At 38.3% G+C, this 288,358-nt stretch overlaps 2 protein-coding genes, 1 non-coding gene and 1 pseudogene across 3 annotated transcripts; 2 read left to right on the forward strand and 2 right to left on the reverse strand.

Moving 5' to 3' along the window:
• Positions 1–913: 913 nt before the first annotated feature.
• Positions 914–15,690, forward strand: ADAMDEC1 (ADAM like decysin 1). Its single transcript, XM_012774288.2, has 14 exons — positions 914–1,023; positions 2,045–2,163; positions 3,094–3,170; positions 4,917–4,995; positions 6,824–6,900; positions 8,094–8,280; positions 8,504–8,563; positions 9,404–9,475; positions 9,777–9,946; positions 10,319–10,400; positions 11,033–11,163; positions 12,008–12,185; positions 13,362–13,444; positions 14,669–15,690. Exons 1-14 carry the CDS (start codon positions 975–977, stop codon positions 14,673–14,675), a joined length of 1,371 nt encoding a protein of 456 aa, XP_012629742.2. The 5' UTR covers positions 914–974; the 3' UTR covers positions 14,676–15,690.
• A 17,709-nt stretch (positions 15,691–33,399) lies between these two features.
• ADAM7 (ADAM metallopeptidase domain 7) lies at positions 33,400–112,465 on the forward strand. Its single transcript, XM_075997249.1, has 23 exons — positions 33,400–33,451; positions 34,479–34,582; positions 36,908–36,984; positions 38,526–38,604; positions 39,978–40,054; positions 41,621–41,810; positions 43,099–43,152; positions 44,600–44,671; positions 46,286–46,455; positions 47,887–47,971; positions 49,754–49,884; positions 50,769–50,943; positions 52,403–52,492; positions 53,457–53,652; positions 54,067–54,169; positions 55,725–55,920; positions 58,279–58,359; positions 59,401–59,479; positions 59,987–60,092; positions 60,449–60,548; positions 64,895–64,960; positions 66,204–66,260; positions 112,304–112,465. The coding sequence occupies exons 1-23, from the start codon at positions 33,400–33,402 to the stop codon at positions 112,463–112,465; spliced, it is 2,502 nt and encodes an 833-aa protein (XP_075853364.1).
• A 16,827-nt stretch (positions 112,466–129,292) lies between these two features.
• LOC142864278 (uncharacterized) lies at positions 129,293–129,413 on the reverse strand (annotated as a pseudogene).
• A 69,092-nt stretch (positions 129,414–198,505) lies between these two features.
• On the reverse strand, positions 198,506–198,609 carry LOC142864299 (small nucleolar RNA U13). Its single transcript, XR_012914824.1, has one exon. It is a non-coding gene; the product is annotated as a small nucleolar RNA U13 (small nucleolar RNA).
• Between the last annotated feature and the right edge of the window lie 89,749 nt (positions 198,610–288,358).

Raw genomic sequence — 288,358 nt, forward strand, 5'->3', positions numbered from 1 at the left:
AATATTCAATATCATGAAAATGCTTGCTATGGTGTTATGCAAAAAAAGGTTCTCAAACCCTTCGTATAATTAAAATTAATTTTCTTTCATTTCTTTCCTTTTATTAGTGCATAAACGAGAGATGAAAATAAATTGTCAAAATGTTAACAGAAGTCATTTCTTGATGTTGGGCCATTGAGTAACTAGCCTTTTACCCTCTGTATGGTTTTTGACATTTTTGATCATAAAAATGTATCATTTTTGTAGTACGAGAGATATTGTTATTTTTCTGAGAACTCATAGCATACCTCAAACATACTTCCTATGCAGAATAGTTTGGTTGAGGCTAACACTGTGGAGATTAATTACATTTGCACATTTCTTTATAGTTTTTTATGTGTTTATATAAATGCATATGAATTTTAAAATAAGCTAGAGGTAGTTGATATATTATCAGCATCTGCTTTTTATACATAAGGAGACTGAGGGTCAGAGAGATTTACAATATCCTGGCTTGTAGGACTTTGCCTGGTGGCTTTTTGATTCTCTCTGTTCTCTGCCAGTTTCTCAAAATATGCACAGAATACTGATATAGGTTCTGAATTTGTGGATCCATTTATATAGTGACACTGAATGACAATTTTGGTGCCTGTTTGGTAAATATGCGTGCAGGCACCTCAATCCCAGTTTGTACATTCCCACTGCTATAAGAACACCAGGGGCAAACAGCTGTCCAGATGTGAGTCCTTAATAAGCTGTAACCACAGATATAAATACCTCTCATAAATGAGGAACATTCTCATGATCTTGACACTGAAAGTTTTTTTTTACAATTTCCCAGAACTATTAAGAAACATTCCCCAATTTTACAGGAAAGTTGAAGTTTATATTTCCTTTTTCAACTTCTAGAGAAGTGGGGGAAGATAAAACTGGACAGCCAGGGAGACCACATCTTCATACTGTGTGTGACTTTCCAGCTACCTGCAGTAGCCAACATGTCTTGGGTCCTACTTTCTGTCTTCTGGCTCATTATTCAAACACAAGGTAAGCCCTAATATATTGGCATTTTATATAAAAGTCAAATTATTTGATGATTATTTAAAGAAATTTCATATGCTTTTATGATGCCAGATCACTAATTCTTGCATTTTGGTATATTTTCCACCTCTCTACAAAATATATGTAAATCTTTTCTGGGTATTTTAAGATACTTTAAATCACTGTATAAAACTTCTCATTTTTTTTTCAAAATGATATGTTTTAACAAATAACAAATTTTATGTTTGTACAATATTTTATAAAATGGATGAACCAAAATTACTTATCGTTCTATGCATTATATCTTTTTACTAGTAAATAAAGTTTTATTAATATCTTCATAAATCAATGCTGTTTTTAAAAAAATCTGCATTTTAGGATATATTCTTAAGAAAGATTCTCAGAAGTGGAATGACAGTGTCAAAAAGACTAGTCCTGGAAAAATAACTCTTTTTCTCTTTGAGGTTGATTATTGATAGATGAACCAATTTGATAACCAGTTTTCCACCTATATACCACAAATAAAGTCCATGGATGTCATCATTGGATATTTTACTAGTGGTCACATGATAAGCATGTTAAAAGTCAAGCTGTGAACCTACACATTTCCACATATAAACACCACATTTATGGTAAATCCTATACTGTAACAGGCTAAGTACCTAGCAAAAAAGCAAAAAACCTTACTAAAAGCTACCTAACTAAAAGCTACCAAAATTATCACTTGCTCAATGGTGCTGTGCAAAGGTTGCATGTGTAGAGCTAACTCTAGCATACATTTTGATCCAACTCGCAATGTCCTTTCTGGGCATTGTGGTCCAGGAATTATTTTATAATCTTCTCTTCATGTCTTTCCAGAATTGGGGAAGGGAGGAGCAAAAACTTCTTTGTCATCAAAGCTGAAGTAGAAGAATCAACTTGCTCTATCTAATTTAGTCTTCCAAACCCTTTCAACAAACCACCCAATAAAAGAAAACAAAACAAAACCTTAAAATATTTTATATCAATGTTATCTCTCTTTCTCTAGCAATAGCCATAAAGCAAACACCTGAATTAAAGCTCCATGAAGTAGTTCGTCCTAAAAAACTACACGTTTTACACAAAAGGGAGATTGAGAACAACCAGACAGAGAAGCAAGGTGAAGAGGTAAGTGACGTGAAAGACTGTGGTGGATTTTACAGCCATCTGAAGAGACAAGAAAGAGCATTTTCACTAATAGACATGACCTCACTTTTATTAATAGTAGTTTCACCTTGGAGCCCCCGTGTATAGTTCCCCTTTGCAGAGGGGATCTCTCACAGGAAAAAAAGATATGATTTCTCAGAATGGTATTACAGTTAAGCAACAGGGAGTTATCTATCTCACTTCATAAGGAAAGATAAAGCTGCTTTGAAATTTCTTCAAGTTTGGGGGGTAGGGGAAAAAGGAGCCAAGGAAGGGGAGCTGTTTCTAGAATGAGATTCTGTCGTTCCTGCCAGCCTCACTGAGCTCATGTCTTCCTTTCATCTCCCACTCCCTTTTCTCCAGTGAATTGCCTTTTCCTCAGCCATGTGGTCTATAATGGACAATTCACCTTTATCTCAGCAGTTAATATGATTTTTAAAATGTATTAGGAATATTAACTCTTTGATTATTCCATTGTTATGAATATTTCCCTCATTTTGTCATTTCACCTTATTTAATTCTTAGTAGGTTGTTGGTTGGCTTTCTTTAGTGGATTTGGTTTGGTTTTAAAGTAAGAAAAATAGAAATCTTATAATATCATCCCTGTGGTGATCCATTGTGGCACACAGGACAGTATACTGTACACTAAGGCAAATGATAAGTCCTTGTCTCACATATGAGAGTTAGTTTAATCTGTAAGTATTATCACCATGTGGTTGTACCTTTTGGAAGTCCTTCGTAATGCACAACTTGCTTTGTTTTATATATCTTAAAAACATAAGAGAATTGCTTTTATCCTATATGCATTTATGATTATTATTCCAGAATATACTACACATTATATTGTAACTATATCACATAGGTTCAGAAATACAAACTGTTTGAGGTAATTATACCATTAAATATTTTCAGGAAAGATATGAACCTGAAGTTCAGTATCAGATTATGTTAAATGGAGAAGAAGTCATTCTTCATCTACAAAAAACCAAGTAAGTCGTACCTCCTGAAAGTCTAATAACTTTATTATATTAGAAGAATATGGAAAAAGATTTTCTTGAGGCTCTTTTCAGTGTGGTTTGAGATAGAAGTCACAAAGCATATTAAGCTTTAGTTTGTGCTAATGTTGCCTAAGAAGGTTGATGCTTTCCTTGGAAATTATATGCACAGTGTAAAACAAAAAGAGCTACACATATAAATGACTTTCTTCCTTGACCTTCCAGGAACTTACTGCACATCTTTTCTACCCATGTAAACTCAAACCTTTGATGCAGCTTTCCATTACTTTCTTTTTCTTTTTCTTCATTTTTTAAAAAATTTTAGAATATTACAGGGCTACAAATGTTTTGGTTACATGGATTGCTTTTATACTGCTTGAATCAAAGTTGTAAATGTGCCCATCACCCAGATAGTATACACTGTACCCATTAGGTATGATTTCACACCTTCCTTACCCTCTCCTCCCACCTGCATGATTTCCATTGAGTTTTACTTCCATGTGTGAATATGAGTGCTGATTGGTTAGCTCCGATCTAATAGTGAGTACATGTGGTGTTTGTTTTTTCATTCTTGCAATACTTCACTTAGGAGGATGGTCTCCAGTTCCATCCAGATTGTTGCAAAAGATATTCATTTTTTATGGCTGAGTAGTGCTCCATAGTGTATATATACTACATTTTATTAATCCACTCATGAACTGATAGGCACTTGGGTGGATTACACATCTTTATGATTGTGAATTGTGTTGCAATAAACATTCTAGTGCAAGTGTCCTTTTGATAAAATGACTTTTTTTTTCCTTTTGGTTTTAAATTCCTTTGGTTTTAAATAGTAGTGGGATTGCTGGATCAAATGGTAGGTCTACTTTTAGTTATTTGAGGAATGTCCATACTATTTTCCATAGAGGTTGCACAAATTTGAAGTCCCACCAGCAGTGTATAAGCGTTCCTTCCTCTCCATATCCACACCAGTATCTATTGTTTTGGGACTTTTTGCAAAGTCATTCTCACTAGAGTTAGGTGATATCTCATTATGGTTTTGATTGGCATTTTTCTGATGATTAGAGATATTGAGCATTTTTTTCATATGTTTATTGGCCATTAGTCTATCTTCTTTTGAAAAGCTTTTGTCCATGTGTTTTGCCAACTTTTTAATGAAGTTGTTTGATTTTTTTTTCTAATTTGCTTGAGTTCTTTGTAGATTCTAGTTATTAGCCCTTTATCAGATGTATAGCATGCAAATATTTTCTCCCATTCTGTAGTTTGTCTATTTGCTCTGTTGGTTGTTTATAAAAGCATAGGTCCAAGGCTGATTCAGGTGCAAAGCTTTGAGATAAATCCCAGGGGATGGGACTTCAGCTGGTTCTATAGTAGATAGAAAACTTCTCCCTGAATACAATGGTCCTTTATGTATATTTATGACCCAGCACCCTTCAGAGGTTCTGTGGAGGTTGTGTTTCTGGTGTAAAAAAAAAAATCTCAAAATAACTCATTTGAAAGCAGAGAATCTGCAGCTGAGAAGTGGTTGAGAGGATTTCCTCCTTCAGGTGCAACAGGTATAACTAACACTTTGATTTGCTTCAGCAGCAGGATTCCAACATTGGAAATGGATGAATGAATCAGAATGTTAGCTATTTCTCATGGTAGACATTCTTGCTTCTTTAGTGCTGAAGATTGAATCAGGAAAATCTGCCTTTATGACCACCCTGATGGGTTAATTCAGCTTTTTGCTCTCTACAGGCATCTGCTGGGGCCAGACTACACTGAAACAGTTTACTCACCCAGAGGAGAGGAAATCACCACACACCCTGAGGACGTGGTAGGGTCTGAATGCTTTCTAGGACTCTTTGGGATCTGCTACTCGCATTGTTAAATTCATAGGTCCAGGGACAACTTTAAACAAAAAAATCAAAGAACTTGAAAGGAAAGTGCTAGTCTGTAACCAATGGGACAACAGATTGAAAACCACAATCAGCTTTTAAAGGTAGGAGTAGCAGGAGGCTTTTAAGTGTCACATTCTTAGAAGCAACCAAAGGTTCACTTCTCCCTAGACCATCTTCTCCATAGGTTAGAAATATTCTCCTCTATAGGTACTTGAAAGCTCATGTCACTATTTACTATTTTCTGAAGATACATGCTTTCATCCTGGGATCAGCAATGAGACATCAATTATTTAATTAGTATTTTTATATCTGATTAAACTTCCATCTTTTAGATAATGCCAGGACCTAGATGTCAGACATAAAGAATCATGGCATAGAGAATCAAGGAGGAAAGGGAAGAAAATACAAAAAAGTTTCAATCACTCTAGAAAACACAAATCTAATCCACAATGACAGAAAACAGATCAGGGGTTTCCCAGGGACGAGGGCGGAGGGAATTACTTGGGACGAGACACAAGAGAATTATTTGGGATAATGGAAATATCCTGCATCCTAATTGTAGTCATGGTTACACAGAGTTATAAAATTGGCCAAACTCATTGAAAAGTACAATTAGAATGGGTGTATTCTAGAATTTGCATATTATGCCTCAATAAATTTGATATTGTAAAACATCAAAAAAAAAAAGTTTCAATCAAGAGGTGTTCCCAAGCTAAGAAGAGTTTCTCAGAGCCATCCTCTAGGGCACCCTAAACATGTATGGCTCTCTAAAAAAAAATAAAAGACAAAATTGTGACACAACATGCCTCTTTGTTCCCTTCACTCACGAAAATTCTTAGTTCATGAATATTTGGATTTTTGCTAACATTATCTTCAGAGGAAAGTGTCTGATGAATTAATTCATGCTCAAATGTTAATGGCTAATGGTACATTAATGCAGTACCTTTTCCAGGTCATCTATGAGACAGTGTTTAAGTTGACAAGGTTTCTTCCAAAGAGGGGAAAACATAGATGTGAAATTTCATATCCTGAAGCAAATCAGCTTATTTTTAACTAGTTTTAAAATTAGCTTTCTAGGATCATTCCACATAAGTGGCCCCCTAACTTTACCAATATAGACTAGCAACCATGTCTGAATCTCTAGTTGTAGACACATATTCTGGGTTTTGGGGCTGGTAAAGGGGTTCCACTAATAGACCAATTAAATGGTGATACAATCAGTTAGTCTGAGGAGCTCAAGAGCAGTAGTGTGGCATCTAGAGGACTCCAGAGTCCCCCCAAATAGGTGCCTCGTTTTATTAACATGTGATGCATAGTGCCTTTGAGACTCAGTACAGGGGAGCCTAATTCTTGAAAGTTGGCCCCCAAACCTGAGAGCCCAACAAGAGTACTATGAATCCCAAGGGAACTAGCTACATCTCAGAGGCAACATCCACTTTCACCATGAGCCCACTTAGGTTTAACCTCCCTGGACTTCCCCTTAGTGCAAATTAGGGTCAGAAAAACAGCTTAGCCTCAAAATATGGGGAGTTTCCAGGGTCATCTGTGGAGCAATTCATAAAACCTCTAAGGCTCTCACTGTTTTTGTTTTTGGGAGTTGGTCTGGCCACAGCCATTACTTGAAGAACTTTCCTACATATTCAAGATGGCAGCTCCTCTCACATATATTGAGTGATACATATATCCTCATAGCATATATATACATGCATATACATATGTTGTTTTTTTTCCTTGTAAAGCCTAGTTTTTTTTTTTCCACTCCAGGAACATTGTTACTATGAAGGAAACATCCTAAATGAAAAGGATTCTGTTGCCAGCATTAGTACCTGTGATGGGTTAAGGTGAGAGCCACTATCAAAAATATCAAACATCATGCAGCATTTTGTTATACAGGATGAGCTCTTCCAGGACATTATTATGTATTCTTACTATTATGGTAATTTTTTCTCCATTGCTAAAATTCTGACTATTTGTGTTTAAAGTGAAGAATAGAGTCTCACCCTTATACTTGTTTCATAATCTGCTGTACTAAGAAGAGTCAGGCTTGGCGATGTTAAACACAAATGCTACACTCTGAACTTAATGATATCTGAAAAAAAATGAAAGAAAAATGATATCTGAATCCACTTTCAAGTTTATCCACCCTGCTTTCTGCAACAATTGTATTTTGTTTTCTAAAAGATTCTACCCTGCAACCATCCAGTTGAACTTAATTTTTTAAAGCGTGTATATGTATGTCTGCTGACATGGCTAATTCTTGTCAATTGGGCAACACTTGGAAAGTAAAAAAAAAGTGCAAATAAGATAATAACAACTACTACAAAATTTGACCTCTGTGTGATCTCTATTATTAGTATTTTGCCATATTTGCAGCCTTTTATGCATATAGACAAATATATCTTTCACGCGGTTGAAATTTGAAATGAAACACATAATTGTTCTTCCAACGTGGCTCATAGTTAACATGACATCATAAGTGTTTCCCAACTCATAAAATACCTTCACAGATATCATTTTTAATGACTGTGTTGGCATTGTAATATTTTATCATATTCATTTGCTTTCTATTTTTGAACTAATTATTTTTCTAAAAAGAAAGATTCTTTAAACTACTGCTGGTCCTGACTTGTTACTCTGGCTGGTGTACTAATCATTCTTTATCTCCTCTGTGGTTTTTGGCATTTAAATATTCTTTTACTCCACTCCCCATTATATTCCTGGAATATGCCAAGAAATATTTGTTACATGGGTAAATAAACTGTGGGAAAATATTTCCCACACTCATGGTGCAAATTCCAAATTTTTTGGAATTGCTTTATCTTGGTAATTCTTGTTCAGAATTCTCTTGATAAATAAGTTAGGCTTTATTTTATGTTGACAAATACTGATTATCACTTAAATTAGCACAAGTTACTGAAAGATCTATGAATGAAAATGTTATGTGTGAAATTAAGATGAGGGAGAGGCATCCTGAGGAGTAAACATGACTTTGTGTGTCAGGAAATCCTAAACTACAAGTCTTTGTATTTCACAGAGGATACTTCACACGTCATGAGCAAAGATATCTGATAAAACCTCTGAAAAGCTCCAACCAGAAAGAACATGCTATCTTTGTATATAGCCAAGAGGAACTAGACCCAACTAATGAGACATGTGGTGTGAGGAGTGTTGACAGGAAACAAGGCCTGGTTCGAACCTCTAGGTCCCTGGAAAACTCAGAGGTGAGTATACATAATTCTCTTAGCTCATCATTTATTTCTATTGTCTCAGCAATGACATGAGATAGACTCGAGTGCTCAGCAATGACTGGCACGTGTAAAGCCTGTTATGTATTTATTTATTCTTCAGTGTAACTTCTCTCCATGGGGAAAAATATATTTGTAAGCTTTTTAATCTTTTAGAATAAAGATAATTATTAACAATGATCTTTTATTCTTTGTAAAGCAAGATTTCCTTCGAGCACAAAAATACATTGATCTCTTCTTGGTGCTGGATAATGCCTTTGTGAGTATGAACTATGTGTGCCTCCTGGCCAGCTTAGTCCACTATTAAGTTTACTTATCAAGAAAAAGCAAGTAGTAAGCTATTCTAGCTAGCAATGCTGTCTGACCACCTGGTGGTCTTGGCTGTTCTCCCTCCCTGGCCAGCAATAGTTTTTATCTCCCCACTGCCTTTAATATCCATCTGCCACCAAAGTATTCAAATGAGGACAAAATACTTAATACCAGATAGCTATAGAAAGTCAACCACAAAATGAGAAATAAAAAAGGATGAGTTATTAAAATATTTCTACATTTAAAACATGAATATATATTTAATATAACTATTATATATAAAGTTGACAAAAAAACTATATGTAACATAAATTATATTACTGTATATACAGAAAAAACATGCTAGAATCTATGTTTCTACCTAGCAAATATTGCTTTGTAATCAAATTTTAATAATACTAACTTAACGTATGTTAACAATTATAATTAATTAAATTATAATTAATCAGTAATTATTAATACATTATCAATAATTTAATAATAAAATTTTATAAAAATCAAATTTTAATAATTGGTTTAAAAACATTCAGATTATTAATTCAATTTATTTAACTTAAAAATGAAGAACACTAACATTTTATATGAATGCCTAACTTTTACCAAAAAACTCTTAACATTTGAAATAGAATTTATTGAAGCACAGAGTTATACAGAATTTAATCATGGAATAAATAGATGTTAATTATGTTAAAATGTATAATTTTTTTCTTAAAATGTAAAATCCTGTACCCCATCAACTTTCTCACTTTAATTTGGTATTTAATTATACTTTGCACTTTGTATTTTACAGTACAAGAACTATAAGGAGAATCTAACGCTGATAAGAAGCTTCGTGTTTGACGTGGTGAACCTCCTCAATGTGGTGAGCTATCTGTCACATAAACCTTGTTTCTGCCTAGAAGCTTGGAGCTTCTCTATGATCCCACCAGCATGGGGTTAAGAAGGTCACAGTGCCTTTAGGTCAGCAGTTCTGGGGAAAGCAATGATCACCATCAAGGTAAAATCACATATTTTGTAGAACGCAACTTCTAGGATTTTTGCTTTCAAAATAGAAATTCATCACTTGTGGTCCATCACTTTATCCATCACTTGTGGTTAGTAAAAGCTCTCAAGCACTAAAGGAATACTGAATATTTTCATAAAGAAAAATGCTCTTTCCACAGATTTATAACACCATAGATGTTCATGTGGCCTTGGTAGGCATGGAAATCTGGTCTGACAGTGATAAGATAAAGGTGGTGCCCGACACAGGCACCATCTTTAACAACTTCCTGAAATGGCATCGTTCTAACCTGGGGAAAAAGAAGATACATGACCATGCTCAGCTTCTCAGGTGAGTGTACACTGGCCAGGCCCAGGTGTACATAGGCAGAGTGGTAGATAGTTATCCCTGAGGTTCCTTGGCAGAAATTTCTGCTCAATCATATCTCCCTTATCAATTGTCTAAATGCTTGAAGTTCCACCATGAGCAATTGACCTGTGAGAATATTGTAGGCCTGTATCAGATCACTAGAATGAGCTCTTGGATATGAGATAACAATCTTTGGTCATTATAATGCTATGGAATAGTAGAGGCTTTTCTAGGGCCTAGTGAATATATTAGATAAGAAAGTTAGGGCAGCCAGGGAATTCTGTAACATAATTAACAAAAGCTGATGGTTCTAAAGACTCAGATTTTAACAATGTATCTGTAACTTTCATATAGTGGGATTGGCTTCAACAATCGGCGTGTAGGAATGGCGGCCTCGAATTCCTTGTGTTCCCCATCTTCAGTGGCTGTTATTGAGGTTTGTAAACTTAAAGTTCCTTGTGCCTCTATGTCCCTTATGAAGACAGCATAATGCCATGTACAGAGTTGGCACAGTGAACATTTGTGGAATCAATAAATCAAAGTAAAAATGAAACTACTGCTAGATTATTGCACTGAAGATTCCTTGGATTATAAAAGAGAATATCCCCTTATAGTAGCCTTCCCAGAAACCTTCATTCTTTAGTACATGTTAGGGAATGAGAGCAGGATTATTGAAACAGAAAGGGGATCCCAGTACCTTCTGTGGCCTGGGCTAACTCTAAATTAGTCATTCCCAGTATCTGTGTCCAGAGAAATATGACAAGGAATAAAGGTGCATGTAGATGCAAGCACAGCTAATGACATGAGCATCATAACAATAGGTTTTGGAGACCTCTGATATAATAGCTATTAGCACTTCCTATAAGGAATGCAATTAATTTAATCATGGTTTACTGAGAATTTAGTATCTATTAGTTCAACAAATAGTCATTGAGCACCAGTATTTATTGGATTTGTAGGACCCAACCATTGCAGATGTTCTTTCAACATTTTGCAATAAACAATGATGGGAAGAGAAGCGGAGAACTAATTGAATAAGAAGTAATAGAAGTTTCCACTTTCTTCCAGGGTAAAAAAAAGAACAATGTGGCTCTCGTAGGAGTGATGTCACATGAACTAGGCCATGTCCTGGGGATGCCTGATGTTCCATATAACACTAAATGTCCTTCTGGCAGTTGTGTGATGAATCAGTATCTGAGGTGAGACCTTATCACTCTAGAGAAAAACAAGTATGTCCCTAACGTTGAAGAATTCAGATGCAATCTACGTAAGTTGGATGGCCATTTTTTCCCCTAAAGGCTGTGCATCCCATTAATTCAACCTCCAGTCTCTTGAAACACAGGTTTGACCAGCTCTCAGGGATCATTCTTTAACATTTCCAAATATGCCAACACAGAGCTTATAGTATGGTGACCCTATTATTCTAACTTAAAATATTTTTAACTTAAAATGATATTTTAGTTTTCTAGAAATAATTAATCTAAGATGAGGACAGCATCTTCTTATTTTCCCATCATCAATCAACCCATCAATTTTACATATTTAGTAAATTACCTGTTAATGCCAGGTATTTTGCAAAAACTTGGGGTAGAAAAATAAAGAAAACATACCTTGTTCTTGAAGTGCTCATGAATATGAAGAGAAATATATCCATAGAACCTAGAAGCTTGCAATTATGTCCCTTCTCTCATGCATTTATCATTACTATTATCTCTTACCCCTCATCCCTCAATGCAGGATAAGTAGATGAAAGCAAATGGTAATGGTCATCACTGTTGTCATTTAGGACAATACTGAATCCACATGAAAATATAAATTCTTCCAGCTCTACAACTAGGTCTCTAGGGAAAAAAAATTTCCATTAGTATGAATGCTCTACTGCCCACCACATTTAATACAGTGCATTCCTCAACAAGTACTAAATTTGGAATTTATATTGAACTCGGTTATATGATCCAATAAGTCAGATTCTCTTGTTCATTTATCACACAAAAGCCACCACACGGTGTGTCCTGTTATATCTGAGTTTTCTTCTGGTTACAGTTCAAAATTCCCAAAGGATTTCAGTACATCCTGCCGCTCACATTTTCAGAGATATATGTTATCTCAGAAACCAAGGTGCCTGCTGCAAGCACCTATCCCTAAAAACATAATAACAAAACCAGTGTGTGGGAACCGACTTCTGGAAGTGGGAGAAGACTGTGATTGTGGCTCTCCTAAGGTATGAAAAGGTTTAAAATACAAGTTGCCTTTAAAGTTTCTCAGAAAATGTATACACACAGTTCTTCATGCAGTTCTTGTATGTTTCAAAAGTTTATTCTGAAGTACTTTCCCATTTTTCTTTCTGCTGTATGTGTAATATTGTTTTATATTTCAAGTTCTAATTCATTAGCATTATTTTTGATGATGCTTTATTTTTATCTTAAACAGTTATCTTAGTGACTTGTTGATTATTTTCAAAATCTTTATTCTTTTTTACTGGTAGAGAATTGTAGCACAAACAATAATGAAAATATGATTTATACTTTTCAATTATTATATTTTTATTCTTTTCTATTTCTCATGGTATTTTTAAAACTTTCACTAAAATATATAATATAAATAATTCTTATATAAAAAATTATTTATATAATATAAATAATTCTTATCCTTAGGATGTAGGATATATTTTTACAATTTGCTATAGAGCTTTTCTTTCTCATGATGATGCATCATTCTGTTTATAGGTTACTTATGTGTACTTAAATAATTCAATAGTAGCTGCTGAATTTTTATCAAATTTTTCCATTTATTATAATAATATTAATTATTTTCTCCCCTTAGTCTCTTAATATGATGGATTATATTACTTTATTCTACTTAGTTGAAATACCCTTGTATGGTTGGTGAAGAAAACAAAAACCACCTCACGTAGTTGGAGAGTTATATTAATAATCTGTGGTTTTATTAATATTTTATTCACGTTTTTACATTTATATTCATAAGTGAGAATTGTGTGTGTGTGCATGTGTATTCATTGCAAGTCCCACTATGAGAAAATGCAGGCTTGGTAAAATAAATTAGAGATTTAAAAAACATTTTTTTCTCTAGTTTCAAACAGTTTGAATAGTATAGAAATATTGTTCCTTGAAGTTTCAAATTAATATCATCCAGACCAGATTTATTTGGAGTCATTCTTGGATAACTTTATTTCTGGCCTTCTAAGGGATAGTTTTCATTGCTCATAATTTTTCTTTCCTATTATTAAATGTCCTTGTTCATTTCTAATAAAATTTGTATAGCAGAGTAAGTTTAATAAGTGGAATATCATTGCTTTCTTGTACCAGAATTCTATGCACCTAGTATATGGGGATAAAAATATTGAACCCACTTTCCCCCCTGTGTGTGTTCTTTGAAGGATTGCACCAATCAGTGCTGCGAAGCCTTGACCTGCAAACGGAAGCCTGAAGCTGACTGTGGGGACATCCCCAACCATATCACGTAAGACCGTTGGTTTTCTTTGTTACAAAGTATTTTCTCAGTTTTATTTCAGTTTTGAGAAAGATGTGTCCTTAAGTTCTATAATACACTAAAACACAATTTATGTCTTATAAGTAACTCATTTTTGGAGAGGAAATGAAAGTAACCATTATGAACATAACTAAGGGTGTGTGGACATACACTCGTGAGAAAAGTGGCAACTTTGACATCAGTGAGATTAGGGCTGCTGAAATCTGTGCCAAAAATTGTATAAATTCCTGTTACTGTTCATAAGTTAAATGCAAGCTAAAATGAGAAAAAGAAAAGTATATTTAAAAATAACCTCGGTTATGAACACATTTTATTCTTGGTGAAGAGCTGATAATTGTAACTTGCAAGGTAGTCAGAAAATCAATAGCATTTAAGAACATGCTGTAAGACTTGGCAATTTTATTCCTTTTATTATAAGTTGTCCCAGTGAGTCATAATATAAGTATGATTTTTGTGTCTTATACAATCCTATTCATATAGGATTGAGCTAGAAAACCCAGCTGCTTAGAATATTATATTTGTTTCAGTAAAAAATATTCTCTGAATATAAAAATGGCAATAACAACAACAAAAATCACAAATAGGGGAAAGACTCAGGATACATTATATGAGAGGAGTTATTCTCTACCCTTCCCCCTTTTTCTGAATCTTTTCTGGAATTGAAACTGCAGAGAGTGTATAATGAAAATAATTGACTCAAACACCATTGATTATCACTTTCTCAGAAAAGGACCAACAAGGTCAAGATAAGAACTATCACTTGTTTATTTACCAAGCACCACTTAACAGCCTGCGTGAACCATGGTATGAATCCGCTCTGCGAGAATTTTGGAAATCGTGCCCAGGCCAGAAGCACAGTATCTGAAAAAAAATATCTTTAAGGGCTTAAAATGATAGGTAAACATGCCTTCTGCTGTGCAAAATAGAGTCTAATTTACAACCACGGAGAGAAAATTGGACACGGACTCAGGAAACTCAAATTCTAGTCTTTTCTGCCAAAAACTAGCTGTGGGACTTTAAGCCAAAATACTTAATTAGTTTTCTCACTTATAAAATATGCAGCTAATGATATTGTCTCTTAGTAATGTTATTAGTATTATTTAAATTCTATAAAATTTAATTATCATTATTATATATTATTTTATAATTTATAATAACCATGGCTTCCAAACATTTTCTTTTTCTTTTAACCAGAAAGTGAATGAAAAAGTCTACTTCATTGAGAGGGTACCTTGCCAGGACAAGAATCAAGAACATTAATCATGCCGGAAGTCTTGTGTTATTTTTACCTTTGTACTTAGATATATTTGGTTTTCACTTGTCAGTCTACTTTCTATAGATTTACCAGTGCAGCCAACTGGTAAATGGATGTACTTAGAGAAGTTGCTTGTCTGTTTAAGCCTGATCTCTCATGTTTTTTTTTAAAGATCATAAAGCTATGACTTAGTTCTGTTCTATGGAGAACAAAAGATACTAGCTTTTGACCAAAACATCTCAAAAAGCTCTGCTGAATTATTCAGAGTCAACCAAGAATTGTAAAATCACAGGTGATTTGTACTTTAAGCCCTCTCTCGTTTTACTAAGATAGCCTATGAAAAAATGAGAGCACTTGATGGGTGAAGGCGTTGGCAGCAGAAAGGAGAGAAAGATCAGGTTCCCTGTTCCTCCTCCGTGTTCACCTTGCTTTGCTCTTATAAATGTGGTATTTTTCTATATCATGGCAAGAATAAATAAATATAAACATTTTTTCATTTTATCATGTGTAATCCTATACTATGCACATCTCTTTCATTATCACATATAATGGTTTATTTTGAGAAGTCTACATTGATTACATTTTTTTTTTTTTGAGACAGAGTCTAGCTCTGTCACCCAAGCTAGAGAGCAATGGCATCATCATAGCTCACTGCAACCTCAAACTCCTGGGCTTCTCCTGCCTCAGCATCCTAAGTAGCTGGGACTACAGTTGTGTGCCATGACACCTGGCTAATTTTTCTATTTTTAGTAGAGATGGGTCTTGCTTTTGCTCAAGCTGGTCTCGAACTGCTGAGCTCAAGCGATCCTCCCACCTCGGCCTCCCCAGAGTGCTAGGATTACAGACGTGAGCCACCTCGCCCAACCCATTGCTTCCATTTTAATCAAGCTTGAAAGGAAGGCTTTCATTCATCTATTGATTTAATGAAACATCATGCCAATAAAAACACAACTTTTTGAGGTTTTTCTGTGTGGTCATTTTCAAAAATGAGTATTTTTTTCAAGCTGTGTTGTAGGTTCATGTTAGGCGTTGAAGCCTCACATAATTGGAAAATCTTCCCTGTGGTCATTTGGCAGTGTTGCCACGGAGAGCCAGGCAGCACTATGTGGATGTGAGAAAAGGAGATCACATGATCTTTTAATGCGTACAGTGAAATGATGTGAGGCCAGTCACACAGGAAGACACGACTTCTTCCTGAGGTTTCATCATCTAAATATGTTTTAATAATTATTCAACAAAAGAGAAATTCCTCAAATTTCCATATATAACTGTGCTGGGAGAATAGAACCTTAGACGTGGAGCTTTGAAACCAGTGGCCTTCTGGGAAGTTCTGCCTGCTGGTGGTGGCTCTCTTCCCCTTTGTGGCCTTTCTGTCATTGGGCACTGACAGTGTTCCAGGTGAAGCTGCTTGCCAGGTGCGTGTGTCAGCCCAGGTGCTGCCCCAGGACATGCCATGCCAGGATCTCCACTGCCTACTGGTCTGATACAAACTCCAGGCCATTCTTCCAAGGTAAAAAAGGTTTCTATTTTTATTGTTATTGTTCTCCAAAAATACATTTTTCTATTTCAAAATATTAACCCTTTGGACTTGCTTGCATTTTTCTTGATTCCTTTATTCTACTCGGGATTTAATTTTTTAAATACCCCAGATTTTACAAAGCGCGGCAGTAGAAGAAAAAACTGGAGTTTCTTTTCATACAAACTTATTTGTATTTTTTTATATTTCAAATTATTGATACATTCAAAGAGTAATTTTAATTTCTATAATTTTTGCTAACTGTGTTGAGTCACACTTGACATCCGAGTGCAAAGGGTTAAGGGGGTAGAGATTTTTTTTTGATACATGGCTTGAATCAGGGCTATAAATGTGCCCATCACCAGAATAATGTTCATTATACCCGTTAGGTGGGTTTTTGCCCTTTCCTCCCCTCCCTCTGCCCCCTGCTTGATTTACAATGACTTTTACTTTTCTCTGTGTACTTGTGTGGCCATCGGTTAGTTGCATTTGTTAGACAGTGCATGTGGTGTTTGTTTTTCCATTCTTGAGATACTTCACTTAGGATAATGGTCTCTAGTTCTTTACAAATTGCTGCAAGAGGCATTAATTCATCCTTTAAAAAGAAAGTTTTTCTTAAGGTATCCTTTTCCCCAACCTTACTCTCAGGTAGAGGTTTCTTATAGTAGAACTATTTGAGTTGCAAGGATTAAAGCCCAGTGCAGCTGGAGACAGCTAGCACGGGCTCGTGAGTGTCAATTGTTAAATGTTAAGGAATATTGTGAGCTGGTTGTTAAACACAACCATGACTGAAACCCAACCTTTGTAAATTTACAATTAATTAAATCATATTAAAAGAAAAGGAAATACTCAAAACATATTACTTCCTATTATGCTATACTTTATTAAGCTATGCTGTTTGGTTATTTAAAGTCTGTGTGTCTGAGTCCCAAGTTCTTGCCTAACTAAAATGCCCTATTTCGTAAATCTTAATTTTGAAAGGATTCTTCATTTATCATGAAAAATATCCACTTTTTCAGAAAACTGACTTAAAGATGTAGGTAATTTTTAAAGGCTGTTTGTAATTGACATGCCCTCCCCTAAGATAACCAACTGAAATGAAATCTTTCCCATAGAATTTACCAGGAGTCATAGAATTCTTTCAGAAAAAAAAGTACACCATTGCTATAATAAAGAATTAAATACTATTTTTGGAAACCTCCAGATGGTTGGTATGTTGGTAGACCAAACATCTGGATGGTTTGCTTTTGCTGTTTAACAATGTGCATACAGTTTAACAGTTAAATGTGATGTGTTTTTAACATCTAGCAATGACTTTTCAAAGGCATAAATATGTTTCCAACCAAAGCAGAAACAAAACCATCATAAATTTGTTCACTGTGTAAGTTTTTCAAAGTATTTTCACATTTTTATTCTAGTTTACTTCTCAATGAGATTGATAGAGACATGCATGACAAATATTGTTTTTGTTTTATTGTGGGAAAATCTATGCCAAAAAGATTAAGTGATAAATCTAAGGTTCTGTAGAACACTTATGGTAAACACAGAACTCAAACTCAAATCCAGAGTCCAAAAGGCAGGAATTTCATCATTTTATCCTCAATTCTAATGGGATTATATCTTGAGATGAATGAATGCTACATGTTAAAGTATTCAGATAGCACATTTCATTTATGAATACGTACAATGTGTCATAAGTACTAAGAGAACATAGGGTGGTGTTAGAAAGTATGTGTGGGCTTGAAGTACAACCCCTGTGAGAGTGCTTAGTGATTTGCTTTCTAAAGACACTGATTGCTCCTATGAACAAGAATGGTGGAGAAGACTTGGTAAAGCCTGGGGTTGATACACCAAAATAAATAACAGACTAAAAGTATGGAATAAACACTGTGTTTTAAGGAAGGTATTCTGCAGTAGGCATTCTGGAATCTTGTGCCAGAAGTTGGGCTTTCTTCTGGAAGTTTTCTTTAGAATGAGGGTTTGATTAAAGAGTGCTAGGGTGTCCACAGGCCCAGCACCTTACCACCTAGCACATAATTTAACACCTTGCCCGTAGCTTGGTACCAACTGGGCACTAAGCAAATGAAAGCAAGAATGAATGAAGGAACCAACGCCTCAGGAGAGAATGGGAGGAGAGAGCTGCACACAATGTCGTTTTAACTTTACTCATTCTGAAACCTACCACCACCTAGTGAGAACTCTAAACTGGCAGAACTTTTCATTCTGAGATCACATTCACCTAGATTTTGGCACCTTTATCAATATAGGATGAGAGGCAAGAAGAGAGAAACATGTGGGAAGAAGATAGTCCCCTCGCCCATCTTACAGTTAAACAAGAACAACAAAAAACAAAATGAAGAACACACATGCTGTTGTCTCACATATACAAAGTTCTACAGGATGTAAGAAAGCAGTAATAAGTCAAAGTGTAGGGTAGTTAATATGGTTGGCATGGACAGGTGGGAAGAAGCTGAGAGGGAGAACCCAAGGTTTGACAATTTAGTACTAATCAGTTAAATTAGAACTGGCATTGAGAAGAAAATTGCACAACTCTGCAAATATCGTGAAGAGCATGCTGGCTGGAGGCTGAGTGCGGTCTTGTGGGCAGGGCTCACTCACTCTCCTGCTGATGCCGCACGCTGATTCGTGGGAGAGTTACTGCTTCCTTCTTACAAACACATCTTAAATCCTGAAAAAGAAAAGCAAAGCTAAATAACGGGCTTCTTGAAAAAAAAATTATTGTATGCTTAATAAGTACAAGAAATAAATGCTACTGTGAAACACAAACATAAATAGAGTGCAGCTGTCTGCCCTTAAGACCAATGCCAGCCTGAAGGTGTCTTCATGTGTTGTGCCAGCTTCCCCTTCTCCTCCTCTTCTTTTCCATGTAGGCAATTCCATTTTCTTACCTATTACCTAATCTTTCTTCCTCAATTTCTGATCCCCTACAGTTCCCCAAAACCCTGCTTGTTGTGAACTACCTGCAAGGCCCCTCCCTGTAAGTTTATAGAAAAGCAACTTACTCCCCCACGGGTGGCTGTCTCCCCTGAATGCTTTTGACCAGGGGCCCAGATGGCCAGAGACAGGGACCATGAAGGGCATTTCCTCCGTCCAGCCAGCCTCTGTGCCCACAGAGCAGAATGGGAGGCCTTTTCCAAGCTGCTCTGGCCGAGACAGAGGGCCTTGGAGACCAAAGACTTCTTGCCTTTTTTGGCCTTTGCATGTCCTCTGCTTTGTCTTGCATTAGAGGGGCTGTCACCAGTTGTTGGGCCGAGTAGAAGACTCCAGAATCAGGGTGTGTGGACACAACTGAGGGCCACGCCTTTGTGGACACAACCTAGGACTTTGTGCACCCTCGTGTGGCCATGATGTTTATAGCAGGAGTGCCCAGGTCCCCGTCCTATGTTAAATCCTTGGTGATGATACAATACCACTCTCAGAGAATGACTTTACCGCAAGCCTCAGAGTGTGTTCATCAAGCTGTATGCCAGCATGTGACTGTGGCACAGAGAAGAAACCCAGCTTCACAGACATCTTACGTAGGACCTGTCTCTGAACCACATCCTGCCCACAGCTTCTATCGCCAGCCCAATCTGCCTTTCCTTAGGGTCACCTTAATGAAAGTTGATCTTCTCAGGCTGGAAGCTGCATCCCTGGCCAAGCCTCATGCATTCGGTTCAGTAGAAGCAACTCCCTTCAGTCAACTGTTAAATGGATCAATAATTGACCTCTGTCTTCCACCAAAGACATTCCACCAATGTCTTTCTTGGTTCCACTTTTGATCTGAAACTAAATTCGAGACTTCAGAGTTTGTAAGAATCTTCTTCCTTGCTCATTTCAGAGTTGGCCAGTTTACCACCTGAAAAGCTTTTCCACCTTAGAGCTTGTATTCTTCTAGATTTTACATATAGTGATATGATACACTTCAAGTTCATTTTCATGTATAGTGTTAGGTAATTTCTGACGCACATTTTTTCTGTATATATGGCTCCAGAGTTAGCCTCTGTCCAAGGAAAGCAGACCTGAGCAGAGAGATGCCTGCCAGACTGGGAAGTGCTGGCAGGCACACCTAACTCCCCAGGTATCTTTCACATATCATGTGGTTAGTTACCATATTTCATATGCTTTCACATTATAACATTTATGAGGTTGGGATACTGCTTGTAACATAGGCATGCATATCTCTTATGAACATACATGGACATACACATAGACATGCAACACACTTTCTAAAGTAGGTAAAATTCCCCTTCCTCCACTTAAGAACTATCATTAAATTGATGCTGTAGCTTACCAGCATGCTGTCTGTGAGTGGAGAAAATGCACTCATTACCGTGGCAATTCTAACATGATAATGATACTAACCGATTGTATTTTCAAGCTGTATTCCAAGTATGGGTGCCTTTCTCTTTTGCATTAAGAAAACATGCATCTTGTTTCTCTTTTATTAGGCAATTGTGACACCTGCTGTCAGCAATACAGAACTTACCCTTTGGTCAAAAGCAGGCCTTTCCTATGGAAAAGAAAGAAATGTTGCTAGCACATGAAAATTCTAGGGGAAGATGATCAAATACCAGTTTTGTTTTCTTCTGACTATGGAAAATCCATATTAAGCATTTTGCGTTGAAACACTGTAAACAGCCCTCCCCGTCCCTGCTTTTGTCCTGAGGATGTGGTCATGAGCCACGAAGTGACCGGTGGATGGACTAATATTTGCAGGCATCCACCCAACCTTTGGGTGGGTAGACAGTACTCTTCCCTAGCTGTTAGCTCCCTCCCTATGTGTGTTCCCCCCTTTTTTTGACATATGACTTTATTAAGGTATAGTTTAAACTCAATAAGATGCACTTACTTTCAGGACACAGTTCAATGATTTTTAACACATGTAACCACTCCCACCATCAAAATATAAAATATTTCCATTCGTCGTTTTTTTATGCCCCTCCCCAGTCAGCCACAACCCCACCCAGGGTCCCAGGCAATCACTGATCTGCTTTCTAGCACCATAAATTAAGTTTCTCTTCTCTAGTTTCAAGCAAAGGATGTCATCTGGTGTATACTTTGTGTATACTTTGTATCCAGCATCTTTCACTCATAATAATGTTGAAGAACAACAGTAACATTATTTTAGTTACGGTTGCTGCACAACTAATCACCTCAAAACTCAACAGCAGGAAACAAACAGCTTGGGATGCTCATTAATTCTGTAGGTCAGGATTTCCCCAGGCCACAGTGGGGACAGCTCAGTGATGTCTAGGGCCTCGGCTGGAAATATGGACAGATGCCTGAGTAAATGCCCGGGAGCCAGAGCAGTGGAGGTGCTTCATCCACATGCCTGAGGACTGATGGTAATTACTGGCAGACAACTGATTTGCATCTTTGGGCTGGAACCCTTATTTGTGGCCATCTCACAGCATTGTCCTATCATCATGAGGACCTACATGGTAGGTCAGGGATCCAAAAGTAATTGTCACCAGGGAACCAGGCAGAAGCTACATCACCTTTTCTAACCTAGTCATGGAGGTTACATAGCATGACTTTTCTTTTGTTATATTGCCTGTAAGTGCATTGCTGTGGTCAGCCTTGATTCAAGTGAAGGCCCAACAGAGAATGTGATAAAGGACCTGTGAACATATATTAATATTAAAACTGCCACATCTATTTAATTGTGTGCAGTAGCACTATTTCTAAAAATAACTTACTAGTGTTCCATTGTATGGCAATACCATGATTCCTTTCATCCATGTTGCTATTCATGGGTATTTAGGTGGTTTCTATTATAGTTGTTGGCTGCTATGAACAGAACTGTAATGAATATTTGTGTACAAGTCTTTATGTGGACATATATTTTCATATCTCGGGGTAAACACCAAAAGTGAAATTGTTAGGCCATATGGCAGTATGTATTTAACTGTATAAGAAACTGACAAAATGTTTTCTAGAATGATATTACCTTATATCCCCTGCAGCCATGGACAAAGTAAATTGTTTCATCTTTGTTTCTTGCTTTCTCTTTTCTTTGCTCTTCTATTTATGTGTGTGTTTGTGGGTTTCTGTGTGCACATGTGCACATCTGTGTGTATATGTGCAATGCTCTGTCACTTTGCCTATATGAGAAACCTTCGATTCATCTCTTTTCTCCAAATTTCCATTTCAGGTCTTCTTAGGAATTCTTGTCACTCAGTAAAATATAATGCAGAAAATTTCTAGGAGCAATAAATATACTTTGAGACAGAAATGTATCCTTAGGAAAATGATTCCTCCTTCTCTTCATTTGGCCGTCCATGTAATAAAATAGTGAGTTATAGTTGCAACTGTATAATTAATAGAAAACCTATTTTAGAGGGAATAACCTGAAACAAAGCATTTCTTAGCTATTTATGCTCAATGTTTATTTCCTTGGAGTTTAATCTGCTTGACATTACTTTGTTTATGGGTTCACCATTATCCTTAGAAATGACTGAGAGCAGATGTTTTGATAAATTTTCTCAAATCCACCCTTAGTATAACATCTCTTGTAAGTTGACCCTTATTGGAGTTAGGATTTGCAGGAACCTGTAAGATCATTTTCTGTAAAGGGCCAAATAGTACAAAAATGTTTTAGGCCTTGCAGAACATATGGTTTCTGTTGGAACAACTCTGCTGTGATCCCATTAAAGTAGCCACAGACAAGTGGATGTGACTATGTTCCAATAAAACTTTGTTTATAAAACTGGCTGTGGCCCATAGAGCAGAGTATCCTTTCCCCAGCTTAAGAAATGCGATGGGTGTCATTTTATTCCTTAATGTTATAGAAAATCATGCTGTGATCTTCCAAATAACAGAGAAAAGCTACCAAAATGAGCTAGAAGTCCTTACATTCAATATCCTATACTAAAAACAGTGGGGTAGCCTTTCTCCAGCAGAGAAAGCCCAAGGAATACAATCTCTGAGCCTAAAAGATAACAATAAAATTTATCAGTGTGCAAAAATACTAAAGTAAGATCCAATTATTCTTCCTGGTCAGATGATCTGGTAAAATCAAAACCATTTTCTCCGTTCCCCACTACAATCCATCTTTCCAAATATCACTCAGAAAACAGGTCTAACAACCTTATTGTTGTAACTAAAATCTTTGGTAGAGTATTGCCTTCAGGATAAAATTATCTTCTTACTGTGGCAAACTGGTTTCTTCACAGTATGTCTCCACCCTATGTGGGTAGCCCCATCTAATGGCACTGCCTTCCCCTTTCCACAAACCCATGAAACCTATTCATTGCTAAACACATCTCCATGGTGCAGCTAGTTTCAGGAACCTATCAGAGTTTCAAATATGAATTGACTTCATCTAATTAGTTTTTAAAGCAATTTCATTTCAATTCATATCAATACTCTACTAGAGACTACCTGTGGGCAAATGTCATCTTTCCATTAATATCTAATATTTTTTCCTGCTTAAAAGAGTATAATTATACAATTGCTATAAGTAGGTATTATTCATGTGATGCGACTTAGAAAGGCTAGCAAGGAATATGGTGGAAGCTAATGCTAGCAGTAACAACAAACAAAACAGACCCAAAGAAACAAAAGAGACAAAGAAAACAAAAGCATCCTTCCTGGCTTCATAGGGAGATGGTGAAAGTAAATAGTTTCCTTGTGGATTCTCCTTAACAATTAGGAATAAATGAGCATGATTCTTGAAGGAAGAAACCTTAATGAAAGAAAATTTAAAAATTCTTGAATTTCCATCTGAGGATAGCCATTATCATGAGCAGGCAGCAGGACCACAATAACCAAAGCTCAGTGGAAGGTAAACGTTCCAAGCATGCTCTTCATCTTTGCATGATTTGTGGTTGGAATTAAAAAATTGGAAGAAAGCCATTCCTTAATTTCAAATCTTGGGCAGGTGCTGGTTACTTTGAGAAATAATTTTTTTTTTCTGGAGACAATCCCTGATAAAAGATATCTCTGTGCTGCTCAGGAGTGAGAAGGTTAATGGAATAGTGAAAACTCATAAATGAATTGTCAAAGAGACCTGGGCTTGTACAAAGCTCACCATTTGCTGGTTTTCCTTGAGTAGGTGGATTCCTCTCTTGAGCCTCAGGGGATTTTTTTAATTTGTAAAATGGCTAAACAGTAACTAACAAATATTATTAAAACAGAATGAGCAAGTGCCTGAGAGGGTGAACACTCAGGGTATCAGTTTTATTTTATCATTAGCTACAGAAGTTAATTACAAACCCAGCTCTGGTGGGTGCATTACAACCTAAGGAATCTCTGGGTGCCAAAACACCCTCCTTAACTTTCTTCTGCCAGGAGACAACCTTAGCAGTGGGGAGTTTTTCTGGCACAGGTTCAAGGACCACCCTCAGCCTCTGACCCATGATTAATGGGGTGCTGTGGTACAGGCACACACAGATCAACCTGTGCCGGAAGGTACCACTGTGGGTGAAAACAGTCTACAGTGACTGGTTGGGCCAACTGTAGAGATGCTATCACATTCATTTATATTTTCAAAAAACAAAAAAAGAATGATGGGTAGTCAAGTTATTATGAATATTAATATGACCTTGGCTCCCAGTATTTGCTGGTTCATGAATAGCTCTTGATCACAGGTAATTCTGGGGCTTTTCAGCAGCCTTGGGCTAACTATAAAGAGACCTAGAGTAGCACATATTTTTAGGAAAATGAGGGTTGCAGTAGTAATTTTTTCAGTCACAATCTATATTATTTATCCTCTATTCTGTAAGCAGAATGTGACAGTAAGGTTATGATAAATTAATCAACTTCTTAAACTACCATTTATTGAGTCCCAGTAATGTGCATGACCTGGTGTTTGTAGACCCTGCAGAGGACGCGTGAGTGTTAGTCATGGTTTCTGTCTTCAGTAAACTCGCACATATTTTAGAAAATAAAACTAAACTTTGACTAATAGTTTCTGGCATTGCAAGTGTTTGGGAGCAGCAACAGATAGAGGACATGCACCTTCTGATATATCACCTTATTAAGATCTAAACAAACTACCTTACTAAATATTTCAGAACTTGCTACAACTAGTCCACAATAACAAGCAAAAGAAAGATATAAAACTCACTCAAAGGTACACACACACCAACATGCAGGCTGAAGGGCAGAAGTGGGCAGAGAGTCAGGGAGGGGTCACAGAGGGATCATGAAAAATGTGATCCCACCTGTGTGGGTTTGGGAAAGGTGAGCGTGGGGCAGGGATCCTCTTGTCCCAGAGAATGATCTGTCATATTGTGAAATTGGAGGAGAAAGGTGGCATGGAATGAAGAATAAGATTAAACCACAAAACACTCACAAGGGCTCCCTGAGTTCTGTTCAGTCAAGCTTGAAAAAGGTGTTTCAGCTAAAACTGTAGGAAGATGAAAGGAGAGACAGCTACATGGGAGAACTCACACAGCTATGCCGTAAAAAGGAGCAGGGACACCAAGAACTGAGGAGGCCAACCAACCAAGTCATCAGTTGGGGAAAAGTAAAGTTCTTACTCTTTTTTAGTTCACTGTAAAATATTTTGCAGACAGCAGCTGGCCATGATAATTTATATCTCCTTGTATTTGGCCATCCATGCTACTAGGAAATCCTCTTCAGAAAGGCGGGAGAGTCCGGAGCCTCAGTCAGTCATAGGTAATTCTCATTCTCTTAAAAGGAAAATGTAAGCTATAATGACAATATCTTTGAATAAATGGCTAATTTACACTAAAAGTATTTATTGTGAGGCTACTACCATGTTTCCTCGAAAATAAAACCTACTGATAAAATAAGCCCTAGCAGGATTTCTAAGCATTTGTGCAATAGAAGCCCCACCCCGAAAATAAGCCCTAGTGATGGGTGTGGCTACGCAGCGCATCTGCACAACCCATGCATGTCGTCACAGAGCAGTAAAGAAGACAGCAGCCCTTCTCATCTGCCCCATCGTGACAGCAACTATCCCAGAGGTGACCGGAAAGGTGCAGGCAGCCCCACCAACAAGGTCGGCTCCTCCTGTCAGGTCCCAGCCGTCCTGTGCGTGCTGCAAGCTGAGGCTTTGAGGGGAAAATAACACATCCCCTGAAAATAAGCCCTAGGGTGTCTTCTTGAGGAAAAATAAATATAAGACCCTGTCTTATTTTCAGGGAAACACAGTATATGTCAAGGCTGTTTGGGACAATGGGGATGTAGCACGAACCACAGACAAAACTCTCTATGTTACATTCTAGTAGAGGGAAAGAGATGAAAAGCAAATACATGAAAGTCTTCATTGGCCAGATGATAAAGAGTGCTAGGACAAAAAACCAAGTGTGGAGGGGATGGGTGTTTAGATGTGTGTTTGTGTGAAGGGGGGTGCAATCTAAAATAGAGTAGGAAGCACTGGGTCATTCTGAAAAATGGGAAGGTCTTGCTGAAAAGGTGACATTTGAAGAAAGAACTAAAGGGAGGTGAGGGAGAGAGCCATGAGCATGGAGCCCTGATGGCCATGATGTTGTCCCTGATGGCAGCATCATGCTGGTGCATTTGTTGAGGGCCCAGCAAGAACAGCATAGCTGAAGAGAGTGGAGGAGAAGAGAGGGTGGTGAGGCCCCAGAGCACCAGAGCAAGCAGGGACTTTGAGAGAGTTACAAGGAATTTAGCTTTTACTTACAGTTGGATAAGAAGCCATTGGAGGGTTTTAAACAGAGTAATGACATGGCATTGCATCCATTTTAAGAGGGAGACTGGCAACTTTTGGAAACTAGAATTATGGGATAGAAGCAAGGACAGAAGCAGTGAAGTATCTGATAAGGAGGTTGTTGCAGAAATCCAAGCGAGAGTTGACTAGGGATTTGCTCAGAGTGGTAGCCATGGAGAAGATGAGCAGTGGCTAGATTCTGACTATATTCTGAAGGATGAGACAACAAAATTTCCTGACGCATTTTGTGTGGAATGTGAGACAAAGAAAGGTGTCCAAGAAGACTTCAATGTCTTTGGCTTGAGGAGCTATAGTGACATCTCTTGGAAGCTAAGCAGGGTTGGGCCTGGTTAGTACCAATGGATGGGAGACATCATTGCTGTTTATCTGAGATAAGGAAGACATTTGGAAAAATTCATTTTGAAGATAAAGATTAGGAGTTCTATTTCTGTATATGTTAAAATTGAGATGCCTACTAGACATCAAAATGGAGATGACAAATATTTCTGGGTTATATGAATTTCACAATCAGCAACATAGCTAAAGTTTTTAACACATGCAAATTGTTGAGATTCTGCAAAGGAATAAGTCTAGACAGAAAACAGAACAAGCAAAAAGAGTGAGCTTTGGCGCCCTTGCAATGTTTAAATGTCTGGAGCATGAGAAGAAATACGTGAAGGAAAGTGAGAAGGAGCCACTAATGAGAAAGAAAAAGCTGGGCTGGAAGTCAAGCAAAGAAAGTGTATTGAATAAGGAGATGATCCATAACAGATTAAGCATGACTGAGAGATCAAATGAAATCAGGACAGCTAAGAACCGACCACTGGATATAAAATATGGGGCTTGTTGGTGAGTAGTTTCCATAGAGTAGTGGGGACAGCATATTAAGTAATTCATTCGATGTCACTAGCTAAATAATGTGGTTATCAGAATTAAGACGCAAAATTATTATACACTCTATCTACTCTGGATCCGCTACTCCCTAGAAATCACCTTGTCCCTTTAGGTGGAAGGGTGAGCGATTTTCTTATGGCTCTTGTTGCATTTATTCCATGACATTTACTGTGCGTATTAGTTGATAAATTTGTGCTTGGGAATGGAAAATCTGAGAGTGATAATAAACCCCAATATTTCATTATTCTAGCAAATTAAAATCTCTGCTTACAGCGAAGAAGGTTTAAGAAAAGGGGAAAAAAGAAAAATCATGGAGATATAGCTTTTATGAGGTTAAAAAGATTCTAGAGATCAAACATTATGACAATCTCAACTTATAAATAAGTTACTTGGGCCCAAAGAAATGAGTGACTTTCCTGTGTCAGCTGAATTAGTGACAGGAGGACACAGAGCTCCTGGGTTAGAATCTGGTGTTCCTTTCAGTGCGATTAAACACATAATGGGCTGGAATTATAATCGGTTCTGAATTTACAGAGAGAATTACAAGTTCCCCTTGCTTAATGTGGCTTTGGAGTACTTTATAATGATATTTACTTTAAAGTCAAATAGATAGGGGGTCTGGAGGTGGGTAAACTCACAACTAATGGACGCGGTGAGCATTGTAGTGGGGGACAGGGCACAGCTCAAATCATGGTTGGGATGTGGCAGAGTCATAACATGTAACCAAAATGTTTGTACCCCCTTAATTTTTTTTTTAAAAAAATGTCAGATAGTAAATGCTAATTTTTATTGCAGTGAATATTATATGCAATATTTACTTCAAATAGAAATCTACATGAAGCTTTTACCAATACTATTATAATTCATATGAGATATTTTTCTCCATTTCCTTCATTCTCTTCTTTGCTTGAATGCACTGCAGCTTTGCTTCACATTTCTCTTTACAAAAGTGGTCACAACAGTGAATGTTTTGAGTCCCCAGAGTGGGCAGCTTGCCCTTTCTGACTCAATGTCTTCTGTATCATCTGTCAGTCTTCCTGGGCCTCTGCCATTGTGAGTTCACTCTTCCAAGTCATTGAGAAGGTCTAAGGGATTGCTCTTCACGTTGCTAGCTAGGAAAAGAAATGGGAATGAGAAAACAAGAGGAAGAAGGAAGTTAAGGAAGACAAGCCTGAAGAGGTATCTGGGTTATGAGAAAAATCAAAAGAAGAAAGAAGGCCAAGTGTCCATCAATCCAAGAATGGATTAATAATATGTGGTATATGTATACCATGGAGTACTATTCAGCTCTAAAAAACAACGGTGATATAGCACATCTTATATTTTCCTGGTTAGAGCTGGAACCCATACTACTAAGTGAAGTATCCCAAGAATGGAAAAACAAGCACCACATATACTCACCAGCAAACTGGTATTAGCTGAGTAGCACCTAAGTGGACACATAGGTACTACAGTAACAAGGTATTGGGGAGGGGGGAGGGGAGGGGGGACGGGTATATACATACATAATGAGTGAAATGTGCACCATCTGAGGGATGGTCATGCTGGAGAATCAGACTTGTGGGGGGAGGGAGGAAAGGGCATTTATTGAAACCTTAAAATCTGTACCCCTATAATATGCTGAAATAAAAAAAAAAGAAGGCAAGCTCTGTACACCCGTGTGAAGCCTCTGAGACAAATACTTCTGGTTGACTGTGTTGTAAAGAGCAGATCCCAGGGGTGATAAGGGATGAGCATGAGAATCAACAACCTCAAGACTCCTCATGGAAACCGAGATTGGACTCAGTGAGAACACTTTCTGTGGGAGGTTGCTTCACTAATTTGCTGAAAAGAAATAAGAAGGGAACAGGACATTCTCATACTTGTTTAATCACCTCTAAGATATGCTTTTGTTCCACATTTGGACTCCACAGAGTTCCTTTGATATTGAAATCTGTTCCAGGCTTCATTGGTTAAAAAAAAAAAAAGGAAAACATTTGTATACATTAGTGATCTCATTAATTTAAATACAGAAAGCTGAGACCTGAGAATGAGAATAAATTATAGACTAGTCATGAAGTCTTCATTTTTCACTGTGCCATACCAATGACCTAGTAGCCTTTAGAATTGAGGGATGATATTCAAGTTTGAAAGATTGATTATAGATTGATTGTGAGAAAAAACAAAGCTTCCCCTGCCCCATCGCAAAGAGAGGCCCCAGCATATAATATAAAGAACACAGAGCTAGGCAGAAATCTTCTTTGAATCTCTGATTTCTACTTATTATGTGGTTTGAATAAATTACAAAAAAATTACTTGAATTTCTTTAAAGTTCTTGGTTGTTTCATCTGGGTTAACCATAGTTAATGCCATATCTCTAATATGTAGGATAGACTAGAAAGTTAGCTTAACCATAACTTGATCAAAGACATCAGCAAATGCCTTAAAGCCTTATCATTTTACATGACACTATAAATAATTGAGATTCCATGACTGGCATTTTAAAAATTGGTTTATTCTATTTTCCACAATTTTGACTATAATACAGGCAAGCTCAACTTATTTCCCATCACCCGATTTAAAATGCTCTTTTCACTGTCACTGTGAATAAAACTGATAACTTCCATTTGCTATGTGACCAAATATTTGTTTGATGAAGGTCATATACACTGAGTAGGCCCATTGGCCTTCAACTATCTCTTCTATTGACCTGAAAGAATGTCGGAAATTCTACTTGCAGAGATGATAGTTTGGGTTAAAGCTGTTTCGATGATATGTTCAAAATTTTTGGAAAGAAAACGTGTAAGGGTATAATCAGACAATCATTATGTCGCAAAGTAGTTGAGTAATTCATTCAAAAAATGTATGTAGAATACAGTGTCTGTCTGTAAGACCCTGCCGGGTTGGGGTGTTAGAGTTAGAGTAAAAGCAAGCACCCTCTTTGCTTTCTGGAGCTTATGCTTTTCTGGAGGAGACAGATACTCAAACAATTCTGCTAGTAAGTGTATGATACACCAACATAAGTTTTCAGAAGAGAAAGAGTCTTGTTTTACAAAGAAAAGTGGCCTAGACCTTGGGGTTAGGGAAAGTTTTCTTGAGATAGTGACCCTGAAACTGAGAACGGAAAAATGAGGAAATAATTTGGCCCCAAGGAGGAAAGGAAAGGACCAGAAGAAAAGAGACAAATATGTCTAGAGGCCCTTTAGTGGGAGAAAGTATTGCATGTTGGAGTAAAGAGAGAAAACCAGAAGCTCAGAGACAGAAAAAAAAAAAACAAACAACAATAGCAGATGAAGCTGGAGAAGGAAAAGTAACCAAAAAAAAATCTACATTTACATAACGTTTAAGAAAATCAAGACTTACCTACCTTTTGACATATAGAAGGCATTGATTTTAAGTGATTTACATCAATTACTCCATTTAGTTTTTGCAAGAGCTGCTACAAGTTAAGTGTTACTGTTATCCTCATTTTGGGAGATTAAAAAACTGAGGCACAGAGACATCAAAATGTTGTTGATATTAAGGTAGATCTGATAAGGGGGGAAGTAAGAGTTTTTCTGGTGGTTTCTTTTTTCTCAGTGAACAAGAAAGCAAGATGATCAGATGAGAGGAAGGAAGAGGAGACTTAGAACTTGAGGAGAGAAGAAACTGTAAATAGTCAATTAAGATAGTTAGAGAGTGAATGAAACAGGAAATAAGATGCTGGTCAGCACAGATTCATTTAATACTCCTACTATCCCTATGAGGTAGATATTATTATACCCATTTTATAGGTGAGAAAACAGAAGCATAGAAATGTTGCACATCTTACTCAAAGCCACAGCGTTAGTAAGTGGCAAGGAATTTACCTTTTGGGGCTTTAAAGCCACGTGAGTCTTTATCCTAACACCCATTAAAAACTACTGAAGCATTTTGAACAGGCACACGACATAATCAGGTTTGCGTATTGAAAAGATCACACTTTTTAGAATGTAGCCAAAGAGAGCCCATGGTTAGTTGGACTAGGATGGAAGCAGAAAAGCTGGTGAGAAGTGGATAGGATACGTCTTGGAGGTAAAATAAGAATATTTAGTGATGGATTGATTATGGAGGGTACCAACGATGATACTGACTTTCAGATTTGCAATGCTGAATGGATGCTGGCATCATTATAGCTAATGATGAGTTACAGAGTTGGGGGGATACAGAGTTGGGGGAAAAGCACTTTAAGTCTTGTATGGATTGATTTTAGGGGGTCTTTGAGCTCCTCTAATGAAGACATTGAGTAGAAACTTGGCTGTAAAGGTTTGTTGTGCAGATGGCTGGAAATATAAAATATGAGGCATAATATAGTAATCATTAAACCATAACTGAAGATGAGATGGCTTTGGAATGAGCATGAGTTACAGGGAAAAGAGGGTGTAGGATAAATACCTTGACACCAACCAAAATTTAAAGGCTGCATGTAAGAGGATATGCCTACAAGTTGCCCAAGACCCAGAAAGATAATAAGAAGACTGTTGTATTAGGGAGTTAAATAGAATATTTCAAGGGGGAGGATGTGGTCAACAGTGGCAAATGTTGCTGAGAGGGCAAGTAAGATGAGGAATCAAAGTATCTGTCGGATATAGAACTGGTGAAATTGTTGGAGATATTATTCAGCTATTTCAGTAGAATAATGAAGGCAGAGACTAGAATTGGGATGTGTTAGATAAGTTGGAGGTAAGAAAATTGGCACAAGAAGTCCAGATAAACCTTGAAGTTTGGCTGAAAGGAGAATGGGAACAGAGGTGAGAGCAGTAACGTGTGGGATCTAGAACTGAGGGTAGGATTTTTCAAAAGGGAGATACTTGAGATCGTTTAAATATCAAAAGGAAGCTTCCAGTTGACATAGAGGGGGTCAGTATATGTGAATATTAAATAGATATTGCGAGATGGGAGAGGGCTAGATTCCCAAATGCAGATAAAGGGATTATAATGGCAGCAGGATACTTCTTCTAAAGTAAGAGAACACAGACATACAGTTAGGTTTGTCCAGGTCTTTTGCATGTTTGCCTGTTAGTATTTTCTCTTTAGGATTGACTTGAAGGAGTGCTATACTATTCTATACTCCCACCTTTTATTATATATGTTGCATACATTTCTGGAATTTTTATCTTTCAATTTTAATAATATGTGATTTATGACATATATAAATTGTCAACATTTCTCTTTTGTTTGCTTTATCAAATGTTCCTTCATGGCTTTTACAGGGGGTATTCTGCATAACAAGAATTTCATTTTCTTCGACAAAAATATATATAAACCTCCTTCAATAACTTTTTCTAAGACATTCTTGATAGTTTTCACTTTTGAACTTTTAATGCATCTGGAATCATATTTATACTAGACATGAAGTAGAAATCTATGCCCAGCCCACCTCTACCATCAGCACCTTGATTCTTGTCTTTAATTAGTACACAGTGTCCTACCTCCAGGTTTTAGCCTTAAGCACCTAAGACATTGTGTGACTTTGTTAAGGAACACTTCCTTGTGCTGGATCAAAACCGCCTGTCTATCTGTTAGGTCCTCATCCTTGCAGTGGAGAAAAAGAAGAAGAAAGGTGCACATCTTCTCTCTAGCACTCGTGTCTTCTTCCACCTGAATCATTCAGAATGTTTTCTGGGTGTATGTTTTTGATGATATTACTCATTTCTCAGATTGAAGGTATGTCTTACTTTTTTTTTTTTATCATGGTTTTCATGTTATGAGGTTCATATCTCTTTAGTCACAAACTTTAAATTGTAAGTGATAAAAACAATAACATCACAACTAATGTGATAGCACATAAACGGAAGTTATTGGTGATTTTTCTGAGCACATAGCCTAGAACTTGGACTAGGTTATGACTAATCGTGACATTCTATGAGTCTACGTAATGCCATATCATTCTTAAACACTTCAGATCCATGGCAAAAGAAGGAGAGGACATGTACCCGAATACTTACAACATAGCAGGCACTGTGCTAGTCATTAGCCACTGGTATGTTAGAATGTTTAAAGTTCAATATTAATTTCTTCACTTTATGGATAAGGAAAATGAGACTAATATTTACAGATCAAAGAGATTATGTACGCTGCGCATGGTCACACAGCTAATGAACTGGTAAAACCTTGATTCGAATCAGAGCATATTCTAAAAAGCCCATGCCCTCTCCTCTTTATTGCCCTTAAAAAAAACACACCTTAATTAAGCAGGGCTCACCTCGCAGATGACTACCAAGGTGCTAGGACATGAATACAAGATTATGTTTAGCACTGACTCAGGGCTACCTAAAACTCTCTGACAAGTGAAAGCCTTATACTTGGGAGGGAGGTAAAACTTCAAATGCAAATATCCCTGCAAGACCAAATTCAGTAATTTACATTTAAACAGGCTTTGACAGGAGGCAGAATCCAGAGACAGGCATAAGGAAAATGAGAAGACAAAGATGACAATTGCAGAACAAGGAGAAAATGTGGGAGATGCTGAGGAACCCTGATTTCTTTGCCTCCTTTCCAATTTTGCTTACATTTTCCTGATTTTCAAATATCAGTCTCAATGTCTTTGCATATGAAGTGGGAATATTTCATAGGGTTGCTATACACGGCTGCTAACTGGGGCAAGTGAACTGTATGAGAAAAATTCTCTCTTACAATCACAGTGGATGAGTGCTAATGTCAAATGGATTTTTCTCCTCCTGTTTCCATGCAGAAAAGATCATCCTTGGAGTACAGGGTCAAGAACTGGTTCGTCCTAAAAAGCTTCCTCTGATCCATAAGCGAGATGTTGGACACACCCATGGTGATGACATACAGGTACAGGTTTTGATTTAATAAATAAGATTTCTTTGCCTTCACAGGCATGTAGAAAGCTATCTCTGGCCCCAACCAGGAGCAGGTAGGAAGAGAAGAGTCTCATAGAGAACAAAAAGGACTAAAGTTCAGGATTTAGGGGTACCATTTTGAATTTTCCAGTTTACAGAGGAGTTTCACCAATAGCTTTCCAGGCTGACATAAAACAACCTCATTTGTTCTGAGCTGGTGCCTGTGCAATGCTCTCTTAAGCATGTTGCTTTCCCTGAGATCTCATAGGCAGGTTTATTTGCTTTATGGAGTCTGCAGCAAAGTTGGACAACTTTCACAGGAACAAAAAGGCACACTTGACCAGTTGCTCTTAAGGGTCTTTATTCAGGTGTTAAAATTAAAAATATTTAAAATATTATTTTCAAAAGTAATGAATGTGTATTCTAAAAAATAGATATACATAAGAGGGAACAAGCTTAAAAATCAGGCTATTTTCAATGCCTGCTATTACAAAACAAAGTAGATGAATGTCTTCAGATATTTATGTCAGTAGGCACTTGCATTTTAAGCCTTGGGTTCTTAACTTGCAATCAAAACAGCCCTAACTAATGCACATCTATTATTCATCAAATACAAAACTGCCCTCTCTCTGCCTCATGGCTGCCCCTCCTGAGACCCTCCTGGCAGGAGTGAAACAGTTAAACAAGTTAAGTACATCAGAAACCTGGGCTCTTTCTTGAGCCATTTACCTCTCCCATCAAATAATCACTGAGCCTTACAGATTCCAGCATGTAAATATCTTTTGAAATTATCTATCCCTTTTCTGCCGCTGCTCAAATCACCTGCATTCATTAACAGCCTTCAAATGGTTTTCCTGTCTATAATACTGGTTTTTGTTCACCTGCTATCAATGTTAAGTAAGCCTTCTAAAATGCCATGCTTATCTCTGCATGTTTCTGCCTAGACCCTTTGTTCTCTTTGCTCTTAGGATAAGGTCCAAATCCTTGACTTGCTAGGCTGTGCATTCATCTCCTTCCTACCTTTTAATCTCATTTCTATTCAATATACACTTGGTTTTCCAGCAACATTGAACTTCTCTCTGTTCCTCAAATATGTCAAACTGTTTCCTACCTCAGGGCCTTGCCATGTGCTGTGTGTTTCCTTCCCCTAACTCTTCCTTTCAATATCCCTGACACAGTCCTTGTTTTTCTATTACAAGGCTTATCACACTCAATTACATGTGTTTTGTTTTCCCTTTTTCTTCTTTGTCAAGCTGGGGCTTCTATGAGGGCTGGAACCTCCAACTCATACTGCATTGTATTTTCCATATTATTCCTGTGCCTGAAATAGCAGCTGTTGGATAAATGAATGAATGATAAGCTCAAAGAAATGTGCAAAACATATGACCAAGAATTGTGAACCTTAAATTATACAGAACTTTTATGAATCATAAATAAAATACCACAAAAGAAAATGGTGAAAGAACATGAATCAGAAATTCACATGAAAACTACAAATAACTAAACAAAAGAAAAATATAAATGCCAGTGGTCATTTTATCACAATAAGTTATCATTTCATTGTCTGCAAGATTTTTATTAATGATAAAATCTATTACTGGCGAGAAGTACATGAAACAGAAACTGCTATCAATTGATGGCGAAGTTGTAAATTTGTAAATTTGTACTTCTTTTCTTAGGGGTATTTTGGTAATATTTATCAAAAGTCTTAAATCTTTTCCATGTCATTGACAATGCAATTCTGCTTAACTACAGTGGAATACCCCAAACAAAATTTTTATAATATAGATTATACAATGTTTCATTCACATGGTGCTTTGCAGCCATAAAATGCATGTTATAAAAGTACATTTATTAAAATAGGAAATGGTCATAATTTATTGTTAAAAAATAGACTATAAAAATAGACTGTACATACAAAATTGTTGGAAAATACATAAACAGAAGATCTGTGTAGGGGCTGCTGCATGGCATGTACTAATTGGTGTACATGCACCATGTACTAATGGGCATGTACTAATTGGTGTACAATACTAATTGGTGTATCCCCAGATGAGGGAAGAATATGCATTTTCCATTTTATTTTATTTTATAACTAGAAAAGAAAGCCCCTTAAAATTTTCCATTAAAAATAACTTGAGTTACATCCTCCTGATAACATTAGCTCTCTCCCAATTCATCTTTGTTACCATTTATCATTTTGGCTGGAAGGCCTGCAGGGTGAACTGCGGGAGGCAGGGACCCCCCAGGCCCTGCTCATCCCAGCACTCAGTACCTAAGCACATGTTTAAGTCACATGATGGATCTTGTTTTTCAGGAGAAATACGAAGAAGAATTGATGTATGAAATAAAACTAAATAGAAAAACCTTAATACTTCATCTTCTAAGGTCAAGGTAAGTTCTACTGTGATTCAATACCTTGTAGATTTATTAGTCTATGGTGTCCCTGGTTTTGTAAAAACTGCCAGTGAAATGAATTCTTCAAGTCAGTGGTGAATCTTTGTAGGCCAACAATGTCGAATCAGATTGTTCCTTAATCCAGTGCAAACACTGGTTTTGAAAATCATAAAGACTGGGTTTCTAGCAAAGCTTTAGCTGTCCTCAACAAGGCAGATTTCAGCCTGAAAAAGCTGTAAAAATAGGAAACTCACCTTGTGCTGTGCATCCTTCCAGAGTCCACCTGCTTTTGCTCAGTAATCAGATCCTTCAGGTAGTTGCTTTTTTGTGTGTTGTTCAGAACTAAATTATTAGATACACAACGGTGGTCTGGTGGTAGCTTCTTCAGTCATAGCAGGAGTAAATTCTGTAGTTAGTTCATTTTGAACATTAGTTCAGCATTTATTTATTGAACACTGCCAATATTTATTAAACACTGTCTTAGGAAGCAGAGGGACACAAATAAAAGGGGAAAAAGTTCCTTTCCTAAAGGGGTTCACAGGTAACCTTGAAGATTGACGTGATACATCAGGAGTGAGCAAATGATAGTTGGTGGGCCAAATTGGACAGGTTTTCTATTTATGTATACCCCTCAGCCTAAGGGAAAATTTTCAAATTTTGAATATTTATAGTAAAAACAAACAAAAAAACCAAACAAAAACAAAAACTCTGAATAGAGACCATTATGTGGCTCACAGAGCCTAAAATGTTCATTATCTTGGTCTTTATGGAAAAGGTTTGATGACCCCATAATACATGATAGAAATGTGATAACATGAAAATGAAGATCTCTGGAAGTGTGAAATACACATAGTGGATGGAATCTCAAAATCTGCTTGATGGAGTCAGAAAGAGTATTTTGAACTGGTTTTGAAGCACTTCTAGAATTTGGTCATGTTGAGGGTGGGACTAAGAAGTGGCCAGCAGTAGTCCAAAGGGGTATTAAAGAAAAAAGTTATTCAAGGTATTTTTTAAAGCACAGTAAAGCAGATTTTATTCAGAACCATCACAATAAATATAGGGACCACTACAAGGGGTGGGGTCTTTCGGGGGGCGGGGATAGAGATTGGGCTCAAGTCTAAGTACAGTATGGGCTTGTGGGAATTTATTATACTTAATACATATGGCTCTTATCTGTGTAGCTGTTAGGTTACTATATATTAAGATATATTCATCACATATATCTCATATTTTTTGCATTAATTTAGACTCAGATTTTTGATTTATATAACATTCTCTCTGAGTTCTTTTTACAATGCTACTTTGCTAAAATTGCCAGATTTTTGTTTGTTTTATAAAACATGTCTTTATAAAACCATGAAATTTAGGTAGAAAGGCTTTTCCTATGAGTGGGCTTGATTTTGCTTTTCTATTTTTAGAAGAAGAGGACCCTGCTGAGATTTGAAAGCACCCTGAAGGCTTCTCTACCACATGATTGGTTTTATCTGCTAGATTTTTAGAATGCATAAATTTTACTACCTCTCTGCCCTCTTTTTCAGGGAGTTCTTAGCCTCAAATTACAGTGAAACGTACTACTCCATAAGAGGAGAAGCACTCACCAGGCATCCTCAGATCATGGTATCCTATGGAGCTTTCCTATGTCTCTTTCTCTAAAACTATTATTTCCTAATATGATTTTGAAACCAATTCTAGCTTTACAAGCTGCTCTAGAAAGTGCTACATCAGAAATAAATCCTGAATTGACTATTTACACTGAATGATCCCAAAATAGAAAATATGACCCAGTGAACCCTAAAGGAAGCTGATTGCTGCCTAACAAGGAAATCAATGACTACTGATGTATCTTTATTTACTAAACTGACTCCTATACACTCAAATGGTGTTGAGTCTGGGAGAAGGTTTAAGCAGGACCCCAACGAAGTATAAGGAGTCCTCATGAGATTGTGATCAATACTAAATGGATAAAATCCAAAGATATGAAATAACTTTAAAATATCCATTGCACTGATCCTTATGTGATTCTCACCCCCTTGCCCAGTCCTTCTGAGGCACCAATGTTGAGGTCTCTTATTCATTTTCCAAATAAATCTTCGCTCATTCATCATTAATATTATTCTAGTAGACACAGATTCTACTTCATGCCCTCATTCCCCTTTCCAGAAGATGCCCTCAGTAGCCTTCTAACCACAAACAACATCACTCTTTCCTACCAAAAGTATAATTTCAAAAAGCAACTATTAGCTTCTCTAAGAGCCACGTCTTCATGCAATCTTGTAAAATAAGGCAGAAAGAAAAATTGGTAACATTCTTCTATGCAGGGGTTGGTTATTGATCTATAATGTTATGAGCTCCTTGAAGGGCCATGAAAAGTGTCACCGAAAGGCAGGAGTTGAACAGAGAGAAATGATGGGAAAGATGATTACTTGATGGGATTACCATGGGCAAGACATCAAGCAGGGAGTAATAAAGATACCAACTTGACTGAGGCAGAGAGGAAAGAGAGAGAGTTATGAGGGGAACTGTTTGGAGAGTGAGACCTACTTTTAGCAATAATTAAGGATTTGGCTTGGTTTCATAGGCAACCAGGAAGGCAACCACAGAAGGGTCAGTGTGGTAAAGATTTTAGGATGGGTTAAAGTAGTAATATTTCTAAGAAAAAAGGTCACATTTCTAAAACTGGTGCCATCACCTAATAGATGATTAAGTTTGTAGAGGCAGAATCCATACATCGCTTTACACAAAGTGATCACACAATTAAAACCAAAGGTCTCTAAAGCAGGCTCAAATATTTCTAAATGAAAGAGTGTAACAAATGAATACATGAACAAATATGAAATATAATTTGTCAGAATGAAATACAGTATCTAAATATTTTTAGTTCTGAATAGATCAGTATGATCAGTTAGATCAGTATCTAAAATATTTAGATACTAATATTTACATAATATCCATATTTATGAATGTGTTCATAGAGTCTTCTCCTATTTTAGGAACACTGTTTTTACCAGGGAACCATCACACACGAATATGACTCTGCGGCCAGCATCAGCACGTGTAACGGTCTCAGGTAATGCAGCACATCTTCCTTCTTCCTTTATGAGTTTCCCTGTGGATTTTCACAGACAATTCACTTCACTTATTTCTTTTTACCCATACTGGTAAATAGCAAAATTTATGGGAAAAAGAGCTACTGGATGTTTTCAACAGTGAGCATCAGCCCTAGCCTAGGATTTATGTTTTCACAAAAAGATGTCTAATGCACAGTCCTAAAGACAAGTGTTGCAGTTATGTGACCAAGGGATTCAGAGCTGGGAGATTAATGGAAGTCATCTAGCCCATCCTCTCATGTGACAGACCACAATGCTGAAATCAGAGACTTGCTTGCAAACGTTCAGTTTGCTGGTGGTAGAACAGAGTCCAAAATCCAGATCTCTTGACTGCTACTTCTGTGAATTCCCACTATACATAATGCTTCATTCGTTTAGCTTTTTAGTAAATCAGCCTGTTGTCCAGTCTCTGGAAAGTAACAAGTCAGGAAAAAGCCCACAGTTCTTTAGAGTCCTGCCTGGGCTCTAGGACAAAGGAGAATGTGGAGGGGTAAAGGGTAGAAGAACAAGGAATTCTTTCTTCATTTGTGGGGAATTTACTCAAATAGTTCCCAGTATTTTCAAGAATGAGAACTCCTTTAATGACAAAATTACCATATAGGAATATTTTTATTTTCATATATTAATATTTACTCTACATTTAATGCATGATAGACAGAGAAATTCACAAAATTTGGGGAGAAAAAATAAAAGATGCCAGCAATCCATATCCACAGGTGGGAATTGCTACTCTACTTATATGCAAAGCAGAGCTTGGACTGTGAAACTTCTCCTGAAAATCCAAATAAGCTGAGGCTTTGAAAAAGTTATTCATTCAGTCAAAGGCCACATGTCATCTCACGTCCACCCAAAGCACCTGGCAGCTGCGTGCTCATGAGGCAATGGCTGTGTAGTTTCCCTTCCTTGAAAAGGCAAAGCCAGTAAAATGAAATAGAGTGCTTGAAGATCTTTTCTTTTCCAGCATATTATGGGGGTACAAATTTTAAGGTTTCAATAAATGCCCTTTCCCCCATCTCCCCACAAGTCTCAGTTTCCAACATAACCATCCCCCAGATGGTGCACATCTCACTCATTATGTATGTATATGCCCGCCCCCCTCCCCCCTCTACCTGCCCAATACCCTATTACTGTAGTACCTATGTGTCCACTTAGGTGCTGCTCAGTTAATAACAATTTGCTGGTGAGTATATGTGGTGCTTGTTTTTCCATTCTTGGGATACTTCACTTAGTAGTATGGGTCCCAGCTCTAACCAGGAAAATATAAGATGTGCTATATCACTGTTGTTTCTTAGAGCTGAATAGTACTCCATGGTAAACATATACCACATTTTATTAATCCATTCTTGGATTGATGGGCACTTGGGCTGTTTCCACAGCCTTGCAATTGTGAATTGTGCTGCTATAAACATTCAAGTGCAGGTGTCTTTTTTGTAGAGTATCATTGGATCTTTTGGGTAGATGCCCAGCAATGGGATTGCTGGATCAAATGGTAGATTGAATACATGCTGTGTTCCCAATTTCTACAGGGGATTTTTCAGAGTGTCTGACCAAAGGTACCTCATTGAACCAGTGAAATACTCAGATGAGGGAGAACATTTAGTGTTTAAATATAACCCGAGGGTGCCATATACTGCCAATTACTCTTGTTCAGAGCTTAACTTCACCGGGAAAACAGTTTCAAGTGATACTATACATAAAGAAGACTCCCAAACAAAAGTGAGTACTTTGTCATTAAATATTCTTTACCCCAAGTAAAACATAATCTTGAGGGAGAGATTATGAGTCCAGCTAATGAAAGATATGTGCCACCCTGAGTTTGATACTTCATTGTCTGAAATTTGAAATTCAGGTTTTTATTTTTGTTATCTACATAGAAAGTCTTTATTCCCAAGAGTAAATCTCAGTTTGTTCCATCAATTTGAAGAAACAGGAATGTCTACAGCCCTACATGTAGATTGACAACACTGAGTCTGTAAGTAGCTGGAAAGAATGAGATTTGCAATGTCCTGAACCCCATCCTAGACATTGTCTTTCTTTGTGTCCCTGCCATTTTGGGGGGATTGTTGATGACAAGATAAGTCCTCCCACTCTCATCAGGCCAAATATTTTAATGATTAAGGACAATTAAGGGTAAGATAAAAAGAAGTCAATTTTTGGTGGTCTTGTGTTTTTATACACAACTAGTTCATATCCTCTTAAATCCCCACTGTATGTTAGCCTGTAAACTACATGATTGTTTATCTACTTCTCACATCCATGATCCATACAGTGTCTGAAACATTGTTATATGCCTAACAGATGTTTCTTGATCCAATAAATCAACAAATAAATGATTATGCAGTCCACAGAAGTGTTAAAAGTCAAATCTTTTAACACTATACCTCAGGTTTGTTCTCAGAGAATTTGGATGAACCTTGGTGCACATATACTGAAAGCTGACAAATTAGAAGAATTTCCTGGTATCAATGTTATATAAAAATAAAGGATCTATGATTACAACATTTATTCATGTTTCCTTTCAGTTGAGGCTACTGCAAATTAGAAGGTTGGGAGGCAGAGGCAGAAGTAGAATGAATACAGTCAGTTCTATTAGTCAGTCCTGTGTTTTAGCTCTCAGCTATAGATGGGTGCTTTTCACCTGAGCTTACTTATGAAGCATTTACTTTGTAAATGAAAAAATAAACCCTAAACATTAAAGTCTGGATTCATGATTATGTATAACTCTTATTTGACCTGAAAGACTAAACAAAGAAAGAAAGTATAGTCAAATATGAAATGTTGCTCCAGAATCATTAAAACCTGATATGTAGGGCAACATGTTTAATCATATAGTGGATCTCAGTTAGATAAATTAATATCATTAATCAATATACTCATGCGCCTCACCTTTTGGTATCCATAATATGAACATTTCTCACCTTGAAAATGTTAGATGTTTTTCAACTTAAAATGGTAAGATAAAAAATATTAACCTCACTTCACTGAATTTTCTGTAAATTGACAGAACATCCATAATGAAAAGTATGTTGAACTGTTCGTTGTGGCCGATGATAACGTGGTAAGTTTTCAGATGAATCTTTCGCTCTTCATTCATCCTTATAAAACCGTAGTTGTGACTCTAACATCAAGGAGAAAAGTGCCCTAGTCAGAGTTCCATTATGGGGTCAAAGTTCTGTTTTTAGCCTCCCCAAACAGATGTGTATGTAAGAGGCTATTGGACTCTTTGGCAGTATAGCAGGCTAATTCAAAACAGAGCCCTCCTCCCCATGATGAACATATGGAAATACTGAACAACGCATAAGAAACTGAAAACATGCTAGCCATCTATAGTTGAGCTCAAAAGGAAACACTGAAAATCTCTGAGGAGTAAAAATGAAGAAGAAAATCTCTGTCAGGACAGTAAGTAAAATGCAAGGGCTTGGTGACCCACAACGTGTACAGATAGAAGGAGTTGAGGAATTAAACCTCCTGAGAAACAAAAGACTTAAATTTGGAAATGAGTGTCATCAGATATTAGAAACCAAGATGGTAGGAGATGTCTGTCTAAAAGTGAAAATGATCAATGTTCAATGTAGACAATCAGAAAGGAAAAAACACTCAATGCGTTTGATAGTTAAAAGGACATTTGTGGGCTGTCAAGAAGAGTTTCAGTAAAACGGTGGCACTTATAATCACAGTATAGTAAGTTGAGTAGGTGTGAGATGAAAACTGAAGATATTCTAATGCTCTATCTTAGAGGTATTTAGATATTTAAGACAATGGAAGAACGATGGAATGGTAACAAGTGGATATTTTCAGAATCCAAGAAAAGCATACTTATTTTTGGTTTTTACTATGAAAGAAGTTTGATCGGTTGCATTTATCCTGACAGGATACCTAATGTTGTTATGAAGTATATTTTATCATGTCTAAATTGATAATTGATCACAAGGTCCTGATAGTACAAGAAGGGAATTCGGCTGTAAGAAGAGAACAAAAGTCGGAATAGGCTGGAACAGGAAAGTAGTAGACACAGTTTCCTGACACTCCTCAGCACAGCTCTGGCTCCAGGGTGTTTTTTTTTTTATTACATATTCCTCAGTTTGTGATCACCATAGACACAGAAGAGATGGTAAAGTTGTTGTTGTTGGCAATATGATGATTACTATGGAGCTTTAATAGGTGGTGTTTCTTCAACGTGATAAAAATGGACCCTAAAGAACACTAATCCATTGATTTAATAAATCATGTAACATAAGTCATGTGAAAAGGGGACAACGTTAGGGGAAAAAAAACTTAAAATGGTGCCAAGCCAAAGCATGTCTTTATAAATTGCTGTATTTAGTAATATTTTATATCAAATATTTAATTCTGTGTAAGTTGCCTGGTGTTAGCTGACTGTAAGGAGGACTCTTTCTTTATTAGCCAATATTTTTTTGTTTTTGTAATATCTCATAATCGGTGAAATATTTTATTGAGTTTTTATTCAATTCCTATTATTGTTGATATGATGTTTATATTTCCAGTATCGTAGGAATAATCATCCTCACAGTAAACTAAGGAACCGAATTTGGGGAATGGTCAATTTTGTCAACATGGTAAGGTTTGATATAGTTCTTGAATACCCCTGAAAATACAAATTCAAAGAACCTTTTGGGATAGATCTCTGTTGGTCTGTTGTGTCCCCTTGATACTGAAGCAGTCCAAACCACACCAATTAGCAAAAATTCTTTGAAAAAAATAATAGCAACAAACCACTGCTCTTAGTTTTCAGTTTTCCAAATAAATGCCATTTAATATTTAAATAAGTTTCAAATGTTGGTCTCTAGTCACAAAATTTATGAAGAAATGTATAAAGAATTTGGAAACCAATAACTATAAACCAAATCTCACTGCTTTAAATCACTCTTCCATGACCTTGTATAACAGTAAGTCTTTCAAGTGGTAAGTTAGTGCCCAGGGTTTTGCATAGAAACTGGGGTAACTATTTCAGTAAAATACATTACAAGGATTAATTTGTCTAAGTTAGGATGAACTCTAGCCCTTAAGGTGTTTCCATTTGCATTTGCATCCAGTTTTATAAATGTAAAGTCCACCTATGAATAGAGAGGGTCCAGAAAGCCCAGGTTACCCTCATTTTGCAGGACCTGATGCACAAAGTTTATCCCACATTAAGATCAGGGCCAAGAGAAATAAGGGTGGTATCACAGTCTCCAGTGTAGATTTGGAGTCATGGTTTGATCATATGCCTAACTTCACAGGCATTTAAAGGAGCCTAGTTCTTATCGTTATGAAATGATCTTTGGAGACCATGATTTTGACACCTGAAATTCAGCATATTTATATTCTGCAGGTTATGAAAAGTAGAAAATTAATGCAAAGTTAATGTTATAGAAATGATATGAGTACGAAACTTCTTAATAACTAGTTATACTACCTAGTAACATTGTATGAGTAACCTTTCCATTTCTGTTCTTAATTCAGAGTTTGTAGATTATCATTTATTTTCTCTTTCAACCTACATACACTGGCTGTTATGCAATATAACATTGATATAACACATAGTCTTTGTCTCAAAATTATTACAATAATTGCTTAAATTCTGTCTTCTATTGTACTAGCATAAATGTATCTATCAACTAGGAGTTTACAAACAAGGTGGGAACAGGGGTGAGAAGACTTATGGACTGCTCCTATTTCTGCTTGCTTTAAGCAATCCCCAGTAAGATTTCTCAGATGAAAAAAAAAAAAAGTAGTTCTAAAAATCAACCATAAAGATCAAACACAGTAGCTAAGCTAAGAAAATTAATATCAACTTTTTAACCTGCCCCAGAACCAACTGTTGGTCTAAAGAACATTAATTCCACAGTGTGTCACTGTTAGTAAATTCATGTTGTCAGACCAGTTATAACCTGAAAACCTTAATATATCTTTCTTCTAGATACATCCTAGATCAGTGCCTGTTAGGCTTATGATAGTTCAAGGAGAATCAGATCTTTTTGGTCAAGTTTCATTGTTGAGCATAGAAATTCACCCAGTATTCTGGGCAATGCACTCTGCATCCCATGTTAGTATGTTTGTTTGTAAAATGAGTCCTTCTGTACCTCACAAGTGAAAATTACTATTTTTTTAGAAATGTAAAGGAATGCAGTCATGACGAAAGATCCTTCCAACAACTTGACTTTGTGAAAAACAATTTCTTCTTTGAACAGATTTATAAAACCTTGAACATCCAGGTGACATTGGTTGGCCTTGAAATATGGACAAATGGAGATAAAATACAATTAGATTCAAACATAGAAACTACCTTATTACGTTTTTCAACTTGGCAAGAAACTGTCCTTAAAACAAGGAAGAGTTTTGATCATGTTGTATTACTCAGGTATGTGGCTACTCTATTTTTCGGCATAACTTAATATAACTTTCTTAACTTGAAAAGAAAACAAAGTAAATGAAAAACAACAAAAACTTCCTAAAGCAATTGACTTTTGGGTAGTACATAGGGACAAAATGTTATTTCTAGCTTTACAGAAAATTTCCAAGTGGACTGCTTAATAATCTTTCTTTCTAATATTGATTAATTCTAAAAAGGAAAACTCTGATATATTTACATTCCTTGGCAGAGTTAAAAATACCATTAGGTAAATAAATTACGTTTAGAATCCATTTCCATTACTCATCAGCATCCGATGCTAACTCCCCTCGCCCTTCCAAGCCATGCCATTCGATTCTGGGATTCCACTAAAACCTGCATTTCTGGGAAAGCACCTTACTCTCCCGGCATTTTTCCTCATCAAAGCAAGTAGCCCTTCAAGACCATCTTCTCAACTATATAAGAGGACAGATAATCTGATAAGTGAAACCTGCCATAGCTTTAATATCGCCAAGTAAACATGGGAATTTGTCTAGACTGCTCAATCATTACTTTTAAAAATAGGGGCCATTTTTTATTATTTTTTACTATTCAAAATATCTAGCACAGTACTTAGCCCAGAGAAAATGATAAATATTTATGGAACTGAACTTAATCCAACCTTGTGTTTAATATAGTTCTGTTATCCTAAGGAATGCTAAATTGTGGAGGAACTATGTTGGAACAATGGCATCTTTGAGCATCTCTTCTGATGCCCTTAAAGCTACTATATTAGAGTGGTATCCACTTAACCTACTTTATCTACCTATATCAGCATTTCTTCTAAGGTCGGCAAGCAAAGCCTGCTAATCTTTTTTTCTAGTAAACTCGCCCAACTCCAAATGCTGTTCTTGAAATCAAATCAAATTTGAACTCCTATAATATACATATCTACATTTGCCTTTTTAGGTACAATACAATAATAGTCCTCTTTTTACATGACAACTCTTTTAAATGTTTGATCGTGGCTATCAAACCCTCTCTGACTTTCTATGGCTGATTAAAAGTTTTAAAATTTTGTTAAAATGTATCTGATTGATTGTGGTATTAGGTTCATTCACTGTGTTACATTTTCCCTTCTAAACACTTTTAAATTTAATTAATTAATTAATTGCATTATAAGTGGTTTTGCTCAGAGCTAAATGCAATGTAGACCAGAGTCGAGTAAATATGGGACTCTAACCTTATTTTAAATTTCATTGATTTTTCCCAAAGCTTCTAATATAACACAGGTTAATGATGAGCTCAATATTAACTAAGGTCAGCCTCAATTCCAGAACTCCAGAAATAAGAAGGCACTTGCACATGCAAAGGCATTGGCATTGAGATGGTTCACTACAAGTTGATCTTGTGTTAAACTACTAACTGAGATTGAAGAGTGTGTTTGCATCTTGTTTATAGTGGGAAGTGGCTCTACACACACGCGCAAGGAATTTCTTATCCAGCGGGAATGTGCCTGCCCTATCATTCCTGCAGTGTCATTAAGGTAGGCTGTGTTTTATCTATGTTACTTAATCAAAAAGTTTGAATTTAATTTCTGTAAGGTTCTGTATCCCATCAAAAGAGACCATATGCTCATTTTGTCATACATTCCTGCCAAGATATGTCACAGACTGTTATGTTTTATTAAAAATCATAGATGAACAATGAAAGTAAACTAGTGTTGTTCAGAGTTTAAAAGGCTATCATATACATATTTTCCTGCAATGATTAGGAAATCTCTTTTGCATATTAACTATAGCTATTTATAAGGACAGATAATGTACACAAAACTTAATGGCTAAATCAGCTAGCGTGGATAATTGTGCTTGTACTAATAATGATGTACATAAATTACTTTATATATCATATTAAGACAGCCTTGCAATTATTTTTAGAAGGCTTAGGTCCTACAAACTGCTGACTCTCCTAGTTTATCTCATTCTTTTCCAAGTCTCTAAGTTCTTAGTCAATAATATCCAAGTAACCCTATCTTGAAAACATGGTTTGCATTTATTTCCTTTAGATCTCTGCCTAGTTATTGCTATGCCCAATCCAGTCTAGTTAAAACCTCAAATTTAAATGCTAATACTTATTTAAATGACCATATGACTTATTTATTTTATAGTTATTTTTATGCTTGTATCTTTGCCTATGGTATTTCAGTAATACAAGTTTTGGACAATAGAGTCAATCTAATCTGATATAGGCTGTTTCTGCTACAATTATGGTATTACCACCAGTCCAGAACACATTTTCCACTTCATATGAGTAAGATGAAATGATCAAATTAGGGATATTTTATTAGCTTTACAGTAACCTGATATACCACTCCTCTTCAGAAATTAATTTTTGCATTAATATAGAGATTAAAATATGAATAAAACTATGAGCCAAGATAACAACCAATTCTGCCAAAGATTTTTTTATATCTGCCTTTTAGGTTTTCCTGATAATAGAAACTCTCTCCTCAAGGTTATATAGTATTGTTTTGCAATACAAGACTATAAATTGAAAACGAGAATCTCATATATTTTTGTTTTTATCCCTTTTGAAAATCTAGCATAGAGAAGACAATAAATAATTTTTATTATATTCCATAGGACATTGATCTCAGTCCATTCAGCTGCTCTGACAAAACACCATAAACTGGATGACAAATAAACAACAGAAATTTATTTCTCACAGTTCTGAAGGCTGGGAAGTCCAAGATCAAAGCAGCAGTAGATTGGGTGTCTGGTGAAGACCCACTTTCTGGCTCATACTTGGCAACTTCTATCTGTGTTCTCACATGGTAGAGGAGAATCTTATTTGAGCACCTTTTATGAAGAGCACTAATCCCATTCACAAAAGCTCTGCACCCATGACCTAATTACCTCCCAAAGGCCCCACCTCCTAATGCCATCACCTTGGGGTTAGGGCTTCAACATATGAATTTTGGAGAGACACAAACATTCAGACCATAATAACATCAGTTAATAGTTCTTAGCTATTTGTCAGAATAAGTTTCTGTAAATCCAACAATGATTACTAATAGTACTGTCTCATATAAAGCAAATTTCAAAATATTAGAGCTTCAGATACTTAAAAAGTAATTTTTCCCAGCCTCCTTATTTAATCAAAGAAACCGATGTAGAGGGGAGGGAGGTAACTGAGTCCATGACCTCTCCAATAGGTACTAGTTAATTAGGAGCTAGAAACTGGGTCTTTCAACCGTTAGTTTGAAGCACTATGTACTACAGTGTGCTATTGTTTGGAAATCTCTAATACACATTTATTTTTGCATCAGGATCTTTTACCTGACATAAATGTAGTTGCAAATAGAATGGCACATCAGTTGGGGCATAACCTTGGGATGCAGCATGACGAGTTCCCGTGCACCTGTCCTTCCGGAAAATGCGTGATGGATACTAGTGGAAGGTGAGGTTCAACCCATATAGAAAATACATTTAAATATTTTGGGAGTAGCTTTTGGGTCAAATTCCATTATTTGTTTACAGCCAGAACACGTAATGCATTGTGTGTAGTAAGAAAAGTGTCCGATGATGATCAATGCTTCCACGTATTGATTAAATGAAGTAAGGTAGCTAACACACCCAAATGCAGTGGCCAGCATAGAGTAAGAACTCACCAATATTTAATTTTATGTTATTATCTACACAATTAGTGGTATTTTTTCAGAGTCCCACCATCCCAATATAATAATAAGATTCTAAGAGCCCTTCTGTGTTTAATTATTATGTCAATAATAATGTCAAGGGAGCCAAAACAAAAGGAAGATGAAAGGGAGGTGAATTTCAGTTTAAGAAGAAGTATATCTCATTCCTAAGCATATATATGATATTATTACATAAATAGTTTGTTTCAAAAAATATTTATAAAGAACTACTGTGCTAAGCACTGTGTTAACTGGAGGTTATTTTAAAGAAAAAGAATTGAACCCTATACAGTCTTTGCTTTGAGAAGTTTGCAATCTTGCAGGGATGATAAACAAGTATGTAGATTATTTTGAGATGACCAAATAAAAAGGAATGTGGGAATAGCAAGCATTGACAACTAGTCTTAACTGTGGGCTTCAGAAAGGATTTGCTGGAAGATATATAGCCAGAGTATTTTCACTAAAATAGCATGTGTTAGCTGTGTTTTGAGAAGATATTTTTAATAGAGCCCAGTTGCTGCTCTGCTCTAACAGTGGACATTTACATTTGGTTTTTCTAATTGCTTCCTAAAAACTTACACAGCTTCTATGCCACGATGCATTGATATGATTAATCTTTTTTTTTTTTACCTCATCTTATCTCTAGCATTCCTGCACTAAAATTCAGTAAATGCAGCCAAAACCAATACCAGCAATACCTGAAGGATTACAAGCCAACATGCATGTTCAATATTCCATTTCCTGCCAAATTCGATGATTTCCAATATTGTGGAAACAAAAAGTTGGATGAGGGAGAAGAGTGTGACTGTGGCCCTGTTCAGGTATTTGCAAATGGTGATGTTGTCTTTAGATTACTAAGCTCACAGTCAGCTAGAACCTAGGCAGGGATGTGGCCATTAATCAAATCCACCATGGGGTTTTGCAAACCTTTAAAAAGACTGTGTTTTTTTGTTTTGTTTTGTTTTGTTTTCATTTGGAAACAAGCTGTTGGTGTAGCCTCATTCCAAGGCTTCTTATCAATCATGTATAAAGATCTTACTGGAAAGTACCATCACATTTGCCTGGTTTATATATTAATTGTCCCTTCTTGTGAGAAGGACGCATAGGTGTTCTTAAGTCTGACCTCTCATGCGTAGTAGGAATCTGCTCTGCAAAATCCATCATAGTCAGTCAAGCAAGTTTTACTCAGAGCTTTAAGAGGCTATCCAGTATCGTGGTTGGACTATTCCCAATATTAGAAAACCCTTTCTTAATAGAGTGGAAAACCTTTTACATATATATTATATGTAATATATATATTGGTTTCTAGGACATTTAGAAAAAGCCATTGAGGCAAATTTTAAAATAATTCTTAATATGCTTTTACCCAGCGTAGAAGCTCTTTCTTTCAAGAGCTCACCATATAGGTGTGTGTTCTAGACTCCTACTTCTCAAATGAATAAGTGCATATAAATCACCAGGGGTGTTGTTAAAATGTGGAGTCAGATTCAGCAGAGTAGAGTGGGGCTGAGATCCTGCGCTCCTGCCAAGTTACAAGGTTATATCGATGCTGCTGCTCTGAGGACCACATTTTTAGTACCTGTGCTCTAGACACTGCACAATTCAAAGAGGTCTACTAAGACAGAAATTAGAATCAGAATCAGAGTGGGGGCAGTGAGCTGCCCAGAGGTTATAAGAACTAGTCTTCAAATGTCTCAGATTAAATGTGTAGAGTATCTTAACTCTGGAAACTGATCCTCTTTGGAATGTTGCTACCATTTCATTCTTACACGTGATGTAGCTTACCTGACCAGACACAGACAACTTTCCCTGCCTTTTGTTCAAGCAGATAGGGCCTAAGTGATCCTCTTGCTGTTATTATTTAGTGACGTATTAAAAACAGAATGATCAACCTGAAATACTTAGCACCTTGAGCAAAAGGTAAAATCAGACCTTCCGAAGTTGTATTATCTCATATCAAACTTTAGTGTGGGAAAGCAGCAAGACCCTTTGAGGGAGCTGAGATGCTAGGAGAATGGAAAATCACAGACTTTAGACTTTCTAATTCTGCCAATGAGAATTTATTAGCTGCAGTGTACCAGACAGCACGGGGGAAGGAAAACACAGAAAGAAGCAAACACCAGTTCCAAATAGTAATCGTTATCTATAATACACCATAGCCAAAGGTTATGCATCAATATTTAACTCTGAAAGATTCCACAGCAGAACAACTAATTAACTCTTCAAATTGGAGTCAAACCACATGCCAATTTCTGATCTTTAATATTTGATTATTGCCAGGAGTGTACTAATCCTTGCTGTGATGCACACAAATGTGTATTGAAGCCAGGATTTACTTGTGCAGAAGGAGAATGCTGTGAATTTTGTCAGGTAAGATCTTTTGGTGAGAGAGAGTTTCTCTATATTCAGTGTAAGTGTATGTAGGATCAAAGAGCTGTCTGATCATTGCACAACCTATACCATTAATTCCAGAATGAGGCTAGGCTTGCAAATACCCTACAGTGCCTCTTCTGACAGGTTCCAACGTCTGAACATTGATCTAGGGAGTGGAAAAGCTGTTGGTGTTTTAGGAGGGAACCCCATGACCAACACTCTTCTTGTTCCTGTGTGAATCATTGCCAACTTATTATCCTCAGCTGAGAAGAAATTGTTATCTCAACAAGAGTAGGCTAAAAGGGAAAATGATTGTATTGGGATTGGAAAATGGTCGTGGCTAGTAGAGGAGAAATATTCCTTGGGAAGACAACCAGAAATCCAAAGGTTTATTGACACTTCTTTCACCCCACTGGGTGGATTGTGAACTCACAAGGAAAAGAAAAATATCTGCATCTTCAAATCCATGCAGAACCCGGCACAATCAAATGCATATTGAATAGCTGAATGAGAGGATATCTCTATGCATTTCCCTCCAGGAGTTCAGAGTCCAGGTATTTTTTTCCATATTGAAGAATCTGATTTCTTGAGAATGGAGATTTGTTATTGTAGGCAGAAGTTCCCAGTTTGAGACTAAGGTGTGTACTAGATCCTTTTGGATGAGGAGAAAAGACAATGTAAATGAGAACACCGGCCCATTTCTCTATGTTACGTCCATTCCAACTCTACCAAGGCTGTTCTAATATCAAATTTCAAAAACACCATCTTGTCATTCCTGAAATTACATAAAAGCCAAGGCATTTATGAATAATAGCAATTCTAAGTGAAATGGAGAAAGAAGTGATGACCTATCCTTAATGCATTTTTTAGATAAATTAAGTGGGTAAACTGTCTGCATCCCCACTGAACCTTAGCTACCTAAATGCATCCACGATTCAGTCTATTTGTTTTTCTTCAACAGATTAAAGAAGCAGGGTCCACATGCAGACCAGCAAAAAATGAATGTGACTTTCCTGAAGCGTGCACTGGCCACTCCCCTGCGTGTCCTAAGGACCAATTCCAAGTCAATGGGTTTCCTTGCAAGAATGCAGAAGGCTACTGCTTCATGGGGAAGTGTCCCACCCGGGATGACCAGTGCTCTGAACTATTTGCTGATGGTGAGAGACAGTGAATGATTGATAAAGATAATAGAGTGTATTTCTCTATGTCATTCTATAGGAATTGGGTCAAGATTGAAGATAATTCCATATGTGGCATTATTCCAATGTATTAGCTAGCACTCCTCTGGATGTTACATCCAACATTAATAGATGAGCTCAGTATGTGAGCTAATGTATGTTATGCATATTTGATGTATGTTATGTATACTTTTGTCTACCTCTCCTACTTCCTCAAATATCCTCCAGAGACAATAGGATTGTTTCAAAATTAATTTTTCCACTCTGCTTCACCACTACATGATATAACATGATACTGAAAATTCAATTACATTCGGAATGTAAGGTCTCTTGTGATTGATGATGTGCATGCTCTCATTGTTTTACTTTTATCATACCATTTTTGTACCCCAGGGGCAAAAAAGAGTCATGATATGTGCTACAAGATGAATAAAAAAGGAAATAAATTTGGGTACTGCAAAAAACAGGAAAACAGATTCATTCCATGTGAAGAGAAGTAAGTGCCCTGTGGAAAAAAGTAAGTGCTCTCTTACAGGGTTGTGCAAAATCAGAGTGGCTCCTGTTCTGACAGTTGTTGAACTCTTTTTACTGAGGAGGTTAGGATGAGAGGAGAGCAGGAAAGGAGAGAGCCGGCAACCCTGACAGCGTTAGCTGGTGTTTATTAACTCATCGAATATAAGAAGGAAAGATGGGGAAGATTGAAGATGCTTGGAAAAGAAACACAGGGAAAGAATCCTACCAAAAAAGGACTGGAGGAAACAGCAGGAAGGAGGAAAATAAACAGAAAAAGGAAAAAGAAAGGGAAAAATGGAAGGAAAAAAGTGAAGCCATAAAAAGAAAAGGTAGAAGCTGAAATTGGGAGAGCCGGAACATTTAAAATTTAGATCTGTTTTAGAAGGTTTATAATATATACTCAATCCATATTTTCTTTCCCTTCATTAATCAGATAATTAGAAATATTTTAAATTCAGCTATTTTGTGAAGGTATGAGTTCCTGAAAGGAAAGATGACATTGGAAAAATTATGAAAAGCTATTTAAAGCAGCTATAGGATGGTCTCTCTGACTCTCTCTCTTTCTCCTCTCCAATTGAGTCATACTTCAAACTTAGTCTTTGAAAGATTAGGGAATAAATTGATTTTTATAAATACTGAAAAAAAAGTCAGGCTTTTTTTCTTTTTCAAAATATCTTGAACAAATAATGTGTTTAAAGTTTGTTCTTGCATTTATTGGTTTTGCAAAAGAAGGCATCATCATGTACAGTACTTGTAATTAAAAGCAAGTCATTTCTTTTAAAAAAGGCAATTTGCAAAAAAAATGTTTTTGGTCTTTTATAATTCTCATTAAAAGGATATCTGGCAAATTAAAAAATAACTAATGAAATTATAGACATGATTTTTTTCTAGTTAATGTAACTATAAAATAGTCAAACATTCTTTATTTTAATTTTATTTTTATTTGTGAGTGGAACCATTCTTCCAAGTTTGTTACTGACATGCTGCAAAGCTTTGGATTTGGACTGAAAACAACAACCATAAAAACCTAAAGTCAAGTTCAGCTTTGCTCCTAAATACATTAGGTGACAATGGACAGTCACTTAATTTCCCCACCTTTCAATTGTTGCCTACTCTGTAAAATGCAAATCATTTTACAGAGTAGGCAACAATCTCACAGGCTTGTTGTCAGAATCAACTGATGGTGCTCTATGCGAGAAAGAATAAGAAGGAAATCTTGGTGTCCTGATCCTAAAATTTGATTTAGTCACTCAAATGACTAATGAGAAACATTCCTCTGTAAACTTGAACAAACATTGATTTGTGAGAATCACAGAGAAATCAATAGGAAATATGATCCTTTTACATTCTTTACCTACTCATCTTGGTACCCAGGGTCGGGACTTTGTCCAGTGGCTTTCTCTGTCTATCCTGACTCCTTCAACCTGCCGGCAAAACCTGGGTCTCAAACAAAGTGACCAGGCCAATTCACTGTGCTACCTCGTCTCTAAAGTTCTATTTCTGGTCTTAAGTCTGTGAATACTGTCCCTTTCTTTCAGAGATGTCAAATGTGGAAAGATCTACTGTACTGGAGGACATCACTCATCTCTCTTTGGGGAAGACAAGACCTATCACCTCAAGTATCCAAAGCAGAGCCCCCAGAATGGCACCATCACATGCAAAACCATGTTTTTATACCACGATTCTAAAGATGTCGGCCTGGTTGCCTTTGGAACAAAGTGCGGAGATGGAATGGTAAGATGAAAGAAAGTCCTTTGTTTTATTTAAACTTCTTGATTCAGCCATTTAAAAACAACATTGGATGCCATAATTGCTTCCAAAGGGGCCTATAAATGTAAATGGAAAGAAAAGTTGACAGTTTTTTTAATGAGGAGTAGAATAGCAATAACACTGTAATAAACATTCATTTTTCCTAATTTTAGTTATACCAAATGATATGTAATTGTGATAAATATACTTAATCGGTGTCTTACAATAGACAACTAATGAAGTTATAGACTGGATATATTTTCTAATTAATGTGACTATAAAGTAGTCAAGCATTCTTTATTTTATTCATTCGATCATATTTACTGGCCATGTACTAGGGTTCCAGTGAGTGTACACTAAATATGAGTAGACTGGAGAATTTCATACACTAAATTAAACAGATCATTACAATTCAACAAAAGTGCTTTCGTAGTGGTATGACCAAAGCATATTGGGAATCTAAAGGAAAAATGACTGACTTTGCTCTTAGATCATAGAGTGGCACCTTAAATACATAACATTTCAGCTTTGGCTCAATGAACAACATTTTAACAATACAGAAAATGGGAAAAGACTTTTTAGAAAGAAATACTTATGTAATATGCAAAAGTACGAAGTATATGGAGTATTCAGTTAACCAATAATTTCAGTATGGCTTGAGCTTTGGGTGAAATGGCAAAACATGGAGTTGAGCAGACAGAATGAGGCCAAATGGAAAGGGTTTATCATGCCAAGATGAAAATGTTAGACTATATAGACTAAACCATAGCCAGCTCATCAGGAATGTATGGAAAGCATGTGATACTTTATGGAAAAAAAATCAGCTATTTGAAACTGAATAGTTTCTCCCTGTGGCATGTCTTCCTCTGTCTCTCTACATGACCACCCACAATATTACAGTGGAATTTGTATAACTTGACAGAGAAATAAATTGGAAAACAAAAAGTCAAAAAGTAAGAAAAAAAGAATTAGAATTTAATGATTTAATGGGCACTTAGATTTCAAGTCCATATATTTAACTATACTGTTTTTCATTAAAATGATAAAATGAATATCAGCTTGGTAAGAAATATATATTTGTGAAAATTAAGGTATGTTTACTAACCACAAGCTAGAAAATTAGAGAACATTCAATAAGACAAAGCATATGAGGCCTCAGGTTGAAGAAAATACCAAACAATTTGCTTTCCACTTTGAATATGGAAAATTAGCCTGAGATACACGGTGAAATTATAGCGTCTCCTTCATTAAGAGTGGGAGGGACTGAAAAGGGGCCCATTAGGGAAGCAGGTGTTAAGAAATACATCTCGCTCTCTTCAGTACATTGTGACCATGCACCTCCAAATAGATTGCCTGTTCCTTCAAGAGAAGGCTTAGGACAGAGGCACACCCATCACAGTGGTGCTGGTTCTTCAGCCAATTACTAGAGAAGAAAGTCATGCATAGCAGATGCCAGTCTATGGGGTATCACAATGATACCAGTTAAAGAATTTTCCTTTCATTTTTGCACTGATATACTATTCTTAGATATAGCAAACTTAAAAGGCATAAAAATATGTTAGTTCTCTAATATTTATTTTTTTTTCCTGGATAAATTTTAATTTGGTACAGGAAGTTGGGGTGCCCCAGGTGCCCTTTAGTTGAGCCTGAAATACTTTGCAATTGGGGTCCTCAGTATTCTGGATTCTGGCCAAACAGGCATGTAGTGGCATCTAGAGTACTTTTAGGGAGATTATAATAATGGATTTAATTTTAAAATAGATACAGGGACTTTCTGGTTCCAGATGAGATGGAGTAAACACTTCTGCAAAACGCAGCTAAAACTCTGAATGGAACATATTTAAATAGCATAGGAAGACCCTGAAATGTGGAGAGAAGATGAGCTAGAGACCTTGGGAGCCAAGGAAACACAAGGCAGTGTGTTCCCTGACCAACCAGCAAATACGATGTAATATATATTATCATACCAAATCAAAATGGAAACTTCCTAGAAACAGAAGAAATGGTGGCAATTATAATTGCAGAATGATTTGATAGACTAACACTCAAAGAATTAACAAGAACATAACCATTTTGATTTAAAAATGTTTGATATAAAAATGTCTTCATATACAATACCTTCATCAAATACTCTATAAAGGGTTTCTCTATCCAAAAAAGATGCTACATGTGGAATTTTACAATGCACAAAATTTCATAATTTGTAATTAAATCACATAAATTGAAATTACAATTCCATATGCAAATTACATGAAAATTATGCATTTCACATGCATTACATGAAATTACAATTTCACATATAAGGTAAGCCATTCTAATTCATGTTGGTTACTTCATTTCTAGGTGTGCAGCAACGGTGAATGCGTGAACAATGAAAAGGTCTACAGTTCAACAAATTGCCACTCTCAGTGTGGTGAAAGTGATGTAAGATTTGACTGCTTTTTCAATTAATGTCTTACCAGCCATTTAGGACTTTTTTTCTCAGCCTATGTGTTACAGCCATATGTACTTTTGCTGATTTTTAAATCAAATATATATTTGGGATCCATTTTTCATATGTCATCAATTAAATTGATCCAAAGAGCCAAACCAGATATCATTACACACAGATATTGCCAGTGCTGTAAGTAAATGTTTTATTATTAAACTGGTAATCTAGAAATCCAGCAATTTATGTAAAGTTTAAACTTGAATCTTTTGCAACATTCCTTATAGTTCAGTTATATCAATGTCAACTTTAGCTTAATGCTTTTAAGAAAAACAACAAAATTTATAATCTTTTTTCTCTCAACACTGTTCAGTGCTAGCAGTTACTAGCAGTTTGTGTCTGAAGGTAACATCTGTCCTAAACCTGATTAATCAGAAACACTATATAGTAACACTTATATAATATAAACTTTAAAAATCTTCCTAATAAACTTGAGAGGTGTGTACTATTCCTGTGTCCACTTTTACAGAGGGAGAATCAGGCGCGCTGATGTGCTATGGGAAAAGCTGAGATTTTAATCCAGAAAGATGACTCCAATGTCTGTGCTCTTAACCATTACACAGTGCTCTTTGATGAAATAGACACTGTGCTACTGCTTTTTCCCCACATCAATATTATCTTATGATTACCAGGCTTTGAATCTGCTCTTTGGCTATGATATGTCCCCCTCTAGCTGACTCTAGCAAGGGCTGTTCGTTTAAAATATATATACTTTCTGGAAAGGTAAATCATGCTGTCTTGTTTGTCCTAGAATTTGTAGGTATCATTCTCTTGTTCAGAGGCCTTTTCTAAAGGTGGTTGCTTCTTTTATTTCGTGTGCTTATTTTTGTGCAACACTGATTTTGGTAGGCAGTTTTGCTAACTAATCAATAAAAAGGTTTGTGTGTGTTTGATGTAGAAATTTCAATGAGCTAAGTGAGCTACAAAACACAACTTATGCCGGTCATTTGATAAAATATGATTGACTGCTCTTTCAGGTGAATGGCCATGAACTCCAGTGCCAGTGTGAGGAAGGACAGACATCTGCAAACTGTGAAGAAACCTTAAATATTACCAGTGAGCATCCTAGAATATAATCTTACATATATCAAAGCCTACCCAGTGAGAACATTTTTTTCTTGTTTTCTAATCTGCTACATATTTGTAGTGTTTCTATATGGATTTGTATGTTTTTTTTTATTATTTTGCATGTTTGAATATACAAATTGAATTTACTAACACTGCCTTTTACAGGTAACATATTCTCTTCTAGCTAAATCATGCTTAGATCCTCTGAGAATCTTCAACACAACAAGGATTAATAACTGACAACCCAAGCTTTTCCTGGTGATCATGGTTCCCTTAAACATAATGGAATTGTGGGTGGAGTGTCAATTGCTAATACAAATGATAGTTTGTATAATGTTTTGGCTTTTCACTTTGTATAAAAATAATTGAGAGGGGAGGAGAATTAAAGTCCTTTAGAAAGGAAGAAGTAGGATTGTAACAGCTCTGTTAAATGCTAACATTCCGCTGTTCTACAACTGATGCCCTGGCTGAAGCCCATGTTTTTCAATGTTGCAGATATTGCCATTTTGGTGGTTGTGCTTGGCCTGGTTGTTACGGGCATTGGAGTTGTCACATTATTAATTCGTTACCAAAAGTGTATTAAGTTGAAGCAAATTCAAAGGTATGTCTGCATTTTCTATGGGTTGAAATGGACTATGACTATTTAAGCTTTGTGACCATAGATGGGGGAATAGTAATGAGCCTCTTAATGAAGGTCAGGTAGGAATGGTAGTAAATCATGCTTTTATGTACTTATCCAAATGCTTATTCTCCAGTGGTTCTCAGACTTTGTACACTTTGAAATCACCTTTGGATCTTTCCAAAAAAACACCTGCTGATGTGGGTTCAAGACATTGTGATTTCATTGTTATAGGATACAACCTCATCATCAGTATCTCAAAAACCTTGTAGCTGATTTAGATCTAGCCACAGGTCTATCCCATACCTTGTATCACTGTTAAATTTCCCTCTTGCCAGCCCACCTAGGGAAACCCTGGGCGTGGAGAATAAAGGATACTTTGCTGATGAGCAGCAGACAAGGACTGAGCCAATCTTGCCAGATATCCATCCCCTGCATGTAAGAAACTTTTATTTGCAATAGTTAATTAATTAATTTTTTTAAGTAACTGTGTGTATGTTTAATTAAAACATAAGACAGAAATAAATGGAGTAAAATAGATGTTCAGAGATCCGAAGACTCATTATTGTTGGGCTGTCAGTTCTCCCCAAATTGATCTACAGGTTCAACACAATGCTAATCAAAATACCAGCAAGATTTTTTGCGAAACTAATAATAAATGAATTTAGCAAAGATACATGACACAAGATTAATAAACAAAAATTAATTGGATTCTCACATCCTAGCAACAATGTGGAAATAAAATAAAAGTATAATTTGAAATAGCACCATAAATGTGAAATATTAGGGATAAATCTGACAAAATATGAACCAGAACTGTATATGGTAAATTGCAATGCATTGCTAAAAAAATTTGTTGAATCAGAAAACTCTATATTGTTAAAATGTGAACTTTCACCAAATTGATCTAATTATTTAAAGTAATACTAGTCTAAAGCTAAACATACTTTTTAATAATAGAAATTGACATATTGACTCTAAATGTCATGAAAATACAAACTATCCACAATACCAAAACTATTTTAAGAAAGCAGAATATAGTTAGGAACTTATACTACTTGATATCCAGATACTATAAAGCTAAATAATCAAAAAAGAATGATATTGGCATAAATATAGAGCAGTGAAACAAGATAGAAATTTAAGAAATAGACTCATAAACGTATAGTCAATTGGTTTTAAACAGACGCAAAGGCAATTCAGTGGAGAAAGAACAGTCTTCACAAATGGTGCTAGAACAACTGGATACCCATATGTAAAAAGATGAAATTTTTTTTTTTTTTTTGAGACAGAGTCTCACTTTGTTGCCCAGGCTAGAGTGAGTGCCATGGCGTCAGCCTAGCTCACAGCAACCTCAATCTCCTGGGCTTAAGCGATCCTCCTGCCTCGGCCTCCCGAGTAGCTGGGACTACAGGCATGCGCCACCATGCCCGGCTAATTTTTTATATATATATCAGTTGGCCAATTAGTTTCTTTCTATTTATAGTAGAGACGGGGTCTCGCTCTTGCTCAGGCTGGTTTTGAACTCCTGACCTTGAGCAATCCGCCCGCCTCGGCCTCCCAGAGAGCTAGGATTACAGGCGTGAGCCACCGCGCCCGGCCAAAAAGATGAAATTTGATCTATTCTTTGAACCATACACAAAATTAACTCAAATTGCAATGTAGACACATATTTTTCCCTGTAAAAAATTAAAATTTAAAATGTATAAGACTAAAAACTATAGTGTTTAGAAATAATCATTTGGGAATAAAACTATAAAGACATGCAAGCTAACCATTATTTTAAGTCAGTAAAATGGCCAATTTGGGAGGAGAAAATAGGTGGTAATCATGCTAGGAACGTGAAGTGGCAAAATTCTATATCTTAACCATGAAAGTGATTACAACGGTATAGACCTTAAGTGGTTAATTAAGTCATACATTTGTTTTGTGCGAATGTGTTTTTTTAATCCATGTTTCAATTTCCCATTGAATGATTTAAAGTAAAGGATGATAATAATCCCTAGTGGGAATGTGAACAGTGGAAACTTTCATACACAGCTAATGAGGTTTTAAATAGAACAATTAATGGGAAAAATGAATTATGTACTACATATACCCGGTAACACAGCAATTTCTGTCACATGAATACACCCAACAGAAACGTGTACATGTGTGCATCAGAAAACATTTACAATAATGTTCCAAGTGCACTGTTTGCAAAAGTTGGAAAGTGGAAACATTCTAAACGTCCACAGACAGTAAAAGGGGTGAACAAATTACTAAATATCCATACAAGAGATCGCTACAGAGAAAGGATAACTATTGAACTACCGATATCTAAAACAATGTGGATTCATCTCACAAATATACTGTTAAGCAAAGAAGCCAAATCCAAAAACGAATGCTAAAACTATAGATTACATCAAATTTAACATTGGCAAAGCTCTCTGTGGTATTCAAAGGTAAGAACTGCAGTTACCATAACGAAGGGAGGTTCTTCTAAGGAGGTGATAAACGAAGGGAGGTTCTTCTAAGGAGGTGATAAAGTTTTATTTTTTAATCTAAGTGGTGGCTGGTTTCACAGTTACTTTCGTTTGTAAACATTCATCCATATCTACATTTAGCATTTGTGCATTGCTTTGAGTATATTTTACACTAAAGTAAAAAGGTTATTGAAATAGCTTTAGGAATATATGAAAACCTAGGGAAAAATGTTGAAAATCCTACAGAAGTCCCTGCAAATCATGGCTTGTTGAGTGACTGTAGCAACAGCTGTGATTTCCAAAGCATTCAACTCATTGAAAAACCAAGAGTGAAGATTAAGAAGCTACAAAGGCACTCCCTTTAAAAAAAAATTAACTGATGAAGAAAGTAACATTCTGGATAAGATTAAACCAAAGAAACAAAATTTCTCACTAGGACACACGTCTCAAAGGAGGGAGACTAAGCCTCCAATTTTAAGGCTGAGTATTAACTGATTGTGGCTGGATGCAAGTGCCAATGAACATATAATGATGCCAGCATTGTAAACTTAGGATTTTTTTTTTTTTTTTTTTTGGTGGTGGTTGGTAGTGGTCTACTTACGCAGTCCCAGAGATTTTGAATGCTTCGCCTAGGACTCCACCCATTCCATAAGCCCTGGGTCTGTCACTGCACAATAATGCAGAACATGCCCTGCCCTACCCCCAGGAACACATATACAACGTTTTAGCAGACATGCCTCTACTGAACTTCGCTGGAGTATTTAGAGATAGCAGTTTATCTTTCTCTAGTTCCATGATGGGTTGTGATCATTTTGTTATCCATTTGTACCCTGTGTTAAGCCAATGGTGACCCCAAGATGGTAAAACCAAGTCTTAATTGTCCACTCTAATGGGCAGAGAATATTGGGTGATAACTTTTCAAGGTTACACTGAGATTTTCTGGAATGAAACCACCCATTGCTAATCTCAATCTCATATATTTGCCTTGAGGTTTAAATGAGAAACTCTGTATGTAAATGTGCTCAGTGCTGTGTTTGGTGTATATTTAGCACGTATATGTTAATGGTCTACTGTACTTCCTATGCTGTTACAGTTACTTTCCTAAGTACGTTTTCCTTAAATTAATGTGTAAAACAGGCACTCTCCCCGAGGAGGGAGTCAGGTGAACATGGTCTGAGTCCATGACCAATGATGAATAATCACAGAAGCCAACCAGAGCTTCACACAGAGCCTGGGAGATACTTGTTACACTTGTAGATTATAAACTACTAAAGGGCTTTGGGCTTTTTGGTTAAATGAGGGGCACCTTGAAGGGGGCATTAGTGCATATTTGTTGAATATATGAATACATTCAATTTACTACCGATGAGATATATATATATATATATGTATATATATATATATATATATATATACCATGATATATTTTAAACACAGATTGTATAGGAAAGTTTGGGACCTCAAATCTCATAGTTAGGTGTTTTTTTTATTTGGCATAAAATGATATAAACAAAAATAATTTAGCTGGTGCTTGTTTGACACAGTTACTCATCCTTAGCAAAATTGGAGTTTGGAGAAGATCTGTCTTTGGTGTCTTCTCCCTGTTACATTAATGATGCTTGGGTTTTTTTCCCCCTCTGGCATCAGAGCCTCTCCCAGGTTCTTCTTCTTCCAGACCATGCTTTCTAGTTGTATTAATGTCTACCGGGGGCAGGCACGCTGGCTCATGCCTGTAGTCCCAGCCACTCGGGAGGCTGAGGCAGGAGGATGGCTTTAGGCCAAGAGTTCCAGGCTGCAGTGAGCTATGATTGTGCCACTGCACGTCAGCCTGGATGACAGTACAAGACCCCATCTCTAAGGCAATAAATAAGAAATTGTAAAAAATGTCTACTGGGGAGTTAGCAGAAAACACTTTAAAAAGTCAGGCATATCTGTATTTTAATAGGAAGGTTTGGAGGTCCTCAAAGACCTTCAAGATTCAAAGGAACGTAGCTGGTTGTGAAACTTCAGGCTTTCAGACAATTAGAGATATTAAGATTTGGAAGGTAACAGACCTGCCTTGTGCTACTTGTAACACGATATGTAAACAAACTCTCACTCTTCTCACCTGTGTGTTCCCTTTATAGACAGGTCCTTACTTAGACTCACCTATTGCAAGGTAACAACCTAGGGAAGAATATTGTATCCCTGTCTTTTAGTATTTGTATGTTTACTAGTACTATATTCCAAGGATGGTTGGAAAATTTATTCTGTGGGTTTGAGAAATAGTCATACTTGCTTGAATGCTAAACGCAGATTAATAGTATCTCTTTTCACTAGCGGAGAACTGCTGAGTCCTTGGAGAACCTTCCAGCCAGCTTTTCAAGCCCCCACTACATCACACTGGTATGTTCCTTGCACCTTTCCGTGGTCGTGATAATCTCGTTCCATTTCAATCAAAACTTTGATGCCACTTAAGCATAAAAGGCCTAATAATATAACGTAGCTATCTTATTTGAGGCGGAAATAGGGAACTCCGGCTTAGAGACTTACTCTTTAGTAGGGTGGGGATTGGGTGAGAAAAGTGAGGTGAGCCATGCTTGTCTTTGTTTAAAATGTTGGCATTTTGTTCATCATGATACACATGTTTTCTCATAAATCAATTTCAAACTTTTCAAACTAACACATTAACATGTTATTTATTGTGCACTGAGTTTGTTTTCACTCCTTAAATTCTTCTGAGTTGAATGCCTGCCTCACCTCATCCTAGCCCCGGCCTCAGTTCTGAGGGGTAAAAACACAAGGATAGTTTTCAATAAGGCCTTGACCAGCCCAAGGGTTCTCCACGAAAACCCTGAGTTAACCAAGTAGTATAACCCTTGCATTAGTATTTATGAGAAAGAAACAAACTAGCCAGATCAGCACATGCAAGCATTACAGACTGAGTCAAAAAAAAAAAAAAAGAACCATTACAGGATGTCTGGGAATCACCAAAATTGCTGGAGTGTGTCTATATCTGCATTGTCAAAGTCACACAGTGGAACACTTCTTACTCACAACTAGACGCTGAATGCACTGAGACTTTCAACTCTGTATTTTTAAAAATAGCAATTCTCATCAAGCTTTCTTTATGAATGACTAAAAGTCTATGATTAGATGATTAGAATAGTTTTCAGTCTGTGATTCCACAGAATCCTCAGATCACACAAAAAGATCCTAGAATGTGCTGGATGGTAGAGGTGGAGCTATATGAACAAACCTCCCCATTTTCCATTGAACGATTTTTTCCATTTAAAAAAAAAATCTGTTTTGCTGGGATTCCAATATAGATATTATCTGAATGAAAACTCTACTGCTTTAAAAATATTTAAACTCTCTTACCTAATATATTCTATGAAAGATTTACAAATTTTATAAGGAATAATGGTATCTGATAAAACTTTACTTAACCAGAACTATCCCCTCCCATCTCCCCTCTCCCCCACAATCCCATAGCATTTCACAAACTGTCTAGATTATTCACAGAGCAGGAAGAGATGGTCTGCATGTGTGTGCATGTGCTCATTTGTGTGCACATGCATGTTTGTGCATTTGTGTGTGCATGTATATCGGATGCAGTTTCTGATGGAACATAATTTGTTTATTATAGAAACCTGCAAGTAAAGATTCAAGAGGAATTACAGATCCCAACCAAAGTGCCAAAGTGGTAGGTTCACCATGACACTCCTGTTTTTTCCTTTTCAAATGCTGATATTTTGTGTTCTTTACCTGCTCATCGATTGAGGACATCCTCCATACTTACCAAAGGAATAGGAGGGTTGAAAGTGTTTTCACTGATATACTACAATTTCTAACAGATTAATTCTGCTGAGTATGTTTTAGTCCAAGAATCTTATATCTGCCCAAAGGAGCAAAGCAGAGTCGCCACATATTATAGAAATAACAGAAACATCACTTTTCTCTCAGACTTTTGCTGGCCAGGGTATATATCCATTGGTTTTTTTCCAAGTATTTTAAAAGACATAATAGTGCTGGTAATCACAGGAAAGGAACAGTTTTCTTCATGATTGCTTTAGCAAAGTTTTAACTTACCAAATCAATAAATGTGAAGAATGATTTCACATTCGAATGACTATGTCTATATTGGAAAATGTATCCATAAATTTTGATTTACATCAAGAGAGACAGAATGAGTTCTGTTTGGCTACATTTCCGAGTTTTTGTTTTCATTCATTTTTGTTGAGTTTCTTCAGCTGATCGTATTGGGTTGGAATGAAGCTTCCCTCCACAAAGCATTCCTATAAAAACTCCTGCCTATACAGATAGGCTGCCTCTGCTGGGTCACATGAAGCAGGATATTTTCTAATGATCCTTCCACTCCAAGTGACAAACCTGTCCCACAGAAAGTAGAGACACTCCTGGGTGCAAGCAAAGTGTTCGGCATCTTATAGTGGAAAACTAAATTATTTTCTTCTATCTCATGATAGGCCTGTTTATTCTATAACTGCTTCATTAGCATGGCTTAAGGAAATCAAGAAAAGGGTGAAGAAATGTAGTACAACAGAATCCAGAAAGGTTATTCTAATTAACAGATATAAAGGAGGAACTGAAATACATGTTTATAGATTTTGTAGAAAACAACTTATTTTTCACCATCTGTTTCTATTTAGAGCTTGAAATTGGATCTCCAAAATGGCTGTGCAAGGCTAGGTTGAGGAGTCCGGATGCAAGAACTTCACAACCATCCCTAGATATTTGCTATACAGATTTCTGGTAGTTTCTCAAATGTGCTTTATCCAGATAGAAACAACTTTCTGCAGAATAGTTAACTGCAGAATTTACAACCTGTAGCATATGCATACACTACAGGAAAAAAAAAGTTCTTAAGGTTTTACAAATGCTTTTTAGCTTAATATAAACAAGTCTTCTTGCTCTAGTATTTTCCTACCAAATGTTACTCTAGTTTCTTTTAAAAGAGTCAGAACTCTGAGGATGGTAACATAATTTAAGAAGCAAACATCACTTCTTCTTTGGAAACATAAAAATACTTATTTTAATTTGAACATGACAACATTGCCACTAATTCTAGTTTAAATGAAATTTTGTCCTGCAAAAATGCCAAGAAAAGCAGGGCAGGGTGGCATCGATTCCACTCATTAACTAAAAGTGAAGAAGGCAGAAGAATAGTCACCATAACTACAGAATAGCTCTTAAAATCTTGGTGGTGGCAAAAAAGGACAGAAAATGCTCCTGGAAATTCTAAATTCCTAGGTCTGCCTTGCTAGAATTCCTTAAGAAGCTAACAGAGAAGTTAGAAGGTTATAAGAATTTCAGAAAATTGACTCCAACTGAGAGGACTTACTCCTAACTCCTCCAAAGCATTTTCAAGATCCTAATACTCTATGGATCCAAGTACTTGATGGGCAGTTTCTGTGCCGTCTCTGCCCTATCCCCATCAGTTTGCTATGGTGTATGGGAATGTCCTGAGAATGATTTCAGCTGTTTCTTATACAGATGCCTCCCACGTGTTCTCTTGTCTTCTCTGTTTTTTTCTTGCGAACTGTTAAAGCTGCATGCAATTTTTGTTTTCATGTATTGAAATAAAGTTTTCAAGTGCTAAATGAAAATGTTGTAACTCAATGAAATAAAGGCTACAGCTGAAGGAAGAAAGCCTGTTTATTGTCCTTGGTGACATTTTTGTTGCTATCCTGACTCGTTTATTTCTCCTGGAGGAGAGAGTGAATACAGCAGAGGACAGCAGTGACTCAGCATGTTATCTCTCATCTGTGTCTGTTGTTCTAATCTAAACCATCTCTTTAAGAAATAATATTGATAAATGTGTACTTAAAGCCAAAGATACCAATTTAAACATTTAATGTAAATTTGTCGGGCGGGGGGGCAGAAACTCTGTATCTGATAGATACCAGCCTAATTACAACAAACAGTAATCTTCTGATGTACAAGTTTAAAGGTAGCCACATCTTCATAGTCTTATGAACAACACATGTTGATAATGCACATTTTGGTGATATCCTCCTCCCTTCATAAAAGGGTCACCTTCCCGGTTCATTATTTTTGTTATTGTTCCCATATCTCTTGCAGAAAACTCATCTCACATGTATACATACCCATTGCTCTGTCTTAGGCTTCACATTTAATTAGCTGCCAATTTCTGTTGATTATTTTTCCAAACTTCTCTCTCTCCAATAATAAACATCTCTGGCACCCCTAAATTCTCCTGCCTCATTGCTTCCTATCTAGATAAACTCACTATATTTCTAATCAGCTTTCCTCTTCTTCAAATAACTCCAGAAGCCTTCTGACGGATAAGCCCCTTTTTTATTTTAGGTAGTGTTCTCCATGCTACCTGTCCCAGGCATGGGGACTTTATACTCCTTTCCAATGCTGCCACTGTCTGCTCTATTTCTGAGGGATCCTCCCCTTCCAATAGTCTCCAGAGTAGGAAGCAATTTTCACAGCTTCTATTTACTATTAATAGTTATCCCCTTGGAGGCCAAGTTTTCCATGGTTGTGGGACTAGTTTGAGGCCATAATTTCATAGGAATGTGTATCAGGTGTCCTGGCTCCATCCTCTGGAATGGGGGTGTGTGGAGAGTCGGAATGAAGTCATTCTACTAACCAGACTCATGATCAATTTTTCAGCAATGGGGCTTGAATGTGTCCAAAACTTCCACCCATGCTCCAGTGATCTTTAATCCCAAATCTGACCCCAGTCCCACAACTGCATTCCTGTATCTAACCCTAGTTGCTGAGCACTGGGTCTCCAAGACTGTAGTACTGCTCTAGTGCCAGCCTACCTAGATGCAGCCCTAATACTCTCTGGTTCTTGTCACCTCTGGGATGAATCTTCTCCTTCGACTCTACAGTCACCGGCAGGAATCCTGTTGTGAATAGACAGACCTACTAGACCTGCCATCCAAGTCCTCTGCCTTGCACCTCAGCCCCCGCGGTCTTGGAGCCCCAATCTATACATGGATCTAGACCCCTTCCTGCTGCTAGAACTTGCCTAGATCAGACTGAGCTTGTTATCTCAGGAAGCTGTGTTTTGGGGTCCTGGGCTGTCCCCTGAAGCTAGGTCATGGCCCCTCTGGCCTGGACAGTGGCAGATTTAGCAGGAAGCCATGAAGCTTCCTTCCAGGCCCATCATATGCACTGCCCCTTCCAATGCCTTTTATCTCATTGTATATTTACATTTTTTAATGGGCTTTAGTAGGCTGGATTTGGGTTGGGGAGGAGAAACCTAAATGACTTATAAGAAAAAGTGGCAAAGCCTATAGGAAACAAACAGGACAAAGATGCATCTTAGCCTGAGTTTGGAGCTGCAGCTCAGGCAAGAAGTGGACCAGCCAGGGATGGAATTGCGGTGGGGGTTGGAGGGTGTTCGGAGAATGAGAGAAACACAGGTTTGACAAGCTCTCCACACACCCCTGAGCTGTGCATGGGGGTGAGTACCCAAGACAGCACCACAGAGAGTTAAATCTAAGAACTGAGAACTGGCTGAGCTTCCACTCTGCTCTCCACCCACACACACATCAGTGGCCCAAGGGCTGAAGTTTTGCAGGCTCCTGGGAAAACAGGATAAAACATCAAAACAAGAATTAAAACCTAAGAAGAACCATCTGTTGCTAAATACTTCATCAAGATAGTTGCGAGGAGGGCAGGGGAAATAGATTCTGCAGTTTAAGTTCAGGCAAGTCACTTTTTAAAACTCAGAAAAATAAATCAGAATCCGTATTTGTTATACTATATTATCTAAATGCTATTGTCCGAAGGAAAGTTAAGTATGTTTTTATATCAGTTCTTCCAGGAATGCAGCAATGGTGATACCAAACAAAACAAAAACCTTCAGCCACAGATGACTACCACCTGCATTCCCATTGCAGCATCAATTATTCTCAAATATCCACCTTCTCCAAATAGCCGTTCTGCCATTTTCTCAGGGCATCTGTCCTTCCAGATGATTACATAATTCAAAAGCTCACAGTGGATGTGCTAAAATTGAGAAGTCATACTCTAAGAACGGTAATCACTCCTGTATTAGTGTGCAATTGTCTAGGTACCTGACGACCCATCCATGAAGTTCACAGAAGAACCACTAGGTGGCCACACAGCTAATGAAATTGCATTTTAGCTGGAAAACTGCTGGATGCTTCTCTCCCTTTTCCAGAAAGCCTTCAAAGTCATGACTTTAGATACATGTACTAAGAAATTTGATAAACTTCATTCTTGATTATTAAAGATGGAAATCCGAGTGCATTTTGCCAGACACTACTTTCTTTTCTGCCAGAGTTGTGGATAGAAGTAAATGGGATCCATACCCCTAAACAAAAGGGAAGCTGGGTTGACAGCTGGATTTCGAATAAAAGTTTTAAATTTGCAAGATAAATCCTCCTTACTCCCAGTAATGAAGTCCAATCCTGTTGATGTTGGTGTATCCATAGACCCAAATAACCCAGTGTCCCCCAAACTATCATGGGTATGTGTCTAGTTTTTGTTTTTTAATTATATCTTATCTATTCATTTATTTATTTTCTGAAGGCCAGCAAATTAACTCTGCTTACTGCTGCCATGGAAACCTGAAGAGCTGCCCCTTCCCCAGGGATGTGTAATGGACAATAAATGTCAGGAGAAGCTGGCGCCTGTGTTACTTACCTGCCTGTGTGGTGGACTGTTGATGACAATTGATGTCCTCTGCTAATCATCGCCAAGGAGTGAGAAATATTGATTAGATTCCTGGGCCTATTGGAAGCTTCCTGATCACTTTCTAACTGAAGGTCAGGCTTTTAGGAAACTCAAGAGCCGTTATTGGGAAGTAAGTGTCTCGTGGTTTGACAGAATCCATTAACGTCCTTCTCCAGGAAAAGCTATAACCATGAGCTACATATAATGGATATTGATTGCAAAGACAAGAAGATACATATAACTTTAAACCTCAGGGGTCTCCAGGGACAAAAGATATAGAAAAGGAGGTCTTCAGGATCACAGGATTTCTAGCTATGAAGAAATTGTGTCAGAGCTGTCTTTAGAGAATCTTAGACAAGTGAATTCCAAAGCCAGAGTCTCTTGCTCAAGGATACCAACAATTTGCTACAACAATGAGAACAAGCATAGCATTTATTGAATGCATGTCATTTGGCAGACAGTATTCCAAGCATGTCATATGTATTTTTTCATTTAACTTAAAACAACAATGAGGCCGGGCGCGGTGGCTCACGCCTGTAATCCTAGCTCTCTGGGAGGCCGAGGCGGGCGGATTGCTCGAGGTCGGGAGTTCGAAACCAGCCTGAGCAAGAGCGAGACCCCGTCTCTACTATAAATAGAAAGAAACTAATTGGCCAACTAATATATATAGAAAAAATTAGCTGGGCATGGTGGCGCATGCCTGTAGTCCCAGCTACTTGGGAGGCTGAGACAGAAGGATCGCTTGAGCCCAGGAGTTTGAGGTTGCTGTGAGCTAGGCTGACGCCACGGCACTCACTCTAGCCTAGGCAACAAAGCAAGACTCTGTCTCAAAAAAAAAAAAAAAAAAAAAAAAAACAACAATGAGTTCACTACTATTATCATCTGGATTCAGTCAAAAGGCCACACTCAAGGATCCAGAAGGCTATACATGTGGCCCCAAGGCTGCAGGTTCCCCACCCCTCCCCAAACCTCATGTTGTAATTTCACCCTCAACATTGGAGGTAGAGCCTAGTGGGAGATATTTGGGCCATGGGGCCAGATCCCTCATGAATGGGTTGGTGCCAAGTTTGCAGTAATGAGTAAATTCTAGCTCTATTAGTTGCCTCAAGAGCTAGTTGTTTAAAAGAGCCTGACACCTCCCCTATCACCCTCTCATGCTTCCTCTTTCACCATATGGTCTCTGCACATGTGGCTCCATCTCACTTTTTTCCATGAGTGGAAGCAGCCTGAAGCCCTCACCAGAAGCAGATGCTGGTGCCGTGCTTCTTATACAGCCTGCAGAACTGTGAGCCAAATAAACCTCCTTTCTTTATGAATTACCCAGCCTTGCGTATTTCTTGAGAGCAACACTAGATGGACTAAGACATCTCACATTATCAGCATCAGCCTCTTGCTATCAAAGTTATATGTTAATAAGCCTGGGATGGGGAAATAATGGTTTACGTGACATCCTGAGTTTCCAGGTCATTCCGTCCTCTCCCTTAAAGCCCTGACTCAGAGGCCTGCCTCATCAGACCTTTTAGGAAAAGAAGCTGCAGATTAATTTGATCTTCTCTGAAATGTCTCTGACACTCCCTGAAGAAGGACATTTCCAAAGTTTAAGATATCATCACCTACTGCAGTGTTTGATCTGGCTGAAGGAAGGAAGAAGTAATCTCCTAAGTGGCACATTGAGCAGATTTGATGCCTCTGTATTGAGACACTGCCAACAATTCAGAAGAGAAATAAATCAATTCGTTCCATCTCGTTAATGCTGTCTTGGTGGCTTAACAGGTTTCTATGCTGAAAATAGCACAAGCTGGACACTGTGATGCTCAATATCCCACCTTCAGAAATGAATTATCAGGCACAATCAGATGTCATAGTCCTGCTGTGGCTCGCTTGGATCATCAAGTAAGAGAACACTTAAGCTCAGGAAGAAAAATGATCAAATGGTAGAACTATATGACATCATTTCTTGTATCACAGAATAACCAAAGCTATGATTTTCCTCACTAGGCTACCCCAGTGACTCTTCTAAAAACAAACAAACAAACAAAAGTAGAGATAGAGACCAAGAATACTTGTAGATTTCAGAGGAAAACATGGCATAAAAATAAATAACAAATATGGACTGACACCATTTAGGCTGTTTACTTATTCATTAACTTCTTCTTTCAACATGCACTCATTACATACGCACTGTATTCGAGGTTTTCTAGGGACATGAACATATACAGATGTATAAAGCTCTTCCCTGAGCAACCTAAGCCTCATGGAAAAGCAAAGCAGGTTTCTAAACGGGTGATCATAAATTAATGTGATGGATGGCGCAAAGGACAAAGGGAGTAGGATACTTATACTATTTGTCTGGATGGAGAAGTCTTCAGCAAGGCAAATTTTTATCAAGATCTTAACAAATGTACAAAGGTTTGCCAAGCAGAGAATGAGCATTCCAGAGAGAAGCAGAGAGCCAGCTGCACACCAGAGTTTGGTGGGTCCACTCATGGTCAATAGGTTAGTGGTGTGGTGGAATCCTGCAGGATTATAGGAAAGCACAGTATTATGAGAGTAGACTGCCTTTGACATAACCATAGTGAACTCTACACTGTGATAACTATAATGTATTCTACTCTGTGGTTATCTTAAAGGCAGTGGACTTACTAAGCTGATATAAATGAGGGTAACATGGTCAAATTTGGATGGAGCAGTGGTTCTCAACAGGGGTGATCTTCCTCTCTTCAGGGCACAACTTGGGAATCTCTGCAGACATTTTTGATGGTTGCAACTGGGTGGGTTGGAGGTACAACTGGAATTTAGTGGGATGAGGTCACGGATGCTGCTAAACATCTTACGATGGGCACGGCAGAGTCCCATCCTACAACGGACTCCAGCCTTCCACTCTTCCCATCCAGTGATCATCAGACCAAAACGTCAATAGTGGCAAGGTTGAAAAACCCTGTACTGGAGAGTTTAAAACAAAATTTTAAATGAGGTTATTTTAACTCTAAGAAAAAATGTATGATTAAAGAAATGTAATCACAAATATAACATAGTTCAAGTGTCAGAAATACTTAAAACAATAGTGCTATAACTGTTTGGGAAAAAGAAATATTGAGAGGAAGGAGGTTAAAAAGTGATAAATATTTATCTTTCTTTGTTGAAAGACAGTAGATAACTCCTAAAACTGACAAATATACAAATGGAAGTATAAATAAGTTATTTAGAAATACGGAGGCAGCTGGTAGTGAGAATAACTGAAAGTATTGATTGTCTGGTATATAACAATAGGACACAGAAATGGGAACTTATGGGGCAGATGGTCCTGTCTTTCATTAAAATCATTGAATATTATTTGATATTTTAAACTATGTGTGCCTTTTATGAAAAAACATTTTTGAAGGAGGTAAGTTATCTGTCCATCAAGAGACTCAGTGAGCTAATTAAGAAATTAAGAGTTCTGGCTGATATAAATAAGTAACATAAACAGTTTTGATAAAAATTAATATCTTTATTTTCTGGTTGAAATACCAAGAGATGCAATTTTATATATATATATATATATATTTGTCATATATGTCTTTCCTACTGCTTTAATCTGGTTTTCCTAGTGGAGAATTCAGGCAGGGTAGGCTGAGGGGCTGTGACCACAGGGTTGACTCAGGGAGCACCAGGCCTGTCCCTTTGTCATCTCTATATAGGGCCAGAGGCCAATGTAAAATTGTGACTGAGAGACAAAGTTGAGGCTGAGCCAGAGGGGCATGTGAAATGTCAGTCTTTAAAATTGTAATAGCATACATATACTTGAAAATTAAAGTTTGCCTTAGAAGGCACAACTTAAAAAATAAATTTGAACCTTTTTTTTTCATTGCCAGTTTTCATTTTTATTTTTTTAAATTTCATAATATTACATATAATATTTAGCTAAATACAAGTTTCATTATGTGACCTCATGTTTGATAATGTCTCTCTAATGCTTATATAAAAATGTAAGTTTGCATAATGATCAACCGTTGCTATACATTTTAATCTGCACGTATATTCTTGGTTCCTAAAATGATATTTCTGCAGCACTTTGTTATATATTAGATCATATACTCAATACAGATGAATTTAGTAAGCTGGAAAAAAATAAAATGAAATTGTAATAGAGGAAGCATTAAGAGGCCACAGATTGAAATCAACTGGAATTGGAGAACGAGGCAATTTGGTGAGAATTGGCTGGAATGAGAGAATTGGTTGGAATAAATAGGAGTGTCCTGGAATAGTTCCAGAGATGGGAGCCAGTGTCTGCCACTAGGCTTGTATGAATTCTCCATATAGTAATAAGTTTGCATGTGTGAGCTCATGCATTAAAAGAACATGGACAAAAGATTCATGTAAGAGGGCTCAAAATTTGAACAAATACATATACAGATAAACAGACAAACCACAAAGGGTAAACTGTTCTCTTATTTTGAAATTCAATCCAAAGCCTCTGGGAGCCATCCAAATCAGTGAAATAGATGAGATTATCAGTCTTCAAACGATCAGGACAAAACTTTCCTTTGCTGCAATGATGAAACAGCATCTTTGGATGATAGCATCGCTAGACTTCCGGCTCACTTGACAAAATATCTGCATTCATCTTTGACTAAGGAGTCTAGCACTGAGGGCTTGTTTCCTCTGGGTGCTGGGCTTTAAGGAGCACTGTTAATAGAGGGTTGCTAAAAGCAAGGCCTTGGTGATAACACAAGAATTTTTTTTAAAAGATTTACTATTTTAATTAGATGCAGTGATTAGAATGTCTTGCATTACATTATGGTACTTATAAGATGATAGTGCAATCTTCTTTTAATCACTAAGATGATAATTTTTATTAGCTTATTCAGAGGATGTAAACATGTATAAGAGAAGCTGGAGATAGTTTTTAGAAGAATAGTTATGGAAACTATTCTTCTACAAGGAAAAATTTTAAATCCACTAAGCCAGTGATGTTAATACTTGCATTAATTTGATTAGACATTTTTCCTTTTTCACAAATTTCTCGACTATGTGTGCATTAAGTGTATAATGTTTTTCCCTCATTATAAGAGTTGCAGAGTTGTTCCTTAGGGTAGTTGCATTCTGGCAAGGTATTAGAAATAAAAGAAATGTAAGTTTAGTTTTAGTTTTTTTTTTTTAATAAAGTCAATGACAGCCAAGAAAATGTCGATATTTCTATTAGGTTCTCAGAGTATGATTGGAAAAATCATGTCAAGACAGGATCAGCAGTAGACTTTGGTGCTGAGTGGGTTTGAGTTGGCTTGAGAAATGGGAATGTATTTATTTGGAAAGAAGCAGAAAAGATATTCTAAATCATCCTTATTCTCAGGCACTGTGTTAGTCCATTTTGTGTTGCCATAAAGGAAATAACAGAGACTGGGTAATTTACAGATAAAAGAGATTTATTTGGCTTACAGTTTTGCAAGGTGTACATATGTATATATCAAAGCATTGGTTCTCACTTTTAGTGATCTTTCTTTCTAATTCATTTTACATAAAAGTATCAAAGTAACTGTAATTCCTATTCATGGCATCCTAACATTATCAGTGAGAGAATATATACCAGGTATAGAAAACTTAACAGTTGTTCTTCCCCATGTTAAATGTATGGAACTCAGGAATTGAGATACTCAGAAAGCAGCTTCCAGCAATGACACTAATTGTCATCTTTTTTGTCCTATTCATTAGAAGTTTTATGTGGATAAAATAGCCAAAACCAAATAGTTGTTTTGATCTATATATGCCTGATTTTTTAAATAAAATTCTAGCTTTCAAAGGCTGTTAAGCCGTCAGCAAATATGTAATTGATACCTACTATGTGCTCAGCCTTTAAAAATACTATAAAATATACATGATTACTGTAAAAAAGAAAATTAGTCCTCTACCGTCTATTTAGATGGTGAAAACTGGATCCACCGATAAATAATCCAAAAGAGTATGTCATTAAAAGCTGGATGCTAGGTCACAGTAATATAAAGTGTTATCTAACCCGAATGTCCCACCTCTCACTATACGGTGACTTTAAAATAGAGGTAGAGGAGGGAAGTCATTAAAACTGCAGGCTCTGCAGGAAAACCACGGCAGCTAGACCTGTCAGCTGACACTACGAGACCTTTCTGCGCTTCCCCCCAAGCGTCACTTGCAGGCATTATTCTGTCCTCTGAATGTCCTCCATTTATTGCTGGGAGTCCCACAGGGGTCTTCATGTGTGTCCAGCAGATCACAGGGTTGGCTGCAGTCACGCAAGGAGTTTGTGCTGTTTGTCCCCTGGGCTCATGCTTGCTCCTGTCTGCTGCCTCCTCTCTCTGACCAGCACAGTGCATGTCCCTTCTCTAGATGTTCAAAAGTTCAATCATCAGCTGCCTCTCTGGGATACTCTCTATGTGCCCCTCAGATTCACCTTCTACCCTTTTTTCTTGTCCGAGGCTGCTGACTCCTATGGACTACAGCAGTGGATGTTTTCTTCCTCCAGCTTTCTTATGAGTTTGTCCATTAGGAGACGACAGGTAGGTTAGAGGAGGGAGGACTGCACCTGGGTTTTTATTTCTCCAACTCCTTCCCCTGGTAAGGCAGCCCGCTCCCCTACAGCAGTGTCTGTCTGTCTGTCTGTCTCTCTCTCTCTCCACCCCTATCTCTCTTCCAGCCACATTCCTTTTCTTTGTCTCTACAGGGTAATGGTGGTAAGCACCAGTTGCTGTTCACAGAATTCAGTTTCTTCATTACCCTTTTTGAGTTTCCTGAAACCCTAAACACCTTTCTACGAAATAGCAAATGCGCCTCCTGCTACTCCTTTCATTTCCACTTATCAATTAACCCCATTTGAGTGCAGTGCCTTGACCCACCTGGACTCTGATTGCTACAACGCCCAAATTCTGCTGAGCTTCACGCAGAGGGAGGCGAGGGAGACTATCCAGCCTTCTTTCCCATTTGGTGTCACATGCAATTCTATGGGCCCAAAGCAGATCAGCTGATATCCAGGTAAGTCAAATAGTTACACTAAATCTCATAAAACTCAATTCCCTGCAATCTTAGAAAAATTTTTAAAAAGTTTAAAAAGGCATCAAATCATTCTTCCTATCCTTCTCACAGGCCCTGTGATTCCCTGAGAACAGGAAATCTCAACACCCCTTCCAGGTATAAAACAAAAATTATGTTGCCTGCCTATGGCTACAAAAAGGCACAGCTGATGGGAGCAAGAGTTGGGATGGCTTGGTTTACAGGGTGCTAGCTTATCCAAGCACAACATTCTCAGATCCAGTAATAGCAGGAAGGAGGGGTAAGAAATGCAGAACTCCAGTGAGAATGGCTTCTATCAAAAAGTCCCAAAACAATAAATGTTGGCATGAATGTGGAGATAAAAGAATACTCTTACACTGCTGGTGGGACTGCAAACTAGTGCAATCTCTGTGGAAAGTAATATGGAGATACCTCAAAGAGCTACAAGTAGAACTACCATTTGACCTGGCAATCCCATTACTGGGTATCTACCCAAAAAAACAAAAAACATTCTATAAAAAAGACACCTACACTCGAATGTTTATAGCAGCACAATTCACAATTGCAAAGATGTGGAAACAACCCAAGTGTCCATCAATACATGCCCTTCGACATCAATTGAAGTTATAAAATCAATCTGCAGAGACAACTGACAGTCCATTGGAAGGACTCTGCTAACTCTAGCAATTTTGGTTAATTTCGTAGGTTTGTGGAATTCTAGCAGTGCTATCCTCAGAACGACCCCTTTAGACTTTCTATATGTAGAAACTAAGCCCATTCTTCCATAATAGCACATCTGGAAGTCTTTAGTTAAGGGAATGTTACAAAGAATTACGGCACTTTGAGCTTAGCCCAGCAGAGGAGAGATGGCAGATAAATAAGTTTGGACATCATTCTGCACCACCTGGAAACTGCAAAGTTGTCAACGTGTCCAGAAACTCAGCCAGAAGTGTTTCCCACACAGGAAAGTTTTCCTAATTTCTATTGCTTGAATAATGAGTAGACAATAGTTCTTTAGGCCCATGCAACCTCTGCTATGTATTGTTTGATAGACAGTCTAAAAAAAGCAATAAAGTAAAAATGGGGCAAAGAGATGAAAATAATCAGAGATGGCTGCAAAGTCCATCTGACATGGACTCCAGTACGATTACAGGTTATAAAGTAATCTGTGCTCTGTGATTATCTAAATTTTCTGCACATGGCCTTTTCTTTTTCCCTCGTCAAACATGTAAATAATACAAAATCTTTGGAGGAAAAAAAAACCTAACATGCTTAGAATACTTAAAAAAGGCCAAGCTCTGTGCTATGTTCTTTGCATTTTCTTATTTAATAACAGCTTTACTAAGTCTATGATGGTAGTAGTTTGCTCAGGATGATACAGAAAAAGTTTTAATTTAGGCCACTTAATCTTGAACAGTCAATGCCTTTCACCTGGCACAACTGAGCAGAAATAGTTTCTTTGAATGTATATGTGTTCAACTCAATAGCTCTGAGTTTTCTTCTAAGAATTTTTAACAGGTGTACTGCAAAGCTAAGCTCCTGCCCACTTCTAGTCAGTCCTATGTCGCTCTGGTCTAAATGAAGCCTCTAGCTAAAGAAGATCCACTCTATCTATATACCTTTCCTGACTCTTTTATTGAGTTTCCTCATTTATTTTTAATTCCTTCATTGTGTGTGTTTGAAAGGAAATAAGATCTGATGTGACTCATTCATTTGTACTTTTATATATTTTAGTACTTTTTACATGCAAGGCATTAATAATATTAGGTAGATAGTATCACTGGCTCATCTCAGGACAAGGGTTTCCTGCTTCGGTGCTGTTTTGAGCAATTGCTCCACCTGGGAAGAAAGATGAGGATGGGCTCTTCATTTTGGTGTCGGCCCACCCTAATCCTATCCCAAACAACCACTACAGATGGGGGATCAGGGGATGCTTTATCAACCTGGGAACTCCCCAGCCCCAGGAGAATAAGGTTTAGAAAGTGATTAGGGTTAATTATTACATCATTAGCTTGAATTTGCATTGTGGTTCACCCCCTATGCCAGGTGGCCTTTCTTAGAGGGAGTTCGTATCTGCAGGACACCTGTTGATCATTTGATAACATCCCACACCTCCAGAGAGCCCTCCTCCACACCGGGCTAATTAAAAGAAACAATCCGAGAAGTCAGAGAGGGAGTGGGTCAGTGAGGGAGTTGGTCTCTCTCCACTCACAGAGACAGACCCGTTTTGTTTTACAGCAAAGAGCTGCTCTTGTGAAACTGCTTCCTGCCAGAGGTTACTCCATTGCATTGGCCCTGATGGTGACTTTTTCCAAGCAGGGAGCCAGAGGACCAGGATAACGGTCTGGGCTTGACACTTCGGTGTGTCTGGTCATTCTTCAGCCAACAGCACACCAAGGACCGAGGGCAGACTGCCACTCTGACGGTAAGAACTAAAAGGAAAAAGAAAACTAGACTCTCTCACTCAAGGAGTTTAAAATAAAGTGAATGAGTGGACAAGTTAGACAAAAAAGGCTATCGATCCTCCAAAGTTTTATATAGTGACTATTGTATGTTGAATGTATCCCTGCAAAACATGGCATGTTGAATGTCATAGATTGTATGTTCTGAAGGATTTGAATGCCAGGTTTAAGGGACTTAAAATATATCAAGGCACTGGAGAGCCATTTTCTAATTTTAAGCAGAAAAGCCTTAAATCTGTGTAATTTCTAAATACAACCGTGAACTTATCTATACTATCACTATATGGAGAATAAAAACATAGAATTTAGAACTGAAACATACCTTTAAAATTACCTTGGTCTATCCTTTCATTTAACAAAGAGGATGCTTAAGCCAAGAAAGGTGAAAATTACTTACTTAGATCTGATAGGGTCTGAATTCTACATTTCCTAAATTTCAATTTCCTGGTAGATTGTCACTGAACTGAATGTCTGTTAATTCCAAGTCAGTACTTCATAAGGTCTTTGAGACCCCTGACTCATTATCTTATTAGCTGAATAAGTAATTGTTTGAGTACCATGCTGCGCGCTGGGTATAATGAGAAAAGCAACACGCAGCCCCTGCCCTAGAGGAAACTCCTTAATGCGGGAGAGGCTGCAATATAAAGCAATACGTGTGTTAATGGGCTTGAATTCACAGGGTGTTAGGAGAGAATAATATACTGAGGCATTTTCATTACACAGTACACTTCAAATGCATGGGTATTGCATTAAACACTCCAAATGAAATGCTACTGAATACGTAGGACATTGTTGCAAAACCCTCAAGAACTCGAATAGCTCTATCACTGATGCTGTTAGAAAAATGCTGCTGCATCTGCAGACAGTATTCCTGTTTGGAATAAACTCATTTGTTCTTTCCTCCTCAGGGACAGAGCCATGCTTTGCCATCGGCCACTGCTGCAGAAACTGCTCACGCTAGATCTCCAATCAGGAAATGCTAGAGATATGTTTCTTGCCGCCTCTAAAACCATAGAACACTTTCTGCAGCACCTGGTCAATTTGCTGAGCTGCAGAAATCTCTGTTTCATGAAGGAATTTTACTTCACAGATATAAAGAGTACTTCAAGGCTGTAAAGATCATTGGGCTATTTTCCTCATTTTTTTCAGGTGAGGAAACCAACATTCAGAGAGACTGGATGACTCCAAGCAGAGAAGGTAGGATGAGAAAGAATGACACCACCAGGGCTTCCTCTCTGTAGCACCTGTGCTGGGACTGGCCAGGGCAGTCTTTTCTCCTGTATTGAACACCTCCCCTCTGCTGATTCACATACATATTCACATACATATTAAGATACATATTCTGCTGGGTACTTGGCCTAGGTTATCTCATTTAGTCCTCACAGATCTCTGAGGGCTGTGTGTGTATGACTATCTTTATTTTGAAGATTTAAAAACAGAGGCCCTGAGCAGTCATCTGTCCAGTTATACACGTAGCAAGTGGCAAAGCTGAAAATAAACTCGGGTCTCACTGAACCCGAATCCATGCTCTTCACATTGCACCAGGTTACTAGTTGGAAGTATCAACTCTACCTCCAAATTAAGCAAAAGCAATATTTCTTTTCATGCAAAGTAATCAGATGTCTATAGTTCTGGGTTTGGAATTAACAGACCTGTGTTGAAATTGATATGGTATTTTGTACTTGGCAAATGTTTTGCCTTTTTTTTTTATTGTTTGCCTGATGAGGAAAATACAAATAATTTTTGCAAGTCATAGTCGGGGGGGAAAAAAATGGCAAGGGGTAGGGGATAGGGGCCTGACACGCACTGTCACTGCCATTCTATGGCCTCAGAGGCAGGATGGATTACAACTTGTAAAGTTTCCTGAGTTTTGTCAACGTCCTAGATTGATAAACCCATTTCGGCTCCAGAGGTGGCACAGAATTCTCAGGGCCATTGAGAGCTGTTCTCTAAAATGCCAGGTCTCTGTCGAAGAGCAAAATGTGAAACATTACAAAGAGAGATCTGGGAGTCACAGAAATGGATGTTTGTAATTTGTAGAAGGCTCATTACCACGCTGAAATGTCAATGCCTCCTTGCAAACTAATGAGCCATTGGCCTTAAGTCACCTAATATTATGTAATGTAACAAAGTCCTATTGGGAATAGGGGAAGCAGGAGATTGTGTCATGGTGTTACAACACTTCTGTACAGTGGCCAACACAGTGACTGCTTTCACATACGTTTCCTTTGGCTTCATTGTTTATGCCGTGTGAATTTGCATAAACACAGTATGGGTGTTAATCTGGTTCATACCGCAATGACCTCTGGTTAGCAGCACCAATTTCCTTCAACTCCAGTCTCCTAGTTCCAGAACTAATATTTGGGAGTGGCATATTTAAGCAAAATCAAGGTGCTGCAAGGTTGATCTAAAACGTGGGTGTTAGTTTTCTCATCTCCCTCCAGCTACAGAAATAGATAGGTTGTAGAGACCCAGTTAGATCATCAGAAGAATAAAAACAAGAAATGAAGTAGTGACAAAGGAATTTTACCAGCAGATATGAAAAAGTTATAGGGAAAAATTCTTCTGTAAAACATTTTGGCTAAATATCTGCAGGGCTACAATTAAAATCTAAGCCAGGTGCTAGAAGAACCTGAACTTGCTCCAAGCTCTGCACCAATTCTTTGAATAATCTTAGACATAAAATTTGAAATTAGGTACCTATTTCTGCATCTGTAGCTTGGGGCTTATATTTAGCTATCCTTCTGACAACATGTCTTGGGCATATTCACCACAATTAGAGCCATAACAGTATCTAATTCATAGGAGGTACAAGAGTTAGGTCTATTGACTAAATTAGGATTTGGTCGTCTTATTACCTGTAGTGTTCACACATCACTAGGAGGAAACGTAATGTGGTTAAGTTTATAGGTTGGACCAAGAAAACCTGTATCTGAGCCTTCCTTAACTGCACTACTTACACATGTAAACCTGGTCAAGTCCCATAATCATTCTGTGCCTTACTTTCCCCAAAGGTAAATTGTAACAATAATACCTACTCTATAAGTTTGTTGAAAGCAACTAAGACAGAACCTGGCACATACAAAGTATTAGCCCATGTTAGCAAATATGACCTTGTTAAAAAGAGCTTCATTAACTGGATTATTATTTTGTCTATTCTATTCCTGGCAATATTCTATTAAAAATATTTACGATCACTGAAATAGCTCAGCAAAGAGCAGGGGAAAAATGAAGGCAACGATTAGCAATCAAAGAGCAAAAATAAACGTCTTGTACATCCTCAGATCTCCCAAGTTGCTCTCAGGTCCTGGAATACAAACAAATCAAAGCATTTTAAGGATAAAACACAATGTACTACTTATTAACTCAGGAATTTGAAAATGAAAGGCATTTTCTCACAACTGCAAAAGGGCACTAAAGGGCAGATATACTATGCTGTTCTCCTGTTTGAATTTGGTATCACAGTTTGCACTGTTTTTGACTTGAATACCCTGGGCATGATGTGTTTATTGTAAGACTTCTCTTTGAGGCCCTTAATTTACTGACACTTCTTCCCTGTGTTGCCATTGCAGTCCCGCTAGGGAAGCATCTTTCTGGTCCTGTGTTTTGCACATAGCTTAGGGGTTTAGCTGCCTTAATTTCACATTCCACTGAGAAAAGGAAATTGTTTCTGAAAGAATAAGGCAATAAAATTCCTAATTTTGTCTTTAAAATGCATAGCTAATCTATTTGGAATTAGATCTCTTTGAATACCTAGGGTTGAAACACCTTATGAAATCGTGATTATGAGCCAATCCTGACCTTCAGCCATCCAGGCTGGAGTATAGCTCTCAGGCCTATCATGTGAAAACTCTGCTGTGAGACAATTTTGATTAAGCCAAAAGGGATCATTAGGAAACTGGTTACCACCCTTGGATAGGGTCAAGAATTGGTCTTGCTTCAACCAGTGCAGGGTTTGTTTTGTAGTGACTCACGGACAACTGCTTGTGAATTGAGCTGCAGTCTTGCATTAATCCCTACCATGAGTGTTTAGACCACATGCCTGGGCTTCTGCCTCTGTTTCCTGATTTGTACTCTAGTTTTATGATGGCATTGGAAAGTGGAGCTGAAGCCTAAATGAAACAGAGGACTCCAACATACAACTTTACCCCCATTGGCATTTGCTTTGGGGATTGGACCTGTTTTCTCTACTTCACGTGTCAATTTCTATTTTGTTCAAATGTAAATGGACCACTGTGAACCATGATGTTAACTATACATACCTCCACTATGTAGAAGTGGTTTTGCACCACCTATCAGATCAGACTCCCTTGTATATAAATGACATCCCATATCAAGAAATAATTAATGATACTTATGGATACTCCCATTCAGATTTGTTTATGCTCTTAGAAATTAGCACTACATTTGAGTTTGTTAGTTCTGGCCCAGCCTATGTCTGCTCACTCAGTTCCTCATTGAGCCTCTATAAAAGGTTCGTTATAGTTCATCATGCCCCACAGCAAAGGCTATTATGGTTCAATTTCATTAGAAATTAGAATCATGCACACATGGATACACACATACACACCTATATGCACAGAAATAACACTTTTAGGATTATTCCCAACATTGAAATACATGCACACATGCATCTAACAACATGTACAAGAATGTCATAGCAGTATTTTAAATTTCAAATCACTGAACAGAATGTATAGATAAATTGTGGTGTATTCATACAATAGAATACAACATAAGAATGAATACGATTTATTGCTACATGCAACATTATAGAAGAATTTTGCAAGCATAACTTTGAGTAAAAGAAGCCAAACACATAAGAGTACTAGGTGATTGTGTCTGTAGAAAAGGCAAAATTAGGCAAAACCAAGTGGCCGTCATGGTTGTCTCTTGAGAGACGAGACGAAGATATTTTCACATTTAATATCTGTGTACTTTTACGAATGCATTTTTTAATTAAAATATTAATCTTGAAATCTAAGGCATGAAACCATAAGAATGCTAGAGGAAAATGTAGGAAAAACTCTTCTAGATATGGGCCTAAGCAAATAATTTATGACTAAGACCTCAATGGCAATCATGGCAACAACACAAATTAACAAATGGAATTTGATTGAATTAAAAAGCATCTGCACAGCTAAGGAAACAACTAACAAATAGACAATCTACATAATGGGAGAAAATATTTGCAAACTATACGACCAGAATATACAGAAAACCCAAGCAAATCATCAAGAATAAAACCACCAACCATATTAAAAAGTGGGCAAAAGACATGAACAGAATCTTCTCAAAAGAAGAAAGACAAATGGCCAATAAACATGAATTTTTTCAATGTCACTAATCAGGGAAATGAAAGTTAAAACCACAATGAGATCTCACTGTACCCCAGTTAGAATGGCTTTTATTAAACAGTCCAAAAGAAATAGATGTTGGCATGGATGAAGAGAGAAATGGATGCTTCTACACTGCTGGTGGGACTGAAAGTTAGTACAACCCCTATGGAAAACATCATGGGGATTCCTCAAATAACTAAAAGTAGACCTACCATTCGATCCAGCAATCCTACTATTGGGTATCTACTCAAAGGAAAAGATTTTTCATCAAAGAGACACTTACACTCAAATGTTTATTGTAGCATAATTCACAATTGCAAAAATGTGGAATCAACCCAAGTGCCCATCAATTCATGAGAGGAGAAAGGAAATTGGTATATGTATACCATGAAGTACTACTACTCAGTCATAAAAAAAAGATGAATTATGTTTTGTAACAATCTGGATGGAACTGGAGACCATTCTCCTAAGTGAAGTATCTCAAGAATGGGAAAAACAAAACACTACATATACTCACTATTAAATTGGAACTAATTGATGAGCACACATGTGCACAGAGGGAAGTAAAATTCAATGGAAATCAACCAGAGGAAAAGGGGGAGAAGAGAGAGGTTTGGAGAAGGGGAGGTGCAAAAAACCTACCTAATGGATGCAGTAACATTACTTGGGTGATACGCACACCTATAACCAGGACTCAAGCATTACAAAAATGATCCATGTAACCTAAAACATATGTACACCCTTGATATTTTGAAATTTAAAAAATAAAAATGTTCCCTGCAATGAAGGTTGTTCCTATTTAATTTAATTTACAGATTTATTAATAGTATATGATCATTCCCTTGGCCATTTATCCACCTTCATTTTAGCAATATTCTCCTGTGGACAGATGATGCCAAAGCCTATAGCCTAACATACCTATGCTCCTGTCAACCAGACTTGAAACACATGATCACCTGAGCCCTTCCTCACCTTTGACAACTTATCCCACAATGTCATTCCATCTGCCTCTAAAATCTCTTGCGTCCATTCTCTCCTCATGTTCCTGATGGTTCTCTTGCCACCTCATGCCTTTTCCTGGACAACTGCAGCAGCATCTAATTGGTCTTCACAATTACACTTTATATCTATCATAAATATAACTCTTTCAAGCCCATAAATATGTTGATACCATTCTTTTGCTCAAAAATGTTAGTATCTCTCAATTGCTTACCTAATACAACCAAAGCCCATGGGCCCAGCCATCATAGCTGGTTCCAAACTATCTCATTTAGGTCTTTTTTGGTTCTACTTCTCATATCCTGTTCCCTAACTAGACTGGTTTTCTCAACATTTGCTGTGTGTAGAGTCTTGCTATTCATATTTTGTTTCCTTTATTTAGAATGGCCCTATCCGTAGATCTCTTTTCTCCTATCTTCAGAGACTTAATTCTATGTATCCCACAATGTCCATGTCAAATGCTACCTCTTTGATGAATATTTTTCTTCATTTCTTCCAAATACAAATTCTCCTTCCTTTTAAAGACCATCACTTTATTTTTATATCTCTTCAATTTATCTATCAATTTTTTACCATATATCAAGGGCCTAATTTACAAAAATAAAATCCTGAATGCGTGATCAGAAAGCAATAGTTTGAATCCAAGCTTTGCTGCTTACTGAGTGTGAATTGGGGCCAATCATTTAACTCTGAGACTCAATTTCCTCTTTTGTCAAGATATGGGAGATGGATGAGACTTTCAGGACTGACTAAAATATAAAACCTCTCATAAAATATAAGCCTTCCAGATCTCTGGAGAGCCTGGAGAACCAAATAAAATACTCTTAGCTAGGTGACCTCCAAGGCTACTCTCAGTTGCATAAACTACTCCATGTTTTAAAGATACTCATGTATATTTTCCTATCCTCTGCAGGGCTACAAGCTCCTAGAAGACAGAGTTTGTGATTTACTCACGTTTACTCACTTAGCACAACCCCCATAGCTTACACACTACGATCACTCTAGAGATGTTCATTCTCTAAGCAAAGCATGAAAAAGAACCATATAACGATAGGGTAGTATTTTACATGGAGAATTAGGCAGAAGAGCAAATTGGGAATGGCTAAAGATGCTGTATTCCATGATAACATCAGGGTCTAACCCCAGGTGTCACATCTCAAGGCTAAGACTCTAATAATCTGATGGTTTATCCACTCGTAAATAAAACAGTGACAGGAACTCTAGCGATCGTCTAGTTCAAGCACGTCATTTTTTAAGGCAAGTTCCCCCAAGTCCTGAAATGATTTTCCCACTTAATACAGCCAGAAAAAGCTACAACCAGAAGCCCGGGCTCCTCCCTTCTCTAGAAATCTCTTTGGCTTGTCACTCTGCTTACCTCTGGAAGCTCTGTTGCTAGGTAACCATGAGCTCGTTCAACCACTTAAGTGTTAAGTACATTTTATGAAATTTCTCTGCTTGACATACTTGAATGATGGTGGTGTTAGCTAGCGAGAAAGAACAAGCTCAGAAATGGCCAGTTTGTGAGCTTAGGGCAGCTAACTCAATCAGTTTCTCCAACTGGAAAATGGGATTGTCCAGCCCAACGTAAATAATGAGCAGGATATTGGCATTAAGGCATCAAGCACCCAGAGTTCACACAAGCCCTGGGGATGTGGATTGAAACGGTTGCATCTTTTTCAAGGGCATTAAATAATTATCCCCCTATGCCCTTTTAAAAAACAGATTTTTCCCCATAAAAATAAGTTTTTAGATTATTTGCTTTAACAAGATTTTCACTAGGAAACCTCCACATTGAATCTGATTTTCATAGCAACTTAAAGCAGTACGGAGGCCTTTTTCTCTCACCTGATTTATCATCTTTCCCTGGAAAATCACCCTGGGGACCCTTCTGGCCCACTATTGAACTCTGGTACTCCTGGGTTTTTTGGATCTTTCACTGGGGGAGCAAATTGGAATTGAAACTGACTTCTTTAATTGGATTCAGCGCTACTGTTCGTATTTCTCTGCAATGCACCATAGAAGTGTCTTCCAAGCAGAGCTAGCCCTAGTCCTAGTAGTGTTTTCAATAATTTATATTTCAGTAGATATCTAGGAGCAATTTAGTTTGTTGCTTCTGGAAAGCTTGGCTATGGTTGAGTGACTTATAACCAATTGCTCTTTTGATCACTGTTTTGTCTCATAAGCAAACTCTGAACACATTTTACTTCACCAAGAATTGACAACAGTTATTTTATTTTTAGCTCTTTATCCAACCCTGAAATGACAATTAACCAATTATCTTATAGCTGATACAAGAGCTATGAGATACTACTCCAAAATATTTGAAAGTTGCCAAGGGCCATGCAAATTTTATTAAATCATTTGTAATTAAACATGTTAGAGTTACAATTTAGAATGATTTACTCCTATATATCACTTTTCAGAATATTAAATATTTTTTATTTTGATGTTCATAATGACCCTGGGGGGTAGACATTACTCTGTGAAGGTTTATGCGGAGGAGGAGCTGAGACGCAGGGGAGTAACGTGATTTTCCCAAGAGCATTCTGTGGTGCAGGTATAACCTTAACCCAAGATTTTAACTCCAAACTCATCACTTTATTACTAATGATACTCCTTGCCAAGTATCAGAAAATCATACTTATTGAGTACTTATCTTACCCCTTGCATGGTAGAAAAAGAAAAGGCTAATACTAATCACCTGATACTGATATTAAAAGTAGCTAATGCATTTGGAAGCAATGTTCTATTACACAGATGCTATTATTTTCTACTTTTTACTGATGAGGAAACTCTGACAAAAACATGTAACTTGTCAAATATCACATGCTTAAGAGGTAGGGTGAAGGTTCAAACCCAGGCCAGTTGTTGACTTGTAAACACTGCTAGGACAAATGTAACAAATACAAGGCAGCTAGTTAGAGATAAGCTATGGTACTGACCAAGCAAGCTCACAGGATCATCTGGGGACCCATCCTTGCACCCCAAGTTCATTAACACAGTATTGACTTGCTATGAGCTTCAAGCAAATAATTGCTTGGTTTATGAAGAAAGAAGTATTGCAAGCTGCCAAGACTATGCAGCTAAAGGAAGAATATTAGACTCAGCACTGAGGGTATGAGAACACACCTGAGCAGGTGGGGAAAGCAGTGAGACCGCTCCTTACCCAAGTCATTGATTGGGTCACTTGGCATTTAGCTCTGTCCCTACTGTAAATCATTCTACATGTTTTTCCCAGTAACATAGTTTAAATAAAATATGATAGGTAGGAGGATCATACATCCTGTTAGTCTAGGTCATTTCTGTTTTATCTCTGTTGTTTCAAAGTAATTATTAACAGTGCCTCCTTTCTCTCTCAAAAGCTTTCCAGTAGCTTTAGTACTGGGAAGCTTTAGGGTAGTATGGTGTAAGGTAAGTAACCTGTAGTCATTGAACTATCAAAGTCTTTGAGTGGAAAAACCTACATTTGGTTGTATAATTGACTTGAGTTGGGATTCTAGTTAATAGTGGTTTTTCCTTGATTAAATTACTGAAATTAGTCTCATGTCTTTCATCTGCAAAATGGAGATACCAATATAAATCCTGCATATTTATTAACATCATGAGGATCCAGTGATATAGCAGCCTTGGCTTGTGGTAAAACTTTTTTGCCATTTTTTGTTTCCAATGCCATTTATTGAATACTTAGCTGAGTGTTGGCAGCAATACTTTTCTATACATGCTGCTTCTCTTCCAAATTAGGTAAGTTCCTCAGTGGTCAGGATCAAATGTGAAATCATTATATGTCTTAAAAACAGTCAACATGCTTCCTCGTCTTTGCTTTTTGTGTAGTAAATGTTTGTTGATAGTGGATTTGTCTATTAATTGATCTTATTAAAACACTTGAGCATCAATAAAATGCAGTAGCTTCATGGACTCAATGTTAATGCAAGAAAGTCATCCAGACACAAATCTTAGACTTTGGGGTATAAGCAAGTCCATCTTGGTGGTTATAATGCTCCTTTTATGCTACTAGGGTATTCCTGAGCAAACAACTGTAAAAACACCTCACATGTGTATGGTGCATTGCAGTTGGAAGTCTTCCTTTATGATCCTCACATTGACACTGATTATCTTCATTTTATACATGATAAAATAGATAATCCTTTATTCGTGAAGTAAATGGTATAGCAGTGGCCTTAAAGTGAATCAGGCTCTCTGTAAGAATTCTAAGTTCCTTAAAGAAACACCGCATTATGTTTTAAGAAGGCGCTTGCATGGTTTAACTACAGAGAATGTTGATTCCAAGTTAAGGTTTGCATGAAAATATATCTGCAGGAATCTTTGCAGCCTTTTAGGCTGATCTGCATAGGATCCCAGGACCATCATAACATGCAGCCACAGTGGCTCATCTGAGGAACTAACACCCACCATATCCCCACTGCAAGTAGCAGATCTTGCTACAAAAGCTAGCTGCAGAGATAACCAGGCAGCTCCTACTATAGTGTAACATGCCTCAGTTAAGTCTTTCCAAGTTGTCAGTGTTGAGGAATAGAATCAGGTAGGGAAAGCATAGCATGGGGAAATCCAAGGAGGAGGGGGCAGGATTCTTGGCTATCGGGTAAACTGTGCTATGATTCTAGGAAATTTCCTCATGGAGAAGATCTCCAGGTCTAGCCCCTGGAGGGCTAGGAATTATACTTCCCTGATTAACACTAATCATATTTTATAGCAATTTCTTGTTACATAACTATCACTTCACTAAACTATAAAATATGTGTAGGTTGGATAATCTCAGCCTTGTTCTTGCTCTAATCCAGTTCCTAACAAACCTACTGTAATTGTTTAATAAACATTTGTTGCACAAATAAATGAACTAACAAGCTATGTAAGTCAGCAGTATCTTAATCATGAGGCTATATAGGAATGTTTAAAAAGCTTCATAAGGAAGCTCACAAATTAGGCATGGAAATCAAGTTGGAATTCAATGTACCCGGCTGGAATTTTGGCTGTGATGTAGACTCATCTCCATAGACAAGATTCAAGGTCAACCTGGTGAGGAAAGAGACTGCACGGGACCATTGAAATTCAGGGTACAGTATATGACTTAGTCCTAGCTCTAACCAGAGAGGAGCAACTACCGTTGGTATCCCCTATTCTTGTTAGGGTTAGCCCAGAGAACACAAGTCTGACTGCCAATAGGTCAAGAATCTGGAAGTCATAAAGGCATTGAGATATTTATTTGTCCTTGCATTAGGTCATTTTAAATAGACACTTTTTGGCAGATTCTATGATGTCTACTTATTGGCTTCATTTTTTATTGTAATTTGATGGAAAGCAGGGTATTGATTTTTAAAATAAAATCAAGAAATACTTGGAAAGGTTTTGCTTATTTCCATTAACTTTATTAGGTCTATAACAAATCAGCCATCTATTAAGACTAGAGCGTTTGTGCAGAGAAGACAGAGTAATACATTAAATTAGTTTTGTCCTGTTCTCTACCTCCCCCAAGCAAGCACAGTTTATTACTTAACTATACTTCTAAAGATTTTTCTTTTTCTAACCTATTTTGTTAATCTCTTTATTTTTTTAATGTAAGTAATTCTACTTTTAAAATACCATTTGCTTATTTGCTCAGAGGTAAATTAAAGACTTCAGGAAATATCGAAATTATTCAATATGCATTTGGATCTGTTAACATTTCTATATTTCCCATTTGAATATATTTTCCTATACACACTATACAGTAGTTTTTAAGGATAATTCAGGCTCAACTATGAGTCATCCAGGGATAAATACAGTCCAAGGTGAAGCTGAAACATGGTCAGACAGAAACCAAAAGAACTAACATTGATATACTTAGCTCTGTCTCCTGGGGCTTAGGCAAGGGTTTGAAGTAGAAGTATGTGATCAGAAAGTGGATGAAAAAACAGATGAAGAGGGGGATGGATTAAGTAATCTTGAAGAATGTGTGTGTTAATTGGTTGCCCTACAATGCCAAGTAGTGCCCAAAGAGGTCAAGGCAAATTGCTTACTATTGGTAGTGAAAACATACAATCAGGTCAAACCAGTGCTTCATGGCTTGAGTTCCCAGAAAGGATGGCACAGCTCTGTCTTGAGGAAAGACAGGTAACAGAAATGATATCTAGATCCTAACAATGTGAACCACAGTTGAGATTAAAACTCTTATCTCATCATGGAAATGAAAAGTTGAACAGGAAGACAAGACACAGCCATTTGGAACAAAGAGGCCTGCACCTTACAGGTGATGGTGAAGGGTGCAGCCCTGTTGCATGCAAGGTTAGAGTTATTGTCAGAGTTAGGGTTTATTGTCAGGGTTAGGGTTAGATGCTCAAGGTTCATCAGAGGTGAAGCACCTCAGTGACAACAAATCTAATTCAAGACATATTAATTCAGAAGTCAGATGTGGTCAGTGCACTTCTTTTTGTCCTGATGGGGACTGGCTAGAGGCTGGGAGGCAAATTAAGGCAGAAGTGAAGGGTTCTGTATCCCATGGTAGGAATGAGTAAAACAGGCAGTGATACTAGAAAATTCCTGCTAGGAACATTTTCTTCTCACCATCCAGGCTAAATAAATCTTACCCAGAGTAATGGGAGATGCTGAAGAAGATGGCCATGAGCATGGATCTACAACTATTTTGTGAACTAGGTTCCATTTCTTCCAGTTTTACAGAAAAGGAAACTGAAGCTCATGGAAATCAAATATTTTATCAAAAATTACAATACAGAAAGTGACAGAGGTATCAAATCTGGACTTTTCCCAATCTCATTGCACCTCCAGCTACTTTAAGACTAAGAAACTAAGTCTGTGAACTGCAAAGGAAATTAAAGATCTGGCTCTTCTTTTCTGCACTGGACTGTTCTCATCCTGTTAGTGATTAAAAAGATTATTTTTAGGCCTTTACTCCAGAGTCTGACTCAAATCATCATCCATTTAACCGATCTTCAGATATGCATTGTGCTAGGTTCTGAGAGAGACTGAAAAACCGTTAACTCCTCAATCTTGACATCACAGGTTTAAAATCTTGGCAACACAAGATAAAAATTGTTACATAACAATACAAATAGGTCACAGTATTAGTTTAGAACTTTACAAAACAGGAAAGAAGCACAAATGTCAGAGGTCAAAACATGAGATGGACTAATAGGAACTGCTTTCAATAGAAGAGATGAGATTTTACTTCTACCTAAAGGAGTGTGACTAGGAAGAGAAGCAATGGAAAAGGCATAGCTATACCACAGAACAAGTATCTGCTCATGGTTAACTATAGCAGTCTTCTAATCTGTGGGTCCCTCCAATGCTGCCCAGATCCCTTAGCTGTATTTATCATTTACTCCATATGTACAGATTTCCATTCCTATCTCCAGCACCTAAATCCAACAACTCTCAGCTTGCCAGAGACAGATGGGTAAGGGGATCTAGTCCTGGGAAATGTTGGATATTTTAGAAGCCACAGGATTTGGTGCACATAGCACAGCTTCAGTTTATTGTTCTCTTTGCTCTTTTTTTTTTTTTTGTCAAGAACTGGTATTTTTCTAGCATGCAAATAGAGGTATTATGAGTCAGCAAAAAGCAAATTAAGTTGTTTTTCTAAGTCAAATTGACCATTAGTAGTTTTACGTGTTTTGGCATTTGCTTCTTTAACCATAAACTATATGTCCATCAGGTAGAATGCCTTTAGTATCAAGAGTTAGCTCTAAATTTACACTCCATAGATGTATACACAGAAGGGTTAAAGTATTAGAAACTATCTTAAAGCTACTTGGAAAGTGAACAGCCAATGAAAAGCTCTTTTGATGAGGTAATACTGGTTGCTTGAATTTCATTGGTTTAATGTGAAATTCCTGTTTCCAGGAGTTGGAGGACAAGTTTCTCTGCAACCAGAAAGAACTGGATAGTCTCCAATTGCTTATATAAGATATTTTATGATCACTCAATAAAAGCAAGTCCCTGCTCAACTTGCCAATAGCCTCCTTGAATTATTTCCCAACAACACTCATATATAAACTAGACTGCAGGGATTTCTGCTTGTTCCAAAAGAAAACCTGCATAAGAGATTAAGAAATGCAAAGTTAAATTTTCAGTAATTATATTAGTGAATATTGAACTATACGTTAACACACTTTGCTTCTCATCCCAGCTCTGATACAATCATCTTTGCAACCTTATGCTGCTATTTACCTCTTCTAGAATTTAGGTTCTTCTTTTAGGTTTCTGTTTCTTAGTTGACAATGATAATAATTATCAGTCCTACCTACTTTATAGAATTTTTGCATGCAACCTCATCTAATTAAATACTGAATGTGTATGAGTTCTGCAATATATAATATCTACCTGAACTTTCAGCATTGCCTATAATTTTAAGGAAAGACGACATTAATGACTTCTTATTTTTGAGGAAACACTAGAACCCTTTATGAGAAAGCCTCTTGGCTAGAAGTGATACTTCCATATGTTAGGGAAAAAAATTTCCCAGGAACCAAGAAGGCAGTCTGTGCTTTAATGCTAGGAGGAAGATGCAGGCTTTCTTTAGGTAGAGTTCTATCCAAGCCAAACTGCCTTGAGTCTTAATTAACTAATTAATAATAGAATTTTGCTCATATCTCTGAGAACTTATAGATAACCTGTCTGTCATAGTGGGAGTTTTAACTTCTGTCTTCAAGCCTACAAGACTTTGAACAACTAGCCCACTTCACATTGCACTGTCAAACCAACATGTAAGTATACAACCCACTGCATAAGCACATCTGTAGCTTCAAGTCTGCTGCTATCTTGGCAAGAAAAAAAATGCAACAGATTTCTTTTCTAGAAGAGAGTGCTAGTTATAGATCTCAACATATTTAAAAGCAAAACTCTTGATATACTTACTACCCAACTCCCACCTTCCAAAACCACCACCTCTTTCATCTTAGTAAATGGCAATTCCATTCCTCATGCTATTCAGACAAAACACCTTGTAGTCATCCTTGTTTCCCCTCTTTCTCTTTGCCTAACCTTGACTCCATCAGCAAATTATGCAAACATACCTCCAAAATATGCTCTGAACCCAGTCCCTTCCCACCTCTTCTTCTACTACCCTCTGGTCAAAACTGCTGTCATTTTTTCCCCTGCATTTATTGCAATAACTATTCTACCTGCTTAAGCCTTTGATCCCATACAGTCTATTATTCACACAGCCGCCTGAGTGATTCTTCTAAAAAAGTAAGTGAGCAGTGTCACTCCTCTGCTCCCAATCCTCAGTGGTCCCAACTTATGCAAAGTGAAAGCCAGAACCCTTAGAGTGATCTGCCCCTGCCACCTGCCCACTCTCTCCCACCACTGCCCCCTTCTGCTCCTCAAATACAGCATCTTTCCACCTCACTTTTGCACTGAGTGATCCCTCTGCCTGGGATGCCTCTCTCCCAGCTAACTCACTCACTCTCTCTTTTTTCACATTTCTCCTCAATTATCACCTCTGTAGAGGCCTTCTCAGACTACCCCATTGCAATGGTTAACTTTGTGTGTCAACTCAACTGGGATAAGGGATACCCTGTTAGCTATAAAATGTTATTTCTGATTGTGTCTGTTCCCAAAAGAGATTAGCATTTGAATCACTGCACTGAGTAAAGAAAATCCCCTCTGACCAATGTGGGTGGGTGTCATCCATCCAGTCCACTGAAAGACCAGATAGAATAAAAAGGTGGAGAAAGAGCAAATTCATTCCTTCTCTCCCTCTCTCTCTTCCTTTCTCTCTAGTTCCTCCCTCCCTTCCCTCCCTCTCCCTTCCTGCCTCCCTCCTTCCTTCTTCCTTCCTGCCTCCCTCCCTCTCTGTCCTTGAACTGGGGCATCTATTTTCTGCCCCCAAACATTTGAGATCCTCATTCTTGGACCTTTATATACACCCTGTCCTCAAGCCTTCAGACTCTGGGAGTGACCCGCCTTCCTGGTTCTTCATTTTACAGATGATGTATCGTGAAACAGCTCCAGCTCCATAGAAGTGAGCCAATCTGCATGATAAATCTCCTCTTAAATATGTCTCCATATGTCCTATTAATTATGTTTTTCTAGAGAACTCTGACTAATGCACACATATGAAATAGTATCTTCTCCACAAGCTCTTTCTCTTTTACATCACTATACTTTTATTCCCAGTTCTTATAACTATCTGGCAGGTTTTATATATTGTCTTGTTTATTGTCATTCTTTTGTACTACGATGTATACTTTGTGAGGACAAGGACTTGGTCTGGATTTTTCTTCTACATTTACAGCACCTATCAGTAAGTCCTTAAAAATATTTAATGTAATATCCAGGAAATTGTATTAATATCTGATTTGAGATAGATATGAAATATTTAATGCTTAAGGAAAACTGAAGTATAATTATGAAGTTTTAAGATTAATCCTAAAAGTGTTGTAATTTATGTATTCCCAGAGGGGGCTTTCAGCCAGTGTCGGTATCATTGGGATAAGTGTATAGCGGCTTAAGGACATTACATTGAGTGGGGAAATAGGAAAAAGTAGTGTACAATGAATTCTTAGAATCATTCAGACACTGGTAGATTTTCTTTCTAGAGACTCCCAGTGGTTAGTAATCATTTAGATGTATACATTCTTATGCATTTATTATAAAACTAATCTGTCATCTGTTTATGTATAAATACATACATGCTAATAAGATATCAAAAATGTCATCTATTATCCTGGCTGTAGACAGTCACATTCTGATATATGAGTAAGTTACTCTCTGGGGACACATTAACCAGTTATTCACTTAGATTGGAAAGAACATATTTAATTCATCTCAGATACGTAAAATAAAAGAAATGATCTGGAAGGATCCACATGCCTCTTAGAGATCCTCATTTACATGTGGAGAGAAGTAGCTTTATAAGGAACAACAAGACTTATGTTAAAGAAAAAATTATTCCTGCACTTGTTAAAAGAATAAGGAAAATTTTATTCAGGGCTACTGCAATAGGTATTGCAGTAAGGGAGAAAGATGACCTTCAAATACAAAAAAAATAAAAGGCAGTTGAGAATTTATAGCTGAGGAGCAGAGCAAGGGAATGAGTGAATAGAAAATTACTAAGAGGAGAGAGGCAGAGTAGGGGTGTTCCTGCTAAATTGACTTACGTAGGATTCTGCAGAAGGCAGGCTAAGGGCATATGCATCAAAGGTGGGGGATGAGGAATTTGACCAGATATCGAGGGTGATCAGATATCAAGCGTTGGGGGGATTCTTGCTAAAACTGGACTGGGCAGACCTAAGCCAAGGTCCAAGAATGAGGCCTTGTCTAAATGAAGGCTCAGGGCAGCCCAACTAAACTCTGGTCAAGGAGAGAATCTTTGTCACCTGAAAGGCCATCTCAAGAGCCCATCTGAAGTTTGTCTCCAAATAGCATTAATGAAATAAGAATCGGTCATTATTTAATTTAGCAATATGCATTCACTGACCTTGCTGTAGGCACTGGGCTAAATACAGAGGAAATAAATTCAAATATGATGCAATCCTGACATGGGAACTGCCACTCCAGTGTCAATTAATGGTTGCAACCTAATACAGCACGTTTGTGAAGGTTCAAGAACATGCTACGTGTAACACAGGTGGAGAAGGAATTAATGCTAAGCAGAGGAGAAGAGAACGGGTCGTGGAAGTCTTCACAGAAGAGGATTGTTTTGGTTTGGGTCTTGATGGAAGCTTAGGGGTTTAGTGGTTAGAGAAAATGATTAGGGAAGGTCTTTCAAGGCAGAAGTGACAACACTTGCACAAGTACAGAAATATAAAACAACAAATGCAGTAGCTCATTGGGAAATGCAAGTAGAGGCTGAACCAGCCCTCGTGCATAAGGAAAAACGTGTGTCTAGCAAAAAAGAAAGTACAGTTTATGTTATATAACCCCAACTGTTCCTAAGGAGGGTGTATTATGTTAATGAGAAATGCCTGTCTTTGAAATTACATTGATAGGCTTGGATAACCAAATTTGCAGAATGACTCTACAAATGAGAACGAGAGAATTGAAGTTTCTTAGAAATAGGGGGGAAGAGAACAAAAAAGGAAGCCTAGATGCTTAGGGAAATCAGAATAAGAGACCCTGGTGGGAACTTTCGAAGAGAATCGTGCCAAAAAGAGATTTGAAGTTCTATGTTGTGATTTAAATTCTTCCCCCCAAATTAAAAGTTTAGTAAGTCTTTATGCCTCGTGGATTCATTGGCCTGGGGTGGAAGGGGGTGGTCAGTTCTCAAAGAGCTATTGATTTTCACTTTTGGCTACTTTGTGCAATTAAAAGACAGTGTTTGTAAGATAAGAGAGAGGAAGCCATGAGAGATTAGACAGCAAAAATTGACAAAGAAAAATTGTGTAGAGAGCAAGAAGGTTCCAGTTGAGCTGTGTGTTATATAAATGATGCATACAAATAAAATACACATCATAAATTTAGCTAGCTAACTATGTGATCTTAGACAAATTGCCACTATTTACCTTCATACTGACTCACTTGCATATGCTCCTGTATTCATTTATCACATTCAAATCCATGATAGCCTCGTTGAGATGCTTAGCACGAACTATCACATTCATGTGTATATTTAACCTCCTTTCTACATGTGTATATGCAAAAGGTTGCTTCCCTGTTCATGCCAAAACAATACAAAAACAGTGTAGCTACTCTTTTTAAAACTCCCTATCAATTTTTGCTTTTAGAAAATGCCAATTTTAATTTCATAAGAGTTTTATGATAGGCAAATTATGGGAAGCAGACAAAGGAAACGTGAAAATATTTTCCTGATGTAAAAAAGTAAATCAGAAAGGCTTCTCTATAAAAATCAATGCAGCAAAGCAGATCTTCTGTGCATTCTGCAGGCAGCTGGTGTCAAGTTTTCATGTTGCCCTATGAGTCCCAGAGGAAGCCTTTATTCGCGCTGCAGATACTGCAGAGATGTGGGTGTGGTTTCCAATACAGGAGCTGACTATGAATATTCATAGACACACTCTAGCTAAAATCCTCTAATGGTTTTCTGGGAACAGTAAAAATAGCAATAGTAAATTTCGAGCTAACCAGATACAAGTAGTTCAGGAAGGATGCTAAGTTCTTTGAAAATGAATGTACACAGCATCCCAATCCCAAAGCCTCCATCACAGAGTGAGTCTGTTATGAATCCTGCGAGTGATGGGGGCACGCTATATGAAATTAATGGGTAAGAAACAAGAAGCACAATTCAGACAGCTACAAAGCAACAGAATCAAATGATTTCTTTAGACAGTGTCTATAGTTAGATATTTCTGCATCCTCTAAAAACTCAGATAGCCTCAAACTTTCCTTACATAGTATTTAATTTTGCAAAATTACATACTTAAGGGTGTGATATTATTTCCCTAATCATGAGCTGATCTTTGCACAAATTGTGAAAAATACAAAATGTATAAAGAAAGCCAAAATTACATTTAATTCCCCAATCCAAAAATTATAAACAATGTAAACATAAGAGGCAGTTATTTATATACCACATAATTTGTCCATCCATCTACCAACTATCTATCTATATATATACACACATGTATGTATAATATCTTAAATGTATATTTTAAATATTTAAAGACATTAGTATCTTAACTAAATACTGTTTGATAACTCCCTCTTTTCCGGTTACATCAAGGTCATTTTACCAAATCCTTACAAAATTCTATATTATGGATATGCTATCATATATTTGAATAACCTTTAATTGTTGGATATTTAGTAGTTTACAATTTTTTCTCCCATTAAGAAGAATATAATAAATACTCTTGTACCTCGTGGTGCCCCTGCCCCTGAGGTGTGACACTGTCAAGCCTTTGGCCTGCGTCAGCCACAGGCCATTACTGCTCCAGATAAGAGACTGACAGTGAGTCTCTTTATGACTGCTAAGATAGTCTCTGCTTACTCTGCACCCCAGACGTAGTCACAGCCTGAACTGGGCTCAAATTCTTAGTTTTTACCCCAAGAGCAGAATTAGTACACACAAAGAAAGCTAAAAGTCCTGATTTCACCTTCAAAAATTTTTCCTCTCCCTAGACCAGGTGTCCTCAAACTATGGCCCGTGGGCCACATGTGGGTATTTTTGCCCATTTGGTTTTTTTACTTTAAAATAAGATACGTGCAGTATGCATAGAAATTTGTTCATAGTTTTTTTTAAACTATAGTCTGGCCTTCCAACGGTCTGAGGGACAGTGAACTGGCCCCCTGTTTAAAAAGTTTGAGGACCCCTGCCCTAGATTATTACTCTGTAGTCCTCACAGTTCTGTGCTTCTCTGACACTATTAAATCTACACAAATTATTATTTTATCTAACTTTTCTAGGTGGTTTCAGTGTGCCTATTGGTCTGCTATAAAATTCTCCATCCTACCCCAAAGCAGAGGTCCTGACTTGGCTTTTTATATAAATAAAATAAATGCCATTCTTCATTTTTTAATTCTACATGGAGTTTGCTTTCAGATCTTCTGAACACATATCCATTGGCTTTTACTCAGGGCCTCTTTGCATATAGATGAAGATTGACAAAATAATTCCATTTCAAAGGAAAGGAAGAGCCGTACATCATAATTTATCTTCTCTTTTCTAAAAGTTTCTGGGTGTTTTTAAATCTACAACCAAAGGTTAAAAAAAGGCACCCAAACTAGTTTTTCTCTAAATGTTATTTTTCAGACAACATGACATCTATATTTATGACTTCTGAGCAGGAATTTCTTTACCTCATACATTTTATGGAAGTTTTTTCTGATTATCCATGTAAGGGTCTAAGCTATATTACTCTTGTCCTGTTTTGTGACAGTGGTTACAGATTAACTCCACTCTTGCCCTGAACCTGCATCCAAACATACTCTTCTCCTTCAGTGTTGTTCATAGGGAGTTTTGATAGTTTTGTGTTCCATAATGTAATTTGAATTCGAAAACATGTTTGGAGAGAGATTTGCAACTTTTCAAATATACAGGCATTTGATATCAGCATTTGCACGGTTAACATGAGATTGAGAAATTCTGATACTTCTTTTTTGTCTATAGAACGCCAATGTTAATGTTACTATGGCATTTTATGCTTACAAAATGGTTTTACATAATCTCACATTTACATCTCCATAGGTATATGGCAAAGTTGTTATTTACTGTCCTCATTTGAGAACTGAGAAAACTGATAATTTGAGGGATTGATTTTCCCAAGGTAAGACAACTAGGAGTAGGCTGAATTGGAGCTCAACTCCTGGTCTTCCCATTCTGCATTCCATGTTCTTTTTATTTACTTCATTTCTTTAATCTGAATAACTAGCATACCAGATATTATGCTAGGAACTGGGAAAACACAGCCATATAGGGTCCTCCTCTTATGTCTGTATAGTCCATAGGGAGAGACAGAGTAATGACCTACTCCAGAGAGTGCAGTAAGTATCATACTATGTAGATGATTGTATGTGAATATAGAAGACTTATGTTCAAATCAAAAGGGATGGGTCAGTAAAGGATTATCTGAGAAAGTGATACTTGTGCTGAAGGTACAAAGATTGGGTCAAGAATAAAGGAAAAACATTTTTCCGGAAACAACAGCAAGCAGAAATACACAAAGGTATAGATTATATATGTTCTAATATTCTAAATATAGTCTACATGGGGAATGGTTTAGAAGGTAATGATTAACCTATATTCTATTAAAGATTCTTAGAGCTAAAAGTGTTCCCAGGAGTCTGCTTAGACAGTCTACATGTTAGCTGTCACATAGTATCCTAATGAAACCAGCCAAGTGGGTCATCAGTTCATTAAACAAAACTTTACAGCCTCACTAATAATATTTTTCATTAGCTAACAACACTTCTTTAATTTTTTAATTATTTTAAGGTATATTCTTCAGAGCTTATATGCTACCTGTTTCTATCTTGGATTAGATTTCCCCTAAACCATCATACACAAGTGAAAGCGCATCGAATAATGTATGAATTTGTTAAACTCACCATGTATTTTACAACTGTTCTTGAAAAAATCACTATGACATTGAGTACATCAGTTTCTCTCCATGTGTTTGTCATAAATTCTCAGCTAACATTTATCAGCTTTTGTTTTATCTGCTTCCTGATCCTTCATTTTCCTTGAGTGATAGTTTTCTAATCTGAAAAAAAGGATTAAACAATGTAATTAGCATGATTCTACTGTAAATTGGAATAATCTGTCCACCATAAGTATTAAACATTTATAAAAATGTATACTTCTCAAAGATGAGGCCGTTATCTTTTTTATTTTTTGCCACAGTTTATGCAGGTCCTGAGCCACAAGCAGACAGTGTTGCCCTGCCCCTGCTCACAGGTGTTAAACCAGAATTAAACTCAGTTTCTAACACAGTGTTTTTCTTGTTACTCCATGCTGCCTAGCCACTGATCTCCCTCCCTTCCTCCCTCTTTTTTCTTCTCATAGACTACACTTTAAAAGTCTTATTACACCTTGTAAATTCTACAATGAACAGACATGAGCTACCTTCCCTGGAGTTTATGCTGTTGATTAGAATTCCTGAATTCCATAACCAAATGACAAATGACATAGACTTTAGGGAGCTCTCCCTTTGTGTCAATTACTGACTATCCTCTTTCTGAATCTTAGATTCATTTTTTTATCCTTGACACAGAACTAGGACCTGACCTACTTTCTAAATTTATATTACATTGCACTTTACCCTCACTTCTAACAACCCAATTTATTTCACTGCTTTGAAGGGGGAAAAAAAGATGTGAACATATTCCTGGGTGAATTTTTAAGTTAAACTCTTAGTAAGCCCATCAGGTCAACACGAGATACATGAAAGAGATAGCAAGAGAAAAAAAATTAAATTCGTGATAGCTTCTGAACTAGTTGGAAGGTTAAGTATGTTATTAATAATATAGGCCCTGGGGTAAATCTCACTCAAACCACCATCCTCAAAGGCTAGTTTGGGGAACAGCTTTCTAGTAAATAATTTCCATCTCCTTAGTGAGGATATTATAGGATGGAAATTAGGATTAAATTATGAGAAAACTAGAAGTTCAATCCAAAAGGATTTAAGAACAAAGAAAAGGGAGAGGAAAAAAAATCATAAAAGCAATAACATAGGAAAATTTCCAGAGTTAAGAAATGAGTTTCCAGATTTAAAAGTACCACTGAGTTATCATACTATCTATGAAGAAAATACAGAAAGCTTCCAAGAGGAAAAAAAAATCACACACGGAATATCTGAAATCCGAATGTTTTCATACTTCTACAGCAGTGCTTTCCTACATGTAGGAACGACATATCTGATTTGTGATTTTATAAAATTCTCGCTGTGGAAGCTACATAAATAATGGATTGGAACGAAAGCAGGGAGGCCAATTAGGAGGCTGTGACACTCATCCACCCACTTAGGATGATGGCACTGGGGATGGAGAACTGTCCAGACATGGCAGTTACAATCAACAAGGTTGTGGAAATAAGGAATCCCAGGGACTGAGAAAGCTGCCAGTATCCCCTTGGATACTCCTGCATAGTCATTTTGACTGAAAGTGGTACCCAGATTGTATCTGCAGATAAGCATAGTCAGAAGATTTGGAAGTCCTTTATTGGCATTAAGCAATCTTGACTTTTCTACCCTACTTCCCAATCAGACACTCTTTTAGCTGGGCCTGTGGAAAATCTGCACAACATGGCTTTTTACTCTGTTTCCTTTCCCCCCACCCACATATTACCCAAAAAGACAAAAAAAGAAAGGGAGAAATTACAAATATGATGATCTATAAAGATAGGCTCATAGTCCCTGCCCTGAAATAACCTAAATTCTAAATGACAAGAGAAGCTAACTTTATGCTATTATGTCAGGAGTAGAAAAATACCATTTTTCATACATTTATAATATTTCTAAAGATCATGACCTAGCTTCAAATATTAGCAAAGCAAAAATCAAGAACAAAATTAATTTTGTTAGAGGTCCAGGATTCTGGGAAACATTTAAGGTTTTTTAAGAGCCAGAATCAGACAGGATGATTCTGCTAATTTTGGTTTATCTTAGGGCAAAAAGTATTTGTTTTGTTTGCCTGACTGTGGACTAAGAAGTGCTTTTAGAAGCAAAACAGCATGTCTGTTTTGACTTCTTCAGGGCCAGATAACTTGCCCAAAGTCATACACAATCATAGCAAAAATTGGAAATTGAATCCAAGCCTGTCTGATCCTAAAGTCCAGGACTCTACTCCACACTGTCTCAGATGTTTTCCTGCCTGACTTGGTTGTGAACCTAAAATTAAAGGATAAAGATCCCCTTAAATTGTAACTTAGACTTTAAAGAAATGGAAACTTTAGAAGACATGATATTGCTTTATTCAATTTGCAGTATAGTCCTTTTCTATGTCCTCCATGCTGTCTGGTCCCCTGATGGTAAATCTAGGCCCCCCCCCCAACTTCAGAATATCTTTGAGATGGTTCCAGAAAAACTGCCATCCTGTGACTTTGGCGAGTTTTGTGCTCGGCTGCTGTCCTCTGGCTACTCACGAACTGCCCATCTCTTGCTCCCTAGATTATCCTTGATGTGGAGACCCCTCTAGTTTCCACCATCTCTCCATTCCCCACACAGAGATTCGGGGCTCATTTTCATCTGATTCAAAGAGATTAAGATTCATTTTGTGAGACTAGAGAGATGCCCTTGTTACCCATTCACTATCATTAACTTATTAAAACGGAACTCAAACTTTTTAACACAATAAAACATTCATGGAACACTCCCTATATCTTTGTACACTGAATTTGTTTTCTGTTAGAATCACCAAAATGCCTTGAATAGATATTATCCTCCTGTTTTCAGGTGAAAATATGGGCCAGAGAGGTAATTTAGAAAATGGCTTACAAAGAAATTTGCCAGATGGCTCAGTTCGTAAGTAATAGAACCAAAATCTAATCCCTTTAATGCCTGGCTTCAAAGTCAGAGTCTCATTTATGCTCTGTGACCTGTGAACAAAGACATTAACATAACCTGGAGACTAAGAAGACTCCAGCCTCAAAATATAATGTAGAAGTAAATAAAGATGTTATCATCCACATTAGTGTATAGGGAAACTGAGGCACAATATATTCTGGCTAGACATGATGGCCTTGCTAATAAAACTTTATTCAAATATCCATATCTATAATCACCCAATCATGGAAATACTTCTGTTATAGGATTGTTTCTCTGTTGAAGAAAAGCTATCAGGTGACAGCTCTACCTACTTTTTCCTACCTGCTATGTTGGTGACTCACACAAGCAGGCAAAAAAGGCCACGCAGCACACAGTCACCTCCATTTCTCAGTCGTTAGATGACAATATCTTAACTTTGCCATTTGCTGAAAAGCAAGTTTCACAAAGTTAACCATAAGAAATAAAATTTTAAAAATAAAGTTTATATAACGCTTGGAGCTGTCCTATCCATAGGGTGGCGAGAAATTTAAAGTTAACCACATCCTATGGTAGGATTGATTTAAAGAAGAGCCAGCTTCCAAGTCAACATGGATTTATTTTCTCCAGACTTTCCTCTGAAAATATGCTAAAGGGAAAAATGAAAGATGCCAAAAGTGATGTTTTACACGTTTTACATTAGCGATTATATTTTTGGCATTAACTCTATCAGACCAAAAAAAAAAAAAAACATTTAGATTTGTATAGTGCTTTTGATATTGATGACCTATAAAATTACATCCAAAAATCAATGTGTTAAAACACATACATAGGTGACAGGGAAATGGAGAAGTCATTATCATTACACAATTGCTTTTACTTTCTAAATTCATAATCCATTGTTGCAATATGTCTATGGTTACAGGAAGGCATTTTTCTATCAATCTTTGAGTAAGACCCTTGCACCATATTCAATCAGATTTTTGTTAATGGAGAGCTAATGTTGAGACAGAAAAGTTACTAGATATAGATCCATAAAGAAAATCTATTGATTTTCAGAAATGCATGGTCATTGGAGAAATGAATAATGCTAAAGATATGTAAATATCTTGGCTTAAAATTATAGAAATATTCTTTGGCCTTGAGTGAACAAAGTATAAAATTATGTGAGCTTTTTACTGTTCTTCCTCAGAACAGAGCTAGATTTAGAAATACCCTGTGTTCAGAGGATTCTGCCTGCCTGATGTGAACCATATGCTAACTGAATCCTGCCTCTAGAATTCACTTTCCTTAGTGACCCATCCATGCACAATAGCAATTCACTTTCCTTAGTGACCCATCCATGCACAATAGCCCTGTTCCTACAGGGACAGAGAGGTTACAGAACAGGTTGCAAGATTATTTTGTGCTATTTTTTAATCAGTCCTTGAATTGTGGGCAGATTTGGCCTGAGGTTTACTTTCCTTGCAACTTAATAGTGAGGATGTGATAGGGAGACCTAAAGTCTTTACCCACCTGGACTGGGTAGGGAGAGATGGAGCAGGATAGAGACATAGGGGAGAGCCATGGATGCTACCTTAAGGATTTTAGACGTGATGCTTTGGGAAGGGAAAAGGGAAGACAGAGATGGGGTCACAAAGTGAGAATGGAAGTTTTTTTAGGAAATGAACACATTTGCATTTATGGAACTACTCTGGAGCCAAAGTAGAGACCCAGAAATAAGTGAGGAGATCATTGTATAGCCCAGGCAAGAGAACAAAAATAATGAAAGTGTGAACTAGGTACCAGCAGTAAGCAGGGGGGGAGGATAATAGGGTATAGTCAGATATTTTTTTAAGAGAAAAAGGATTTTGTCCCATATCTCCAAAGTATTTTTTTAGTTTTTATGTTTCACCACATACTCAAAACATCTAAAACTAATCCCTCCCCCCCCCCAGAATGAAGCTTTTTTCATTTCTGACTTGATTCATTACTAGTGTAAGCCTCATCTGGTCAATTAGAGGCAAAATATTATAATGTTCTTCAGTCTCCAATGTCCTTTGTCCTTTCTCTTTTATTAGTTGCCAAGAAACTTGAATCCGTATCTTCCTTGTTCTCTGCAAGCAGCCTCTCCTTTTGCTCAAGTCATCATTAACCAGTGAAGTCTACTGAGATGATCTTTCAACTGGATTTTTTTTTTTTTGCCCTTTCTTATTCTTTTCTCTCCCTTTTTATGTTCTGCCTTCAAACTAATCTTTTCACGGCACTACTGGTTTTTTTTCTTTCTATTTCTCCTTTCTTGTAGACTCACAATGGGTTCCTGTGATGAACACGATAAAGTTTAAAATGCTTTCTACTTAGAAACCACTGTGGTTGTTCCCACTTTATCTCTCCTACTTTGTTTTTCAAACGCTCTTTAACAAGACATCCCGCTTTTCATTCATTCAACAAAGAGTCACTGTGCACCTGCTATATCCTACCCACAATTTAAGTTGTAGGCAAGAGCTGTGATGAAAACAATTGAATTTATTACAAAATAGGAAGCCATTAGAGAAGTTTTGTTTTGTTACTTAATTTTTTAAGTAACAAAAAATTTTTAAATCAGGGTTTTTAAATCAGAACGTTGACATGATCTGCTTCTGCTTTGAGTGTTTGTGGGCTCACACTGAAGGCTGTGGGCAGAAGGGACCCTTGGGAAGCAAGACAGAAGCGAGGTGACTATTACAGCATTTGGGAAAGATTGTTGTGGCTCAGACTGAGAAGATAACAGTGAAGCTAGTGACAAGTGAGTGGATTCTGGATATCTTAGGAGTAGACTCTGCAGGATCTGGCTGATGGATTAAACATAGGGAAAATGGAAGGAAATGTTTCAATAAGAACTTTGTAGTCAGACAAAATTATCTGAGCCCAAACAAGTTCTTTAACTTTTCTGAGACTAAATTTCTCTATTTAAGAAGGATAATCTAAAGATCAGAGTTGACTAAGTTGGGGGGTGGGGGGAAGAAGGATAATAACATTTGTTTGAAACATACACATACTTGTGCATTTTCACTGACACTAATCTACAAAACCACATACTTCTATGGTTCAATCTAATAGTAAATTCACTGAATTATTGTGTGGATTAAATGTGACAAGAATGCAAAGACACCAACTTAATACTGCATTTAGTAGATGTTAATTTTTTTCTCCCCCTCTTCTTTCCTTCCATTTCAGGATCTAAATAAAAATCTTTTTATTGTAATCTTCTTGGATTAACTAACGCACATTGATATCTTTATCTTCAGAACTCTAATGTATGTGTTAGATTGCTGTGGCTTAACAATCCTTCACATTGGCCTTATTTGCAAGAATTCAGATAGGCCTAAAGCTTTCATTATCTTATTAAATACATGGTAAGTTAATAACAGACACAGGCCAAAACATTTTCTAAACTCTGAGATTTCCCACATTGATATCGTCTATTTATTAAGGTATATATTTTATCTCTCCCAATAGATCATAAGCTCCTAGATGACAATGAGGGCATCCAATTGTTTGAAATTCAACATTATCTTGCACCTAGTGTATATTCTGTATGTATTTCTGATGTACTTCAAACTAGATATCATCTACAATATATACTAATAAAAGAGAGGAAAGAACATAGAGCTTATTGTCAAATCCATGCAAATAAAAGGACTTAACTCAAGAACAGAAGAAATAAAGTAATTATCATAATAAAATTGGGTTATTGAGGGAAAGTCTCCTAAACAGTAAGATTTTACTGGTGCTACTAATTGTAGAAGTTTCCTTGAGATTGTAGGGCAATGTGTTATTTAAACTCTACAACTGCAGTGAGTAACACAAGTTGAGTCAGAAGAAATAGTAAGTGGTGGTGGTGTTTCAATTTGTAACAAGCATCTGTTAGAGCAGCTGGCATTGGAAAGTACCTGTCCAATTACTTACCTTAATTGCATGACCTTAATCAGCATTGTGGAATTGAAGGGGTCTCATATTCTAGTTATGCTTAATTTGTTTGCATGTAACAGTAATTTTTTTATCAAAACTATCTGTAATTTTATGCACAACCAGTTCAAACATTTGACCAAACTGACTAATCCAATCAGACAAAATACCCATGAAACCAACTTGAATTAATGGATTAGTCTTACTTTAAAAGCTATGCAATCTTAGTAAAGGCAGTTAAGTAACTACCATGCAGACACCATGAAATAACTTTTCTTTAACATGTCTAAGGAAAATGAGAAGGATCATGCATAAGTCAGCTGCTAACAATCGCCCTTGAACTTTACAGTCTATGAAACATTTTACATTTCACATGCTTCACTTGACCGCCACCAGCCCTATGATGACTCTCATGTTTTTCCATTTTGCAGATGAGGGGGTAAAAATTCAGAGAAATTAGGCAATTATCTCAAAATCACAATTCAAGTCATTAGGAAGCATGGTTTCAAAACTGAGCCTTTCCTCTACAAGTATCCTTGCACTTACATTGACAGAAGTTTACAAATGTTGGTGGGTATTGGAATCACCTGGGATTTTGTTAAATACAGGCACCAAGGATGACAACAAGGAACACCTAGCTGATGTTGTGGCAGGTGATATGAGTATATTTTCAGGAACACTACCCTATATGCCATCTGCCTACGAAGAAAAGTGGATTCGAAAGAACTGGATAAGTACCAAGTTTAAAGCATCCATCTTTCAAGTAAATGTAAAGGAATACTGCATTTGTTTGTAGGAATTTCATCCACCACAAAGGCACTAATGTAAACATTCATCGACGAAGCTTAGCAACAACATGGAACCAGATGTTAGTCACATCACTGTGATTATGCCATATGTCTTCCTGACTCAGAGATAAGCAGTGATGATTCCACTGCTTCAGTGATAGTAGAAGTCCTATCCCATCTTGTATGTGTCATAATTAGCCAAGGCACTGATTAGGGGTAAACCAAGGCACTATCAATAGGGAGCCAGCTTTTAGAACAATGTAACACATTATCAGATTTTACTAAATGGTTTTCTGATAAATGAAAATAGTCACTACAATGGATAAAATAATTCAGCTACTTTTATCAAAATCTGATTATTTCTACATGTACAGATAAAATAAACATATGGAACATGGATTGATTTTCAATTCCTTTAAAAAGTATTAGGATGTTCCAAGATTATGGTGACCAGCTCTACCAGTTTGACCAGGACTGAGTAGGCTCCTGGGATTTGGGTCTTTCAATTTTAAAACAAGGACAGTGCCAGGCAAACCAGGACATGTTGTTCACCCCACCCAAGATACTTCAATCTATACTCTGGAAGTTATTGATTATTTACTCAAAGTTTTAAATGAAAACATTCCTCATAAATCTTTCCTAATAGTAGTTTAGATGGAAGCATGTTGTATGAAAACAGCTTAATAACTATAGGGAGTCATGATTCCCAAATTAGTGGAATTAGACACTGAGCAATTTGATTAAATTCAATTGCTATGTCAAGATGTCCACCCAGTTTTGTGTTCTATACCAGAGGCTGGGGATTAAAAGATGATCAAAGATGATCCCTTAAATTGAATAATAAGATTTGGGGTACTTGCAAGAAGCAAATGTATTTTCTAAATAATCCCAAGCAATTGTAGTTTCCAACATGCCAAATTGCAGTGCTAAGAGAAAGTAAAGAATAGCACATGATATAGGAGGCCTTAATTCTATGGTAGGTCTTGCCAGGCAGAAATAAAAACACAAAGGTAATTCCACATATAATGAACAAATAAAAAACATGCACTGTTGAAACACTACAGAAGCAATTTAAATAAACTCATTGGTTGAGAGAATCCCTCTTTTGATTTCAGACATGCTTTTGCTCTCTTAGGTAAACTTATCAATTATCCTTAGAATAGTCTTTTCTTTTTGGGAAATAGTGTTGTCATTATTACAAAACTGTTGACTGGCAGCCAGAGAATTTGGCATTTAGAGTAGATGTAACAAACAGAAAGATGATTTTAAGACACCACAAAAGAGCTGCTTCAACTTTTATTTTTACTATTTTGGAAATTTAGGAAGCTGATATATTATGCATTTTAAGCTTATATTTGTAATTGAACAGATTCTATTTGGGATCATAGTCTCTTTTCTTATTTTGATACTGACTTGCTGTCACTCATTTTTTAAAAATATTTTGATTTTTGCAACAGGAAAGATAGTTATCAACGACATGTTACAGTGAAGGCTTTTAACAATATGATAAAATGTGGTGAGAAAAAATATTTTGTAAATAGGAGCTGGTGTTAATATCTTCGAGTTAGGTCTTCACCGTGATGCTTTGTGTTTGAGGAAGGATGGTGCACTAGGGTAAAACGGAATCAGGTCCTGCTTGGCTTCCTGTCCTGGACCACCACAGGATCTGTGGGGAGCAGACCTGGCTGCAGGGAAACTCAGAGTCAACAAAAGTCAGAAGCAACAGATGCAACCCAGAGATCATAAACCTGCAGTCACAGCAGAGGACAAACAAGCTCGCATAGATACTGTGAAACCTGGATTCGCTTTCACACTCTACTGCTAATGGAAGTGACAGAAGCAGTAGCATAAACAGTTTCGTGATATTTACATCTAGGCATTCAGTTATAACCCTTTATTTCTGCTTCTCTTTCCAATGATTCTGTAAGGATCCAATTCCTTTTATTAAATCCTGTCCATTTGAAAAACCTAGAGTGATTTCAGCTTCCTGTAACGGTAGCTAATGCGGAAGGTCAGCAAGAATTGTCACCTGTCAGGATCATCATTATGTGTTGAAAACTGAGGATGTCTTCATGAATGGGATAGTTACAACTTTTTTTTATAAAAAGCACACTTAACCTTAATTGTATTCTACATAGTCTCCTGGCCCAACTAGAGTAACCTGATCATTTCTAAGAATCTCACACAAGTTGGAAATAGCAGCAACTCCTGGTGGGATGGGAGCATGAAGGCAGGGGAGAGGACCCAAGCAAGGTACAGGAAGGAACCAGTCTCTTCTCTTCATGGAATCTTCAACCCAGAATAGAGAATTATTAGTTTCCAGGACTCTCATCGTGTTTTTACTTTTAATTGGTTCAATAGTTTTAACCTTTTATTTTGAAATAATTATAGATTCACAGGAGGTTGCAAAATGTACGAGGAGTCCCCATGTGCACGTCCCCCAGCCAAAGTTAACTTCTTACACAACTTTCGTATAATATACAAATTGTAAAGTTCATATTGGTACAATCCGTAGAGCTTATGAGCTGACTCAGATTTTATGAGTCATACATGGACTCACGTGTGTGTATCTTTGCAGTATCCCCATGTCCACCTTCTTCACAACCACCAAAATCAAGATATTCAACTGTACCATCACTGTAAGACTTCCTCGTGTGACCCCTTTATAGCCACAGCAATTTCCTCCCTCATCCCTGACCTTGGCCCCTACTATTCTGTTCTCCACCTCTGTAATTATGTTATCTCACAAACATTATATATTAATACATGGAATCACATAGTATGGCCTTTGAAACAACAGTCTTTTGTTAATAAAAAATGTAGTCTTCCCTCCCTCCAATACTATTTTAGACATTTTAAGTAGTAAAATGTTGCGTAGAAAGGATGCTATTTAGAATAACTTCAATTTCTGGATATAAAAACACCTTGAATAGAAAGTATTTGTCATTTTTAGTTACAGTTTAAAGTTTAAGAATGATTTTCAAATAACTCAAAAAATTCTAAAAACAAAAGATGATTTAAAAAATTTTAAAAAGGTAATTCTTGCGGGATGCTGCCTCATTTCCTACAGTAAATAAACATACAGATCTGATTGTAGAGACTTCTAAATATGCTGTCTCATGTTTTCAATATTCACACTTTCAGGCAAATGGGTTCTCCTAGTTATTAATACAACCTTAACACTTATGAACTTTGGCAGTACTTCTTTCAGAAGACAATATATTCCACCTACCCTGCTGTAAAAATTGGGGCAAACCCAACAGAATTCAGCAAACTTTCTATTCATGTGGGCAAAGTTTAAATTAAAATAGAAACCATGAGGAGGATGCCTATAATACTGTTTGATTTGATTCAAATGAAGAGTTCAGGGGAATACTGCAGTGAATTAAATTATTAGCAGGGGCATATAAAGGCCAGGGGCTCCCCTTTAAAAACTGTTTCTCTTTTTCTTTTCTTTTGGTGCCCAATCTCTTGTGACAGATCACAAAGCTGCTAGCTGCTCCAACCCAGGAGCCTGGGGACCTACTCAGAAACATAATGCACATTTTTGTATTTGAGTGTCCCCCCCCCCAACAAACCACCCCATGTTATGACAAAAGACTTTTAGGCCATTTTCAGCTAGGTAGGACAATTTAGGATATCTGTTTTAGATGATAAAATATTGACATCTTCAAGCATTTTTATGGTTTATAATGCAAAGAAGAATTTCAGAACTATTACATAAAATCTGGGATGAATATCCAGATGGCTATAGAAGTCTGAGATCAGGATATCAACAGGGTTGGCTCCTTCTGAGGGCCATGAGGGAAGGATCTGTCCAGACCTCTTCCCCTGGCTTGTAGATAGATGGCTGTCTGCATGTTCACATGTCCCTGCGTGCACGCCTGTGGCCACATTCTCTCCTTTTATAAGGACATCAGTCATATTGGATTGGGGCTGACTCTACCCCAGTATGACATCATCTTAACTATTAATAATTCCATCAGCACTGAACCTATTTCTAAAAAAGATACCATTCCAAGGTACTGGGGATCAGCACTTGAACATAAAAAGTTTTAGGGGGAATATAATTCAACTCATAGCTGGGTTATTTGATTGAAAGAAATTTTTCTCTCCACTTTCTCCAAAAACTTTTTATTTCTGCACAGATTCCTACCTGCAGAGGAGAGTGTGACTGTACAGAACAGTAATAAGTTGCTGGTTGCTTTCCTTTATGGTTGGAGACAAGTCAGTTTCCATTTGGTACAGTATTTTTTTTTTAGGAAAGAGTCACTTGGGTGGCTCTTTCTAGTTGTATAAATGTGAGGTAAATGACACTCATCACCTCGAAGTTAAATGCAACTGATCTTTTTCACTGATTAGTCTGACAAAGGTGGCTTCTTTCAATAACCTTCGGTGAACCTTGCCTTCAGGACAAATTGGCAAATGTATGGCATAGAGTATCCTGTAAGATAAGTGTTTGAGAACCCAGCTCTTTTGTTTTGTGGAGTCTCTGATGGTCCAAGATAGTGTCAACTGAGCCTCACCAGCACTGAAGACATGGCAGTCCCCTAGGAGAACATTCGGTAAGGGCAGGAGTTGTCTGAACAAGAGATCTGATTTAACAAAATAGGAAGTTACTGGGAAGAGGTTTTGTTCAGGCATATTATGAATCTGCTTCAGATCTGAGTGTCCTATCACAGAAGGAATGCCAGTGCCTGTGAGTGTAAACTCAGAGAACCTGGGAGCCCAAGCATAGAGTGTCTGTTGTCATACATTATGTAGATAAAATTATCCTCCCAGACAAAATCACTGAAGGCTGCACAGGGAGGTAATTCAGCAAAATAATTATCATGAAAGTGGATAAGAACTCCTCGAACAGTGCTGCTGTAACCAAAGCGATGGAAGATGACATCCAGGACCCACTGTTCACCTTTCAACTAGTGTTTGCAAATAAGAGTGGCCCCTTTCGAGGTAGTCAATCAATTTTTAGGCAAACAGGAATAGGTGCTCAGGGTTGCAGAGTGTGGTGACTATCCAGGGATAAGATGCTGGATATCATACTAATTCTGGTAGGTCACGTGAATGTGGACATTTTCAAACACATGATTTTACTTATATAGGGCAAAGTGAGTGTGGATAGAGCTTGTTATTGTCCCAAATACCCCCTTCTCCATGAGAGGACTATACTTCCCCATTATTTTGATATCAGACTTGGGCATATGGTTTGTTCTGGCCAATAAAATATGATCAGAAGTAATATATACCACTTTTGAGTTGAAGCTTCAAGAGTTATCTTCTGCTTCTGCCCCCCTCCCCCCGCTTGTCTTCTGCTACAGGACAAGAAATGTCTCAGATAGGAGGTGCTCTTTCAACCTGGTCCCAGAATAAAGACAGCACAGAGCCAACCCCTGGTGGCAGAATATGAGTGGGGAATACGACTGTTGTTTAAAGCCAATACGCTTTGGGAGGGCTGCTTGTTACACAGCTTAACTTACCCTGAGCAGAATAGCAGGTCTTACCAGTTATTCAATATAATCATTTGGCTCATTTGATAAAGAGGTCCTAGGGTCAGTACTAATTTTCTGAAAGATAGTCAAACTTGAATACCCAATATTCTGAGGATTAGGGCTTTTGGTTGCAAATGGCAGAAAACCAAAGCAAAGTGGCTTCAGCTAATTTTTAAAGTATTGGTTTATACAACTGAAAAGTCCAGACTAAGTTGTATTCTGCAGTTCCACTGATGTCTTCAGGACTTTGTAGTTTTCACCTTACTGCTTGATTCTGCTTTTTTTCCTCATTAGCCCCTTCTATACCCATTCTTCCCCCATACTGGCAAGATGACTTATGCCCTATCTTCTCAGCAAGGAAATTCTCATTTGCGCTAACTAATCAGATGTTCAAAACTCCCATTGAATACTTAACTTGGTCTATTTTCTGTTTCTCTTTTCTTCCGAGGTCATAGGGAATTCACTTGTTCCAGATTAGTTAATTTATGGCTTGGGGCTGGGGAAGGGCTGCACTATGTGAGTAAATACAAGTTAAAACTCCCACCTGAGTGTGGCACAGGGCAGCGGTTCTAATTCGTTTCAGGTGACTCTTTTTTCCCTTATTTGTTTCATATATAGGATGCAATTTGGTACTCTAAATGTTGTATAGATAGATGACTCAACATCAGCTACCCTTTTGCATGGGCCCTGCAGCCTTGATACCACCCTCTGGGTGGATGTCAGAGCCTCAGGCCCCATCCATTAAGGTCCAGATCAAGTTCATATATCCCCATGAGCTCTTCAGCCTTAGTTCTTGATTACTGCTCTCGAGTTCATCCATCATAGCTGCCTTCTGGGAATTTCTCTTTTTAAAACAACTATGTATGAAAAATTACTATATTTTTATCTACCTCAGTGTGCCAGGCTTTTCGTGGCTTCTTTAATTTGTTTGCAATGCTCATTAATCTTTGGTCCACATGAGATCGGGTACTCTGCCTATTTTGTTCACTCCAGGACTTACTACAGAGGTGAGCAGATGGCAGGTGCACGATGCATATTTCTCCAATGATGAGAGGCAGTAGAATGTAGCAGCTAAACATTTCACCTAAAATCACGCTGCTTGAGTTCAAACTCTACTCTGTCACTTACACTATCTGTATCAACTTGGGCATAACTCTTAACCTCTCTCTGCTTTGGCTTCTCGTGGGTAAATAGAATAAAAATGGTACACCTGCTACTTAAGGTGGTTGTAGGGATTAAATGAGTTTATAGACAAATACCCATAATGGATAAAATAAGCACTATGGGAGTATTAGACCTTAATTATCTGTATTTTAATCATTAATAATAAATTTTATTTGGGAGTAGGTGAGCTGTTTAGCATGACACATAATATAAAGAGTTATCTCCTTTGACTATGTGTAGGGCTGGCCCTGGGATCAAATCTAATTGAAGGAATGTTGCTGAAAGGAATAGCTCAGTACTGAGACCTGATGTTTAGAAATCAAGTATGATAAATTACAGTGGAACAGTAAGTTATTGTAGGCTATTGGCTGTGTTTTCTTATCCTGGCCATTAAATGGTCAACTAAGGGTTGGGGGAAGGGAGGTGAGGAGAAGAAGAAACTGGAGCTGATAAGAGGCAAATGAATGGCTCAGTGCCTTGGAACCAACCTAGAAAAATTTTAAAAGAAATTTATATTTCCTACCAGGTATAGAATTCTTTATTCAGAAGAAGTCTATTTGCATCAGAATGAAGAATTTCAAAATCTCTCTCATGAACACGGTGATAGAATCATCTTTCTAGATTTTTTTTAAATAAAACATACAAATAGAAACCCTGATTTGAAAAAGGTGCTTCAGTTCTAAGAACTGCCAAACACGTAAGTTCAATAAATTCAATAATTACCTAATTCCAGCTTTAAGATATTCATATCTTAAAGCTGGATAATCCATAACTCACAGTATGAGGAGTCCCACTGCAGAATCATGTTGATTTAGATGTACCAATACTTGAAGTATCTCAAAATAGAAAGAAAAAACCAGGCATGATATGATTTACATTATCAGTGGTAGTGATGCTATTTCTACATCCAGTAGCAACTGTTTTAAAGGTTTACATTGCATACAGATGTTTTTGCTTTGGTTGTTTTCAAAAATCTTTTTAGCTGATATATTTAGCAAAATAAATACATTATCATCTTCCCTAAATTATGACAGGGCACCTAAAATTAAACCACCCTCTCTGATGAATTAAAGGTTTGAAAGAACAGCAAGGTCTCTAAGGGACGCAGTCCCATAGAAATAATACATGGGTCCACTAAATCCACTGAAATTCACTAAATTCAATGAATTTAGTGCTTTAGGGTAGGCCCTAATCCAATATGACTGATGTCCTTACAAAAAGGGGAAATGTGGACACACACACAGAGATACACAGAGGAATGACATAAATATCTTCTTCATCTGCTATAGTGGAAGCCCTCATAGTTTCACATAGACCCTTCTTTGTGTAACAAGAATAGAACATTATCATTACCTACAAATGCTTAATTTTCAGGATCTAAATACAGACATGATTAATGTCATTTCTATGCATGTATTTATTTGTTCCTGGGTGATTCTGCTCAGTCCTGCTATTGCTGAGCTTAAGAAGGTTCCCACTGTGCATCTTTGCAGTATATGCTCTGCAGAGGTGCTCGCCTCAGCTGCCTGCTAACGTGCAGCCTCTGATTGCTGGCACTGCAAGGTCTGGGGTTTATCATCATTCTTGGTCTTTGGGAGGAATTAAGCAGTGTGTGCTGTAATAACTCAAAAATTTCCATTTAATTGTAAACAAGTGAACAAACAAGAGCAACAAAGAAACAAAAATCCCTTGGTGTTTTTTTTTTATTTTTCCCCCTATTTTACACTATAAAATATGCTCTCTTCATGCCGCCCCTAACAAGCCACAGCATCCTGGCATTATTTACTGTTTCATAATCCTTTTAAACCAAAATTCATAAAAGAATGGAAGTGTGTGCTACAGCTCATAAAAGGGCAAGAAGTCCATTAAAGTGGGATCAGAGTGAAGGACATCTTTAGGAAAAGTGGCAAGACATGTTGATACAAGGCAACAAAGAAAAGTTGTATAGTGTAAACAATACTGTTGCTAAGAGGTTAGACTTTATTATTTTATGATATATGCAGGAGTCTTGGATTGAAGGGATTTTAAGCAGAGGAATAAATTGATCAGATTTATATTTTATGTATTGTAAAGCTCACTCTAAGGGCTGGGTAATCTGTGCACACCTTTAGCAGAATTTTGCAACACTCCAGGTGGGGACAGATGAAGGTTTGTGATAAGACAATGGATCATGGAAAAGGGGAGACATGAATGAACCAAGAAATATTAAGGAGGTAGAAATAATGGGATTTGGTCATTGACTAGAACACAGGGAAAAAAAGTATACTGTGGTGCTCTTTTGGCAATCACCACAGAATCAAACAGATCTGGGTTGAAATACTGGTTTCCCCAATTTACTACTTGTGTAAACTTGGACATGGCACTTAAACTCTGTGGCTCATTTTCCTTATCTGGAAATAACAATCCATGCCTCAGGTTGTTATCAAGACAAAATAAGATAATGCATGTTAAGCACATAGCATAGTCCCAGGCACAGAATTAAAAGTCCGTAAATTCAGCTTCAAATAGGATGGATTAAAACTTAAAGATGACTCTGAAATTTCTGACTGGGCATTCTATCAGGATATCATAAAAGAGATGAATGCACTAAGCTCAATGAGAATCTATGATTCAAAGGTTAGAAGCACATATAATTTCTATGGCAGATTTTTTTAAATTCCAGTTTTTTATTGCTTTTAGTGTCAATTAACTGCAGCAGAATCTCTGGTTGCTGATCTCACTCTGGGCGACCTGTCTTGCTTCCTTTGATTAATTGATCCTTGCAGAATTCTAGGGGAAGGGATTTGCCTCTGCGGCCTCTTGGGCAATCCCTATTTCAACAGTGGTTGATGGTCGTGGGCTCCATTTCCATCCTCGGGTCATGCCCTTATCAGAGCATCCCGGCTGCTCCCCCAGCAAGAAGCATTTGACTCTCCATTAAATGCATCCTGCGAAGCTCTGTAACCATGGTAATAATTATTGGAAGACACAGCCCCATCCTTATCCTGACTTTCTGACTATCCCTAGTAAAAGCCATAATCCCTTCCTGCTTGCATGTTTTCAATTAGACACTCCTGAGATCTTCCAGGCAAGGGAAAATACCATGTGCTCATGATGACAGCTGCCTGTTATCAACCAAAGCAAGATACCAGTGACATAATTTGGGTCAAAATGCAATCAGTCCTTTATCTCTAACGAACAGCCAACATTTTTCAATGCCTGCATTATTCTGAGTGTATCCGTACATCTTGATTTGCAGCAGATTCTTCCATTTCACTTTTATTTTCTTAATTATTGGGATAATTATAAATAGCACCCCCTTTCACTTTCAGATGTGTGCTAGCTTAGATGACAAATGAAATACCCACCCTATCTGTAAGCCACATTTAGGTATTTCAGGATTTATTATGAAAGTTCCAGAAAAGGAAAAGCTAGACGGATTTTAGCTGCATCTGTGTGTATTAAGAAGTAGCTAAAGAGAATTAGAAAGTACCAAGAAGCAAAACAGGGGAATCCATTTGAAGGCTATTTCAGTAATCCAGACTGAGGTCATCATGGCATGGACAACAGTGGCAAGGATTGAGATAATTTAATTTGTGAGATAATGAATAGGCAAGACTTGGTTACTTATTAAGTATGGCGGTAGAAAAAGAAGTGAATCTCAAAAATATTCCTGAGTTCTGGCTTATGCAGCTAATTGAATGGATGTGCAATTTATTGAAATAGTGAACACCAGAGGAGTAAGTAACATGTTTAGGTATACAAAGGGTGAGTTCTGCTTTGCATGCCAAATTTGAGATAATTATAAGACATACAAATGGATATGTTGATAGCTTGGAGGATAGAAGTATCTTGAAATTAAAGGCAAGACCTGACTTGAAGTTAAAAATTATAAATAATCATTTATATGAGAAACAAAGCTATGACACTCATAAAATGTACTCAGAGAAGAATAGGAAACAAAAGAAGCCTTAGGTTGGAGTTTTGTGAAAAAGATCTAGCTCTTATTTTAAGCCTCAGAGTTGAGTAGGTGTAAATTTGCCTCATCTCTAGAAAGAAGACCTTGGAATCCAAATACCAGATCCTCATTAAACCGCTACCCATGAAGAAGATGGATATACATGGAAAACACAAGTCCTTAGGATGGAATTCAAAACAGAATTGATTCAATCTGACATCAGGAGGTTGGCCATTTTCATACTGAGACCTTGCTCAGCATTTCTTCCTATATTTGCTCCCCTACAAAATTGTAGATTCCTTGGGAGCAGAGAAAGTATCTAGTAAGATACATCTTTTTATCCCTCCCTGTTTTATAGTATAGAACTTTGTAAATTGCAGATACAAATGATAGTTTCTTAAGTGACTACGTAATTACCATTTCTATGCCTGTAGCTGTATGGCTAACTAGCATTTATTGAGCATGTGCTAAGTGCTTTGTCACTATGATAAATACTCTACAAACAAGTCTCACTTGATCTCCTGGGAGATGTTACAAGCAAAGCTTATAACCTAGAAAGGTGGAAGTAAATGTTAATGGTAATTAAGATAATGATCATTGTTACTAACACTAGTTCCCTTTAACAGATGAAGAAACTGCCTTTTAGAGATGCGAAGCTCACAAAGGTCACATGGCCAGTCAATGGTGAAGTTATAATTTAACCCAGACCTATCTGATGCCAGACCTTGTATTTAGCCATTTGATGCTACTACCTCTCCGTAGGACACATGGACATAATTGAAATGATACTCCAGGACAACAGTGCCACCTTTGTCTACTATTACAAAATTGCTTATGCCTCTCTATAGCTTGACAGACCTTTCAAACAGTCTTTGAATTGTTTGGATACTTTACCCACTGTATGTTTTCTTAATCAGATCAAGTTTGGGACTGCTGTCTTACTCTCACACACTGGGCTTCATAATACATGTATACAATGTGAATTTTTGTATAAGTTGGTGACCAATTTATGTGCTGTGATATTCCTTTGTTCAGTTAAAGACAGTCTGTCTTTTTTATTTTATGAAATATTGTTTAATTTTATTCTTTATCAAATGAATACCATGTTTATTTTAGAGAACTTAGTAATACAGAGAAGCAACAAGGAGATTCAAGACTCACCCATACCACACTATTTAGTACTGTTCACAGTTTCATAGATGTCCTTTTCTATCTATGATACATGTGTGCATAAATCTGAGTTTTGTGTACATGCAAATCATACACCTCCTAAACTCACATAATAAGTAAGTTCTATTTTTCAACTCAATAATAAATCTTGAGCCTCTTACCAGCACATAAAGTATTATTTTAAATTATCATTTAAATGATTACACAACAATGATTTGTTTAAATATATCATGGTTTAAGCAAGCTCCTATTATTAAATTTAGTTTGTTTTCTATTGTAAACACAATACTACAAGGGATATCGTTGTAGCTGAATATTTATCCACATCACTAATTATTTCCTTAAAATGAACTCTGCATTTGTCTTCTCCAATTTTATAGTTTTACAGAGAGAGGAGACAGAATCCATTTGTTTTAATCTGTAGTTGAGCATACAAGGGCCATATCGCTAATGAACAGGGTGGCTTGGATTCTAACCTCCAATCTGTATGACTTAAAAGTCCCTATTCTTTCCACCATACTATGTGGCGTCCTGCCCCATCATTTTGGTCAAAAAACTGCATATAATTTGTATGCACAGAATGCACAAGGGAACTTTTCAAAGGAGAGCTAGGAGCATTTGTCCTAGGGAAAATTTTGATGGTGTGGTCATCATATTTTGGAATCATCCTTGCATTTAAATTTTTAATTTCAAAATGCTAGAGGGAGCTTGACACACGGTCTCTAAGTTCCAGAGGTCTAACCAAGTATATTGGCCTTTCTAATGGGCTCAGCAATTTGAAGGGGAAGAAAAATGCATCTATTGATTCGGCTCAGCTGTCTCAATTTGGGAGCTGTCCCAGTAATCTCATTACTATAGTATGTATGCTTTTATTCCCTCAGCAACAGAATTAAGTCTATATATAGAGCCAGCAGCTGCATTCTCAGCAAGACCTCACGGTATCAAATGCACTCAGGAGCTCTCAACTACCCACTTTCATTAACACAAGACACTGGCGACAAATATCTTTTTCTTGACCCACAGGATATTTTCAGTCTGTAGATTTCTTTTTCTCTCTCTCTCTCTCTCCTTTATATACCTTTGTCTAAACTGAAACAAAATTTTTATCATTCCCAAATTCAGGCCTTATATGCTTAGATTTTGGCAGAGATTTTAATATATTCAAGCAAACCTCTCTTTTTATCTGACTCATGAAATCACCAGATTGGCCCTCAGAAGATTTTATGAATATAATACAAAGAAAACTGTAATTACTAATATATATATATATATATATAGAGAGAGAGAGAGAGAGGGGGGGGGTATCTTAATTGATGTCATTGTAATCACAGAAATTAATTTTAAGTAAGTATAAAAATATTTTTGCTCACCAAGAACCTCTATTTTTAATGCTATCCTTTTACATGTTTCTCTTTTCTGCAAGGAAAACTATGCTTCTGCATGGAAAGTCTGGCTTGCTCGAGTCTCCAATTCACCCTCACTTGCCATATGCAATGCATAAATTTATAATGTGTTAAGCTTCAAGAACAGCTGATGACAAATTTCAGCTGTCTGAACTAAGCTTAATTCCACCTAGACCCTCTGTCCCCTTCTATCAGTTCTGTGTGTTGTGAAATGCTCGTATGGCAAATCAAATATCTTCTGCTACAAAGATTTTAAGGGCTCTTAGGGAAAATGAAAACCCATATTAATAAGAACTTGAGAAGTGCTAATGAATTATGTTTATCTCAGTGTCACTTGTTCTTCTTTCTTATCCTTGAGAGGTCAGGGGCTTTCAGAGGGAAGGTTTCCTCCATGGCCAAATTCTATGACAGTCAAGTGAAATGTTGGCTTATAAAGTATATCCTTAAACAGTGTGATTAGTCCTTGCACGATTATCTTTTGCTTTCCAGTATCCAAAGCAGAAACTGTGTTCAATTTATTTCCATTTGCTTGAGGTAAAATAAAAAATATTTAATCTCTTGCTACTAAAAATGAAGCAATTTAAAAATAAGAGATTATCTGATTCATTGTATTAAAAAAAAAAAAAAGGAGATTAGTGCCATACAACCAGGTCATAACAGAGCTGGGGCTAAAGTCAAGGTCTCCTAGGTACCTTCCAGAATAACACACAAGGATACCTTTGCTCTCTCTTAAATGCTAAAATACAGACAGAAAATCTACTTGCCTAGTTAAATTAATCTTTAATTGGACATTTTCAATTATATCATCCGCCATCTTCAAATTGTCCGAGTCGGCAGGTGGAAAGGGGAGGATGGGATGGATACAGTGGTGTGCACTGTCTGGGGGATGGGAATGCTTGTAGCTCTGACTCTGGGGGAGTAAAGGCAATATATGGAACCTAAATGTTTGTACCCCCACAATATTCTGAAAGTAAAAAAAAAAACATTCTAAAAAATAAAATAAAATTTTTAATTAAATTTTTTTTTTTTTTTTGAGACAGAGTCTCGCTTTGTTGCCCAGGCTAGAGTGAGTGCCATGGCATCAGCCTAGCTCACAGCAACCTCAAACTCCTGGGCTCAAGCAATCCTCCTGCCTCAGCCTCCCGAGTAGCTGGGACTACAGGCATGCGCCACCATGCCCGGCTAATTTTTTCTATATATATTAGTTGGCCAATTAATTTGTTTCTATTTATAGTAGAGACGGGGTCTCGCTCTTGCTCAGGGTGGTTTCGAACTCCTGACCTTGAGCAATCCGCCCGCCTCAGCCTCCCAGAGTGCTAGGATTACAGGCGTGAGCTGCAGCGCCCGGCTAATTAAAAATTTTAATTCAAATTATCTTTAAAAGAAAAGCAGACTGAGATCACAATGCAGCCCAACAACAACAACAAAAATATTTTGCCTATTGGATTGAAAATCTCTTGCTTCCGACTATATGGCATTCTGGAAAAGGCAAAAACTATAGAGATGGTAAAAAGATGCAAGGTGGTCAGCGGTGGTGGAGAGGGAGGGATGAATAGGCAGAGAACAGGAGATTTTTAGGGCAGTGAAACTACTCTGTGTGATACTGTTGTGGTGAATGCACATCATTATACATTTGTCCAAACCCATAGAACGTACAGAACCAAGAATGAGCCTTAATGTACCGTGTTTCCCCAAAATAAGACCTACCCATAAAATAAGCCCTTGCAGGATTTCTAAGCATTTGCGCAATAGAAGCCCCACCCCGAAAATAAGACCCAGTGCTGGGCGTGGCTACGCAGCGCATCTGCACAACCCATGCATTTCATCGTGGAGCAGGAAAGAAGATGAGCAGCCCTTCTCATCTGCCCCATGACAGCTCTGTTGCTCAACATGAGAGATTGGGGCCAATAGTTCTAAAGGAAATAGAGTCGCAAGAAATTCAGGATGGAATTCGGGATTTGGAGAGTGATGATGATGTTCCAGAAGAAGATGACTTAACTATATTTGAATAAATGTAGGTTGTTGTACTGTACTTAAAAAAAAAAAATAACACATCCCCTGAAAACAAGCCCTAGGGTGTCTTCTTGAGGAAAACTAAATATAAGACCCTGTCTTATTTTCGGGGAAACGCGGTACGTTATGGCCTTTGGGGGATAATGATGTGTTAGTGCAGGTTCATCAGTTGTAGCAAATGCACCACTCTGGTGGGCGATGTTGACAACGGGGGAGGCTGTGTGTGGAGGGGAAGGAGGTAGATGGGAGCTCTCTGTACCTTCTGTTCAATTTTGCTATGAACATAAAACTACTCTTTAAAAAGTGTTTTTTTTTAAAAAAAAAAACTCACTAATATGCCAAATCAAATTTTTAAAAAAGGTACTTATTAACCCAAATAAAAATGAGAGGAATTAACCTAAGAAGGGCTGGCTAATGAAGTAAATTATAATATAAAAAGGAAAGATTCAAGATGATTGTAAGCAACAGGTATCACGGATTTGAGAGTTTGAAACAGTGGTGGAGATGGTGAACAGTTCACTAAGATACCTAAAGAAAAGTTCCAAAACAGGGAGATTAATAGGACTTCCTAATATGATGGCATCTAAAATACAGACATCTCAGCCACTCTATTTTAAATATATATATACTGAAATGACCAGAGGAATATAAAATATTGGGAGAAAATTCGTACCAGCATTGGAAGCTCAGATATAATGCTGTTCATGAGACAGAGCAGGGCCCCTCTGAGGGACCTGCTGAGCCCTCCAAACATGGAAATAAAGGAAAACCTTGGGTCCCTTTGGGGGAGTGATAGTAACGTGGGCTGGAAATCCACAAAGATGCCATCTCATTTTTGTCTTAACAATCTCTCTGTAAAGTAGGAATTTTACTTCTCCATTTTACAGGAGAAGAAACTGAGGCTCGGAGAGCATTGATAAGTTGCACAGGGTCATTCAGCTGCCGAATGATGAAGCCATTCTTCCCAAAGTGGCCTGATGCCATTAATGTCAGAAACCCAGGATTTCCCAGCCAGTTGAAAATAAAGGTGTTTAGAGCATCTATGATGCCTGCTGTTCTGTGCCAGAGTCTAGAAATCCTGTTTCCTACCTGTAAATTTTCTAATTACAGGCTTTATTGTACAGTGATTTTTATACCTTATCAATTCTACTTCAGTTGTTTATTTTTTTTTCTGTCTTGAGCAATTTTCACCGATTCACACAAATGAATGAAATTCAGGAGTCATGAATCTTGCCACTGCTGCTTTCCTCTAGTGAGCCTCTCGTTTTTAAACCTTGCTGATACTCTCTGCAAATATGCCTTTACAAACATATATTCTTTGACAGCTGTGAAGCAGGATTTTATAGATCTCTTCAACTTTAAAAAAGAAAATCTCACAGCTGGCAGACTCACTGCTGTTACTCAAAAGACATTTAGTTTTTGGTAGGTTTCTGTTTCCTATTATAAAATAATTTCTTGCCTGCTCCTTGGTGAAGGTTTAGGCAGCTCCCTGATTCGTATCCATTTTCATGTAACATAATATTTTTTCAACATGTCTATGATGTGTGAGTTCATAACCATTTTTATGTGACTGGGCTTCATTGAACATGTCTATGATGTTTCAGTGACTAGTCAACACACTAGAGGTATATTAGTAACTAAACAGGCAAAACTTCCTGCCTTCAGGGAGCTTACATTCTCGGGGCAGGCGGACAGATAATGAAAGTGAAACTCAGTAAATTATATGGTAGAGTAGAAAGTGATAAGTGCTGAGAAAGAAAAAAACAAAACAAGAAAAGGTCAACCAAAGTGTTAGGTTCGTCTATGTGGATGTTCTCTGGTCCCTAGTTCCCAGCATCAAGAATGAGCACTGGTACCAAGTCCAGTCGATGGCAGAGTGATCACAGACACAGAACAATTTTATAGTTTATCACATAAAAGAAAGAATGAAAGTAAAGAAGGAATCTATGCAAAGTGAAAATACATTCCAGAGAGAGTGGAATGGGCCAGTCTCCCCAAGAGCAGAAACACAGCAAAGGCTGAGCACAGCTGCCTTTTATAGGGCCACTAGTTTGTCCCGCCTTTCTCCTGGCAGGATTGGTTGTCATTTCCTGCTTTTGGGGGTGATCAACAGGTTGTGGTTACAGAACAGTTTCCCTTCCTGCCCATGGGGCTTCCCCAGAATCCTTCACAAAGCTCCACCCATGTTATGGTAATTAGATGGTAATGAGCTCTGGGTCAGTTAAAGGTTACTAGGAATGTTTACGATATATGTTCCCACTAGGGAACAGTTTCTAGCCACCATATGGTTCCTAGATACAATTCAGTTCCTGCTCTCCACTTCCTAACCACCTGTTTATCTTCCACCAGCCCTAATGAAAGTGGGTGAAAGTTTCAGTAGGGTAGCCAGGGAATATCTGACTTGGATGAGTAGAGGTCTGGAAAAAGGGGGGAATTTGAGATTTGAAACAGATTTGAGTTGATATGGTTACATTTCATCACACAACAGACCAATGGCAGCCAATGGTTGAAAATCTTGAACATTGAACTTAGTGTCCTAACGAGGATCAACCCACAACCTTAACCTTACCTGTTCCTGGTGTTAATAGAGCTCACCTGCCAGTAATTACCAAGAGACTGGTTCCATGGTAGCCCCATCAGTATGGGAAGGCTATTTTATCTGTGACTTGGATAGGCCCAATGAGCACATATTTTATAAAGCACAAAATTTATATTTTAGTATTTTCTGTTTAATTGTTTATCAACTGCCTCTATCAACTTGGCACCTTGGCAAGACTAGTAAAGACATAGCAAGCAGCTCTACGCTGTTGTTCCTTACAGAAAGATACTATCTCCAGCTCAATGAAGCACTGTTTCTATCACAAACACACAAAATGTCACCTTGTGGTATCAGAGTTTTCCTTGAAATGACATTAAACAAGATTTTATTTTTTTACATGTTTTAGCTGCTAATACTGAAATAGAGATGATTGGGATGTTCATTGTAGACTTTATTTTTCTAAGGCATTTAAAAGCATAGAGCTTTTAAAAAAATTATTCAATTTTCCAAATTGCATCCTGCATTTATAAAATCCCTCCAGGATGTGAAGATTGAGTTTTAAACCTCCCTTTACAATACTTAAAATCTAAAACAAATAAATCAAAACAGCACATAAGAATTTCCTATGTCACTATAATTTACAAAGATAGATACTGCACTTTTCCCCCTGAATGTGTACAGAATGGGAATTATTAATACATTCAAAACTCTCCATCTTCAATTCCTCGACCATGGACTTAGGAACATATTGACAAAGTTCATCTTTTTTACAACATCTTAAGGCAAATTGCCCCTATTTGGATGGCCTGGAGTAACCAGAAAATTAACTCTTTGTGTTTCCTTGTCACATAGCTCTCTTTCTCCTCTTTGCCCCCTGCTCAAGAACCATCTTTACCCGGGTCTCGTAAACAAGTTTTTGTTTTCGTTTTTACGGAGAAAAGGATATTGAGAATAGCATCCAACCTTGCATAAGAAGTTAATATTAAATTCAATATTCCTCCAACCACTGCTAAGAACAGTAACTACACTTGATCTTAGCCAAAAGGCCAAGAAGCGATAATAAGTGATTTGGATCTTATGAAATGTCAAAGGTCATTTGCTTTATGAAAGGAAGAATAACAGTAAATAGTAGTACAATTTAGTGGATGTCTGTATACTCACATACTATTACAATTTTAAAAATTTCATGTGATGAAAGGCCTTGCTCGAAGGGACATTATTCCTATGGACACCAATATTTGGAAGTCTTTGAAATGCCATCATGAATCACTATGGTCAGCAAGGCAGAGAGAAGGAACTTACATGGAGAAAAAAGATGAGAGAGAAAAGGAACAAATTTTATTTGCACATTTGAGGCCACTAGTGGGATATGGCAAGAACACAGGTGAAGCCTAGATAAGAAGGTCAATGTCTTAATAAAGATTGAGCTATGCACATGTCACTCCTAGTAACCCAGTGACAGGGTTACCTTGGCAATTTAATGATATTATAATTAAACACAGACATGTAGATGATTGATAGATATAAAAATATTTGCATACAATGAAGTTAAAACAGCACTCTATGATGAAGTACCATAATATTTGGCATTCCCCTCTTAGGTAATAGACTATGGATAACTTTGCCTGGTGGAGAATAAAGTTTATTTTCTGATGTGGAAAATTTTGTAAAATTGTTATGGCTACTGTTGGTGCCATGCTTTTCCTTTCATCTTGCTGTCTCCAAGGAGGAATAGCAAAATGGAATTTTATTTCTATTATTATAAGCTAACATATATAGAGAGAGCCTGCTGGTAGATGCCATCATTTGCATTATTTCATTTTATTCTCACAACACCCTTGTGAGGTAGGAATTATTATTCCTTTCCTCCACCTTATGAATGAGGAAATAGCTGAGACTTGATAAATAATTCACTCCAAGAAAGTGTTACAGCTTCCGATTTGAACTAAAGTCTAACTACTCTAAGCCTTATGTTTCTTTTCAGCAGCACATACTGACCATTTTTTACTCATTTAACTGGCATTTATTAAATTAGGTGTTGTAGAGAAAGTGATACAGTCACAGTTAATTGCATGGGCTTTAGAGTTGGACAGTAATTCTAGCTTTGTCATTTAGAAGCTTTTTAGCCTCAGAGAAGTTATTTATCTTCTCTAAGCATTAACTGCCTCATCTATGAAATTAGGATTAAAACATACTGCCTATTTCAGAGGATTGGTTTGATAATTAAAGAAGATACTGCATACTAAATACTCAGCCTGGCACCTAAGTCATAGTAAACATGCATTCAATGGTAGCTGTTCTAATTGCGATAAATATACCATGGCCTCTGCCCTCAAGAACCATTGGTTTAAGGAGGCAAGATTAGATAAGTACCAAGTGACTGTAATACAAAATTGAAAATGACATTTCGAGAGTTGAAAGGAAAAAGTGATAAATTCAGTCTAGTGAGATCATGGGCGTCATCGTGGAGGGGGACGTATTTTATTAGGGCCTGGAGAAATTGACTTGTGTAGACTCAGTGGCAGGGTGTCCCAAGGAGATGCATGAGCAAAACTAAAGGCAAGGAAGTACAAAGCTTGGCTGATAAACAAAGAGAACTGGGGCCGACCCAGGCATATGTTCTATATAGAAGTTCAGTGGAAAACGAGACTAGGAAATATATCGAAGTCTCAAATGCACAGTTAAGGAATCTGTTCTTTAATTGGAGGATAATATAGAACTTCTAAAGATTTTTAAGGGAAGAGTTACAGCTATGTGCTTGAACTCTTAAGCAACGTGTAGATGTAAAATGTAGCAATAATTGAAAGGAAAAAAAATACAATAATCAGGCCAGGCCAATTAAGGAAACTGTATGGAAGTCAAAATGAGTGGGGGGAGGGTAATGAAGAGAGAGGAGCTATCTCTGAGCGTGAGAAACACATGAAATGGTCAGGAGTTGGAAAACTGGACATAGTGGACAAGGAGAGGAAATGATTTTTTTAAAAAAGACTGAAATTTCAACAAGTCTGAGTTGAGAGGACAGATTTCAGATTTGTTAAGCATCTTTTCCTCATTTATTTTCAGCTGATTATTCATCACCAAGTATTTACTGAACACTTTCCAGACTAGGCACTGTGCTGGGTTTCTGAGGATGAAGGAAACATAACAAAGCTTGCACAGCATGCTGGGGGGGTGGGGTGTACACGTGTCAACAAATCAAGACAATATGTTGCATTAAGGGTGTAGAATAGAAACATACAAAAATCATTATGTGTATCCATCAGGATTTCACTATAATCATTTCTACTGTTTATCACAGAGAAAATGTAGAAAAATAAAAAAATAAAATAAAAATAGAATAATAAAATGTAACATAAGTAGTTGGCTACTCAGAAGATGAGGAGTGGTAAAGTGGAAGGTTGGACAGTGAGGGAACCCAGAAGGTATCCACTGCAGATAGCCTCCACCACCCCAAGATGAGAGAAACGAGGAAGGGAGGTGGTTGTTGTGGGTTCAATGGTGGCCCCTAAAAACAAATGTCCATATCCTAATACTTTGACCCAGTGACTACCCCCTTATTTGAAAAAAGGGTCTTTGCTGGCATAATTAAACAGTAATTAAGCCTTAAGTAATTAAGGCTTTTGAGATGAGATCATCCTAGATTACTCAAGTGGACCCCAGATCCAATGACAATTGTCCTTATAAGAGATGAAAGAGAAGGAACAAAAAGAGAAGGGAAAGCCATATGATGATGGAGGCAGAGATTGGAGCAATGCTTCCATAATCCTAGGAACGCCTGGGGCAGCCAGAAGTGAAGGAGGCAGAGAAGGATTGTCCCCTAGAGCTGTCAGAGGGAGTGCAGCCCTGCTGACACCCTGGTTTCATACTTCTGGCCTCCAGAACTGGAAAGGAATCAATTTCTGTTGTTTTAAGCCACCAAGTTTGCTGTAATCAGTTACAGCAGCCCTTGTAAACTAACACAGTGGTGTTACCAGAACTGGAGTTTCCCGCATGAGCTGGAACCAAGGCAAGCGTGTCCAGTGGGAGCGGAAATTTCAGAGGACTCAGAGTCACTGCCAGAAAACCCACTCAATGCAAGGAGGGAGGGCAGGATGCCGGCTTCTGCTCTCCCACCCCCAATTCCTGCCAGGACTTTAGGTCGGCTGATATGGGAGCGTGGAGAAGTCAGTTCCCACCATACACAGCAAACCAGGAAGATGTCTGAGGGCCACAGGCTCAGAGTCAGCATATTATGGGAGCACCCTGGATAATTAAAGCTTGGCATATCAGGGGATTTTCACAGAGAAGGTAACTTTTAAGAGTAGTCTAGATGGATGAGTAGAAATTCATGAAGCAGTGGAGGAAAGGCATTCGATGGTTGGGAAAAACATGTGCAGAGTCAAGTTCAAAACCCTGTGTCATCCTCCTTTCTTTCACTTTTGTGCTTTGGGTCTCCCATCTGGAAAACAAACTGGACAGGGTCCAATCACTAGGAGCAGGTGCCCAGTCTCCTTCCAGGTAGCAGGCCAGGTGATTGGCTTCGGGTCTACTCTGGAGATTTATCCATTTTATCCGCAGAATAAAGAAGGAGCAGGAACTGCCACTGGGTACCTCTGGCTTCAGTTGCACTCTCCAAATCAGTGTTACAGAGAGGGCCGTGTTCAAGGTGGTGCTAGCACTGTGTTAGCTAATTGCCAACCATAATACAGCTGTACTATGCTTCCGATTTGTTTCTCACCTTGGGTGTAGAAATATCGTATAGCTTATGTATAAGGAACTCCAATAGAGGTGAAGCAAGGAGTAAGAATTTCAATCCTCTCCTCTATTCCCCAAAATAGATGTTACTTTTTAGTTCATTTGGCATAATCATATGTAAATGCCCATGACACAGCTGAAGCATGTTTCTGAAATTCAGAGGAAATATTGGACCAGGAGACAGAAGTTTGGACGTCATCAGATAGTAATTTAAAACATGGGATTGGATGAGCTCATCTAGGCTGATGGTAGATGAGCACAGGGCACAGTCCTCTAGGGGACCCTCCAGTGAGAGGCACATTGTCATTGCTCCTGGGACATTCTGCTGCCATTCACTGCTCATCAGTCACCTGCCACTGTGTGGACTCTTTCACTTTACCTTAGACCTGAGCCAAAGTTATCAACAGCAGCTTAATTTTAAAACACAAGAGAACCCTTTATTGCAATGCCTATTCTACAAAGCATTGGAATGGATCAGTTAGAAAATGACATGGCAAAGCCTTCGCAGCTAGGAAACTTTTCTTTAATCCACCATTTCTACCTGAATTTCAACCATAGAGATGAAAGGAAACAGTGCTGTTATTTCATTTGAATTACATACTTCCTACAAATATAACTCAATCTTTAAAGGTTCTGGGTTGTTTTTTTATTTCTTGCATATTTTATCCTTCAAATCCTTGCTCAAACAAAAATATAGTGATATTTTCCTATTTTAGCTCCCTTCTTAAGTGACCTTGAACGGCTCGAGAAGATCTCACAGTAAAGTTTCTTTTCTTGGGGTGTGGGTAAAAGGAAGAAAATGCTGGCTTGTCAACTCAACAGCATTGGGTGGTTACAAATGAATGCAGTCCTTCTCGAAGGACAAGGCTGTATCCAGGCAGAGGCTGCGTGCAGGGCTGCAGCATTGCTCACCAATGAGAGATGCACTGCAGATAAAATGCAAATCAGCCTGTCTTCTGGGCAGCAAGCCCGTTCAAGGAAGAGACCGGCTCCTTCCTGGAAGCTCACCATCCTCCTTGTCCGCACTCCCCGGATGCCTGCCATTTTTTTTAAGAACACATCAAATAAAGAACTGGTCTCAGTGATGGAGAGCTGTCCGAGAGGGAGGACTCTGAGCTTTCAAAGCAGTTATCAAATTCCATTTTCCATGTGAAGTGAATGAGGAAAACTCCAATTCTTCCACCATATTTGCCTTCTTAGAATTCTGCTGCGGGTTCCTCCTGGCGGTATGAACACAGCCCTCCCTGACTCAGTATCAAAGCCCCCCACAGACCACCTTGTTTCCTGCCTTACTGACTCTAACCAATGCAGCGTGGTCAGGGATCAGCCCTGGTTGTAAGAATTGACTGACCAGAGCTGCAGAGGAGATTATGTAGACTTGCAACCTACTGCTGGATCTTTTTTAAGAATTCATATCACTGGAATCATTTATATCCTGTGCACACTCAATCCTCATTCTCGACCTTAATATCATGTATGCCCTGAGACAAGGAGCCCAGGGCCCTGACTGTTGAGACAATCTTACATTCATTCCTAGCACGTGCGGCTTTCTAACCCATTCTTATAGTCTCTACCCTATTCCCCATAGCCACATTCATTCATCGCTTCCCCTAAGTTATTCCCCATCCTGAGCGCTGAGCTTTCTTTTTTCCTGGACACCTTGCCATCAAACTGAGCTACCCCAAACTCACATCCACCCTGAAATGCTTACACTTTGGGCAGATACACATAATTTCCCAGGTGATCAGACCCCTACAATAAGAACCGCCACTATGCAAAACGATCATTAGTGATGACGAAATGGAAATAGCACAGGTTTAAGAGCAAGACTCAGTTGATATTTTGGGACTGGCTGAAAATAAGGATATTTTCTCTTTATTATCTGGGGATAGTTTGGTTCTCTCTGCCGACAAGAGAGAGAAAAATTGCAGAGTCCCGAGGGACAGGGAAGCTAAAATGTTTCCCTGTCCTTTGATTCCCTTGTAAATGTAATGTCAAACATTATCCAAATCATTTCCAGCTCTTCTCCCGCCTTCTACATGAAGTAAAGATCTAGACATTTCCCCAAGGTCCCAAGCCCCATCACCATGAGCTCAGCTTGCTGCGTGACGGGGCAGACAGCAGGGAAGCCACCGCAGCCGCACAATTGTGCCAGCCTGCCCTGGCCTCCATTCCAGGGGGCGAGAGGGCAGGGGAGGAGGTGGGAGCCAAAGCTTCTGATCCCTCCCATTATAATCTCATCCAAGAATTATGTCTTCTCAATATTTCTTTATAAACCTTTTTTATTGTGAAATGTAAGATACGATCTGTACACAGAAAAATGCATAAAATATAAATGTACATTTTAATAGATTATTGTAAAGTAAACATTCCTAAAACCACCTCCAAGGACAAACAGAGAACACTGCTTACACCCTGAAAGCACTCAACACAGTTCATCATCAAAACTCTCGTCTGTGGCCTGGTGTGACCCTGGCCTGACTTTGATGGGTAAACATCTCCTTGTTTTTCATAATAGTTTTAATATTTATGGATAAATATCTAAATATAGTTTGGCACTGCCTATTTTTTTTCCTTTTATGTAAACAGAATTATACAGTCTATATTTTTGGTCTGGCTTCTTTTGTTCATTATTATATTTTTGGGATTTTTTTCCATGTTCTTGTGCAATGAGTGGTTAGCAGATATTCATGTGTTTTCATTAGTGTATAGCACTTCCTTCTATAAAATATTAAAGCATACCCATTCCTGTTGATAAACATTTGTTGTTGTTGGTTTGCCAGTTTGGGTCATTATGAACAACACTGCTGAGAATATTCTATACATATTCTCAGTTCACCCTAAATATTAATAGACACATAAAAAATGAGTAATTCTAAATTCAAAGCTAAAAGTGACTTTGAAAAGGGAATGTTCAGAGCTCGTATGTTCATTTCTCTTATTGCAAATGTGTAGAAGATCCTAAAGGGGTATGTGAACATCCTTATTGTGTCACTAGTCTGTTTGTCTCATCTGCCTTCTATGAGCTGGAAAAGATCTTTTCATGACAGCGCCAGAGGAATTTGGGGTCCTAAACGCCTTTTGTCCTCACTCATGGGTCCTGGAACTGTTGTGCCACCACTCGCCAGCAATAAGACCTTAGAAAGCGACTTGACCTCACTCAGCTTCCGTGTCCTTTCATGCCAAGTTCAAAAGGAAATAAATTGTTGTTAGTAAGCATCAAGTATATAATAATATGCACAAGGCATTTAGCCATCCATGTAGTTAACTATCTTCTTTACCTCAATAACTTTGTGAAATAAGTATCCACACTTTCTACCTTACTATTTCTATCTCCCAGAGTTGTTTTGGAGAATGAATGAAATGATACATGCAAAGGGCTTAGCAAAGAGCAGAAACCCAATACATGTTCATTAAAATTGATCTTGCCTCATCACAGTCTGTGCATGTTTTTTTTTTTAACATTTCCAGATATGAAGTGCATTTTATGTATATCTGGTCAAATCGGTGCACCTGATTTTGTCGTCATATTTATTTATGTCTGATCCCTTTCTTTCGATTCCTTTCCATTTAAAGTGAGAACAAGAAAACAATAGGAAGTACAATTAACATAGAATCTAAACAGAGTTACTACTCAGACTTAGTAACTTTCTTTAAAATGCCTTCAGTCCCCTGTTTAAAAGACAGTGAAAGACTGAAATCCAGATTTTTAAAACAGCTCTTATTTTTAATGCACCCCATGTCCCTGTACTGCTCAGAGCTAGTGGGTGCCTTGGATCTTCATTTAGGTTACTAAGAAAAATAAAGAAAAAGATGTTAGGATTTTTGTGGCTTCCTTTAAGATCAATTCTTTCTTCCTGTTGCAGGCTTGGGGTTTTAGCACGTTATTTTTTTTTTACTTTGATAAGAAAGTAAGGAAGATGCTGCTGCAACCCTAGTTTACAGGGCTCTTCTTGCTGCAGGATGGAGGAGGAGGTGCTTAGTCGCTTTGATTCCACCCCTTTGAACAGCAGAGGATGGCCACAGAAGAGAATGAGAGAAAGAATTGAAGAACAGCTTTTGTGCCCCCACCCAGCCCTGCTATTCCCCAGCGACTCCTCCTCTCCATCCATCTTTTGATGGCCCAGGAGATAATGCCTCTTGCTAACAAAAGGAAGCCTCCTTGGGCATCATGGCTGGTGACTCAGAGGAAAAAGAAGTATGTGAGGGCCACTGGGCAAGGGAAGTATTTATTGAGTGCAAACAGTGTGTAACACATTGTATAAAGTAGGTGACCAGCAAGCATGGTCCAACTGTCAAGGCATGGAGCCATTGGATGGATTTCACCTTTGCTAGCCAGCATTGTAGAGAATGCATAATCATCATTTCAAAAAGGAAGATTAAGAGCATCTATCCTCCAGTCACCTGTCCTCCCTCTGGCACTACAGTTTCCTAAATCTGATTTTCTTTGCTTTTTTATTTATTTATTTTGCAGTGCAAATTTGGTGCCTTAAAGCCAATCCCTTGGGCAGCTGTGTCAGAATCAGTAGCTCATGTCTGTCTGAAAGACTGATTCCTGTGGGTTCTTCAATATCATGTGATGGGAAGTGAGAGCCTGCGTTTTAGAGACAGGAGCCAGGAGGGGCGGGGAGGGGGGGGTGTGGTGTTCCAGAAGCTGAGGGGGGAAAAAGCAAGTCAGCAGAATCAAACACTGAGTTACAGCCATTTGCACCTGGCTGTGTACCAAGCCAGTCCTCGATTCATCGATGCAACTCCACTTCCCGGCCCTGGAATTAGATGCAATACAGTGTAATCCCTGGCAAAGGACTTGTCTGGAGTTGAGTGAATGGTATGGTTTATGTAATCTGTTTTATTTCCTTCTGGCTGCATTGTGATTAAGTTAGTAGAGCTTAAAACTGGCTAGAGAATTTTACTCAATTCTCAAAAATTCAATAAGGAAATTATATCTGAGCTTTAAAAGGAAGTTAACTGTGATGCCATCAAAATTTGTTTCCTAAATTGAAGTTTCAAAAATAGTATAACATAAAGCTGCCTTCATTTTATCAATATACAATGCATCTTTTTTGAAATTCTCTATAGGCTCAAGAACCAAAATGTACCTACTTCAAGGGGGAAAGACAATACCCAAGATAAAATTACCGCTGGAACATAGCCAAGCAATTTTAAAGACTTAGATGCTATAGCATCTTAGTCTTAAACTAAGTCTTCCATGTTGTCAGACACTAAGCAATTTCAGCACTGAAGCTGAGTCCAGAAGCCAAAATGTATCATTGTTTTCCAAGAGCCAAGACTTGGGTGAGTTATAACCTATGTGAGGGTGAAAAACAACGTCCTTAATAACAGCTCCAATTGCTTAAGAACTTATTATTTGCCAAATAATGTATCTACCAGGAGATTTACATTCCTAACACTCAAGCCTCTCTACAAGTTTTCAGGATACATATTATTACACCCATTTTACAGATGAGCAAAGTGAGGTCCAAAGAGGTTAAATAACTTAGTTGAGATCACACAAAGGATAAGTGACAAAAATGGCAGTGAAACCAAATTCTGCCTCAGTCCAAATCCTATTTTATGTATGCTATTTGTGCTACTTACACTTCTCTTTCTCTGGAGGAGAACTCATCCATTCATTCCTTCATTCAGAAGTTACTGAATGCACAATGTGTATCAGACATGGTTCTAGATGCCAGGATTATAGCAATGAATAAAACAAAGTCCTTACTCACATGGAGCTCACATTCTAGGATTCATCATTCTACAAAGAAATGTAAAGTAGGGTAGGGAACAGGACTAATGGATTCTAAATAAGGAGGTCAGGAAAAGCCTCCCTACGGATGTATCATTGAGCTGGTACCTGGATAAGGAGAGAGAAAGACAGGTGGGTATCTGAGAGAAGAGCTTAAATCTTTTTCACATCAAAGGACTTTATCAATAAAGTGAAAATACAATATATAGACTGGGAGAAAATATTTGCAAATCATATGGCTGATAAGGGCCTAGTGTCCATAACATATAAGGAATTCGTACAACTTCACAAGAAAAAGACATGCAACTGAGTTTTAGAAATGGATAAAGGACTTGAATAGACATTTCTCCAAATGGCCAACAAGCACATGAACAGATGATCAACATAATGACTCATGAGGGAAATACAAATGAAAACCACAATAAGGTACCACTTCACATCCATTAGGATGGCTATAATAAAATAAATGGAAAATAACAAGTGTTGGCCAGGATGTGGAAAAATTGAAGCCCTCATATATTGTTGGTGAGAATGGAAAATGGTTCATCAACTGTGGAAAACAGTTCAGTGGTTCCTGAAAAAAAAAGTGAACATAGAATTATCATCTGACCCCCAAATTCTACTAAAAATATACCCCCAATAACTAAAAATAAGTACACATACTCCCATATTCATAGCACCGCTATTCACAGTAGCCAACAGGCGGAAACAGCCCAGACGTCCACGACCCATTAATGGAGAAACAAAGTGTGGTATTTACATGCAATGGAATGTTATTCACTCATAAAAAGGAATGAAGCACTGATACCTGCTACAATGTGGATAAACCCCCAAAACATTATGCTAAATGAAAGAAGCCAAACATATAATAATAAATAAATGATCCCATTTATATTAAATATCAGTAATAGATAAATGCATAGAGACAAAATGCAGATTGGCACTTGTCAGGCATTGAGAGGGGGAAGAGAGAAACTGATCAATGGGTAAAAAGAGAAAATGTTTTAGTATTAGAAGTGGTGGCTGCATTACGAATATACTGTTATAAATGCCACTGGATTGTCCACTTTAAAATTGTGAATTTTCACACATAATGGGTAAGGTGCACACCGTCTGGGGGATGGACACGCTTGAAGAAGCTCTGACTTGGGTGGGGCAAGGGCAACATACATAACCTAAACATTTGTACCCCCATAATATGCTAAAATAGAAAATAAAAAAAATTAAATGGCAAATTTTATTTTGTTTGAGTTTCACCTGTATATATTATTAGAATGTACATGTTTTTAAATCTCGCAAAAGTCAGACTCCAGAACCCACACTCTTTAAAGCTGTGTTGGCATTGGCTGGCATGTTGTAGGCGTGGCTTTTCAAGAGCAGGTCTTAGCACGCTGTTGGCTTCTCCCAGCTGTCCCCAGAACCTGGTTGCTGGCTTCCTAATCAAGGCAGGAAGGCTTCTGATGTGCATGGAATATTTTAAATATTAAAGGACCAATAAGCTAAGATATTCAACTAAAGTGAATTAGCGTTGATGGATGCTAGTGAAATACGTCTCTCACAACGGAAGCTTAGAGCTTCAAACTTAAAGAGATTGAGAACTGATAAACAATTAAATCCACTCAGTAAACAGTCACCACCCTGCTGTTAACTTTTATTTGGTCCTTGTTTCCCACCAATTCCTCTTCTCTTTCTGCTGTAAAACCATGACATTTGAGTTTGTGGCTGCCTTTTCAAACCAGGGTGAATGAGACGGTCTATAGCAGGTGTCCTCAAACTACAGCCTGCGGGCCACATGTGGATGTTTTTGCCCATTTGTATTTTACTTCAAAATGAGATATGTACAGTGTGCATAGGAATTTGTTCATAGTTTTTTTTAAACAATAGTCCAGCCTTCCAATGGTCTGAAGGACAGTGAACTGGTCCCCTGTTTAAAAAGTTTGAGGACCCCTGGTCTATAGAAACTACCTTGTTGACTAGTTTGAAAATGCAACCTAGTTCACGTGTCTCCAACATCATACCTGCACCAAAGGGGACTGATCATATGTCAAACAGGTTAAAAAATATCATCTATTCATCATCAGAATCTTGGCAAAAGTAAAGGTAAAAGGAAACACAGCAATGTGAAAGATCTTTGTAAAGCATAAAGGTATCTGCCAGAATAGAGTTTAAAAAAAAAACAACAGTAATGTTTGTAAAGCCTGACTCTGAAACTAACCAAGCATTTTCAACATTCTCAGAGTAGATGCTTATATATTTTTTTCCTGCTTGGAATTCTCCATTTCAGACTCTTCAGTTATAGCTAAGCCATCTCCTTCGCTGTCACAAGCATGCTAGCGAGTCTTGGAAATGGCCCTGCCGCCGAATAGGAATTATTTCCAGGTATCTCTCTAGAGCTGTCTACACCACCACCCCACCCCAGGCTCCTACAAGCTCCCACCACCACCCCCAACACACAATAATCTCCTTCTAGTCTTCTGTGCTCAGAGTAGAGGTCATCCCTTTAGGAGAAAAAAATGACCTGACAAAAAAAATAGCACAAAAGAGACTATTTCCCTAAAAGCCCATCCCACCAGCCTCCCTCACTTCCTTAAGATTCTACCCATGTGTTAAGAGCTGTACTTACCCTTCCAGCTTCCGTGAAGCCTTTCTTGATGGTTCTGACCTATATTAACCTCTCCTCTCCTTGAACCCTGGCAGTAGTTACAGTCTATGTTCCACGTCTCCACTGACAGTAAAACTTCTCCACCCACTTTCTTCTGTGCACTACTGTTCTTGAGTGATTCTTCGTCTGCAAAATCTTTGCCTGTAAAATCCCTGCCTTGCAGAAGACTGTCAAAATTGAAAATAATAAAGTGCTTTAAAAATAAATAACATAGCATCTGCTACACAAAAAGCGTGAAATAAATGACTCCTCTTCCCTCTGTCTCTCTTTTGTATCTCCAGCGACCAGCACAGCTCTTGGAAACATAGCAAATGTGTCAATGAACAGGATAAATACATATTAATGGATTCCACCCATCTCTTATGCCACTCTTTTCCTTCCCTTTGGAATTCTAGAATTTTTCAAAGCTATGGTGGAAGAACTCCGTGCTCTGTAAGCTTGCCATTAATTTCCTCTCCACTCTTGTCCTGCCTAATTACAGCAGGCCTCTTTAGACCCATCTCCAGTCACTTGCTGACTCAAAGGCGTGTTTGTTTGTGGTTTTCATTTAAATTTCTACTTTACAGGCTAATTGCTGATGATGTTTTTAAAGTAAACAGTTCAGGAAGGCTGCCAATGTGTGTACTATGAATTCATCACTGGTGAAAGCCCTTATTCTGCCAAGCATGTGCAGAATGTATAAAATATTCAGAATGGAAGGCACTCGTGTAGCAGAAAATATCCCAACAGATCTGCAGCTCAGCAGAGAACAGCGGGCAGTGATTCGAGCCCAGAAGAGTGTATCACGCAAGCCTAGTATTTCTATTTATGGTAAAAGAGGAGAAGAAACTCTTGGCTGTTCTTGGAGTGTGACCTGAAATCTAGGAAGTCTAAGGAGTCCGGTGAGTGGATGTGAGTGTCTTGCTCACTAATACCGCATGAATACTAAAAACATGTGGCACCTGCTGTGTCTTACACACCTGATAGCTCAGTTCTCAGAGACAAGGAAGTCATTGTCCCCATTCCACCTTTTAATACACTCTGAGCCACTCATGACAACCAGCCATCCTAAAGTCTACGCGTGTGTGGCCAAGCCATAGAGATCGTAAGCTCTACATACCAGAAGATTCTACTAGTGGGCTCTCTCTGTAAGTCCATTCTCCCCAGGAATGCAGCATTGACTACCGACACACTGGCTCTTTTATGTACTCAGAGCCATTCTAAAGGTTATACATAAGTGAGCAGTAAAGGTGTTGACAATCCCACTGCATAAAATCTACCAATATCATTCATTAAGCCCCTGTTGCATTGTGATTTCTGCAGGGCTAGAAAGCCTTCCTGTCTTCCACATCGCTCTTCCTTCCTGCCTGAAACTCCTGAAAGCCACTCATGAAAGTTTTATGCCTGAAAGTTGTATTCTTTAATTAGAAATAAGGATCATTTTCAAATGCACTTGAGACAGGTGACCTAGTAACTTACATTTACACCAGAAAGAAAAAAAAATAAAGTTCCCCTACCCCCACTGTGCAATGGAGAAGCTGCAATGAAAGGCAACATGCATTGATTTCCTCATCTATTAGTCAAAGAGTGCTCATTAACCATGCTAGAGCATCGCTCAGAGCTGCAACAGAAAATGTCTGGACAAGGGCAAAGAGGCTTCTAGAAACAACCATTTCTATTCTAAGTGTTTTGGATTCCACTCATTTGACTCTTTACATTATAGGAGGCACAGGAAAACAAACGAACAGAACTGACTTTAAATATTTCTGGCTCAAAGTAAAAATGGAACCAACACATTTAATTCTCCCTGCCTCTTGAATCCCATTAATATGATAAAAGGAATGTAAAAAGGTATCAAAATCGATATACACCTATGTCTAAAATCAGGGGAAAAAATGCCATTTACATGTGCAAAATTTCAAGGAATGTGTTCAAGAAACAGTGCTGGCAAGACCAAGGTCAGGGGTCACCTGACCAGTGCCTGGGTCCCTGCATGAAAGGAAGATCCCCATTTGTGAGAGAAGCAGGGGGCCCTAGTGGACCCCACTAACTGTCAAGGTTGGACCAGGGGCAATCAGTGCAGATTAAATCGTGGTCCCACCACTGTCCCTGGAAAGCACCTCAGTGCTGACACCCAGGACACTGTGCACTGCTGTCCTTTCTCAGCTTTCATTCGGCACAGGCAGGGGCCAAGCCTGGGCATGGGAGGCAATGAGCGACTAAGCCAGTGACAAAACTCAGCTGAGTTGCAGGTGGAGAACAATAAAGACCAAAATCCATCACTTCCCTCTATGCCAGCGGTAACCACTTAGATTATACAATGAAAAGAAAAAAAGACCTCATTTTTAATAACAATGCAAATTCTGGCATATTCCAGATGTAAAGGTAGGAAACCAAGCCTTAAAATGAAAAAAATAGTTTATTAAAAATATAAAATGATTTATAAAAATCATTAGAAGAAAATAGAAGTGTTTATATATCATTTATATATTATAATGTTCTTCCAAAATGACTTTAATACAATCATTGTAAAGATACTCAAAGATGTAGCTAAAGAATGTCAATGACGGTACTTTTTAAAATTGCAAAAGAATTAGAAATAATCTATTAATAAATGTTCAACTTCAGGGACTGATAAAAATCAAATCATTATATGTAGTCATTAAAAAGGATGTAATAAAAATATGCTAAATAGAAAATGTATTTTATGAGAAAACAGCATGTTTAAAAATTGTATCCACATTGTGGTTTAATTATTTTAAATATGCATTCATCCATTCAATCACTTATTTATAGCCTCATGGAGCTTACATTTTAAAAGAAATTCATATATCTGGCTATATATCTATTTAGAGGACTACATATCAAAATGTTAGCAGCAATTATCTCAAGCTGAAAGGATGTTTACGTTTCCTTTTTTAGGTTAAATATATAAAAGTAAAAGGCTTATTCTGAATGACACTTAAGAAATAATAATGACATAGTTCAATTCAGTCAAATTACCAGTTACTAAATAGATTTCCAAACACTAGTGTTTGAATCTAAATATTTGCTTTGAAATAAGCTTCCATATATACAACTAATTTAATAGGTTGTTTTGCTTAATTATTCTAATTGAATTAATAGTATGATTAAAAATTTTCCTTATATAAATGAGTGTGAATAAATGGAAGGAGAACCTGAAAAATGCCAAAATAAATCCTTGTTGAAGAATCACTATCTTCTCCCAGGAATGGCTATCCCTTTGCTATAGAATGACTCCTCGGGCCATTAAACAAATGCAACCATATTTCCCACAAATGTAGTTGACATTCAAGGGATATTTCTTAGGGATATATATAGAAATCAGAAATGGAGTTCTATATATGAAATGTGTAGAGCAGGCAAATCTATAGAGGGGGAAAGTAGATTAATGGTTGATCAGGGCTGGGAGTATGTAAATTATGTCTCAATAAAGTGGTTTAAAAATGAAAAAAAATCAAAGGTATTGCTCTAAAATGAAAAACAGTAGTAAAGTCTTCACATTTTTCAAACGTGCAAATTCTGTGCTACTCTCACTCATTGTATTTATTTGTGGATGCTGGAATGAAGAGAAAATGGCAATTTGTGTATAAGGAGCTTCCTCTATAAATATTGCCTATTCTAGATTGCCATCCCTAGTATTTTCTTCCTTCTACTTAAGATTTTGTATTCAACATCATTTCCAATGCCCTTCCCCCAGTCATTTATCTTGATTTCATTGGGATGCATTTCAAGGAACCTCTAGCACTGGGTTCTAGTTGCAGCTCCATCAGAGCTGGATTTTCACACTGAGCAACTTATTTTACCTCTCAGGAGAGGAGAGACATATAGATCTGAGAATTCCTCAAGTACTATTAAATGTTATGTCCCATTTCTACATTGTGTGTCTAACTAGTTTTTGATTCAGTGAGTAAATATGAATATGGCTACTGTAACACTGAGACTCACTTTTTTAAATCTATAAAAGAGAGTTAACAGCCTTATTTTTCAAATAGGATGCTTCAAGGTAGTTACTGAGTATACACCATACTGCATGTTTGCAAACCTATGTACCCCTATATGCAACACAAGGAATGCATAGAAGTAAATCGCATCATCCCTTCAAGTTGGAAAGAGAAGATAAAGCACCAAAAAAAAAAAAAAAAAAGATCCTAATACTTACTCACGTGTTACAATATTGTGTGAGGTGAAACATACCATCCCAGCATTCCTGTGAGGCACACATTTGTACCCTGTTTTGCAGATTGAGGGGAAAAAGCACAGAAATAATAACTGGCATGCTCAAGGCCCCAAGATAACAGTCAGTAAAGAAAAGCTATATATAAATAAGGAAACAGAAAAATATTTTAAGTTTTAGAATTAATGCTTACCTTATCCCAACCAACCATTTACTATTGAATACTCCAATATGAAATTGCTGGGAGGCTTCTTCCATCCTCTGATTTTCCTTAAATCTATAATATTGGATTCACGCACCCATGTTCCAGCCGGCCATTCCTCTAATCCCTTTGTTGGTAGAAAGCCAGGTCATATGTGAATATAAGATTATTATGGAATGACAATTATACCCTCTTCTTTCATCTCGATTATCATTCCCTGCCCCCTGCATTACAAAGATCTTGCAGCAAATCTGGAGAAGAAATCACTATCTGGCCATTTTTCACTCAACCTTTGGCAGGCTTCTACAAAAATCAATAAAATGTAAAAAGCATTGTTTAATGCATGCATTACCTATATTGGAAATAAGAAAGTGCTTGTGCAATTGCTTTTATATTCATATACATTCATTTATACACACACACACACACACACACACGTGTCAGAACCTTTTTGGTTCTGATACAGAGGAGTTCAGTGTCATGTGACTTAGGCATTAGTCTCTCCACCTGTGAGTTTCAGTGAGCCATCTCAGGTTTTTTAGTGATTGTGTCCACTTTGTGAAAACGTCTTTGACATTGGGTAAGATTTAGGACTCTAGCTCTTAAACACCTGCCCTTTTCTTAAACCCTCTCCTATCCCAACTTACCTGTTCAGACTTAATTCACCTTGTCTCTACCTACTAACCACGGTGACACCCACTGTGATTGCTTCTACTGACACCCCCCACACCCCCCTGGATGGCCTCACGCTCTACACAGGCTGCCCACTACGTAACCTTCTGCATTCATCATCAGCTGGCTCCCTTTCCACACCCTTGCATTCTCCCCAATATAAAGAATCAGACATATTTCCTTTCACCCATGTATAGCCGCTATATCCCTATGCCGCCTCCCTCCTTCTCTCTCTCTCTCTTCCAATTCTGTCTTCAAGTTTCCTCCCTCCCTTACCTCTTTCCTATGAATGTTTCCTTATCCCTCTGCTCCCCTTCCCAGCCATACTTTTCTAAAAAGAATCCAATTCCACTCCTTCAGATCCCATCCACTCTTCAACGCATTGTAAACTGGCCTTTCCCACCATAATCCACCGGGAACTGTTCTTGACCAGGTTGTCAGCAACCTAGTGATTGATAAATTTGGAGGACACAGCGTAATCCTCTTTTGTGCTTAATTTATCTGAATATCTAACTCTACAACCGTATCATCTGTATTTAAAAATATGAGTAATGTGACCATATGTTTTATCATTAAGAGCCAGAAATGATCAAAGTCTGATTCAACTCTTCTTGTGAAATCTGTTTGCTTTCATTGTTTCCAATTTTTAAAAATTTTTAAGCACATGGCCTCTTTGAAGGTATTCTGTTTCTATTTTTATATTCATATTTCTGGGTTTTGTTGAACTCCACTTTCAAATTTTCTGTCTCTAACAGGACCTCAATATATAAACATGTCAAACGATCTGAGACTTAAATAATAAAATTATTTAAATAAAATATTCTTATAATTTATTTTAAAACTTTGTTAAACTTATAAATATGTACAGAAATAGAATTATTTGCAAAACTGGGATTCTGTGTCCATCTAGTTGCCATTTTAAGGAATAAGTGCCATGCTTCAACTGTATTATATTTTGCTCCTATGTATATACAAATTTCAGAGCAATATACATTATTTAATATTGCAAAATATCACTTACCCTCTAAATAATATGTGCAACTATTGAATGCTACACTAATATACCTCTCCAAAATTATGAAATGGACCCAAAGTGGAGCAAGAAAATGAATGAGCCACATGAATGGAGAATAAAATTTTATTATTTGACATTCTATTCTATACATGTGATCTGAAAAAGTTTGGCAAGTTGACTGATCTGTTCTCTCCCTTAATTAAACCCTTCCACTTCCTAACTCACCTCTGCACTCTGAAACAGTGCCCAGCTCTGATGTCAACAGCAGCAAGACCCTTGGACATTAACAGCGTTAGGATACAATAACCTTTTGTTTTGAAAACATGCAGCAAACATGGGGAGAATCAGTCTCTCCCCGGGCCTGAACGGTGTTAGATATGAGAGCAGATTTTTAGAGGTGCAGGTCGCACCAGTACCTCTGGGCTCTGAGTGATGGAGGAGCCCAGATGCCATTTAAGGATTTATTGTGTATTTATGATACGGGGGTCCCTAAATAAAGGAAACAGGGCCAGCTTGCTCATGTATAAGGGCAATGCTTCCAGCTGAAATACTGTTATTTTCATCCCCACTTTGCAGATGAGGAAAATGAGCCACAAAAAGATGAAGTGGGCCATCTGGGCTGTAGTAGCTCATGCTATAATCCAGCCCTTTGGGAATTTGAGGGAGGATCACTGGAGACCAGGAGTTTAAGACTAGCCTGGGCAACATAGTGAGATCCCACTTCTGCAAAAAATATTTTTTAAAAAATTAGCTGGGTGTGGTGGTACACATCTATAGTCCCACCTAGTCCAGAGGCTGAGACAGAAGGATCACCTGAGCCCAGAAGTTCAAGTTTGCAGTGAGCTGTGATTGCACCACTGCATCCAGACAGGGCATCAGAGCAAGACCTTGTCTCTAAAAAAAATAAAAATAAATTAAGTGTTGTGCCCATGACTATGTGACCACAGATCTAATGAGGGACTGATCTGAGATATAAATTCAGGCAGGTATAAATCCAGGCCTAACCTTTTTCATGTTTATACTACCTCCAAAGCAAAATCTATGTTTCAGGACAATAAAAATTCAAGATGTCTTAATACAATCCAACAACTCAGAACAAAACTATACTAAGACTATATTTTTGACTTTGCAAGTGGCTATTGCTCTAACTCTTCACTCTGAAAATTAGTAATTAAAGAGAAAGAATTGTGCATTTATCTTGTCTTTCCCAACAGAAACTGTATTTTAGGGTAATCAAATAGCTCTAATCAATGAAGGAAAGTGAAAACAAAATAAACAGAAGTTCTCTTCCTTGTAATCAAATATATTTGTAAATACCTAGTCAAAGGGAGAAACGGTAGCTGACAACTCAGGCACTTATTTCCTTTTTCTTTTTCTCTCTTTTTTTTTTTTTCTTTTTACCTTTTCAAAGTATCTCCTTTGCGGATGCTGAAAAATATAATAGCAGAAGAATCACTCTAGAGGGAGTCACTTACCTATTTTCCTTAGGGCCCAAAGTAACCAAGTTGCAAGAAGAAATTAATTTATGCTAATGTCTTAAAACCCTGCCAAAATGTTTCTTGCTGTCTCCATTAACATTTAGGATCCCAGCCACCATTCAGGGTAATATATTATAGTGACATTAATATAAATTTTAGTATTGATGTAGTCATTGAAGTTCTGTAAAATATTTTTTAAAATTGCTTTTATATATTAATCTGCTAATGAAAAGCAAGGTGACCGGAGTATTATTAGAATGAGCAATGTCTGCAGCACACAAAGAGTGTTCAAAAGGAGAAGAATGAATGGGAGTTGAAATCTCTTCTATGACCTTGGTCAAGTTCTCAGATCTTACTAGATAGGATTGCTCTAATTCCAAGAAAATTTCCCGGAGAGAGAAACTGAGATATTTGGTAAATTATAATCAGAATGCAGGGTTTGGATGTCATGTCCACATGCCTGTCACAGTCCCTTCCTACATTCCTGCTACAGTGACACAGCATCTTCTCAATTCTGGAAACGTTCATTCCACTACTAGTATTCTTTGCTAGTCGAATGCATTCCTATGATTTAATCAACTCCTGCTACAGACTAAAGATTGTGAAAGAATATTCTTTACTGCCACATTTGTGATTTAGCATGGGATTCCTAAATTCCCTCAAAGCCACACATACTGAATAGTGAAATTTCAGACCCTGTGGCAGGCTGCACTGGAAGGTTGAGAAGGGAGGAATGGAAGGGGGCTGCAGTCTCCATCAGACCTCCCTACGTGAGTCCCCGGCTCACTAACGTGTAGGGCAAGCCCAGACACAAAGAACCAAGGAAAGAACCAAGAAAAGAACCAAAGAACCAAGGAAAGAACCAAGGAAACCACAAGTGTGGTTATCATTCCTGCTTTCACAGGGCTCTTCTTCCCTGAAAGACTGCAACTTATCCAAAATCACAAAAATAGTGAAAACAAGTGTGGAGATTTTCCCTCTAAATCCAAACCCAGCTCCTTCTATTTCACCAGATCTGATTGCATTGTTGACAAACAGCTGCCCACTTCCCCTTCCTAGCCAACAGAACCCTAGTTTTGTTTAGGGAGCTACTCCTTGGGAAAAATTATCCATCCCAGCTCAGACATTACTTTGAATAAGTCTAAGTCAGTCAGGCAAATCCCAGTACTGTCGCCAAGGTTGGTTTTTCCAGAGGTCTGTATGGGATCCAACTCTGGCCAATGAGGTATTTGAAAGTTTGCTAGGAGAGTTCTGCATAAAAAGTCCCTTGCTCTCAAAAAGTAAACAAAGGTAATGTTGTTATTTGATCAGATATTGTTGTGATGCCTATAACAATAGCAAGTCCATCAAAGACAACAAAGTAGAAGACAGAATAATCTGGGCTCTTGGTGATTCCATTGAGCGATTGAGTTGACCAGCCATGAAGCTGCCTTGCCCCTGGACTCATTATGCAGCATTATAAATGCCCTAAGACATTTAGAGCTGAGTTATCTGTTACTTGCAAATGAATGCATCCTAACAGACACATATAAGCTTCATCGTGGGAGACATAACAGATGAAGTGCCAACCCAGTAGGGGAACAGAGAACACCATCCCAGTTTATAAATAATTAAAATGGTATGGAAAGGAAGAAGCCACCTGTAGAAGAATGTGCATAAACACACACACAATACAAGAACAGCCTCTGAACAACATTCTAGAGCAAAATATTCTACAAATGTTAACAGTTCATCCCTCTTCTTAAGTCTCAAAGTCTCATAAGGCTTCAGTACACATTGGGATTGCGGGAAAGCTTTCAAAATACCAAACCCTGAGCCATCCCCAGCAATTCTGATTTCATTGGTCCTGGGCACACCTTGGGCATTGAGAGTCTTAATGGCTCCCAGGTGGTTCTAATACATAAGCAGGGTTGGGAATCACTGTTCGATAAACTATAGCAGAAAACAAGCTAATTGCATTGTTTCAAATGCTTGATTTCCCCAGGAGACAACGCAGGCTTGGCCACATCAAACTATATACTTTTGTATTCCTCTTCTCCAAGAATGTTCCAATTTTTATGGAGTAGGAACAGACTGGAGCAGAACTCAGTCAGAGGTCAGGGCAGAGCACTTGGAGAAGCTCAGAGAAAGGAGCTTCTTGGAGGTAAATGAGGAAGAGCACTGGCTTGGGAGCCTGAACTTCTAGGTTTGATCCTGGTCTCATCAGTTACACGGGATCATGGAAATAAATCAACAGCTGGCTCTGAGCAACCATGTCCTCATGGATAAGGTAGGACTCATTATTCCTCTACTTTCGTCTTGGGTGTGTGTTGTGGGTGAGAAGTTTTATAAATGGCAAAGTTGTCACAGGTGTCAGGTGGTGTACTTTGTGAATGAACAGGTCTAACTGCTGTTTCCAGATTGTCACCTCCTAAATATTCTAGGCTTGAATCACTTTGCAATAGCTCAGGTTTTCCCTTGAGGAGCTTTTAGAATTCACCAGTGCTGTGGCCTGACCTCCAGAAATTCTTATTTAAACTTTATGGGCTGGGGGCTGGCCGTGAGTACTTTTAAATCTCATCTGTTGTGTATAGCTGAGGCTCTCCAAATCCAAATGCTTCTAGATAGCAGTGTTTGTTAAGCTGTTGCAGGATTTTTTGTTTTGCTTTGTTTTTTTGCCTGCCTTGGTGTTCCAGGAGTTCTCAGCCCTGACCTCCCGCAGGAAACTGTGAGTCAGCTGCAATCCCCCATAATGCTACAGAGAATGATTCTGGGAGGCAGCGCTGGGCTCCTGCTGCCTGTCTTGTTTCAGCTCTGGAGTCAGCGGGGAGCTGTTCTCCTCTGAGTCACCAACCCCTATAAACAGCCCTGGAGTCAGGTTGCTGTTCATCCTGACCCAGCCACTGATGCCTTCTGCCCGGTTTGTTCCATTCACGGGCTCTGCTGAGGCAGCTCTCACCTGGTCCCTCTAAGGTGCGCAGATCCTATCCACTTACCACCTGCAGGTCGTTTGGAGGCCACAGCAGCAGCAGCAGAGAGAAGGGAGAGGGAGGGAGAGAGGGAAGAGAGAGAAAGAAGAAATCTTTATTTCCCTATGCCCTGTAGTCCCATTTTCAATTGCATTTACTTCCTTAAGGAGCCATTCCAAGCTCATCATCAAATCACAGAATTAGAAGAGTAAATAACCTTAAGGACACGCAGGCCGGTCCTTACCAGGGCAGGGTCTCCCAGACCCTGGGCTCCACCTCTTCCATTGGACGTCACATAGAGGGGTCACGGGATGGGCAGGTCTTGAAAGGGCTGATGGAACACGAAATTTTGGGATTGTGGAGTCCTCTTTCAGGGAAGATGCTTCCTGGAGAACCCTGTGGGTATTTAAAGAAGACAGAGGACTGCTAACCCCTGCAATAGGGAGAGGGGACTTCCTTAAGTGTCAAATGACCATGGGCCAGCTATTCTTGCTGACATCCAGGCACCCTGTCTCTGCCTCCTCAATAGACTTAGCAATAGGTTTCTTTCTACTGTCTTTTATTTTATTTTATTTTATTTTATTTTATTTTATTTTATTTATGAGACAGAGTCTCACTCTGTTGCCCAAGCTAGAGTGCCATGGCATCAGCCTAGCTCACAGCAACCTCAAACTCCTGGGCTCAAGCGATCCTTCTGCCTCAGCCTCCCAGGTAACTGGGACTACAGGCATGCGCCACCATGCCTGGCTAATTTTTTCTATATATTTTTAGTTGACCAATTAATTTCTTTCTATTTTTAGTAGAGACAGGGTCTCACTCTTGCTCAGGCTGGTTTTGAACTCATGACCTTGAGCCATCCTCCCACTTTGGCCTCCCAGAATGCGGGGATTACAGGCATGTGCCACCGCGCCCAGCCCCTCTACTGTAATAACTGATGATTTAATCATTAACTCACTCACTGGACTGTAAATTCCTGGATGCACCATTGATTCATCTTAGAATCTCCAAGGGGGCTATGGCAGTCTTTGGTGCTCAGTAAAAATGTGTGAATGGGTAGATGGCGAATAAATGAGTGACTAGAGCTGATCAAATGGTTTTCTGGTACCACCTATAAGTGACAGTTACTTGTGAAGGTTAAGTGTTATCTGACAAGTAGATGAGTAGAGAGAAAGAGGATTTGAAAGAGTCAATGAGTTTCAGGACAATACGTCAGCTCTCTGGCTGCTGCTCGGACCACATCACACCACTCCATGAGCCAACCGAGTCTCTGTCCTTTTGCTTATTCTTAAGTGAATGGATTTTGCTCCACCCCTCCAACCCCCACCCCCGGCTCCTTGCGTGGGCACTAGGCAAGTTCCCTACTGACTTCCACTGAGCTCCAATGCCAGTTCCTGGCCACCCTGCCACTGCGGCCAATTATGAGAACTCCTCAGGAAAAAGGCTTTTTTCAGTTGTAGGTTATTTTTGTTTGCTGTTTTATGCTCTCCCTCTGTGTTCATTTGCAGCATAATTTGGCTGTAGCTGACAAAGTCACTTTGAGGCATTGCCAAGTCAAGATTAAATCTGGGGGGCAATGTTCTGATCACCCCTGTCATTGTACAGAGGCTGGGAAAACCAGTTCTCTGGGGAAGGTGACAAACTGTGCATTTGAGACATGCTCTCATCCAGCATTTAAAACATTGCAGGGTTTCCTAGGTAAAGAGCTCAGTAATGCTCCATGCCGGGCAGTAGTTCCTTTTGCAGAATACAGAACCATGTAGACTTTTATTGTGAGGCCACTTTATTGGGAAAGTTTACTTGTTCATTTGAGTTGCAAAACAACAGTGTTTAAATATAAGGAAAATCTGGTGACTAATGACAGCTACCACCCTCATTTTACATCTCATGTTTGTTTAATTGGGAAGTGGATTCTAGTTGTCCTTAGCCCAAGATGAGTCCCAGTGTGTATTTTTATTTCTTCTCATCTGGGCCACCTACTACTTTATGAGAAACAAAGAACTTCACAAGGCAAGGCAGAAGGAGGCAAATCTAAGGCCAGACAGTGGTTCAGTTCAAAATCAATTAACATTTACTCGGCACCTACTATATGCTTCAGGCTGTTCTATACCTATATTTCATTTAATCCTCAGACAGTTTTGAAGTAGGTATTAGCATATCCAATTGACAAATAAAAATACTGAGGCTCAATGTGATATAATATTACACGTCTATTTTTTCAACGAACAAACAAAAAAATTGTATATATGGTGAAATCACAAATACGTGTAATGGGAAGGAAACCTGGGATAATTGTGGTTATCTCTGCATGATAAAACTGTGAATCTTCATGAGTCTATTCTGTCTATTTTTACCCCCACTTAAATAATTGCAGTGCTCATGTCTTATTTTCAAAATTGGTTAATGATAATATATTTTAAAGAGAGTAAAACACAAAAACAGAACTCAGAGGTTTCAGCTGTTCACGGGTGTGTTGTTAGTAAGTGTTTGAGCCAGGATTTTAGTCTTCCTGGTGGAAAACTCTCATCTCTATTCCACGATGCCTCTAAACATGAAGTAAGCTGGGAGGGGCGCAGGTAAGAGCAAACACCCCCCTATTGACACGGCCTGCTCTGAGCCTGTTCCACGCTGAAGTCTGGGGCATTTGTGTGGAAACAAGACAAATGGTATAGGGGAGAGAGAAACAGTGTCTTTGTGGGCAGGCACCAGGGGGAGAGGGAGTTAAGGCTGACAGGGGAAATGGATTGAGCCATCACTGGCCCCCTGGAGGGCTTGTCTCCTTTCATCTACTTAAGTTTCCTGATGCTCCTGTCCCTGGATACAAATGATCACTATCGTCCGAATTCCAAATCCAAATGATCTTCACTTTCATTCAGGGTCATTGAGTCGCAGTGTTGGTATACGTCATTCTGAGTGCAAATTCACTTTCAAACTATAATGAGTTCTGAGCTCAGAAACAAGGGCCAGACTGCGGAGCATCTGAGAGGCACTCGCCACGCCATGCTGGCGGCTGCCCGGCACTGTGGCTGGACGTCACCGACTCTCGTGCAGCGTGTCTGGCTTTCCAAAACGCGCTCAATTGCATTCCCTCATTTTTGTCAGCGGCATGAAATAGGCAGGGGGCGTTTGTCAGATGAGGAAGCAGAGACCTTGAAAGAGTCTAAGTGACATTTTGACTTCATTCAGGTGGCATCTCTGTCCAAAAAGATTCAAGATGGCTTAAAATAAGACATCACTATACAATGATGGCCGTCAAATAGAAATTTTAAAATGACAGTCACAGAAAAGAGGAGGAAGTAGATGATCCAACCAGGCAAGCTGTTGTAGGTGAAGTACAAATCTTATCAAGTTTCTCTGCAGCCAGGACAAAAAGGGAGCTAGGGGAAATTAGCACATTCTTGTTACTGGAGGGAAGCGGAAGAGGAGAGAAAATGCCATTTTCTCAGAGAAGGAGAGTTCTTTATAATTGGGTTGTAAAACCTAAATGGAATTCTTTATAGGAGACGTTGAAAATTGGCAATGACCTTGACAACAGATTTTACAACAGATTTTACAGCAAATACACCAAAATGAATTTCATATGGCTTTTTTTTTAAAGCTACAAATTATTTTTAAGCTACAGGGACTTCTATTTTCTTTACATGGGCTGTATCGTTAAAGTCTTAACAAAAACTACATGAAGTATTTACTCTCACATTTTTCATATTCAGAAATGGAATCTTAAAGTGATCAAAGTTGCTCTTCCAACATCACACAGCCAATACTTGACTGACCCGGGCCTCAAACCCAGTTTTCACATCTGAAATTATCTGAGGATAAGACACTAAAATGCAATCCCATAAAGGCAGTTTGGCAAATTGTGCAAAATGTGGTCTTTCAGTGGTCTGGCATAAGCCCACAATAAAACTTAGATCCCAGGAGTAAATGAACAGGGTATCACAAATTATTTCCTTTAAGAATTATTTCTCTTAGCTGGACTTTTAATGAGGTCTAAATAGCAAACATTCAGTAGTTGTAGACTAGCAAAGGCTACTGGTGGACACTACCCTAAAAGGTTTACAGATCACTGAGCTGGGTTGTGGCTCAGCCAGGATAGAATCCAAGTCCCCTACTTCTAAGTCACAAATCATACATAGACCTTTCCCCATAATCAGATCAATCTTTCCTCATCTAAACTCATGGTTCCTGAGATTAAGAAAAGTGCATCAGATGTATATATACACACACACACACACACAAATATGTATCTGTGTATATATATTCAAACCTGATATAAAATAGTCCTCCTGTGACTGGTATCTCCCGGGGAACTGAGACTACCAAAGCCTCAGAGAAGACGCCTCGAACAGGATTATGTAACAAGTCCCCCGAGAGGTGCTAGAAGTGAACTAAGGACACTCTCCTGCGGAGAAACTCAAGAGGCAGGATTCACAGGGAGATAAATTTCCATAGCCTCAGTGTTCTCTGTTTTATTTTCTGCACAATGGTTGATAACCCTTAAAGCCTACCGTTCAGTCCTCAGCAGCATCCCTGAAGCGCTAAGGCTTAATGAACTCCTCTATGACTCATTCAAGCAGCTCCCAGATAAAGGGTTCACTGGAGAATACTAGATGCCTTCTGCAAAGGTGATACTTTCTGAAAAATGAAAACTATTAGAACATTGTCAACTGAATCACAGTTACCCACGTAAGTTAAGTGCTTACGTAACACCAATATGTTCAATTTAGTACAGCGAGGGATTTGTAGGGAATAAGGGTGCATATTTTGGAGCTGGATTGCTTTGGCTCAGATGCCTACCCTGCCAGTGACTGGATTTGTTAAGTTGGCACACATCTCTAGACCTCAGTTTTCTCATCTTTACAATGGTTACAATAGTACAATAGTACATTGCTACATTGTTCTGTGTATTTACTTAATTATTACATTTAAAGAAATTGGTAAGTGCCCAGCACACAGTAAGTGTACAATAAATGCTAGGTGTGATGATTATAATGTGCAAGGAACTGAGGAAAGAGCTGAAACAGCTATAAGATTAATATAAGACAATTCTAATTTTCAAGGAATGATTTTAAACAAAATCCAAATGATAGAGTAATTAGGTCTTAATGGGGCTACTGTATCAGTTAGTTTTTGCTGTGTAACAAACCATCCTAAAAATACAGCGGCTTAAAACAACCACTTGTTTTTATCACAAATTTTTGCATATTGTCAATTTAAGCTAGGCAGTTCTTCTGGGCTGGGCTCAACAGATTTCAGCTGGGCTTGCTCATATTTTGTCATGGTCAGCTAGTGGGTTGCCTGGGGCTTTCTAGTTTGCCGTTGTCTCTTCTGGGACAGCCAGCTCTGCTGGGACCTGTCTCCCCAGGGTCTTATCCCAACAGGCAATCCCAAGCTTATTCACACTGTAATCAAAAGGCTTCAGGAGCAGCCCAAGGATAAACTCAAATGCACAACCAGCTTTCGAGTTGCTGTTTGCATCAAGTGTGCGCCCGTCCGCTTGTCCACAGCATGCCATGTGGGCTAGCCCATACTCAATGTGAGATAGGACTCCTCAAAGATTTGGAAACAAGGAGGTGTTAACAAATAGAGCATTACCACAAGCAGCACACCACAGTGGGTATCAGAAAATATTTCATGGGAAGAAGTAGTGCTGAGTTATATCAAAGATGAGCAAATTTTGATCAAAAATATGAGAGGGGTATTTGATGTACAGAGAACATTAATATCATGAACTGAGCTCAATTAGGATACACATACACAGTGAGGTGCATTCAAAACTCCCAAGAGGAAAGAAGTGAGGTATGAGTTTTAATGGTCACCTCTAGCTCTAAGCTCTTCTTTCTGTCAAATAATTTCAGTTTATACAGTGTCTTCCCACCTACTCACATCATCCCTCTTCCATAGTGCCTCATTCTAGACACAGTACTCATGCCCTCTCTTGATTTACATAAACACAACCTCCTTTTAGACTTCAATGAAGAATTATGACATAGAAATGGGGTTCATCTTGCAGCAGAAATGCAAGTAATTCCCAATTGGAAATTAGACATCCTTCTTTCAAATATCATTTGGCTCTTTCATCACTGGGATAGTTCAATGAAAACACCACCTCATGTAGCACCCCAATATTTAGGCTTCTCAGGCCCCTTTTTTCATCCTCCCCCCACCCAAATGTATCCCAAATGTGGCTTTCTCCAAAATCTACTTCCATTTCCCCTCTGCCCCTATATTTGCTTGAGGAAAAAAAAACAAACAGAATCCTCAACACAAAGGACCTTCAGTTTAACGGGGTTCACTCTTCTGAAACAGTTGTGTGTTTTTCCTCCCAGAATTCTCAACAGAAAAAAGAAACTAAAAAGAAAATGAAGTGACACTAGCAAAAATGTCAGAGTAAAGACTCTGAAAGTCCAGTCCTCCGAAAATATTGAGGACAAGTGTTTTGGGAAGGAGGAAAGAGATTTTACTTTGCCAGCAAAGGAGGAAAAATGGCAGACCTTCTTGTCTCAAAATCCAAATTTCCTGAACGTTAGCAGAAATACAGAGCTTTTAAAGGATGCATTCTCAGCTTCAGGTAATTACTATTCAACTGCAGTTGATGATTCTGATCATCCCATCTCAGCTGAAGACAGTCTCATGACCTCCATCCAGGACCTCCCTTTACCAGGTCTGGGCTGGGCCATTTCCTGTTGCACAAATAAACGAAAGACATTACCCTGCCCCTCCCAACCACTAGCCTGAGACAGGGAGGCAGGCTTTAGTTCTCAAAAAGGAGTGGAGTTTTTTTAAAGAGACAGAAAATATTTTTGCCATTTTTTTCAGGCTGTTTCCTCTGCTACATAGTCCCCACTTTCAATATTTCCCCTGCATGTCTATGGGAGGAGGGTGACCACTCTACTACATGTTTATGACATTCCTGGGAAAATCTGAATATCTGATTGATCAAATCATCAATACTGGATTTAACATATTGATTGAACCCCCAGAGGATGAGTCAACACTTAGTTAATTTTGAATGCTTTGATATAGGCAGGCAATGGCTATTTTTCTAAAACAAGCTTGGAATAAAATTGCAACTGATTAGGAGGCCTGCAAGGACCTGCTACCTTTATTATAAAATCTTTTGTTTCTCCTGAGTCATGTCTTTAAATCTTGCAAGATTGAGACTTAAACAATTCCTCATAATAGAAGCCACTTGGGTAGCATTGACTAGGCATTGAGGCATGTATTTGTCTTTACTAAATTTTTACTTATTAAAAAACTCTGAGACATTAAGCAATCGATAAAAGTAGAATTGATTCTCTTTTCATATCCTTATATGTTCAGGAAGTGAGTCAGCAAGAACAACAGTGAGGACCAGTTCTGCTTTTTTTTATTAACTATGCAAGAGGTAAAACGTTTGAGAGAGAGATGTTGAGATTTAAGCTGCCAAACTCCCACTCAAAATGTAGTAGACATACTTACAACCATGAGTATTTATATAAGATCTTATCACTTGTTAGGCATTTTCACATGCAATACTATATTTAATCATTACAAAACACCTGGGAGAGGTATTTCTGCCTTGAAGAATACACGGTACAGAAAGATTTAATGGCTTGATAAAGGACAAGACATTAAACCCGACTCCTGGTTCCCTGCCCAAAGCACATTCCCATTTCACTGAGTCATAGCAGAATCCATAAAGCTGTTATCGAATTTTGTCTCATAGTGAAATATGTTCTCACAAATGATTATTGTAAGTGCAGGTTCCCTGCAGGACATCATCTTTCTTGACAGTTTTTAATTCTTAGTCATACAACTCAAGAGTAATCCTATTTGGCCCGATATAATTAATCTCCCCGCCAAATTATGAAGAGCTGGACTTTATAAACTTTGTTGGGCATTTTAAACTTTAGAATGTAAACTTTAGACAACTATTCTCTGCAAAATCAATTATCACAAAGGCATGAAACCAATTTTTAGTTACTCACAAGCAGATCATATATGATATATTGTTTTCTCCCTTTATTAAAACCCGCTTCCCTTTCCTTGTTTCCATAAGTATTGGTCCCTTAAGAAACAGACTGCCAGCCAACTCTGGGGAAACCAGCCTTAGTCAGAGCAGACATGCAAAGACATCTAGGACTAAGCCTTAATAAATTCAGAATTTGAGGCCCTGATAAGGGAAGAAAATCACAAAGAAAACTAAACAGAGACAACATGACCACAGTAACAGAAGAAGAAGTAGGCAAGAGTGGATGTCATAGGTACCAAGAAGTTGAAGGACACATTAAAACATGAACTGAAAAATAATATTTATATTGGAGACATGGGTGACAGCTCTCTCAGCAAAGTGGTAAGAATGAAAAGCCAAACTTCAGTGGGCTGAGAAGGGAATGGGATGTGCAGAAAAGGAAACAGCTAACACAGAGAAGTTCCCCTGTGAGCAGAAGGAGAGAAGAGAGACTGGTAGTGGTTGACAAGTTCAGGAAGGTGGTTTCAGTTCTTAAGAGGACGGAGATTCATGTTTATTTGTTCAGGCAGCAGTTACCCCACGGAGCCAAATCAAACAGAAACAATCCTCCTTTCCCCACACTATTAGAAACAGGTAGCTTGATTATTTATTTATCCATTCAACAAACAGACTTTACATCCATGGTGCCCTCCTGTATACAGCGGATTATAAAAGGGTGAAAGCAGTCACAGACCCTGTCCTCATGGAGCTTGCAGCAGTACGGCGAGGAAGATAAAAGCAAATTGAATAGTTATACAAATAGTATCACGATAAGGTCCTAGGAAGAGGAGACACGTGCCACGGTGAGTCGTAGAAGAAAATGATCTAATGTGCGGGATCAGATCAATTTTCCAGATGATTGAACTGGGAGCTGAAGGATGAGTGGGAGTTAAATGGGGTTAATGATACCTTGTCACAGTGTCACTGAGAGCATTAACTAAAGAAAACTGAAGAGCCTCAGGCCACGGCATATTTCCTTGATTCTGAGATGGTGTGAATGAAAGGACACACTGATTTAACAGCAGCTTTGTGAGGGGTAAAGAAACGTGGCCAATTTACATGGGCACACTTGCTGTGAGGTGCCACTTCACTTCTGAAATATGGACAGCACGGGAACCAAGGCACGGTATTCTTTACATGAATATTTCAAACCTGGCACGGTGCAAGCCACATGGCAGGTACTCAACAAACATTTTAAAAATAAATCCACATGTATCCCTCTTATGTCTCTCTTGCATCCTTCCTTTTCTCTCAGCTGTTATCATCTCGCTTCTCTCTTCAAGGACAAATGTGTCAAATGCATTCGCATTGATACTCTAAAGACTTCTGCATTCCGCCTGCACAGAGCATCTTCCTTTAAAAAGATGCTGTGGGGAAGGTAACGATCACACCTGGGAAATGAATGCGTTACTGTGGAGTTTTAGGATTTCTACTAGAATTATTTTGCAGTGAAAGCATACTCAGAGATCTTTGCATTAGAAATGTAAAAAGAAGTTTATATTAGGGTATCCGTCACCTGACAGAGCAACAGCTCCTTTTCTGGCAAGGTTGCTGTCCAGTGCAAGGGGACGGGGTACCACTGTGCTCCCTGCTGTCATTCAGGGGTCTGAACTCCTTCCCTCTTGTGGTTCCACCTTGGGTTCTTGTGAGTCTTCTCGATTCACTAACAGGATGGAGGCAGAGGGTGTGGAATTTGCAATGGGGATAATTAAGAGCCAGACTATAAAAATAACACGTCGATTCTATTCATATTCCATAACCCAGAACTTAGTTTCATGGTCACATCTAACTGCAAAAGAAATTTAAAATGAAGTCCAGGTAAGTACTCAATACAGAGAAGGGAACATGGATATTGGTGACTCATACAACAGTCTGCTTCAACACTTACTCCATTTCTATGTGACAGCCACTGTCATTGTGCAGTTATTTATTGGCACAGGTTTGTTTTTTGGTGTTTGTTTTTTTTTTAAGTTTTGTTCTTATCATGTGCCCAAAGACAGTGGCTACCCATTAAAATAGCTTGGAGGAAATTTTGTAAAATACATATATTTCCAGGTTCAATTCATACTCTTAATCTGATTGAATTGACTGTCCAAAAGTGGGTGCTAGAAAATGCTAGAAAAAATACTTTGCAAAGTCTCCCTGGGTAATCAACAGAGCTGACTCAAGGTTTGGCGTTTGAAAAACACTGAAATAAGCCATTCATAATCCTATGCAAGATCCCCTGAAAGAAGGCAGAGTGAGATGAATCTGAGCAAAAATCCTTTAAGGCATAAATCAAAATCAGTCAAGGAATTAAAGGTAGAAAAGGAAATAAGAGATGGGCTGAAGGGCTGAAAACAAGAGAGCAATCCAAGGCTGAGCACTAACAAGCACAGACAGAGAGTGAGAGCCTGTCAGGAGCAGAGAGCTGAGGTTCTTGAGCCATTGCTGCTAACGAGACAGGGGATTGAGAGACGTGGGACTGCACTATTTGTAGTAGGAAACGTGATCAGACCAGGCACATGGTCACTTGCCAGTTTGCAAATATAGGAATTAAACATCAGAGGGTTTAAGTCATTGTCCATTATCAGCCAAGGCTCAGACCAGTCTGTGGCATACCATGTTCTGTACATTTATCCCAGGACTGACCTGGAATCAAAGCCTAATTTCTGGCCACAAACAAAGTACCACTCACTGGCCACTTAAGAATGGATTCTTGGACAGTGACTGTGGGGACAGACTCTAAGGTGGCCCTCATGGTCCCCACCTCCTGGGCTGCACCCCTTTCTCTAATGTCCTCCCTTGTAGTGTCAGCAGGACCTTTGACTTCCTTTGATTGACACAGCATGACAAAGGTAATGGAGCACACCATTAGCAGTTATGTTGCTTATGGAAGAGTACCAAGTCTTAGAACAGCTCTCTTTGTCCTTTTCTGGCTTTGAAGAAGTAAATAGCCATACATGTCAGCATGGCAAGGCACTGCTAATGCTTCCCAGGAGCTGAGAGAAGCCAGCAAGACACTGGTGCCCTAAGTCTGACAGCTTCAAGGATATGAATTGTGCCAACAACCCGAGTGGGCTTGGACGCAGAATCTTTCCCAATTCAGCCTTCAGATGAAAACACAGCCCAGTGGACACCTTGCTTGTAGTCTGGTGAGATCCTAAACTATAAGAACCCAGCGAAAGTGAATGTGGATTCTTGAACCACAGGAACTGTGAGATTATAAGTGTGTGTTGTTTTAAGCCATTAAATTTGTGATAATTTATCATGCAGTAATAGAAAATTAATACAGCGACCTCATTTGTTCCTATCTGAGTCATGTAGTTATGATATGGATTGGAAATTCTAATCCTTAAAACGTAATTGTGCAAGATGAATTTAAAACACACATCAGCCCAAGTGTCAATTCTTGTTTCCTGATTCTCCAGAAAGGGGTCTTCCTGGATCTTCTATGCTAACCATCTTTCCACATCGACAGTGTTTTCTTCTTGACAGATTTACTAGATAAACACTCAGCTTTCTTATCTGTTCAGTCATTGAAATACCGCTCTCCGTTAACATCATGCCTGATTGGCTTTTGAACGTACAAACATCATCCCAAACTTCACGCAGACGGATCATGCAAAAGGAAGATGGTAAAAATGAACAGAAACAAGCACAGTGATTCTTATTCAAATTCCTAAGGAGTAGCACAGCATGGGGCATAGTGGCTGCCAACCCCATGTACCCTGGGCTGCTGAGCTGAGGAACACTTGGCTCCAAGCCTCTCACCGTGGCCAGAAATATCAGGTCCTCAGAGAGTAAAGAAGTGCTCAAAGCAGCCTGGAGTACAGCTTTGAACTGCTGGACTCTTCACCGCCCGGAACAGTTGACAGATGGAGCAGGTTATGGGGCCAGGTGGGGAGGCCGAGCTGCTATCCAGCTTCCCGCCCCTCAGCCCATCCTTCTGTTGTTCCAGGACGTCCCACAGGAACCCAGGTGCAGCAGGGATTCGAAAGGATGGGGAACACCTTAGCAATAGCTTCTAAGTCAGCCACAAAGTGCAGCCAACCTTGGGAATGTGGCCCAACTGCCCCTTTGCTTTGCAAAAGAGAATCAGGTGGTACTTTCCCATAATGGGAAGAGGGGGCTGCCTTCAACTGTGGAAGAGGAGCTGGCCATATGTTAGCTTTATCCTATAGGCAGGATTAAATGAACTCCCCACAGAGGCTCATAAAATCACCATCTCAACCAAATAAAAGGAACTTCTTGAAAAATTACATTTTATGAATTTTTTTATATTCTTATTGTGGTAAGAACACTTGTGAGATCTACCTTCTTAACAAATTTTTAAGTGCCCAATATGTTATTATGGACTATAGGTTCACTGTTGTACAACAGATCTCTAGAGCGCAACTGAACTTTATGCCCATTGATTAGTAACTCTCCATTTCCCCTTCTCTGCAGCCACTGCTTCATGTCTTTGCTTGGAAAACAAAGAATTTTTGGATTAGTCAACACCGTCTCACCCACCTTAACCCCCCAATCCACCTTATCCCTCCAACTCCCCGTCTTAACTTTTTTTCTCTTTTGCCAGTTCTGTATCCCCCAGCAAAACATGAATCCAACCTTGTGGTTTTTTTAATACTTTACACTCATCCTTTCATTTTTCTCTCTAGTCACATCTTCATCTATGAAATAAATGGAAATTCACACACACACACACACCCCTTTGTCATTTTAAAATATTCCCAGAATGAAAAGGAAAAATGAAAAGAGTAGAAAGATACATTAAAGTCCAAGTTGAGAAAAAAAAAAACTTGGCAATACAGATAAAGCAAATATAAAAAGCTAAAAATATAATAGTTCCTGGGGTAAATCACCCTCATCTGCAAGTTAAATCAGCAGATGTGTAATGAACATCCACTATATTCAAGACACTAAGCTAGATGTTAAAGAAGATATAAACATGAAAAGGGTTTAAATTATAATTTCTTTCTGTAAAAATGTCTCATTTCTTTGGTGAACTGAAACAAAAAGATTAGAATGACAGCATAGTATACACTGGATAGTGCACTATGTATGGTTTGTTACTCCTTACAAGCCATTTTTACATTTGTAATCTTGATTCTTAGAGAAAGCTTTTGGTGGGTTTTTTTTTCCTTGTAAAAACTGACTAGGAAAAAAGGGAGTCTAAGAGACGTTGCAAATGTGCTGAAGATCACACAGCAATAAGTGTATGAGCTGAATCTTAAACACAGTTCTTATAACTCAAAACTAAACGTCCTTTGCACGTTATACATCTGTCTCTAAATGAAACACACTATAAGTATTAATTAGCTCTGTGAACAGGAGAGATCCCATAAACAAGTCTGGCAGTAGGATGTGGAATTTGAGCCCCTCCCTGAAGAATGGGTAGCTGTAGGACTCAGGAAAGCAGGAGAGGGTGCTCTGGGCTGGGGAAATGTTGAGAGCAAAGGCTTACAGGCAGGAATAAGAATTAATATATTGAAGGCCCTGTGACTATTCGTAAGTTATTGATTGTCACCTGCATTTCACACTTACAATTATTTTCTGTGTATGTAAAATGAGAAATACCTTTTTACTGGGGTCAGGCAGTATAGGAATAGTTTTTCTCCTTTGAGGCAGGAGTGGAGTGGACAGGGGGTACGAGGAGCAAAGTGAGAGGGTGGGCAGCAACCCACAGGGGTTACATAGGCAGGCTCACTGGAAACTGCCTGAATTAGACCTCATTCCCATTGCTAGCGGGCGGTATAATCATGCAAAAAACACCCTGGTTTCTACAATGGAATATTACTCAATTCTAAGAAACAACAGTGAACTAGCACCACTTATATTATCCTGGATTGAGCTTAAGCCCATTATCCAAAGTGAGGTGACACAAGATCAGAAGAACGGGCTCCACATGTACTCGCCATCAAATTGGTATTGACTGATTAAAACTATGGTGCTCAAATGGTGGTAGTGTTCACCAGGGATTCAGTGGTCAGTGGGGTAGACCCACATCTGAGAGATGCGGTGAGCATTGTGGAGGGGAAGGGCATACACTAACCCTTGCTAGGGAGAGGCAAAGATGTAAAATGCAACCAAAATGTTTGTACTCTCATATTTTCTTAAAATTAAAAAAAAAAACACACCCTGATTTCCTTATTTATCAAATGGAGATTCCAAGAGCAGATACATCAAATGACTTTCATGAGGATTAAATGAATTATCTCCTCTAAAACACTCATTTAGGAAGTGCTCAATAAACACTGAGTTTGAACCCACCTGAGCATCCTATATTTTCCTGCAATAACAAATGTCAAACAATCCAACCTAGAACCATCAAAACAAAGATTGAGAACGTGCCCCAGGGCCAGGATCAGGGCAGTTGAACAAGTAATTCTAACCACAGCACAGAGTGCTAGAAACCCTCAGCTATACAGATCAGTAGCTTCAGAGTCAAAATGGATTCTGAGCAGACCAAATTCTATAGATCTAATTAGAAAGTATAGCTTTATGGCCCCAAAGAGTACAGAAGACTCATGTAAGTGTCTTTTTCACAGTAGTTGTAAAAATTAACTGAAATATTTCTTCAGCAGCCAAAGCAGTGTTTGGCTCTTTATTTCACCTAAATATTTAGTATTTATTTTTAAAGAATTAAGTTCTGAACATTTTACTTGTTTTGTATTTTGAACATTTCTAATTCATATGCAATTAAATGTTCTGTTTTTGTTTTCATTTCTTTTTTTTTCTTTTTTTGATCTACAAACGAGTGCAATTCATTTCACAGATGTTCTCTTTTATGGTTTCCACCAACTTCAGCTGTAATAGTCAGTGAAAATCTCCAAGAAGTAATACAGTCAGACCATTGATAGTTAAACAGCACATAGGAAGTCTCTTAGCATTTGGTGCACTGTGCATACATACTGAATGATTAGCAGACGAAAGAGGGAAAAAAAGAAACTGAGGTATAAATGCAATGAGCATATTGTCTCAACTAAAAATAGAAATGCATGCATCCTTCTAATTTGTCAATCAATGACTCACAATGCTGTAAAAATTAAATCAGCCTTAGTTACATGTTCAATACAAATCACCTTGTATTGAAAAGAAATTATCATAAAGAAACCCTTTTGTTCCCCACAACCCTAGGAAGTAGATCATAGTATTTCCAGTTTCTAAATAATCTCACTGTGGCTCATAAGGAAAATAATTTCTCCAAAACCCAGATCTAACAGGAAGATTCAAGCCTATTCTCCCTTGCTGCCTGTTGCCTCCCAAGAATAAATGAAAATGATAAGCATTTCTGGGAGGGGCACATGCTCTGTGTTCCAACACCCCCCCCACCATGTTGTCCTTGCTCTTGGCCTACACTGGTGTAAGATAAAGTCTCATCCAAATAGACAATTGGCTTTTCCTGTTATTATCCCTATTAAGAGTAATGTCCATCATTACTTCTGAGGTTAAAAAAATTGGGAGGATTCTAGAAAATTCTCTACTTCATTATAAGTTTCCAAATAAAATTCAGATAGGAAAAGCATTTATGCATGTATGCATGAACATGTAAACTTAAATGCACATGAAAACATAATAGTTGGCAAAAATCTGAGATTTGTGCAGTTTTTATAAACAATTCAAAGTCATCACAAGACTTAAATAGACACTTCTTTAAAGATTTACAAATGGCCCATGAGGGCATGAAATGATGCTCGACATCATTAATTGTTAGGGAAATACAAATCAAGAGCATGAGATGTCACTTCACACCTTCTAGGAATTCTAAAATAAAAAGTAGATAATACTAAGTGTTTGCGAGGATGTGGAGAAATTGGAACCTTCGTACACTGTTAGTAGGAACAGAAAATGATATAGAATCTTTGAAAAACAGCTTTGCATTTCCTCAAATGTTAATCAGAAAGTTTCTAGGAGTTTCACTCCTAGATATATACTCAAGAGAAATGAAAGCACATGTCCACACAGAAATGTGTACGTGAGTGTTCACAGCAGCATTATTCATAATAGTCCAAAAGTGGAAACAACCAAAAAAAAAAATGAAAAAGTGATGAATGAATAATGAAAATGAGGAAGGAAATTGTAAGTGATGTAAACAAATTGAAAAATATATCATGCTCATGGATCAGCAGAACCGACATTGTTAAAATGTCCATACTACCCAAAGTGATTTACAGATTCGATGCAATCCCCATCAAAATACCAATATCATTTTTTGCAAATCTAGAAAATATAATTCTGTGCTTCATTTGGAAACAGAAAAGAGCCTGAATAGCCAAAGCTACTTTAAGCAAAAGGAACAAAGCTAGAGGCATCACTTTACCAGACTTTAAGGTATACTACAAGGCTACAGTTGGTTACACCATTGTACCAGCACAGAAATAGAGACATACACCAATGGAACAGAATAGGAGAACCCAGATACAAAACCATCCACATACTGCCATCTGATCTTTGACAAACTAGACAGCAATATACACTAGGGTAAAGAATCCTATATAATAAATGTTGCTGGGAAAATTGGATAGCCACATGTAGAAGATTGAAACAGAATCCCTCTCACCACTCACAAAAATTTACTCAAAATGGATCACAGACTTAAATCTAAGACATGGTATCATAATAATTCTAGAAGAAAATGTCAGAAAAACTCTTCTAGATGTTGGCCTAGGCAAAGCATTTATGAAGAAGAACCCAAGGGCAATCACAGCAACAACAAAAATAAATAAATGGGATTTAATTAAATTAAAAAGCTTCTGCACAGCAAAGAAAAGAGTCAACAGAGCAAATAGACAACCTACAGAATGGGAGAAAATATTCACATACTATACATCTGATAAAGGGCTAATAACCAAATCTACAAAGAACTCAAGCAAATCAGCAAGAAAAAAATCAACCCCATTAAAAAGTGGGCAAAAGACATGAACAGAAGCTTTTCAAAAGAAAAGATAAATTAATGGCCTATAGATATATGAAAAAATGCTCAATGTCACTAACCATCAGGGAAATGCAAATCAAAACCACAGTGAGATATCACCTAACCCCAGTGAGAATGGCTTTATCAAAAAGTCCCAAAACAATACATGTTGGCATGGATGCAGAGAGATAGGAACACTTACTTAGACACTGTTGATGGGGCTGTGAACTAGTGCAACCTCTGTGGAAAATAGTATGGAGAGTCCTCAAAGAACTAAAAGTAGACCTACCATTTGATGGAGCAATCCTTCACTACTGGTATTTACCCAAAGGGAAAAAACAGTTATTTTATCAAAAAGAGACTTACACTAGAATGTTTATTGTAGCACAATTCCCAATTGCAAAGATGTGGAATCAACCCAAGTGCCCATCAGTTCATGAGTAGATTAATAAAATGTGGTGTATATATACCATGGAGTACTACTCAGCCATAAGAAAAAGAACTAATACCTTTTGCAACAATCTGGATAGAACTGGAGACCATCTTCCCAAGTCAGGCATTCCAAGAATGGTAAAACAAACACCACATATACTTACTATTAAATTGAAACTAACTGATCAGCACTCATGTGCATAGATGGAAGTAAAACTAAATGGAAATCATGCAGGTTGGAGGAGGAAGGAGGGGATAGGTGAAATCATACCTAACAGATACAATGTACACCATCTGGTTGATGGGCACACTTGCAACTTTGACTCATGCAGTGTAAAAAGCAATCCATACAACTACAACATTTGTAACCCCGTAATATTCTGAAATAAAAAAAATTGGGAGGGGGGAGCTCAAATTAAATTAAATGATTGGAGAAAAAGTCTCAAAATGCAAGTTGCCAATAAGTTAAATAGTTTTAATAAACTAAGGTTTCGAATTAAGAAAAAGGGAGAATGTGGTATAAACTATACAGTGGCATATAACTCAGCAATAAAAAGACATGAAGTTTTAATATATGCTACAGCATGGAGAAACCTTGTAAATATATGCAGAGAGAAAGAAGCCAACCCTAAAGACCACATATTATATGATTTCATTTATATGAAATGTCCAGAAGAGGCAAATTCACACAAACAGATTAGTTGTTGGCTAGAAGATAAGGACAAAAAGGAATATAAAATGACTTCTCCTAGATATGGGTTTTCTTCTTGGGAGATGAAAATATTCTAAAATAGTGGCGATGGTTACATAATTCTGTGACTATACAAAAGCCACTGAATTGTACACTTACAAGGAGTGAAATTATATCTCGTTAAATGTGAATTACATCTCATTAAGCTGTTAATTTGTGAAAAACATAAAACATCAAGGAAAATACTTAAATGTGAAATATACTATAGCTAAGATATTTAGTTCATCAAAAGAGCACATTAAAAGAGTAAAAAGGCAAGCCGCAGAGTACAAGACATTTCACAAAAAATGTATATCTAAAAAATGACTCATACCCAGAATATATATAGGATTCTTAGAAATTAAAAAACAGAAAAGGCAACCCAGTAGAAACATGGGCAAGACTTGCACTGAGACTTCACAAAAGAAGATGCCAAATGGAAAACAAACATAATAAAAGATGTTCAATTTCATTAGTCATCAAGAAAGTAAAATTTGTATCCACAAAGTGATTCCACTACACACCCATCAGGACAGCTCAAATGAAAATGACAGAAAACATCAAAAGCTTGGGAGGATCAGGAGCAAGTAGAAATCTGATATACTGCTGGAGGGAGAAGAAATTGTTACAACCATGTGGAAAAACTGATCATCTACCAGAAGTGAACATAGCACATGCAGCATGACTCAGCAATTCCTCTCTTAGGTGTATGTGCAACAGAAATTGCACCAATACAAGAATATGAGAATAATAACATTACCATTAGTAATTGTCCTGTTAGATTAGGAGAGTAGGAGAAAAGGCTGAAACTGGATACAGGAGCTTGCAGGGTGGGTGCAGATGCTATTAACAAAATAAACAACTCTCAGGCAGAAACTAACTAGGCTACTAGGCTAGGTGCCAGAAGCAGAGGCTTACAGAGTGGTTGCAGGTGTTAAAGTCTAACTAAGGATGGGTTAATAACCACAGACAAGGATGGGGTTCAACCAGCTTGTCAGCTATGTAGGTCACCTTACATCAACTTGGGCTAATTATAATTTCATTTGCATTGTGTTATTAAAATCTCTCCACCCTCGAAATCACCATGACCATAGAAAATAGCATCGAGCATCCTACATAGCAAAAGCCATAGAGGTATAGCCAAAACTGTATATAAAGTAAAATTCATGAAAAGAATCAAATGCAGCTAAGTCAGCTAATTACTGTGGTGCTGTTGAAAGAGCAGTGATTTTAGACTAGAGTTAGAGAACTTAGGACCATGGCCTTTTTTTACTAGTTATCTCTGATTTTGGACAAATCATTCTATCTTCATTCTACTTCCACCTCCGGTACCTTTGAAGTCTCCCATCCATGGAAAGATGGGATGAATTTCCACTTAGGAATAAAACTCTAACCATTTTAATAGAACAGCATACCATTTATTTATCAGATATTCATAACTCTTCAAATTTCCTTGTCGGGTGCCATGGAATACCACCAACACAGGACTTTATCAGAGATTGCTGCCACATTTTGTCCATTCTTCACCTTTTTCAAACCCCAGGCTGGACAAACAATTTCCAGCAACGACAGCCTCAAGGGCTTGCTATCTATCTATGTACTTCCTCAAGCATTTTAAAAGTATACAATAATTACAAGTTAGGTCATAAAAATATGACATACTTAAATCACCCTAACTTAGATTCTTGCCCCAAAAAGAATCATTTTCAGCATAATATTTGCAATGAACTTGGAGATTGTGGCATATGCCATAGGTTGAAATGGGAAATAGGTCTATGAAAATAACTTTTCATTCATTTAGGGTTATTGTCAGGACATTTTCATCATGGATTCAATGTCTCCTGCATAAAGTCCCACATTCCAGGTTTTTTTGAAACTTAGCAGAACTTTGCTCCTTTGAGGTATGGATATCTCACGTGTATGTCTTTCCATTGGATATTACGAATTATGTAGCAAAGATTATTTCTTCTTTTGATTTTGTTAGCCAGGGTCTTTGAGCCAAATTCAGTGTCCAGTTAAATGTTAATCCTCTGGCCAACTTAACTATTTTTATTAGAGAATGCGTATAAGGTATAGGCTAAGAGTGAGCTCCATGTAATCACACTGCAGTCAAATCACAGCTCGGCCACTTACAAGCTATATGACCTTTGCCAATTTATGCAGCTCCTTGAACCTTCAATTTCTTTATTACAAAATGGGGATAAACAATAACAACAACCTGATGCAGTGTTGTGAAGATTAAATAAGAAAAGCCATGTGAAATGTCTAGTCCCAACACCTGGCACGTTGTACTCAATACTTTCATATATTTTATTTTAATAATCTCATTTCATATTCATCTCTAATTATTAGCTACTTCTAATTTTTATAATGCCGAGTACTAACAGCTAACATTTACTAAATGAGCACTAACCCATCAGACACTGTTCAACTGTTTAGATGCCTCAACCACTGCAATGCACTGAATCTCCACTAAGAGTAAGTTAATTAGTCACAAAAAATAATTGTATTAGCTATTAGATTTGCAGCAAAAATTTCCCTTCCAAGAAAAAAGACCCAAAAAGTGAAATCATGTGGGCCATGTAATTCTTAACATCTGATGGATAGAAATAATAAAATTTGCCATCTCATAAATTTGTGAAAAGAAACAAAGGACATTATATGTGTAACAGAGCTTTAATTGTATTATTATTCCCTGGTTTTATATAGATGATAATATTATAAAATATGAGTGCAAAAGTAGTCATTCGATGTACACTAAGACAACCCTAAATAAACAAAGCTAGAAAAATAAGTGGCCAAGATTTGGATGAGCTTAGCCAAATAGGAAGAGAAAAGTCTAAGAAAAGACATTCCCCAGTTTCGGGAGAGAGCACCAACACTCAAAAGCATGGTTGTGGGAGAATCATTTTACATTTGTGTGAAACTGAAGGCAAGGCATCAATATTGATGGACTGCAAATTCTGTTTGGTGAGAGTATATACTTCCTTGCCTTTGATTGTATATGTCAGAGTTCATAGATGTAATATTTTGAGGCCACATCTCTTTTGGAACAGGTATAACCCCATGGAATTTGTATTCATTATTTTTTGCAAGACAGTAAAAATTATTTATCATTATATCCTTTCTTAATCTTAACCACTTGGTGACTTGGGCAGATACATCAGGCACCAGTTAATGGCAATGCATAAGATCTCATTTCAGCAAGGTGGCTAGCCATAGTAAAAATAATAATCAAATTTAATCAAGATTGCATTGCATTTCCATAAACCACACTAGCAATTTTATCGACTAATTTCTCATAATAATAATAGCTTACTGTGTGCCAGGTACCACTTCTAAGTGCCTCATAAATATTTAGCATTAACTTTGACAATCATAATCCTATGAAGTAGTTACCATTATTATCTTTTATTTTATGAATCAAGAAACCCAGGCACAGACAGATTAAATAATTTTTCCAAACCATACTCCTGGCAAGGAAAGAGCTAGAATTTGAAGCCAGTCAAACTGGATCCAAAATCCACACTCTTCATTCTTCACCACTACACTCTAATACTTCCTATATGTTAATCTTTGAGATGCAAAATGAAAACTGAAACAAACATGAAAATTAAACTTCCAAGTTGCTTCATCAGCCTTCCCCAGTTTTGAATCTGATTGGTATGTCCTTTTCTCTTCATTTATCCATGTGATTCACTCTTCCTCTGTTGTAAAGCTCATCCAACTTAAATGTTGCTTTCTCCTCAAAGAGAAATCATGTTTCTTTCCTCTGTGCTCCTACAAAAATTTGTACATTCCTCTAATTATAGATTATAGCTCTTTCCACAATAGATTATAATTTTGGTTTGTCTCTTTCTTTCCCTACTGAACATAAGATTTTCTTTTACTGCAGAAACTGTGACTTTGTGTTCCCAATGCCTAGAGCAGAGGAACAGAGGAAGGTGGGAGGGAGAGAGAAGGTAGGAAGGGGGCAAGAAAGGAAGGAATGGATTCTTCTCTTCTCCATGTTAAACATGGTCACTATTTAATAGACATAGTATCCAGGAGTTCCTCTTTATTTAGATAGATGACTTATACATGAAGAGCCTGATTCAGTGCTGTAAATTTAGAAGCAATGCATGAAGACATTTTTTAAAGTTAAAAAACAGAGAGAGAGAGATCTGAAAGGAAGAAGAGAATAAAATAAGGAATGTGGCAAAAGAGTTTTGAGGATACTAGAAACTGCTTAGACAAAGGAAAGAAAATCGGGTCCTTCTCTCCTCCACTCTTGTCCAAAGGAGATACTTGGCTGATTAAAACAGAAGCTGGTTCACTTCCAAAAGGCTTCATCACTCTCTCTTTATTAACTTTCATGCTGTCTACAGATGGAGGTATGCAGACATCTCACTTGCTCAACTACCTCATGGCCTGGAGACAGACATCAATTGCAATTAATTTTGCCTTTTTGCTGACTACAGCTAAGATCCCCTGCCCTTCACCTGTCTCTCTGTTTTCTTCTTATTTGCAATTTTCACCGCTGACTTGATCAACAAAAATCATGCAATGTAGCCTTAAATTTCCATTTTCTCCGGACTCACAAGCATCATCTGTTCTCCAAACAAAAATCCTGGCAACTCCTACTTCTAAACGTCTTAACCCATGGTGCTGGGTAATTACTGTATTTGATTTCTTCTTCCTCTAAAACATGGGCAGCTGTGCTACCCTGCAGCTGCCTCACCCAGGATACTATTTGTGCATCTTCTTAATGTGCTCCCAGTTTTCCCTGTGGCTGTATGTTTAAGCAACATTTTCTATTTTGAGAGTTTTTTTCAGCTGGGCCAAAGGTTTGTTTAACTTTCCTATAAATGTCATCCCAGTGCTTGAGATGTATTAGTTTGGAGGCACCCAGAGCCATTACCATTACCAGGATGACCCAAGAGACCCAAGATCCTAGCAACAGAGCCCATGTCATGGAGCTGGCAATACATTGCCTCTATGCATTTTAAATAATGAAATGATGAAAGCTATTTAGTACTGCAGTATATTTCATCCATTAATCTAATAGTCTTTTTAAAAGCCAATCCCCTGCTCTGGTCTCCCTGGAATAGAAAAGCCATCTGTACCAACCCAGAATAATGTATTGAAGACTTATATTTTAAAAAAGAGAGGAGTATATTCTCTCTCATATGATTTCCCTTGTTTCTGCTTTTCAGGTCCATTTTTACTGTATTTTTTCTTTCTATGTATGATTTTTTTCCTGCCTCATGAACATGACTTTGAGATGAAGCCCATGTTTCCCTCTTTCTCGTATTCCATATTACAAGAACAAGTTTTAAAACATGGGTTGTAGATTTAGACAGCCTTACTTCAGAAGCTAGACCTGCCACTAAGTGTTTTAGTGAACTTGATCAAGTAACTTAATGTTGCTAAGCTTTAGTTTTCTCATCTGTAAAATGGGAATGATAATACCTACTTTTCCGGGCATGTGTGAGAATTAAGTTGAATAATGAACATGTAGAAAGTTTCTGGCCTGGGCAAATATGCAATGCTCTATAATGAAAGCTGCTAATAGAGAATAGATGATTCTGAGATAAGTTTGAAACTCTCTGTCTTTTCTCCAGTTACTGTTTCAACATCTCTCTGAGAGTCCTTAGGGAAGGGAGTTAGAAAGGATGTGGGACACCGAATATCACAGCAGTTTAATGATCTGATAAGTGCCCAATATGCAATAATTTATCCCTTCTGGACTGCCCGGTGTTCCATGCCAGCAGCAGGGCAACTGGGCTGCACTACGAGGAGCTTTGGTGAGGCAGGGACAGGGCGGGGAGGAGAGGCTGGTGAATTGAATAAGTTAGACTTTTCCAATGAGGCTTCTGTCCATTTCAGATTGTTACAGGACACACACCCAAACTGGGTTAGAGCAGGATGCTGGGTTTCAAACACTTTTTTTTTTTTTTTTTGGTGGTGTGGGGGGGTGGGAACAAGTTTATTTTTTGCCTTAGGATGAAACTAACCTTAAATGCGTGACAATCTTAGTTTCCTAAATTCATTTTCAGCTTCTTTGGAGCTCTAGAATTTTCATTAAAATAGTCATCAAAGTTCCACCCTCTCCAATATCTATTGCACATGTTTCTTAAACATCAGATAGTTTCAGAATGTCCTAAAAACAACAAATATAGTTGGAGTTCATTCCCACCTGGTCTTAAACTCACGGGAGATGGCATGTCAGGTGTCCAACACCAGATGCCCCTAGGAGGACTGAGTCAGTGCCCCAACCTTACTGCGCTGTACTTATAGCTGTGTTATTTGTGGCTTAATCCTCTGCTAGATACAATTTGCCTTGAAATCAGGTTTCATTTCAAATTTATTTGACCAGCTTTCACAGTCCCTTTGCAATACTGTGGGTCTATAGAGTACTACAAGGAGTGTTAGTAAATGAATTTTAATTTCTCAGAACCTGGAAGTGAGATGTCAGCCTTACCAAATTTGCATGCCCTTGTAACCATGTCCACAAGCTACGCTGCACTTAGGGGAAATTGCAGGAACTATGAGGCTGCACTTGTTTCCTCCACCTAATTTCCTTACTTCTGCTAACAACGACAACAGAAAATCCACTTTGAACCTCATCACTAAAAATTCTGGCGCCCAGTGCAGTGGAATATATAAATCATGAGCTTTGGGGTCAGACAGGCCAGATCACAAAGGAGCTTTTTGCAAACTTAGACTAGTGACATAATCATCCAAGTCTTGGCTTCCTCATCTGAAAAATGAGAATTGCAATAATGCCTTCAGCACAAATTGATAATATTAAGTATGTAAAAAAATATACACATAAAAGGCTCAATAAATGTGAGTTTTCCTTTAACTTTTGACTGCATTAGCAAAATAGGAAGAAGTGTTCAAATTCTCTAGTAATCAGAGAAATATAAAATAAAACAATCTTTTAGGTCCATTGTATAATACCAAATGTTGACAGGGAGTATTTAGACAGGAATCTTGTATATTACCAGGGAGAAAGTAAACTGCAGCAGCCATTTGGGAAAACAGTCTGTCAATCTTTGTAAAATTGAGTTTGCACAGATATGAACAACCTAACGTCCCAACCCTGGGAATATATCTCAGAGAAATTCTCAAGTCCATAAAGAAACTGAAATGAGAAGAATTATTGCCATGTTGCTTATTATAGTAGGGAATTAAAGATAAGCTGAGTGCCCATCACTAAATAAATTGCAGTGAATGCCTTCTGAAGAATTCTATGCAACTGTTAAAAATACATATAGCAAGTAGTTTATTGTAAGAAAAAGAAAATGACAGGTGTAGTTTATATAAATGAAGGCACATATAAAACAGCACTGATATTTTACAAGGGTACCTACAAATTCAAGGCCCTGTATCAAAGACCCAGGAGCGTGTGGCCGTGGGGAGGAAACTGGAACAGGCAATTGATGACCAGGGACAACACATTTAAAGAGGTCCGTTATACAGACCGGTAATGATGACAGTATGTCGTGAACTAAGGCAGATGGTAAATTCAAACCTCTGCACCTGGAGTCCAAAAAGCAAAACTGAAAAGAAATAAGAATAAACATGCATGTGTGTTGGGAAGGTGGGGACGTCATTGTGTGTGTAACGTGTGCACTGCATGTTCGTGAAAATTTTTTCTGGGAATATAGACAACAAACTCTATCATGGTGGCCCTTGGAAAGAGGAACTGGGGATTAACTGGAAGAGGCAGAAGAAATTTTCCTCATATACTTTCCATATTTTTTGAATTTTTGCCTTATGTCTGTATAGTATCTATTTAAATAATGATTTAGATTATTTATTTAAATAGTAGTGAACAGTAATGCCCTAGGCCTTCACATTCACTCACATTCACTCACTCAGTGACTCACCCAGTGCAACTTCCAAACCTGCAAGTTCCATTCGTGGTATACCATTTTTTGTCTTTTATGGCATATTTTTTACTGGACCTTTTCCGTATTTAGATACGTTTATATATATAAACACTTAGCATAGTGTTACAATTGCCTATGGTATTCAGTAAAGTAGCATACTGTACAGGTTTGTAGCCAATGACCAGTAGACCAATGGGGTAGGTGGTATAGCAGGCTACACCATCCAGGTTTGTGTAACTACACTCTATCATGTTTGCACAACAACAAAATCACCTAATGACACAGAATATATCTTCATTGTTAAGAAATGCATGACTGGGCCAGGTGCAGTGGCTCATATCCGTAATCCTAGCACACTGGGAGGCCGAGACGGGAGGATTGTTTGAGCTCAGGAGTTCGAGACCAGCCTGAGCAAGAGCAAAACCCCATCTCTACTAAAAACAAAAAAAATAGAAAGAAATTCTATGGACAACTAAAAAGTATACATATAGAAAAAATTATCCAGGCATGGTGGCACATGCCTGTAGTCCCAGCCACTCTGGAGGATGAGGCAGGAGTATCGCTTGAGCCCAGGAGTTTGAGGTTGCTGTGAGCTAGGCTGACACCACAGCACTCTAGTCCAGGCAACATAGTGAGACTCTGTCTCAAAAAAAAAAGAAAGAAAGAAAGAAAAAAGAAAAAGAAATGCATGACTGTGCTTCATGAGCAGTTGTAAGAATTCAAATTTTTCCTGATAACAAGATCCCAGCACTTCCTCAAGGTCAGTGGCTACTGTCAACTCAACCTCTCTACTTCAGCATTTCGAAAATAAATGCAAACACCTACTTTCCCACCCGTGGATTGAAGGTCAGCGTCTCCTTCTTGTCAAGCCCTAATCAGAAGATCTCAGTATTGAGAGGTGAAAATTATGACATGCTTGAGTGGCTCTGAGACAGCAGCATGCTGAAGAACCCCTGCAGGGATGCACAAATTGAACAAGGGGAACAGGTGAAACTTGCCTATGCCTGTGCTCACCTTGCCCAGCTGTTGAGAATGACCAAGTAGAACGTTAGCGCTGACCCTGCGTTCTGAAGATGGATAGTGTCAATAACAAGATTACCTCTTGCAAAAACTGTTTTTGCTGAAACAAGCTGTCAGGAATGTGCAGAAAGGAAATCCCAGGTACCACATTAGCTGGTGGCTTGAAAGTACTCTGTGACCATTCAATTTACCTCTTTGATTATGACCTAAGATGTCAGTTTTTCATGGCACTCTCTGCATGACCTTGAGCACGCTAGTCGTGGACTATCTTTGGGCTCTTGTGAATAGGTGCCGAGATGGAATGGAATCTACTTTCCATTAATATCCCTCAGAGAGAATAAAATAAGATTTGTGCCTCTGACAGATACATAATGCATTATTGTTCTTGGAACCAACTCCCGCTTGGTGCCTTGTAAACGAAGGCGCTCAATCAATGCCCTTGGTTGATTGATTGGCTCACCAAGTGAAAGTGTCCATGTGAAAAATCTACCCTCGGAAGTAGCCCCCATTAAAAAAGATCAAGCAGAAGCACTACTGCTGAAGTGTGCCTACATTCAACTCTTTAAGACTCTCTGCACCCCCAAATCCCTCTCTTCCACCTATGCACACCATCCTCCTAACACAATGCTTGTAACTATTAGTTTCATTTCTGGGGACCTTTGGGAGGTAGATATGTTAATATTTCCAATAATCTAAATTGCATAATCTAAAAGGAATTACATGACAGGAGCTCAAGTCAGCAGAAATCATTTTCTTTCATTAACTTAGAATTGTCCTTTATTACTTAGCAGATAGGAGTCTTAGAAATGATGAGAGGAAAGATTCTGCAAGAATGAGAATGGAAAATCAGCGTTAGGGTTTTGCATATATCATGTGAAAAGGACAGTCTTCTATGAAGACACGGGAGGAGGAGGAAATGAGAAATAGAAGCACAGACAGACAAATTCCATTTTACTTTATTAAGATTTAAATGCATTTTAATTTTTGTAAATGTAATATGATTAAAGAACAAAGAACCAGAGGATCACAGGCTGTCTCAACTAGGGTGCATGGTTGGAGAAGATGCTATATCATAATTTGAGCTACAATTAGATGAATTAGCCTCTTAGCTAGGAGAGAAGAACCACGTTTCTGTGACTACAGGCTTGCCAGAAACACATAAGCATGCTCAGACCATGCTCTGGGCCACAGGAGGCACTGGCTGCAGAAATCTGGAGGACTGTTTGAAAGTGAAACAGATGCTTCTTGCCAAAACTATTGAAACCCTCCAAGATGGGGGCAGGCCCAGAGGCTGACCTTGTAGTGTAGGAGATAAAGAATGGAGTGATGCCATCCAAGTGAGGAGAAAACCCCCAGGCAGCCTGACTTTGATAAATGATTTTAACTGTGATTCCAAAATAACAGGAATGCATTAAGTGGGTGCTGGCAGCATCCAGGGACAAGCAACGCTGAACTTGTATTAATCAATCCAGCCCTGGCCCCACCGCAGACATGATTCATAAGCAGTGTGCAGCAGCATCAAAAAGCAGCCCGATACTGCGGAAAGAACACTCTGCTAAAAGTCGGGAGCATCTGGAGATACCTGCAGACATTACTGTGCCACAAGACGCTAAACACTTGGCCAGCAGAACATTACTCAGTCCTCCCAGCACCCTCTGTAACGGGCAGTGGTGTGTTGCAGCCAGCTTGGACCAGCTTATGAGAGCCTCTCTCTGTTGTTCGCATCTCTTCCCAGGTCCATGATCAATGATGTCACACTGGTGGCTTGAAATCAGCCATACTGGGACTATATGGATTAGAGAAATCAGCACATGCAACAATGCTGGGCTTTTTTTTTTTTTTCTTTTCCTCCAGAGAATTGATTATTAAACATTTACCAGCGCACTACAGGTGATAAGTACCCTTATTATAGCCTTTTTATAGATGAAAACACAGGCTCAGAGAAGTCAGGAAATTTCCCCAGAGCTATGCAGCTAGGTGGTGATGGAGTCTAAACTGAATCTCAGGTCTCTCGGGCTCCAAAGCCCATACCTGCAACCCATATGTGACATATTAGTGCCTCCGAAGATCCCTGGCCCACTGCCAGCTCAGGTGACTTGGAACTCATCTTTAAGCTTCTTTCTTTGAACTCCAGCCTCCTGCTCAGTAAATTGGATGATTTAGATGGAAAAATCACACAGTTCACAGCTGGGTTTCACCCAGTTAATCTAGCCTACTGTGGCCATCACTCACACGAATTCATACTACATCATTTCAAAACCTTCCAAGAGGAAGAGAGACTCAATGTTGTTGACCTCAGTAAAATTTTTCCAGCAGAACATGCACGTTCTGACATTCTCAGAATCTTCTTTTCTAGTTTAGTGTCCTTCCTTTCACCATCCTACACATGCACCTTCATCTTTCAGGGCCTGACTGCCTCTCTTCTACCCTGGGAGACAATGTGTGTTTTGATAGATGTAAGACAATCCAAGGGTTTATGATACCTTAGAGACAGGTCTGACCAAGTGAAAGACCTGAGCAGGAGCCATGTGATAGTATAAGGACATAAGATATTTTTGTTTGTCTAAAATAGTAGCAAAATGCCTTTGTTCCCAGTGGATGTTCAAAAAATATTTGTGGAACAAATAAATGGTTGGAGGGAAAAAAAAAAACTTGTGGTAGCTACTGATTAAAAGTCATTCTTGAAATAAAATATTTCAAAGCTATTGTTATTATTTCAAGGATATTATTTCCCTGGCCGAGGCAGCCACATTTTGCATTCAAATGCTTTGTTCTTGCTGTCATGGAAACCTTGATGGAAAAAGGAAGGAAAGAAGCCTGTATCCTGGATCCACCACCATCTTCATGGGGTGTTTAATCCTTTTGTACATCCTCCCCTCTGGGATCTTAGGGGTTTCTCTTGTTAAAGGGGTCTCTACAGAGGACCTACTGTGACATTAGCCTAGCAAAAACTGCAGTATTTCAAGCAAGATGAGAATACAGTTATAAAGATTTAGAGACATGCACAATCATTCATTTTCACTACTGTTGACATTCCTTAACATATTTGCATATATCACACAATCAAATGTCTCCATTCAGTGTCCCAGTGTTTGGGAGCTCAGCCAGCCCCATGCCTGAGCAGATGAAAGGAGTCCTTAATTCTTGGAAGCTTCATTTGTTTCCTGATTCTTTATTCTCTGCCTCCTTTCTTCTTTATTGTGAATGCTCTGCTTCCCTGATCTAATTTGATTTTCTTCTCTATTTCATCTTATTAGAACACCATGCGTCCTTATTGTCTCGAAATGTACCTTGGCTTACCAGAGCACCCATTAAGTCAAGCTAAGTATCCTTCCTTTTAAGGACATAACTAATAGCTCTTTTTTTCATGCATTATATACATTATTCATGTTTTCCAATTTTGAAACTATACAGAAGCAACCCCCCCAAAAAAATCATCTGTATCTTCATTACTGCAAAAGATTATAAGTGTTAATAATCTAGAATATTCTATATTGATTATGTATTTTTTTCCTAACTCAGCATGTCTTTACATCAAAGGTTTAAACCAGTGGTTCTCAACCAGGGGGGATTTTGCTTTACTGATTCTCCCCATCCTCCTACCAGGGGGTATTTGACAAAGTTTGGAGCCAAATTTAGTTGCTACAACTTGGAATGGGATGCCCACAATAACACCTATTATATTTACGATTCCTTTAGTCAAAATTGTGGTTTATTTCTGACCATCTTCCTCTTGGAGCACAACAATTATCATCCACCCATAGAATTGCCAGGCAATTAGTGGATAACAAACACACTAGTGAGTGAAGGACTCGCTTCTTCTCTGTCTCTGCTACAGCCCTATGCCCCCTCCAGATCTGCTTAGAACCTACATTTTTTCATTTTCTCTCTCTTAAATGCCCCCCCCATTTTTGTACCCAAGTGCACTGAATTGATCTTTCCCACATTTTATTACAGACTTGGTTATTTATTCTTCACATTCTTTGAAGGGTTTGGTCTTTAGGATGAATCAACAAAAGGCAATGGCATCACTCAAGAGCAAGCCTAAGGGGACAGGAAATTCTCCAGAGAGCTCTGGGCCCCTAGGATAGCAGAGGAGAAGGCAGTGAGACTGCCGGGAAAGTCAACACAGGCTCCCCCAGCTAAGATAAATCCAAACATGTGACATGCCTGGGTCCTAGGGCCCTGACATACATGCCAGGCACCTCAGTGTCAAAAAGACTACTTGCCCTTCTCAAATGCCTGGAAGGACAGGGTCCACGCTCCCTATGAGCATGAGGCATTATGGGACTTCCAGAGACAGTATGCATATAGTGGAGCTGTTTCCTTTTAAAGAAATATTTTCTTCTATCTTGAACATAAAACATTTTAAAGAGTTCTGGATGCTCCATAAACACTGGGTTTTATTGCACAGATGTTTGAGCCAAGCTACATCCTCTTCTACTCTGTTCCCCTGTCCCACCACAAACATCTTGGGTACCAATGGGGTAAGTCTTCACCCAGAATTTGTCTCCAATAATAATGTGTTGAGTAAATAGAATTTGAATATCATGATGACTGACATGCATAGAATTTTATATGGGTTTTTTTATTTCAGTATATTATGGGGGTACAAATGTTTAGGTTATGTATATTGCCCTTTCTCCCCTCTCATGCTGTTACTTGTTTTTCACAATGGTGTGAATTGTATAAGGCACCTGATTTAACATAAGAATGTACATTCCTCCTCTCTCTACTTCTTGGCATCTATTTGGCCTTTAGGCAAGCCACGAAGCCTCTTTGAACTTGTTTTCTCATCTGTAAAATTAGGATAATTATTCCCTTTTTACTTGGTTCCAGTGAGATTCAAATAAAAAAAAAGTACTAGAGAGAAAGCTTTTTGTCAGCAATAAAGCATGCTGCAGACAGAAGCAACTATTTTGCAGATGGGGGAACTGAAGCTTGAAAAGCTTGGTAGCTCTTTGAATGTTACCAACCTAGTATGTCCTAGATGCAGATCTCTGATGTTAGCATACAGATAGTCCCTGACTTAACAATGGTTCAATTCATGACTTTTCAACCTGATGATGGGTTTATCAGGGTATTAAATTTATTTTCAACTTATGATATTTTCAACTTAGGATGAGTTTATCAGGGCATAACCCCATTGTAAGCAAACAATCATCTGTATTCTGATACCACATTCAGTACTCATTCTGCTTGGTGTTTTCTAAAACTCCTTTCCTTGCTCTGTGTGTTCTGAAAACTTAGCAATTCCATAATGTATATTCAACATTCTGCTTAGGTTTTAACACAATATGATAGATGCCTGATGCAGTGATGGTTGCAAAGTCTGTAGGTACTGAATAAAATACTCTGCCTGCCTGAGTGATTACTTTAACTTAATAATGGAATAGAACACATATTCCCACTGCTTTTATAAGCTAATTCCATACCAAGAGGAAGCATTGCATAGTGGATACAAAGTGGAGTTCTGACATCAGACAATCCCAAGTTTAAAACTAAGCTCTGCCAATTATTAACTACATGACCTTGAACAAGTCACTCAATATTAATGAACCTTTAGTTCCATATCTGTAAAATGAGGATAATGACATTAAATTGCTGTGAGAACTAAAAACATAGGAAAAGACCTGAGCAGTAGGCCTGGCATGTTTCACACACTCAATAAATGTTACCTATTTCTATTCTTTGGTGCTAAATTTCTCATCCAGTGTCTTCTTTTCTGTGTTACTGAGCTAGTTTTATTTCAAGGCAATTTGCAATTATGAAAGAAACATTCATTCCATGTGCTGAGAACAGGAATTTGTTTACAGCACAGCAGGGAGAGGTAAGAGTGGAAGAAAATTTTCTCTCGAGTTGGTGGCTCAAAGGGATTCATTTCTTTGCAAGGAATTTTCTGAAAAAAAAAACATGAAGAAGTTGATTTTCTTTTACAAAAGCTATAAGTAAATAAATGGAATTCTTCCTTCTGGTCTTGTTCAATACAGACATAGAATATATATATCAGTTACAGCACGCCCTGATTAAAAACACACTCGCCTCTAAGATAGAAAACATTTGTCTTGTTCAAAAGCCAAGAGACAAATGAAAGTTCTTAATGCAGAAATAATTACTGGGGTTTGTTGAATGGACCAAAAGACTTTTGGAAGGATGACTAACAGTCTTATTTTTAACTACCAGGGGTGAAAAACAAAAACTAAAAAAATTACACCCCTGACTGACCTTAAGTAATTAAAAGGACCTCCTGCTTAATTCCTTTCTGTCACTTATTCCCAAGGGCCTCCACCTCCAAGCCCACAGGGCAAGGGTAATTTTCTGTTAGAATCCATCTGGAAAAAAAAATGCTTTGTTGCTGGATTGTGCCTTCCCTGTCACAGTGTGGGGGCTTGTTTTCCTGCCAGGTCTCAGCAAACACCTGAAAAGACAAGGGTATCTTGGAAGAGCTGACACCCCCAGTTATCAAGCTGTAAGCTCTTTCCTCTACTGATCTTTGCACATCATGAGACTAAAGTCAGCCAATGACTCAAAATAAATTTTCCAAACACTCTTTTCTTATAACTGCCCCTGTGGTGGAGCTGTAGTCCTCAGCCACCTGACCTTCTTGTTCAAAGCTTCCAATCAATTCCCCAGCTAAGTGCTGTCTCTCTGGAATTGAGAATGCTGCTGAAATTTCAAAGATTTGACATTTTTGAACACCTGGATGAGAACCTCCTGGTGAGATAAGACAGAGAAATAATAGACTGGGATCGTCAACATACTGGGAACCTTTAGCATTCAGGAGATGGATACACAATGATTTTAAAGGAATCATAGCTTAATACGTGTGGCCAACGTTCTTAGTGCTAATCCAAATATATGGCGCATTTTTTTCATTGTGATGTGCCCAGGTGGAGTGAGCCTTTTTCAGTCTCCAAAGATTTTATGCTTTTCTGCCTTCATAACCGGAGATAGATGATCCTCAGCTGTGGTTGAGACATCTCCTTTTCAAGATAGAAAATCTTGCATGACAAAGTAAAAGCTTGTGTAGTTTTGCTATGTCCCAAAAGTCCTAAAGAGAAGTATCTCCTTTAGGAAGAAAAAATAGGGTAGGGCCCCAAGAATCTCAATTGCATGAGAATCAAAGGAACCTCCTAAGGGAAACAGTGGTGAGAAATTCAAGTTAGACATGCACAAGTGTCAGGAGAAATTCTCTCCTGCCTGCATAGCATGTGGAGAGTCTTATTGCAGAGGAAGGGAGAGCAGGCTTGTACCAGCCCCAAATGGGAAACTGGGAAAACTGAATGTGCAGCAAGAACATTGCCATCCTGAAGGGAAAGCAGCACATACGTATATAACCAAGACAGTGGGAAAAAGGAAAAATCAATGTAAGCAAAACTCAATGAGCAAGATGGAGTCCACTCAAAGAGAATGCAGGGAGGCAGCACCTGGTCATGAGGCGTGGACCATTCTCAGTAGGTAGAATCAGTCCCTTTAAGATGGGGCAAGGAAGCTCTGAAGCAGAATCCAGCCCTGCAGAAAAGGACTGGTAAACATAACAGGAGAAGATCATGACCCTTCATCAACTCGCAGGCATTCAAAATGAGGCTGCGCTGCCCAAAGGGAACTGTGGAAGGGCCAGGCACCAGGTAGTTGAGTCAAAGACTGTCCAAGCACACTAGCCCACACTTGGTAGGGTGGATTTATTAGACAGGTTTTAGCATTCATATGGGCACCAAATTCCAAATTCATCATTAGGTCTATGGCACTAGGAATGCTAGAAATTAATGCTGGAAGAATGAAGAGAACTGAGCTAATTAGGTTAATTCTAGATAATATTTGCCAGAGATTGGTCAGCAGTTGCACCACCAGGCATAGTTCTCATTGTGCCTGGTGCTGGGTAGGTTTGAATTAGCAGGTGCAGAATGCCTTGCCCCATTCTCCCCACTCTCCTCTTTCCCCTTGAAGCCATCACCAGCTTAACACATGATGGCGTGATTGTCATCATTTTTCACAATTCAGCTGAAGATTTTCCAGATAGGATGACAACTACAGTGTCATCTATAAAATGGGCATAGCATATCTACTTTTCAAAATTGTTGTGAAGATTGCATGCAATAATTCATTTACAGTTTATAACTCTGGTATCTAAAAATACTGTGTACTCATAATACAGTAGTTATAATAATAATCACAATGATTTCTATATTATTATGAAGCATAGCATCTTTTTCCTTTTCTGCTCGTAATTTAAATGCCCAAAGAAATATAGAAATGTAGAGAACTCAGCATCAGCAATGAAAAAAACATATAGAGAAAAACACAATCAAGCAGATAGATTTTTCTGCTCCTTGTGTTGTAAACAACTAATTTACAAAATCCATTAGGGAGAAAGTGATACAATGCCTCAGGTGGTAGACAGAATACACATTTGTAAAATGTCATGAATGCTCACTCATTGAAAGGAAAAGAAGCCCAAGGCAAAGGAAAGCTGTGAGCTTTCTACTTAACATCATTTTTGCCACTCCTGAACAATAGCCTGTGATAGCCATCACTCCAGCAGATGTGAGGAGGACTTTGTAAGCAGGTGACAAGGCTTCTGATGCAGCCACTCCTAGAGGAGTCCATGCACAACCACTTTGCAGGCAGTGATTCTCGAGCCCAGCTACACAGCAGGATCATTGAGAGCATTTAAGAAAAACTGATGCTTGGGTTCTTTTCTCCAGAGATTTTGATTTAATTGGTGCAATCGGCTTTGAGAATCACTGAATCTGAACTGTAGGCCAAGGTGAATTAAAACCTAGAAGCAGAAGACTGGCACCTTACTCAACAGCTTCAATGTTAGGGTAGAGAATCTCTGTGGTTCACTCATGATCTTGGTTTCCTCTCCGCTGCCTTGAGCAGCGGGATTGTTCAATCACCGAATGCTGAATGCAGCCATCCACAGAGCAGGACGTAAGAGAATCTGACAACCCAACAACCTGGCAAGGCACCAATGCAGCCACCCTGAATGTAGTCAGGTACCAAGCTGGGGACGGGTGCTTCTAAAGCAAAGAACTAGTGAGCAGAGCAAAGCCGGCAGAACTCCTGAGAACAGTCTGCATCACCAATGGAGTGAAAGAATAGTATATGCAACAAGAGAAGAAAATAAGACTATTTTTGAAAATGAAAAAAAAAAAAGACCTATTGACAGTATCTGTGTCGTGCCATTAATAAAATTTCAAGACAAGGAGAATTTTGTACATGTTGAACAGGATTAAGGGGCACTAGAAGGAGCAGATACAGTGGAGAAGCTTACAGACCATGAAAGCGTGGAAATATCTAAGGAAAAGAAAGTGGTTCAGCTTGGTAGGCACACAAAGAGTGTGAGGGAATTGCAAGCAACAAGATTAGCAATGTCATTTGAGAAACTGGCATCCCAGGGGTAGAACATTACATTCCAAAAGAGTGTCAGAAACAGAAATTAAATATTTTTATTTTTCTTACCTATAAAATTTTTAGCATAACTAATTCTAAACTTTCTATACAAACTATTTAGGATTATGAAAACAATCACCAAGTAAACACTGAGTTTAAAAAAATAAAGAATATGCTCTACTATATTCCCAATACTTTCTTGTGTATAATTCCCAAAAGCAGCATATGGTCCTTCTCTGAATATTTACATGAAAATGTAAAATCCTACCAAAAAATACATATCCCAAGCCAGCAAGAAAGAGAGAGAGGAAGGGACTGGGAGGGAGGGAGGGAGGAGGATGGGAGAGAAAGAGAGAAATCTAGAAACCAAGAAGCCATCCGAAGAAGAATTTCTGGTTCTTGCTATATTTCACCTTCTTTTGAAAATTGGAAGAAATAATACTGTAGCATCCAAAGCTGTGTAGATGTATTTTCATTGCAGCTTCATTTGTTTTAAAAGCAAAGCCAGAGTGAAGAGACCATAAACCTTTCCACACAGCCCAGATCTTTGGAGGGGTGTGTAAATAGGACCATAAAAATTGCACTGAAAGCTGATACTTGGCAGCCAGTCAAGATCTCTCCATTCTGAAATTAAATTGCGTGGCTTCTCCAAGAATGGGAGATGAGGGGACAATCGGAAGGCTGCAGCATTATTCCTGCAACTATAAGCCAGATGGTTTTAAAAGTCAAATGTTCCACACATGAGTAAGTCCCTGCTCTAAATGAATTACTCTGGGCTCTACAAAATGGAACCTGAGCCCTCCACGCCATGGAGATATGTTCTGCTGCACCGTCAATCTTAGGGTAAAACGCTTACCAGCTCATTCAAAATGTTAACTAAAGAAAAATTATGGTGACAGAGGCCCTAAAGAGCATGTTTAGAAAAAGCATAATGTAATCTTCATCATGCACAGGGAAAACAGAATCCCAAATCACGTGTGAAAAAAATCTTTTCATCCAGGGAGGTGGAGACAAGTCAACCCATACAGGTGCATATAAAAGCCACTGCTCCTGATAGACGGAAAGCTATGGAGGAACACAGGTGCAGATGCTAGAGCCAAAGTCTACTTAGTGAAGACAGGGGCCTAGGAGACCCAGGCCATCTGATCATCTGATTAAAAGAATCTGGTTGTCACCACTACCATCCTTGCTGTCCCTGTGCCTGAATGACTGTTTCCATACCTGCTGGGCAGGAGCCCCTGAGCGGACAAAGCCCTTGGCCTCTTGTGGAGCAAAGATCAATGGCCTTTGCTGTGTCACTTTTATAGCTGTGTCATAGCTGCAAATGGCAAAGGACGAAGAGTTATAGCTCTTAGTATTGCATTCATAAAATAAATGCGCACACACATGGCCATCTTCCCTAAGAAGCAATCTGGGCACCCGGGTCTAAACGCTGTGGTCAGAGACCACCTCTTCCTGCGTCCACCAGGGAGGACACTGCCCTTCTCCAATGGAAGGGGGCAGTCTTGGCTCTTCAGTGTTTTCTGCAGTACTCCTTTTCTTTAATGGTTCCAAAAGATTTGCTATCTCTACCATGGCTGCCACAGTTACCATCGTTTTTGTCAGTGGAGACTGGGTCATGCTTTTCTCCTCCCGCTGATGACAGGCAGCAAGCTTTCTCAAAACCAGCTCCAGACCTCTCCACTTGAGAGCCAGGGCTAACAAGAAGTAGAAGACACCCCGCACCTCTTCCAGCCCCAAGGCCTGCCTCATGTCCCAGCCCACTTTCAGGATGGTTGCCAGTGGGAATGTTCAGTTCCCCCTGGGGAAAACCCACCACCACCTACACGGGTAGAGCCATGCCCTCATGACATCCAAAATCAATGCCAAGATAGTAAGACCCATGTTTCTAGGTGAGAGTTATTGGCTTACTGTATCTTATTTATGAGCAATTGTTTATACTCCATGAACTACATTTTGTCACATATCTCCCTGGAGGCATGTGAAAGAGCTTTCCCATTCCTCTAAATTTAACAAAGGTCCATCTACTGTCTGTTGTGAACAAGGCCCTCTGTGAGATGCTGGAAGATGGGGGTAGAGAACTGTAAGAGAAGTATCTCTGCCCTCAAAGCTCGCATAATGTGATAAGGAAGAAACGTATGCATGAAAAGACTTATAAAAGTAAGTAAGGGAGTACAGTGTTATGGGAAGTAAAGGAAAACATGGGCAAAGTTCACCTTGCCAAAAAGGAAAACCAACTACTGAGTACTTCATACAAAGGTCTTTGAAAGTTAATAGCATCCTGAAAGTGCCTATGTGTCGTTTTCGGTTTTTTATACATCAAAAAGAAACTAAAAAGCTTTATTTTTCTTTTCCTCCTTGGGGGTAGTGGGAGGAAGTTTAGGAGGGAAGCTTTGAAAAGCCTTCATAAAAATGCCTTCAACGGCTCTCCGTGTACCAGTGGATGCCTCCTCTTTAACAAAAATTTGATTTTAATATGCAGAGGGAATGCAGGTTAATTACATAGTCGAGTTGATGGAAATGGCAGATTGAGAATTCTACTTTGACTTGCTGCTAGGGTAAATTCCATCTGATCATTATCAAAGGAGAACAAATAGAGAATTCCCTTATGAAGCTGTAAAGGTCTTTCTTCCTCCATTTCTCCAGGTCTCCCTCCATCCTGTTCTTTCTCCTCTACTCTTTAACACTAAATAAACATGCTTTTGACAATACTAGAAGACCCTACAGAGTCATTGCACTTCAAATATTTGAATATCTGTGATAGAGATTCTTAGTTTTCCACTCACCTTGACTTGTTTGACCTTAACATATTACAGTGTAGGATACATATGAGAACTAGAAAGCTCTATGATTGTAAGGATGATTTTTCACTTCCTCTACTTAGGATCTATCACACTAAAAGGATCCCTACTGATTGGATTGGTACTTGGTGAACAGTACTTGGGGATTGTTTTATAAAACGAAGCCCAGACTACAACTACTCACTGTGGTTTGCCTTAATTGCAGCCTGCAGGATATGATGCCTCCCCAACTAAAATGGAAGCTTCTCAAAGGCTCTAGAACTTGCATTTATTTTGTGTTCTTTTCAACATGTGGAACAGCACGGGGCACAATTATGGCAGACATTTACTAAATATATTTATTGTTTAAAATGTGTTCCAACAGAGTTGATTTTTTTTAATACAAATAACATTTTGGAAGTTTAGTTTTATTATATACTTTTAAAGGTATTTTATCTTCATGGGTGTGATTTTTCTTAGCAGATTACAGTGTTTGCCTATGATTTTTTTGAGCCACATTGTCATTCTTCAACATCTACTTTTTCTCCCTCCCCAAATATCTAATGGTTTATGAACTAACAAATTTCATTTTGAAAAAAAAATTCTGTTTCTGTCCAAATCCTAGTCTTAAAACAAATGATGCTTTTAGAATATGAATAACCACTATGGCCCCTGATTTATTTGTTAGCCTCATAATATTTATATTAACATTTTTCTCAAAGAGGACACGCTATTATCCAACAAATTGATTCTACAGAGGCGAGAAAATTAATATGAGTGTGTAAGAAGCCTCATGGATATAAGCTGTGAACTTTGGGGTCATCCTTTGAATTCTCTGGATCCATCAAAACATACTTCTTCCTTTCAGAAGAAGATTTCTAGAAGCATGAGGCACAAGGGGGAATAGTACACAAAAAATAAAATAAAATCAGAAGCTTCAAAAACTTAACACCTTAAAACTAGTATCTCAAGATCTCCATTAGTAGAGTGTCACAATCAGAGAATACAAGGGCAGCCAGAAGGTGGTAGAAATGCCAGGAAACAGAAGAAGGTCAATGTGAAACAGCTGGCCAGAGCCCTGTGGCCTCAGCATAGTGGCCAAGTGCAAGAGTAATACATGTGCCATTTTTCCAGCCTGGAAACCACCAGACAGAAATGCCTGTTACATTGGAAGTAACTTGGAGAATAGAAGGTTGGTGAAGACATAGAGATGTCATTAAAAAGTGAAACAAAGCCGATAGGAGTCTTCTTAGGTGAACTTCTCACTCTTGTTGAAAGCTTCAAGGGCAAACTAGCATGGGGCACATGCACCTGCTCGGATCCAGGTGGTTCATTCCTCCGTGATGCATTATGGCAAATCGAAGCCTGGCTTCCAGAGAGCAGGGAAGCACTGACCTTCGATATTTAATTGTCTACTGATATGACAGCTCGATGACTTTGACTAGTTTTGTAAATACAAGGAAACAGTTGTCTCAGGTAACTATATATGAGCCAGAATTTGGGGGACTCTAATCTTATATACAGCTCTAAGTCTGACAATTAGTAAGACATTGAGCTACTGTATTTCACTTTCCTAAAAAAAAAAATGGGGAGCATATTAACACTCTCAAACACTGTCAGTCCTATGCAAGCAGGTGTTGCCTTGCATATAAAGATTGTTAGAACAAAGATTTTGACTTCAAGAAAAAACACTTCCTATGTAAAAAATAAAATAAAATAAAAAGAGTCTTCTGTTACCAAATCCTAAAGATTCTAGGCCCTAGAAACAAAGACATTAAAAGAAAGATGCATTTGAAAAAAAAAAAAAAAAAAGGCCATTCTGGGTAAAGTTATTTCTATTCATCTCCATTACTTTGAGAGTAATCTGTCAAAGACAAACTAACTGCCAGAGGAGGAAACTTATGGAAAAAAAATCTGTGTTCTCAAAAGCTGTAATGTATTCATTTTACCTTAGCTTCCACTTGCCAAAACCATAAATCGCAGAATATCTCCACCAAAGCTAGTGCCAAATTGCAAATGTCTCCTCTGGCTGTCATCTGGGAGATGGCTGCTCTTCAGCTTCCTATTAGCTATGTGTAAAGAGGGGAACGTTTTATGATGGAAGGGGCTAAAAAGAAGAGAGAAATAAGTTCTGAGATCTCCTGAGTCGCCAGTTTTGATCCCAGCGCTACTCTTCCTTGGAGTACGTGCATGTCTGTGTCCCCACAATAGCAGAGCCATCAGCACCAACGTGCCCAGGGGAGACTCATCTGCTCTGGAGGTCACCATGAGCTAACGTGAAGGCTCAAGGCTGAGACCTCCAAAACCTGAGCTCAAGTTGAGTTTTTTTCACCAGGTAGGCTTGTGACTTGGAGCTTGTCACTTCACATTCTAGCTAGATGAGCCCAGGAATTTTTCTTTGAATATGACCGTCAGGTATCATAGAAACATACAAGCAAACTGTCGGGAGAGGTCTCAGAGCCCAATCCCAACCCACTTGTGCATGATTCTCTTCTAAAACATTGTGGAAAAGACAGTCTGGGGGGCTTATGCCTGAAAGCCTCCGTGCCAGAGAACTCACCTCCCAAAACCCAGCCCTGTTGTTGCCCTGTTTGCTTGGTTTGGTCTCTGTAAGACCAAAGGAACTTTGTAAGAAGTAGAGCAGGTTACCAGAAAGTTCATGAGCTTTGGTGTTGGGGAAACTTGGGTTTGATTCCTAACCTTGAACTAATTGTTTGTCCTCACTTTGGTCTACAAAACAGAAAGCTATTATCACCTTTTATCTTACAAGTTTGATAATAATTATACGAGCTAAGTATTCAGTGAAACACCTTTTCTCTTCTGTTTGCTCTAACTGAAGGCAGGATGATTTTGAATGCTTGCAATAGCTAATTTACATTAAATCTAGGGTTTTTGAAGTTTTCCCCAGGGCACTAAAGATGCTGGCCATGGCCTTTTGGGAATATCAAAGTATGAGACAAAGCCATAGAACAAGAAGTCAGAGACTTCTCAACTGCTGCAAAATTTTTCAGCAATAAACTCTTATTTCTAGTACATTTCTTCTACATCCACTCCCACTCCCACCCCTGCATAAAAATGTGGTTACCTAATTTTTGTATCAGTAAAAGAATATGAGGACAACTTGAAATGCTATTGTGGGGTTTGGAGCTTATAAAATCTTAGAGAAAACTTGTCTCAGAGTCAGCTGTGGCCTAGCCATTACCTAATTCCCAGATGGGCCTGTAAAGTCTACTCTGAGACTTCTTTACAGTGAACACAAAAAGGTGTCAGTTCTCTTAACTCCAACTCTTTGTAAGTGTTTTTATTTTCTTTTTAATTTTTGACCAAATGGATTTGTTCACATGGTTTGAAAAATCAAATCAAGTAGAGAGATGAAAATAAAAAGCAAACTCCCTAAGCTCTAGTTTTTCTTACCAGGGTACACTAACTCTTCAAAGTATTTCTAAAATCATAGTTCTGATTATTATCATCACCCTTTAAATAATTTTCTGTTTTCTTGATTCAATAATTTTAAATGGCATCTATAGACTTCTTATTCTGACATGAGATTTAATTCTCTTATATCATCCCAGCCCTCCCCTACCACTCTTGCCAGTATGAGTCCTTGCCTACTTTTTGTTTTTCTTTTATTAATTTTGTAACTTTAAATAAATGCTCACCATTTTATTTCTTTTTATAATGACTATAGGAAATATTGCTTGCCTTTTAAATTGTCAAGGTCAATAATATTTACTTTCCTTTCGGAGGCCATAACTGTCTCCTGTGTTTTATCTATAGTTTGAGTATAAAAGCAGAAAGTGAATCATGTTTTGTTTGTTATTCCTCTGCCAACTACCATTCGTTGCAGAGCTGAGTAGTTGCTGATGATTGATTTTGCTTTCTTATATGGCTTTTGGATTTTTGTGAAGTTTCTAATTGGCGTGTCATTTCCTCATGTTGCCCTTAATACATTTTTAAGTAGTTCTGCCTTCTCAGGGATAATATCAAATCTAGGAAATATCATTTTTGCTAGATGCCTCCCTCCTAAAGCTTCCATTCTGTTCCTTTCATCTGGCTGCTGTCTCCAGGCCGGCTGCAAAGCTACATTCTAGATCTCCTGCTTCTCCGGGTCACTCTGGGACCACCTCTTTGGAGTCCACATCTTTCATATTCTTGGTCACTGTCCTCATTTTGCCAAAGCAAATTTTTAAGTAGCGACCTAAGAAAATTTGTCTGGGATGTAAAACCTTAGTTGCTATAAATGTCTTTATCCTTTACTCATTCAGACTGAGTGTTTGGATTGACATAAAAACAAATATCTTTGAACATAATTTTCCCTCAGACTTTTTGAAACCGCTTATCCATTCCTTTTAAGCATCTAGTATTGTGGATATAAACTTAATATTAGTTTGATTCTTGTTTCTTTATATGTGTCCTGGTTTTGCTTTCTGGAATGTCGTAGAATCTTTCATTGACTTCGGCATTCTACAAGTTCACAGTCATTTATCTAGATTTAGGCCTTATTGCAATTTATTGTGTTCTATACGCCCCACTGGGCTCTTTCGATCTGAAGGCACTTGTTTTTTTAGCTCTTAAAATTTCTTTTTTAGTATTTTTTTAATAATGTCTTTCTATATATTTTCTCTGTATCTCTTCTTAGTTAAATGTTTACTTCCAATTTCAGTCCTCTATGTCTCTCATCTTTTCATCTATCTTTTCTCTCTACTTGTCTTTTTTTCTCTAGCTAGTAAAATTTTCCTCAAGCTTACATTCCAACAGTATAACTGAAGTTTATATATTTTTACTAATATTTTTAGTTTCCAAATACTAATTCTTATCCTCTAACTTACTAATGTGTCAAGGCTCATCTGATCTTATTTTCAAAGATAATATTTTCTTAAATCTCTGTGAGCATACCAAGTTATTTTACAAATCACTTCTATACCCTGACTAATTTTCGCTGGGGTCATTTTCCTATCCGTTTTTCTTGACTTCTTTATTGCAATGTTGCACACTTGCTTCATGCTGATTGGTTTATCTGTGTATGCTGGCAACAAATCCATCATCAGGCTTCACTTTAGAGTCAAGTGGCAGGTGGCTGGGGAATTCCTAAGTGCCAGAATGCAAAAGTTTTCATTAAGTAGGACCACCATTCAGATGAACTTTCCTGATTGTTGCAAGATAGGCTATTTAATTTCTTCAGACCAAAACCTTCATTTCTTAGCTTTAGTCTTGCATAGGGCATCCAAGTATTTACTTGGATGTCTAACATGCTACATATGGAATGGGGAGGCAGTGAGGAAGAAACAATTGTTTTATATGAAGATATCTAAATATGTAATTTTATGTAACTCCAACGTCTCATTCTTGCCCTTCCTCATACCTGATATGTTTGGATCCAGAGGCTCTCTCTAGAGCAGTGATTCTCAACTTGTACTCTACATTAGAATCACCTGCAGGGCTTATTAAAATACCAGCTTACCAGGGTTCATCTACAGAGTTTCTGATTCAGTAAAACGGGGGTAGGGCCTGAGAGTATGTCTAGCAGGTACTCAGGAGACAATGATGGTGCCAATCTAGGAACCTCACTTTAAGAACCATTGCTCTCTAGTTCTGCAAGGGAAAGCTGCTCCTATGTCAGCTGACCCCTTGAAACTCTCATATTTCAGAGCCGGATTTCCTTCACTCTGTCTCATTAGCCATCTGTCCTCTACTTTCTTTTCACAAAGTTGCTGAAATCTCTTTTCTACTAATGATCCACCAACCAGACCCTATCTATGTTAGAAGTGATACTTTGTTTTGTGTTGTGTTTAATTGTTTTAATTCTTTAATAACTTTTGAGGAAAGGGAAAATATTAAAATATGTGCTTTTAACCTGTCTTATTGAGCCAAAGGCATAGTCTTATATTTCCATATGTCAGTAAGTTCCTGGCACTGACACATCTTCTAGCTCACTCCCATATGTGTCCATAACTCTCAAGTTAATTTTTTAAAAACTTGATTCTAGTTATAAAGATTTTAGATGTCTGAAAGTATAGAAAAGGAGCTATTTGGGGAACAGAAGATACTTAAGTAACTCAAAAATAGAATGTAGTATATATGGGCCAGATGTTTACCAAGACCAATTTCTCTTCTTTTGGAACACCTAGATAGTCCATGTGTTATTGGTTCTTGATAATGGACTGTGAACGGAAACAATGTGTGCCATCTCTAGGCCAATGTGATTATGGAGTAGATGCGCCTTCTTTATTTCTCCTCCCATCTGCCACTTAATGCACAGTCCTCTGAGGCCCTAGAGGAGGGGCAGAGCCACAGGATGGAAGGAAACTGGGTCCTTGAATGACTGACCTCAAGGAAGAACATCAATCAGAAACAACTTCATTGGATTGCTTGCTATGTGCTAAGCCACTGAAATCTTAGACTTTACATCAAACTGCTTTACCTTAATTAATAAATTAAGTGACCTAAAAAGATCCTTCTTGAGTCTATAAATATATTTTGGATAAATTAACTTTGCATTGGGTATAGTTTACAGATCTTCTCTTCTGTAAGAAAGATCTGTATGAAAACTACAGATCTACACAGACTTTCACTACAGCAGTGTGTTAAATCATTTTTTAGCTGACATTGCTTAAAATTTATTCTTATAAATCTAAAGAAAATGTTCTTGTTTCATCTGGACTTTAATAAATAAAATCTAACATTTAATTATAATAAATCGAATGAGATAATAAAAAGTGCTTTCCAAAAATGATGCTTTCATCATTCAAATGCCGCATAATAATTAACTTTTCTGAGGAGCAAGGGTGAATTAGTGACAATTCTAAATTGTTCTTTGTATTGATTTGTTAATTGATCTTGTAAATTTTAGATTCTTCCCCAGCAGGCGTCTGATTCAAAGCTATCGGAGATCTTAAATTAGCTTCCTCAGCTCAATTCCTAAGTTAGTGCCACTGCATTGTTATAAGAAGCCTAATTTTTGCATTACTCAACTTTTAAAACACTAGAAGTTTTAATTAAACATCATCAGTGCTTTTAACCTTTTTGGAAACTCTGAGGCTCTAACTGCAGTACGTCATAAGTCATCAAACATGACTGAGAGGCCTGAAGGCCATGAAGCTAATCAGGCATATTCCCATTCTGATAATTGAATCGCTGGCTTCATTCCACATATTTAGACTTGTCTCTCAAAAGTGTGAGATCTTATCCTCAACCTCTAAGCTTCAATATTAAGATCTTCCCTACAAAGAACTAGGAAGAGAGAAAGAGAATTTGAGAGCCCTTCACTTCTCCCAGAGGCATGACATCCAATAGGGCATTTGTAACAATCTCAGGTTTCTACATTCCACCTCACAAACACATATTAAGCACATATGACATATCACATTATTCTTTTTTTTTTTTTTTCCACGTCAGACGGGTAATGTGCCGACGTCGTAACAAGGTTTGAGGGAGGCACATCTCACGCATGCGCGTGAAGACCCAATCATCACGCTTATGAACTACAAAAGGATCACATTATTCTTGATAATAGTAATATTATATTCAAAAATAGTTAACAGCAATAGGTGACAAATTATGCTGAAATGATATAGCCAAGTTCTATTCGTGTCTGGAGGAAGCAAACATCAATTCCACTTTCAGTTTTCTCAAAATTTTTCTTGAAAAGATGAGATTTCAGCTAAACTCAAAGATTGATGGCATTTCATCAGGCAGTGAGAAGCAGGAAGTATATTTCAGGGGAATAGAATATGACCATAGAAAGCCCAAAGTAGTTTAAGAGCCATAGATAGGTGTGAAGAGCCATAGATAGGTCAATGTGAATTGAGTGTGAGAGTCAGGAGTAGGAGAATGGGGAAGAAGGATGGAAAAGATGTTCTAAATTCCAAGCTAATCTGGAAGATCATGAGCTTTGAAGACAGGGACAGCCTTGAGTCTGGTTTCTACTGCTACAGTATCAAGCTACATGACCTTGAGCAAATTACTTAGAAGCTTCCCTTCTGCATTGATAAAATGGGGATGATAGACCTAAATTGCTGGTCTGTGAATGGCTGAATGTGAAGGTGAAATGAAGTAATACCTGTAAATCCCCTAACAAAATGCTACTTCAACAGTGTGAGTACTTTCTTCCTCTAATACTTCTATTATTCATTTTAATAAGTAATGGATTGGTATTAATGTATATGCTTTCTGATCAAAGTTATGATCTGGTATTATGAGCTAAGAGAAATGCCAAGGGCCAACCAGTCAGTTCCTTTGGGCAGTTGAGTATAAAAAAGATAAAGAATTCTGTATTTTCTAAAAATATTTATTCAGCTCAAAGCACATGTTAGCCAACATCTCATCTCTCTTCTCTAGAAAGAATTGGACAAAAAATAATAAATCCTATTCCCATTTAATAGCCACGCCTTAAAGATAAGAACTATATAATTTAAGAGAAATAACATAGAAACATCAGAAAACCTGCTACAAATTATCTGTATAACTTTCTGGATTTCATTGTTTTCATCAGAAAGACAAAATAAATAATTTTTTTTCCTACCTAGCTGTCTGTGATTGTTATGAGAACTGAAATATGATAATGTTAAGTGAAAAATGCCTTGAAAGTTACACATGCTATATTGAAAAACCAACTCATCCATTCAGTCACATTCTATGATAGAGAACATTCACTCAGAGCCATTCTATACAGCCAGCATTAGAGGTAGCCCTCTTCACACTCTACTTCCAACAACTTATGTGGACACACTGCTCAGAATCTTTTTTGGCATCACACAATAGCTCCAGACATATGTCTCTGTGATAGACACAATCTCTTTCACGTAGTTTCTCTGTGAAAGTTTGTTCAGAAATCTGTTCGCCTCTACTAACAGGTTGCAGGACAGCATTTGCAGGTTTGTCTAGTCACTAAGATCACATGGAAAGCTCGGTAATAGAATGGGCAATGCACAGTCTTTAGAGTTAGGCAGAATGGTTTGCGATCTCTGATTGACCAACTGTGTGTCATTGAGCAAGTTATTTAACTTCTCTGAAGACATCTGTGGGACATGGGAAAATATTTTTCTTACAAGCTGTCAAGTCTAGCAACTAATACATTTTAAAAGTTTTATTCCTTCTCTCTTCCCTAGTAGATAAGCTGAAAATTCAGTTCTACTTTACAACTTCAGAGTCCTGTTATTAATGTTAATTTATAAGCCCTAGGCTGCTTCAAACAGTGTTATCCAATTACTGCATTAGGATTCTGATGAAGGAGGAGGAGGAAGAGGAAGAAAGAGAAAGAAGGGAAGGCTAAGAAGAAAGCCTACAACGAAGTACATTACTAGAGTAATTTAGACTCCACTGTTGTTCAGAATCTTAATCCTGTATATTTTTACATAATCCTAGGGCTATGTATGCTTCCTGGTATCCAATCCAAAGTGAATTGTATCTAAAACTCAGAACTGACAGCTTTTGCTAACGTTATTATATCACTTTTTAAATTTTTATCTCATTAACCACCCCTAAGTCGGATGAAGTGAATGCATCCGAAGTGTAAGTGGGTGTCTATGCTCAGTTTTGCACTGAATTTATGAAGACTTTAAGCATGAATTTCAAATGATATTCCGTGGACTTTTGCCCTTTCTTTGCTGTTTTAGAACTGAGGTTAACTTATTCATGAGTAATGAGATAATGTCAGGAGGAAACACTTTGCCTTTCAGATGATTAAGGTAAAATATCTGCCTCATCCTGACAAAAATCACTTTGGCAAATATAAAGAGTTTTAAAGGTTTACGTGATGAAGTACCATCTTGTGTCTTTGCCAATGGCACTGGTTAGATTTTTCCACCAAATAAGTTTTAACCCAATATTGCCTTATCATAGTCATTAAAATGTCATATTATCACTGTATTTACATATCAAATAATAGCTAACAATATATTATCAAATAGCAATCTATTATGTATGATACATATAATAAGTACTATTTTCAGCTATAATCAAATTATCATAAATTTAACCAGTTTATGGGGTCTTACTCCCCTTTGATGATGAAGCCATAGGGTCCAAGCCCCAGTGTTTTGACCAATGTCATCCTGTTGCACATTATTGTGTAAGTTTTTAAGTGGAGGTCCCTTTCTCTCTTTTAAAAAGAAAATGAACCAGTGAAGGTCACTGTGATATTTTGGAAGAGCTGGGGAGTTTATCACTGGGGAGCCTTTAAATGGAGATTAAACTGATCTCTCAGCTGTGCCGCTCAACCAGTGCCTGGCTCTGATCTGTTGCTTGACCGTTCAACAGCCTCCTGCAGTTGCACCAGACAACCTTTCTCTGACTTCACTACCTTTCCCAAGGTTGGAGCTATTGACTCATAAACAAAACCGTGTCTTTAACTCACAATGCAGTCACCACTCTGCTGAGACAATGCTAGACCAGTCCTTTTTCTGAACTCTCTTTCCTCCTAGCGTCTCATGAAACCTTTCCACAATCTTCTCCATCTCAGCTGCACAGAATGGCATTAAGATCACCATGACCACAACTCCACAAGAATAAGAAATGACATACAGATTTGGCGATTCAAAATTAAACGGAAGTGAGAAGCCATTGTACCTTTCCCTCCCTGAGGCTCTGTCACCACTGCAATTTAAATGCCCACCCAGTAGCCCATGCCATCACTGAGCTGAGTTGCTGCTACACCCTATCCCTAGGGCCAAGCTAGCGCTGAGCTTTTCTGTACCCCCTTACCCATTCCAGTGGCTGTTGAACACTGCCCCACAGGGCCTGGCTGAAGTGGTGCTTCACCCCCAAGAGATCTCAGGCCTCCTGCAGACCAAAGCAGCCAGCCTATACATTCACATGCCACAGGCAAGGCAGCACCCTGCCCTCCAGGGCTCTTAGCCTCTGGCACACGGGAGCAGTTGCACCCCTTAGCACAGCTGACACTGTGCCCCACTCCCCAGGGATCAGAGGTTCAGCTACCCCATGTAGTTGCTTTCTGGGCCCAGTAATTGTGCTACCTCATATCCCAAGGTATCAGAACTTTTGATGAGTTGGGCCACCCCACCCTCCAGGCTGAATAGCTACAGTGCTCTGCCTGCCTAGAACTGGACTAGTCCCCTATGGTCTAAGCTACTGAGGCACCCCACCTCCCTGGGCATGGAGTCATTGTGCTGCTTCTCTTGCCCCAGGGCCCAAACAACAGTGGTGTGTTTTACCATTCTTGGATGCTTGCTGCTGCTGTACCCAGCCTCACAGAGCCTGAGCTACTGCCATGCCCCACCATCCCAGAGTCCAGAACCACTGTGGTGTGCTACCTCATCCACTGATAATTCATATTATGAGGTTTTAAGAAGGTGAAGAAACAGCAAAAGGGACAGAAAGCTTGAAATAATTGAATGAATTATGAAATAATTGCTAAAAACTTCCCAAGTATTGGGAGAGATATGAACACGTAGGTCCATGAAGCTCAAAATTTCCCAAACAGATACAACCCAAAGAGGTCCTCTCCAAAACACATTACAATCCAAACTGTCAAAAGTCAAAGACAAAAAGACAGTTTTAAAAGCATCAAGAGAAAAATGTCAAGTCACATATAAAGAATCTCCATTAGGCTATCAGCAGATTTCTCGCAGAAACTTGCAGGCCAGGAGAAAATGGGATGATATATTCAAAGTGCTAACAGGAAAAAAAACTGTCATCCCAGAATACTATACTCAGAATACCTGTCCTTTGGTAATGAAAGAGAAATGAAGTTCCAGACAAGCAAAACCTGGAGGAATTCATCACCACTATAAGTGTCAGGTCATGTCTGTGCAATGTTCTTCATGTGTTCCACAGTCTTAAGGATTTTCTGTCCACTTGTTATATCAACTACTTAGAGAGGAGTGGTGAAATAGCCAACAATAATTGTGGATTTGTCTATTTTGCTTTCAGTATTTTGTTTCATCTCTTGGAAGCTCTTATTAGTAGCATACACATTCAGAATCCTTATATCTTACTGATTAATCAAATGTTGCATCTCATAATATTTCTTGCTCTGAAAACTACACATCTGAATGACTGTATTCACTCCAGCTTTCTTACCATGGGCATGACATATCTTTTCCCATGCTTTCAATCATACCTTATTGGTATCATTATAAATGAATTTCTTACAGAGAACCTATATTTGAGCCTTGGTTTTTCTACTCGGTTCCATAAACTCTGCCTTTTGATTTACGTGTTTAGATCATTTGTATTTAATGCAGTTATTCATATGTTTGGGTAAAAAAATCTGTCAAATTTTTATTTATTTCCATGCATTTCATTTCTTCCTTTTCTTCCTTTCCCTGTCTCCTTTTGGATTTAATGAGTGTTTGGGGTACATTTCTTTTTATCTCCTTTACTGGCTTATTACCTATACCACCTTGCTTCTTTTCAATGGTTGCTCTGCTTCTTTAATTTATCATTGCCTATCTTCAATTAATTTTACATTGCTTCACATGTAAAGTAATAACCTTACAACAAAATATTTTCTACTCACTTGTCTTTTTTTATTATTGTCATATATTTACTTCTATATATCTGTTACAACTTTTATAATAATTGCCATAATAGAATTTATACCTTATCTGTCAATTTCTATAGTACAAAAACAATTTTAAAAATTTACATTTTATAGCTTGTTCAGGATTTGCCGTGGTCTTCGTTCCTTTGCGTGGATCTGAGTTTCCATCTGGTTTCAGATTCTGTTATTCTGAAAAACTTCTTGTAATATTTTTGGCGCCAATCTGCCAGCATTAAATTCTCTCAGTTTTTGTCTGAAAGTGTCTTGATTTTACCTCCATTTTAAAAGAATACTTTTACTTAATATACAGCTTTAAGTTGACAGGTTTTCTTTTGGCTGAAGTCTGATTGTCTCCTGGTTTGCATTGTTCCTGACAAGAAATCCATATTAATTTTTATCTTTACTACCCTGAATGTGATGTGGTGTGATGTAATATAAAAACGTTTCTCTGGCTATTTTTCAGATTTTTACTTTATCATTGGTTTTCAGCAGTTTGATTATAATGTACCTTGAGGTGGTTATTTTTGTGTGATTATCCTCCTTAGGATGCCTTAAGATTTGCCTATTTGTAGGTGATATTTTTCATCCCGTTTGGAAAAATTTCAGCCACTACTTCTAATATTTTTTTCTGCCCCTACTCTTGTCCCAGTTCTTCTCCTTCAAAGACTATAATTATATGGATGATGCCCAGTTTAAATTTTTTCATAGGTCAATGAGTTTTATTAAGTTTCAGTTGGGGTAATTTTATCATAGTACCGTCAAATTCTGTGGTTTTTTTTTTTTCCTTTTTCTTTTTCACTGCCTCATCTGCTAATAAGCCAATCCAGTGAAGTTTTAATTTCAGATATTACATTCTCAACTCTAGAAATTATTTTTATATCGGTCTGTTCTCTCCTTATGTTTGTTTTCCTTTAAATCCTTGAACATATTTATTATAGGTGTTTTAAAGTCCTTTTTCAGCTAACCCTATAATTTCTGTTATTTTTTGGGGGGTCTATTTTTTTTATTTTAGCATATTATGGGGGTACAAGTGTTAAGGTTATATATATTGCCCATGCCCCCTCTCCCCCCTCGAGTGAGAGCTTCAAGCGTGTTTTTGGTCTATTTTTATTTCCCACTTTTTCTCCTGGTTATTGGGCATGATTCTTGCTTCCTTGCATATCAAGTATCTTTTTTTTTTTTGGATGCTGGACTTTGTAAATGTCACTTTATTGAGCATCTGTATTTCATTTTCTCTATTTACAAGCTGTCTATTTTTGGCATCCAGTTAGGGTGGATGCAACCTGCTCAATCCTTTTGAGATTTTCATAAGAGGTTTTTTTTTTCCTTATTATTGATTCAGAGTTTATTATTACCTTTACTTATGCAGTAATGCCTTTCTTAGGCATTGAAATTCTGCCATCGCCCTATTTTCCCATTATAATTGACCATCAAGTCTTTTTATACTTCCATTTCTAACACCTGACTGGTTACATATCACAAGATCTTACGCACAACCGCAAATCTAACATATCGTACAGATATAGTGTTCCTTGCCAACCGCAAATCTAACATATCATCCAGATATAGTGTTCCTCCCCAGTCACCTTTACTCTCCCCTCTTCTTGCAATTTGACACCGCCTAACTCAATATCCAGTTCTACTTCCATGCAAAGCTCTAAGACTCAGGAGGCAGAGAAGGAATCTGGTGAGCAAAAAGCACGTTCACTTTCCACATCCTGATTTTCTTTTTTCCTTCCTATCTATCAGAGCCCACACTTTGTCTTCCCTCCCCAAGTCTTTCAGGAACAGAGACCTGGTTGTGGCATAGGGAATTCTTGGCAAAATTCTCATTGACTTTTGTCTATAAGATTACCTAACTGAATGCTTGGCTAAGAAGGATTAGAGCACATACCAAAATATCTTGACGGGGTGAACAAGAAGGAAAACTTGGGGTGCTCAACCACGGGGAAGATGCCCTAGTGCAGGGCTCCAGGCAGCTGCATGTAGCTCAGACGCACTGGGCTCCTGCAACCAGGGGTGAGAGCTTCAGGGCAGCTGCAGGAATTTGAGTGCTGAGGATTAGGGTCCTGGGAGTTTTCTATTCCTTGCATTAGTTTTGTTTTGTTTTGCAGTGACAAACAAATAGCAGCATCTAAGATGCCAAGCTCTCTGAAATTCAGTCTTTTATAATTAGCCTTCTAAAGTGGCAGGATCTTTACAGACTGATACTCTACACACGTATCTTAAAACTTAGAACCTGATACGATATACAATATTAAATGTATATACTATGCAATATTGTACCAATACAAGAGTGGATGAGAAACATGACAAGGATGCTTTTGAGCACATGCAGGTCATTTTGCTCTGAGTGTTGGAGACAATATGGATCCAAGATATAACAGTGACAGACATCAGGAGAAAGATTCATGCCCGTGTTTTAATACAAGAAGAGATTTCCAATAAAGACATCTCCAGCCTGTGATGATTCTTCTTTCATTAGGCGTCACTAATCCATTGTTGCTGCTACATTTGTGTTTATGTAACTGGATTGGTATAAATAATTCAGAGCAATATTAACTTGGATGTACAGAGGGATTTTCCTCGGAAGTCACCTTGGATGGTGTTTGGGGCGTGACTGTCCTAACTGGAGAATATTTGATGTGGTATTTCTTGTGGGTTTTTTTTTTTTGAAGCAGAATTCTCTAAGGTTCAATTTGTGAAGGGTTGGAAAAGCCTCTCTCAGAGTCAAAAATCATTTTAGAAGTACAGTAATTCCAACGTAGGAAGTCAAGGTGGATATCCTTATATTTCCAGTGAAAAATAAGGCACCTTCCCCAGAAAGGAAGGTAAACTTGGTCTTGAGGGGGGGGTGACAGGAATCTCTGCAAGCCAGGAAGGAAGGAAGGAAGTGGGAGGAAAGACCAGTAGGCTGTGCAGAGACAAGACTATGATGAAGATGAGTGAAGAAGAGCAGAGGGACACCTTTAGCCCAGGCTGTCGGGAGGAGTCTTAGCTTTTATCCAAGGCTCTCTGTGTGCAGGACCGTCCTCTCATTTATTCTGCAATGACCTTGGAGGCTCTGGAGAGGAGAAAGCTGGCCAGCCAGGGCCACAGTCTGCAGAAACTGCGATCGCCAAGCCCCAGAACATGAATGAACAATCAAATCCATTTGTACTACATCCGTTCTTAGAATGTGAAATATTCTCTCTGCAGGTGTCATTAAAGATGCTCCTCAGTCCCTAATAAAAGTCCTCTAAGGACCCAAGAGAGATCAGCTGCCTGGTCCGATTTACCCATGATCCATCCTAATGGGTATTAGAGACCCCAAACCTCCCCAGGTCCCTCCCAGAATGAGGCTCTTGTGACAAGGTGTCCTGTTCATTTCCTCCCCCTGAGCAAATTGCTATGGGCTGTTGCCCTTTAAGGAAGCCATCTGCAACCATAGACTTCCCCTGGGAGACGGCAGAGGAGCAGGAAGCTGGAAGCAAAGGATGCTGAGTACAAATTGCATTGGGAGGATGCAGGAGGGGGAGGGGAGCTCACTTGGGATTCCTGCTCCCAGCGACCAGCTCCACTGACCTTTGCTGCTCCCCTTTATTCTCTTCTGACCTTTTTTAGCTTTGCTCCTATTATGCAGGAGTGTACGTTGTATGGGGTGTGCGCTAACCCATCAATAATCACAATGCATACCATCCCCCAAAGCTCCTTAGAATTTTTAAAAGGAAGAAGACACAGGAGCAAGTTGGTATTTAGTCACCTTCCTTATTTCCTCATGAAAAAAATCAAGTTAGGAGCAGCTGCAGAGAACTCCTTCCATGAATTGCAAATAAACTCAGAGTCCACGTGAGTGTGTCTTCCCCCCAGCACGAGGGGCCCATCTGTTCGCCTGCCCCTGTGAAGGGCACTTCTCCTGGGCCACCTATCTGGGGGACACAGAGGACTAGGTGACCGTTGTCTTTGAGAGCAGAAAAACTCTACAGGGAGGACAAGGCAGCTTTTCCAAACACGTTATCTCTGTGGGCAGGCTGCTCAATTGCTACATCGAGTCTCCACTTTCAGGAAGAAGAAGAAAAGGGAGAAAAAAAAAAAATCTTACTTCTGGAAATCTAAAAGCTTGTACAAACTCATCTCCGAATTTGCAAATTCCACAGGAGTTTCTAGCAGATTTGTGGGAAGGCAGACAACTGGACACTTATAGGGAAAAAAAATTCCACTTGGGGCCCCCTGATTCCCAATAGTAGCAGTTCTCATAATTTTAGATTCTAAACTTCTGGAGGAGCAAATGCTTTCTTTCAGCCCCAGAAACACCAATGAACACACCCAACCTTGCATAGACTCCAGGCCCATCACTGACACCACCCCAATAACTCAGTGGGGTGATTCAGAGGCTGGTGCTATCTTAACGAGCCAAAGATGAGCTTCCTGTGTATTTTTAAAAATTAAATAAGCTGTATGAATTATTCATTTTTAACCCCCCACCAAAGAGTATGAATCTGATTATATTTTAAACATTATTACTTCCGCAGTCCAATAATCAATTTTCTCCCACAAAGCTCTTTGCGATAACCTCAGTGGGAAGAAAGCTCTACTCTGAATTACTACCCCACTTATGATTATTCCCTCTATGTGGTGTGTTGCACGGATTGCCTGATAGCTATTTATGAGCTGGTTGTGCCTAAAAAACCACCGAGGAGACAGGAATAAGCACCCCAGTCCCCTGAACCCTCATTCATCTTGATCAGACTAATGCTAGGCGACAGGATCAGTTCACCTCCTCTCTGACCATTTCAGGAGACCAAGGAGGCATAACTCAGAGAAACCGAATGCAAGTGTGCCAGGAGCTGGGCTGCTGAATCGAATCTAATCTAAAAGCAACAGGGGTGGAAATGGCATTTATCTTAATCAGTGCGAAAGGTTAATGTACAGACGCGGTTAGCCCCATAGAAATGAGAAAGGACATTTTGTTTTTCTTTCCTGGTTGCTTTGCTATGAAAAAAAAAAAGCACATTTTTTTTTAATCTTCAGAAGCCAAGAAGAGATAATTAAAAAGCAAATGTCAGTCTGCTTCCAAAGCATCCACTTTCTGTTCCCAACCACATGCCTTTGCTCTTCCCGCAGTGCCCTTGGCCAGGGGGACAGCCTGAGAGAGGAGCAGGAGGAGATAATGCTGACTCAGACCTGGGCTGCGGTTGCCTGAGCTGCATCCTCCCTCCCTCCCTGCTCTTGTGCATCCTTCCTGCCCATTCGCTGGGGCGGATGATGACAGGTTACCCAGTACCAACCAACGTGGGGGTGCCTAGCCCACCTTCTCTCTTTCTGCAGTTCTGAAGCAGTTAAAAATATGCACAAAAGCTTCTAGAAGGCAAAAAGGCAGAGAGAGAATATCAAGTTGCTCTGATGGCTTGATTTGTGAGCCCAGAGCAGCCACGAGGAGGAGCGTGGTCCCAGCATCTTGGTGGAAGGGAAAGAAAGAACTGCATGTGTCAGCTCTGTAGAAATATGGGAACAAAAGGGCTGAAGGGCTGGTCTGCAGTACGAACCCCCAGGAGGGACATTTTTCCCCCACCTTCCTGCAGGGGACATACATCAGAGGCAGCAGGCACCAGGAAAAGGGTGACACGAGGTGTACCAGCTGGTCAGAGGAGGGGTGAGGACCCAGCCCAGCAAAGCCGTGTACGAAGTCAGCAGTCCTCCCTGTAATCCAGGCAGCAGCATCTGCGAAACTGAGCCGTGGCTATTTAAGTTATTGTTTCACTGTCCCATGTGAAAGTAATCCCATATGGGGGTTTTCTTTTTTTTTTTTTTAATTATTAGTATAATGCTCATCACCATAGAACTCGGGCAAGCACTAACCCAGTCCTTTTTAGAGAAGAAAAGACAAAGACACAGGGAAAAAAATCACAGTGCTGAGAAAACAGGCCAGTGTTCTAGATTTCTCTCTGTTGCTAACTTCCCATATAATCAAAAGAAACCATATCACTTCTCTGCATCTTAAACTGGAGGCAGATATTGGTTGCTAAGAGCTGTATCTGTCCCTCCACATATTTCCTGCTGGCAGAACTCACATTTTGTTTGGCTAGTCAGCCACCCCTGAGGTCAAGGAAGATGATTCCGTCCCAACAGGGGATGAATATGGATTATGGTTCTCCCAGTCCCCTCTCTGCCAACAGCGAAAGCATGGATTTGTTAAGTAACCTGGAAAGTGAGATCTAAGACTATAGCAGATCCCTGAGGATATCTTCCTCACTCTTTAAAAGGGACACGGATAAGGACTTGCCCCCTCCCTGCATTTGGATCTTCCCTGTGAGGATGTAATTCATGTTTGGAGCAGTGGCAGCCACACTGTGACCATGAGGATAAGTGCCATCCACATACCAAGGATGGCAGAACAGGACAGTAGAAAGCACCTGTGTGTTTAAGAACATGGTTACACCACAGAATTCACCCTGGAAAGGTAAAATAATTAACCCTTTATGACTAAACCACTTTTAGTTAGGTATTCTGTAACCTGCAGCTAAAATGATCCTTGAACCCAGCAACCCCACTTCCCTCCTTTCAGTCATCTCTAAATCCCTTTCCTGTCCTCTCCTGCCCTGACCAGTTGGGCAGCAGCAGTGAAGCCAAGGAATAAAAGACTGTATCAACCAGTCCATGTGCCTACTGTGCTCTCACTCTGTGCTGGCTTGTTGTCAGAGGCAAAATAGGAACTTGTGAAAGAAGAGAAAGAAAAAAAAAGCCATAAAATGTTTTTAAAAAAAAACAACAAAACCTTAGAGGACAAGGTAAAATTGAATATGTGGCATATTATGTGGAAAAAAATGCAAGAAATACAAGATGTCACTGAAAGAAAGTTGGAGTGCCGTTTAGAATAAACATGACACACCATGGAGCGCAAGGGACCCAAAGGTCCATCAAGGTCATAGGAAGAGAAAGCTTTGGAAATAGGAACACTCTAAGCATTTGCCTTACAAAAAAAACACAAGTTATTGGAGAGTTTGTTGTGCATTGCAGGCTTCTATGAGCCATAACCCAAATGACCAGGATGAAAAATTTACCCCTATGTTCAGATTGCTTACAGAAAAATTCCTCCAGGTTTTCATTTTTAAGCTAATATGTGGAGAATGCCTGCATGGGGGGGGCGGGGAGAAGGAGCAGAAAGAGGGGAAGAAATATAAAGCAAGCTTTGGCAGAGGTAATTGCTCATAGGTTATATATTATGCGCTGGATGAGACAAAGCTTTGCTGATGTCATAGAATAATAAACCAGAAGACCTGTCGTGAAATTTATATTAGAAAACTGTCCACTCATGTCATACTTCCTTCTCTTGAGGCGGTAAAAATATAAGCATTTTTGGAATATATAATGAAAGGTCATAACAAAATGATACAGAATATCTAAGGGAGATGTCCTTTATGCTACCATCAAATTAAATGAAAGATGAGAAAGATCTATAAGAAAAAAGGAACACTCATAAAAAGAGTTGTGAGTAGTATTGAGATAATAACACTTAAGTTGGACTATTATCCAAAAGACACTTTTAAATTGAACGTAAGTAATGACAAGATAAAATTTTCTTCTTCTCAGTGGGAATGGGAGCCCATAAAGGAAATTGAAAATAAAAGAACAGAGAGTTTCGGTTTTGTATGAGTCTGATTTGTGATAGTCCAACTTCTATCTGACACAGGAAAAATAACATAAATTGCTATAAGAAATAAATATACCAAGTAACTCAGGTAGTAGCCAGACCCACATATGAAAACAAATCCTACGGCTGTAAGAAAGGTGGGAAAAGGTCACCTTGCTAATTGCAGAGAGCTTTGACACATGAGAAAGATACACCGGGAAATAGAGATTCCAACTCCACGTGAAATAAAGCTCTTTCCTGGTCTCAGTGCCATCCACGGTCACAGAAATTCCAGGTTGTTTAAGCTAAAATCCTCCCAGTGTTTACAAAATTCAAGACTCTGTTTTCTTGGGAATCAAAATCGAATAAGATAATCAACTAAAAAGTTGACAGGAGGCTCCTCCCATTAGAGTCCCCCTGTCCCCCTCCTAGATGGTGGGATGGTGTTGAAAATGCTTGAGAGAGCTGGAGAAAGGCTGCCTCTCCCCAGAGCATTGACTCAAAGCCAGATGGCTCTACAGAGTCCCCAGAAAGCTAAATATCTTCCCTTAGCCTATTCAATATCCTGAGCAGATAACCTCCTAGTGTGATTAAGTTCTGCAAGAATTATTTTACACTCAGACCTGTTAGAGGGACGGATAGATTTGCAAACAAACAAACAAAAAAACCCACATGGCTCCAGAAAGGAGGCCAAGCCAGAGACAAGTGTTTCAGCATTCTAGAAGGAAATATCACACAGCGGTTAGCAGCATCAACTTCAGCATCAGACAGACCTCAATCTTGTCCTGGTTCTGACATCTATTCACCACGTGACTTTGTACAAGAGTGTCTCTTAATCTCAATTTTCCCATCTATAAAATGGAGATAATAATAGAATCTACCTCATAGTCATGACTCTGAAGGCTAATCAATAGGATGCATGTAAAATGTTTAGCTGCTGGCGTTCAGTGCAAAGTCAATATACACTTGCTATTGTTAGGGTTTAGTTTTCCCTTTGGGGCCTGAGGAATGCCCCAATCTCTTTCCAATATTAGCTCAACAATGCAGTACATTTGGAGCACTTAGCCAGCATACACTGTTGACATTCAGCCCAAAGATTACAGTCCTCCTTAAAATATCTATCAGCTATGCCAGGACTGGGTCCAACAACCAGAGGCAATTAGGAATTGCAAAAGGTGATGACAGTAGGACACAGAATGAAATAGCTCCCCTGGCACAAAGTGGAAGGTGCGAGAAAATGAGCAGTTCTCCAAACCTAAAGTGAAAGGTCTCTTAAAATTGGTCTAATACTAATAAACATTAATTCTTTGTTTGGGACCCCACCTTCCCTTTGGCTCTCTCTCCCTAAAAGAGAAGAAATCAAATAAGTGCATCATACTTTTCGATTATTACAGATTCTGCACAAAGGGTCTATGTGGCCACAGATGTCTGAGATACAGCAAAGAGACTCTCAGAGCTGCAGCAAGAGAATCAGAAATGCTCTGCTACTTCCTTGGACATGAAAGTATGAGCCCACATCTGGGAACAGTACAGGTGTGTTTGGCATCATTTGTGCCTTGGGAAAGATCAAGTCTTTGTTCAAAGAACAGTATGTCTTTGAGGTGGTCAGAAAACCATGAGAAATTTTAATCCCAAATTTTCATACTCAGCTCTGAATCCACAATGGTTTGATTTGCTGATGAAAAATGTCTTAGCATATTTATGATCGTAGTAGGCAATGACACTGAGGTAAGGAGATTTGGGGAGGAAAATGATGAGTTTGGTTTAAAATATATTGAAGTTTACAAAACTTTGCCCCTTTTAGATTGCAAAATAGATGCAAATCCATTTGTACATTTTAAAACAATTTTATCTATATAATTAATGTGTTTAATTCCATGCTAAAGATAGCATGAAAGGAATTAAACACAGTTGGAAACTCATATGGAATGTACTTAATGCCATCTTCTCTGGAAATTTAATTACTCAGGACTTAATAACCTTTTAATATCACAAATTCACTCTTTTTCATTCACCTCTTTCTTCCAGAACTATTTTTTGAATACCTACAATGAGCCTGGAATTGTTCTAGGTAGTGCAGATATACTGCCAACAGCATCTGTCTTCAATGAGTTCATAGACTTGGAAGAAATTTTAAAATATAGACAATTATAATATCTTGTCTTTGTTTTTTGAGACAGAGTCTCACTCTGTTGCCCAAGCTAGAGTGATATGGCATCAGCCTAGCTCACAGCAACCTCAAACTCCTGGGCTCAAGCTATCCTCCTGCCTCAGCCTCCTGAGTAGCTGGGACTACAGGCACACACCACCATGCCCGGCTAATTTTTTTCTATATATTTTTAGTTGTCCAGCCAATTTCTTTCTATTTTTAGTAGAGACGAGGTCTCGCTATTGTTCAGGCTGATGTCAAACTCCTGAGTTCAAAAGATCCGCCCATCTCAGCCTCCCAGAGTGCTAGGATTACAGGCGTGAGCCACCACACCCGGCCTATAATATCTTGATATAAGTGCTTAGACAGGGAGAAACTGAGAGTTCCATGGTAATAACCATAACCCACAACCCAGCCTTGGAGAACAGAATCAGGAGATATTTATCAGAAGGTGGTAATATCTGAGCTAAAACCCACAGGATAAAGAAAAGTTAGCCCATCAAATGAGAAGCATGGAAAGAAAGAGGGATCCCAAGGAAATTATTGCAAGAAAGAGAGAGACAGAGATCATGAGTTGTTCAAAAATTAAAACTAGTTTAATAAAACTGATGGGTAGAGGTGGGTAAGAAATAATAGCAAGACATAAGGCCACTATATGCCACATTAAGGAGTTCGGACTTTTCCTTGGGAATCCTTGGAAATAATGAAAGGTTTGAAAGTAATAGTTGGTGATTTGCATTTTAGAAAATTCACTGTGATATCTGTACTGGAAGAAAGCAAGATTGGAAGCAGAGAACACATGAGGTGCTGTTGACATCATCCAACAGCACCCACAGGTGAGAGATAAAATTGGTGAGTGGAGAGAGAAAGAAGCAGATAGTTTAACAACGACTTAAAAGATAGAATCAACTGGATTTGTTAATTCCTTAAATAGATGGGGAGACAAGAGTCAAAAGGTTTACAAGATTTTTTTAAAAAGGCTTTGGCTTGGGGGCTGAATGAACAGTAGGATCAGTTTCTTGGGGAAAGTGTATGATTTTGGATATGTTGAGTTTAGGATGTCTGAGGACCATCCAGGCAGAGATGAGTCTGGTGCTCAAAAGGGGAATTAGGGCAAGAGATAAATATCGGAGAACAACTGTTAAAGGTGCTAATGGAAGCGGGGAAGGCTTGAGACGGAACAGGGAGAGTGTAGGGGGTGAGAAGAGACCAGGCTGGGCTGAAACCCTGGGAAACAGAGGTAGCTAAGAGAGAGGTGAGGAACGATGCCTGTAAAAAAAAAATGCAATTCAAGGGAGATGAGAAAATCAAGAAAAGGGTTCAATCACAATTGTCAAGGAGAAAGACTGTTGAAAAGAAGGGTTAAGGAGAGAGGTCAGCTAAGGACAGGACTGAAAAGTGCATGTGGGTTTTACAGCAGGGAGGTCATCCGTGACCCCAAACAGTGCTGTGATTGAAGGAATGAAACGTCTTATGTGGGATTTCAGGTATCTGCTGATACCTAATATTTTAAAGGAGGTGAGGAGGTACTGTCACGCATTCAAACCAGGTAACAAATAAAAGACCACCTCCACTACATTGCAAGAAAGGCTCCCCTCTTCCTACTGGGCTGGACACTTCACAAACAGCAACATTTCTACTAACTTACATTTTCTTAAAAAATATGTTTATTTTTATCCACACCACAGCAGTGCCTTTATCATCATCAGCATTCCTAGGGACTGTATGTCTAATCTCCTTTCTGAACCATTCATCATTTGCTCGACAAAAGATTCAAATCCCCCAGATAACATTTCTGAGGGGGGAAAAATCATTCCTATGTTTCTTGGAAGTATCCATTCAGGAAGCGTGGTTTAAGTGCTTTTCATTTTCTTCTTTGGTATTGATTGTTTTGCAGGCAGAAGGGGGATTTGGTTTATCTGCCTTCCATCAGGATTGGGCCACAAAGACTAAAATGTTTACCGTGCTTCCAGAAATAATGCTGATGGTTTGCATTAGTCAGGGGGGCCTCTCTAGAGAATGCATTGATTAAAAAAAAACTAGGGTATCCACACGTCAACGCAACAGCAGTGTATTTGCCTCCCTTTTAAATATCTCCTGAGTCATTAGATCTCTATGCTGCTCTTTGCAGTGGCATATCTGTGATGAAAAATGAATAAAGCAAAAAAAAGAAATATCAGGCTGACCTAATTCTCATCATCCAACCTGGAGAAACCCAAAGGAAATTGACTCGTAAGTGGCCCTCTAGTTTCACATCCCTGTGATTCATTCACCATGGTAAAGCCGGAGTTATTTTCATGAAATACCAAATGGATCTGGGGTTGCCTTGCTTAAAATCCTTCAATGACGCCTTCAAACTATTAATACAAGTAAGGGCACAGCTTCAGTTATAAAAGGTTTATAGAAATCTTAGGTTGTAGTCAAACTAAATGAGAGTGGATGAATTTGTTTACAACATTTTATTAAAATTGGCTTTATCATTAATAATACACAAATGCAAAGATAAAATTTGGTTTTCTCTTTTAAATAAGATTTCATGTGATACTAATAAGAGATAATTAAAAGGTTTTTAGATAGACTGAACAATAAAAGAGGAGAGAGACAGACAGTTTTCCCCTTTATTACCTTGTCATTCAGTCTGTCTTTATTAGGTCTTATCGTTTGGAAAGCTGAGTCTCCCCTCTATTAAAGAGTAAAGATTTTAACATTTTGAAAGCTTGGAGTTATCACTTTAAATGAATGACTATTGTTTTACAGTGACCTATGATCCTATTTTGAACAATTATTTTAAATGTCATTTAACTTTCTTTGGGTCGTGTTTTATAAATGTATTATTAATATATATTCCAAAATTATATGAGATTCCTAAAGTTCTGATATGTTTTGGTATATTTAATAGCAATAATTATGATTATGTTAATAATTATGTTAAATTGTCATATGCTACAGAAATAATCAAATTTCCATGTCAGTGGTGTCTTAACCATGACTCTTTTAAGACTATTTGTCATCCATGGACTATTACTATTTTACTTTGATTCTTCTCAAAAAGAAATCTTTAACTGGCCATAGTCTAAAATTTGCTTCTTCAAGAAAATTTATAGAAAGGACTCTGAGAGGTACTCTTAAATACAGGTTTATTATGAAGTTATTCTCCAAATAATTTTAGAGCTTATACCATTGGATTAAAAAAAATTCTAAAATTCTAGTTTTTTAAAAAAAGCTGATACATTCATGAGGATTGATAACCAAACATCAAACAGAACAATTTGAGTTAATTACATGGAACTAAACTAAGAGGACTAAAATAATTTTTTCATGACTTTTTTTGTTTGAAACACTGCTGACTCTTTTTGTTTTGGTTTCCAGAGTCAAGAAAGTTTTTTTTTTTTTTCTTTTGAGCTATTTATAGCTTACAACAAATTGGTAAAGTCTGCTTTTGTAAGCAAAATCTGAAACATTTGTCTTTCTCTCTCTACCTGATTTCTCCCGAATTTGGAAACTATTTGTGACTATTCTTCATTTATGGCAATTTAGTTATTTGTGTAAGTTCAATCAGAATCTATATTCTCTTATGATAGGACCCAATTGGAGTCATCAGTTACTTTACCCAGGCATTGGCTACAATGGCATATTTTCAGATATGTCCATACTGCTTTGAGGACTTAGGCTGACTTTATAGAGCCTATAGAAAGCCCATCCACACCACCACTGCCTGAAAGGAGACACAACTGTTAACTCTTGAACCAAACCAGCCTTATTCTCAGGACTGAGAGACTGCTTCAATGGCTTATAAACTGATCCACCAACCCAATTTGTAGATTGTGAAGTTTCTTGGGGAATTTTCATACCAGGGAATGTTGGGCTCAGAAAATAGTACCTAGAAATGCAATTCTCAGAAGGAAAAGTTTTCTTAGACCTTCTCCTCTCCTCCTGCCTCTTGGCCCCATTCTTCCCTGAGGCTGGCCATGGAAACTAGAATCCCTCTTCCCCAAGGCAGGTCATAAAAGCCAGAACCTCTTTCCCTGAAAGCCAGCCATAAAACCTGAAATGATTCTGTGTAAAAACTGGCCAAAGTGATCTACCTTGTTTGAATGTAGGTAAGAGCCCCATTCCAGAGAGAGTCCTGCCCCACGCCCAGAAGGAAGGAAAGCTGCTCAGAGAGGGCAGGAAGAATTTAGACAGACAGACCTTGCTGGGCTTCCCTACTCAGTCTATTAACAGCAGATCATACCCTTTTTGTCCAATCGTATTTCTACATGGCTGTCCACACTTTGTTGAATCTAAGCATAAAAATGAACAATTTCCCTTGTATCTTTGGGTCTTTATTCTGAAGGTCCCTGTGTATACACATTAAATAAATTTGTGTGCCTTTCATCCTGTTAATCAATCTGCCTCATGTCAGTGATTTTTCAGTGAAACTTTAGGGGATCAAGGGTCTTGGTCCCTACTAGATCCTGATTTCAATTCCTTTAGATATATCCCCAGTAGTGGGAATGCTGGATCATACAGTAATTCTATTTTTAGCTTTTTGAGGAACCTCCATACTGTGTTCCATAACAGCTGTACCAGTTTACACCACCATCAGTGGTGTACAAGTGTTCCCTTTTCTCTGCATCTTTGTACAATTATTTTTTATAGTAGCCATTCTAACAGATATAACATGATATCGCACTGCGATTTTGATTTGCATTTCCTTGGTGATTAGTGGTGTTGACCACCTTTTTTTTTTTTTTTTTGAGACAGAGTCTTACATTGTTGCCCAGGCTAGAGTGAGTGCCGTGGCATCAGCCTAGCTCACAGCAACCTCAAACTCCTGGACTCAAGCAATCCTGCTGCCTCAGCCTCCCGAGTAGCTGGGACTACAGGCAAGCACTACTATGCCCAGCTAATTTTTTTTTCTATATATATTAGTTGGCCAATTAATTTCTTTCTATTTATAGTAGAGACGGGGTCTCACTCTTGCTCAGGCTGGTTTTGAACTCCTGACCTCAAGCAATCCGCCCGCCTCGGCCTCCCAGAGTGCTAGGATTACAGGCGTGAGCCACCACGCCCGGCGTGACCACCTTTTCATGTCCCTATTGGCCGTTTGTGTGTTTTCTTTGGAGAAATGGCTATTCAGAACCTTTGTCCATTTTTCAACTGGGTGGTTTTTATGCTATACAGTTGTTTGAGGGTTTTTTTTTTTAATTTGGACATTATAAACCCTTATCAGACATATGGTTTGCAAAAGTTTTCTCCCCTTCTGTTGGTTGCCTTTTCATTTTGTTGATTATTTACATTGAAGAAGCTTTTTAGCTTAATGTATTCCCACTTGTTTGTTTTTGTTTTCGTTGCCTATGATTCCCAAGGCATTTCTTTTTCTTTCTTTCTTAAGTACAATGGGTTGTTCTAACAAAAGGTATTTATTCACAGTTTAGTGCCACCAGGTCAAATAATTTCTTAATCCTGCTGTTTCTTAAACTGGGTTGATATTCCAAATGTTACAGTTGCTTTTGTTTCATTGTCTTGTTTTAGTTTTTTATAATTTAATCACAAATTATTTTGCAGGTCCAGAGTTTTTATTTATTAGCTTTTTTGTTCATCTGTTTCTACTTTGATTTTATTTTATTTATTTATTTATTTTTTGAGAGTCTCACTTTGTTGCCCAGGCTAGAGTGAGTGCCGTGGCATCAGCCTAGCTCACAGCAACCTCAAATTCCTGGGCTCAAGCAATCCTTCTGCCTCAGCCTCCCAAGTAGCTGGGACTACAGGCATGCGCCACCGTGCCCAGCTAATTTTTTCTATATATATTCGTTGGCCAATTAATTTCTTTCTATTTATAGTAGAGACGGGGTCTCGCTCTTGCTCAGGCTGGTTTCGAACTCCTGACCTTGAGCAATCCGCCCACCTCGGCCTCCCAGAGAGCTAGGATTACAGGCGTGAGCCACCGCACCCGGCCTCTACTTTGATTTTAGATTGATGGGTCTCTGGTTGGTATTCTCATCTGGGAAGCCCATCCAGCTGGGAATCACCTTCCCACACCATCCTTCCCCCATTCTCCAACTCCGTGGCTGTGTATTTGCCTTAAGGATATACAACCCACACCCTGGTTCCATAGGCAAGCTTCCCAATAATGCTGCTAAGAGGTTGTCAGAGGCAATCATCTCCCAGAACCAATCATCTCCCAGAACGTGTTGAAGATCAATCACATTGTTCTCAACCATTTCTCCATCCGCAAGAAATCTACCACTTTCAAAAAGGCAATTCCACTGGGGTGAGTCCATCCAAGCACTTCTACTTTCATTCTGTTGTTGATGTTGTTATCTTTTTCACTTTATGTCTATTTCCAGTTACCAATTTGCAAAGGAAAAGCTCTGTCAACATTTTTATGATCAGTAGCACTCCCAATTTCTTTCCTCTTATCCCAACTCCTATCTCCTTACTCGATTCCTTCACTTCTTACCTATTTTGCAAACTCTGCCCCTTCCCCCAACACACTCACAGACACCTTTTAAAAATTAACATCTAGAATGGCTGGAGTATGCATTATTATTTTTTTCATATAAGCATCTACTTTCCATCTTTGAATGAGGCTAGGTCCAGCCTGGTCTCGTCTCTACCCTCAAAGCAACGTAAGTCATTTCCCTCTGTTTCCTCCTCCTTTTCCAGCTGGTGTTAGAACTCTCCCCTGTCTTTGCCTGGAGGTTGGATGACGTCAGCCTACTTAAAGTTCTCTGATCCATGAGCTAGCAGGATGAAGAGGACAGAGAGGGAACTGATGCAGTTCCAGTTCCAGTCCCAGCAGGTAAATTTTGTCTCTGCATGGCCTCTTCCCTGTGTTTACTGACAACATTACACCAGGGATGTTTTCTATATCTATTAATAGTTTCTCTTCCACTAAGCCTCCACCTTAGGTATACTCTGTGGCTTGACTGGTCTTATTGCCTGTTCCATCAGGAGAAAGCATTGTAGTGTCCCAGAAGGCTTCCTACAGCAAGAGGATGAGCTCTGGAACATTCTGGAAGAAAACGAGGTAGGAGAAATCCTAGTTCTATTTAGTTTGGCAGCTTCACCTAAAACCTCCAAGTGTAACCACTTCTGCATGTGAAAGCCATTTCACATGGAACAACCTCCTCTTCCTTCTTCTCCCTCTCTCTCTCCCTCTCCTCTCCTCCTCCTCTTTCTCCCACACCCTATTCACAGTCCCACAATTCAATACTTGGAGTCTACTGTAGCTTCTTGTGACTTTCCAGCGTTTTCCATGGAAGACAGTTACGAGTTAGGCTTTTATGGTTGCTTTCACACCGGTTCCACCCGTCTTAGAACCAGCAGAGACCCTTTTGCCTTCTGAGGCAATGCACCGCACGCCTTAGTTTTCATCACTGATTCTGGCTTTCTTCTATGTCTATATTTCTTTGCTCATTTCCACCAGTTCTGACGGGAGGAGAGGGGGAAGGCGCTGAGTGCTTGTGCTCCCACTTCCAGCCTCCTCCCAGACCCTGGCACTATATGCTCCATTCGATTTGCATAATCAATGTCCTAGAGAGTAAATCCGATTTGACCATTCTGCTGACAGAGACACTCTTGTTTTCCTAACCATTATGAAGAAGGTGCTGTTTTTAAAGACGAAGCCACTGACATGCATTATTATTTAATAAGTATATTTAAATTTAATTGTCCACAACATCACCTCTTCAGAGAGACAAAGATCAGGATCTCCTCTGAGACAGAGTGCTTGTTCTAAGACAATGACGATTTGATTAGAATTGAACATAGAAGTTCTATTGAAACTGTCTTCCCACTGCCCTGGAAATAGACCTTTGTCAGTCTCTTCTGAAAAGCTTTCTTCAGACCCAGCCACCATCATCAGGAGAATATTTAGTTTCTCCTACAAGAAATCATGCACATTCCTTCTATAATATAGAGAATGTTAACGAGGTCCTAATGTCTTCTTGATCTATGGTGAGCTGCTAAGAAACCTGCAAAGCTGTGTAAGATTTTCATTAAATAAGCCCAGGAAAGCTTTGTCAAGAATAAAGCTCTGTGTGTTTAGAAGACTAAAGGGTCTTCACGTTTTTCCAAACCAGTGCAACAATGTAACCTCTGCCAGATACAAACATCCGTGGGGGACTCACATTTTGGTCTGATCCTGCAGGTGTTTTGACTTCTCGGGACTGCCATTGTAAGACCACTTATCTAAATGTGCTGATTTTGTATTTGATCCTAATCTTACACCTCTAACTCAGTATTTCACACACATTTCATACGCACATGGGTTGCTTGGATTCTTGTTAAAATGCAGATTCTGTTTCAGTAGACCTGACCTGGGCCTGCAATTCTATGTTTCTATCAGCTTCCCAGATGATGCCAATGCTGCTGGTCCACAGACCACATTTTGAGTAGCAGGTCTTAGCTCACATGTCTTAATCTTTTATCCCACTGGTTTCTATTGTTTATTCTAAACATTTTAATTGATATGCAATTTTAAGGCAACTTTAGGTTCACAGAAAATTGAATGGAAAGTACAGAGAATTCCCATATACACCCTGACCCCACGCGCAACACACCCACCCACCCATACACACACACACACACACACACACACCTGCACAATCTACATCCCACACCACAATAGTGCATTTGTTACAATTGATGGACAAGGTCCTTCCCTACCTTCCTCTCTCATGGTAAGCCCAACCACACCCCATATCTATAAACACATCCCCAGACCATTCCTGCTTGGAGTTAGAGCCTTCATGCATCTGCATTTTGACCAAAATTGTTGCCTGAGCAATTCATTGATTATTATGCATTGTGACATTGATTTTATTGTTGTCTTGAATTATTCAAATACTTTACTTTTACTTAACTTGCCACATGGTTTCCTTTCTTAATGTCCTTGGCACTTAGGACTTAAATATACTAGGCTCTCACTGAATGTGCAATGATAGGAAGATCACGATAATTGTTTAAAAGATAAGTCAATTGATTAGCTCGCTAAATAGCATTAGCATCACATAAGTTTTGTACTCTCTGATTTTTTACTGTTTATTTTGTCTGATATTTTCAAATTGTCAACTGGAAAAGAGGCTCAATCAAAATAAATTGGTGTTAAGGCTAGACCTTCTTAAAAACCAACTAGGATAATTACCCTGAGGTGGTATTTGTTTTGAAATTCATACTGTAACTGTCACCTTTTTGCCATTTGGCATTAAGTAGAAAAACGGAGAAACATCTGCGATATTCTAAAAGCTTACCAGTTTTCTTTGGAGGCTAGCTGGCACAAACAATTGATTTCAGAAGTCAAAGACCAGAGAAGGTAAAGCAAACACCTCCCAAAATACAGAAGATACATTTTTTATTAATATATATGCTGTTTTTGAGTGTATAAAAAAGAATATTCTTAGGAATCATTGTGCATTAAATTAAGTATAAGTCATGTCACACTAATTGTATTTTCTTAGTACTGGAGCTCCAATACTGTAAACTCAGGGAAATTCCATTAATGAAAAAAAAAGATTTTTGAAAAAGACATTTACATATTCCTTCATGATATCTTTGTGGAAATAATGGAAACATATGCAATACACTCAAGTTTTATCATATGCATAATTAACTTACTCAAACACAACACTAGCAAAAGAGAAAAAATAAATGTAATAGCGACAGGTGGAGAGGAATAACTATTATTAGATATGCACACCATCCACCCTCATGGTCTCATCATTCATCATCTGTTCAACATACCTATTACTGTAAGGGATTTTATATACAAATTCCTGTATATGGTACTTTTGCATTATTTAAGAACTATTCAAGGACAATTTTGACTACACATGATTTTTGCCCTAACATACAAGAAGAAACTGTACTGCAATTAAAAGAAGTTTTATCTATTTCTATTAGAAGACAATTCTCTCTGCATCTTTGGCATTTCTACATACTCTGGGTCTTTTGAGTAAAGATATATACAGTCAATTTAACAATGATTTTGTAAGGAGATAGTCCAGATTAGTAAAACCTCCCTTCTTTCCCCAAAGTATAGTTGTTTATATCCCAGAGCAATAAAGATAATGTCTCAGGGAGAAGGGGGGGAATCTTGGGCATATGGCCCTTATAAAATTAGGAATTTCCTAAGCTGAGTGTCTTTCAGGTGAGATACAGATCCACTGTGCATAGCATTCCACCTTGGCTCACTCCAAATCACCCCCCAGTGGGATTCAGGAAGCAAGGAGAACTGCTGTGAAAAAAAGGCTTATATTGTCTGCTACACCATGGGCAATAAACCCTCTATATCCATGAGGGTTCTTTCTTTGGATAAGATGGCAAGCAAACCTGGCACCTGCCTGAGGCTTAGGGACTGCTTCACCACTTGACAATGTGTAATAAAACCAGGTACAAAATATTTTATTAATATATCACAGTTAGCCAAAATGTTAGTCATAATTACTCTGCAGTTATTCAATAACATTTTGGCAACTAGATGAGTTATTATTGAGAAGTAATATTAAAGAGTTTGAGAATGGCAAGAACTGAAAAGAAGAACTAACATTATGGATAACAAACTCCAAAAGGAATCTACAGGCTAGAAGAATGATGCAAAATTAATAAGATGGACATTCATAGAATTATATATAAAGTCCCAAACTTTAGTTTAAAGCTTAGCTGCCCAAGAACAGAATAAATACAGATTTATTAACAAATTAACAAATCATGTTTATAGACATAGATAAGATTATTCTCAATTTACATGGAAAGGCAAAAGAACTATAGTTGTTAAAAACAATTTTGAAAAAGAATAAAGTGAAAATCATTCTAACCAATTTTAAGACTTACTCTATAGCTTCAGTAATCAAGATTGTGTGGTATTTGTAGAGGTATAGACATAAAAGGGAACACAATAGAGAACTCATATGTAGACCACACGAGTACAACTAATTGATTTTTTACAAATGAGCAAAAAGCAATTCAATGACAGAAAATAGAATTTTCAACAAATAGTAATGGAGCAATTGGATGTGCACAGGCAAAAATAATGCCAATCTAAACTTCAAGTCTTATACAAAAGTTAACTCAAAATGAATCACATATTTAGATGTAAAACACTAAACTATAAAACTTTTGGAAGAAAATATAGCAGAAAATCTTTGGGACCTGGAGCTTGATAAAAAGTATTTAGACATGACACCCAAAGTATGACCTATAAAAGAATAAAAATTAATAAAATGAACTTTGTCCAAATTAACATTTGCTGTGTGAAAAACTTGTTAAAAGGATGAAAAGATGTGCTGCAAACTTGGAGAAAACATTTGCAAACCACAATTCTGACAAAGAATGCATATGTAGAATGTATTTTTAAAATTTTCAAAACTCAACAGGAAAAAATCAATCCAAATAGAAAATAGGAAAAAGATATAGACATTTCACTGAAGAGAATATACACATAGAAAATAAGACCATAAAATGATGTTCAAAATCATTAGTGATTTGGAAAATGCAAATTAAGACCACTTGAAGATCATGCAAAGAATACATATATTCTCATACATTTCTGTGTGAGCGTTAAATGGTACAGCCACAGCCACACTAGAAAATAATTTGGCAGGTTCTTTAAAACAACTAAACATACACATACTACGTGATCCAAGGAAATTTATATTTACACAAAAACCTGCACATAAATTTCATAGCAGCTTTATTTATAATAGTCAAAACTGGAAACAACCAAAATATTCTTCAATAGGCTATGATTATATAAACCATTTAAAATTATTAAAATGGTAAGTTTTATATTATCTATACCACAATAAAATAAAGAAATAAATATTTTTCAGACAAACAAAATCTTAAAAAATTCATCAGCAGCTCACTAGTACTATAAGAAATATTACAGAAGGTTCTTAAGGCAGATGGGACATGTCACCAGTTGGATACTGGCTGTACATAGATTAATGAAGAGCCCTGGAAAAAGTAAATGTATAGATAAATATAAAAGATAGTTTATCATTTTTATTCTCTGTGAAAGATATTTGTTTAAAATAAAAATAATGGCAGTGTATTCTAGCACATTGTTATGTTATGGGCTGTGTAGCACAATGTGTTGTAGGGTGTATAGCATGTGCAGAAGTAAAATATAACTTTAAAAAAGCTCAAAAGACAGGAGGAAATAAATGTATGTATTCTATCACACATTTCTTACACCATATGTGAAGTGGAATAGTGTTTCTTGAAAGTTAAACCCTAACTTCCAAATGATACTAAAGTTAAATGCCAAAAAAATAGAAAAACAAGGTATATAAAATAAAGGCAGCATTTCTTAAAAATTCAATCCAAAAGAAGGAGAGGACGGAACAAAGAGCAATGAGAAAAATAGACACAATGAATAGGAAGATGGTAATTTAAGTTAAACCATGTCGATAATTACATTAAACATGCCCTATTTCTGCTCAAGTCTTCCCAGAAACAGATGCTGACTTGGAAGTAAGATGGGCAAGAGATTGGGGAAAATGCTTGTGAAGGAGCAAGAGAAGACAACTGGAGTGGGCTGGCAGGGCCTTTCGACCACAAGGTAGGTCTGCCATCTGCAAAAGCAGAGAAAGACGAAGGGAGAGGTAAGAAGAGCCTCAGACCATAGCACAGTTCTGGGAATGTCACAACCAGACTATAATGCAGGCTCATTGAGGAAAGGGTGCCCCTGAGAGGCAAAAGTTCCCCAACTCTAGTTACGCCATCATGCTGGGAACAGCCCAGAGGAAGCATGGTTTCAGCGGTGAGCCCCCTGTTGAGTCTGAAGGTGTAGCTAGAAGTGTTTGTCTAACAATGCTGCCCACAGAAGACTTGCTTGAAGAAAGATTGGCAGCAAATCCCCATGAACCCCATAGTCTGGCTTTGCTCTGCACAGATCCACACCTCTGTACCTATCCCATGGCTACATTGACCTCTTCTCCTTAGGGTAAACAGTGAAATGAGCTAGAGCCCCCACTGCTGCAGCTGGTCTCAGGGCCACAGTTGGTGCTCATCATCTTCCTCCATCACTCATACTAAATTCCCCTCCCCTCACCTAACGCCTATGTGGGTTTTGGTATCTTACTCTGTAGTATAAAACAAACCTTCATTTCTGAAGGATCTGCGCCCATGGTCATCATGCCCTTCTCCAGAGGTTGCCGCACCTGTTCATTCATAGTTACAACTGAGCAAGGAGCACTAAGAGGCATCCTCTGTGTGTAAAAGCAGATCTGCCTTTCCCTGCAATCAGAGTCAATCACTTTTACCAATATGATTAATCATCTTCTTACCTGGTCCCTAGATAAAGGACTCCAAAATGCCCTGGCAGCATATATAATATATAGTTTATTAATATCTTGTTGCATCTATCAAGAATATGCCCACTTTGAGTGCCAAGATCTCTAACCTTGCATAGTTGCAAGGATGGGAAGCACAGACCCCCCAGTAGGACATTAGATTCTATTCAACGTTTCTGTAAACTTAAAACTGCCCCCCCAAAAAATAAAGTCTATTAATTTAAAAGTTGGGGGAGGAGAATCAGGTCATGCCACTCCTCTGATTAAAATGTTACAGTCCACTTAGGTGTTGATCAGTTAATACCAATTTGCTGGTGAGTACATATGGTGCTTATTTTTCCATTCTTGAGATACTTAGTAGAATGGGTTCCAGCTCTATCCAGGAAAATACAAGAGGTGCTACATCACCATTGTTTCTTATAGCTCAATAGTACTCCATGGTGTACATATACCACATTTTATTAATCCACTCATGTATTGATGGGAACTTGGGTTGTTTCCACATCTTTGCAATTGTGAATTGTGCTGCTATAAACATTCTAGTGCAGATGTCTTTTTTATAGAGTGTCTTTTGTTCTTTTGGGTAGATGCCCAGTAATGGGATTGCTGGATCGCTTAAGGTACCTCCATATTGCTTTCCACAGAGGTTAAACTAGTTCACAGTCCCACCAGCAATGTAGGAGTGTTCCTAGCTCTCCACATCCATGCCAACATTTATTGTTTTGGGACTTTTTAATAAAGGCCATTCTTACTGGAGATAAGTGATATCTCATTGGGGTTTTGGTTTGCATTTTCCTGACGATTAGAGATGTTGAGCATTTTTTCATATGTTTTTGGCCATTATTCTGTCTTCTTTTGGAAATTTTCTGTTCATGTCCTTTGCCCACGTTTTGATAGGGTTGATTTTTCCTTGCTGATTATCCTGAGTTCTAAATAGATTCTAGTTATCAGCCCTTTATCAGATGTGTAGCTTTCAAAAATTCTCTCCCATTCTGTAGGTTGTCTGTTTGCTCTCATAACAGTATCTTTGGCTGTGCAGAAGCTTTTTAATTTGATCAGGTCCCATTTATTTACTTTTGTTGATGCTGTGATTGCCTTTGGCGTCTTCGTCATAAATTCTTTTCCTAGGCCAATGTCTAGAAGAGTATTTCCAACATTTTCCTCTAGAATTCTAATAGTTTCACACCTTAGGTTTAAGTCTGTTACCCAGCGTGAGTTGATTTTTGTGAGAGGTGAAAGGTGTGGAACCTGTTTAGTCTACATGTGGCTATCCGGTTTTCCCAGCACTATTTGTTGAATAAGGATTCTTTTCCCCAGTGTATGTTTTTGTCTGATTTGTCAAAGATTAGATGGCTGTATGAGGATGGTTTTACATCTGGGTTCTCTGTTCTGTTCCACAGGTCAATGTCCCTGTTCTTGTGCTATTCCCAAGCTGTTTTAATATAGTTCGAAGTCTGGTAAATCAATACCTCCCATTTGTTTTTATTGCCTAGGATTGTTTTTGCTATATGGGGTCTTCTCTGGTTCCATACGAAGCGTAAAATTATTTTTTCTCTATCCATGAATACATACATAATGAGTGTGATGTGCACCATCTGGGGGATGGACACGCTTGAAGCTCTGACTCCGTGGGGGGGAGGGGATGAGCGGGGAAGGCAACACATGTAACCTAAACATTTGTACCCCTATAATATGCTGAAATAAAGAAAAGATAAATAATCACAAAAACATAGAAGATTCAAACAATACAATTAACCAGTATTGGACATTATAGTTTATTAATTTTCATCAACCTGATAGCCGAAAAATTCTATCTTATTTGAATTTTAGTTTAAAATTACTATTGAGGAGTATTTTTTATAAATTTATTAGACATTTGTGCTTATTCTTGTGCATGAATTAACGCTTCATGTTCATGGGGAATGTTTATTCTCTTTATTGAGTTTTTAGAACTGTTTGTATATTAAAATTGTTAAATGATAAAAAAATAATAATAATAATGTTACAGTCACTCCCAATGTGATTCAGTCCCAGCCAAAGACTTCTGTAAGGCCTGCGAGGCCTCTTCCAATTATCCCTATGACTTAGTCTGCCACTGATTTCCCTCTCACATTTTTTACTTTAGGAAGGCTTCTATCTTAGGACCATTGCACTAGAACTTTCATTCCCTGGAATGCTCTTCCCTTAGGTAGCCCCATGGTTAATTCCCTCATCTCATTCGAGTCATTGCTCTAAATAATATAACATATAAACCCATAAAAAGACAAATATCCCAATTGTAAGAAAAAAGGCACAAGATTTGAATAAGCTCTTCCTAAATAGGAAATCCTAATGACTACTAAAAAAGAAGACATAATCAACTCATTAGTAAGTAATGAAATCCAAATTAAGACCACTATAAAAAAAATCATTACATACCATTAGACTAGCAAATATTACAGTATTTGATAGTTTTAAGTGTTGGTAAGAAAGTGAAACAATTAGAACTCTGTTGTGGGGGTGAAAATTGGTACAAAAACTTTGGTAATAGTTTTAGCACTATCTAATAAAGTAGAAAGTATGCATGCCCTGTAATGTAGCATTCTACCTGTAAGTACACACTGTGGAGAAGCTTTACTATGTAGCCTGGAGATAGATACAGTTATACAGCAGCAGCATTAAAAACAGTCCCAAAATTAAAAATAATTCAAGAAGCATAAAGATAGAATCAGTACAGAAATTGTTAAGTATGAATACAGTATTCTACCACTCATCCATAAAAACACATAAACTATAAAAACACCCATCAACATGAATGAATCTTAAAAATATACTACTGAGTGAAAAGAGACAGTCACAAAAGAAAAAACACTGTATGATTCAGTCGTGTAAATTTCAAAAACAAAATCAAACTAAAATCTTTAGGGGACAAACTATTGGAAAGATAAATCTATAGAGACAAGCGGGGACTTATGATCATATTTCATTGATTGATGTAGCAACTGGTAGGGGAAGATCCTGTTTTGACTGTGAAGAGGGACAAAGGTAAGTTTCTGTTTGGTCTGAGTGGTTCACAATGTTTTCTATGTAAATATTTTTTAAACTGTACATATATTCACAAGAAAAAAAAAATTCCAAAAAGGCAGATTGGTAGTGGATCTACATCCACAGCCAGCAATACGAATGGAAGATGTAGTCACAGGATTAAGAAAACACCTTGTTTGTTTTTTTTCTTCTTGTTTCTCACAGCGTTGGCTTACTTTAAGTACTAATTATCTACTGTTTGTGTTGCTGCCTATGCATTTTAATAGCTGTTCACTGATCTAGTCTGACCTTCTGCTTAGTAATTTTGAACAGTCAGCAGGAGGCATTAAATTGCATCAAGACAAAATGCATTATGTAATATTGTTTAAAAAAATAAGATAAGCTGATGCTAGGGTTTGCAAAGCAGCAAAATGTAAATGAGACCCTTTGGGTACAAGACATACCTTTAATTGGAACAGAAATGTCACACAATTGAAGTGCAATAGTCTTTGGGGAAAAAAGACTAACATCTTTCTTCTTCCTACTCCCAGGATTCTGAACTGAAATCCCTGTAATCATTTTCTTATTTTTGAATTTCAGCTCTGAGAAGAGCTAATACACAACTTGGCAAATTATTTTCAAAAAAACTGTTGCCAAGGTTACTTCCTATGCATGCAGGGTAGAAATGTTTGAGGAATAAGCAAAGGCCAAGCCAGGATTTGAAAGCAGGTCCCTCTAATTTCAGAAACTTGTTGTCAACTGTCATGCCAGTTGGTCTTCTCAAAAGGAGCCCTACATGATTCTTGGAACCAGCTATTCAATTGCCTTCTGAGGTCATATCCAAGTTTCATAAATCAGATGGGGTATGTAATTGTGACTATAGAAGTTGTATGAATTCTGGCATCTCTAATCAAAACAAAAATAAAATAGAGACAGTGTCAACAATATAATCAAATTTCTATGGATATAGTTCTGTCAGTACAAGTTAAGAAACAAAATGTAGAGTGATATCACAGAAAGCCTCCTGAATCAGGGTGGAAAGATTTTATAAATTGTGTGACTGTCGGCAAGTCATGCAACCTATATACGTAATTTTTCTAACATAGAAAGTATAACACCTGTCAACCCCATTTCGTATTGGATGAACTAAATGAAATGGAAGATAGGGAAATGGTTTGTAAATTTTAAATCATCCTGCAAATATTTTACTAGTAACACAAAAGCCAAATGGAGAAGATACTCAGAGTTTCTGCTCTTTGAAGTTCTCAGATATTGAGAACTCTCTTTTCAATTACTTGAGGCAGCTCATCTCACCAGGTTTCATTGTGCCGATCCCTTAATCTCCATCTATAAAATTTGTGACTCCAACTACCCAGCCATTAAAAATAAATGGTGACTGTTTTTGTAATAACCTGGATGAGACTGGAGACCCTTCTTCTAAGTGAAGTATCACAAGAATGGAAAAACAAACACCACATGCACTCGCTATTAAATTGGAACTAATTGATCAATGCTTGTTTGCACATATGGAGGTAAAACTCAATGGAAATCAAGCAAGTGGTGTGGGGGAGGAGGAGATGGTAAATCCACACCTAATGGGTACAGTGCACACTATCTGGGTGATGGGCACACTTGTAACTTTGACTCAAACTGTGCAAAAGCAATCCATGTAACCAAAATGTGTGTATCCCTGTAGTATTTTAAAATTAAAAAAAAAAAGAATTAAAATTTGTAACTCCATAGAGATCTACTTTCTAGGGGTGTGGCTAGAAAAAAATGAATAGAAAAAGGCAGAATGGCTTAAAACACAGGACTAAGCTTTGGTTTCTTATTTTCTTCCATGTGACCTTACAAGTGGAAAACAGATGATTGCTCATGACTTATCTATTCTAAAGCTTAATTCTCTAAAGAGAGCCCTGCTGAGTGTCCAGACTAGAACATATGCTTTGAAGTTTCTGCAACAGTGTTGAAGGGCTGGCTCCATCCCAACTCTCCCCAGGTCCTCCAGGACAAGTTCATTGTCGGGATAGATCTACCAGCATTAGCAGTTGCAGACTGTGGCCACAAAACAAAGTTCTTCCCCATGCAAAATAAACTGGATCACATGGGGTCTGAATTCGTGACCTTGGCCTTGTTAGCTGTGCTCTAACTAGGTGAGGTCACAGGTCCAGATGGTAACAAGATGTAGAACACTTTGCCCAAGTCACTCTGTACTTTAACATAGATCAGAGATGACTTCTGAAAACTGAATCCTTTGATGGCATGTGCTGTTTCACCCCTAGGTACTTAGTGCATGGTTCTACGGAAACAAAAAAGAGAGAGACAGATGGTCAAGCTGGAGGGAAGGAAAAGAGAACAAACATAATGGGAAGGGGAAAAAAACGCTTAAAGGAAAAGGTTAGGATTCTGGCCAATGCCCAGAGATGTGAAATAGCATAGAATGCTTATAAATCTCAAAGCTTGAGAAACTTAAGCACAGACCTCAGTCACTGCAGTATAAAACTTAGCAATCAAAATGAAATATCCCACCTTCAAACAGAACACAATATCATCGAAACAAAATATAGTACACAATTGGCTTGGTAAATATTCATGAAAGGACTCCAAACATGAAATATGTGTTGAGGCAGAAGAAAATGATACTGCATCTGTGAACACTTGAGAAGAATCCCAGTTAGAGGAATCGAGGGCAAGGCCACCAGCTAGCTGGGGATATTTCTAGCAGTGGGGACAGTGTTCTTTCCGACCCTTGTTACTAAGGAAATTTCAGACCCAGTCTATAAATAGCCCCATCAGAAATGAGGTTCTATGTCCACATTGCAGCTTGGTGTGCTGCTGAAGGAAATTTAGTGTTAATCATTTCTTTCTCTCTTTCTTTTTTTGTGGACAGCAAGAGAGAGAAAACAAACACTGCAGGAAAGAAAATGGGAGAGAAAGTTGAAAGATAGATGCATACATAGCTCAACACTGCAGAGCTGCTACAGCACAGGAGTGTTCCTTCAACTCCTGCAGCTATAGAAATGTTTCTCCCAGGGTTAAAGTAGGAAGGAGGTCAGTTGTGATATTCTTCAGGTAGTCATTGAATGCCCGTTTTTCCTGGGTCTGTGAAGAAGGCATTAACCTAGTATCTTTTATTATTTCAGAATATTACAGGGGTACAAATGTTTTGACTACATGAATTGCTTTTGTACATATTTCTTTTACTGAATAAACCCTAACTCCCTTCCAAAGTTTCCTTCACCCAGACATTCACATATAACCAAAATTATTTTAAAAGTGTATTGGTATTCTCATTTTTTACCTTCTCTATTGTAAACTCCTCCTACATACATCAGCATTTTTGCCTCTTTCCCCCTACTGTTTCTGTTGTCTTTTGAAGTTGTCCCCACCAAATAACTGAGTAATTTGAGAATTTTAGTTTATTTCAATAGATGTAAATGTCAGCTTGGGGGGAAAATGGCTATGATACAACTTAAGATCCCAGCAATTAGTTTTATCAAAATTGCTGCATTTAGAGCCTTTAAACCTAGTCTTTGGTAAACGTACGGATGGGAGAAGTTAATTTTAATACCCGCCTCTTAGCCCTCTGCCTTTCAAACTCTCCTATACAGCAGTTCTATAATGATGCTTGAAACCCACAGGACCAGTTCGCCTGAGCCTATTTAGGGTATCTTGCTCTCTGCTCTCCTCTTTCTCCCTGAAAGCAAAATCAAGCTGTTTCTCCAAATTAATCTGTAAATTCAAGGCAGGCAAGACCCACTGGAATAGATAAACAGATTATAAAATCCATCTGGAGGAGTGACTGTCCAAGAATAGTCAACAAAAGTTTTAAAGGAAGAGTAATAAGGGAAGGACCTGCCCTACAAAATACTAAACCATGGTACAAAACTGTGTTAGTTATAACATTATATAGGTATAGACAAGTAAATCAATGGGACAGAGAAGAAAATCCGCATGTATAACTATCTACCTACATACACAATATATATGTATACAAATTTTAAAAGAGTGGGAAAAGTTTTTGAACGATCGATGATCTATTTATCAAAATAATAATTAGATTCCCTACCATATACTGTATATGAAAGTAAACACAAGTGACTAAATGATAAAATTTTTAAAATAAAATTTTTAAATGCTATAATAAAATATAAAATATTAATAAAGGGCATTAAATTTATGGGTGGAAGACATAAACAGAAACATGTTCCAATTGATGGCAATCGGGTTCAGTACTATCCATGGTTTCGAGCATCTACTGTGGGTACTGGAGCATATTCCAACAGTAAGGGTGTTAGCTAAAAAGGGACTACTATAATCAAAAACCTCCTAACAAAGAAAAACTCAGAACCAGATAGCTCCATTGGTGAATTCTACTAAGCCTTTAAAGAAGAATTAACACCAATTGTCCTCAAACTCTTTCAAAATCTCGAAGAGGAGGGAATACTTCGAAACTCATTTTTATGGGACCAGCACCATTCCTGAATCCAAAGCCAGATAAGGATGTTACAAGAAGAAACGTACAGACCAATATCCCTGGTAAATGTAGTTGCAAAAATCTTGAACAAAATACTATGAACCAAATCTTAACAGCACATTAAAAGAATCATAGACCATGATCAAGTGGGATTCATCCCTGTGTTGCAAGAATGATTCAACATACACAAATCAATAACCTAACGTTATACCTTTAGGAACTTAAAAAGAAGAGCAAACCAAACACAAAGCAAGCAGAAGGAAAGAAATAATAAAGATAAGTAAGGACAAAAACAAAATAGAGAATGGAAAAATCAATGAAAACAAAAGTTGGTTCTTTAAAAAGGTTGATAAAATTTGTATCAACAAAATCGACAAACTATTAGCTAGATATAAGAAAAAGGGCAGGGATTCAAAGGAATCATGAGGTCACTTGGGTTACAGCTCTATTTGTTTGGCTGCCACAAAAATAATTGGCTCTGAAAATTTGTCTCTACCCAATATTTATAATCCTGGTCCAAGGCAATTTCATGAAACCTATACTGTGAGTACTAAGCTATTTTGAGAAAGAACACCAAGAATAATAACAGGAGTATATAATCAAATTTAAGGGATATAAATTCATAATAAAATTATTTAATTTTAAAACTGAAAAACTGACCTTGACAGTCATATTCAGTCTAGACATTTTGCCAGTAATAAAATCGAGTTACAAATTTTCCTGATTCATTTAAGGTCAAAGAGTTATTTTTATCATAGCTATGTTTCCTAACTTCTAATTAAGAGGCTCCTCTACTAAAGCAATTTTTATTTATACAGATGCATAAATACAACAATTCAATATGGTTTTGAGGGTTAAGTATTGTATGGTGATTTAAAAACATAAAATGCATAACTTAAACATGCTAAATGACACTTAAATGAAAATTAATTAAAATTAAGCTCCACTGAATTTCAAAGAGCCCAGCTTACCCACGAAAATATATCTGGATTGGGGGAAAAGCTGTCACAACCATAAGCACTTTCTTCCAGGAATTCATCTGACCCCTTTCTGGTCATCTCTGAATTCCTTCTGCTCTTTGCTCTCAGCTTTCCTGATTAATCAATCAATCCCTTCCCCGTTTTGGTTCTATAGATTGCTCATCTACCCTCTGTGATTAACAACCAAATACTGATGTGCTTCAGCATACCATTCTCTATCACTTATGTCAGACGACATGACTTTTTTACGTGCTGTATGTATCCATGAATCACACAGATAAGAGGCAACATGTGCTTGATAACTCTTTGTGCTACCTGGAGCTAACCATCCTCCTTCCAGAGCTTGTCAGAGGTTGCTTAAAATGCTGGAAGAGATTCTAAAGCTCACCTAGTGTCAAAATACAACAACATTCCAGTTTAGTCTCTTTCATTTAAAATGTAATAACCCAGCCCTGCCTGTCCACTTGCATTTCATAACTAGTCTGGCTGTCAGAAAATATTTTCTTATATTTAACTAAACCATGTCTCCTTCTAACTTCTATCCATTCATTTTAGTAATGCTCCTTGGCATACCTCACACTCTACCTATTATAGTGTTCTTTCATACAATCGGATTTTTATAAAGACCTAGCAAAGAAATATTCCTCTGAGGATTTCGGTCAAAGTATTCCTAAAATTTTTAGCTTTGACAAATTTCTTTAATAAGCATTCAAACTTATTTATCTATAATCTTTACTGAGAACCCTTAGATTACTTAAAATTATGAACAAAAATCATTCCCTAATATATTTTTCACTTAGGGGACCAAAGCAATAGCTAGAGAATGAAATTCTATTAAAACATAAACTATGTAAGATCTGTTTGACATTTTAATATCTTTGGGGTGTTATTTTTTCTTTTTGTTTCTTTACCAGAAAGACACAAAGAAGAGGAGGAAAAAACTTCTATATACTAATTGCAAAGCCATCACATAAATTATTGGCAGATTCGCTTTTGTTGGATGAGCTAATGTAATTTTCAAAACTCTCAACTGAGCTAATGTGATTACACTCAGTTCCCATTAACCAGCGGTCAGTCTGGGCCAAGCCCCTGGCCCCTGGCCTACCACGGCCTGGGGTCGATAATGGTAGGAGGGATGGCAGCTGCCCCATAATGAAAGCATCACAGTCATGAGATTCTACACAGAAAGGCAGGGCTGTGTCCACACACTCTCTCTGTCATCTGCAGAATGTCCCAAAGACAGCAAACCTGTAAGAGAAGAAAATCTCAAAGTTCAGCTCTCTTTTGCACATGTGAGGAAGCTGCAGCCTAATAGGAGGGACCACTTACTACTTAGGTTACCCAGTGGGTTTGGGGCAAGTCCAGATGCCATGATCTTCCCACACACCATGCCGTTTCAGACGAAATGCAGACATGCAGCTGGGGCCAGCGAGGAGTTCACTGGAAAGTGTACCACCTATAAAATATGCTGTGGATCTTAATGATGTATCTCTTCTATCCCCACCCACCCACCCCCCAAAAAAGTAAGGAAAATTATGAACAACTTCAAATGAGGATTTATTTGCAATGGTTTTCAAGTAACTGGACGTTTAATTTTTTTCTCTGAATTATTTGTTATAAGCACTGTGGGATATTGTTCTTTTTGGCATGTCTCCTAAACCAAGATGGGCAAGCCCAGTTCTTTCTTTGTTGACTCCAAGCTGCTGTGAGTAAAGGAGCTTTGTCCAAAGATGATCTTTGCAAAAATGCTTTGTATTAAGTTAAATGTGGAAAACAATTACCTCTCAGGATGTGTTGGATAACTCGCCCTGCATACATACCACCCTCCTATCTGCCGCTTAGCACTCAGCACCCCAAAACAGCTTCTCTCAGACCTCTCTTTCTCCCTTTCTTCTTTGATATCACCTTCTCCTCTCTCCCCCCACATTGCTTCCTCTCCCAGCCACCCCATCTCTCTCTGTGTGTATGTTTCCCCCTCTTTGTTGCAAAATTGCTCCCAATTTTGTCTTATATTAACTAACATATATACCTATAAGTCAATCTCATATTTAACTCATGTTGAACATTAATAGAGAAATAAATACAAAATAAATGTATTAACTGTTAAAACTTGAATTTTGAAAACAGAGTAAAAATTGACCAATGAATCATATTTTCTTGATAAATGTATATCCGCCCCCCAAAATTGATTGAAGAGTATTGGACTGAGATGAAATAACAGCCACTAAAGAAAATCCCTGGTGGCAGGAAGCCAGGGGTAAGGAACATTTGATTGATGAATCAAGTATTAGTTTTAAAATTTAAATTGAAAAGGATTGATCCCGACAAAATTAATTCTATGAAATAAAAATGCAAATGGCAAAATTGGAAATGGTTTAGCTGATCTTTTTTAAAAATTAGTGGTTAAATTGATTTAATACAATGTGTTCTGGAAACCACTGTCTTAACAAAAAATTATCTATGGCACCATTGTGACTAAAATGTTTGTATTAAAATAGCTTAGTCAAAATATTCTGTACCCCATGAGTGAATGTCAGTGATGAAAATCTTTAAGACTTGACTAAGAGGCTGGGCATGGTAGCTCATGACTGTAATCCTAGCACTGCGAGGCAGAGGCGGAAGGATTGTTTGAGCTCAGGAGTTCGAGACCAGCCTGAGCAAGAGAGAGACCCTGTCTCTACTAAAAAAAAAAAAAAAAAGAAAGAAAAAAATTAGCTGGACAACTAATATATATATGTGTGTGTATGTATATATATATGTGTGTGTGTATATATATACATATATATATTAATTAGCCAGGCATGGTGGCACATGCCTGTAATCCCAGCTACTCAGGAGGCTAAGGCAGGAGGATTGCTTGAGCCCAGGAGTTTGAGGTTGCTGTGAGCTAGGCTGATGCCAAGCACGCTAGCCTGGGCAAAAGAGTGAGACTCTATCTCAAAAAAAAACAAAAAAAGGACTTGACTAAGAATACCTCTGCAGATTCCATCATGAGGCAGATAATGTTATTTTCAATTAAAAGGATATTTAAACTTTGTGGAATCACAAACATGCTATGCTCACCAATGAAAGAGTTAAACTGTGATGGAGGTCCACAGGCAAGTCCATGAATGGCAGTACATAGTTTTATGAATCTTATCTGGCCCTTATAAAGTGAAACATCATTATTCCCTTAAATGGTGGTTAATTTATAAAGTAAGTAGGTTGTGTGTCTCTGCATTCCTCCTTGGCTTTACACTGAGTTACTGACAAACATCAACAAAACTGGAGAAACCCAAAAGGAGATACAAAGGGAAGAGTTTACTGCTATCCCCCTTAAATTCAGGCTGCTGTAGACAATGGCTGAGGCCAGGAGTCCTCAAACTTTTTAAACAGGAAGCCAGTTCACTGTCCCCCAGACCGTTGGAGGGTGTGCACTGTGGGCCCGGGATGAGTCGGCTGCTAAGCAGGATAGGCAGCGGCAGCAAAAACACCCTGCGGGCCAGATAAATGTCCTAGGCGGGCGGCATGTGGCCCTCGGGCTGTAGTTTGAGGATACCTGGCTTAGGCAGACTGACAGTTTATTCGCGTGCTGAGTGTGTATATGTAAATGTGCATGTGTTATATTTAAACATTAGATATTGGAGTACTATACACAATAGAGTACTGTGTGTCTGTGTCATAAACGTGTGTGACATGCACATAGTTCCGCATAAGCACACACAGTTTGCAGAAGACTCAGCCAGGCTAGGTGATTCTGAGAGAGTGGGCTTTCCAGGCCAAGGTAGCAGCATGGTGCAAGTTCCTTAGGTGAAAAAGCAGGAAGCTCCATCAGTGGAGGATGCTCTATGTGCTATTGAGTGTCTGGAATATGGAGTGAACATGATGGGTCTCGATGAATAACTTGCTGATTATTTCTTCTTCCATTGTCATAAGCTGGAAGCCTCACACAAAAGCAGCTACTTTATGCTAGGTGAAAAATGCAATATCTAGAATTTCCTGCTCAATTATACAAAGGTCCAGTAGCAATAAAGTCAGAGATGACAGCAGAAAGTGTGTGCATATGAAGACAAATGGCTCAGACTGGGGAATGGGGGAGCCAGCTGCAGGCAAAACTGTCAAGACCATGAACTTTGCTTCCAGCTGCCCTGAATCTCTGCCTTTGTTAGACTTCCTTTTCCTTTGCTTCCCCAGCTCCTCAGAGCTCTCAGCCTGTCAGTAGGATCATTTTGTGTTTTCAAAGTAGACATTTGCATGCTGGAGTATTTAGGAAAAGGATACTACTGATGGCTGCAATTTACTTTTAAATGCATTCAAAAATAAGACAGATTAATGAATAGCCGAATGGATGCATGTGTGATAAACACAACACAGTGTAGTAAAATATTAACAGTATTAAAATGTTAACATATTAATCGAGGGATAGGGAGGAAGGGTATATGCTTTGGTATATGCTTTGCTCTATGTATAAAACCTTTCATAATAAAATGTTGAAAAACCGAGGGCATATTGGCCCAAATTGGGTCAATGGAAACCTCAGTTTTGCTCTTGAGTCCTTTTGACATGAATCTAGTAGTCTTCATCAGCTTGCCTATTATTTATAACAACAAGATGTTGCAGGCTCATCTTATATATTTCCTGTCTTGAATTAGAAACAGACAATTCAGTGGGAAACAGTATTTCAAGACAACAATCTTGGAGCTAGAGATACGCATTGTGACTGGGCTGGTCATTGTTTTATAGCCTTTTCAGAGGACAGAGCTAGGATATAGTTAGGTAGAGAGCGACAGAGAGAGAGAAGGAGATTTTTTGTTTTTAAGTATTTTTACTTTTTTTTTCTTTTTTTTATTTCAGCATAATATGGGGGTACAAATGTTAAGGTTACATACATTACTATTGCCTTCCCTCCCCCCTCAAGTCAGAAGGAGATCTTTTTAAGATAAGATGCCCTGTGAGTTCATACTTATATTTCCTGTTCAATTTAATATTACAGGAACTTTCCTACCCTGTCCTATATTCTTTCTGGGTTTTCCTCCTTCCACGCTGAGAATCCTGGTTCACAAGGCATAGAAGGTGATAAAATTAGAACACCCCACAATTCCTCTATGTTCTATCCCACATTATATAGTTTCAGAAAGATGCTATTAATATAACCAATTCTGATTCCTGAAACCAATTAAAAATTTTGCATATGCTTTCCCTAATCTCCACTTATTTTTTAACATTATATTTAATCAACATCATCAGAACATACAGACATCACATACTATGGTCTCTTTTTAACCCTCATTTGTTCTTATTTCTAAAGGTGACTATTGGCCGGGCGAGGTGGCTCACGCCTGTAATCCTAGCACTCTGGGAGGCCAAGGTGGGTGGATTGCTCGAGGTCAGGAGTTCGAAACCAGCCTGAGCAAGAGCGAGACCCCGTCTCTACTATAAATAGAAATAAATTAATTGGCCAACTAATACACATAGAAAAAATTAGCCGGGCATGGTGGCGCATGCCTGTAGTCCCAGCTACTTGGGAGGCTGAGGCAGCAGGATCGCTTGAGCCCAGGAGTTTGAGGTTGCTGTGAGCTAGGCTGACGCCACGGCACTCACTCTAGCCTAGGCAACAAAGTGAGACTCTGTCTCAAAAAAATAAATAAATAAATAAAGGTGACTATTAATATATGTTTTATGTACATCATCAGTCCTAATGTTGATGTCTCTTTGGTCATTTTTATCTGCAGTATGCTCTAGTAGATTCCCAGGAAAAGTTTATGAAAATAATAGCTCTTTATTTCTTACATATTAATTATAGTTTGTGTCCTTTACAATTGAAATTCAGTTTGACTGGATGTAAAATCCTTAGCTCACATTTTCTTTCCTCAAATATTTTAAATATATTACACTATTTTCTGCTTCTGTAAAGGATTGCTGTTGAAGGGTCTGATAATAATCTAACTTTCCTCCTAAATATCACATGCATTTTTTGTTTATATGCCCAAGGACATTTGTTTCTCTTTAAAGTCCAGTAATTTTACTAGGTTATGTCTTGCTGTTGGTCATTCTGGAGCTATATTTTCAGGTGTGTGATATGTTCTCTCTGATGTTGAACATTCAGCCTCCAGCACTGTGAGAAATAAGTAGGGTGGAAAGAGTCTAACACAAGTTGCTGCTGATAAGGACACAAGAAAGGGACAATAAAAGGAACTCGGGTGAGAAGGAGGGCAAGGATGGACAATCAGAAGTGCAAAGACAGTGAAGGAAGGGTTTTTATAGGAGAAAGTCTTCAAGAAGAAAATGAAGTGGCCCGTAATTCCTTCAGAGAGTTGCCCAGAAGTGGCCATGTTTCTGTGCACAGTATTGAAAAGCAGGAAGAACTGCAAAATACATACTGTACCCAAGAGTCAAAGCCTGGTTGGCCTGCCGTTCATATGACATAATGTCCTCAGAAAAAGAAGTGTTCAAATTTCATGTAACCTATTCAGTTATCAGGTTAATAATGAATGGAAGAGATGTTATCTGAATATGCATTTTAAACTACAACAGATGCTTTAAAAGGGTATTATATTCTGCACCAAAGATAAAGTCTGATTTAACAATTCATGTATTAAATGTCACCTTGAAAGAGTAAGGACAGTTGTATAGACTATTAAATGCTGTCAAAATTGAAAACAATTTGCAGAATGAACAGAACTTGATGGAGACAAAATGCAAAAAAACAAAAAATAAATGGGAGGGTGAGAGGAGACACATTCAACATTAATTTATGGAAATACAAAAGACAACTCATTTACAATAACTTTAAAAAATAACATATTTCTTAGAATGGAGGTAATTTATGTTCATTAAAGCAAAAACAAATGAGTAAAGATAGGAAATTAGAGTCACAAATAATCACATGGGGTAGCAGTTACGCCTATTAACATTTTGATAATTCTCCTTCCACACATATTTCTGTGCATATATGTATTCCCAAAGTATCTTACCTACTATGCTTAAAGCTTTATAGCCTGATTTTTCACATTATAAAATATCATGAACATTTTCTCCGCATTGTTTTTCTAAAGTGTGTTTTTTATGACTACAGTATTCAATTAAGTTGATGTAGCATGTCTTATTTAAACACCACCCATTCTCTAACATTTAGAGTCTTAACTATTTTTGCTATTATATACAATGTTATTAGGAGCATACTTAGCACTCAGTTTTACATGTTTTCTTAATAATGTCATTAAGGTCAAAGGTCTCAAATCATATTGTGTAGTGGTCTAATACTCCCCCACCCAAAAAAAATGGTTCTATGATCAAATAAGTTTGTACAAGAACCTTTTTTTATATTCTCTTGAAGTTCACAATATACATTAGCACATTTTAAAATCCTGAGTTCTGCCACTTAAAAGCTTCATTTAAGACAGCATTTTGCCAAATTGTTTAAATCACAGAAAATGTCTCATAATCGTGTATACCCATTACAATGCCTTAGAAGTACATATCTTAGAATTCCTGAAAGTGAAATTGCTGGGTTGAAATGTAGGTGCATTTTAAAGCTTGTGATATTTATTAGGAAAGACTCTTCAAAAAGGATCTACAGTGTGAAAGAGTGTCTCTTTCTCCAAACTAATGATAGCAATGAGGATGATCATTTATTTGCCTTTACCAATTTCACAGGTGGCTAATTATAACCTTTTGATTGGCATTTCCTATTTATTAATGAGCTTGACCTTTGTTCCACATTTATTAAAGATGTGTATTTCTTTTTCTTTGTGCAAACTGTTTATTCATGACCTTCATTTATTTTTCTATTATGGTGATCATCTTTTCCCTTTTTTATTATCAAGCCCTTTGCCTATAAGTAATATTAAGATCTTTCTGTCTTAAGTACCTTCAAATATTGTCTAAGTGCTATTTTTTCACTTATATGTATGGTGTTTTATAATCATTCATTATTTTTCTATAGGTAAAACTAGCAACATTTTCACGTATGAGTTCTGCTTTCCTGTCCTAGTAGAAGCATTTTTCCACCTAAATATCATATAAATTTTAACTATTAAGCTAATAAGAAAGATTTCTTCAAGGAGACAAGAGCAACATACCACAATCAATATATTTCCTATAAAAAGATCCTATTTCCCATAAAAGAAGCAAACACTATAAAGGAATGAACTTTATAAGAAATATGCAAGGCCTTTTTGGAAAATACTATAAAATTTTATTGAAGGACATAAAAAAGAGACCAGAATAAATGGAGAGATGTTTGATGCTATTAGATAGGAAGACTCAATCTTGTAAAGATATCAAACTTTCCAAATTAATCTATAAAGTTAATTCAATTATAATAAAAGTCTCAAGGTTTTTTAATAAAACTTGTCAAGCTAATTCTAAAATTAATATGAAAAAGCACATGTATAAGAACAGCCAAGATAATTATGAAAAAGGAAAACAAAGAGGGACAATTTGCCCTACCAAATATTAAGATGGATTATAATATTATGGTAATTAATGCATAAGACTAGACAAATCTTTGAAATAGAATAAAGAGTCCAGAAACAAGCCCATATGTATAGGAAACATTAGTATATTATAAAAGTGGCATTTCAAGTTACCAAAAAAGAATTAACTATTAACTAGATAGTGTTGATATAAGTGATTATATACTTTAAAAAATAAATACATCTAGGCCCTCACATCATTTTCACAAAACAAAAAAACTGACAAAATTAGAGAAAGAATATATATTTTTCTACTAAAATAGGAAAGGTCTTCTTAAAAAAGAGATAAAGAGAATTTATCAATTTAAGTTGCTAAGTTTGACCGCAAAATTCAAATGTCTCTGATATGCGACTTCATAAAACACACATGGCATATTTGTAGTAAATGTAACAGAGAAAAGAGCAATCAATATGACTGATAAGATATTAAATAGATGAGCCCACTCAACTCCATATGGTCCCTTGAAATGTGCCTTACTGCACCTTCAAGGCAGGAAAGCCAAGGTTACGTTTTCTAGATTCATGTACGATTGGGTTTGATGTACAATGTAGCTACCACCAATCATTCATATTTTCATGGGATTTGGAAGAAAAACCTGAGGCAGAGAGAGAATTCCTCCTGCTTCTCCTGTGTCTTCTGGAAAACTGGGTTGTGGAATTAACTGAGTTTTCCTCTGGCAGTCGTAGCAAAGGTTCCAATGTTAAAACCCTAGACTCATGCAAGCTGACAGCCAGGCTACTGTGTGTTCACTTTGCTAGACCGGATTACAGCTAAGATGGTTTAGTTCCAGAGTCAACCATTCTGGAGTCAATCTTTCTAGAGGTGGCTCTGTCCTGTCTCCTGGAGCCGGAAACTGGGATGATGACTTCCTATTTTAAATCTTCTTAGTCTTCCCCAGAGTCATGAATTGAACTGTGAACTGCCACAATCACTACACTAGGCAGAGGGAAATTCATAGACCCTGAAGACATTGACAAACAATGGTTCTAAGATAGCTTAATCACTGGGAACCCAACACCACTGTGACCCACCAGTCATGGCAGGGGCTAATAGGGGTTGGATGTTAAATGGAGCTTCAGCCCTGATCCATCTCTTGGTGGAATCATCTGATCCTTGAACTCAGCCCTTATTTATTTCTCAATGCTTTAAGTGCATTTTGGGAATAGATAACATTGGAAAATGGTTCATCCAAGCCATAAAGTCAAGCATGGCCAGCAACACTCCACAACTAGAAGGAAAGTGCTTAGATTATTCTTGAGTAGTTCTTGAGTGTGTGTGAAAAGGAGGCTTATACTTCCAGCACTCTAACTCTTGTCGTACTTTTGTTATTTTCTTGAGCCCATGCTCATGGACTGTTGAAGAGTTTCCTATGAACAGCTAGTTAACTAGGAGGAAAAAGACTGAAACCTGGTTTATAGTTAACTGTATGTGACCTGTAGCACCAGCCAGAAATGGGCTGCTGTAGCATTACAGGTAGAGAGATAGTAAAGAAGGGAAAGTCTATCATTGCACAGAACTTCAGGTAGAACACGTTATGACTTACTTTGCCTGGAAGGAGGAAGAAAGTCTTAAGGCATGGGTGTCTGCAAGTGCATGGGCAGTACACTTGAAAATAAAAAGGTTTGAGAACTGACCATACGAAGGTCTGGGGAAGAAGCATATGGATGGACTTGGAATGAGTACACAGGATGAAGATATTTGTGGCTATGTGAATGCTCAATAAAGAGACTCCAATGCCAAGAACACTGTCTTTGGATGTCAGCCATCATCCTGCCCCAGCCACCCACGACTTCCAAACACAGAGGCCACGGCAGCAGGAATGGAGGTTGCATGTGAGATCAACTACACCTACTTCTCCTCTCCCAGAGAGGCCACTCCAAATTGTACCCCATTCAGGGTGACAGTTCTTGATGACCTCTAAAAATCATACAGCAAATTATTTTCAAAAATATGTTCTTCCTCTTCTTGGTGCTTTTCATTTTCATCCATTTAAGATGTTTCTAATAGGTATTGAAACTGTTGGGCTCTTTTTCTTATTCTCTCCTTTAAATAGGGGAAAATCTATTTGGATTTATTACTTGCCAATAAAAACAGTGTGTGGATCAGCCTTGTTCCTTAATGTACCCACAGTGGAGTACCTTTACCAAGTCATCCCTGTGGACAAGGTGATGTATTTCACTTCAAGTTGAGCTGCTGATTTCTGGAAGGCTTTTACTAGGTACACCTTTTGATAAAAGTGATTTGGCAGCATCAATCTCCACTTTCTGCGACTCTGGGATCAGAATCTAGGAGTAACATCATAATAACTCTTCTCTCTGGTGCAAGCCCCCAAGTCTGAACCAAGGGACAGACGGGGGGATGAAGTAGGAAGTGTCTTTGCATTTGTCCAGATTTTCTCTGTTTCATGATGTGGATCCCGTGTATTTTTTTATTCCAGTTCCATCAGCCTTGTATTTTGTTGAGTTAGTCTATCACGCTTATTTTGAGTGTTATATATGTTTTTATTTCCAGCTATCTCAGATATTTTGGTTTGAAAAACTGGAAAGATCTGTTCTAGAAGCAGCTAACTAGATAACAATTGACCAATAAATTCTTATTACCTAATTTAGTAGAATGATCAGTAGGCTATAGATTTTTTTTCAAAATATTAAGGGGGTAAAAATGTTTTCACTACATGAATGGCTTTTATAATGCCTAAAGTCAGGGCTGTTAGTGTGCCCCTCAATTGAATAGTGCTCATTGTACCTGTTAGGTAGGATTTTACCCTTCCTCTCTTCCCACCTCCCTTTTCTTGATTTCCAATGACTTTTGCTCCTCTCTGTGCTGAGTGGATTAACAAAATGTGTTGTGTGTGTGTATGTGTGTGTGTATAACATATATATAGATATGATAGAGTGCTACTCAGCTATAAAAAGGAATTAAAGAAAATTTCAGATTCCTGTGGAGTCAGAAAGCTTACCACTCACAGATCATCCCTAAAAGAAATATTTAGGATATACTCCAGAAAAAATAAAAACAAAAAGAAAAACATCATTTTAAAAGAGAATAATTTGGACTTAATTAAAAATGGCAACAAGTCAACCCATAAAACCTATAGTTAAGCCTAAATAATCACTGATGCATAGTGAAAACATAAATAATATTCTGAACACCCCAAAAAATATCCCTGGGAATAAGTTAATCTTATAGAAGTGAATGAGGTTTAAGGAAGGTTAGGAAAGGTCTAGGGAAGAAAGAGGGAGAGCTGGACTCCAAGTAGGGAAAATGCTTGGAGCATTCCCAAGTGTGAAGGTAAATGTGCCCCTTCCAGGCAAAACCAAGCCTGAAGCTAAAAAAGAAGCAGACCTGCTAAGGAGCTTTGCTGTCCCCTGTGGCCTTTGTGTCCATTTATGGCACCTCTGAATTATATTCTTCTCTACCCCAGCCTTCAGCAAAGCCTTGTTAAAAATCATAGTCATGGTCTCAGTTATGCTGAGGGGAATTAGGAATAGCATTACGCTTTCTGCATGGCTAAGAAAGAATGAGCGAGTGAGTGAGTGAGAGAGAGAGAGAGAGAGAGAGAGAGAGAGAGAGAGAGAGAGAGACTGAGAGAAAGAGAAGAAAAAAATCAGAAGATTGGCCATATTATAAGTTTCCAAAGCAGCATGTTGGCATGTTGATATGTTGAAGGAACACGAAAAATATCTGGGAAATTTGTTTCAGGGCACACACTGAGTTGCAGAAAGCACCAGATTTAGAGAGGCTAATTTCCAGCAAGTTGGGACAGGGGGTGTTATATGGAAAAGAAAAGGCATACAAAAGGAAGTCTAATCTACTTTGTGGCCACAGACTTGTAACACAGAGAACTTATGGGGTACAGTAAGAAATTTTATCCCAGTCCCAGCTGAATTATTCAGGAAGCCACAAATGCCACTGAGATCATAAGGCACTCTCAGAGAAGAGAAACTATCGTTTCTGCAATCTGTGGCTCAATTAAGGACACCATTAAGTCAGGTGAAAGTGGATTCCTAACAATCTGAGGCTGCCAGTGAGACCTCAAGCATCCGTATTTTCTTGGACCCACATAAATCTAATTGCATGCAGACAACATGGGTAAGACCAGATTCCCTGCTGCCCACTGAAGAAAAGACAGGGTGAAATTCTGCTTAGACAACAATCTGAATTAGATGGTAAAAGGCTATAAACTAGAAAAATGTAGAATCACTAGGCTCTTAGAAATCATGTAGTCTAACTACATATTTTTTCGCTGAAGGAATCAAAGCCCAGAGAATTAAAGTGATTTTCTTAAAGCCTGATAGCTAAAAAGTAAGAAGCAATAAGTGGCAATGAAAATGCTTAGATTATTATAAGAACTATGAAAAAGGATATGAAATCCTATGTTATCATAAACAAAAGTCAAATTATTTCCTCATCTGCTGTCTCTCTTTTTTAAACTATTTTTTAAAAGATTTTTGTTGAATCTTTATTGCTGGATCTTTTTAGCCATAATATTTTTTATAATTATTTAGTGGTTGCTCTAGGGATTATAATATTCATTCTTAAATTAAGCACATCCTGTCATGGATTAATACTATACTACCTCATGTATAATGTGATAATCTTTGCACAGTGACTTCTCATTACCCACTTTGCACTATTATTACCATACATTTTGCTTCTCCCTAAGTTAGAAACTCGACAATACATTGTTACCATTTTCCTCTGTAAACAGTCAAGTGTCTCTTAAATAAAGAAACAAGAACATCCCTTTATATGTACCCACATCTCTACTATTCTGATGGCTATTCCTCCCTTCATGTGGATTCAAATATCGTCTGGTATCATTTTCCTTCCGTTTGAAGAGCTTCTTTTAACATTTCTTGTAGTGTAAGCCTCTGCAGACAAATTCTCTCAGCTTTTGTTTATTTAAAAATATCTTTATTTTACCTTCAATTAAAAATATCTTTTATTAATATAAAACACAGGTTAACATGTTTTTCCCCTTCAGCACTTTAAAGTACCTTTCCATGGCCTTTTGGCTTGCATTGTTTTTGATAAGAAGTCAATGGTATCTTTAACATTGTCCGCCTATAAAAAATAGGTCTTTTTTCCCTCTTGTTTGCTTTTAAAATTTCCTTATTATTTTTGGTTTTCAGATATGTCACTATAATGTACCTACTTGTGGGTTTTAATTACAAATTTAAGGTTATGGCAAACAGATTTACAAACTGAAGCACTACCAGCTACAGAATCCATCAGACTTCAAGGTTCTTAGAACATAGAGCTTTTAACACAATAAAATGTATTTGTTTATTTCAACAACTATTGATAGTATTTAAAACCTGTTACATCCCAGCAACTACTTGAAGAACCTAGGCCATATAAGAGTGAAATTGAAAAAGAAGTAAAAAAAAATCTCTGCCCTCCCCATCCCCAAGTTTTTATTTTAGTGGAGAGAAGTAATAAATAATAAATGTAATTTTATGTGAGTAAATATATAAAATGTATTAACCTATTAAAATAAGTAAATGTAGAAATTATTAGAAGTTGATAACTGCTATCAGAGAATAATAGGTAGAATAAAGGAAATTGGGAGTACAAAAGATCTGTGATGGAATGGATTAGAATTGCAAATACAGAGGATAGTATTACCTCATTGAAAAGGTAAAATTTGAGCCAAGTCTTAAAGAAGGTAAGGAGTAGATCTAAGGGAAGAACATTCCAGGCTGAATGAAGAACTATTGTAAATACCCTAAAATACAATGTACCTGAAATGTTTGAGAAATAGCATAGAGGCCAGAATGACTCAAAGAGAACATGAAAGAGAAAATAATAGGAGATAATATACCTGAAATGTGGGGAAAACAAATCAACATCTTGAAACGTTTTGAAAATAAGAGTGATATGATTTGGATTCTGTTGTTAAAGAGCCAGTCTGATTGATTGATTGATTAATTACAGAAATATATATTTCTATTAATATATATTTTTATACATTTATTATATATTTACATATAACATACATATTATGCAGACACACTTATATTCATTTTATAGGAAGATACTATTGATTATTTGTTTCCTTGTCTTTTAGTGTAACATTCCCTCTCTAATATAAATGAAAAGACCCCTATTACTAACAAACATTTAATGACTATCCACTAGGTGTGTGGCGCTGTCCATGGTGCTGAAGATGCTGGGGCAACAAGTCTGAAAAGGTTGGCTCTCCCAGAGAGAAAATTAAGAAATAATAAACCAGTAAATATACAATAACAATAGATCATAAGTAATGTGGGAAAAAGTAAAAGGAACACACGAATAGAAAGTGATTCAATGGCTACTTTACAGGGGAAGGGTGGGGAAAGTGACTCTGAGGAAATAGCAATTAAGCTAAAACCTAGCCAGCTAAGCATATAATGCTCAAGGGAAAAGCATTCTGGGCAGAGGGTATCATTTGCACAAAGATCTTAAACCAAGAAAAATAAGCTTACTCTGGTCAAATAACTAAAAAATTGCAGTGTCCTACATCATATTGGTTATAGTGAAACTGGAGACTTATCAATATAAAAGATGCTGGGCCAGGTGGTGGTTTGAACTAGGATAATAGTAACAGAGATGGTGTGGACTGATTGAGTTGAAGTTAGGACTAGATGCAGCTAGGAAAGAGAAGTTTAGGGCTTTAATATGACTTAGTCATCCATGCCTTTTGAACGTCTGTTCCATATCTTGCTGGAAATAAGATGGCTTTAAAGCCTATGGAATCTTTATGCATTTATTTGGTAAACATCTTTGTCTAAGTCATCACTTGAAACTCCATGTAGTGGCCTTTCATGAGCACTTACAGCTCACTGGAAAAACTCTAGACATCTGATTTTTAAATCAGATTATTTCATTCTTGCCTCTGAAACTAGGACATCATGCCCTAGGTTTGTGTGCCAGGTCAACAGCGTTAAAAGTAAAAAGCTAAGGGGAAGTTCATCCTAATGAAAGGAGAACCGAATAGAGGCAGAGCACTGCAAAGGCTCAATTTATCCAGTAGCATTAAAAAAATAAGTGATTCTATATAAGTGCTATAATTGAACTAGAAAAGCAAAACTTCTCAAAAAAAAAAAAGCAGCCCTATTTAAATTAGATTTATTTAACTTGTTAAACAGAGCATCAATTTTGGAGTCAAACTGATACAAATGTGAATGCTAGCTCTTCTCTGTGTGTCCATGAGCAACACACTTGATCCACTTCCTCCACTTTCTCACAGAGAAAATAAAACCTTATGTGCTTGTTGTGAGAATTAAATGATCTAATTTGTAAAGAACCTGTACATAAAATGTCAATACCATATGATGGCTAATGGCTATTTTGTAATGTATTCTCTGGAGTAAAAAGACACTGTCAAGTTGTAGGTAATATAAGTCATTTGGGCTAGAATCTTATGTGATGAAGAAATTTTTCTTTAACAGCAGATAGGCTAAAGTAAATCATAGAAACGCCCCCTCTTATTCTCTTGATTGGAAAATCCATAATTCCTATTGTCTGAATATTTATGTTCCCTCAAAATTCATATATTAAAATCCTAACCCCCAAGCTATTAGGAGTTTGGGCCTTTTGGAAGCTGATTAGGTCATAAGGGTGGAGCTCCCATGAATGGGATTAGTTCCCTTATCAAAGAGATCTCAGAGATCTCACTCTTTCTGAGGACACAGCGAGAAGGTGTGAAGGTGTCTTCTGCGAACTCAGCAGACACTGAATCTGTCAGCACCTTGATCTTGGACTTCCCAGCTTCCAGAACTGTAAGAAATAAATTTCTGCTGTTTATAGGTTACCAAAGTAGTGGTAGTTTGTTATAGCAACCCAAACAAACTAAGACAGCATTCTAATAAGAATAATGATTATTCCATTTATTCTTAGCATAGAGGTTGTTGCCGATTTCTTCTTAATGTTTTCAAGAAATAAGATCTCAGCTCCTAGAGAGAAGAGATGCTGGATTTGGGATAGTTCCCACTACCCCACTATCCCAAGAAGTTCTCCAACTTCTTTCTTCCATTTCAGTACTTCATACAGTTGAAATAAAAGCAAGCATCAAATATTGACATGATCAATGAAACAGTCTAAATGATCTCAGAAGCAACAAGGGTAGGAGAGATGGGGAGAGTGACAATGGTTGCACTGAATATACTGAGTAAAAGGCTTGAGCCACAAGCTATGCTATATAATGTAATCCTTCCACCAATCCTTGTAGATGAAGAAACCATTGCACACAGGGGCTACATAATGTGTCCAAGGTCACACAGCTGTGAGGAGGCAGAACTGGGATTTGGACCCATGTCTGTCTGACTCCAAAGCCCAAGTGATTTCCACTACATCAAGGGGAAAGAAACGGTCATTTGGGACAGTTCCATAGAAAGACAACCAGCAGTCTTAAGGATGAGTGTGAATAAAAGATTTAAGCGAATGCAAGGTAAATAACTGTTTTGTACGAGCTTTTTAGTTTTCTGTCACACAGTCCTTCTGTTGCATGTTATACATTCCACCCAGTACTGTCATGCCCTGTTCTTCCTCCCTGACCTCAGCCTCTGGGGTCACTGAGTTGCTCTAGCCCTGGTCCCCCTGTGGGGGAGACCCTCAGCACCCAGGACCTGGATTATCACCTTCTCTTTCCCCCCACACCCAGGCTGCTCAAGGCTCTGGACTTGGCATTCTTATTCCAAACCCTTTCCTTTCAGACCATTCCAGGTAACCACTCAACTCTGACTTACAAGCCGACAGCCAGGACTGAAAGGCAGCTTTTCAAAAGCTGCAGAAAGAAGGAGGGCAACCTTTCCAAAGGAAATTAACTCTCAGTTAAAAAGCAATGCAAAAGCCCCAGGAGAGTAAAGGATGTTTTTCCTTTGTCAGAATTCATAAACATTGATTGATGACATTCTAAAGATACGGTCACCTTGTGACTTCTGAAATCCAATCATGTATTCAGTTGGAACTGCGTGGTGATCCCATCTCCTTCCATGAAAATCCTAAGGCCTATTACTGCCCAACCTTCTTTCTGACAAAAGTAAGATGCATTTTCCAGGAAGCCATACCTCTCATTATTATCATTTTCTCATTTTAAAATTACTCAGACCTTAAGTAAAGGAAATTTAATTGGTGAAAGGCTACTGCATGCTTCTTTGGACTCATAGATCACAGCTTTATTCAACAAATGCTCTTAGTCGCAATATCATGTTAAATGAGAGAAAAAGGAAAGCAAATAAGAATTTAATAATTTCTACAGATAATCAAATTCAAAACAATTTTATATCTTTTAGAGAAGACACTACAAACAATACCACCTCCTGATAAGATCTTATATGTGAATCACCACTTTTAATTTTCCAAAGTGCTTTCATGCCCATTATACAATTTTATGTTGGAAACCATAAAATAGGAGGAAAATTAGTATTACTCTATTTTACTGATCAGAAAAATGAAACAAGGGTTACTATGGGATGTCCCAAAGTTCACATGGCTGGTTATTAGCAGAGCTAAGCTGGATAATTTATTGTAACTTCTGAAATTATTTTCTCTCTCAGATAACTTATGATCCTTGTCATTTTTCTCTGTTTCTATAAAAGGATACCATTCGGCATTCATTCAACAAATAGTTATTGAGCACCTATTATTTGACAGGTGAAGATTTAGGAGGCAGAGCTATGTTAGTGAAGGCAGATAATTTCTCCACTCACATGAAGCATACTTTCTAGTGGGAAAATAAAGATTAAACAAAGTAAATATATAAGCCAGGAAAAGATAACATCATAGTAATTGTTCTGCCAAGGGTGACGTGTTGGCACATGACTAGGGACTGTTTCAGCATAGGTAGTGGGTGTCCCAGCATCCTTAGATTCCTAGGTTTGAGACCTCAAGCCCTTCCTCCCTTATCAGTTACACCCTATCTTTTGTCGTGCCAAATCCTATCGGCATATTTATAATTCCTGGGTGTCTTTTGCATGAGTCTCTTCTCCTGACTCAAGCCCATAACCTCTATCAGGTGGACTCTCCAAAACCTGCCCAGCTGGTGTTTCTGCCTTCAGTACACCTTATCCATTCCTACTGATCTTTGCAAAGCCCGTGTTGAATGTGTATGGGAAGGCTTTATCCCAGCACTCAAGATTCCATCCAATCTAATCCAAACTTCTCTTCTAAATTCTTCTTATTCTGAGCAAATGAAACCATTCACCTTCTTTATGCTACACTTGCACTTTTCCACTTCTACACCATTGCTCCTCTCACGCCCTCCATTTAAGATCCCCATCCTCTCCCAGCCAGTGTCTAAAACCTACCTCTTTTCTAGGGCTAGCTCCACAGACACCTGCTCCATGAATGAGTGAACAAATGCATAAAGGAACAAAAGCAACTCTGGTATCTCCTCTGTTCTGTTCTTGTCATTCACTTAGGCTTTCACCAATGAATAGTGCTTTGTCTTTGATATTGCCTATCCCTCCTCTAGCGTAGAGGCTAATTTGGTTCTGTGATGCCCTTATGAGTCTCAGCCTGTCAGCTGTTGGCCTCCACTCTTCTATCTTCCTGTCCCCCAAAGTGAAAACCATTTGCCCCAAGATCATCCGCCAGCTGATGGCCCTGCCCTCTCGCAGCTGGCTCTGCATTCAGACCTTTCTGGCGATGCTTTGGGATTCCCATAAAACTCAAATAGGCCTCTGCATTCATGTGCTTTCAGAGCCTCCTGGGGTACTTTTTTCCTTTTAAGGTCCAGCTAAAAATGCTTGCAAGAGCACATGAATGAAAGAAACAGGGGCACAGGATGCATAGTTTCTATAAGAAATCAATGGCTACTAAAAATACCCCAGGTGAAATACCCTGAATGAAGTGTTTCCAATCTCAGGAGAAGTTTTTGTGGAGCTCATGGGGCTTTAGCCAGCAAGTCTCGTGGGAACAGTTCCCAAAGTGGAAAAGTACTTTTCTTGCAGACAGTGGCTTTGCTTAAATCCTGTGCTGAAGCTAAGATCTGGGTCTTCTTCTCTTGGACAGGCTTATGCTATAATCTATATAATGATGTATTCACATGACCATTCACCAGGGAAGATTCAAGGGGGAAAATTTTAGTGCCAAGAGGGCAAAAAAATGTCAATACTTCAGTGGTTTTATAGGTGGCTGCAGAATGTCACCAGAAGCTGAGAACTCAACCAGGAGAAAAAGAGAGAAACCTACTATGGCAAACACATAGGATTCAGGGTGAGTTTACAATGTCAGGTGGATTCCTCTCCTGGTTTTCACAGTGGGAAGAAGGAATTGCTACCTGGGGTGACTATGGACTTATGGACCCTCGTGTCCACCTGCAAGCCCTTCTGTTTTCCTAATTGACTCTCTCTTAGGGTCTCCGCAGTGTCTATGTCAAAAACTGCCTGCTCTCTTGAACTCATCTAACCAGCTCATCCATCTCCTTCATCCTCAGTACCCCCCCCCTTCCACTTCACTGAGAAAACAGGAGCCAAGATGCAAGAACGCCCTCACCTGCGTGTGGCCAGACACCAACGCCCGTTCTGACCCTCTCCTTCCTATTCTTGTCACAATACCGGCTCTGTTCCCTAATACTCAGTCCTCCACCTGTCTTCCAGGTCTCATTCCACCTTTGGAGAATGTGCTTCTTTACATATCCTTAAATCTTTCCTTCTATTGGCCTCTTCCTATCAACATAAGGAAAATATGCTCAGGTCTCATACTTATTGGAAAAATAAATAAATTAAAAACCTCTTCAGTCCTCTCTCTTCTGAACCAAGCTTCCTGAAAGAGCTTCCTATTCCCACCATTTTATCATCTCCTTTCATTTGCTCCTCATCTCACGGAAATCTGCTTTCTCCCCCACTACTCCACTGAAAATGGGGGTGCTGACAATTGCCCTAGATCTGATTCTCCTTTCATCCTGTACATTCTCCTTGAATGTCCTCAGGGCGTCTCATTGCTTCAATTGCCACCCACTTGGATGGCACACAAGTCTCCTCTTTGCTAACGCAGACCTCCCTCCTGAGCTTCTGAACCGTATGCATCCATCTGCTGTGCCACGATCTACCACATGTATGAAACTAAACTCAGTGACTTCTCTCACCCCCACTCCCATTTCCCATCTAACTGGCTATTTTGCTTCTACTCTCATGAAATGGCATCACACGAATCCTTATTCCCCAAGTAATAAAACTGAGAATCATTGTTGTCTCCTTTCTTTCTCTTTCACTAATTCTACTGCTATACACCATTGCCAAGACCCGTTGATTCAGCTTCTGAGTTTATGCAGAATTTATCTGACTAATGTAGTATAACACCCCCAGCAGAATCTGCTATAGGGCTCCATAATTAAATGCATTAATATTAATATAATGCATTAATAGTTCTGCAAGAAAATATAAGACTATATACATTAAGTGGGATGTATAAAGATCCATAAAGCAGAAATGCACAAAAAGAAATGCTAAGGAGTGTTTTCAGTCTTACAGCAAATGAAAACAGATGGAAATATGCATCTTTCCAAAAAAATGAAGAGCGTCAGAAGTTTTAAATTTCTGATGAAACAGGAAAGACTTTTTTCCTGTTAATTTCTTTAAAATACATATGGCTCTTTAAAGCAAGATCATACTGTCATCTTGTTGATTTGCTAATATATGTAGATTTAATAGATGTGACAACAATTGCCTAGAGGACTTGGAAAAGGGATAACTAGAACTTCTATTGCAAGGTTTCTATATTTTGTATGAATTGGTACAATATTAATGCTAAGTAAACGATGGAAAACTAGAATTGTATTTTAATCCCTAAAGCAACCACTCACAATAATATTATGTAAATAGGAATAGTTTAAAAGCCAGTGGATAATTTCAAGTTACACTTAGATCACCAATAATAAGATTAGCAAACATTTATTTCCTGCTTTCTGTATGCCATTGTCTCATTTAATCTTCAAAAAGTCCTCTGAGGCAGACATTATTATTTTTCAATGTGGCTAAGATTTTACAAATGACTAAAATAAGACTCTGAGAAATAAAGTAATTTTCCCAAAATTATTTGGGTTTAATTCCAGAGCTGTCAGTCTACAATAAATGATTTGTTCTTATTGACAGATAAAATTGTATGTATTTATCATGCACATCATTTTTAAAATATAAGTATGCACTCTTTTATAAAACAAAAGAAAAAGTTTTCATTTCTTTTCAAGACAAATGAAATAGATGTGAAAAAACTAAACATAAAGAAAGTTACCATACTCCAGTCCTATTCCCCCAAATAGCCCTGTGAATAGTTTATTATACTATTCCAGAAAAAGGAAAGGCTATACAAATACTAACACATATATTTTATAAATATGAGCATGCTTTTCTGTAGATCATTTTTCCATCTAGCAGTTTTTGAAATCTTTCCACATGCATAAAAAGAGCTACTGCATTTTCTTTTTTTAGTGGCTGCATCTTATTCTATTGTATGGATGTTACAAAATATACAAGGCAATTGTTGATGAGAAATTAGGGTTTTTCCAGTTTCTGTTGTTGTCATAAATACATCAATTAATATCCTTGCTGTACTTTACAAATCAATTCATATACAATCCATTCATAACAGTGAGATCACTGGGCCAAAGAGTTGTTACCCTTAACATTGATCTCATAAGTCTTATTTCCAGAAACAGATTATAAGAGTCTGTGATCTGAATTACTGTTCGGCCTCCCTTTTAGTAACATTGAAACTTTGTTTCTGGTACATTTTAACTTACAAAAAGAGGTTTATTTTTTTATGTGGTCAAATTTTTGATCTTTTCCTTTTTGATTTTCTTTACTGTGTTTAGGCAGACAACATTCTTCCCCAACCTGATAAAAAAATAAATATTCACTGACATTTCCTTTTAACATTTTTATGGTTTCATCTTTTACATTGATCTGTAACCTGAATTGGTGTGTTTGATGTAAGCTTAATCTGAGTCAGTAGAGTTCTTTGTAGTCAGTTTTCTCAATCACACACTATGAAAAATGTATTCTTTCCCTATTGGTTTGTATTTTATTATACTTAATATTTGTGATGCTTAATATTAATATTAGTGATGATTAATATTAACAATTATTAATATTTATATTAGTACTATCAGTAACTAGTAATTAGTATTAATATTAGTAATTTGATGTGGGGTTCTGGTTCCATGGGCTTCCTATAAGGAGAAGAACAATAGACAAAGGACAATCAGCCAATGGAAAACAAAGGACCACTTTATTAATAGCTGAGCATGCAGGCCAGATGTGGTGGCTCACACCTGTAATCCCAGTGCACTTGGGAGGCTGAAACAGGAGAATTGCTGAGGCCCAGGAGTTTGTTGAGGCTGCAGTGAGCTATGATCGTGCTACTGTACTCCAGCCTGGGCAACAGAGCCACACACTATCTCTAAAAAAAAAAAAAAATTACTGGAAAAACAATCTATATTCCACCGCATAAAATGTAGAGCTTCTCTGAGGCATGTGGCTTGGCTGAAGACCTAAACAAGACTTTCTACTTCTTCCCTTCATCTAAAATTGTCAAACTGCAGGTTGAATCCATTTACTCAACCAAACAATGGATAAAGACCCTGTACCTGCCCTGAGCCACCTAGCCCTGTGGTCTGATTTCTTTGGTACAGGAAGTTGAGCCAAGATGCCAGACTTTTAAGACCCAATATGCCAGACTTTTAAGACCCAATGGCCTCACACATCAGGTATTATAAGATAGAATTGTTGCACCACGAATGCTGTAGAACATCGAAGCATCATTATTTTGCTTGTCATTTGTCTCCACTTCCTCACTGATAAGCATACAGCTTAGCATATTAAAATTTCCACTGCATTGGTGGCAATGCCCAGCATGAGAGCAGGTCCCAGAGGAGATAGTGGCAGCAGTAGCTGATCCTAGCAGAAGTCCTTGTCCCCAGTAGGAAATAGCAGAAGCAGAGCAGTGTCCAGTGAGGTCCTGAATGTACTGCAATGTCTGATAAGGGTCACAGACATGTGTGGCCTGATCCGAGACCATATTCCCTGGCAAGAGATTGCCACACCATGGGGGAAGGTAGAAACAGAATCTGGCAGGGGTCCACCCCAGAAGTGGTGATAGTCAAAAGAATGTGCAGCTGTACCCAGCAAACATCACAGAAAAGCCCTCCAGAACTGTTCAGAAACCCTTTGGAGACACCCAGAGTTATGTGGGAGAATAGAGGCTTTGCAAGATTGTCCTACATAAGCAACTGGGAGTAACAGTCACTAAAATCTGCCTTAAACTTATTCATGTGACCTTTGTGATAGGACTCAGACACTAGAAAAGCTCCCTATTTAGATATGTTTAACATGATAGTTCACAAGTGATCACAGAACATTTGTCTTTCAAAATATGTATTAACATCCGGAAGGAAAATATTTGGGGATATAACCTTATGGGAAATTCTGCTATGGAGCTTGACTTTCAACTATGACATTTCCAGTTGGAATCACTTTTACTTACCCACTAGGGCAGCAGCACAAGTGCTTGCCCAGAAGACTATGATGGCACAACACATGTGGATATGCCCAATCCCTGCCCCTAAGTACATTGATCCTAAATGACACTCCAGCTCTCTCTTCTTTGGGGGATGTCTTTTTCTCCAGGAGATACCTAGGAGACACACAGCAGGTGCACTGTGGACCCACACAAACTTCGGTTCTAGGGAATTAGGCTCCAACTGAGATTCCGGCTATACTGATAATAAGAATTGGGAGATGACTCTTTGGCTATGACTCCTTTTTTTTATATTGGTTCCAAGAAATTCAGACCTAAATTTATAGCTCAAATATAGCATTTATGCTGCCATTTATGGTTCAAAGTTATGTTCTTTTTTATTTTGATGCGATCATGACTTTCCATTTTTTATTTATATTTTCTTGGTATTATTTCCATATTTCTTTGCATAGTCTGTCACTGCTTTATGGCATGTGTTTTTATTGTAGTTCTGCCGAAACCTTTGTAGACCAGGTGGCCAGGGGTCCCTGGCACTAAAGGACTTCCTACAGTAATTGCGATTATTCATCTATTTGTTCATTCATTGTTTTATTTCAATTAGAATCAGTCCCTTCTCATCTATGAAAGACTTTGATTAAATAAATGAAACTGATTATTACAAATACCCACTTCTCCTTACTTGTGATCAGAGATGATTTAAAAGGAAAAGCAAATTCATAATGGAATGTATAATACAGTAAATATATATAATAATATATAAATATATATTATAGATATAATATAAATATAAATACTGGGGATTTAATATGCCACCTCTCAGGAAGGCTAACATTTAAAAAAAAAGTTGATGAACATCATTAAGGGAAGTTAAACAATTTAAGGAAGAGATTCAGGATGCCAAGACCTTCCCAAAATTCCTGAGTTAAATCTTCCATCCAGTAGTTTCCTTAACCTGCTTTTAAATCCTCATGTAAAATCCAGTTCATATAGCCATGTTTAAAACTCTTTATTAAATAGAATATTGTCTCCATTCTTTTCTGTAATCCAGAAAAGTAATTACATCATGCAGCTTGTGGATCACACATGGATGGGAAATGAGAAAAAAATAACAGCTTTACCAAATTAGCAGAGTATGTATGCAAAGAAATTCACAAATTACAGTGATTATTCCGAACATCTGATTCCAGAGGGAATCACATCCAAGCAATAGAAATAGCTGAAGATGAAAATCCAAGAGCAAGTTCTGTTGACTGCAGCGCACACACTGCATCTGTCTGAATCCATCTCTACTGCAACCACCCTGGTCAACACCTGTGAACACTTGCCTGGACTACACCATGGCCTTGTACTCAGACTGCTTTCTTCCTTGCATTTCTTATAATCTGTTCTCCAGAGACAGCTCAGAATAAATTTTCCAACCTAAATTACATCATATCACTCTCCTGCTTACAACTCCCCGGTGGCTTTCTGCTGCACTTAGACTAAAATCCAGACTCCTTATCATCACCTAAAAAGTCCCTTAGGAGTCAGATCCTACCTACTTCTCTGACCACACCTCATAACTTTCTCTCTGTATCACTTAGGTGATGTGTTCCTCAGATTAACAAATACATACATTTTTCAAAACTCACAGAAATACACACTAGAGAGTGTAAATTTTTCTGCATGTAAATTATACTTTAATTTTTTTAAATAAAAAAAGGAGGCTGGGTACAGTGGCTCACATGTGTGATATCACTGCTTTGGAAGGCTGAGCCGGGAGGCTGAGCCCAAAAGTTTGAGAATGGCCTGGGCAACACGTCAAAACACCATCTCTCAAAAAAAAAAAATTTTTTTTTTCAATTAGCTGGACGTGGTGGCATGTGACTATAGTCCTAGCTACTCGGGAGGCTGAGGCAGGAGAATTGCTTGAGCCCAGGAGTTGGAGGTTGCTGTGAGCTATCACTGTGTACTCCAGCCTGGGCAATAAAGTGAGACCCTGTGTCAAAAAAGCAATAATAATAACATAATAACAAATAAAGGATTTGTATTCTTATGAATAGCAATCAACAACTAGAATTTTCAATTTTTTAAAAATATTTAACAAAAATTAGAAGATACTATAGCAGCAACTGCTATTTGTGCCTCCATGTTTATTTTTTCTTTTATCCTTAGCAGGAGAACTGATTTTATCCAGGTGACAGCATACCTAGCTGAAAATCTCCACTTCCCAGCCTCTATTGGAGGTAGAGTTTCCCGGTTAGATATAAGCAAAAATGTTGGGCAGGAGCTTCCATAAATCCCTTTTGGTCCTCCTGTGCTTCTCCCTTCCAGCCACTTGGAATCAGACACTATAGCCGTAGTTCCCAAAACCATTTGGAGACCATTAAAGAAAAGAATAGAGAATCCAAAGACCTCAACATTGGCAATTTGATTCATTGAAATACCGGAAACAGCCTACCTCTGAGTTTTTTATTTATTTATTTAAGGGGTTGAGCTCTAATATGTTTAAGACACTGGAGTAGTCTCTTTCAAGCAGCAAGGCAACTTCCAACTAATATACACCCCTATGTACAGTTGACCCTTGAACAACATAGGTTTGAACTGTGCAGGTCAACTTATACATGAATTTTCTTTTGCCTCTGCCACGCTGAAGACAGTGAGACCAACCTCTTTTTTTTCTCCTCCTCCTTAGCCTACTCAACGTGAAGACAATTAGGAAGACCTTTGTGATGATCCACTTCTGCTTAATGAATAGTAAATATAATTTCTCATTCTTAAGATTTTCTTAATGATGCTTTCTTTTCTCTGGCTTGCTTTATTGTAATAATAAAGTTCATAACATATGTGACATATAAAATATGTGTTAATCGACTATGTTCTCAGTAAGGCTTCTAGTCAATAATAGACTATTAAGTAGTTAAGTTTGGGGGGAGTCAAAAGTTATATATGGATCTTCAACTACATGAGTTGTCAGCACCTCTAATTCATGCCCTCACAAATTTTAAGTGTTTTCTTTTAGCAGATACTCAGATGCTACTGCATCTTAACTTTGCACCAATGTTATAATTAGCTGTGTATCAATCTATCTTGCCCACTAGGAGACCCTTCCCTTGATTATAGGAATATGCCTGCCTTCCTTTTCACCTCCTATGTCGAGCACAGTAGTTGTCACATAACATATGCTCAATAAATATGTATTGAATCAATGAACGAATTAATTATTCTATTAAGACTGATTCGGTGTGTTTTAAAACCATCAACTTCAATCTAATAACTCTTTTTTGAAATGTGTAATTTGTTCCAAGTCATCAGTTTCAACTCTTTTCTATTGATCTTTCTTTGTTGTCCGGAGAGTAACCTCTACTATTCTCGACACTTCGGTGGCACAAGGAAATGTCTCTTTCCTGCAAAGACAAGCGTTCGCTTGACTGATCTCTCTTCCCCACAGCCTTATCTTGATGCATTAAGCATTTGAAACTTTAAGTAATTTTCAGGCAGCTGTAATTGAGGAGATATTATAGCTGTTGAATTTGTGCCAGTTACCACATTACCGTAGCCATAACTCAGGCAAAGCACAGACGAGAATGGCTTCATGGAAAAGGGCTTATCATTCACTATTTAAAGTCAATTGCTCCTGTTATTATTGCAAGCCTGCCATTGCTAGGGGTATGAAGGAAAAACAATTTATCATAATGGATCCCAACTCAAACTCAGAGGAAAATATTAAATGAAACAAAATAAAAAAGAAATTAAATGATTTATTCCTGACTAATTAAATGTATCAGTAAAAAAAAAAAAAGTGAGCCCAAACCTAATCCAAGTCTGAGATCCAGAAATGTGGGCCAGTGAAAGATAATATACTTGGAAGGGAGAGGACCTGAGCCCATGTCCCTGTCTTGACTCTTACCAAGACTGTGACTTTGGATCATTCCCATAACTTTGCAAACGTTTGCTTTCCTCAAGTAGCAAATAATATTATCTCCCTTAGAAGGATGTTAGAAGATGAAATAAGAAAAGGCAATGTCCATATTTTTCATATGCTGCACCTTACTGTGCAAATAAGATAACATAATATTTATCAATATTTAATAATATAATTTATTAAAATCTCTGAAGACTGAGAAGTTGGTGGGTTCTGAGTATAAAAGTTGAACTCATACATGTTTAGAACATTGACTTCATCTGTGGCAAAGCACTTTCACTTTAGTATTCTGTGTTCTTCTAAGATGATTAGTAGGGGAAATGGTGATATATTAGACCACGTGCCCCTAAAGTACAAAATGCCCAAAAGACACCTTATTGGGCTAACAAGTCTACATTCAGAAGTCAACCAGGTTGTCAACAGTGTTCTACATTCCCACTACTATATTTCTTCAATTAACTAATTTTCTCACTCTCTTTGGTGACTGTATTAAACCTTTTCCATCCTCTTCAATAGAACCAACACCCCTGAAAAGCTCCCTCACTCTCTGCAGACAACCTTACCTTCAACTTCATAGAAAAATTTGAAGCTGCCAGAAGGGAGCGCTCAACTTCACACCACCTGCTTTCAAACCTACAACCTATCTCCATCTGTTCCCCTTCCCTCGATTCTCATTACAGCCAGCTTCCTTCTTCCCAGTTAAGCTCAAATCTATCCATGTTTTGCAGCCCATTTCCTCAAGAATCCTATCCTATTGATGATCTCTCTCTTCTGTGTCTTCTAACTCATCATCTCTACTTGGTTACCCCATGGTCATTCAGACATGTCCAATTCTATTTCTACAATTTTCTCAGCTTATTTCCCTTTCAACTATGCCCCATCTCTTCTTCTCTTTTCTCGGCCACATTTCTAAAAGGAGTTGTCTACACTCACTGTCTCTGTCTCTTCATTTCTCACTCGTTCCGCAACCCGCTGAAACCTTGCTTCTGCCCTCGACAGCACACCAAACTACTGAGCAAAGGTTGCCAATGACCTCTAACAGGTGCACTTGGGACCTCAGCTTACCTAGCTGCTCAGCAGCACTCTATGGAGTTAACCCTTTGTTCTCTTATCTTTTATGATACAGCCCACTCCTGGCTATCTTCCTGCTTTTCTGAACAGTCTTTTCGTTTATCCTTTCTTGTCTCAGGTCAAAAAGTTGTAGCTTCCCAAGATTCAGTCCTGGGCTGTTTCTCCTCTCCATTCTTTTTTCTACACAAAATCAGCCGCTCTCATATCTCCATTCACCGTCCACATATGGAGCAGTCGTGAGGGTGCACCTCTAGATCACACCTGTGTATCTGACAGGAGCTCTCCATGTGGGTATCTGCCACAGCTTGGCGTCTACAGAAGCACACACTGAAAGGAAGTTTGGGGTGTAAGATGTTTCCTAGAGATCAACATGTGTTGGGAAAGAGGAGGTGGGAGGGAGGACTGGTCAGAGAAAGAAGTTGAACTGCATTCAGTTTCCCTTCAGTCACCTAAGCAGGGAGTTCTGGAGCAAGTACTGTCAGAGGGTCCCACCTCGCTTACTCACCTGACTCACCCAGGAGGGGCACGTCCTCTGGTGAGGCAGATCTCTGCAGGGGAGAGACCCCGAGGTTGCTGCCAGCTGGGGGCTACCTACAGACCACCCTCCCCACAGTCCTTCCTTGAAGGGGGATCTTGGTGGCACACTTCCTCACTTATCACAATATCTCACAGGCACTTCAACCTCAAAACAAAAATTGAGTTCCTTGCCCCAAAACCCATTTCTCTCCCCATGTGCCTGATTTCTGAAAATAGCATCCACATCTATGCAATGGCACACACCAGAAACTGGGCCTTGACCCTAACCTGGCCTTCCCTTCTTCCTCTGTCCCTACCCTAGCACTGATACTGCCTTGCCTCAACTATTGAAATAAACTTCTAACTGGCCTCCCCACATTCCTTCCCCTCAGCCCCTTCTAGCCCTTTATACTCAACCAGAGGGAATGATTATTTTTTACAACTCAAATCTTTAACACTCTTAGCTTGGCTTCCCATTGCTTTTAGAATAAATATAAAACCCTTTAATGGAGTCACAAGATCCTGCATAATCAGGCCCCTTCTTCCCCACATGCCCAGGTAACCCAGCTACGAGGAATTTCATTTGGGCCCTAGAAATATGCAATGTTCCTTCCCATCCCAGGCCCTTGCACATGCCATTTGCTCCTCCCGACTCAGATCAGCTAACACCTGCTCATCCTTCAGACCTCAGTTCTAATATCATTTTCTCAGAGAACCTTCCCTGACCTCCAAGCTCCCTGTGAAACGATATTGTGTCACCATAGCCATCAGCACAATTGCTGTGGTAATGAAACAGCTAACTGTGATCTATATTTTTTTCAATTAGTATCCTCTTGCCTGACAATTTATTTTTCTTTATTTTAGCGTATTATGGGGGTACAAGTATTAATGTTACGTATATTGCCCATACCTCCCTTCCCCCTTGAGTCAGAGCCTCAAGTGTGACCATTCCCCAACCATTGCACATATAACTTATTGTGTTTGTATATATCCATCCCCTCCTCCCCCTCCGACCTGCCCAACACCCAATAAATGTTATTCCTATATGTCCACTGAGGTGTTGATCTGTTAATACCAATTTGCTGGTGAGTACATGTGGTGCTTGTTTTTCCATTCTTGAGATACTTCACTTAGTAGAATGGGTTCCAGCTCTATCCAGGAAAATACAAGAGGTGCTATATCACCATTGTTTCTTAAAGCTGAATAGTACTCCATGGTATATATATACCACATTTTATTAATCCACTCATGAATTAATGGGCATTTGAGTTGTTTCCACAGCTTTGCAATTGTGAATTGTGCTGCTATAAACATTCTAGTGCAGGTGTCTTTTTCATAAAGTGAATTTTGATCTTTTGGGTAGATGCCCAGTAGTGTGCTGGATCAAATGGTAGATCTACTTGTATTGCTTTAAGGTATCTCCAAATTCTTTTCCACAGAGGTTGCACTAGTTTGCAGTCCCACCAGCAGTGCAGGAGTGTTCCTCTCTCTCCACATCCACACCAACATTTATTGTTTGGGGACTTTTTGATAAAGGCCATTCTCACTGGAGTTAAGTGATATCTCATTGTGGTTTTGATTTACATTCCCTGATGATTAGAGATGTTGAGCATTTTATGTTTGTTGGCCATTATTCTGTCTTCTTTTGAGAAGTTTCTGGTCATGTCCTTTGCCCATTTTTGATAGGGCTGTTGGATATTTTTCTTGCTGATTTTCCTGAGTTCTAAATAGATTCTAGTTATCAGCCCTTTATTGGATGTGTGTGGTCTATACTTTTAATTCAGGGATTTTATATTTGCAAATTTGCTGATTCACTAAAATTTAGTTGTGATCCCCCCCCACCCAAATCAATACTCATGGTGGTTTCATGGTCATTCATGGATATGCAGAGAAACGCAAAAAACTTGACTCACTGGAAGCATGTGTTTCCAGCTGAGGTCAAACATGGTGACATTCTGCCTTCTTGTTTCAGCTCTTGTACCATAAGCAAGTATTCTTTCTGTGGTCTGTTTACTGCTACATTATTCATAATTTTTGTCCTTTTTTTTTTTTTTTTTTTTTTTTTTTTGGTGATTTCACAGTTTAAAATGGCCCCTAAGCATCAAAGTGCTGGCTAGTGTTCCTAAGTGCAGAAAGGCTGTGACATGCTTTATGGAGAAAAATCTGTGTCAGATGACCTTTGTTCAGGCTTGAGCGACAGTGCTGTTAGCCATGTTCCATGTTAATGCATCAACAACATATATTAAATAACATGTCTTTAAACAGAAACATGCATAAAACAAGGGTTTCCCCTAAGAGCACTGGCTCATTATGTGCTGATTCAGTGTTCCAGGTGATTTTATAGAACATTACTACATCGAAAAACAAGATTCCACCACCATTAGGTTTTTATTATCTCTCTCCCCTGCGGAATGTAAATTCCAAAAGAGCAGGAGCAATCTGCCTTAATTGCAGCTGTGTTCCCAACACAGGGTCCTTGTATGTAGCGGAAGCTCGATAACTATTTATTCATTGAATGAATGAAAATAAGCAGCATCTTCCAGTAGCAAGGATGCGTTCTTTTATGACCTTTCACTGCAAAGCAAGAACCATATGGATTTTTCTGTGACACACAAACCCCATTCTATGAATACTTCTCGCTCTCTTAGCAAATGCTAAGACGTGAATGGAGGAGGCAAGATATATACGTTGAAAGAATGTTAAATCGAAAACCAGGAACTCTGAATTCTGGTCCCGCCCTGGTGGCAAATGCGTGGGGAGGAAGCCCCTCAACTTGAGGCTTTGTTTCCTCATCTGTAAAATAAAATAGATTCTGAATCCCTTGCCAGCTCTCATATTTAAGCTTGCATATTACATTGGCCCATCAAGTCAACCCATTTTTCCATTCTGTTTCTAGAATATGTGTCTCTGATCTGGTATGTGAGCCCAAAAGAGCGGGGACTTTGGAGGTTTTGCGCTCCACCGTCACCAGTATCTAGAGAGTGTCCAGCACGCAGCGCGTACATATTTAAAGAATTCACAAGTGAATCTGTCTCCTGAGAATCCAGACTTCTGGCTCACAATATTAAGCTGCTCCCCTTTTATATTTGCAGACACTTTAAGAGCAGTTTGGAAGGTGCGCCGCTGTATTCAGATACCGCACTGCACTGTTATTAATAGGAAACTATAAACAAGGTTTTTCATTACTTAGCTTTTCTGTAAAGGCATGAGTGCTCCATGTCCTATAGAAGATTTGCCAAATACCTCAAAGAAAATACAAAGGTCGCTTCACAGGTTATTGTCCAAAGCTAAGAAGTGTTATCAATGAATGTTCTACATTTTCTAGTTTCTTTTAGTTCTGTTTTCCATCAGGAATCCACTTTTTTATTTGTTGCAATTTAAGGCTTCAATAAATTCTTTCAACTACTGAACCCGAAATGTTTAGTGAATAGTAACAGGCACAGATATCATTAAATGCTTAACACGCACCAAAGTTCATTCGTTACCTCTGTCTACCTCTGCAGACATGCTCCTCCCTCATCACCGTTCTCCCAACACCCAAGTCAGACTCCTAGAAGTCACCCTCACATTTTCCAGTGCTTTTCCTATATCCAGTAGGCCTCCGGGCCTTCTTTAAGATCTCCTTAGCAAGCAAAAGAAAGCTAACTGCGGCCTTTCCTAAGCTTCCCACCCTGTCATTCCACACTCTTCGCGCTCTCTGCCCAACACCCATGCGGACCAGATTGAACTACTTCTGGCTTCTCAACTGCTGTGTCCTCCCCAGACCCTCGGCCTATAACCTTCTGTGTGCTCATTTTTACATGCCCTTCAGAGCCCCTGCACCTGCTTACATCTCACTTGCCTTTCCGAATCCAACTTAGATGTCTCTTCTATAAAGAAAATGTTTTTAACCCTTGAGGCTGAAATAAGAGTATATCTGTGTGTTCCCTGCAATTATGCCATTCCACCACTTATGTGATTCATATTTTCCAAGTTTATCTTTACTTGTCTGTCTCCCAAAAAGACTTGAGCTTCTTGAAGTCATAGGATTTATGATTTATTCAGAGTTATGTCTTCTAAACTTATCACAGTGCCAGATACGAGGAATTTGCCCAAAAATGTTAGTTGGGATGAGTGGAACTTTCTTTTCTCCACTACTTTGTAATTCTACTTTCATGATATACTTAATACGATACGTGCTGAGCTCTATTTCTTCACCTTGTTTTGTTTAAGCTATATCTGCCTGTCCTTATACCAGTATCACATTATTTTAACGTATTAGGCGTTTATAATAATACATTTTGATATCTGATAAGGCACATCCCGCCCACACTCATCCATTAATTCTGCTTTCTTCTCTGTTCAGTCTAATAGATGACCTTGAGAAGTACATGTTAGGTTTTTTTTTTAAGTCATTGTAAACTTCATTTAGTGCTTTAATGGGATTTTATTAGCTCTAAAAGGATAATGATATCATCTGCAAGTAATACTTTTATCTCTTCCTCTGAAAATTTTATAGTTCTCATTTCTGTTACTTGGGTTACTAAACTGACTAGAACTTCAGGGAACACTGAATACATTTGTGATAGCTGGTATGGCTGGGAATGTATCTTAATACCTAGATTTTATCAATATTATGAGATACAAAAATACTTACAAAAGACTCATTTAGTACAGGACTACATTAAATAACAAAATTATTTGCAGGAAAAAAATGCAACAAAACAGGAGCCTAATTGTCCAAATAGACTTTTTATCCTAAGCGTTTTGATATTCCCTCAGAAACATAAAATAATAAAATAAAATATCTCAGAGCTGCTAAACGTCTAATTTCATTTCAGCTACAAGAAGATAAAAGCACTAAGCTCTGTGATGGTCAGAAAATGTTCCATCGAAGTATTAAAACCTAAGCTTGGCCTCGATGAATAGGCAAGATGTGGACTTTCAATCGCTTAATGAAATCCTTAAGAAATGGGAAACAATGACAGATAAAGAAAGAGGAACTAGAAAAGGCCCAGAAGTGCGATGGGGACGCACAGAGAGGGAGCCTAAGTTGCAAGAGCACAAAATGGAGCGCCATGAAGCACAGAGATGACTGTCCCCTGCTTACGCCTGCACTCAAGGCCACTCCAACAAGAACATGGATTCATCTGCCAAGATCACCTGCATGTTTTCAGTGGCAGTCATGTGATGACATCTCCTGATCTAGAAGGAACCCCCAAGTTCTTTGAATGTCGCATCAGGCTAGGATCTGAAGTTGATGGTGGACACATAGGCAGGACAGAGACACAGGAATCAAGAAATGAGGGAGTGAATCCAGGAACCTGGGAGAGAGCAGCATACTGGAAAACACACAAATGAGCTGTGTTGGGCCCACATGCCACAAACAGAGAGAAACAGAGACAGACATCCAGGAGGGAGAGACAGGACAGCCCGGGTCCTCCAAATGCTGAGGGCACAGCTATATAACCCTCATGTGACAGTGACACCCACGTCCTCCCACCTGCTCGGGATCACTTGCTTACCCTTGAAGCCCAGGGCCCCAAGCTTGGAGAAGAGGAAACAACAATGCACATTAGCAAATTAAGGAAGAAATAAACTTTTACTGCTGCAATCCCTCCATATTAATTAAGCTTGATAGTTAGATGCAAGTTTCTTTCTAAATTGCATGTTCATCTTCTTCCAGCAGCACTTAATGACTACAGCTGGCACATTAAAAAGGCAAGGCAACCAACTTGCATACATTCCCATTTTTCCCATGGTCAGCAAGTTTCGGAGCTGGATAAAACCCAAAGTCTCTTCTTGGGAAGCTGGAGGATGGATTTATTAAGAAACTTATAAACCTTATGAACTCTGCCTGCGAATAATCCCCAGTGAATTTCCTGTAGAGTCGATGTGCAAATTACCTGCCTGTGGGTTTTCTCCTGTCTGGATTTTCTGTTTCCTTGGTCTTGGTGCAGGTTAATTCACTGACAACCATCCTTCTTATTAGCTATTCCCCACCCCAGCCTCTGCACGATTCCCTATTCCCACGTGCTGAGGGAATGCAAACTGGAGTTAACAACAGCCTGAACAAAGAGGCAGGACATTAACATCATGCTGTGGGTCTGTGAACAAGTGACATGCCTGTAACTGTGAGTGAGGTTTTTTTTCCTGTTTCGGAGGTGTTCTATGTTATTAACACAAGATCTTTACTAGGGATGATGCCACACTCTGTTGGTATCTGGTGAGGTTCCACTTGGAGAAGGTCAACAATGGAGAGAGGGGCCTGTCCCCAAAGAGGAGTAAGATGAGTCTTGAACTTGTACCTGGCATTCTGGATACCTTGCAAATAACAAAGATTACAAATTCAACAAGGAAAAAGAGAGAGTGAGATAGAAAAAATAAAAAATAAAAGATACCTCGCCAAAAAAGATATACAAATGGCACACCATGTATTCACTTAATGGAAGGGGTGAATAAGTTCCCTGGGGCCTATTTTATAAAAAGCACTAATTCCATTCATAAGGATTCCACCTTCATGACCTCGTCACCTTCCAAAAGGCCCAACCTCCTAATCTCATCACACAGATGATTAGGTTTCAACATTTGAATTTGGGGGAGGCACAAACATTTAGACCATAGCACATATGCAAAGAGGCTCCACATCATGAATCACCAGAGAAATGCAAATTAAAACATCAGATACCACTATGTATCTATCAGAATGACCAGACTACAGCACACTGACAACACCAAATGCTGACAAGCGTATAGAGCAACAGGAACTTTCACTCATTGCTTGTGAAAATGTAAAATGGTATAGCCACTTTGGAAGATAGTTTAGAGATTTTCTTATGAAAAACTAAATATATTCTTACCCTAGGATCCAGAAATTGTGCTCCTTGGTATTATCCCAAAGGAGATGAAAACTTATATCCACAAAAAAACCTGCACACAATATTTATAATGGCTTTTTCCATCATTGCCAAAACTTGGAAGCAATGTCCTTCAGTAGGGTGAATGGAAGAATAAAATATGGTGTGCCCAAAGGAACACTAAAAACAAATAAGCTGCCAAGCCATGGAAAAACCTTAAATGCATAATTACTAAATGAAAGAAGTCAATTTGAAAAGACTACGTACTGTATGATTCCAACACTCTGGAAAAGGCAAAACTGTAGGGACAACAAAAAGATCAGAGGTTTACCAAGGACGGGGGCTAAGGAGGGATGAACAGGTGGAGCACAGAGGATGTTTAGGGCAGTGAATCTACTCTGTGTGATACTATGGTGGTGGTACATGTCATTGTACATTTGTCCAAACCCATATCATATACAACACCCAGAGTGAACCCCAGTGTAAACCACAGACCCGGGTGATAATGATGTCTCAACATAGGTTGCCCAAATGCTCCCCCTCTGGTGATCATCAGAGAGCCGTGCCTGTGTGAGAACAAAAGGTATACATGGGAACTCTCCTCCTTCCTCTCAATTTTGCCATGAACATAAAACTGCTCTTCAAAAACCAAAAGTCTTTTTTAAAAAAAGAAACACAAGAGCAGGAGTGAAAAGGGAGAATGGCTCTTTGCATGTTTCAAGTGGTTTTTGATCTACCAAAAGGTCACTAACTGAGATTGTCAAAGGACTAGCCTCTGGATAAACGAAGGGGAAATCCTGCCCCACCTGCGCTAAGAGAACAGCAGCTGTTCTTGCTCAGTCGTTGTGTTATATTATTGACACCTTTGCTGCCGTCCTTTTCTGATCACCGGACGTGGGCTTAGCTCTATGGTGGAGTCTTGCAAGTCAGTTCAGATTGTGAGCCTCAAGCTGCCCCCGTCACAACCCTGGGAGTTAGAGAAACCACACAGATTAGTCACGCAGGGTCTCCTTCCTCACAACGAAGATCTTCTCCTCGGAGGTAAAGTTATTAGAGTTTGATGTACTTGACAATTTGAAGGGAGGAAGAAATGTGCTGTTTTCTGAGGCAGGAACAAATCACCACCTCCCACGGTAATAATAGGCCTTCCCCTAGAAGCCGAGAAAGACAATCGCGGAAAGAAACGCATCAGCAGAGTGGGCGAGAAAAAAATGACTCAGGTATTGTATTTTCTGTATTTTGTCAAGAAATGCATCAGTCTGCAGATGGATCCGATTTAGTCATATGATGGAAGGCCAAATATGGTTTTTGTCCATAATGGTTCTAGCTATTATTTATGGAGTGCTGCTGTGTAGCAGGTGTGGTTCGTGTTACCTCTCGTCCTCACTCAAGTCCTCCATATGCTATGTATTTTATCTTATTGTATGGATTTTATTTTATTAATAAGTAAACTGTGTTCTGGGATATTAAGTAATTAACTTAAGATTACAGTTAGTGCTCTTCCTAATCTACCTACCTACCCTTACTGAAACCTATGCTCAAAGGTTGATTAGTAAACTAAAAATCCGATCCAAAGAAGCCCAGGACTTTCTCACTAATCCCATTCCCTGCAGGTAGCTGAGGACCCAGAAGACAGGACTGTCTTACATTCACAAGTGGTAAAATATGCATGAACAACTCAAGGGATAATGAGCAAGATATGTTAAACAGGAAAATATCTAAATGCTATAGGCAGATACAGTAGTTTAGAATAAGTATGAGGAATAAAACAGTCTAAGAAAGCCATCCTGCACAAATGAGAAGCTATTCATTCAGATCCCATCTAGAAGGCACTATTTCTGGAAAAACTTAGAGCTGAAACTTCCCATAACTTATTTCTTTAGATTCTTACAAAACCTTGTTGAGGTAAGTGTTTAGGGACTAATAAAATCTGGTTGCAGCTGCCAGCAGTTAAGATGTTAGGAAAAAAATAGAAGAGAGCCCTTGCTAATGGCAAAGTGTATTGTATTCATTCTGTGTCATTGGAGCAATTGAAGAAAAACCACTGATACACCATAGGAGGTCAATGTCAGGTCCTAGTTTAACGTCTGTAAAATGGACTAGCTAAATTGCCTCCCAGCTCTGACATGTGAAGGTTTGATGATGTTGAACTGAACAAAATCACCCAAACGCTGTGCTTAATAACATCATCAATAGCATCTCCTTTGCTGGCATAGTTCTTTGATTGCCCACGCAAATTTCTTCCAGACACCGTTACCGAGGTAGGGAGGGGGCAAGAAAGCTAACATATATCAAACACCTGCTGCAGAGAAGGAACAGCAAGAAGAGCCTGTCATCTGTCTCAATCAGGCCCGCTGCAGTGGCTCACGCCTGTAATCCTAGCACTCTGGGAGGCCGAGGAGGGTGGATTGCTTGAGCTCAGGAGCTCAAGACCAGCCAGAGAAAGAGTGAGAGAGACCCTGTCTCTATGAAAAATAGAAAATTAGCCAGGCATGGTGCTGAGTACCTGTAGTCTCAGCTATTCAGGAGGCTGAGGCAGGAGGATCGCTTGAGCCCAGGAGTTTGAGTTTGCAGTGAGCTACGATGACACCACTGAACTCCAGCCTGGGTGACAGAGTGGCAAGACTCTGTCTCAATAAAAGAAAGAAGTTTTTATCTTATTCAATTCTCACAACAATCCTCCAAGGTAAACATTATTTCCATCATATAACGGGTAAGGAACTAAAGTTCAGAGATGTCAAGTAAACTGAGTCAGGCTCACAATGTAAGTGGAGAGGGGTGGGGATTTGAGGGCAGGGCTATGCCATTCTAAACTCACCTGCTTTGCATTTACCATGCTGCCTCCCAAGTGTGGGAAGTAGCCAAAATGTGTGAAGCTGGCCTGGAGAGGAGCACTGGAAGCTGACCAAGGTACCTTGTGATACGTCTTCCTCTTTTAAATGCCTCTTCCAGAGGTATTTTCATTTTCCAGTAGCTTTAATGCCTTTATTAAAAAGAATGGCAGATGATAGAAATTGCCAGTAGGCCACTGGGAAAGGCGGGGCGAGACACTGAGCCAGAACCACCCTACTAAGCTGCTTCTGGAAGCTTCACCCTCAGAACAGAAACATTTGCTGGTTTAAGCTGCTAAACTAGGGGGCAATTTGTCACATGGCAGTAGATAACTAGCACAGAGAGTTTTTATTCTTCACAGTTCTAGAGGCTAAAAGTCCAAAGTCAAGGTGCTGGCAGGGCCATGCCCCCTCCAAAGGCTCTAGGGGAAGGTCCTTCCTTGCCTCTTCCAAGCTTTTGGTAACTCCCAGCAATCTTTGACTTGTACATACATCACTGCAATCTCGGCTTTGGTCTTCACAGGAACTCAGGACATGGGGACTTGCCCAGTGTCACCCACAGATAGTCAATGCAGTACTAAATATCAGGCCCCTTCAATCCCCATGACAAGCTCTCTTTCTCCTAATAGCCTCAATGAATACCCACTCCCCAACCTACGTTTGCACTCATGAATGTACAAGATCTTCTCCAAGTCCAGGGAGAATAGGCTGCCTGTGGACATGGTGCTGGGGACTGGGCTTTGGGACATCAGGGAAAAATAGGGGAAAGATGTTAAAAAATGAGAAGTGCCTTTATGTTCACCTCTGGTTTGCAGTTCAGCCCATTTCTTGGGAGAAAGAACAGATGGAGCATCATTAGAGCAATATATTGGAGAGTCATTAAAGTAATATATTCAAAGATGGAGAAAAGAGAAAATCATGTCTGCAGGTTGCAGAACAATGGCTGGCCATTAATGAATTTAATTATTCAAAGGATCTCACTATCTCAGTGAAGAGCAGCCTTCTTAGAAAACTCATCTTCTGATTGTATCTCAGTCCCCAAATTCTTAAAATATCATATATCATTATTGCAGATCCATTAGTCAAGCCCCTATTAGAGCTAGAGCTATCCACATTAGGTACCAGTTTAATTTAGCAGGGTCTTAAAAAGGAATAATTCTATTAGATATCCCATTTGTAAATCACATAATTGAATTTATTCGCAATAGCCAAAGGCAGCTTGATGCAACTGAGATCGTATAAAAAGCCTCTGTAAGACATCTATTACCATGAGTATTTCTTTCATTGTGTCCATATTCAGAAGAGCAAGCGGTTGTCTGTCTTTACCAAAGGCGACATTACCACGTGGCCATTCCTTAGAGGAAATAGGGTGGTAACCAGGAATGTTCGGATAACGTAAACTCGCATCTGTAAAGCATCTGCCTAGAAATTATTGATTTTGCCTTCCCTGAATAGCCTATTAGAAGGAAACATCTTTTCTAATGCCTTCCAGGGGACCAGCAGGAAATCATTACTGGTGGGGGACTGTTGTTTTATGGGTCTTTGGATGGGAGCTTTAAATATGAACACAAAATGTGAAAAGGAAGGATGTGAGAGCAGACTCCTGCTAAAAGCCGGCTTTTACTCATTGCCAGTCCTCCGGTTTATTTCTCCAGGCAATTAGCCCAAGGTGCCACTCTGGGAACTATCCGTTGAAAGGCTCCTCCCCCTGGAAGAAATTTTTAGGGAATCAAAAGCTGGATTTCATTCCTCCTCCTCATCTGCGCTCTGCCCCCGCCCTACACCTGCCACCTCTTCCTGCCACCATCCTCTCCCAGACCTGCTCTCAGGTGTGCAGGCTACAGCCTGGCACATGCTGGGACTGGCTGCACGGTGACATCAGGGCACCAGGGTGAGGCCAGGAGCCCAGGTCAGGAACAGCTGGGAAAACCTGGGCTGAGAGACTGTCTCTGCCTGGGACAGGTGGGTGGGACCAAGCAGTTTCCAAAGGTGTGGCATCATCAGAAACGGCTACGCAGACACTGCATGCCCAGACCCACTACGAGGAATGGCCCCTAGACCCTTTGTGAAACTTCAAATGTGAAAACACATGGTATTGTGATGGTGTTGATGACAAAGATGAGGATGAAAGCAGCTGTGTTCTACTGAGCACTGACTGTGAGCATTTACTCTCATTTAATTCTTACAATTCTAGGAGGTGGCCGGAATTACTTCCACTTTACCAATGATGAGTGTAATTCGCCTTTGGTCGCATGCTTACGGATAGCAGCACTGGTATTCAAATCCAAGTGCAATGGACTCCAGAGCCCTCACTCTACGCCAATGGCCTCCTCTAGGAGGCCAAACTTGACCTGCTTTGCTTTGGCTCACCACCAAGTTCATGGGAACGCCGGCGTCCTTCAGAGCCCTGGGACCTGCAGGTGAGTTTAAGCATCGTCTATTGCAAGTCCTCGCAGTAAACTTGAGGCACAGCCAGAGGGAATGTATTTAATATTTAGTTACAAAGCCTCTACTGTGTGTCAGAACTGTGCTAGTCAATGAATATAAAGATCTGAGACACTAGGGCAGCAGGGAGACGGACAATAAGCTAATGTCACAGGAATAAAGATATACTGCCCATTGGGATAAAGCTATAGAGACTGGAGATGATTATCAAATGTCAGGACAGACTACAGCAGGAACATCATTTATATGAAGGGGCTGAGGAGGCCTCTCCAAGAACTGAAGGATGCGCAGGAGTTAGGAGCTAACCGGGAAGGGTGGGAGGAAGGGCATTCCAGGCTAAGGGAACAGCATATGTGAATGTCCTGAGGAAGATGGGAGATTAAGGCATTTGAGGCACTGAAAGAAGGCCACGTGCCAAGCAGGGGGAACAGCAGGCAATGGAAATGGACTGGCTGGTGAGCTGGAGGAGATTCGCTGGGGGTCTTGTGAGATTCTTTTACTCTCCCAGGTAACACGGGAAGTCACTGAGAAGACCTGGCATAGATGAGGCATTGTCACAGGGTATAGTGTTAGCTCTCTGGGGCTGTTATAAAGAGTGGGATGAGAACAGAGGATCATTAGGGGGATTCTTGGAGTGATTCAAAAGAGACATACAAGGATGGTGGTTTAAACTGGGGGACAGTGTAGAAATACAAAGATCTAAGCAGGCAATACATATGCTGCAGATACACATGCTTTATTTGGTTATGGAAGGAAAAGAAGGATATTAGCTTCCATGGGCAGCTGAGATGAATCATCACAAACCTAGTGGCTTAAAACAACAGGTATTTATTCTTCCATAATTCTAGAGGCTGGAAGTCCAAAATCAAGGTGTTAGCATGGCCGTGCCCCCTCCAAAGGCTCTAGGGGAAGAGCCTTCCTTACCGCTTGCAAGCTTTGGGTGGCTCCAGCAGTCTTTGGCGTGTAGACGCATCCCTCCAATCTCTGTCCCCATCCTCACATGGCCCTCTTGTCTGTTGGTCTCCTTTGTGTCTCTGCATCCAAATCTCCCTCTTTTTTTCCCTTATAAAGACATGAGCCAATGGCTTTAGGGCCCACCTTAATCCGTGATGACCTTATCTTAACTTGGTTCCGTGAGCAACCACCCTGTTTCCAAAGAAGGTCACATTCAGGAGTACCGGTGCTTAGGACTTGTACATATCTTTTGGGTTGGGGGAGTGACACAGTTCAACCCACTACAGGAAACAAAGATATCGAGTACAACTTCCGAGTTTCTATCAGGAATAATTTGGTCAATGGAAGTGCTCAACTTCTAAATTGGGAAAATTTGAGAAGCAGGTTTGAGTTCAGTAGAGGGCATGTTACGTTTTGGATACCAATGAGTGCAGATCGCCAATTGGTGGTTGATATTCAGGTATTAAGCAAGGAAGAGAAGTCTGGGCTAGAAATTTATATTTAAACTCAATGAAGCCAGTGATACTGTATAAGGAGAGAGATTATAATGCAATATTATGCAGCAAAAGAATATTTTCAGCAAATTGTAATGCCATCAGAAAACATGCTTGTTGAGTGAAAGGGGAAATGTGCAGAATGTATATATTACATGTGCCCAATTATGTTCTATATAAAACATATGTGATGCAAATATGCAAGCAAATTAATTTTGATGTATGTAGGAAGAAAGGAAATTGGCAAATATTGATAGTGTCTCTCTCACAGCCACTTTTGTTTTCTTCCTTATGCTTTTCAGAATTTTCTGAATTTTTTTTACATTTGGGTATGCTTTTTCTTTAATTTTTTTTTTAAAGAGACAGGATCTTGCTCTGTCACCCAGGCTGGGGTGCAGTGACGTGATCATAACTCACTGCAGCCTTGAACTCCTGGGCTCAAGCAATTCTTCCACTTCAGCCTCGTGAATAGCCAGGACTATAGGAACATCCCACCACAACTGGCTAAATTTTTTTTTAAAAGACAAGCTGTAATCATAAATTTAGTGTGACTGGAATGTGGAATGTGGAAATGGAATGCTAAAAAAAAATGAAGCTAAATAGTAGTTATTGAGCCTGGTGTAAGTCACCAAACAAAGTAACTTACTTTTTATACTTTATACAACAGGGAATCCTTAAGGCCTTGAAAACATGGAAATGTACTGATTATTTCATGGAATTTGGTTATAGCTATTTTCCTGACTGAAGAAGTAATACATCCTCATTATAGAAAAAAATGAACCTACAGGAAATTACAGGTCCACCATTAACATTTTTTAGTACTTCCTCCCAATACTCTTTCTGTGCCTATTTTGCACAGATTTGATCAAATTTTAAACAGCTTTCTTTTTAAATTTTACCATAATATGAAAAATCTTTCATTGTGAATTTTTAAATCCCTCAAAGCCCAACTTTATTGACTAATAACTGGCTGTACCTTGGAGATAACATTATTTACCTACCTGTTCCTCTATGTTTGCACATACTTCTCATTTTCATTTTTAAATAAATTATAAATACTGCAATAAACATCTTTGTCCATATATTCCTATCAGAACATTCATTGAGCACCAAGTATTAGAAGGCACTGCAGTAAATGTTGAGAAAACAAAGACAATTGAAATAAAGTCCCTGCCCTCTAGTTAAAGTAAAAAAAGACCTAGATAGAAGTAGTTCCAACACAAAAGGGTATAGAAAGTACCTGTCTCTGTGTCTATCTCTCCTTTACAATCCTTCCTTGCTCTTAATGAGCTTAGAGCTTAACAGAGGGACAGACAATACACAGTCACTTTCAGGGCACTGCAGTAACTGCTGAGAGAGGAATGCACACAGTCTGGGCTCTTAATGAGAGGGTGACAGCGAGACAGCCCTGTCTGCAATAGAAACCAGAAGCAGAGAACCAGACCTGGGCTACTGTCCTTGTCTAGGCTGCTGGTCATGAGGGGCTGGAATGGCAGGTGGAGGGGGATCTGAAAGGGGAAAGAAGCTTTTTCAAAGCAAGAGCTGAAAGAGCAACACACATGGTGAGCTCCTGGCCAGCTAGTTTCTGTATGCAGCCCTGGGCACCCCAACTAGACCGTCTGCACCTTCCAGACAGGAGCTCCATGTCCGTATCCTAGTGCACGTTCAGTACTATTAGGCAATTGATTGCAAAAACAGGTGTGATGACTAAAGTAAAAAGAGAAATGTATAAAAAAGGAGGCATGGGTAAATGTAAAGAAAAAAAAAGAAGGGGTGATCTATTATTTCATTGGGGTGCTTCTCAGAGGCGAGGAAATCACGCTGCCATCTGTTGCCACCTGGCACTTGGTGTGCAATAATAGCATCTGTCCAGTAGAGGGAACTCTCTGCATGTTTAAGTCTTCATCTCGATGTTGAGCTGAGCTGGAGGGAGGTTTTCTTAGCCAGGTGTTAGAGTCAGTCCTGTTGTCTCCGGTGCTGGTTTCCCTGGTGCGGGCAATATTCAGCTAACTCTACCACTAGTTCTTTTAACTCTAACCAGCCACCCTCAGTCTTGATCCTGCATCCAGAGATGCTGAGGCACTCTGCCAGCCAGCTGCAAGTTCTCAAGGGCCCTCTGAAGCTCTCTACGTAATGTAATGGAGCTTTCTCGAACCACGAGTTAACATTCATCTGCTTTGCAAACCATTTTCTCTTTAGTACCTAGGCAGGAGCCTAGCACATATTGAACATGCAATAAATATTGTTGCATGAATGATTGAACCTGACAAGCCTCCTGAAAGGCTTTGGTGACCAGAATGTCTTGATAAGAACAATGATCTCTCCTTTCATTCCTGAAGGTTTGTCCCTGAAGTCAAGTCTTCCCACAGGAATCACTCCATGATTCATTCTGCCCTTGACATAGGGTAAATTTCCTCTTTGCACTCTCATTTCCTCAACTCTTAGGAGGGACAACTCTGCCTGTTTCAAGCACTAGGGCAACATGAACATAGAAAACCATTGAAGGTGCATTATATTCCCACAATGTGGGAGGTATTTTTATAGTGCAGAAGGCAAGTAGTTAGTAAAATCATCTAGATTTTTTTCAAAATACAAATGTCTATCGGAACTTGATATATTATTTAAGGCCTCTGAGGCTCATGCTCTTTGTCTTTGAAACAGGAGTACTTATGTCACAGAGATGCTGAAAGAACCAAATCAAATAAAGAAGCAAGAGCTCTTTGTAAGTTGTAAATCATCATGCCATTGAAAAGGATCATTATGGAGAAATATCAATTTTTTTTTAATTTTTAAAAAATCAAAAAAAATCATTTAAAAAATAATTTTAGTTCTAAAATCGACTCAATATGTATCAAGGCATGTGTCAGAATATTTCTCTTTTCTAACACTTCAAGGCACTGCCAAGCTCCCGAAGGTTTTTCTAACCTTTTTCTTCCCCAGCTGATGTACGCCCAGCAGTCACTATTACAATATGTGCTGACATTTTTGCACTGAGTAGACAGCAGTATCTGTCTCTCACCACTATGTCATTCAGTTATTTCACATCATCACAAACCCCTCTTGTTTTCCTTTAATAATATTTGCTACTAATAAGGTGCTAAACCTTATGGAGATACTTTCCAAGCAGGCCTTTGAAGGTCCTTTCATGATACAATTTCAGACATCACCAGCAAGCCAGTCAAGAGCTGCTTCCGAGCAAGGATCTTCCCACGACCCCACGAACCGCGCCATCTGGGGATAGCAAGTCACATGCAGAGTCACCAGCTTGAAGAAATTTTGAATAGGACAGACTTACCGCTGAGCCCACAGGCTGGCTTTGTCTTCAACGAGTCGGTTAGATTTAATTTTGAGACATGCAATTAACATAGAAATTAATGAAACCAAGCACTGCAAATGCTCACATATATCATATAGGTTTTTATTTCTACATTGTGTGGCTGTGCACAGGGGATGTTTTTGACCCTAGCTTTTCTTAGTGGCAGATCAATAAAATTATGGAAACAATGGAGGTGAAATGAGAAGACAGAAGGTAGCTGGTTACCATCTGAAATACGAGCCGTCAAGAGAAAGCTTAGCGTGAATGGAGCAAGCCAAGGATTGAATGAAGGGAAGCTCACTCCTTACATGTTTGACATGGTCCTGCAGTGAAACTCGTTCTCAAATCAAATACCCTCATCTCAGATACCAAAACGTACTATTTATGCTCTAGCTACAAGGAAGAGAGAACTCCTGAATGATTAAAGAATTATCCAGGTTGGTGCTATAGACTGAATGTTTGCATTCCCCCCAAATTCATATATTGAAATCCTAATTCCCAATGTGATGGTTTTAGGAGGTGAGAGCTTGGGAAGTGATTAGATCCCAACAGTGGAGCCCTCATGAATGGGATTAAGTTTGCATAAAAGACCTCAGAGCAGATTCTTCTCCCCTTCTGCTACCTGAGGACATAGTAAGAAGACTGCTGTTGTGAACCAGTAAGGAACCTCACCAGAGGCTTTGATCTTGGACTTCCCAGACTCCAGAACTGTAAGAAATACATTTCTGTTGTTTATAAGCCACCTATAGTTTATGGCATTTTGTTACAGCAGCCCAAATGATCTGAGATAGTTGGAGTAGGACAAAAAAAATGAGGTTAAAAGGTGTTTGTTATCGATTATGTTGAGACTTTGGTCTCCTCGTAGTTTGGAGATACTGGGGTTTTGTTTTCTTTCTCTCTCTTTTTTTTAATTGGAGAAATACATTTCATCAGAGCCGTCCAACTTTCCAATGTTATAATTAAAGAGAATAAATCCATTTGGAAAGCAGAATAAACTCCATCCTTGAAATCTAATTAAGTCTGCTATTAAAATTGAGACATAATACAGGCATATAAATAAGATCCAATTCAATTTCAAGAAATAATCAGCAATAAAATAAAAAGCTACAACTCTACTGAATGAATTGGCAAGATTAAAATGCAAGTGCTTCCATTTCATATTAGGACACATTTATTTAGAGCCATGGTAGAAATTAAGGGCATCTCCCTCCTCCAGTTCGAATGGAACCCCAGAGGGTCAAGAGATGTCTCATCTACTTTGTGTCTTCTACAGCTACTAGTACAATTGTTCAACATAGGGTATACATTAAAATTTCCTGGTGAACTTTAAAAACATAAAAAATAAAAACTCTGTCCAGGCCCCATCCAACTCTGCCTACAGGGGCAAGGCACAGGTATTTTTAAATTTTTTTTTAAGTTTTTCACGTGATTTCTCAGATTCTTAAAACAGCTATTCAGCCATTTTCTCACCCAACTTTCATGTAAACAGAGTGTGGTGAAAGAATAGTGACTTAGAGACAGGAAATTTGAATTCTAGTTTTGGCTCGAATTTGAAGAGCAAAGTGACTTTTAGAAGTCCAGAACTTTGCTGTGCCCATTTCCTTATCTGTGGAATTACAAGGGTGGACTGAATAACATATAGTAAGGCCCTGTCCAGCTCTCAATTGTCAATATTCTATTCAATAAATCAGGATTTTTGCAAATTCAGATTTGCCTTTCTTTAATGAGTCTGAATTAAAAGAATGTGAACTAGACCTTGAGCTCCCCAGGGATGAGACAATGTCACTCAAGGTTGCATCCCAGCTCTTCCCACAGTGCCTGGCACAGGGCCCATTCAATAAATATTTGATAGATGAAGGGTTTCCATGGATCTGGTATTTATAGCATCAAAAAAAAAAAAAAACCAACACTGAGAAAGAAAGCCTGGCTCTTTCCTTTTTACACAAATGAGCGTTCGCATTGGAGACTGTACTTGCAGGTGTCTATAGCTGGAGGTGCACAGCAGATGAATGTCACTTCCCTACACTTCTGTCTCTTACCCATCCTTCAGGTATTCTTCCATCACATCCTATACTCTGTGTGCCCCACAGGGCAACTTAGAAGACAGACAAAAGTGACTTGTAAAATAAACAAAGGCCCATTTCCAGAATTAGGGGGCAAGTATTTGGATTCCTAAGTCAACTGTTTTCGATGTGAACAGTCTTCAACCAGTCATTTAACTTTCCCATTTGTGGATGTGTAAACCGAGACCAGAGGATCTCGAACCTATTTGTTTTTTTCTTAGTGCCATGAGCCTGTGATTTTAGAAATAGGCAAGACAAAGCTAACCACATCTTCCTTATAATCTAAAAATTTTATGTCTGGCAGCAGTCTATGGGGATGAGAAGTATAAATGGACAAGTCGTGCTGAATCAGGAGAGGATTTTTTTCCAAAGAAAAAAGAAACAATAAACTCAGCCAATATAGAAGAACATCAAGAAGTGACTGTCAGGCCCTCTTTTGTGCGAGGACATTGGAAGTTGTCATTCTTTGTCCTTGTTGACGTAGATGCTGTGGGTGGACTGCAGGATACACAGTGTGCTGGTCCCAAATCTGCCATGATGCTGAGGACACTTCTGTTATCTGACAGAAATGTCTTTAGTGAAGCCCAGGAAGAAATCTTATCTATAAGACAGGACTAGACCACAGATATGGTGTGAGGAAAAAATAGGAAGTGAAGCATCCAATATGATACTCAGATTTCAAGCAAGGGTGATTAGAAAAATGATGGTGACATTAACAGAGCAAGAAAGAGGGGTGAGGCAAGACAAAGAATTTAGTTTCAGATATTTGAGTGTTTGTGGTCAGCAGATCATCTTGGAGGTGTTTTAAGCAGTTGAAGGCCAAAATTAAGTACTGAGGGTCCATTGATCTATAAAGATGTAAAAACTCTTTTACAACTTAATGTCTTTAATTTACTGTCATATGCAATAAAAGTGGGTTTTGAACAATTTCATAGTGTGGGTTCCAGAATATATACCAAGCTATGTGTCCTCTGTACATCCAGATCCATCCAGGTATATCTAGGTCTTTATCTGACCTGCATTGGTACCCTCGTTTCTCTCACAGAACTCCCTAACCCTTGGATCACCTAGAAGAGTAAAGGTCAAGGTAAACAAGTCTTGTAGCATTCAGGGTTCAAGCAAATCAAGTGACTATCAGGCTTATCCTGCTCTGGGAATTCTCAGATGATCTCCTAGCCCAGTGACCTTTAGGAAAATGGCACCGTCTTGTAACCTATGAAAGGCTGCATCACACGATTTTCAAAACAAAACTGGCAATGTGGGTGCTGTGGCCTAGTTACACTGGAGTGTATCACCCCAGCAGGTGTAGGGTATTTCTACCTACTGGCTTCAGCACAGAGACAGCAGAAATGGAAAGGAAAAATGACTTCAGAGAAGGAGGAATGGATGTTCTCAAAAAAATGAGTGAGTGAAGGTAGCAATTCACAAGCCAAGGAAAATTCCCACCCACCCCTTCCCAGCCCACCCTGCCCCCAAAATACACACGCTCACCTGTCTGTTCATATCATTTGATCCAGATAAAAGGACTTAGCAGGGGGCTGAGGTTCTAGACATACAGGAAAGCCCCAGGAAAACACAATTCAAGTTTTATTTTTGTCATGCTAACTCTAGAGTACTACCCAGATTGGTGTGACCTGAGTTTTCCTGCACCGTGTGTGCAAGAAAGAACCTGTGTTCCAATTCCAGCTGTGACACACTTCTTAGAACCTTAGTTTTCTAATCTGCAAAATGAGAATAATACTTACCTTATTTTGGAGCATTAAAGGGAATCTACATAAAGTATCCCCAACACTAACACTGCAGACCTTCTTATATGACTGCTGCCAGCTACAAAGAACTCCGCCTGATGATATTGCAATGTTTGTCTCCACTGTAGTCTCTCCAGAATAGAGGTTGGGCCTTCTTTTGTTTCTAATTTTGCAGTGAACCACAATGTCTGGCACATTGTAGGAGAAAAATGGGATAACAGTTGCTTCGAACTGTAGGAGGGCTCTATACTTAGTCGCTTTTATGCTCTGACAAGCCTTCATTCATAATCACAAACTTGTCTAAAAATACTCAGATCTGTGATGGACACAATTCTAACCCGAAACCTTGGGGCCTACAGAAAAAACCCACAGCTCCTGGCCCAACATCTTAATCATTGTAGGACCCCAATAAATGGTAACTGACTAGTTGATTGAATGAATGAATGAACAAGTAAACAATCCTGTGAGGCAGTTTATCAAGATGAAAATTGACAAAAAGTCATTTGGGACATGATTTAAGCAATAATGTGGCTCAAATTACAAATAACCATGGATTAGGGAGGTCTTTATTTTAGTGATCTAATTGCCACCAGGCAAAGAAGGAGCCCGGGCACTAGAAGAATCGAGGAAATCTTTAATTGTGAGAACTACAGGTTGTCCCAAAATATGGTGAAGAATTACCAAAAGTGGAACCAGAGGAACAGTACACTAAAGGAAATAATTCTCTCATATGAGAATTATTTTAAACTCGATGGAAAAGAACGGGATAAATGACAAGTCAGTGTTTCTGGATCTTTCATTAGATTCTACTTTTCTACACTGATTTTTAATGAGGTATTTAGCATTACCCCAAAAGATACTCCTGTATTTTTAGTAGCCTTTTATTCACCCAGTTAAGAAAAGACTTCATTTTAATTCAAATGGGGGCTGTCCTATTGATAGAGTTTTCTACAGCAATCTAGTTTCCATCTACCCAGAACCATTTTGTTGACCCTGTGCCTAGATTCAATTAATCTCTCAAAAGACCTTTTCCATCCTGAGATTCTGCCATCTTCCACCAGTCGGAGCTACCAAAAAGCAGGGCCTAGGAGTGGCCTCCAGCCGTGCTCACTAATATTTCAAAATACTGTGTCAGCCTTCCCCCAAGGTGAAGTTAAAACACTTTCACAATTAGGGCTCAACAAAGGCATCGTCGCTGGCAATGAATCTGGGTGCTTCTAAATTACTTTGGAAATATACAATGTGATGTAAATGCTTAATTAAAAATTACATGTGACACAGTTGCTATTTTTACCACCTGTCTAACAGGAACCCACTCAAGTTTTCCTAAAATAACTGAGTTAGAAGCCAAGAAGAAATCAATCAAGACATCAGATGCTGCACTTGGATCTCAGAGGCAGTGCATGATTCGAACCCGTTACAACTGTCCTTGCCACCCACCCAGGGATGGGGCAGATTCCTCAAAGGAAACCACTAGTTTGTAAGGCCTCCCTGCTTAGACTTCCTCTGAAAGCAGAGGTTCGGGCTCCCCCCCCACACCTGCCCCCAATAAATATCAACAGTCACCAAAGGACTTTCTTCCATTTTCTCCTCCTCTATGCAAATCACCTCAAAGTAGATACAACATGTGGGTTTTGGGTTTTTTGGGTTTTTTTCTGAGAGAGAACCTCGCTATGTCGCTCTGGCCGGAGTGCAGTAATGTCATCATAGCTCACGGCAACCTCAAACTCCTGGGTTCAAATGATCCTCCTGCCTCAGCCTTCCGAATAGCTGGGACTACAGAGTGGTACCACCACACCTGGCTAATTTTTTCAATTTTTAGTAGAGATAGGGTCTCACTCTTGCTCAGGCTGGTCTCAAACTCCTGACCTTAAGTGATCTTCCTGCCTCAGCCTCCCAGAGTGCTAGGATTACAGGCATGAGCCACCACACCTGGCCAATGCATGATTTTAACAGAAGGTCAGCAGTAAGAGAAAATCAAAAGGGCGATCAATGAAATTAATGAGCGCCTATAACATCCAGCATGTGGTATATCTCTAAAGGCAAGGGAATCCGAAAGGTCACAATCAACAGTTTTCTGCATGTTGATTGGAAAAGATCAATTACTTTCAGTTTGCCACCTGGTCACTACATATTAATTGGACATTAACAATATAACATTGTAACATATAACACGCTGAAATGTATAATCATCCCTGTCATTGTTCCCAGTTACAAGGTACTCTATAAGGGGATGTGGATGTATATATACAGCCTTCATAAATAAGCGGGACAAGCAGAAACATGGAGAGAAGGCAAGCATCCCATTGCCACCAGTTCCCATGAGTGCAAGCCACATACTGAAGGGCCATAATCCCTGACTCTTGCCTGCTTGCTTTTTTACTTTGCTTGACCTACACTCTTCTGCAGGAATGAGTTCCCAGGTGACTGTCATGACCAGAAGATTAGGAGGCCAAAATCTAAACTTAAGCAAACCTAACCAAGTTGCCAATACAAATCAAGGTCAAAACCCTCTGTTTCCTCTGAGTCTGAGAAAGCACAGCTCTGGCACTGTCTTTGATTTTGTTTAACTCAAAACAACAGGAGGCCGGGCGCGGTGGCTTGCGCCTGTAATCCTAGTACTCTGGGAGGCCGAGGTGGGCAGATTGCTCAAGACCAGGAGTTTGAAACCAGCCTGAGCAAGAGCGAGACCCCGTCTCTACTATAAAAACAGACATAAATTAATTGGCCAACTAAAATATATAGAAAAAATTAGCCGGGCATGGTGGCGAGTGCCTGTAGTCCCAGCTACTCGGGAGGCTGAGGCAGTAGGATCACTTGAACCCAGGAGATTGAGGTTGCTGTGAGCTAGGCTGACGCCATGGCACTCACTCTAGCCTGGACAACAAAGCGAGACTCTGTCTCAAAAAAAAAAAAAAAACAGGAGCTGGGGTAATCCCTAAATCATGTGATACCAACCACGGTACTGGAGGAACTTACAGCAGAGGAGACGGGGCAGTCAAATCTTCCTAAGGTGGCAGAAATGGAGCTAGGGTCTAGTGGGTAGAACTTGGATAGCAGATGAGCACTTGATGAAGCATCCAGGAGGGACACAATGCATTAATATCAGAATTGACAACACTCTCTTGTCCCAGTCAATTCA

This window comes from Microcebus murinus, chromosome 24 (assembly GCF_040939455.1).
Source record: "Microcebus murinus isolate Inina chromosome 24, M.murinus_Inina_mat1.0, whole genome shotgun sequence".
NCBI classification, from domain to species: domain Eukaryota; kingdom Metazoa; phylum Chordata; class Mammalia; order Primates; family Cheirogaleidae; genus Microcebus; species Microcebus murinus.

Coding starts and splice junctions, on each gene's coding strand:
- ADAMDEC1 (XM_012774288.2), top strand. CDS start 975: ATGTCTTGGGTCCTACTTTCTGTCTTCTGGCTCATTATTCAAACACAA. Junction 2,164..3,093: donor CAGAGAAGCAAGGTGAAGAG/GTAAGTGACGTG, acceptor AAATATTTTCAG/GAAAGATATGAACCTGAAGT. Junction 6,901..8,093: donor AGTACCTGTGATGGGTTAAG/GTGAGAGCCACT, acceptor TGTATTTCACAG/AGGATACTTCACACGTCATG.
- ADAM7 (XM_075997249.1), top strand. CDS start 33,400: ATGTTTTCTGGGTGTATGTTTTTGATGATATTACTCATTTCTCAGATT. Junction 50,944..52,402: donor GTGACTGTGGCCCTGTTCAG/GTATTTGCAAAT, acceptor GATTATTGCCAG/GAGTGTACTAATCCTTGCTG. Junction 53,653..54,066: donor CTCTGAACTATTTGCTGATG/GTGAGAGACAGT, acceptor TTTGTACCCCAG/GGGCAAAAAAGAGTCATGAT.